This window comes from Anomalospiza imberbis, chromosome 13 (assembly GCF_031753505.1).
Source record: "Anomalospiza imberbis isolate Cuckoo-Finch-1a 21T00152 chromosome 13, ASM3175350v1, whole genome shotgun sequence".
NCBI classification, from domain to species: Eukaryota; Metazoa; Chordata; class Aves; order Passeriformes; family Viduidae; genus Anomalospiza; species Anomalospiza imberbis.
In genome coordinates this window covers 1-268,214 of record NC_089693.1, presented here as the reverse complement: position 1 = coordinate 268,214, position 268,214 = coordinate 1, and the positions used below count along the sequence as shown (strand labels likewise).

At 52.2% G+C, this 268,214-nt stretch overlaps 21 protein-coding genes and 1 long non-coding RNA gene across 54 annotated transcripts in view; 9 read left to right on the top strand and 13 right to left on the bottom strand.

The window, feature by feature from the left end:
* The window catches only part of LOC137481614 (tubulin polyglutamylase TTLL13-like), a 9,123-nt gene extending 6,828 nt beyond the window's left edge, over positions 1-2,295 (top strand). For all 3 annotated transcript variants that reach the window (XM_068203423.1, XM_068203421.1, XM_068203422.1), the window contains exons 13-16: positions 93-444; positions 1,029-1,263; positions 1,818-1,928; positions 1,998-2,295. In XM_068203423.1, coding sequence (XP_068059524.1) covers positions 93-444; positions 1,029-1,263; positions 1,818-1,928; positions 1,998-2,280 — 981 coding nt within the window. In that variant the 3' untranslated portion in view covers positions 2,281-2,295. The remainder of the gene's footprint in view (positions 1-92; positions 445-1,028; positions 1,264-1,817; positions 1,929-1,997) is intronic.
* Positions 2,296-2,317: 22 nt separating this feature from the next.
* On the top strand, positions 2,318-3,890 carry HDDC3 (HD domain containing 3). The gene is made up of 4 exons (XM_068203432.1): positions 2,318-2,607; positions 3,069-3,124; positions 3,210-3,450; positions 3,715-3,890. The coding sequence occupies exons 1-4, from the start codon at positions 2,370-2,372 to the stop codon at positions 3,843-3,845; spliced, it is 666 nt and encodes a 221-aa protein (XP_068059533.1). The 5' UTR covers positions 2,318-2,369; the 3' UTR covers positions 3,846-3,890.
* Positions 3,891-3,922: 32 nt separating this feature from the next.
* VPS33B (VPS33B late endosome and lysosome associated) lies at positions 3,923-12,144 on the top strand. Of its 2 annotated transcripts, none has more exons than XM_068203429.1 (23): positions 3,923-4,085; positions 4,223-4,303; positions 4,378-4,436; positions 4,547-4,596; positions 4,778-4,845; positions 5,064-5,109; positions 5,407-5,501; positions 5,830-5,934; positions 6,238-6,334; positions 6,429-6,506; positions 7,323-7,396; positions 8,265-8,351; positions 8,428-8,518; positions 8,701-8,775; positions 9,070-9,134; positions 9,199-9,253; positions 9,332-9,378; positions 10,298-10,430; positions 10,683-10,756; positions 11,271-11,372; positions 11,544-11,619; positions 11,685-11,801; positions 11,994-12,144. In XM_068203429.1, exons 1-23 carry the CDS (start codon positions 3,990-3,992, stop codon positions 12,071-12,073), a joined length of 1,851 nt encoding a protein of 616 aa, XP_068059530.1. In that variant the 5' UTR covers positions 3,923-3,989; the 3' UTR covers positions 12,074-12,144. The 2 variants fall into 2 exon arrangements, with proteins under 2 accessions (XP_068059530.1, XP_068059529.1); XM_068203428.1 differs by having other exon boundaries at positions 3,924-4,085; positions 4,375-4,436.
* A 281-nt stretch (positions 12,145-12,425) lies between these two features.
* Positions 12,426-17,969, top strand: PRC1 (protein regulator of cytokinesis 1). 2 transcript variants are annotated; one of them, XM_068203416.1, is made up of 14 exons: positions 12,426-12,583; positions 12,806-12,938; positions 13,247-13,369; positions 13,714-13,947; positions 14,024-14,194; positions 14,373-14,522; positions 14,754-14,901; positions 14,985-15,121; positions 15,366-15,461; positions 15,578-15,724; positions 16,085-16,195; positions 16,362-16,472; positions 17,048-17,233; positions 17,753-17,969. In XM_068203416.1, exons 1-14 carry the CDS (start codon positions 12,558-12,560, stop codon positions 17,828-17,830), a joined length of 1,851 nt encoding a protein of 616 aa, XP_068059517.1. In that variant the 5' UTR covers positions 12,426-12,557; the 3' UTR covers positions 17,831-17,969. The 2 variants fall into 2 exon arrangements, with proteins under 2 accessions (XP_068059517.1, XP_068059516.1); XM_068203415.1 differs by lacking the exons at positions 12,426-12,583; positions 12,806-12,938; positions 13,247-13,369 and having other exon boundaries at positions 13,645-13,947; positions 17,048-17,197.
* A 1,415-nt stretch (positions 17,970-19,384) lies between these two features.
* On the bottom strand, positions 19,385-24,210 carry RCCD1 (RCC1 domain containing 1). Its single transcript, XM_068203431.1, has 7 exons — positions 24,007-24,210; positions 23,304-23,652; positions 20,478-20,599; positions 20,203-20,307; positions 19,929-20,081; positions 19,761-19,790; positions 19,385-19,553 (listed from the first exon to the last, which is right to left on the bottom strand). Exons 1-7 carry the CDS (start codon positions 24,161-24,163, stop codon positions 19,411-19,413), a joined length of 1,059 nt encoding a protein of 352 aa, XP_068059532.1. The 5' UTR covers positions 24,164-24,210; the 3' UTR covers positions 19,385-19,410.
* A 230-nt stretch (positions 24,211-24,440) lies between these two features.
* UNC45A (unc-45 myosin chaperone A) lies at positions 24,441-30,474 on the bottom strand. The gene is made up of 20 exons (XM_068203420.1): positions 30,363-30,474; positions 30,051-30,209; positions 29,657-29,693; positions 29,385-29,560; positions 29,196-29,288; positions 28,804-28,971; positions 28,442-28,610; positions 28,038-28,208; positions 27,764-27,935; positions 27,292-27,592; positions 27,037-27,131; positions 26,780-26,921; positions 26,474-26,614; positions 26,184-26,311; positions 25,936-26,002; positions 25,635-25,748; positions 25,423-25,538; positions 25,214-25,331; positions 24,976-25,131; positions 24,441-24,791 (listed from the first exon to the last, which is right to left on the bottom strand). The coding sequence occupies exons 1-20, from the start codon at positions 30,372-30,374 to the stop codon at positions 24,531-24,533; spliced, it is 2,796 nt and encodes a 931-aa protein (XP_068059521.1). The 5' UTR covers positions 30,375-30,474; the 3' UTR covers positions 24,441-24,530.
* Positions 30,475-31,544: 1,070 nt separating this feature from the next.
* LOC137481558 (protein shisa-like-1) lies at positions 31,545-32,541 on the bottom strand. The gene is made up of 3 exons (XM_068203347.1): positions 32,444-32,541; positions 32,026-32,286; positions 31,545-31,822 (listed from the first exon to the last, which is right to left on the bottom strand). The coding sequence occupies exons 1-3, from the start codon at positions 32,539-32,541 to the stop codon at positions 31,603-31,605; spliced, it is 579 nt and encodes a 192-aa protein (XP_068059448.1). The 3' UTR covers positions 31,545-31,602.
* A 1,752-nt stretch (positions 32,542-34,293) lies between these two features.
* On the bottom strand, positions 34,294-42,083 carry MAN2A2 (mannosidase alpha class 2A member 2). 2 transcript variants are annotated; one of them, XM_068203419.1, is made up of 23 exons: positions 41,780-42,083; positions 41,344-41,598; positions 41,094-41,238; positions 40,831-41,002; positions 40,134-40,261; positions 39,832-40,005; positions 39,345-39,531; positions 39,084-39,261; positions 38,739-38,941; positions 38,304-38,486; positions 37,996-38,110; positions 37,763-37,830; positions 37,432-37,597; positions 36,953-37,189; positions 36,737-36,859; positions 36,531-36,645; positions 36,307-36,440; positions 36,058-36,199; positions 35,746-35,879; positions 35,386-35,463; positions 34,909-35,103; positions 34,713-34,823; positions 34,294-34,555 (listed from the first exon to the last, which is right to left on the bottom strand). In XM_068203419.1, the coding sequence occupies exons 1-23, from the start codon at positions 41,909-41,911 to the stop codon at positions 34,403-34,405; spliced, it is 3,528 nt and encodes a 1,175-aa protein (XP_068059520.1). In that variant the 5' UTR covers positions 41,912-42,083; the 3' UTR covers positions 34,294-34,402. The 2 variants fall into 2 exon arrangements, with proteins under 2 accessions (XP_068059520.1, XP_068059518.1); XM_068203417.1 differs by lacking the exon at positions 35,386-35,463 and having other exon boundaries at positions 41,780-42,081.
* A 1,121-nt stretch (positions 42,084-43,204) lies between these two features.
* On the bottom strand, positions 43,205-49,265 carry FES (FES proto-oncogene, tyrosine kinase). 3 transcript variants are annotated; one of them, XM_068203397.1, is made up of 19 exons: positions 49,019-49,265; positions 48,041-48,202; positions 47,774-47,947; positions 47,609-47,705; positions 47,061-47,244; positions 46,783-46,920; positions 46,555-46,674; positions 46,357-46,479; positions 46,103-46,289; positions 45,944-46,021; positions 45,523-45,732; positions 45,304-45,426; positions 45,047-45,100; positions 44,807-44,925; positions 44,511-44,605; positions 44,293-44,416; positions 44,024-44,181; positions 43,689-43,811; positions 43,205-43,545 (listed from the first exon to the last, which is right to left on the bottom strand). In XM_068203397.1, the coding sequence occupies exons 1-19, from the start codon at positions 49,139-49,141 to the stop codon at positions 43,403-43,405; spliced, it is 2,535 nt and encodes an 844-aa protein (XP_068059498.1). In that variant the 5' UTR covers positions 49,142-49,265; the 3' UTR covers positions 43,205-43,402. The 3 variants fall into 3 exon arrangements, with proteins under 3 accessions (XP_068059498.1, XP_068059497.1, XP_068059496.1); XM_068203396.1 differs by having other exon boundaries at positions 48,041-48,288; positions 49,019-49,137; XM_068203395.1 differs by having other exon boundaries at positions 46,555-46,920; positions 48,041-48,288; positions 49,019-49,137.
* A 1,548-nt stretch (positions 49,266-50,813) lies between these two features.
* On the bottom strand, positions 50,814-66,034 carry FURIN (furin, paired basic amino acid cleaving enzyme). Of its 2 annotated transcripts, none has more exons than XM_068203399.1 (16): positions 65,821-66,034; positions 62,588-62,972; positions 58,892-58,990; positions 58,194-58,289; positions 57,524-57,652; positions 57,199-57,275; positions 56,756-56,844; positions 56,376-56,548; positions 55,279-55,491; positions 55,088-55,188; positions 54,869-54,972; positions 54,555-54,672; positions 53,466-53,645; positions 53,239-53,363; positions 52,711-52,827; positions 50,814-52,634 (listed from the first exon to the last, which is right to left on the bottom strand). In XM_068203399.1, exons 2-16 carry the CDS (start codon positions 62,765-62,767, stop codon positions 52,066-52,068), a joined length of 2,370 nt encoding a protein of 789 aa, XP_068059500.1. In that variant the 5' UTR covers positions 62,768-62,972; positions 65,821-66,034; the 3' UTR covers positions 50,814-52,065. The 2 variants fall into 2 exon arrangements, with proteins under 2 accessions (XP_068059500.1, XP_068059499.1); XM_068203398.1 differs by lacking the exon at positions 65,821-66,034 and adding an exon at positions 64,841-65,098.
* Positions 66,035-70,825: 4,791 nt separating this feature from the next.
* MFAP1 (microfibril associated protein 1) lies at positions 70,826-75,188 on the top strand. Its single transcript, XM_068203407.1, has 9 exons — positions 70,826-70,980; positions 71,114-71,333; positions 72,043-72,175; positions 72,479-72,666; positions 73,076-73,184; positions 73,255-73,415; positions 73,661-73,820; positions 74,273-74,362; positions 74,487-75,188. Exons 1-9 carry the CDS (start codon positions 70,902-70,904, stop codon positions 74,667-74,669), a joined length of 1,323 nt encoding a protein of 440 aa, XP_068059508.1. The 5' UTR covers positions 70,826-70,901; the 3' UTR covers positions 74,670-75,188.
* Positions 71,653-76,642, bottom strand: HYPK (huntingtin interacting protein K). Of its 2 annotated transcripts, none has more exons than XM_068203413.1 (4): positions 76,425-76,642; positions 76,185-76,240; positions 75,902-75,953; positions 71,653-71,769 (listed from the first exon to the last, which is right to left on the bottom strand). In XM_068203413.1, the coding sequence occupies exons 1-4, from the start codon at positions 76,608-76,610 to the stop codon at positions 71,674-71,676; spliced, it is 390 nt and encodes a 129-aa protein (XP_068059514.1). In that variant the 5' UTR covers positions 76,611-76,642; the 3' UTR covers positions 71,653-71,673. The 2 variants fall into 2 exon arrangements, with proteins under 2 accessions (XP_068059514.1, XP_068059513.1); XM_068203412.1 differs by lacking the exon at positions 71,653-71,769 and adding an exon at positions 75,552-75,710 and having other exon boundaries at positions 76,425-76,640.
* Positions 76,643-77,625: 983 nt separating this feature from the next.
* Positions 77,626-83,445, top strand: SERINC4 (serine incorporator 4). Of its 5 annotated transcripts, XM_068203405.1 has the most exons (12): positions 77,626-77,811; positions 77,939-78,070; positions 78,495-78,673; positions 78,780-78,859; positions 78,954-79,047; positions 79,110-79,321; positions 79,600-79,695; positions 79,767-79,893; positions 80,115-80,187; positions 80,388-80,439; positions 80,518-80,674; positions 80,972-83,445. In XM_068203405.1, exons 1-12 carry the CDS (start codon positions 77,761-77,763, stop codon positions 81,186-81,188), a joined length of 1,470 nt encoding a protein of 489 aa, XP_068059506.1. In that variant the 5' UTR covers positions 77,626-77,760; the 3' UTR covers positions 81,189-83,445. The 5 variants fall into 5 exon arrangements, with proteins under 5 accessions (XP_068059506.1, XP_068059505.1, XP_068059503.1 ...); XM_068203404.1 differs by having other exon boundaries at positions 80,388-80,674; XM_068203402.1 differs by having other exon boundaries at positions 78,780-79,047; positions 79,600-79,893.
* SERF2 (small EDRK-rich factor 2) lies at positions 83,285-84,085 on the bottom strand. Its single transcript, XM_068203414.1, has 3 exons — positions 83,930-84,085; positions 83,594-83,702; positions 83,285-83,493 (listed from the first exon to the last, which is right to left on the bottom strand). Exons 1-3 carry the CDS (start codon positions 84,066-84,068, stop codon positions 83,430-83,432), a joined length of 312 nt encoding a protein of 103 aa, XP_068059515.1. The 5' UTR covers positions 84,069-84,085; the 3' UTR covers positions 83,285-83,429.
* A 211-nt stretch (positions 84,086-84,296) lies between these two features.
* On the bottom strand, positions 84,297-86,597 carry LOC137481608 (peptidyl-prolyl cis-trans isomerase FKBP8-like). Of its 3 annotated transcripts, none has more exons than XM_068203408.1 (7): positions 85,755-86,597; positions 85,576-85,664; positions 85,167-85,384; positions 84,924-85,096; positions 84,768-84,845; positions 84,535-84,638; positions 84,297-84,445 (listed from the first exon to the last, which is right to left on the bottom strand). In XM_068203408.1, exons 1-7 carry the CDS (start codon positions 86,289-86,291, stop codon positions 84,409-84,411), a joined length of 1,236 nt encoding a protein of 411 aa, XP_068059509.1. In that variant the 5' UTR covers positions 86,292-86,597; the 3' UTR covers positions 84,297-84,408. The 3 variants fall into 3 exon arrangements, with proteins under 3 accessions (XP_068059509.1, XP_068059511.1, XP_068059512.1); XM_068203410.1 differs by having other exon boundaries at positions 85,576-85,921; positions 86,057-86,597; XM_068203411.1 differs by lacking the exon at positions 85,167-85,384 and having other exon boundaries at positions 85,576-85,921; positions 86,057-86,596.
* A 1,981-nt stretch (positions 86,598-88,578) lies between these two features.
* PDIA3 (protein disulfide isomerase family A member 3) lies at positions 88,579-96,297 on the bottom strand. Its single transcript, XM_068203406.1, has 13 exons — positions 96,041-96,297; positions 95,881-95,959; positions 95,080-95,197; positions 94,587-94,694; positions 93,620-93,749; positions 93,044-93,160; positions 92,488-92,613; positions 91,885-92,067; positions 91,231-91,339; positions 90,288-90,416; positions 89,789-89,868; positions 89,255-89,312; positions 88,579-88,978 (listed from the first exon to the last, which is right to left on the bottom strand). Exons 1-13 carry the CDS (start codon positions 96,208-96,210, stop codon positions 88,859-88,861), a joined length of 1,527 nt encoding a protein of 508 aa, XP_068059507.1. The 5' UTR covers positions 96,211-96,297; the 3' UTR covers positions 88,579-88,858.
* Positions 96,298-99,128: 2,831 nt separating this feature from the next.
* CKMT1A (creatine kinase, mitochondrial 1A) lies at positions 99,129-108,774 on the bottom strand. Its single transcript, XM_068203394.1, has 9 exons — positions 108,043-108,774; positions 102,724-102,922; positions 102,293-102,388; positions 101,955-102,176; positions 101,361-101,446; positions 100,313-100,436; positions 100,044-100,178; positions 99,586-99,711; positions 99,129-99,378 (listed from the first exon to the last, which is right to left on the bottom strand). The coding sequence occupies exons 1-9, from the start codon at positions 108,189-108,191 to the stop codon at positions 99,262-99,264; spliced, it is 1,254 nt and encodes a 417-aa protein (XP_068059495.1). The 5' UTR covers positions 108,192-108,774; the 3' UTR covers positions 99,129-99,261.
* Positions 108,775-108,921: 147 nt separating this feature from the next.
* PPIP5K1 (diphosphoinositol pentakisphosphate kinase 1) lies at positions 108,922-159,594 on the top strand. Of its 11 annotated transcripts, none has more exons than XM_068203385.1 (32): positions 108,922-109,037; positions 112,868-113,035; positions 113,319-113,493; positions 113,975-114,170; positions 114,264-114,354; positions 115,351-115,436; positions 115,672-115,826; positions 116,781-116,882; positions 117,166-117,327; positions 118,398-118,519; positions 118,974-119,075; positions 120,084-120,170; positions 120,611-120,686; positions 121,190-121,299; positions 122,262-122,347; positions 122,731-122,856; positions 123,553-123,674; positions 124,443-124,625; positions 125,480-125,621; positions 126,273-126,496; positions 127,398-127,525; positions 127,995-128,109; positions 129,483-129,590; positions 130,865-130,981; positions 131,230-131,394; positions 132,500-132,590; positions 137,565-137,687; positions 141,500-141,562; positions 144,037-144,216; positions 148,878-149,015; positions 149,415-149,528; positions 150,138-159,594. In XM_068203385.1, exons 3-32 carry the CDS (start codon positions 113,347-113,349, stop codon positions 150,830-150,832), a joined length of 4,356 nt encoding a protein of 1,451 aa, XP_068059486.1. In that variant the 5' UTR covers positions 108,922-109,037; positions 112,868-113,035; positions 113,319-113,346; the 3' UTR covers positions 150,833-159,594. The 11 variants fall into 11 exon arrangements, with proteins under 11 accessions (XP_068059486.1, XP_068059483.1, XP_068059487.1 ...); XM_068203382.1 differs by having other exon boundaries at positions 122,728-122,856; XM_068203383.1 differs by lacking the exon at positions 108,922-109,037 and adding an exon at positions 109,974-110,160 and having other exon boundaries at positions 122,728-122,856.
* MAP1A (microtubule associated protein 1A) lies at positions 153,832-210,248 on the bottom strand. Of its 6 annotated transcripts, XM_068203378.1 has the most exons (8): positions 210,084-210,212; positions 205,824-205,903; positions 205,540-205,641; positions 168,883-168,965; positions 168,358-168,498; positions 159,061-167,821; positions 158,176-158,408; positions 153,832-157,255 (listed from the first exon to the last, which is right to left on the bottom strand). In XM_068203378.1, exons 2-8 carry the CDS (start codon positions 205,891-205,893, stop codon positions 157,100-157,102), a joined length of 9,546 nt encoding a protein of 3,181 aa, XP_068059479.1. In that variant the 5' UTR covers positions 205,894-205,903; positions 210,084-210,212; the 3' UTR covers positions 153,832-157,099. The 6 variants fall into 6 exon arrangements, with proteins under 6 accessions (XP_068059479.1, XP_068059476.1, XP_068059478.1 ...); XM_068203375.1 differs by lacking the exon at positions 205,824-205,903 and having other exon boundaries at positions 210,084-210,248; XM_068203377.1 differs by lacking the exons at positions 168,358-168,498; positions 205,824-205,903 and having other exon boundaries at positions 210,084-210,248.
* On the top strand, positions 177,751-180,689 carry LOC137481601 (uncharacterized). The gene is made up of 3 exons (XR_011003566.1): positions 177,751-177,889; positions 178,264-179,065; positions 180,420-180,689. It is a non-coding gene; the product is annotated as an uncharacterized lncRNA (long non-coding RNA).
* Positions 210,249-218,784: 8,536 nt separating the features above from the next.
* TP53BP1 (tumor protein p53 binding protein 1) lies at positions 218,785-245,435 on the top strand. The gene is made up of 27 exons (XM_068203374.1): positions 218,785-219,060; positions 219,145-219,196; positions 219,265-219,352; positions 219,596-219,666; positions 220,293-220,451; positions 220,914-220,995; positions 222,205-222,350; positions 223,150-223,279; positions 223,604-223,701; positions 224,719-224,921; positions 225,843-227,025; positions 230,846-230,965; positions 231,617-231,853; positions 232,891-232,948; positions 234,146-234,238; positions 235,339-235,840; positions 236,519-236,671; positions 238,404-238,693; positions 239,011-239,187; positions 239,433-239,851; positions 239,982-240,173; positions 240,651-240,854; positions 241,360-241,572; positions 242,183-242,277; positions 243,246-243,445; positions 244,256-244,401; positions 245,110-245,435. Exons 1-27 carry the CDS (start codon positions 218,800-218,802, stop codon positions 245,295-245,297), a joined length of 5,760 nt encoding a protein of 1,919 aa, XP_068059475.1. The 5' UTR covers positions 218,785-218,799; the 3' UTR covers positions 245,298-245,435.
* A 1,448-nt stretch (positions 245,436-246,883) lies between these two features.
* Positions 246,884-260,471, bottom strand: TUBGCP4 (tubulin gamma complex component 4). Of its 3 annotated transcripts, XM_068203370.1 has the most exons (19): positions 260,324-260,471; positions 260,068-260,196; positions 259,370-259,492; positions 258,529-258,582; positions 258,020-258,076; positions 257,392-257,471; positions 256,536-256,737; positions 254,013-254,178; positions 252,751-252,875; positions 252,025-252,075; positions 251,555-251,660; positions 251,112-251,219; positions 250,740-250,878; positions 250,083-250,260; positions 249,403-249,453; positions 249,181-249,315; positions 248,064-248,180; positions 247,512-247,651; positions 246,884-247,210 (listed from the first exon to the last, which is right to left on the bottom strand). In XM_068203370.1, exons 1-19 carry the CDS (start codon positions 260,399-260,401, stop codon positions 247,198-247,200), a joined length of 2,052 nt encoding a protein of 683 aa, XP_068059471.1. In that variant the 5' UTR covers positions 260,402-260,471; the 3' UTR covers positions 246,884-247,197. The 3 variants fall into 3 exon arrangements, with proteins under 3 accessions (XP_068059471.1, XP_068059473.1, XP_068059474.1); XM_068203372.1 differs by lacking the exon at positions 249,403-249,453; XM_068203373.1 differs by lacking the exons at positions 246,884-247,210; positions 247,512-247,651; positions 248,064-248,180 and having other exon boundaries at positions 249,197-249,315; positions 249,403-249,529.
* Between the last annotated feature and the right edge of the window lie 7,743 nt (positions 260,472-268,214).

Genomic DNA, 268,214 nt, shown 5'->3' with positions numbered 1-268,214 from the left:
ACCTGGGTGTGACTGGAGGCTTTTCTTTCCCATCTCCTGCCAAGGCCTACAGAAGTAAGCCATGGCCATTTTCCTTCCTTCCTTCCTTCCAGCTGCCGTTTCCCTGGGATGTCATCGGGGACCACAACACCCACGATTTAATGCTGCTTTTCTCATTGCTGGGAGTCCCAGCTCAGCCCTTGGGACAGAGGGTCATAGCCAGCCCTAGAGGCCAGGCCCTGCCGCAGCACATCCCAGGCCCAGATCCCAAGGACATGCAGACCCTGTGCATTCGAGGCCAGAGCATCCCGTACCACACGCGGCACGAGGGCTCCCAGGCGCTGGGCAGGGGCTGGCTGCAGGGCCGGGCGGTGGGGGCAGTGGTCACCCAGCCCTGTGCCCACCCCAAGCGGCCGCAGCTGAGAGACCAGTGGCTCCCTGGCACAGGAAGCCAGGCTGAAGGCTGTAAGTACATATCACCTTCGGATCACCCACGGATCATCCACGGATCCTTCATCACCCACGGATGCTCCTGGCCCTGCCAGGGAGGGGGAATGGGTGGGCTCAATGGAGCTCTCAGGGATGCTGGGACACTGCAAAAGCATCGCCATGCTCTGCTTGGGGCACTGGTGACCACTGGAAATCTCTGAGGCTTGGAGCATCCCATTTGCAGGGACAGGGAAGAACCATGGGTGGTTTCCCAGGATCAAGGGTTGATGTGCAGGCATGGGGGAGTGTGAGAAGCCAGGAAAGTCAAAGGGGTGCATTAGCTCCTGGGCTCAGAGGGGACATGGTGACACAGCATAGCCCCCAGTCTCTTCCCAGGTCTCCCTCCCACCACAGTGCTCCCTGCACATGCTCTCCCCCTCCATCCTCACCCAGCCCAGCTCCCTGGCATCGGCTTCATCCACTTCGCAGCCTTAGGACCAGGGGAGCAGGGGCGGAGGAGGAGCTGCCAGGACCAAGCCCCACTGGGAAGGGCAGTGGGGGCTGCTGACGTGCAGAGCTGTTGGCTCTGCACAGCCCCACATCCATCTGTGCTGTTCCAGGTGATGCTGGTAGTCTGTCATCCTCTGATGGAGGCAGCTGTCCCCCGGCTTCCCCAACCAGCCCAGAGCAGGCCACAGGTGAAGGCATCTTCAGCTGTGCTGTGGTCCAAGAGCTTCCCAACGCCACTGCCGTTCACGTGCAGCACACACACCCCTCACACCACGGCAGAGCCTCGCCGTGCCAGTGTGTCACACCATGCCAGTGCCTCACACATTCACAGCCTGAAAAGCACAGGTAACACGGCCGAGGGCTCAGCCCTCCTCCCGTGTGTGCTTGCATGAGTACCAGGACTTGCTGGATGAAACCAGGACAGCTGCTGGCTGCCTACATCAACTCTGGGGTCGGCTGCTGAGCCCCCTGACCAGAGCCCTGGCGCAGCATGGCTCCGGCCACACCTGCCCCGGCAAGCTTCCCCTCTGCCAGGACCGGAGACTGGTGCTTGTGCCCCTGTCCGTGCGCTGCCCGCTGCACTCGTGTCTGTGACCCACCGCCGCCTGCGGCGAAGCCCTCCAGAGGCCACCTCGCTCAGGCCCCGTCAGTCCCCCGCCGGGGCCGCTCCCCCGCGCCGGCCCCGCCCGTCCCGGGCCGGTTCCTGCCATGGCGGTGCTGCTGCAGCGCGGCCTGCGGGCGGTGCCGCTCCTCGCCTGGGCCCCGCGGCGGGCGGCGGCGGCGTGGCCCGGGGACCCGGAGCCGCCGGACCCGGCGCTGGAGGAGACGCAGAGGTGCGGAGCGGTCGGGCCGCGGCCAGGGCCTGCGCTGGCCCGGGCGCTCACGCGTGTTCCCCGCAGGGCGCGGCGGCGGCGGGCGGCGGCGCGGATGGAGCGGCTGCGGCGGGAGCTGGGCGGGGGGCGCGGAGCCCCCGGTCGCGCCCTGACCTGGCAGGCGATGGAACAGCTGCGGTGAGCGCGGGACCGGGCGGGCCGCGCCGCGCCCGGTGACCGCCCCGGTGACCGTGCCCGTGCCCGCAGGTTCCTGCGGCAGGAGCTGCCCGAGGAGTGGCCGTTGGAGCGCCTGGCCCAGGGCTTTGGCGTCAGCACCGACGTGGTGCGGCGGGTGCTGCGGAGCCGCGGCTGTCCCTCACCGCGCCGCCGCCTGCGGCAGGACCAGCGGGCGCTGAGCGCCGCCGCGACGGCACCGCCACCGGGACGGGGAGCGGGGGACGGCCGCGAGGTGCGCGCCCCCGACGGGACGCTGTTGTACCGGCTGCCGCGGGGCTGGGGCTGGGGCGGGCCGGGGCCCAGCGCGCAATAAACGCACTTGGGACCCGCCTCCGCCTGTGCCGCTTCCGTCGCGTCGGGCGCGGCTCCGAGGCCCCGGGGCTGAGCTCCGAGGCCGTGGGGATGGGCTCTGAGGCCGGGGGAATGGGCTCCGGGGCAGCGGGGATGGGCTCCGAGGCCGGGGGAATGGGCTCCGAGGCCGGGGGAATGGGCTCCGAGGCCGCGGGGATGAGCTCCGGGGCAGCGGGGATGGGCTCCGAGGTGGCGCGGCTGCTGGAGGCGGTGGACTTTGCAGCCGGGAAACACAAGGAGCAGCGGCGGAAGGATCCCGAGGGCACCCCCTACATCAACCACCCCATCGGTGCGGAAACCCCCCGGCACCGCGTCCCACTCCCGGGAAACCCCCGCGGCCCCTCTCTCCCAGAGCACCGCTCACTCTGGGACCCGTCCTGCCCCGGCCTGCTGCCAACCCCCGGGAGCCCCTCACCCCGGTCGCTGGAGAGAACCGTGTCCCCTGTCCCGTACCATGTCCTTCGGCCCGATGGGGCAGAGCTGCCGAAGCACTGCAGCCCTGGTCCCTGCCCCGGCCCTGCCAGGCCTGGGGACACCCCCACCTTGGGGGCAGTGCCAGCCCCGGGACCTTCCTGCCTGCCCAGCCGAAGGATCCACGGCGCGGGACGTGCCCGTGGGGTTTCCCCTGCCCTGGGCTGGTCTCTGGGAAGCCTCCGTGCCGACCGCGCGGCACAGCCCCGTGTCACCCACGGGGGCCGCTCTCCGGGCCCGGTCCCCGCTGCCTCCTCCACCTTTCCGTTCCCACTGCAGCCGTGGCCAGGATCCTGGCGCACGAGGCCGGCGTGACGGACGTGGTGGTGCTGCAGGTAACGGCCTGCCCTGCCCTGCCCGCCCCGTCCCCGCTGCTCGGCCCCAGCCCCTGCAGTGCCCCTCGTCCCCTCCTCGCCGTAGGCCGCCCTCCTGCACGACACCGTGGAGGACACGGACACCACGTTCTCGGAGATCGAGGAGCGGTTCGGCGCGGCGGTGCGGCGCGTGGTGGAGGAGGTGACGGACGACAAGAGCCTGCCCAAGATGGAGCGGAAGCGGCTGCAGATCGAGCGCGCTCCCGTTTCCAGCCGCCGGGCCAAGCTGGTCAAGCTGGCGGACAAGCTGCACAACCTGCGGGACCTGAACCGCTGCACCCCGCAAGGTAGCGGCTTGTTACCGCCCCCGACCGGAGCCGGGACACGGGGGGGCCCAGGGACCGCCGCGGCCCCACGGGGACCGGCCAGCAGCGAGGCTGGTGCTGTTGGCTGTGCCGAGGGACAGAGGAGCCGCGCGGCTGCCCCGGGCCGGGGCGGCGGTGGCGGCAGGCACAGACACAGGGTGCGGGTGTCGGTGCCGCCGGGACCGGGTCACTGCCGGCGGCCCGGGTGCGGCGGGGCCGGACGTGACGTCACGCGTGTCCCCGCAGGCTGGTCGGAGGAGCGCGTGCAGGAGTACTTCCGGTGGGCGGCGCGCGTGGTGTCCGGGCTGCGCGGGACCAGCGCGGCCCTGGAGGGGGCGCTGCAGCGCCTGTTCGAGGAGCGCGGCGTGGCCACGTGACCGGGCCGCGGCCGCCTCCGCCAATAAACGTGCGCACAGCTCGGCGTCCCTGAGTTGCCATGGCATCGCGCGGTTCCGCCGCCGCCGGGTTCCGGCCGCGCCGCGCCCGCGCTCGGGCGTTCCGGTGCCGACCCGGCCCCCGCCATGGCGCTCGCCGGGCGGCGCGACGCGCCCGAGCCGCCGGACTTCGGGATCCTGAAGCGGCTGGCGCGAGACCAGCTCGTCTACTTGCTGGAGCAGGTCCGGGGGCCGCCGGGGCGGGCATCGCGCAGCGGGGCGGGCGTGGGGAGTCGGCGGGATCGGTACCAGCCCCGGGCCCGGGAGGGGCCCGGCTCGGGGCAGCCGCCGAGTGCTGGCCCATGCCCGCCTGCCCGCAGCTTCCCGGGAAGAAGGATCTGTTCATCGAGGCCGACCTGATGAGCCCCCTGGACCGCATCGCCAACGTGTCCATCCTGAAGGTACCGCGGGTCCGCTCGGGCCGCCGCCGCCCGCGCCGACCCCGCGCCGACCCCGCGCCCTGTCCCCGCAGCAGCACGACGTGGACAAGCTGTACAAGGTGGAGAGCCGGCCGGCCCCCGGCGCCAGCGACCAGTGAGTGCCCCGCGGGCGGGCTGCCCCGGGCCCGCAGGGCCGCGCAGAGCGGTCCCTGCGGCGCGGCCCGGTACCAGCGGCCCGGTACCAGCGGCCCCTCCGTGCCGCAGGTTCTGCTTCCTGGTGCGGCCGCGGGTCCGGACCATGAGGTTCATCGCCGGTGAGTGCGGCCCCGCAGCCGGGGCCGGTGCTCCGGGCCGCCGCTGTGCCCGGCCTGGGGGGCTCTGGGGCAGCCCCGCTCCGGCTCTCCCTCGTGCCTGGGGCGAGCGGGCTCCACAGGCCGAGGGGAGCCGTGCCTGGCGGGTGGGCAGCTGTGCAGGGGCTCTGCGGGGTGTCCACAGATATTGTCAACGCTGACAAGATGTCGGGGAGGAGCAGGAAGTACAAAATCATCTTCAGCCCCCAGAAGGTCAGTGGCACCCATGGTGCTGCCCATTCCTCTGTCACTCTGTGCCTGCCCAGCCTTTGCACCTTCCACCCTTTCTATAGGCACAAAAATAGTTTGTTTGTAACCCAGAAATGCTTAAGTAAACCCAGGTGTTGTGACACTTGGGAAGGCACTGGGCCCTTCCAGAGCTTTTCTGCTCAGAGCCTGCCTGGCCCTGAGGGTCTCCCCTTCCCTTCCAGTTCTATGCTTGCGAGATGGTGCTGGAGGAAGAGGGGGTCTTTGGTGGTGAGTGGGGCTGCAGTGCTGGCTCGGGGTAGCTGACACTGCAAGATCCCAGTTAAATCCCAGTGCTGGGATCCCCGTGTGGGCAGGGAACACGGTTTCTCTCGAGGCTGGCTGCCGGCCTGCAGGCAGATGTGTGCCCACACAGCATCAGCCCCTCTCTTCTGCCCGAGGAGAGGAGAGAGGGTCCTGCCACCCATCCTGTCTGAAGCTCCACAGGCCCTGTTTTGGGGCTTCTGTGATTCCTGGGGTTCTTCCTGCCAGGGCTGCATAACTGTCCCTATCCCTGTCCTGACACAGATGTCACTTGTGATGAATGGTCCTTCTACCTGCTGCCCCTGGATGAGGACATCATTAGCATGGAGCTGCCCGAGTTCTTCCGTGACTACTTTCTGGTCAGTGGGACGCTGTGGTGGGGTGACAGCCCATCCTGTCCCCTGTGCCTCACTGGGGCTGGGGACAAGGTGCTGTTCAGAGAGGAGGTGTGTGCCCTGCTCAGCCCTCAGTCTGCACCACGGGCCCCGTCCACTCCCCAGGGGCAGCTTTTGTGGGGCAGGGGGGGCTCGGCCCCGAGCTGGCCCCTCTGCCCCAGCCAAGCGGCTTTGGGGCAGTTCCCGTCGTGTGCCTGGGATGAAGCTCCCAGCTCCGTGCCCAGCCCAGCCCAGCCCCTGCCGTGGCAGTCCTTGCCAGCCAGCTGCCCATGCTCACTCCCTCATCCCGCAGGAGGGAGATCACCGCTGGATCAACCCCGTCGCCAGAGCCCTGCAGCTGCTGAGCTCCCTTTACGGCCCCTTTGGGAGGACTTACGGCATCGGCCGCTGTGCCAAGGTGTGGCTGGCACCTGGGATCCCCTGGGTGCCCATCAGGGCTCGCAGGGACCTGGTCCCCATCAGCCACATGGCAGCACATCACCGCAGAGGTGTCGCTGCGCTGTGCCTCCTCCTGGGCAGGTTTTTGGGGGTCCCCTACGCCACGGCGGGCAGCGGAGGAGTGGCGTGTGTGGTGGAGCCCCCTGAGCCCTGAGACAGGGAGCATTTGTGCCTGGCCTTGGCTGTCAGCCCCGCTGTGTGCCAGGGCCCTTGGTGGGAGGCTGGGGCTGCTCCCCACCCTGGCACCCTCTGCCCCTCACAGATGAGCTATGAGCTGTGGCGGGACTTGGAGGAAGAGAGTGAGAGCGAAGGCCAGGGCAGGAAGCCTGAGATTGGACACGTCTTCCTCATGGACAGAGGTGGGCTGAGGCCAGGGCTGCAGTTTGGGCAGGGAAAGCTGTGTGGGGCAGCAGGAGGAGCGGGAGGGCAGCCTGGCTCCGGCTCTCCCTGCAGACACCGACTACGTGACAGCACTCTGCTCTCAAGTGGTCTACGAGGGGCTCGTGGATGACACCTTCCGCATCAAGTGTGGTACGTGACTCGGGGAGGGCCACGGCAGCTCGGGGCTCTGCACTCACAGCAGGGCACTGCAGGGCTCTGGGCTCACAGCTCGGGGCTCTGCACTCACAGTGGAGCTCTGAGCTCACAGCTCGGGGCTCTGCACTCACAGTGGAGCTCTGAGCTCACAGCTCGGGGCTCTGCGCTCACTGCAGGGCTCTGGGCTCACAGCTCGGGGCTCTGTGCTCACTGCAGGGCTCTGAGCTCACAGCTCGGGGCTCTGTGCTCACTGCAGGGCTCTGGGCTCACAGCTCGGGGCTCTGCGCTCACAGTGGAGCTCTGAGCTCACAGCTCGGGGCTCTGCGCTCACAGCTCGGCGCTCTGTGCTCACTGCAGGGCTCTGGGCTCACAGCTCGGGGCTCTGCGCTCACAGTGGAGCTCTGAGCTCACAGCTCGGGGCTCTGCGCTCACTGCAGGGCTCTGAGCTCACAGCTCGGGGCTCTGCGCTCACTGCAGGGCTCTGGGCTCACAGCTCGGGGCTCTGCGCTCACTGCAGGGCTCTGAGCTCACAGCTCGGGGCTCTGTGCTCACTGCAGGGCAGTGCAGGGCTCTGCACTCACCTGGCCAGCCTCTGCAGCTTTTGTGCCTGGCATTGTCAGGCACCATGCTGTTCCCACAGGGACAGTCCCAGTGTGGGGTGCTGCTGGAGGTCATCCACAGGGAGAGTCCTCACTTTGACCAAGAGACTGGGCTGGCATCCCCTGTCTCTGCTGCCTCTCACAGCAAGGCTCGTGCATGTGGGAATGTTGCTAAGTCTGGGACAAAGCAGCTGTTCACTTTTCCCTGCAGGCAGTGTGGATTTTGGGCCAGATGTCACCTCTTCTGACAAGAGTATTAAAGTTCTGCTCAATTCCCAGGACAAAGTGAGTCCTCACAAGCCTCTGGGAGTCCCCTTGGTGGGAGGAGGCACAGTGGACCGTTCCCTCCTCTAAGCTTGAGCAGGAGTGGCTGGGGCTGCTTGGGGCATGGGTTCAGGCACAGAGACCAGAGAAACCTGGTGCAGCTCCACTTCTGAACCTGCCAGAGTCCCTGCATGCAGGGCTGTGTCACAAATGAGTGTTTTAAGGTCACTAAAGGAATCCCCAGCAAAGGCATCTGCAAAAACAAGTTTCATATAAAAGCCACAGCATGACAAAATTAGTTGGCAAAGTTCTAAATGGTTAAAGCACACAGATAAAAAGGAAAAAAAATTATAAAACAATTAATCCGAACCAAAATTGACCAAAAATATCTACATGGAGGTGGAGGTGGGGAATGAGGAGGGAATCAAAAGGATAGGAAGGAATACAGAAGACCCTCCTGTTGAGTTACGGGGTTCACAGTAATTTTCCATGCTGGCCACAATTCAGGTTGTATTTTACTATGGAGTTTGACAAATAAAATATTACTCCACTTGGGTTTTTATTCAGGTTACAAAAATAAGTTTCCCAGGCTGTTCATTAAAAAACAGGAGCTGGTTAGACAGTATTAGATCCTAGGAAAAGAGAGTGTTTCTGCTAAGCTGGGGAGGACCCAGGTGCTGTCCATCAGGGCTGGTCCCTGAGGAGCATTTCTCTGATCGTGGCGTGGCCTGGGTCAGAGGGACACACTGACACAGGCTGCTGTGCTGCCAGCCAGGGTTTTGGGACACAGGGTGGCGCGTGGCCAGCGTGCTGTGCAGAGCGTTGGCCCTGGGCTCTGTGTGTCCAGGCTGCAGCTGGCCAGGCCCTGGCAGCTGTGGTGCTTCCACAGGTGTTCAGCCAGATTCGGAACGAACACTTCTCCAGCGTGTTTGGCTTCCTGAGCCAGAAGTCGCGGAGCCTGCAGGCGCAGTACGATGTGAGTGTCGCCCTGGCAGGCGTGCGGTGCCGTCCCTCGCAGCCTGGCCACCACCCCCGTGCTCTCCCTCCCGCAGCGGCGCCGGGGCATGGACATCAAGCAGATGAAGGACTTTGTGTCCCAGGAGCTGAAGGGACTGAAGCAGGAGCACCGCCTGCTGAGCCTGCGTAGGAACCTGAGGGGAGGGGGGCCCTCGGCTGCACTGCAAGTGCTGGAGCTGCGGGGAAAGCAGGGGCTTGGGGGGCCCTGGATGTGCCCAGCAGGGGCAGGGCAGGGGCTGTTGGCGTGTGCTAACAGTGCCTGCAGAGCCCTTTCCCCTCCAGAGCTTCTCTGTCTCTTGGCTGTGTAGATATTGGTGCCTGTGAGTCGATCATGAAAAAGAAAACCAAGCAGGACTTCCAAGAGACCATCAAGGCTGAACACTGTGAGTGCTGCTCCATGTGTGCCTACCCCCACCCCAGTCTGACCACAGCCTCGCTTGCCCCAGGCCCAGGCAGCCTCATGCCTGGGTGTTCTCTTTGTGGCCACATCCTCCCAGTCCCTTCTTCTGGGGTTGTCTCAAGATCCTAAGTAGGGTCAGGCTGCACTCTCTGAGAGGGAACATGTGGTGGGGTGGGGGCCCCATTCCCTGGGGTGTTGGGAGGGCAGCGGAGGCCACAGCCCAGCCCAGTGGGCTGGCAAGAGCCCTGGGGTGATGCTGTCTGTGCCCCTGCCACAGCGCTGCTGGAGGGCTTTGACATCCGTGAGAGCACCAGCTTCATCGAGGAGCACATTGACCGGCAGGTGAGAGCACGGGGGTGCCTGCTGCAGCCGCCTCGCCCTGCCCCGCTGACCCCGCTCCCCACAGGTGTCCCCCGTCGAGAGCCTGCGCCTCATGTGCCTCCTGTCCATCACAGAAAATGGTGAGTGCCCGCTCTGCTGGACCAGCAGGGCCACTGAGCCCCAGCCCGGGCACAGGGCTCACCTGGTGCTCCCCACAGGTCTCGTCCCCAAGGACTACCGCTCCCTGAAAACCCAGTACCTGCAGGTGAGGGCTGGGAGTCACTGCTGAGCAGGGGCTGTGTCGGGTGGGGTCCCTCCCTGTGCTTCTGGCCACGAGGCGCTGGGCAGCAGCACTCCTGGGGCTGGGCCCTGCCTGCACGGGCTGCACGTGAGCCCCAGCACGCCTGGGCTGTCTGTGCAGGACAGACCCTGCCTGCACGGGCTCCACGTGAGCCCCAGCACGCCTGGGCTGTCTGTGCAGGACAGACCCTGCCTGCACGGGCTCCACGTGAGCCCCAGCACGCCTGGGCTGTCTGTGCAGGACAGACCCTGCCTGCACGGGCTGCACGTGAGCCCCAGCACGCCTGGGCTGTCTGTGCAGGACAGACCCTGCCTGCACGGGCCCTGCTGAGCCCCAGCACGCCTGGGCTGTCTGTGCAGGACAGACCCTGCCTGCACGGGCTGCACGTGAGCCCCAGCACGCCTGGGCTGTCTGTGCAGGACAGACCCTGCCTGCACGGGCTGCACGTGAGCCCCAGCACGCCTGGGCTGTCTGTGCAGGACAGACCCTGCCTGCACGGGCCCTGCTGAGCCCCAGCATGCCTGGGCTGTCTGTGCAGGACAGACCCTGCCTGCACGGGCCCTGCTGAGCCCCAGCATGCCTGGGCTGTCTGTGCAGGACAGACCCTGCCTGCACGGGCCCTGCTGAGCCCCAGCATGCCTGGGCTGTCTGTGCAGGACAGACCCTGCCTGCACGAGCTCCACGTGAGCCCCAGCACGCCTGGGCTGTCTGTGCAGGACAGACCCTGCCTGCACGGGCCCTGCTGAGCCCCAGGCTCCACCTGCCCCTGCCCTGTGCTGGCTGGGGGGCTCTGAGCAGCCTGTGCCTCGCCGCAGAAGGGACATCCTGTCTGCTTCCCGTGCTGCAGACGGGGCCCACGCTGATGCTGCTGCCCCGTTCACAGAGCTATGGGCCCGAGCACCTGCTGACCTTCCACAACCTCAAGCGCATCGGGCTGCTGACCGAGCAGTCAGCTGGGGAGACCCTGACAGCCGTGGAGAGCAAAGTCAGCAAGCTGGTGACAGACCGTGCTGCAGGTGAGCCAGCCTCCTGCCCCCTGCCCCGGGGAGCCTGGGAAGGGGAGCTGCTGGCCCAGATCAAGCTGGAAGCACGTTGCGTGTCCCCAGCGATGGTGCTGCAGGCAGAGCAGTGGGCTCTGCTGTGGGGGCACCAGGGCTGGCAGCCACCACGGCCACTCTCCAGAGCACACAGCTCTGCACACCTCTGCCAGCCTGGGCTAGGATCCACACAGAGCCTCTTAAAATGTTTCTCCTCGTCGTGTTTTCCAGGAAAGATCACAGATGCATTCAATTCTTTGGCCAGGAAGAGTAATTTCCGAGCAATAAGCAAGAAGCTGGGGTTGGTACGTCCTCCAGGGGTGCTGGCTGACCACAGTGCCCACAGAGCAGAGTGCTCTGCTAGCCCGTGCCCAGGCTGCAGGCTTGGCACCTCAGGGGGACACAGCTCAGGGCCAGAGCTGCTGCAGCTGCTCCAGGCAGCCTGCAGGCTTCTCCTCGGGGCTGGGGGCCACTGCCAGCTTCCCACTCTGCCCTGGCCCTGTACCCTGGGAGTGTGGTACAGCGCTGGGGCTTTCCTTGCCCCCTTCAGACACAGCCGTGGCACTGGGCAGGCAGCCCTGTGTCCTCCGTCCTGAGGCAGAGGTCCTAGGGTCCTGGCAAGGTGATGTTTCTGGGGCATTTCAGGGACATTTCTGTCCCTGGCCCCTGCTACACAGCCCACCACAGGCCATGGTGTGGCAGGAGGTGGGGACAGAGCCGTGCTCCACGTGTCTGTCTCTCCTCACCCCTGCACCTCTGAGGGGCAGCGAGGCCCCAGGCAGCCTGGTCCTGTACCCTTGGTGTCCCCTGTCCCTGCAGATCCCTCGGCTGGATGGCGAGTATGACCTCAAAATGCCCCGGGACATGGCGTATGTTTTTGGTGGGGCTTACGTGCCCCTGAGCTGCAAGATCATTGAGCAGGTGAGCCCATGTGCCGTGGGAGAGAGCCGGGCACATCCCCCAGCCCCTGCCTCCTTCTGGGGAGGCCAGCGGGGTCCCTGTGCCCAGGGCTAGGGCTGGTGGTGGCCATCTGCTCCGAGCGCCCTGAGCAGTGCCCAGCGCCAGCCTGACCCTGTGCTGCCCGTGCCTCAGGTGCTGGAGCGCCGCGGCTGGCAGGGCCTGGAGGAGGTCGTGCGGCTGCTCAACGGCAACGAGTTCTCCGTCTCAGGTACTGGGGGGCCGGGGCGGCGGGGCTGGCAGCCGGCATGGCCTACAGCGCTCTTCCCTGTCCAGACAGCGCTGCGGAGGACAACCCCGCCTGGGAGTCCCAGCGTGTTGTCCTCGCCGTCTTCCTGGGGGGCTGCACCTTCTCTGAAATTGCGGCCCTGCGCTTCCTGGGCAAGGAGAGAGGTAGGAGCGGCCTGGGAAGGGTGGGAGCAGGCTCTGCGCTCTGTGCTCTGCACTCAGCGACCCGCACTGGCCGCAGCCCGTGGGGAGGGGTGCCACGGCCCTCGCCCGTCCTTGCAAAATGCGCGGGGACGGGCTGGCAGTGCCGCTGCCGCCCCGCAGCACTGCCGGGGCACCGACGGGCCTGTCCCGCAGGGTGCAAGTTCATCTTCCTGACCACGGCCATCACCAACAGCGCCCGCATGATGGAGGCCATGATCGAGGCCAAGGCCTGAGCCCCGGAGGGGCCGAGGGAAGCCCGCCAGTAAAGACCTCTGCTGACAACGACCCGGCCTGGGCCTGTCTGTGTGCGGCTGGGCGCTGGAGGGGGCGCGACCCCGCCGAAACCGGTGCGGCCCTGACCCGGGACGGGCGGGGCCCGGTGGAGCCGCGGCGCAGGCGCGGGGACGCGCAGGCGCCGCCCGGGGACGCGCAGGCGCCGCCCGGGGACGCGCAGGCGCGCGCGGGGCGCGGCTCCGGGCGCGGTCGCGGCGCAATGCCGCATGGCGGGCGCGCGGGGGCGCCGTTACCCGCGCAGGACGCGGCGGCGTCCTCGCTCCGGATTGGCTGGAAGCGCGCAAGGCTCTGCACTACCATTGGCTGCGGGCGGCTTGGGGCGGGGCGGGGGTGCGGCCCGGTTGGCGGTTGTGGGCGGGCCCTCGGGGGCGCGGCAGCCAATCAGCGCGGCCGGGGGCAGTTCGAATCGGCGGAGCGGCGGCGATGGAGCGCGGGCCGACGAGGAAAAGGTGCCGGGACCGGGAGAACCGGGGCAACAGCGGGACCGGGGAACCGGGAACCGGGAACCGGGCTGGGGGCACGGCCGGGTGGGAGCGCTGCGAACCGGGGCGGGAGGTCCCGGCGGGGCGGGAAGTCCCGGCGGGGCGGGAGGTCCCGGCGGGACGGGCGGTGGCTGCGGAGGCTCTCGGGCCCCGAGCCCGTCCGTGCCGCTGACGGCCCGCGGCGCCCAGCGAGGTGCTGGCGGCCGAGGCCGTGTCCTGCCTGAATCGGGCCATGGCGGCGCTGCGGGACATCTGGGAGGAGATCGGCATTCCCGAGGAGCAGCGCCTGGAGCGCACGGACGTGGTCAGGAAGCACATCAAGGTGAGGGCGGTGTCACCGGTTCTGCTGTTGAGCCGCGCACCTGCCGCAGCGGCAGCCCGGCACCGAGCAGCGCGGAGTGAGCCCGCCCAGGGCCGCTCTCGCGGGGCTCCAGGAGGGGCCGGGTCTGCGGGGGGCACCGGGGGTCCCTGCCCGGCTGTTACCGCGGCTCCGCCCTCGCCCTGTGCAGCCCCGTCCTGCTGGGCTCCCCGCACCTCGCTCGGGGCCAGCCGTGGGTGTCAAGCGGTGGTCCCGCTGCCCTGCCCGCTCTCCGTTCCCACACCCTGCCTCTGACCACGCCTGTGCTGCAGAGCCTCCTGGACATGATGGTGGCGGAGGAGGAAAGCCTGAAGGAGCGTCTGCTGAAGAGCATCGCTCTGTGTCGGAAGGAGCTGGACACCCTGTGCAGGGAGCTCCAGCTGGGCCCCTTTGAGGTGAGGCATGGGATCCTGGGGTCCTCCTGGCAGCACTGCTGCTACCTGGCCTCTGCCTGGGTGTCCCAAGAGGCCAGAGCTTAGAAGGCAAATATATATTCCAAACTGCTTTTCTGGGCGCTTGGTAGAGCCGAGGGCTTTGTGGCTCCTCACAGGAGCATTGGCAGCTGGTTGTGTGGTGCTCCCCAGCAGCCTGTTCTGCATGTTGCTGGTGTTCGTGCACCTTCCTGAGGAGCATCTCACTCAGACCCAGGCCTGGTGGCCTCGGTCTTTGTATAAAAACCTGAAGCATGAGCCAGGTGTGGGAGACGTCTGGATCACAGCTGATTTCTGGCCTCTTGCAGACCGAGGAGGAAAGCACCATCCTGCAGATGGAGAAGAACCTGCGCACGTGCGTGGAGGTGCTGCAGAAGCAGAAGCGGGAGCGGAAGCAGGAGCTGAAGGCCCTGCAGGAACAGGACCGAGCGCTGTGTGACATCCTGTGCACAGCTCTGTTCTCCATCGACACTGGCAGTGTGCCCAGCCTGGAGGACCTGGACCGCTACCGGCGCCATGTGGCCTCCCTCAACACCCTGAAGGTGAGCCTGGAGGGTGAGGGGGGCGCAGAGGGGCCCACAAGGGGCCCCTGGTTCCTGACACTGCCCTCGCCCCCAGGAGCAAAGGCGGGAAGAATTTGTCACCAACAAGCGTCAGATCATTCTGCTCATGGAGGAGCTGGACCACACCCCGGACACCAGCTTCGAGCGGGACGTGGTGTGCGAGGATGAGGAGGCGTTCTGCCTGTCCAAGGACAACATCATGGCCCTCCAGACCCTGCTGCAGGAGGTGTGTTGTGCTCTGAGGCAGCGTTGAGGCTGCCACCGTGATGCAAGAGCAGCCACTAGGTCCTGACGAGGCTGTGCGTTAGAACACGCTTCCAGGGGCCTTGAGGAGCTCTCGTGTGTGGCTCTGCGGGCGCAGCAGAGCCACGGGCTGTGCTGATCCCCGCTCCCCCTCCGTGCAGCTGGAAGCCCGGCGGGCCCTGAACGAGGCGGTGTGTGCGGAGCTGCGCGCCAGGATCCTCGCGCTCTGGGAAAGGCTGCAGATCCCCGAGGAGGAGAGAGAGTCCTCGGCCGTGCACCTGGCTGGGTCCAGAGTCCGAACTAGGAGAGCTGTAAGAGCCCTGCTGTGCTCACGGAGGGAGGGCTGGGGCAGCAGCTCCGGGGATCTCATGCTCCTGGCTGCTCAGTGAGGGGTGAGGGCAGCAGAACAAATTCTGCCTGCATGGAGGGAGGAGCTGGAGGCTGGTGCTGGCAGCTGCCTCGTTCTAGAGAGTGGCTCAGGCAGAAGATGAACCCTGTCCTCCCCCTCTTCCTCCCTGACCTGTGCTCTGGTCCCGGGGCAGTTGCAGCAGGAAGTGGACCGTCTGGAGGAGCTGAAGGTGCAGAACATGAAATCTGTCATCCACGCAATCCGGGCAGAGCTGGCTGACTACTGGGACAAATGCTTCTACAGCCAGGAGCAGAGGGAAAGGTTCAGCCCCTTCTATGATGGTGGGTGCTGGCTGGCCAGGCAGGTCTGGGGAGGGATCCAGGGGTTCCAGCAGCCCCCTGACCTGGCTGTTGTGCCCTTCCAGAGGATTACACAGAGAGCCTGCTCGAGCTGCATGACGCTGAGGTGGGCAAGATGAAGATCTACTATGAAACACACAAAGATCTGTTTGAGGCTGTTCAGAAGTGGGAGGAGAACTGGAAGCTGTTCCTGGAGCTGGAGGTATTGTCCAGGCAGGAGCACGTGGGGTCATGGGTCAGTGTGTACCTCCGCTCCTGTGGGAGAGCGCTCTGGGAAGGAGCAGGGAACCACTGGGAAGTCATGGTGGGCCAGTGCAGGGATGAGGTGCTGTGTTTTGAGCACTGGGGTGTTTGTGCAGGGCTGGCTCCTCTGGGGCCATCACCATGTGTGGTTGAGGGGATTGGGTGGTGTGTTTGTGTCTCTCCTGACCCCCCTTCTTTACCAGAGTAAAGCAAGTGACCCCAGTCGCTTCACCAATCGAGGAGGAAACCTTCTGAAGGAGGAGAAGCAGCGAGCAAAGCTGCAGAAGACGCTCTCTAGGGTAGGTCCAGCCCTGGGGAAGGACATGTGGTCCTATTGACACAGAAAAAGGGATCCTTGTGTGTGGGGACACCTGTGTTCAGGGCAGCCCCTACACTGCCCTCATGTCCTGATCAGCTGCAGGAGGAGCTGGAGAGGAAGGTCCAGACCTGGGAGCAGGAGTTCAAGGGAGCTTTCCTGGTGAAGGGGCAGCAGTTCATGGAGTATGTGTCAGAGCAGTGGCAGCAGTACCGTCTAGAGAAGGAGAAGGAGAAGCAGGAGCGGGTGAGTACAGAGCTGAGCACGTTGGCTTCTGCCTGGGAGTGTCCCTGGCTCCTGCCTAAGAATGCCAGCCTCGAGGCGTCCCCGCTGGGCCCCAGCCACTGCCCTGGGCTCTGCCTGCTCATTCCCAGCTTGGAAGCAGCAGGCAGTGGGGCTGGTGCCCATTGCTGGCACATCTGCGTAGGCCAAGCCCCTTTCTGGCCCCAGCTGTGCCAGAGGTGACACGTGGCTCTGGATACGTGTAAATCTCTGATGAAGCTCCTGCTGTGTGGCTGTGCTGGGCTGCCAGCAGGGCAGTGCCCCCTGGCAGTGGCACACCAGCCCCGTGGCGCTCAGGTGTGTAAGTGCAGGTGTGCCCCACAGCACCTGAAGAAGAGCCGGGAAATGGAGGCGGAGATGCTCTACGGCAGTGCCCCACGGACACCCATCAAGCGGCGCATGCTCAGCCCCCACACACCTGCCAAAGTAAGCAAGGTAAACTGTCCCTGCAGAGCTGGGGCTGGGCTGGGGCCTGCCTGGAGCAGAGCTCTCCCTGGGCTGGAGCACAGCCCTGGGCTGGCCTCGGCCCTGGGGAGGGCTCGGGGTGCTGCAGCCGCATGGGACGATGTCCTGTGTGATGTGCACCCTGCTTTGTCCTCAGCTCCACGGCACCTTCAGCGCCAGCACCACATCCAACAGCACTGTTCGCTCTGCCTTCGGGGGAGCCGTCTCCCACTCGCCCACGTCTCGGTTGCCACCCTCCGGGAAGAAGGTGAGGGGCCTTGGGGGCGTCCCTGCCTGGGGCTGGGCTGGAAGGGACAGGTGAGCCGAGGTGGTGCAGCTGCTCTTGCTGCCACCCCATGGTGCACTGCCTCCCCTGCTGAGCTCGTGGGGGACAGAAGCCCCTGTTTGTCTGCAGTCTGCTCTGGGGCTACTGCCATCCTGCTGGGGTGTTTCTGGGACCTGCGGGAGGAGGAGGAGGGTGCCAGAAAATCTTCCTCCAGCCCAGATCTCTAGTATGCCTGTTCCTTAGTGCTGAGCCTGCAGCTTGAGGGATCTTCAAAATGTGTGTGTGCTGCTGGGCAGGGCCTGAGCATCCTTGTCTGAAGAGTGGCATCCCTGCCTATGGCAGAGGGTGGAACAAGATGGGCTTTAAAGTCCCTTCCCACCCACATCATTGCAGGATTCTGTCATTCTGTGCTGTATATTTCAGGGGCCAGAATTGGACCCCAGCATCTGGAGAGCTCCTGGAGCCTGGCACTGCTCTGGCTCCTCAGAGTGGTGGGCACTGAAGCTGCCTCTGCTCAATTCCTGCCTCCCTTAACTGTCCCCGTGCTCTTGCCACAGTTCGGCCGGGCCCGGACCCCCACCCGCACGGCAGCAAAGCCCCCCCGCCGCAGGCTGAGGGAGCAGAACAAGGAGAACGTGTCCCAGCTGGACGGAACCACCCTGAGCGGTGGGTGCACCCCCAGAGCCCCTGCCCAGCGTAACCACAGCGTTAGTTCTGTTGCCAGCACCTATTCTGAGTTTGCGGTAATTCACCTCTTCTAACCCACCCCACCCCTGCACTGCACAGGACCTTTGCTCCCCCCGTGTCCCCCCAGTGTCCCCCGTGGCTGCCCCTGCCCCACGGAGAACTTCCAACAGCTGCCCTGAGCAGCCGTGGGGACAGGCCAGCAGCCCAGAGCACAGGCTGCGGGCAGGGACACACCTGGGCAGAGCCCCTGAGGGTGGACTGGGCAGAGGCTCAAGGGGGGCTGCTTTCCTCTCTCAGGGTGGGGGCCCTGGACAGCCTCTGTCCTCCCATCAGGCTGGGCCGAGCCAGAGATTGACCATTGTGTGGCACTACCAGAAGTTTTTTACTCTTTATACATTTTAGTAAAAAAAGGCATCAATGTTAATTGGCTACAAGTTACATAGTTCCCATATTAATTTGTATTCCATCTCCTTTTGGCAGCCTGGCCTGCCTCTCTCTGTCCCCGCTGAACTGTGAGGCAGCAGCCCCCCTCCCTTCCCTCATCCCTCTCGTTTCCCCACTTCTTGTTTCCACAGCGCCAACTTTCAAAGGCTTCCAGCTTTGAAAGCACCTCCCATGTTCTCAACTCCACCACCAACAATGCCGCGTGGTGAGGCCCTGCTCCAGCAGCAATGCAGGGCCTGCAGCACCTCCCGCTCCCGGCTACCCCTCCCCTCGGCTGCTGCTTTAGAAATGTGCTTTTATTTAAAAAAGACTTCTAGATGTTGTGAATAAAGTCCTTGTACAGCCCCAGCCTCGGAGAGCGTTCGGGGCCCCGCGCGGGGAGGCGCTGGAAGGGGCGGGGCAACCCCGAACCGCGGGGCGTGGCCAGGAGCCTCAGCCAATCAGAAACAGGGCTCAGGCCGCCGCTTTTCTGGCCAAGTCCAGCAGCCCCAATCTGTGTCCTGATTGGCCAAATAAACTGGAACTCCGCGGTCTGATTGGCTAAAGGAGCAGGAGCTTCGGGCCGCGTGATGATTGGCCAGACAAAGAGCAGTCCCAATAATTTCCTGATTGGCTAAAAAACCCACTGAACTTTCAATCCGCATCCGGATTGGCTGAAAACGCAGCTCCAATCCGAATCCTGATTGGCTGAAGAACACCAGAGCGCGCAGCTGTGTTCTGATTGGCCGAGCAGCTCAGGCCGGAGCGGCCAAAGCCGCACGGGCGCCGGGACGGAGCCCCCGCAGCGCGCAGCTTCCCCCGTTCCTCCGCCTCCCTTCCCGCACTGGCCAGGCTACCGCATGGCCCGCCCTACCGCCGGGGCCAGGCGCGGCTCCCCCGCGGCCAAAGCCGCACGGGCGCCGGGACGGAGCCCCCGCAGCCCGCAGCTTCCCCCGTTCCTCCGCCTCCCTTCCCGCACTGGCCAGGCTACCGCATGGCCCGCCCTACCGCCGGGGCCAGGCGCGGCTCCCCCGCGGCCAAAGCCGCACGGGCGCCGGGACGGAGCCCCCACAGCCCGCAGCTTCCCCCGTTCCTCCGCCTCCCTTCCCGCACTGGCCAGGCTACCGCATGGCCCGCCCTACCGCCGGGGCCAGGCGCGGCTCCCCCGCGGCCAAAGCCGCAGGGGCGCCGGGACGGAGCCCCCACAGCCCGCAGCTTCCCCCGTTCCTCCGCCTCCCTTCCCGCACTGGCCAGGCTACCGCATGGCCCGCCATACCGCCGGGGCCAGGCGCGGCTCCCCCGCGGCCAAAGCCGCACGGGCGCCGGGACGGAGCCCCCACAGCCCGCAGCTTCCCCCGCTCCAGCTGCGTCCCAGCCCCGCACAAGTTCCTCTGCACCCCCAAAGGAGCAGAACCAGCCCGACTTCTGCACCAGCGCTGCCCTGCCACAGCACCCCTGACCGACCACCGTGTTCACACAAAGCCCGGCCGCAGCGCCCGCCCCAGGACAGCTTCATTGCAGCCCGGAACCTTCACTGGAACGCGTCTCGCACGCACCAGCACTGCGGCCCTTACCGAAAAGTGAATTTAATAAACACATCCAACCCGTGCCAGGGTGTCCTGGCCCTGCTGCAGCTGCAGCCCCACTCCAGCGTGTGGATCAGGTCACTGTGGGCTAAGCGCAGCCCCAGACTGTGCCGCAGGAGGGCTGCCTGCCCTGGCCCTGGGGCCACAGTGGTCCTGGCACTGGTCCTGCAGAGCAGAGCCTGCCCTCACCCCCACTCTGGCAGCGCCCGTGGGTCTTGGGGCCCTCACGGCTCGCGCACGCGTACATAGGTGGTCCAGGGCCCACACACCACCTCCTCCACCTGCAGCCCCTTGGCCACCAGGTGCTCGACACGGCGTGCCTGGTCAGAGCTGACGTTGTTCCCGTGTCCCAGCTGTCCGTATTTACCTGCAGACACACAGTCATGGCCTAACGTGGCCCTGGGGCCTCGCAGGGCCATTGCTCCTGGTGTTTGTGGGGAGGGAGGGAGGGAACACAAGAGCCCCCAGCAGAGATGGAACTCGTACAGCGACGGAAGAGCCAAGGGTGAGAGAACGGGGATCAGAAGCTGCTCCCGGAGAGGTTGTACAGTCCCAAAGCAGAGGTGCCACTTACCCCAGCCCCAGGTGTAGAGCTCCCCGCCTCCTGCAACAGGGACAGCACCATCAGGCAGCACCCGGGGAGCTCTGTCCCCACAGTCCCCCCCTGCTCCCAGGGGCACTGCCCAGCGGGTCCTGGGGAGCCCTGGCACCTCTCAGCACCCCTGCCCTGCCGGACACTCACGTGTGACCGCGGCTGTGTGTCGGGAGCCACAGCTGACCGTGCTGACCTCCAGGTCCTGTGGCAGATCCAGCAGTGCCGGGAACGCCTGGATAGAGATGAATGCAGCATCCTCGGCAGCCCGCTGCTCCCGCCCAGGCGTCGGCTTGGTGCTCCCTGCAGCAGAGGTGACAGCAGCATCGCTCGCAGGCTCGAACCGCGCTGGCCCTGCACTGAGCTGCCGGGGCTGTGCAGGAACCTGGCCCACCCCGCCCTCAGCCTGGCTAGCAGCACTCACCCGTGCCCGTGCGCTCATCTCGCGCTCGCTGCTCCGCCAGCGCTTTGGAGGGCAGAGCCAGCTGCCCCGACTCGTTCCAGCCCCACACGTACAGGTCTCCTGCCTCTGCGGGGTGGGGGGAAAACGCATCAGGCAGAGCTCAGCCCCGGGCTGCACTCGCTGGCAGCACGGGGTGCTCCAGGGACACCACCACCCCACGTTCCCCAGGCCAGGTCCCACCAGGGCCACCCGCTGCTGGCAGCACGTCAGGCTGCCAGGCCCAGCGCAGCCCTTACCGCTAACGCTGGCCGAGTGCCACCCGCCGGCCGCCACCGCCCGCATGGGCACCCCGGCCAGCGCCTCCACCAGCCGCGGCTGCAGCTCCGACTCCAGCAGCCCGTGGCCCAGCTGCCCATGCCTGCAGGGACACAGAGGGACACACAGGCACGCCCACAGCCCATGCCTCCAGCTCCCGTGCCTCCTGCCCACAGTCCCCACCAAACCCTTCCTGCTGCCACCAACCCAGCACCAGGCTGGCAGAGCCCGAGCAGCTGAGGGAACAACCACAGCTGAGCAGAAGAATCAACCCCAGGAAGAGGGAAAAGCCAAGTGGGAGCCAGTGGGAGAGCGATGCCAGCACCACACCACCACAGTTACAGCCAGGGGTGGGCGGGCAGCAGTGGGAGACAGCACCAGGGGCTTTAGTTGTCAAAGATGGGGCAGAAGCAGGAGGGGCTGGCAGGAGCTGCAGTGGTGAGAGGAGCAGCTCAGCTACAGAGTGGTGCTCTGGGGAGCTTCAATGTGACAGCTCAGGAATGTTAACAGCTGTGCTGATGCACGCCACTGGAAAGGCTCTTCACATTCCATATGGGAAATCTGCAGAGGACTGAGGCAAAGAGACCCTGAGAGCTGAGGGGCAGGGAAGGGCATGCTGCAACAGGAAAGTGGTTCTGGGCACTCCCTCACCAGAGGGTAATGCTGACCACAGCCAGCAGTAAGAGAGGGGCTACAAAAGGGGTGAGCTTGGCCAGCACCTGGCTATCACACAGCACAGGTGTCACACTGCGGGACACACTGGCACAGGCAGCATGAGAGGATTCTCAGCTGTGCTGAATAACCAAATTCCAAAAAAGTTAATCCTCAAGTACACATCCCCACATGTAGAAACCTTTCCTCTGAAGGGAAGGCAAGAAGGACCAAATACTCTAGTGTCCGCAAAGCAGCAACTGCTGATGTAAACTGAGTGTCATGTTTGCCATGAGCTGTGTTTGCTACCAGCCAGCCCAGAGCCAGCAAGCTCCCTTGCTTGGCAAGGGACTGGGGAGTGAAACGCTCCGGAGCAATGAGAACAAGGAGGGCTTGGGGCCAGGGCACGCAGCTCTGTGACAGATGATCAGTGCTGGGTTTGTCTTCCCTAAGTAGCAAAAGAGGAACACAGCAACCCTTCCACTCCAGAGAGGAGAACAACCTGCTCCTGTGGCCAAGCCTCATCATGCAGCAGCAGAACTCAGGGATCCAGGGCAGGGGGAGCTGCAGCTGGGCTCTATAGCACCTTCTGTGAAAAACTGCTGACTGGGGCAGCAAATGCACAGAGAACCCCCTAATGAACAACTCTTCTAGAGTGACTTTGTGATGCTTGTATCCCCAGTCACCTCTTCTGTTTATGCTGGATATTAAGTTCTGCACTTTTAAGACTGTTTCTGAGAGTGAAAGGCGGGAAAAAAGAAATGCAGTTTGTTTTCAAAAACTGCACTCACTCCCCCACATCCTTCTTCTAGACTGTGTTGTCTGCAGCACAAACAGACAGCAGGAGAAAGCTCTCCTTTTCTTTTTAGTTAGTTTTTTTAGCTAGCTGAGGCATGAAGTTCCCTAGACTATGATTTTTCTTTTTCTTAGAACTGTTCAAACCTACTCTAAACTGAAAACCCAAAAGAACACCAAGAGCTCACACCTATAACACCCAAAGCCTAGGATGCTGCATTCCAGAGCCAGCAAGTCTAATAATAGACTAAGCAAGCCAGCCTACACCTCACAAAAAAAGCTTTCTAAATTTGCCATCTCTTCAGAACAGCAAATTTTTTTATTTGTTTAATATTATTCATTTTGATACTTGTGAATATTTTGCTTATTAAATAAAAAGGATTTTTCCACTTTTCTCCAAAGACATCTTTTCCTGAACCAATTTAGGGGAGGGGCCACTTGGATTTACTTCCTAAAGGAACCCCACTCAGAAATTTCCTCACAGAATTTACCCTAACCAAAAACAAATACAAGAAGAAACACCTTTGTGAGAATAAACTGAGCAGTGCCACCAGCTGTTAATGCACCCAAGTTCAGCTGCTGGCAGGCGACACGGGCTGGAGGCTTTACCCAGGGCTTCACTGTCCTCCCACAGGCTGTACCAGAGGGACCTGGCACTGAACTGTCACAGACTGATGGAATCAATCTCCAGTTCAGAAACACAAGAGCTTTGCTGCCAGCTGGTGTTGTGTGGCAAGCTACAGAGGAGCAGGGACAGAGCAGGGACCTTGATGGTCATACCTCCCAAGCGTCCTCAGAGACTGCCCTGAGAGAGCCAAAAGTCAGAGCAGAGGCCAGAGTCAGTAGCCAGAGACCCAGCACCTAGACAGGAGACAGGGCTACCCATGGGGCCAGCAAGGGTGGACTCGGTGGGAAAAGGGGCATGGCCAGGCTAGCACTCCCCAGGAGTAGCCCTGATTTGGGATGCCTGTGCCTGGGAGACCTGGCTCTGGTGAGGGACAGATCCCATCAGCATGTGGGTGAGCACTGGGCACCTGCAGCTGGTACCCCAGTACTTCTCTCAGCTGTAACATAACATTCCCAAGTCCGCCCCCATGGGAAAGTCAGGAGGCATATCCTGGCCCCAGGCAGTGTGCGCAAGCTAATGGGGCTCAGCCCCTGAGGTGACCCCCATTCCGACACCCTCTCACCTGCACTCCCCACATCGCCCACGTCCCTTCTGCACTCCCCTGCCCCTTCTGCATCCCCATCATTCTCTGTGCATCCCACCAGCATAGTGCTTCTCCTGGAGTTCCTGAACACCCTCAACACCCGCTGCCATCCCTCCCCTGCACCCCTGTGTCCCCACAGCCCCTGCTCACCTGCCGCCGCCCCAGGTAAAGACCTCCCCGGCGGCGCCCAGTGCCAGGGCGTGCTCCGTGCCCAGGACCAGCCGCCGGGCCCGCACGCCGGCCGGCAGCGCGGTGAAGAACGGCGGCCGCGGCGTGGCGAAGCCGCCGGGCAGCAGCGGCAGCGGCTGGCCGGGCTGCGGCGGCAGCGAACGGCTCCAGGCGAGCTCGTCCTGCGGCGCTCCCCTCAGCGCCGCCTCCCGCCGCCAGGCGCCGGCCGCCGCCGCGCCCCGCAGCACCAGGTGCGTCTCGGACGGCAGCGCCTCGGCCCAGCCCGGCAGCCGCCGCCGCAGCCCCGCGCTCCGCACCTCCAGCCCCGCGCCTGCCGCGGCGGCATCTCAGCGACCGGCGCTGCGGACAGCCCGGGGCGCGGGACGGGGACAGCGCGGGGGTCTGGGGGGACGGGATGGGGACGTCACCGGGGGATCAGCGGGGAGCATCCCGGGGGAACCGGCGCGGGAGGAGGGCTGGGGGGGGGGTCCCATCCCGGGGGAAGCGGCGTCAGGGGAAGGGGCGGACAAGACGAACCGAGGAGACCGGCGCGGCAGCGGACGGTGGGAAGGGGAGCCGCCATCCCGGGGAGCGGCGAGGGGAAGCGGGCACGGGCCGGCCAAGGGCCGCACTGGCGCCGCGGGAGGGACGGGACCGGGGCCCCGGGCGGGCCGGGGGCGCTCACCGGTCTCCAGGACCACGTAGCTCCAGGCGGGCCACACGCCGGAGATCCCCTCGGAGCCCGCCTCCAGCCGCCACGGGCCCGGGCCCGGGCCCGGCTCCCCGGCCGCCTCTTCGGGGCTGAACCCGAACACGAGCCAAACGCCACCGGGCGCCGCCATGGTTGGGGCGGCACCGGGAGAGGAGGGACCGGACGTGACGGCAGAGGGGCGGACGGACAGACGGACAGAGGCCGGGTCGTGGTCCAAGAGTAGCTTTAGTGTTACCGGGTGGGCTAGCTCCGTCGCGCCGGTCCCGCCCCGGGTCGGCCCTCCCGGCTAAGGCAGACGGTGGCAAAGGCGGCGGTAAGCCCTATCCTCCCCTCGCCCCGGGGCACCGGGCGGGCGCCGCCGGAGGCAGCGTGGCCCCAGCCACGGGCAGTGCTGAGCCAGCTCCGCGTGCAGCCCGACCCGCCAGGGCCGGCCTGAGAGCAGCGTGTGAGCACCGGCCTCGGCAGCGTGTGCAGCGAGTGTGGGAGCCGCGGGGCTCTCAGGCGTGGCCAGGGTTGGGCTTGATGAGGCCGTAAGCCACTGCGTGTGCCAGGCTCTCCTGGGCCGCCTGGGCGACCCGCGGCTTGTCCTTGTCCTTGGCAAGCACAGAGAGGATCTCCAGCATCTCGCTGGCGATGAGCTGCTCGGCCACCTCCCGAGCAGCTGCCATCATGTTCATCACCACCACGGCGCCACGGTGCTGCAGCTCCGCACTGGGGCTCAGCAGCAGGGCCTGCAGGATCTCCAGCCAGTGCACCGTCTGCAGGAGAGTGGGGCCAACATCATCACGGACCCCAAGAGAAGGGTCCCAGCTTCCCCCCTACAGCCCCATCTCAGAGTTGGACCCAAGTCACGACAAGTTGCCCTGTCTCCTGGGGCCAGAGCTCCAGGCCACCGCGGGGAGGGAATATGGGACACAGGGTGCTGTGTTAGGGTGCACTCACCACCTGGGGAATCCGCTTGCAGATGGGGGGATGCAGGCTGGTCAGCATGGCCAGGGTCCCCGAGGCTGCCCGCCGCAGCTTCTCATCCTCCTCCCCACTGTACAGGACCATCAGCTTCAGCCGGTCGCTGCCCTCAGCCAGGAACATCTCCTGCACCTGCACAGGGGAAAGAGGAGGGATCAGGGGGGCGTGGTAGTCCGGCAGCCCAGCACAGACCCCAGCCCATCCCGGCCTTCACCTCCTTGCTCATGGCCATATTGCACATGCACTCAGTAGCGGCTAGGCGGATCAGCTCGTGCTCCTCAAACATGTATCCCTCAATCATGGGCACAGCCCGCTCTTTCAGGATCTTCTGCCTGGGAGGCAAGCGGGCAGTGAGCCCTCCCTGCCCCGGCCAGCCTGCCAGGCCCAAGGGGACAGCCAGCCGCCCTCTTCCCCCATCCCTACCGCAGCCTCTCGCTGATGCCAGCCAGGTTGGTCAAGGCCATCAGCCCCTCAAAGTTCTCCAGGCCCGTGCGCTGCAGGTGCAGGAGGCTGACCAGGGGCCGCACCACTTCATAGATCTGTGGAGACACAACACATGGGACTGAGTCAATGCCTGCTGCTGCTCCCACCTGAGCCCCTACCTGGCAGACCCAACCCCCAGCCCCAGCACTCACCCGCTCCCCAGGGAATACCATCTCTGGGTTGGAGGTGATGGTGATCTTTGCTAGGGCCTGCGCTGCCTTGGTCTGCCCCACCTCAGTGCCCTCCAGGGACAGTGGGATCAGAGCCTGGAGGCAGAAACAGCAGCTTGTCCTGCAGCCAAGGCCACAGCACCCAGGGCAGCCACAGCTTTCTCCACCCTCATGTACAAGGGAGCCAGTGCAGCCCTGATAAACCACAGAGCCCCAGCTCCCGCAAGCCCCAGCACCCCCAGAGCAGTGCAGGGCAGAAGCACAGCGGGATCCATACTCTCACCTTGCCTCCTCCCTGAGCAACCACACCACCCCGGTCTTCTGCCTCCTCCACCAGTGCCAGGAACACTCTAGGGACCAAGTGGGACTTGCTGCAGCACTTTGATAGTCACAGTGGGCCCAGGCTGCACCAGACTCCTGGACATCCCCCCTACTGTCCAGGAGCAGGCCTTCACCTCAGGCACATAAGTTCACCAACAGGATGCCAGCAGCCTGGGAACCCAGCCCCCTCCTGTCCCCGGCAGGCCACACCTGGAGATCAGCTCCCGGCAGGAGTTGGTGAGCGCTGGGTTCTCGCTCTTCACCATGCAGGCCAGAGCTGACACCACTCCGGCCACCAGCAGCTTCCGCACCCGCCGCTTCACAAACTCTGGCTTGTCCTGTCCCACAGGCAGGGTCACACTTGGCTCAGGAGCACCAGCACCTGGTGAGGTGCCCGACCCCACCCCTGTGGGCCTCAAGGACACCGTGTCCACGCCTGGGACCCCAGGCTGTGTCCCACCCACCCACTCTCCTCCTAAGCACAGCCATGCCCTGCTCACCTTGGGGTGCTGCTCCGGGATGTGCTGCTTGGCATACTTGGCCAGCTCCAGCATCTGCGGGTCCGGCTCCTCTTGGTCATAGCTGTTGGTGCAGTTCACCAGCGTGGAGGCAACAGCATAGAGCACACTCCTGTCCTCTGACTGTGGCAACAGTGGGCACCTGTCACACTCACAGCAGGAAGGAGCAGCCAGAACTGGAGCCCACCCAGCTACTCCCACACATCCCCCCCAGAGCGTGAGCCCCACACCTGCTCCAGCACATTTCCCTGGTGCCAGGGTGCCCATCCCACAGCTCTCGGTATGCACCTTGGCCAGTTGGAACATGGCATGCATTGCTGCCTTGTCCTCCACAAACTCCTCCTTGACATCTGCGTCGAAGGTGAGGTAAGCCAGGCCCTCGACAGCCCAGCGCCGCGTGCCCGCGTCGATCGCCTCGTTGCAGAGCCACCTGGAGAGTGGTCCCTGAGCCTGGCTGTGGGGGCTGTGGACAGCCCAGCTGCAGGGAGCCCAGCTGTGGGGCACCTTGCCCACCTGCCACCCCCTCTAAGCCTGGCCCCGCTCACTTGCGGCACTGCTTGGCCAGCTTCATGGTGGATCCCTCAGCAAACTGCTTCATGCTGAAGTCTGTGCCTCCAGCAGATCCCAGCTTGCAGAGCCCCTGCAGGCAGGAACAGAAGTGTGAGAGCAGGAATGGATGTAGGCAACCTGATGTGTCTCCCAGACCCACAGCAGCGGGGAGCAGCGCTGTGAGCGGTGGGCCCGCACCCACAGCCCACCCTAGGGCTCAGCCCTGTCCCACCCTGTCCCACCGTGCTCACCACGAGGGCACGGATGCGGATGCTGTCCCTCTCACTGTGCTTGTAGATCTCCTTGAGCAGGTTGACGCCGTTGGCCGTGATGAAGGAGGCACGCTTGGCCTTGTCGGCCGCGTGGATCAGCGCCTCCACCGCGACCAGCTGGTGGGCCTCGCAGACAGAGGCGCAGAGGGACAGCACACTGTCCATGATCCCCTCCAGCTCCAGCACCCTGTTCCCTGCATCTGAGGGACCCTGCAGCAGGCACGACACTGTCTGAATGGCCCGCAGCTTTCCCAGGAGCTCGCGCCCCTCGAACCAGCTCCTTCAGGGAAAGACCACCAGAAAGGGTCAGGATGATCCACCTGCTTCTTCCTGCCCCACCTGCTGAACTCCCCCACAGCAGGTCCCCATTCAGCTTTAGCACCGAGGGTGACAGGTGCTGCCAGGCTGCAGGTGACAAAAGCCCCGTCACTCCCAGGACACCTTGGCTCACCTCACATAGTCCTCACACAGACGGTGGAAGTTTTCCCTCTCGGCATCACACTTCAGGTCCTCATACAGTTTGCTCAGCAGAACAGAGGTGCTCATCCGGCTGTTCTCTGTCACAGGCAGGCTGCCTGTGCTGCCGCACACTGTGCTGCCCACCTCTAGGATTTTCTTCAGGCCTGGGAAAGGTCAGACAGCCCATGAGGGGAGCAGTGGCATGTGCAGGCCTGGGGCAGAGGAGCACAACGCCCCAGCAGGACACTGCTAGCCATTCCACTAACCCTGATCAATCACCCAGAGGCTCAGGCTGTTGTTGGTCTCCTTTGGTGACTTCCTGGGCACCACCTTGATGAGCAGGTTGAGGGCGTTGTCACGGCCATGCGCTGAGGCCCCTTCCAGCACTAGCAGCTCCAGGAGGTGCTTGATCAGCAATTTCAGGTCCCTGGAGGAATCTTCCAAAAAAGACAGTGCCCAGCAATCAGCACCCTGGGCATAGCCTCACCCCGACGGTGGCACAGCTGGCAGAGATGCTGCCATGACCAGGGGATTCTGCCTCCTGTTAATCCTGGATCAGAGCCCAGCTTTGCTGCAGGGAGCAGTGACAGCAGCAAAAAACCCCATGGCACCTCTGCACCTACCTGGGGCTCTCCCTGTACAACAGCCAGCCAGGGCAGCCCACACTCACCCAGCACCACTGCATCCTCCTTCGTGCGGAAGTCTTTCTGCAGCCCCTCCTTCAGGGAGTCGAACATCACGTGCAGCAGGTTGCAGGCAGCCAGGGACACCTCCTCGTGCTCCACACCCAACACCGCCGCAAGACGGGGTGCCCCCAGTTCTGCCAAGATGGCCGTGGTCTGCAGGTACAAGCACACCTGTCTGCTGGAGGCCTTGGGGAAGCCTTGCCGTTTCCCAGCCCCTTATCAGGATGGTTTCCTCTCACAAGTTCAGGCCTGGCAGGTAACAGCTCAGAGCTCCCCTGTCTAACACTCTGCAGCCTCCCCAGCATGGCTTTCCCCTGGGCCCAGCCGTGGGTGTGGTGGGACCTACACGAGAGCAGTGGCCGGAGCACAGTCCCACCAGTGTGCGCAGGGCTGCCAGCATCAGGTCAGCCTTGGCCGTGTCCAGCAGCTGCATCAGCAGCCGCACACCGTCACTCTGGAAGATCTTCTCTGCTCCAGCCTCTTCTCGTGCCAGCACGATCAAGTTCTGCGCAGCCTGGGGAAGGAGAGTTCTGTCTGGGTCACAGCAGCACACTGTGCACAAGGAACTGCTAGCAGCTGCAGGCACCCACCCTCCGGCCCTGTCTTGGGGAGCATTCTGTGGGGGGCAAGCCCGGCCTGCCCAGGCAGCACCACTCGGCCACCGCTGGCCCAGGAGCAACAATCCTCCCCTCCTCTCCTCCCAGCCACAGCACTGCACCCCGCTCCCTGAGCTCAGACTTTCTGCTTCTTGTCCACATCCTTTTCTTCAAGATCCAGCAAGATCTGGAACATCTGCTCTACTTTGGAGTCCGTGCAGGACATGGCCTTCATCTGCAACAGAGCAGAAAGAGTGGCTCAGTCCTCCCCACCTTCTCCTGCCCCCCACAGCCACAGCGGGCTGACAGCCCCCACTGCCCCCGTGCTGACCTTCTCGTGCATGCTGCTGCCCAGGGCACGCAGGGCCTCCTGGAAGGCCTTGTTCCTGGGCTCCAGGCTGATGCAGCGCTGCAGGTCCCTGACGGCCTGGTCCAGGCGGCCCAGCTGCTGCAGCGCCTGGCTGCGGCGGAACAGCGCCTTCACATCCCGGCCGTCAGCCTCGATGGCTGTGCACGAGGGGTCAGTGGCAGAGCCCAGGGCCTGCCCCAGCCTGCCCCCACGGGCAGCTCAGGGGCTGGTCCCCCCAGCCCCACTGACACTACCTTTAGTCGCATCAGCCTCTGCCTTGGTGTAATCCTCCTGCGGAGAGACAGGAGAGAATGCCTGAGCACTGCTGGCACAAGCCCCACGCAGCCTACAGCCCTAACTTTGGGGACAGGATGGGAACAGCGTCACTGGAGACAGTGAGCCAGCACAGTGGGACACCCTGTCTTTCCTAGAGTACGACCCTCAGAGGGTGTCCAGGCAGCCCTACGGCCCCCGGTGCTTTTCAGGCACTTCTGGTCTCCTCAAGGCCCTAAAGTTCCTCATGTTCACCCCCTGCCCCAGACAAAGATTCCCTGCATGAGATCAGAGACTCTGTGACTGCTTGAGAGCAGCCCCAGCCAGCCGGGCAGGTTCCTGCAGGCCGCAGGGGCACACCCGCCCGGCGCTCACCAGCTTCAGGTAACACGCGGCCCGGTTGCGGTGCAGCACGGCGCGCTCCGACGCGGCGTCGCTCAGGCTCAAGGCCTCCGTGTAGGCAGCGAGGGCGGCTCCGTGATCCCCCGCCTGGAACAGCGCGTTACCCCGCGCCCGAAGCTGCTCCGCCGTCACCTGCCGAGGGGCACCGACTGGGACACAGCCCTGGGCCCCGCACGGACCCGGGACAGGGACCCCTGGGACAGGGACCCCCGGGACGGGGAATCCCGGGACAGGGAATCCCGGGACAGGGAATCCCGGGACAGGGACCCGCCCGGCTCTGCTCACCGGCTCCACCATCGCGCCGCACCCGTGACGTCACCGCCGATCGCCGGGGGAACCCGGACGCCACCGCCCCTGTCACGTGACAGGGCGCGGCCGGAGGCGGGCGGGGCCGGGCCTGCAGCGCCGCCCCGCGGCAACCTGGTGTGTGTCCCCGCGTGTCCCCCCACGGCCGCCCCCGCCACGCTGCACCCCGGAGAGCGAGTTTCCCCCCGTACGGCCCCCGCACTTAGCCCCGCAGAGCGGGTGTCCCTCCCCGTACACCCCCCCCCGTACTGCACCCTGAGGTGCGAGTGTCCCCCCCGTACACCCCCCCCCGTACTGCACCCTGAGGTGCGAGTGTCCCCCCCGTACACCCCCCCCCCCGTACTGCACCCTGAGGTGCGAGTGTCCCCCCCGTACACCCCCCCCCGTACTGCACCCTGAGGTGCGAGTGTCCCCCCCGTACACCCCCCCCCGTACTGCACCCTGAGGTGCGAGTGTCCCCCCCGTACACCCCCCCATGCTGCACCCTGAGGTGCGAGTGTCCCCCCCGTACACCCCCCCCCCCGTACTGCACCCTGAGGTGCGAGTGTCCCCCCCGTACACCCCCCCCCGTACTGCACCCTGAGGTGCGAGTGTCCCCCCCGTACACCGCCCCCCCCGTACTGCACCCTGAGGTGCGAGTGTCCCCCCCGTACACCCCCCCCCGTACTGCACCCTGAGGTGCGAGTGTCCCCCCCGTACACCCCCCCCCGTACTGCACCCTGAGGTGCGAGTGTCCCCCCCGTACACCCCCCCCGTACTGCACCCTGAGGTGCGAGTGTCCCCCCCGTACACCCCCCCCCGTACTGCACCCTGAGGTGCGAGTGTCCCCCCCGTACACCCCCCCCCGTACTGCACCCTGAGGTGCGAGTGTCCCCCCCGTACACCCCCCCCCGTACTGCACCCTGAGGTGCGAGTGTCCCCCCCGTACACCCCCCCCGTACTGCACCCTGAGGTGCGAGTGTCCCCCCCGTACACCCCCCCCCCCGTACTGCACCCTGAGGTGCGAGTGTCCCCCCCGTACACCCCCCCCCGTACTGCACCCTGAGGTGCGAGTGTCCCCCGCCGTACACCCCCCCATGCTGCACCCTGAGGTGCGAGTGTCCCCCCCGTACACCCCCCCTGTGCTGCACCCCGGGATGAGAGTGACCCCTCCCCATGTGTACACCCCTGGGTGCCAGTCCCCCCCGTGCACACCCCCTGCCCTGCCCGTGGCTGCCCCTCAGCAGCCCTGGCTGGGGCGCGTCACTCTGGGGGCACCGTGGGAAGGCCGGGTGCTGGCCAGCTGCCCCCCCGGGGGTCCACGGGGCACGCGACAGGCACAGGGCAGCAGGCGGCTGAGGTGGCACCGTCGGGTCCAGTAGAAGTGGCAGAGGTCGATGGCCATAAGCAGCAGCACAAGGAGCCCATAGAGCCCCACGAAAGGCAGGGCCAGCGGGTTCCTGCGGGGTGGGGCACTTCAGGAGGGGTAGCCGTGACCCTCCCATGGCGCAGCGGTACTCGGGAGGGCCACCCGGGGCCCCCCGAGGGCTTCAAAGGATGCCACAGCCCCTGCCCTATCAACCAGGAGAAGCCCCCGGGGGTGTGCCAGGAGCCCCAAGGCCCCCCCCTCCTCAGCAGCACAGCCACTTGCAGCCCTGCTCACCGGAGTAGACCAGGGCTAGCCAGGCTGGAGAGGTTCACTCCAATGAGGGCTTCCAGGGCCAGCTGAGAGCAGCAGGACTTGAGAGTGTCCAGGCTGGGCTGGCAGCAGTAGCGGTGGCCGGGGGGGTCGGTCAGCCGCGGGCAGTAGAAGCCGGAGTGGGAGCGGCCATCAGGGCCCACGTAGCCCTCGCAGAGGTGCAGGTTCTGCACCAAGACTGCAGCGGGGAGCAGGGCATTGGAGAGGGCAGGGAACAAGTCCCCACTGCGGGGACCACGGGAACTGTAGTGCCTGTAGGACAGGCTGCCAGCTCCAGCGAGGTGGTCTTTGCCGTGATGCAGCAGAGCAGGGCGCCCCCAGTCCCAGCAGGGCTGGGCTGGCCTGGGCTGAGGGCTCACCAGTCCCAGGGAGCCTGGCTAACGTGGCACAGAGGTGCCCGGCTCGGTCCTCAGAGTGGGCTACACCCCACGAGGCAGCAGTGGCGGAGCAGAGCTCCCCGACACTGCCTTCTGGTGCCATGACCCTGAATATGCCGTGACCTCCAGTGCTCACCAAGGTCTCGGCAAGGGCAAACGTGGGCAAGGGCGGTGATGGTGGCAGAGAGGAGGGGAAAGAGTCCAGGACATCAGGTCAGCCCCCAGCCCTCACGCTGAACGCCCTCCCTGTGTCCCCCATGGGGACAGCACTTAGACGCTACAGATGTGCTGCAGTGGGAGTAACCCCAGCAGCACCACACCTGGGCCACCATCCCCAGTATGGACCACCACCTCTCACTGCAGACCACTGCCTCCCAGCACAGACCCCCCAACCTCCATTCTGGGCCGTCAGGGAGCAACCCTCAAGGGACAAGGCCCCATCAGGGATGCGTTCAGGGAATAGGAGGGGCAGGAATGGGGCTGTACCTGTCCCAAGGATGCTGGGGAACAGAGCCGCGGTAAGGAGCAGTTGGAGCAGGTGCCCGTCCGGCATCTTCCCGGCCAGCCCTGGGCAGAGGCAGTTCTGGCTCCAGTGGAGGCAGAAACCACAGCCCCTCCTGCTCCCGCCTCCATCGCAGCCTCCACCAAGAGCCGCTCAGAGCCATTAGAGCCTCCTGCACTCACTCTGTCCACAGGGACCGGGCTGGGGGCGGGAGCATCAGTAATGAGCTTCTGGGGCCAGCAGTAGGACAGCAGGCTCCTTTCCCAGCGGGATGCAAGGCACCAGCTGCTGTGTCCAGGGCCCCAGTTGGGCACATGGGCCCATCCTGGGAGTCCCTGAAAGGGCGCTGGACCAGGCCAGGGCACAGGGCAAGTGCTGCAAGGTGCTGAGCTTCCAGGGGCCAAACCCATGGGATGTGGATGTGCTGGGAGTTGTGCAGGAATCGTGGAATCGCAGAATCATTTAGGTTGGAAAAGACCTCTAAGCTCATCCAGTCCAACCCAACCAAGCCAGAGCTGAGGCAGTTCCCCACCTCACCCAGTCCTTCCCAATGCCCTCCCTGCTGGCGCCCGTTGGGAGTAAGTAGCCCTAAGGGGCCAAGAAGTATGGCCTGTGGTTCCCACAGCAACCAGGAGGATGCTCTGGTGACATGGTGTAATTAGCTGCGACTCAGCCACTGCAGCCCCAACAGAGCAGACTGCCAGGCTCACTCTGAAAAGGGGCTAAAGGCTCTGGGTTTGGGGGAGGCACTCCCATACTTCACCCAGGCATTGCTGCCCACACAAGGAACTGACTTCCATGCCCCTGGCTCCTGCCCAGCACCTGGCACTGCCTGCCTCCAAGCACAGCTGGGCCTGGCCATGCCACCGGCCTCTCACAGGTGCCTGGCCACATCTTCAAGCTGGCCTCCACCTGCCTCAGAGGCCCTGTCTCCCCACAGCACACCATTCCCACTCCCGAGTGAGTGCCACAAACCACACATACACCAGGGCCCTTGGAAACAGCCTTGTGTTTCCTATGAGCTCCAGGAGAGGTCAGTCCCACGTCCACAGCACTTCCTCAGGCAGCTGCCCAACACCACTGCTGCACCTGGCCTCCCTTGCTGCCCCGCCACGTTGGGGGAGCCCTGCAGGGGCCCCTGCCCAAGCCATCAGGGTGGCCACCCTCCTGGGCAGCCTGCCTGTGACAGGGCAGCAGCATCTGTCCCACCAGCAGCAGCAGAGCCCAGCCTGCAGCCCTCCCCAGCCATGCTCGGCCCATCCGGCAGCGCGTCCAGCAACGCCTGGTCCAGCCCTGCCACAGTAGTCAGTCCAAAATCCATCTGAGAACATGGAACTAATAAATTAGAAAGTGGCAGTCTGGCCCCTCCTGCCCGTGCCCGTCACACTGCTGGCCCCACTCCACTGCTGCACTGGTGCTGCTCCTGTGCTGTCCAGCCACTCCACTCCTCTCCTGCTTGACACTACCCCAGGCGGATGCGGAACGTGGCGATTTCCATGGGGTCCAGATGGATGTTGGTGCTGTTGGAGGCTGTGCCCAGCGGGTACATCAGTGTCAATGAGGTGGGCTGCAGGGAGCCCAGCTCCAACCCCTGGAACAGGCCTCCCAGAGCTAGCTGGGGAGAGAGCAGGAAGAAGCAAGGAGGCCCAGGTGAGGCTGTGATGCCTGGGGCAGCACTGTGCCCAGGACAGCCTGACACGTGCCACGACTGCCATGCCGAGGTCCCAGCCCAGCTCTGACCCAGCGGAGGCGTGGGGGCAGCCTGGCCCTACCTTGCCCTGGCTGGTGGTGCAGTTGAAGCCCAGGTTCTTGGCCTCCAGGCTGCAGTCAAAGCCTTTGCGGTGCAGGATCAGCGCTGCCTCAGCTGATGGGAGTGAATCATCCTGCAGGGAGCTGGAGCGTTAGGCACAGCACTGGGGACAGCAGGGGCAAGAGTCCCGCCAGAGTCCCACCTGGGCCCTAGCTCACCTCTGCCTGCAGCATCCGCAGGTTGAGGATGTGGAAGTCGCAAGGAATGGTGGTGGCAAGGGGCATAAAGGAGCGCAGGGCTGGCAGGGCTGGCTTCTCCAATGCCACTGGCATGACCAAGGGCTCGGCATTCTGGTGCACGGAGGTGATGTGGCTCAGCAGGGAGGGGAAGCTGATGGGGCGCTCGTCCTGCACCTGCCAAGCAGCACATGGGTCAAGTGTGGGCCCAGAAAGCCAGGCAGAGCCTGGGCAAGGCCCAAAGAACCTCCATTCCAGCAGTGCCTTGACACCAGGCACCTGCCAGCACAGTGCACACAGAGCTGCCCCTGCCCAGGCAGGTCCCCCCGCCCCAGCACCCAAACAGGACCCCAGCTAGCTGATGGTCAGGCTACAGACCTGCTACAAGCCTGGCTAGACTAGTGGCTAGCAGCTAGTGCACAAGACAGGGAGAGACAGCAGGGCCAGGCTGGCCATTACCTCAGGGCTGCCAGTCCTGGTGCCAGGGAAGCTCAAGGCTTTAAACATGGAGACCAGTTTGGAAAAGAAGCTGGAGCTCTGGATGGGTGGCACAGCACACGCATAGAGGGCAGAGAGGGGATTGGACAAGAACACTGTGATTACGAGGGCAACGTGGCTCCACAGGGACAGACCCCACTGCACGTTCTGCTCTCCCCATGCCCCCTGCTCTAGGCCCATCCCTGCCCAGTGCCAGCACAAGGGGACAAGAGGGGACAGGACACTGCATCCCATCATGTGTAGCTTTCTGCAAATGCCTCCACCCTGCTCCATCCCAAGGGAGGGCAGGGCTCTCCCATCCTGCCGCCTCACAGCCAGCACCTTGTTGGCAGTGCTGCGGCGCTCCAGGAGGAGCCGGAACCGGTTGCAGGTACGCTTGTTGTCCTTCAGCCCCTGGCCCAGGCCCCGGTTGTCGTCCTGCATGAGGCGCCGGTCCAGGATCACCTCCAGCTGGCCTGTGGAGAGCAAGTACCTGCAGCCCAGGCTTTACCAGGCACCAGCCACACCCTACAGCAGAGAGCCCCCAGTGACAGCAGGACCAGGGCACCCTGCCCACCCTGCAGCACCCTCCTTCCCTTGGGGAGGACAGCCTTAGCTCCACAGCAGGTCCCCAAGGCACAGACCCCAGCTCACCGTTGTGGAGGCTGGAGACCCCCAGGGCCTGGGCTGTGAGCAGTGTCAGGCGGCTCTGCATGTCCTGGATGTAGGCCATGGCAGGCATCGGGTAGAAGTTGGCCTGCAGCGGCAGCTTCCGCTGGTACCTGCGGGGCTGGATCTGCCAAGAGACAGAGATCAGTGACCAGAGGTGGATCCCACGGTGCCTGGAGCCAGAGCACTGTCCCCATGTGGGCAGCTGCTGTCCCTCCCCAGCCTGCTGCACACCTGGAAACCATTGAGGTCTGTGAAGAAGGTGTCACCACTTTCAATGTCAGTGCTAAAGCGCAGGGCCAGCTCCTTGTTGATGTGGTCACGGATGTCCACCAGGCAGGACACATCCAGAGAGAGGCCCTCCACCCCTGCAGGTAGGCAGTGAGAGGCTGAGCCCCAAGGGCAGCATGGCCCAGTTCCCTGGGCCAGCGACACCTGGCACAGCCTCAAGATCTCACCTGGCACGTTGTACAGCCGCACCACGGTCTGGACATGCTGGTAGTAGCTGGCAACCTCTGAGAAGAGGGGTCCCTCCGTCACCCGCACCACTGGGGGGTCCTTGGGAGTGTAGGGCTGGGGAGAGGGATAGCTGCGCTGACGCTGCTGCCTGAGGACAGTCCTACAGGCACAGCTGTCAGCTGGCTTCCACGGGTGGACCCTGTACCTTGGCCTCGCCGTCAGGCAGGAAGAGATAGGCCCCACTTTTGTCCTTGGAGGTCCTGGTGCCATAGACGAGAAATTCGCTGCTCACCCTGTGCCCCTGCTCCTCCCCAGCTGGGCGCAGGCTCTGCAGTGTGTGCCAGCACAGCAGTAAGCACATGAAGCAGCAGGATGTACCCCTCCCCTCCTCCACCCAGCCCTGTCAGAGCCCTGCACTCACCTGCAGCAGGCCCGTGCGCCCCAAGAAGCAGGCCTGCAGGTGCTGGTTCTCCAGGCAGAAGTCATCAGCAGCAGCTGGGAAGACGTGCAGGGGCACAGCCTCGGGCTTGTGCACGGGCACGTCCCGGCCATGCAGGTACAAGCGCGTGGAGGACCTTGGCGTGGCGTGGCCATCCAAGGACTTGTGCAGCTGCAGCACACGCAGCCCCAGTGCAGGCAGGCGGGCCAGGACAGACACCTGCAGGCAGCATGGGGACCTGAGCCAGCGCCCGTGTGTAGGGAATGACTGGGGGTCAGTGGGGCAAAGACCCTGCTCAGCACAGTTGGGCCTCTGCAGAGTAGGGACATGCATGGGGACCTGGGGGTTTGACAGCTGTGGGATCTCATGTTGCAGGGCAGGGACAGAGCAGGGTTGCTGGTGTGACCTGGCAGTGTGCGGGATGGGAGGCTGGCACAGATGGGTTGTGGGGCACGCCATACCTGGTAGACATTGGGCACCACATCAGTGGCAGAGTTCCACATTGCACTGAGCTGGGAGGGCAGGGGCTGCCCCTCTTCGGAGAGCACACGCACGTGCGGGGAGTCCACCAGCACTGGCACCACGCTCAGGCGCTCCTGCTCCAGCGGGTTGAACACCACCAGGAACCTGTGGGGGGTAACACAGGGATGGCATCCCAGCCTCACAGCATCCTAGATGTCCCATGCTCCACACTACCTACAGATGCACTGCACGTACCCACAGCTTCACAGGTACTCCCTCATTGCCTCCCCACAGTCCCATAAGTCCCCAGAGCAAGGCAAGAGGCCCTACCGAGGTGAGGTGCCCAGTTTGACCACCGTCCTCTCTGGGAGAGAGTCCTGGCTGGAGCGTATCTCATCCTGGAGAGGAGTAGTAAAGAGTTGGGGTGTGCCCAACGCCCCTGCCAGTTGGGCCCAAGGACATGGGCACAATCTAAGGCCCTCTTCCTGGCCTCTGCAGTACGGAGTTGCTCCCGGGGGCATGGGGACAGTGTGCCAGAGTGCAGGGAGCCGGGGGCTGCTCACCATGCCAAGGAACGGTGCAGCTGGGTCATGGTGGTAGGTGTCCTTGTCCCCCAGCACAAGGTAGTGTGCAGCATTGATGATGACACGCTTGAGGTTGGTGAGGGAGTGGAGCAGCCTAGGCAGAGGCAGAGTGAGTCACCTGGGACCATCAGCCCCATCTGCTCAGGACTGCCCCAACACCCTCTACATCCCCCCATGAGAGGGAGGACCTCCCCACAGCATCCCCATACCTAACCATTCCCCCAGCCCTGAGCCCACCAGCCCCACTCTGAGACAGGCTCTGAGGGTGCCCTGGCCCCCACACGCACCGGACTCCGTAGTCCACGGCCACAGCCTCCTTGGCAGTGCCAGCGATGGCATCGTGGTGCTGGAAGAGGCCCAGGTTGCGGCGGGCGTTGCTCAGCAGGGCGTAGTCAGAGAGCGGGTACCTGCCATCGGCACTGGCACGGCGGGCATGGGCGAGTGCCAGGCTGTACAGGATCTCTGCCCCCCTGCACAGGGACAGAGCCACTGAGGGTCGCTACCCTGGTGTACAATACTGGGGGGCTGGCCTGGGAGGGAGGTGGCAAAGGCACACACTGCCCTGGGACTGGGTGAGGGTTTGGCACTGTGTACACCAGACCAGTGTGTTGGCAGTTGGCGCAGACCGGGGGCTATCGAGCTCTCAGGTACTGCCTGTCCAACCCTCACCCGTGCCCCCCACACACCTCCTGTGCCCCACGGACCAACCCACTGCCCCTCACCGGAGGTGGGCCTCCAGCACCCGGTCCAGGCTCTTGTAGAATGGCCGGGAGGTGTAGTATCCTGTCCAATAGTGATCCTCCCGGTCCGCATAGGAGAAGAAATCCCCAGTCAGAACTGGGAACCCGGGTGGCCTCATCCCCGGCACGATGCCCACTTTCTTGTACAGGGCATCAAAGTAGTCAGAGAGCGTGCCAAACTGTGCCTGCAAGACAGCACGTGCAACCCTGAGTCGGGGCTCCTGCAGTGGGGGCTCTTATCACCCCTCAGAGGACTGTTCACCCCTCCCACTCTGCTCTGCCATGGCCTCCTGCTGCCCCCAGCTCCACAGAGCTCTCCACACATACCTGGACGTGGAGGTCAGGCCGAGAGTTGAGAAAGTCAAAGATGCGCTGGTAGTTGAGGAACTGGGCATCCCACTCCTGTGGCTTGTCATAGCGGAAATCATCTCCCAGGGGCACCAGCAGCACCTTGCTGCGGTACAGCTTGGACTTCTTGCGGTACTGGTCCAGCAGCAGCTGGGCTCTGTGTGGGGGCCAGGGCATGAGGCTGGCCCCTGATGGCCCACAAGGCTGGGAGTCGCGTGCCCCTGCCCCTGCCACACTCACCGCTCTGCCACGTTTGCATCAGTGATGGCGCGGGGAGGCACCTTCCAGGGGCAGTTGATCCGGCCTCCAGGCAAGCGCTTGAAATCAAACTGGCAGCAGATCTTGGGGTCCGGGCCGCAGGTGTGAGGCACATCATAGCTGTAGAAGGGCATCATGTGGCAGAAGATGTCGGTGCTCGTGTCTGGATCTGTGGGACCAAGGACAGGTGAGCACCAGCAATGGCTCTGCCTTGCCTGTCCCTGAACAGGGGGCCCAAAGACAGTAGTCCAACAGAGCACATCTCGGAGCTCAGAGGGCACAGCAGCCTCCCCCAGTGTGTTGCTGGACTTGGGGGCAGGTGGAAAGTCACCCTGAGCCTGTCCCACAGGGCAGAGACATTGCCTCCCAGTGCTTGGCTCATCTGCACAGAAAAGCAGCTGGTAGCCATTCTCTGCTGCCACCTGCCCCACAGGGCCCCCTCTGCAGTCCCCTCCTGGCAGCCCCTCACCCCACGTCTGTCTCCACATGAACTCCAGGTTCTGGGTGGCAGCAAAGTGCTTCTTGATGGCATAGTGCACGCGCTGGATGAGCATGGCTGTCAGGTTGGAGCGCTTCAGCAGGTAGGGCATGGTGGAGCTGTACCCGAAGGGGTCTACGGCCCAGCCTGACCGCGGCGTCACACCTGGGGGCACAGAGACCCGTCAGCCCCATGCTGGGCCAGCAGCACCTCCCGTGAGGAGGGTCCTGTCAGGACCTGGAGGCCTGCAGCACATTAGGCAGGCCTCCAGCCACCATCTGCCTGGCTCTCACCGATGTTCTTCTCCAGCCACTGGTGCCCCTCGATCAGCTGGTCAATCATGGCGAAGTAGTGAGAATTAGCCTCATCAGGCATCACCCAGCCGCCCGTCACCATCTCCAGCTGCCCATTGCCCACCAGCCTGTCAGGGGGACACCCAAGATGTGACCAGAGCCCTGCATGAGACACATGTCCATTGCAGAGTTCCCCTGCCCTGAGCCACCTACAGTCTACCTGCAGCCCCCACAGCCGCCACTGCCATTCCCCCCTTGTCATGCTGTCCCCACACAGAGAGTCATCCCTCCACAGCCCAATGCCAACCACAGCCCATTCCCCCTCCACTGTGTCCTCCATCCCCAATGCTCTCAGGGCAAGGGGAAGACAAGGGGGCCCTGCCTCAACACACAATCCTGCTCTCCAGGTCTCCCACCCTTCCATGGATGCCATGGGCCTTGCACTCAAGTTCCCCAGCCCAATCAGCACAGAGAGGGGCCCAGGGCAAGATTTGTCTCTCCCACCTCTCACTCCACAAGGCAGTGGCTCTGACATCTGACGGCACTGGGAGGATGCTGGCAGTTTGAGGGCACCCCACGCTGAGCAGTGCAGGGCCCATGGCAGCCTTCTAGTCCCTAGAGCCATTCCCTCACACACCCTCTGCTCTCAGCCCACCTGGGAGCTAGGTGGGCAGTCAGGCCAGGTGAGCAGCCCTACCTGCGCACAGCAGCCCGCTTCTGGGCACTGATGTTGTCCCACCACTTGGAAAAGAAGGAGATCTCAGACCAGATGAAGCGCCGGCGTGGGTCCTCCTGCATCTTCAGCACCATGCTGTTGAGGATGTGCTGCGTCTGATCGTAGTAGTACTTGTCGAAAGTCTTGATCCAGCCTGGCAGCACAGGTGGGGGTCACTGTGGGGGCCCAGGCTTCCCTGCCAGCACTGCACAGTAGCAGGAGATGGGCCAATCCCTGCTTCTCACCTGGGTCATTGTGAGAGTGTGGCACCACAAACACCTGTAGAGGCTCTGTGTCCCATTCGTTGGGCTCGTAGGTGATGTCGAAGCCCTGCTTCCAGACACCACCATCCTGGTTGTCAAACGGCAGCAGGGAGTACACAGCCAGCATCTGTGGTAGGAGATAGTGCTGAGAGACCCCTGAAAGAGTAGAGCCTGGACTCCATGGATGCCCAAGTATGGACCCCTCATGCTAGCAGAGCCACCAGACACTCACCTGCAGGTCTGGGCTCTGTCCTTTGCCCCCTAGAGCAAACTGGCAGTCTTGCGGGGACACAGAGAGGAAACTTGGGCGACTCTCAGGGGGAAGCACCCAGGAGACATTCAGGGGGTGCTGGGGCAATGCCGGCTGCCCCTCTGCATGGGCTGTCAGCTCCAGCACTGAGTCCTTAATGTGGCTGATGATCTCATGGTTCTCCTCCAGCAGCTGCTCCAGCTGTTCGATCCGGTTCTGCAGCACCGAGATCTGGCTCTGGGGGCACAGAGGACACAGCGAGGGGCAGGAGGTCACCCACAGCTGTGGGGAGCTAGCCTTGGCCCTGGTACCTTAATGCCCAGAGGCCAGGGCTAGCTCCCCATGAATTTCCCTGGCTGAATGTCTCTGCTTGCCATCCCAGGACCACTCTCACTCACCCCAGACCCTCCAAACTCACCCTGGGGAAGTTGCCCCCACTCTGGTGCCGTGTGGGGTCATGCTGTACCCGGTCCAGCATCAAGTAGAGGGAGAAGACGGCCACGCAGAAGATGGCAGCTCCACACACTGTCACCTGCTTCTTCAGCTTCATCCCGAAGGGATGCAGGGACTCACCTGCGCCGGGACTGCGGGGGGAGCCAGGTCGGACAGCGCAGCCCCTCACCGCGGCCTCCCGCCTCCTCCTCCAAGAGCCCTCACCGCGTCCTACTTGGCTTAATCCGCTGCTGGGTATTTATATCAGCTGCTGGGGCCGAGGCCGAGGCCGGGGCCGCAGAGGCCGCGCGGCCCCGCAGAGCTGGGCAGCGCCCGGGCCCGCCGCGCTGAGGCCCCGCGGTGACGGCCCGGGTCGGGCAGCGACGGGAGAGGCCGGGCCAGCACCGACGGAGATACCGCCGCAGCCCGCCCGTACCTCGGGCGGCTCCGCAGCCCGGCCCAGGCGCTCACCTCGCCCGCCCGGGCCCGCCGGGATGGGCCAGGCCAGGCCCCGCCCCGCGCTCCGCCCGCCGCGCCGGGCCCGGGGGGCGGCACCGCGCCGGGCCCGGGGGGCGGCACCGCGCCGGGCCCGGGGGGCGGCACCGCGCCGGGCCCGGGGGGCGGCACCGCGCCGGGCCCGGGGGGCGGCACCGCGCCGGGCCCGGGGGGCGGCACCGCGCCGGGCCCGGGGGGCGGCACCGCGCCGGGCCCGGGGGGCGGCACCGCGCCGGGCCCGGGGGGCGGCACCGCGCCGGGCCCGGGGGGCGGCACCGCGCCGGGCCCGGGGGGCGGCACCGCGCCGGGCCCGGGGGGCGGCACCGCGCCGGGCCCGGGGGGCGGCACCGCTCCGCAGCGGCAGCAGCCACCCCAGCCCCGCAGCCGAGTCGAGATGCCGCTGGCCTCATCCCGGTGTGCCCCATCCGGGTGTCCCATCCCGGTACCCTGTCCCGGTGTGCCCCATCCCGGTGTGTCCCATCCTGGTGTTCCATCCCGGTGTGCCCCATCCGGGTGTCCCATCCCGGTACCCTGTCCCGGTGTGCCCCATCCCGGTGTGCCCCATCCGGGTGTCCCATCCCGGTACCCTGTCCCGGTGTGCCCCATCCCGGTGTGTCCCATCCTGGTGTCCCATCCCGCTGTGCTCCATCAGGGTGTCCCATCCCGGTACCCTGTCCCAGGGTCCCATTCCAGCCCTCTGTCCCAGTGCCCTCTCTCAGTACTCCCCATGCCAGTTCCCTAAGTGTGCCCCATTCTGGTACTTCTTTTTGGTACCCCATGCTGGTGCACCGCCCGCCCTGTCACAGTGACCTGTTCTGGTGCATCATTACAGTGCCATTCCCGGTGCCATGTCCCAGGGCCATGTCCCAGTGCAGTACAAGTCTGTGTCCCATCGCAGATCCTAGATGCACAGCTGCAGAGCTCGTGTGTTTATTGTACAAGATGAAGCCGGGCAGGAGCTGTGGGCGCCATGTCCCACCCTGAGGTGTGCAGAAGCCCCTGCCCTGGGACTCAAGCACCACACAGCCACCTCGCAGTACCCGCTACCCAGACAGGGCTCTGTGTGCCCCCAAGCACTGCCATGGGATGGATCCAGGGCCCCTGGTGCTCCCTGTCACCGCTGCCTCTTGCGGATGGCAATGAGGTCCTGGTGGATGGTGCAGAAGCTGGGCCGCTTGCGGGGGTCATACTCCCAGCAGCGCTGCATCAGCTGATACACCTCCTCAGGGCACTGCTCGGGAGGGTCCAGCCGCATACCTGGGGCAACAGGGATGGGACGTGCATCACTGGCCCCTCACCCCCCACAACCCTGTCTGGCCCATCCCACAGGCACAGCTCCACAGTGCTGGACCCGCAGCTCATGGTGGCTCTCAGGAGCCAGCCCCAGCCATGTCCCCTACCATGCTCCACTGCCTCCCGCGTCTGCTGGTTGCTGAGGTTGGCATAGGGGACGGCACCCAGGCTGAAGGCTTCCCACAGCAGGATCCCAAAGCTCCAGACATCACTCTCTGAGCTGTATTGGCCTGGGAAAATGGGCCAGGACAAATGGTGTTGGCAGGGGACACGCACGTCACCACTACCCAGCCGTGCCCATGCTCCTGAGGGCTGAGGTGCTCGGGGTCTCTGCCTCCCTCCCCAGGACCAGGTGCGTGGGAGTGGGACAGTGCCAGACTCCTGGCTCCTGGCTCCCAGATAAGCTGCGGGGTGCCAGGCCATGCCCAGCTCCATCCTGTACCATAATTGAGTGCTTCAGGGGCCGTCCACTTGACAGGGATTTGCTTCATCCCCCCTGTGGAGGCATAGATGCCATCCTCCTCCTCCCGTGACATTCCAAAATCACTGATCTTCAGAGTGTTCCTCTCCGTCACCAGGCAGTTGCGAGCAGCCAGGTCCCTGAGACAGCCCCGAGCAATCAGCCGTGTGCCCAGCTGTCCCTGGGGCTCCACCTGTCACGGGATAGGGTGGTGGGGATTCCAGGGCTCCCCCTGTCCTGCCAGGGCCCACCTGTGGATGCAGTGCTTGCTCTCCAGGTACTCCATGCCGGCAGCAGCATTCTCTGTCATCTTGACCAGCTCCTTCACCCGGAGGTGGGGACCCTCACTGCGCAGGAAGGTCAGGAAGTCCCCCCCTGTGCCCAGATTGCGGAGGCGGTGGGTGCTGGGCACCGCTGACGGGCTCAGCCCGCGTGGGTGCGTGGGCACCGCGGGGATGGGGCCGCTCACCCTGCACCAGCTCCATGACAATGTAAATGGGCTGTTTCTGCGTGCAGACACCTATGAGCCGCACGATGTTCGGGTGTCTGTACTGCTTGAGAATCCTGTGGGGACAAGGATGGGCACTGTGAGGGTAGGGGGCCCCGGCTGCCCTGGGCACAAGCCACCCGTTGCCCTTCCCAGGGCACTCTGCCCAGCCAGCCTGGGGACACAGCCCTCAGCACGAGGGTGGTGCAGTTCTAGCAGTGTCAAGTAGCTCCAAGAGTGGACAGATGTGACAGGAGAAGCCCAACAGCCACACGGACCTAGCTTCCTGCAGGAACTTGGCCTTGAGCTCAGGTGGAAGGGTTTCCCGGCAGGATTTCACAGCAACGGGGGAGTTGTCAGCACGCAGGCGTCCGCTGAACACTTCCCCAAAGTTACCCTTCCAAGACACAGGTGCACCAGGCTCAGCTCACCATGTGGCCCAAGGAAACCCTTGTCCTCCTGCAGACGCTGTGAGGACAGCCCTGCCCTCCTGCAGACCCCACAGCACCCCATCTCACCCGACCAATGCGTTCCCCCAGCAGCACGTCCTCGTGGTTGAGCACCCATTTGTCCTGCAGCAAACAGACAACGGTGAGCTGCCCCTGGCCCACAGACCCCTGCAGGCCCCTCTCAGGCAGAGCCCCAGGTCCAAGTTCCCCTGTCTAGCTGGAGAAGCATGCCTGTGGCTCTCAGCCCAGCCATCGACAGGAGAAAGGGCCGGGCAGAGCTGCCCCTGCGCAGGGGGCTCCATCCTCCTCCCCACTGGCTGTGTCACCTTGGGCACAGCCCTGGCCAGGACAATGCCACTCTTGCGGGTGATGGGCTGCTGGCTCTGCAGGAGGTGCTGGATGAGCAGCGGAACGGTGGGGAAGCTGTCACCCTCCAGCCGAAACATGTTCTGCAGGGAGGGAGGCCAAGAAGTTGCGATGGGCAGAAACCTGCACCTGCCCATGCAAGGCCACTCCAGCCATGGCCTCTGCTCGTGGTCACTCACACTGACAGCCTGGATGATGAAGTGCCGGGGCTGCCCATCCCACAGCACGCTGAGCACGTACTCCTGCTTGCCCTGGCTCTCCCGCACCAGGAAGTCCCCACTGCAGGTCAGCAGCTCCTGTACCTCCGAACGTGGGATGGCCCCGTGGTACCAGACCTGCTGGCACAGTGGCTTCTGCACGTCTGGGATTAGGGGCACGGGGGGTGGCAGCTGGAAGGAGACAAGGTGAGCCCAGCCATGCACACTCCTGAGTTGTGCTGGAGGTGGGGCAGCAGCAGTGTCTGGAAGCTGTGCCCTGGGTAGTGGGAGCAGAGTCTGGAGGTGCTGAATCAAGGGGGACTGTGTGGCCAGAAAGGAGAGGACAGACTCAGCAAGGCAGCTGGGTGGAGAGCAGGCTGGCTGGAGGCACCCAGGGACTCACCGAGTACTTTGGGCTGAAGATCCCTGTGATGTGGCTCTTGAGGGTCTCCAGTGCACTGGCCCCGCTCCGCTCCTGCTCCTGGAAGGAGGCATGGGCTATGCATCAGCTGTGCACCCCTTCCCTGCAGCTTCCAGAGCACAGGGGGCCAGACTGACTCACTGTGGAGGAGACGGACTGCCGATCCTCTGGCAGAGGCAGGGCAGGCAGGGGGTCCCTGACGCCCAGCTCTGTCAGCTTCCTGGCCAGCACGTCCCGCTGCAGCTGCAGCTTGGCCTGGGCACAGAGGCAGCCCTCGAGCTGCTGCCGCGCCTCATGCAGCCCCTGCCGCCTGCCCAACAAATGCACCCTGGGGAGGAGACAGGGTGATCAGCACCCGCTGCCCTGGCCCCTCACCCCCCTCTGCTGCACCTCACCGCTCCCCGGGGCTCCGGCCTTGCTCCTCATCATGGATCTCTGCCTTCAGCTCCTGCATCTGCTGCTCCTTGATACTCACGGCCTCTGTGGCGGCCACCAACTCTTCCTCAACCGATGTGAGGCTGCAAGAGATGTGTGCCGGCAGGGGCTTAGCCCCTGCCCCTCACCTGCCCCTGCCCACGGCTAGTCCCACTCACCAGTGCTGGACACTTTCAAGGGTCAGCTCATTCAGCTGCAGCTCCCCTGGCACCAGGTTTTCTGTGTCCTCCAGCAGGCTCTCATCAAAGGACACAGTTGGTGGGACCTCAGATTCGTACCTGTGGGCATCCAGGACAGCTCTGCCTCCACTTGCCCCGTGCCGGCCGCTGCCACCCAATGGCAGCAGGGCCGTACCCAGCAGAGGCTGCGGCTGCGTGGAGCCATACTGGTGGCTCTGGATGAAGCTGCTGTACTCAGTGGCAGGGTCGATGGCCTGGATGGCACTGGCAATCTCCTGGTGCACGGCCAAAAGATCCTCCTGTACCAGGCTGCTGATGCTGCAGTACTCCCTGAGGATCTCCTTTCTGCGGGAGGGAGCAGTGCTGGTTCTGGGGGGCCATGGGGGTGCCCAGGGGTGGGGGTGGCGGGGGGGACAGGGCTGGCTGCAGGGCACAGGATGGGCAGTGGGGCATGGGATGGGCAGTGGGGCAGGCAGGGCTCTTACAGGATGAGGACCATCTCCTGCTGCAGACTGTAGAGGGACTGATGCAGGCTGGGCAGCACCCGCTGGTAGTGGTGCTGGTGGTGCAATGCAGCCGCCTGCACAGCCAGCACATACTGATTGTGCAGGGCATGGAGCTTCCAGAGGCTGCGCACATACTTCTCCTTCGCCTTGTCCCGCTCCTTGTCTGTGGAGAGAGGCTGTGGAAAACCCCAACCACCAGCACATCACCCGTCCCAGCAACCGGGCAGGGGTCAGAGGGTGAGGGCTGGGAGAGGGACCCAGGGCAGGCAGGGGGACCAAGCCCGGGGTGGGTACAACTGTGACACAGAGATGCTCCTGACCCACAGCATGGTGTCCCAAGGCCCCCAGACTTCTGCCTGGCTTCCTGGGGGCCAGGCTGGGCTCTCCTCTATGCTGCCCAACCCCAGAACCCCCATCCACTCCAGGCTGGGCTGTAGCTTCCACAGAGTGCGAGGTCATGCTCCAGCCACCCTTGACCCATAAGGGAAGCTGGGACGTCATGCAGGGGACAGGGGCCAGGTTGGCACCTTTGCTGGCCTCCCGGTACTTGCGCTTGGCCTGGGCGCTGTCACGGGCCAGGCTGCGGTACTGTGCCTTCAGCTTCTCCATCTCCTGCTGCGTCGTCTGGAGAGGGACACAGTCAGGGAGTGGGTCCAGCACATTCTCTTGTTCCCCTGCTGGCTCCAACATACCCGGCTATACTCCTGGCTGAGCTGCTGCCACTGCTCGCCGAAGGCTTTGCGCAGCTGCTGCTTGTCGCGGATGAGCAGGCTCAGCTTGGCCAGCGGCCCCGCTGCCAGTTCCTCCGCATGCCGCCGCAGGATCTGGCTCAGCGTCTCTGTCCGGCTCACCAGCACCCACCAGGACTGTGAGAGAGGGAGTCAGGATGGCGTGGAGATGGCATCCACCAGCACCTCATGGACTCTGCAGGGTGAGGTCCTACTCTGAGGCATCCCTACCTTCTCGATCTGACCACCATGGTCGCCATGGAGCTGCCAAGCGCCCTCCTGCTTTTCCAGCTGGGACAACATGTGGTGCAGCATCCCTGCATACTCCCGGTCACTCTTGGCCCGCTGCGACATCCACTTCTTCATCAGCTCCAGGAGGCGCAGCTCCCCATCCTGCAGCCGCAGCAGTGCACTGTGCCCCTGCGGGCACCACAGCTCCGGCCCAAAGCCCATGGCACCACTGTCCAGCCAGGGGAAGTCTGCCGGGCACCAGGACAGCCTGAGCTACAGCTGCTGCCCTGCACTGCCTGCACCAGTGGCCAGGGCCCTTTGCATTTCACACCCTTCTACCCCATCATCCGGTCTGTGCAGCAGAGATGGCCCTCCCCACCCACTGCAAACAGCCTTGCAAAGCCTATTCAAAGCAGCAGGATGAGCACTGCAAGCTCTGTGGGAGCTGGGGCCTTTGGGGATGGTGCTGGGAAGGAGGAAGTGTGGAGCCATACACGGCTGTGTCATCTCTGCCATGCACAGGGCTGCTCCCCAAGGGCAGCGCAGCTGTGCCCCCCACCCCTGGCAGGCACCAGCTCCTCCTCTCTGGCAGCCCCACTCCTGCCCTGCCCTTTGGCACTGTCACCCCTATGCCCACAGTGTGGGAGCTCCCTGGGGCTGGGACACTGGTGGGAAGCCAGCAGAAGCGGAGGAGGCTGCTGAGCCCCAGAGAAAGGTGCTGAACCTGGATACGCCCCAGCATGCAGGACTCCAGTAAGGCTACTGGGAGTCAAACTGATCGCAGTGGCAGTCCCTGCGTGCCCTGCCCTGAAGCAAGAGTGCAGCAGGAGCGGGAGAGTGCTGGGGCACCTCCCTGTGCAGCGCAGGATGTCTCCTGGCACAGCCCTTGACCTCACCAAGACCTACCCCCCCCAGCCCTACAAAGGAGTCCCCCTGTCTCTCCTAGTACCTCACCAGGGCACAGTCCTTCCAACCTACATTTGTTGCTAGGTCTTCGTTGTGAGGCTGCTGCTGGCGTCCTGCTGGGGCCGGGACTGACGCGGTCTGGACCTGGTGAAGCTCTGGCTCCTGGGGAGGAACAGGAAACCCAGTGCTGACCATACAGCCATTGCGAGATTTCCTGCGCTTCCTCCCCTCCCTGCCAGTCTCCACGCCAGCAGCCGACGCCAGCACACAGTTCTGCTGCAGCCAGGCAGTTCCCAGCCCCACCACACCTCCCAGCTGTCTCCCACCAGGGCCTGACACCACCAGGTCCAGCCCTGCATACCTAGGGCTCCACTGCTCCTGTGGAGCCTTCACTCAGTGCCAGTCCCTCCCAGCAAAGCCCCCTCAGCCGTGCCTGGTCCTGCCTGACTCCTAGTCCCACTCCATGTCCCTGTGTATCCAAGAGACTGCAGGACCTGAGGGGTCCTGAGGACTCTGTGTAGCCCCATTGAACTGTGGCCACCCTGTCACCATCCCCAAACCTGGCCCTGGTGACCGTGAAAGGCTGCAGGGCAGAGCACCCACTGATGGACACCCAAAGTGCCATGCTCCAACCCTTGCTGCCAGCCTGCCTCCACACAGCTGGGATCACATTCCCTGTGGCAGCTCTAGGCACCTCCCCTTCAAAGGGCTTCGTTGGTGACACGGTGGCACCGCTCAGCCCTGGCAGCTGCCACCACCACTGCCACTGCCCAGTGGCACAGCCCAGGTCAGCTCCACTCAGCTCAGCCTAGCCACCGCCTGAGTGTTTTGGCCTGAGCCCTCTCCTGTGACTGGCAGGGAGGCTCCGGCGCCAGAGGAGTTTCAACGTCACCTGCAGGACACACTGCCGGGCCGATTCCACTTTTAGAGGAAGTCAGGGAAAAAGCGTGTCAGCCAGGAGCTTTGCTGACTCGCCTTCCTACAGCGGAGCAATGTGGGATGGCCACGTCCTGGTGCAGCTCCAAGGAAGGCTGCCACCGTACCGCTTCTCCCACCACCACCATCCCTTCAGCATCCCCCCAGGCAGCGTGGGTCCCCTCCCCGCCCGCGCCGGGCTGCTCCGGGGCGGTCAGGGCTGGGCGGCTCTGCGTCTGACCGCAAGTGCAACAGCTCTCCTTGGAAGCCCCGATTGCTGCCCGCCCCCAGCCCCGCCTCGTGGGACGAGGAAGAGCAGGGTGAGCGCGCTGCAGTCCGTGCATGCCACGGGACCTCGCTCCTGACCGCAGGAAGCCGCTGCGGCCCCAGGCACAGCGAGGCCGAGTGATTCCGCAGAGAGGAGCTGCCTCTGTGATGGAGCGCAGCCCCAGCAGGCTCTTTTGTGGAGGCCGGGAGCCCGTGAGGAGCTCGGTGAGGCTGGGGTGAGCTGTGTCTGCAGCTTGGCCACAGCACGAGTGCGTCCCAGGTCCAGCCTGGCCATTCCTGCACCAGGGTGGTGCTAGACAGAGGGGCTGCAGCCGGGCCCCAGGCTGTGGTGAAGGGACCGAGCCTCGTGCTGTGGGAAACGGGTGCTAAGTCCCCAGGCTTTTCACACGTACACACAACAGCCCCATGCAGCCCGTTTCTGAATTGACTGCCCTCGATGCACATAAGCAGCTCGGGTGAGGGACATCTCCTACCCAGCACTGGCTACTGCCCACAGCCAGGAAAGGGCAGTCCCTGGCCCTGGGGGAAGGTCTGCAGGCAGGGCTCCAGCCCACCCCCAGCAGCCGCAGAGTAGATTTGGGTGCCCCTGAGGCCCACAGTCTCCACGGCCAGGCCACTGCCCCAGCCAGGGCACCCACGGCATACAGAGCACAGGCAGCGGAGCTGGTTTGCATAGTTCTGAACATTTAATAACTCAGTCTCTCTAGCGTTATATCCACATCCATTAAATTAAAAACAGGCTCAGGAGGCAGCTCCCGGCTGATTAAATTACAAGAAAAAATTACTGTGCACCAAAAAGTTGTTATAGAAAAATAGTCCTGTGGCCCCTGGCCAGTGGCTCCATCCACGGCTGGCGCAGGTGGGAGCCTACACCATGGCCCCGGTGTGCGGCGGCGGACGGCAAAGGGGCTCGTGGCACTGGCCCCCAGCCCACCAGGGAAGGGGCAGCAAGGAGAAGGGCTCCAGCGGGGAGCAGAACAGATTGTCACCAAGTGGGGGCAAGGCACGTTGGGGGGCGAGGGCTGCAGGAATGCTGGGCACTGCCCAGCACAGGCAGGATGCAGGCAGAGCTGGGGCAGTGCTGGCACTGGCGCTACCTGACAGTCCCAGCCAGCAGCACCTACAGCCCTCCCCAGGGGCAGAACACAAGGGGCCCAAGGCAGCCCCACAAAGCAGGAACTGTGCGAGGGGTCCCTGCCTAGGCTGTGGGCTGTGCCATGGGCACAGGGTCAGGCGGTGCCCAGCCTGATGCTCCCCGGTGCCAGGGCTCCTACCCGCTGCAGGCAGCGGCGGTGGGATGGGCAGGCAGTGGACAGCAGCAGCTGAGGCCTGGCCGTTATTGCTGTCAAAGGGCTCGGGTGGAAGCAGACAGGCCCAGGGGAGGTGACAGGGAGCTGGGACACAATGAACTGAGCCTGGGACACAGCTCCACAAGGGCCGAGGGTGGGAGGGGCAGGGGGATGCTGTGACACAGGCTGGGCTCAGCTCTGGGGGCAGAGCCACCCCTGCACCAGCCAGCCCACCTTGAGCCATGGCAACCCAGGGATTTCACACACTGCCCACCCTGGAAAACTCACAAGACCCCAAGCAGCAGTCATGTACCCAGCATGGGAGACGCTGCTGCCAGTGCAGGGCCAGGAAGTGTCGGGCCCCACTGCCACCAAACACCCCGGCATGGGGTACAGTATGGACACAGGGAGAGGTGGTGCAAGACTGGGACGGTGCTGTGCTGGGGATGGTGCCTGCAGGACCACGCCTGGCCACCCAGACTCGGGCTGAGGGATGGTGCCAGTGGGTGGGAGCCCCAGGCTGCTGCAGTGCAGGAAGGGGACAGGGGCAGAGTCCAGGGCCCCTCAGCCTCACCTGCCCCAGGCCTGCGGTGCTGGGCAGGGAGGAGCGAGGGGCAGGAGGGCTCATCAAAGGGCACTTTGGTCTCTGATGAAGGCAGTCCTCTCGCTGTGGGCCTCATAATCCTCACCGTCCGACTCAGAGGGACCCTCCTCCTGCCAGATGTCGGAGGGGAGCCCCTTGTAGGAGATGATCCCGCTGTCCAGGGCATACACCTTCACACCCCGCAGGCTGAAGCCTGAGCGTGCTTGCAGCACCAAGAAGATGGTGACAAAGATGATGACGATGAGGATGCAGCTGAGGCTGGCGATGAGAACAGGCAAGTTGACCGGAGGGGGGGCCTCAGCTGGTCCTTCGCCATCTGCCAGGGCAGGGGATGCACGGCTGCTCTGTGTCTGGTGGGAGCAGGAGAGGTCCAGGCTGCTGAAGTGGGAGTGTGCAGGACAGGTGAGGCACTGGTTGGGGCCAGGTCCCGCACAGGTGGCACAGGAGGGGTGGCAGGGCAGGCAGAGGTGGGGTGCAATGGGCTCCACGCTGTTCTCCAGGTTGTAGTGCGTGCTCTGGACACCAGGTGCGAAGCCAGGAGGGCAGTGCTTCAGGCAGCTCTTCTGGTGCAGGTAGTACCCCTCCTCACAGACTGTGGGACAGGCAGGGTCAGCATGGGCTGGGGGCTGATTGTGCCCGCACTCCCTCCCTGCTGTCCCCATACTCACCCACACAGGTCTGGCTGGGGGTCAGGGTCTTGCAGCCACTGCTCTCCAGCTGGTTGGAGAGGCTGGGCGAGTCGGTGGCCGTCCCATACAGCACAAGCGTGAACTTGGTAAGTGTGCCTGCAACAATGCAGGGTGAGGAACACAGAGGTGCCCACTACACCACCAATGCCCATGACAGGCACAGGGAGGGGGCTCATGCTGGTCCCCCATCCTGGCTGCCAGGGCACAGCAGGGCTGTGCCCACCACGTGGGAGAGTGTCTCTTGTGGGGCCATGCCCCTGCACAGGACTCCCAAGGGGCAGGGGGTCAGGTCAGCTGGCATGGGGTCTCCTTCTCCCCGGACTCCCACTGCCCCAGAGGGGCTGCAGCACCATCCCACATGCCCAAGTCCAGCCTCTCCCCAGCCACATCACCCAAAACATCCAAGATGTTACTGGCCCCCCAGCTCAGGAGCAGGGGTGGGGAAGCTGGGTGACTACACAGCTCACATTTTGGAGGGAGGCAGTGGATGCGGAAGCACACCCCTACCATAGTTCTTGGCATCACTGGTGTTCTCAATCTCCAGCACCCACTCCCCAGAGGGGTCCTCATCCCATGAGTGCGTTGTCATGAAGGCCCAGTCATTGAAGCCATCAGCCGAGAAGTCGTGGGGCCTGAGCAACAGAGGCAAGAGGTGGCTGTTAACACATCCCAAACTGACCAGTGTCAGCCTAGGCCAGGGGCCAGTCTGGGGCACCCCAGAGCCCAGCACCTACCTGGCAGCCAGGAGGGTGGAGCGGGTGCCCATGGGGCTGACCAGGTGGATGGCCAGGTCCCCCCGCCGGTTGTAGGACAGCGTCAGCCTGGCCTGCGCGTGCTCCAGACGGCTGATGTAGTTGGCTTTCCCCAGGCAGGCATCCACTTTCCGCCGTACCTCGAGACGCTTCCCAATGTCCCTGCCGAGGACAGGCAAGTGTGAAGCCAGTCCCAGACCAGGGGGACATTCCAGAGTCCCCATTCCTTGCTGTGGGGCTCTGCAGCTGTCCTGGGGACTGGGCACCAGGACAGCTAGAGCAGGAATCAAATCCACAGTGGGTCAGAGTGGCACCACCACTGTACATTCCCAGACGGGTGCAGGCAGGAGAAGGGGTGCCCCAGCTCTTGGGCACAAGGGGCGGGAACTGCGCTGCCCGGTGCTGCCTCCCCAGGCGCCACTCCATACAAGCCCTGAATAGGCCCTTTATTCATACACCGCAGGCCAGCTACACCCTGCATGGCACAGCCAGGGATGGGATGGGCAGGGCCGTCCCCATCCTGCTGCTGGTGTGTGGCCGCTCCCCCCACGATCTGGCCCTGATGCCAGCACAGGATGTGCCTGCTGTATCCACACAGGGCTCACTCCCCAGGGGGGTCAGGAGGGGCCCAGCCCTAGCTCCCTTCATGCACAGGAACATGATCCCCCCCCACCCAGGAGCCCCTAGGGAGTGCCCTGGCCACAGACAAGACTGCACATGCTGCACTGTGGCAGCAGCAGCCAAGCAGGAGTCAAAGGAGCTTCTGTCTGCCCCCTGAAAAGCCCCTCTGTCCAGGATGACTCGTGCTGGCTGCACCCCAACCGCAGCGCCCCAGTCTGCCCACATTCACTGGCCCAGCCCCACAGAGGGGAGGCTCATCAGGGACATCAGAGCTGATGGCTGGAGGTGCCTTTCCCAGCTCTCCCCAGGCTCTCGCAGGAGGATGCTCCAATGGTCTCAGCAGTTCAGTCGCCGAGATTCTCCCCACTCCCTGCTCTGGGTCTAGAGGCTCTCAAGCTCCTGTGCAGAACAGATGCCGAGTGATCCTCTCCTGGGCTCACCAGCCCATACCTGGGCTCTGCAAGGATGTCAATGACACACTTCCTCTGAGGTCCCACCGTAGTCCAGTTCTTGGCCAGGCTCACCATGGCCCCGGCATCCAGCAGGCCGTAGCCATACGAGTGGCTGACTGTGGACAAAGAGGGGGTCAGCGCCGCTCCTGGGGGTACCCAGTGAGGGATGTGTGCCTGGCCATACTGCATGCTCACTGGGCCATCCTGCCTCCTTCATCCCACAGGGCTGCCAGGGCACTCTGCCTCAGCACCCCAAGGCCAGTGGTACATGTGGGACTGGGAGACCCTGGTCCCATCCCAGCACCCCAGTACCTTTGCGGCCAACACCATTGGTGACCCAGTCATTGGCATTCAGGTGAGCTGGCTTCGAGGTCTGCACCACCAGGTGCTGCATGTCCCGCCAGGTCAGGTTCTTGCTGCAGGGAGACATGGAGCTCAGGTCAGTGCTACCTCCTGATGGCCCCGGGCAGGTCCACGTCCAGGTGCCACTGCTGCATGGGGCTGACACAGCCACCCCCGTCCATCCCTTACTTGGCTTCCAGGGCGAGGGCGATGATGCCAGCGGCCAGAGGTGCTGAGGCCGATGTCCCAGTGTGCAACTCGGTGCACTTCTGTCTGAGGTCAGTCGTCACCTGCGAGGAGGAGTGCCAGGGCAGGAAATGCTGCAGGCGCATCCCACCCCCTGAGCCCCTGGCCTGCGGACAGCAGCAGCCCCCACTCACAATCTGCTTCTCATTCTGGTTGCCACTGCTGTAGGTGGTGGCTAGGGTGGAGGAGCAGGCCTCGCTGTACCAGGGCACGTTGCCGTACTGGGTGGTGCTGCTGATGGACAGCGTGTAGATGCTGTTGGTGTAACCGTCACAGTTGCAGCTGTCATGCTCGCGGCCCCCATTCCCAGATGCCCAGACGAAGATGGAGCCCAGCCCGCCTCGGCCCTAGCAACAGAGGCACGGTGAGGGCAAACACCAACACTGCCACACACAGGAAACCCCAGGCTGGAGCTGGGGACAAGTGGGTGGCGCCAGCCTGAGTCGAACAGACAGGGCGGATGCAGCTGGGACACAGGGGACAGCATGATACCCCAGTCACAACCCACCAACCTGGGCGCCCTCACCACCACTATGCCTATGGAGCGTGTCCAGCACCATAGCAGAGATTCCAGGGCTGTCCCAGTGGGTGACACACCAGGCAGCAGGAGGCCCAGACAATGTGAGGATTCCAGGAGCACAAGTCTTTTTCTGCTCAGAAGTCACCTGGCCTGACTCTGTCTGCACAGGATTGCAGTGCCTAGCAGAGCTGTGGGAGCCCACAGCACAGTCCCAGCCATGTCTCAGCGCCCAAATGTGGCAGCTACCCTCACAGAGGACATGAGAGAGTCAGCATGGCACCACATGCACCCCTCTGTAAGGAATCCTGGGCAGAACATGACACAGCTCCCCAGGCAGGCAACACTGCCAGCACAAAGGGACAGTGGGGGACAATGAGTGGAGGAAGTGAGGGTGAGCATCTGTCACAAAACCAGAGAAGAACCAGGAGAGGGCTTGGGAGAGCAGGGACAGAGCATCCCACACAGGAGCCTTCACAGAGGTGAGATAACACCACATGGGAGGAGTCCTGACTCAGAGCCATCACACAGGAAGAACAAGAAAAACTAACAGAGCCTGAAAGAAAAACTAACAGAGCCTGATCCTAGAGATGGGCTGGACGATGGCTCATCCTGGGAAGGCCAGGCTAACAACCAGGGCACGCAGAGGGAAGGGAGACCTGAGGGGAGGGGAAGAATAAGGCCAGTGCTCCCCCAGCACACCCTCCTTCTGACCTGGCTGACCCCACGGAAGAAAGCCTCCTCTGCCAGCCGGGCCGGGCCATCCACAGTCTTGCCGTCGTCCTCAGGGCCCCAGCTGGCACTGTAGATGTGGATGTGGTTGGGATTGAGACCCAGAGAATGGGCCTCCACAGCGTCGGTCACTTCCCCATCCAGCATGCGCACACCTAGGGCCAGAGAGCAAATGTCACAGGCGACCGGCTGGGGCAGAGTGGCCACGGTGCCGCTGGTGAGAACCCTCCAACCACTGCTGCCACCTGTGCCACGGGCTGTCAGAGGGCTGCTGCAGCCAGCAGTGCCAGGGTCCCCAGCTCTGCTGCTGCTGCAGCCACTCAACACCCACAGCACCCGGCGCAGGGCAGGGCAGCACCCACCTCCGATCCTGGCATTGTATGCCACGCCAACACCACAGATGCCGTTGTTTGCCACAGCAGCCACTTCCCCAGCACAGCGCGTGCCATGTCTGCAACCAAAGTAGGACGAAGCATGCTCGTACAGGGTGCGAGGAGCACAGGGGTCAGCACCAGCTGCAGCCCCAGCAACCCCCACCCGGGCTGCCTCCTGTCCCCTCAAACCAGGTACCCAATGAAGGCTCCTCCATCTGCCCTCCTGCTCCAGAGCCAGGGCACTGAACAGCCCACACGGACTCTGGGCAAAAAAAGGACGCTGCTCACATCAAAAAGGGAGGTGAAGGGTTCCCCATGGGGCAGAAGTATGGCACCAGCCTCACAGCTTCCAGCGGCCTATGTGGGGTGGCACTGCACTAAGTCCCTGAAACACTTAGGCTCTGTATCTTCACCCCTCCCTCCTGCCTCACCTGTTGTCATTCATCTGCGTGTAGCGGGGCTGCGGGTCTGGGTCCTGGTCATTGACATCAAAACTTGCCCCTGGGTCCTGGAAGACAAATTGGACACTTGAAGACTATCTACCTCAGCCACCAAGCCCCACTGCCCTTACTCCATGCCTGCACTCCATGGCATGAGGCTGAGCTGAGCAGGGTGGGCAGGCTCCAATCCCATCTCCATGTCCCACCATGGTGGGCACCAGTCATGTACCTCACAGCTCTGGGGTTGCCCTGCATGGACACAGCTGCCCAGACCAGCCCCCATGGCACTCCACCCTGCACCGTCACCCAAACTCACATAGTTGGCCTCCAGGTCAGGGTGGTTCTTCTCAATGCCGTCATCCAGGATGGACACCACTATGCCCTTGCCCGTGTATCCCTGTTCCCAGGCCTGACGCACGTTCAGGTCCCGCTGGTTTGTGTTGTACTGCCAAGAGAAGCCTTGGCACTAGGAGATGCACCCAGCCATAGCCACTGTGATGGGCGTGTGCCCAAAACCCACCCAGCTCTCACCCCGCTCTTCTGTGGGTTGCGACAAGGAACCCCAGGGACCTGGGCACAGGGTTGGGCACAACTAGCTGAGAAGGGCTGCTCTGAAAGCAAGATTAAGCCCCAGCTTATGCCCAAGCTCCAGGAAGCAGGCAGAGGCAGGGACCCATTCCTGGGCTAGGCAAAAGGCTCCCAGTACCTCCCAGTCCAGTCCTAGCCCCCCTCCCCCCCCACCCCCCCCAGCCCTCCCAGCACTCCAGGCAGGAGCCACAGCTCTGTGAGCAGAGCCTCCTCCCTGGGGTGTTCTCATAACAGAGCACTGGGTGGCTGCCCCAGGCTTTCCCCCTTCTCCTCCTCCTCCCTCCTGCCAGCCTAACAGCAGCTGCTGCCTGACAGCAGTTCCTAGGTTGCCACATCTGTGTCCCCAAACTCACAGCCACAATCATGAGCACAGGCCCCTTTTCTCACTCGACACTCACCAGGTACCACTGCTGTGGGAACTTAGGGTCTGTGGGCTCCATGAAAATGTCTCGCTTGGTCCTGCGCTTTGCCACCTGCTGCTCCAGCCACTGCACCTGAGGGCAGAGAAGGTGTGGGTTCCCCTGCCGATCCCTCATGCCACCAGTTCCTCTTGACCCCAGCCCTCAGCCTGCCTGGAGGGGCCCTCCCTGGGAAGCTCACAGTCAGCTCTGGCCTGGCAGAGTATTGGACCTGTCAGAGCTACTGCCACCCTCAGTCCAGCCCTCCAGGCCCCCCTCCTGGTTGTACCCTGCAAAGGCTGTGTTCTAGTGGAGTGGGGCAGTCAGAGTGCCAAGCTCCGCTGAGACATGGGCTGCCAAGAGCTGCCACACCACACGCCTTCCAGGGCCCGGGCTGAAGCAAACAGCAGCCCCCACCCACACACCACTGCTCTGGGATCTGTTTATTGCCCTGCACACCTTGTCCTTCCTGCAAGTACACAGAGCTCTCCTGGGAACAGAGGCTCTCCTGGGCCCTGGGATTGCAACAACCCACATGCCAAAAACGCTGGCTCCACCAGCCCCCCCGCCCAACACACAGTGGGCTCCCACCCGCCTCTGCCAAGGAACGGTTAAGGCAGCCCTGTCTTGTGCCCAGCACTGGCTCACGTGCCTTTGTGAAGTGCCCGGGACCAAAGTCAGGCCCTCCTCGCCCGTACCTGCGGTTCCCTGGCCAAGCGGCTGTGCCAGGGCTGGTGGGGTGAGAGGGAACGCTTCACCACGCCGCGGTGCTGGAAGTGGTAATAGTCGCCAAAGATCTGCAACACAGAAATGCTGCTCGTGGGACAGACGTGACAGCCTGGTCTCCCTGATTTCTCTACACCCCATATATGCAATCCTGAGCTCCAGGGCTGCCATGCACAGGCTGGGCCCTCCACTCCAGAGTGGCTGCTATTATGTCCGGTACTCTGGGATCTCCTGTGAGAAGCTCCGGCAGCTGGTGACAAAGCAGCTGGGAAGACCCTGGAGTAGCAGAAATGCAGCTGCTGTGCATCTCACCCTCCTGCAGGTCCCCACACGGCAGCAAGTCTAACATTGTCCAAATAAACTGCTGCCCTAGCAGGAAGGCCCCAGGCAAGCAGTGGCAGAGAGGGACAGGCCTTTCAGAGTCAGCCTGTGAGAGACACCAGACTCAGGAGCCAAACCCACTGCTTCTCTCCTAGTGCCACCCAGCTCCTCCTGGAAGAAGGTCCTAGCCAGGGCAGGGTCTGCACCAGCCTCTGCACCTCTGGACAGGCTGCTGGCTTCTCCCCAGGTGCCCCATTGGAGCACTCATCCAGTGCCAGCTTCTACCTGAGGGACAGCCAGTTTCAGTGGGGCAGAGCAGGGGGCATGCAGGCATCCAACCCCAGCGGGGTCCAACTCCCACTGCCAAGCAGCCGTGCTGTCCTCGCCCCAGCTCCAGTCCCATGTGGGGACAGCCCAGACTGGGACTCCAGCACAGCCCAGCTGGGGCAAGACGGGAATCCAGGACAGCTGGTGAGGCCAGGAGGCCGTTCTGCCGCCCAGATGGTTATTTTTAAACCCCAAACCCTCTCCAGTGCTGTCATTTCCATATCCCCTCTTGCACATCCTGGGGCTGACGGACACAGTGGCCCCACCCTGGCCGCCCAGAGCCTCCCAGCCCAGCAGCCTGCCCTAACTGGGGAGAAGGGGACAAGCATGCACCCAGCCCCCCGTGAGTCACAAAGCCCGGGCAGCAGCCACAGGCAGGATCCAGCTGCCCAGGCTGTGCCACAGCTGGAGGGGCAGATGTGCTGCCAATTTGGACAGACTGGGCCAAGCAAGGTGCACCCAGCTGAGCACCCTCAGGCCCAGGGCAGCCGTCAGCTCTCCCAGGTATGCACTTTATCCCAAACCCCAGGCCTATTCCTCTGGCACACCATGTTCCCCAGGACAGCCCAGGATGCCTGTCAGTTCAGAGCCCTTGAGGAGGTGTCAAGGCACAAAGCCTCTGCACAGGGCTGATGGAGGAATGCGAGCTGCAGGCTGGTTGCCCTCCCTCAGCATCCCTCACCCCCTCCGGGGGTATGGACAGAGCCCAGATTGTTCCTGCACACACACTGCAGCTCTGACTGGTCATCCACCTGGATTAGGTTTGCACTGACACTGTGGTGGCAGCCAGGAGCTGGCCAGCCCACACACTTCCACCCTAATCTCCACTGTCCCTGTCCTCAGCAAGGACAAAGCCATCCCCCAGCACCACGTGTCCCTGGTGCCAGTTCAGTGCTGCTGCCCGACCCCTGGCCACAGCTCACAACTACCCTGGCCAGTCCCAGGGCTAGAAGGCTGCCTGTATGTCTGACCACGGTGCCGGGAGTGGAGCAACATGCTGGACCTGCAGCCCAGTGGTGTGGGAGACAGGACCACCCCCTCCCAGGATGGCACTGTCCTGTGAGCACAGCCCAGGGATGGCACCATCAGTGTCCTTCCCTGGTGAGCCCAGTCCCAGCAGTGGGGGGCAGTGCCTGTGCTCCCTTCTCTGCACAATCCCAGCAGTGCAAACCCCTACACACCCACCTCACTGACACATGCAGCCTCCACCTCTGACCCACGACCCCCCACTGTTCCCTGTGTCCGTGTCCTCCCTCAAGCCCTCCCCAAGGCCACTGGAGCCAGTCATGGGCCCTCTGCCCGAGGTGCCACTGGCTACCATTCCATAGGCAGCAGCATAGCCGTGGGTATGCCAGGACAGTGCAGCTTTGGGGACAGTGTCCAGACCCCAGGCTGAGGCCAGGATCCTCTCACATAAGGACACTGGGGCCCTCTTACTGGGGCACTGCCAGATGCACCCAGTCCCCCCACTCCCAGCCTGGTTGCATATCCTGTCCCAGAGGCAAACACTCCCAGGAGCAGCAGTCCAGAAACCTGCAAGGGAAAGCCAGGCTCTTTCCAGCCATGCTCTTCCCACTGGACTGCCACGACCCGTCTGCAAAGCCCTGGCCAGCCAAACCTCGTCCCGCAACGCAGACAGTGGGAGTGGGACAGGCTCCAGAACAGGAGAAAACATGCCCAGACCAGAAGCTCCGGCCACAGCCTGGGCTGCTGCAGCACGTGGGGCTCTGCTTGCAAGGGCAGGCTCACTGCTGTGAGGGGACGGGGAGCCGGGAAGAGGTGCCAGCCTTCAGGCGCAGAACCACGGTGCGGGGAGAAGACAAGGGCAGAGCTGGCACAGAGCCTCTGTGGCTCACAGGGATGGAACTCATGACAAGCCTGGGCTCTCAGCTGAAGCACAAGGCCCTGCACTGTGGAGATGAAGCCACAGAACCAGTGCCCCTTGGCCCTGGCAGCCAGGCCTGGGACCAGGCACCACAGCATGATGGGAAGCACTGCCAGGAGCAGGCTGATGGTACCTCAGCCCCATCCCCACTCCAAGGGGTCTCATCAGCAGAGATCCAGGCTGGTGGGACATGCCACTCTCCCATTCCCCTATGCATGGCAGCTGCCTTGGTCTGACAAGTTCTTTCCCCTGAGATCTGCTCTGAGCCACTTCCACACTGACAGCAGCTGCCTAAGGCAATGCCATGGCCCACCAGCATGGACACCCTCACTGAGGCCTAGCCACAACCCCCACAGCTCACTCCTATGACACAAGTTCCAGAGGGCCCTGAGTACCCAGTGCCCATGCAGGGCTCCTTTTGGGTGTCAGGACAAGGTCCTGCTGGCTCCTGCAGCAGACACCTTCCCACTGCTCCCAGCAGCTGCTCACAGAGAGGTCCTGACACCACAGCCACTAGTTGTGCAATTTCCTCTGGGATTTCACCCTGCACTTCCTTCCTGGAGAAACAGCTCACTCCCAGCACAGACACGCATACTGCCTGGTCACTGGCTGACAGCAGGGAAAGCTGAGAGTTGAGGGGACTCCCCTGCTGACACACCTTCTGTCAAGGACAGTTTAGGAGTAAGAATACACAGCTGCTATCAGACCTTCTCTGAAGATAGCTCAGAGGCGCTGCTGCCGTCCCGCTGAACCAAGACCATGCTGCACTGGGCAGCTTGCTGTGGGAAGCAACAGTGGAATCTGGAAGCCTTCCCATCCATCATCACACAGCACTTCCAGTCCAGGTCCTCACACTAGGATGGGCTTTTCCTCCTTCCCCATCCAGCAGGCAGTGTGCCACACCATGTCACCAGGAGGTCCCAGTGACAGAGGGAGACCCTGGCCCCATACGGGTAATTGCCACCATCGAGTCAAGGCAGCAGATGCTGGAAGGCCACAGCAAACAGGCACAAACACAGTGGCCCTGCTGCCAAAAAGAGCGGGCCCCAAGCCAGCTCTGGGACTAAACTCAGCGCCTGCCCAGACCACGTCAAAGAACACGAGTTCAGTGAGAAGAGGGAAGCAGGAGACTTACCGGGCCTAGGTTGAGGAATCCATGCTTCCTGGCCAGCCTGTCAGCCTCCTGGGGTCCTGCAGGGACGAGCACAGCCCAGGTGTTGGTGTAAATATGCTGGGCCAGCACTTCCTGGTCCAGGAGAGTGAGGGCAACCACCAGAGTCCAGAGCAACAGCAGCGAGCAGGGCCTCAGATCCATCAGAGTATCGGGGTTCCTCGAGCTGGGGAGCAGGAGGGTCCCAGGAGCAGGAGGGTTCTGGGAGGAGCAGGTCCAGCAGCCTCCCAGCGTCAGCACTCCGAGGCACACCAGCCTCTCTGCCCTACTGGTCCCAGCTCAGCCCAAGCCCACATGGGGCCAAGCCCACAGAAGCACAGGAACACACCATCCAGGACAGAAGCACGATCTGCAGAGACAGGACAGAGGTCATGCCCAGGGCACCTTTCCTCAGACCTCGGGAGGGCAGGCTGCACACTGTGACGTGGGTCAGCCAGTGGGCAGGGGGCCTAGCACACAGCACTTGCTGCCCCCCACGGCACACTGACAGCCAAGGAGCCGCCGGGCTTGGCCGTATGCCCACATGTCTGCTCCTGCGTGGAGATGCTGTTTACCTTGCCTATTACCCAATGTTTGCTTATAAAACATGGAATTAACCAGGAGGAGAGGAGGGCACCAAAGGAGGGGAGAGGCAAGGCAAGAGAGACTGCTGTGCCTCCTGTTGCCACTACCCCTGCTCCAACTGGGATGTGACTATCTGGGTACAGAGGTGGGAGCGACTGAGATGGGAGGCCTGCCTCTCCAGTCCCAAGGAGAGACCAAAGGAGATGTCCCCACATGCTGTGCAAGGAATCCCAGCAAATTGAGAGATTGGTAGGAGACAAGTCAAGGGGAGCTCCTGATCTCTAGCAAACCTGTAGGCTCTCTTCTCCACAGCCATTGACCAGGCAGTGCCTGGCAGCCATGGCAAGCACTGCGCTGCCTGTTACCAGCAGCAGCTCAGCTCTGCCCTTCCTCTGGAGCACAACATGGTGACACCAGTGTGACTCATCCCCACAACCCGGTGGAAACCAGGACCAGGAAAAGGGGCACACCATCACCTCCAGCATGAACCCAGGGATGCCCAGGAACAGCTCACACTTTGTGGGGCGGCAAAAGCAAAAACTTGTAGGTAAAGAGCAGGGAATGACCCACCCAGTGTAAGAGAGCCCACAACATGATGGTGTCAAGGTGAGCTCCACACCCGGAGCTCCAGAGGAACCCTGGAATATCTGGTCATGCTTCAGAGACAGCTGGAAACGTGAGAGCCGGCAGTGCCCAGAGGAGCCACATCCCCCTCCGTCTAGAAGTGGCCACAGCGAGCTGGCAGCCTGCGGCACTGCCAGAGGAGAGAGCTCCGAGCAGCCGCCGGAGACCCCGCCATAGGCTACGGCACAGACCGAGCAGCGACTCTGGCACAGTGGGGTTTCCCCATCAGCGACCACACCTCGGCCAGCCCCGGGCCAGACCGCCCCAACAAAGCACCCAGAGCCGTGAGCACCCGCCGGAGGCTGTACGGGAGCCCCGGGTGCCAGACTGTCAAGGCTCTCAGCCCAGTACGGCACAATGGAACACTATCTGCCATGCTCTACCAGTGCACTTGCCAATACCTGGCCGTTTCCCCACCTCGTTGGTCCCGGAGCCAGCAGCCGTCCCGCTCCGGCGGTGACCGGTGCACGTGGGGACAGTCTGGCCGCCGGGGGAGAGCCCGGACCCCGCGGCGCCTTCCCACCGAACCCGTCGCCAGCGAACCCCCGCGTGCTGGGACGGCCCGGCCGCCGCACCCAGCCCGGAGCCGCGCTCCCGGCTTCGCACCGCGGCCCGGGCTCGCTGCCCAAGGACCCAGCCCCGCACAGGAGCAACCCAGCGGCCCCGGGCCGAGCGGCGGGCCCGGGCCTGCACGCGGGGGGCGGCTCCAGCGGCGGAGCTCCGGACGGCGGCGGCCGGGCTGGGACGCGGCCTGGCTCCCCCTCGGTCTCCCGCAGCGGCGGCTCCGGCTGTCCCTGCCGCAGCTCCGAGAGCGGCCTCCCGGCCCCCACGTCGCTCCCGGGGACCGCCGGGCCCGCACATCCCTGCCGGCAGCGCCCTAAGCCTGGGGCTGCCCAGCGGCTGCGGCCCCGCCGGTCGCCCCGGCCCCTCCGCCGCCCGGGTCCCGTCCGGCAGGGCCGCCCCAGCTGTCAAACCGCGGTCGCCGGCGGGTCGAGCCACCCCAGGCCGATGCTGGTCCCGCGTCCTTACCGCGCGGCCTGCCCGCTCCGTCCCGTCGGCAGCCGGGCCCGTCTGTCGGCGGCGCCGCGTCACGCCGCGGGGCGCCCGGAGCGCCCGCCCCGGAGCCGGGCCCGGCCCAGGCAGGGGCGGCCGGGGCGGCCGGCGGGGCCGCTTGTTTACGCCGCGCAGCTGTCAGCGCCGCCCGGCCCCGCCCCGACGGCCGAGCCACCGGCCCCGCGCGGTTCCCTCGGCACGGCACGGCCCGGCCCGGCCCGGCCGCCGCTCTGCCGGGCGCCGCCGGATGCCGTCACCGCCGCCCGCCCCTCCCGTCCCGTGCTGCATCGCCGGGTCCGGCACGGACCCCCGGCAGCCCCTCCGCGCCTCCCGCCGGGGGCACCGCCAGTATCGGGGCCGTTCCCCGTCGCCGATACCGGGCACGGCCCGGGGCTCTGCACGGCCTCTCCTGCAGCCGAGCATGGGGCTGTCCTTGCCACCGGGGGGTACCCTATGCCAGCCCAGGCAGGAAACCTGGATCTGTGCTGTGAGAGCCGTGAACCCCCGCCATGGGCCCGCGGCAGTGACCGGGGGTGTAAGGGTGCCTGCAGTGAAGAGCACGCAGAAGATGCTCCGTCTCCCACCTGCTGCACCAAGTGGTGCGTTATGCTGTGACACGGGGCTGGCAGGACATGAGTGCTGCCACATTAGCCTGTTCCAGCCCTGAGCAGACCCCAGAGCAGAGAGTTCCCCAACCAGGCTGTGGGAATCACACTTCCCATGAGGTGCATGAGGTTGGTGTGCAACAGCCTGACAGAGAAGCTGTCTGGTAAGGAATAACACAAGGAAAATCTATCAGCCCTGTTTCAAGAGAGAGACTTCCACCAAGGAGGAAAGGTGAGAAGTGAAACACACAGCTTCAGTCATTTGTAAAGAACAACCCGCTGTGGGCATGAGACCATGTCATTAGCAACACAAATGCAGCAGAACCCAAAGTGACCTGAACCCAAACTGACCTGAATCCTCCACACCTGTGATGAGTCTGGCAGCTTGGAGCAGGAGCAGGTCCTAGTGCTCTTTCCAGAGAAAAGGAAGTCACTCAGATACCATTATCGAGATCGTGAAGCATTAGCAATCACACAGGAAACAGTCACCTTGGTAACCGAGATGCTGAGAACAGCCCAGAAAATCTAGCACAGGGCAGGTTGCTGTGCTAAAGTGGGTTAGTTCTGCAGGGCAGCACCCTGGCCACAGGTATTCAGGCTGGGCTGACCCTGGCATCCAGCCCCAAGTGCTGCACCAAAGACCACCTGCCACAGGGGCTGTGGTGCCCCAGGCCCACCTTCAGGGCCACAGTCCTGCCAGGGGGAGAAGGCACCCACCAGACAGGCAACACTCACCAGTGTCACTGCAGCATGCTCAGGAGTCGTCCCTGTAGCCAGCAAGCCCAGGCCTGCCCTTGGGGGCACAGGGAGCCAGCTGTGCCCCATGGGGTTTTATGGAGGATGCACGGACAGGGGCAGGTCCGGAGCTGGAGTCCGGACCGGTGGTGGGAGGGAGGATGGGACGCAGGGTGCCTGTCCCACCCATGAACTTTATCTCTGGATGCCTCCTTTGGGCGCTGGCAGCCGTGCCTAGGCAGGTGAGGAGCTGCTGCACGCAGCCCTGTGACATGAGGTGCTGAGAGGAGCTGACAAAGGGCCCTTGTCACCACGGGCTTATCGCAGTGCTGCGGGGCAGGCAGGCAGGAAGCACCGCGCTCTTACGCAAACCACTGGCCTGGGACCCGCGCTGACCCCACAGCCCTGCCAAAGAAAACGCCAGGGTCGGGAAGCACCTGGCTGCAGGTGGCACATCGCCACGGACAGGGAAGAGACCCACTGTCCCAGCAGCCCCTGGGCCCAGCTGCAGAAGGAGCAGAGAGGGGCCGCCAGCATGGATCTGAGCGGCCTCACAGGGCTGCCGGGCACCCCTCTCTGCCCCCAGCCACGATGCAGCAAGGGGGTGAAACAGCTACTGCTGCACATCTGCCAGGCACAAACCCTCCTCTCAGACTTGGGGAGCATGGCTCAGAGGCACCAGCGCAGCCCAGGAGACAGCAGGAGCAGCTGCTCCATGCGGCAGTGCCCAGCAAACTGGCAGCACTACTGCCAGCCAGTTGTACTGTCCCGTCCTGTGAGGTCTGTCCTGCCAGAATCCCCTGGGGTTCTCACTGCGGCCACAGGAGCCAAACTGCTCACTGGGGGTGGGAGAGTCCCCCACACTCCCCTTCACTGAGCACATTGTGGTGTGGCTTGGCTGCACACACAATCAACAGGAACCCACTTCCATGGAAAAATCAGGTTCATTTTTAGCTTTCAGGTTGCAGAATACAACTGCCCATCTGCCCAAGCTCCCTGGGAAACAGAGCAGCATGGGGCTGCACCCCTGCCTGCAGGCACCCCAGCCTGGGGGACCTGCAGGATTGCAGGTGAAAGCAGCTAGTGAATGGGCAATAGCAGGAAAAGGGCAGAGAGCCCACACAGAGAAACCAGCAGAGAAAACTAAGTAGCAGGCAGCAACAGCAGGCAGAAACTTCTTGATGCACCAAATCAATACCAGAACGTTTACCCAGCACAGAGCAGCCTGCTCTGCCCCCCATGCCAAGAGAGGTGAGCCCACAGTCCCTCTGCTGTGCAGTCCAGCCTTCTCCCTGCACACATCCTCACACTCTCCCAAAGCTAAGGCTGCAGTCCCCTTCCCTGGAGTCTCCCCAGTCCATCCCCTCCCTTCCACACTGGATACTACCAGCAGGCCCTTTGGTGCCGAGCGAGCTGAGAACGCCGTGGCCCAGGCAGGATCTGTGGTCCCCAGGTCCAGCTGGCTCCAGCAGCTCTACTCATCTCTGATTCCCAGACACAACATCTCACTGTAGCCACATGCAGGGACTCAGGCCCAGCCCAAACACCCTGACCTTGTCCTGCAGTACAGCTGCAGACACAAACAGCAGCTGCTCAAGGTGGGTTTTGTAACTATCTGCCTTAAGCTTTGTCAGCAGCAGTCGTAATACTGCCAAGGTACCGATCCACAGCGTAGTCTGGCTCTGCCCCTGCTCTGGGCTGCAGGACGTGCCCTTCCATCACCTGTCCTCTGACAGCACCCTGTCATCACCTGCCGTACATGTGCAGGGATTTCCTTGCCCAGCCTAAGTGCATAAGGTGCCTGTGGCACCTTGGGGTGGCACTTGGGGTGTTCCCCACAAGTGACATGCACAGGAACACACGCACAGAGGGGCAGGGAACACCAGGCTGGGAGCCCAGTTGCGGCCCAGCAGTAGGAATGCCATGTGCCCCCGGGCTTCGGACACACAAACCCAGCCCAAAGACCAGCAGGTGTGGCTGGCACAGCACTGAGGGGCAGACTGGCCCATGCTCCAGCTCACTCATGGAACAGCTGCCAGCCTTCCATGGCCTCACACCACCCCAGGAATGGGGGGCTCAGCACCACAAAGTGTCTCCCACCCCATTGCTGCCCAGCTGCCAACTGCCAAGCGCTGCAGGGCCAAGATGTCAGCAGCCACTGCACTGGGGAAAGGGAACATGGGGCAAAGAGACTTCATGGTGAAGGGCATCTTCCTGCCATGGCCTCCAGCACCTGCAGCCACAGAGCCAGGATTGAAGGCATTTCCCTGTTTGCCCAGGTCTTTAGTTTGGTTTCACCTGAATGGGACAGTATCTGCTTTGTGTGCAATCCTCAAGCTTCCTCTTAGCTACTGTGGCCAACTGTTCCTCCAAGTCCTGTTAAAGCTTATTCCTTGCCACGTGGCACAGGACTCACCAGGTGGGAACACACTGTGACTACCCTTAACATTAACAACACAAACACAGAGTGGGTGCTCTGGTTGTCACCGGGGTGCAAAGGCCAGAATCACACCAAGAAGCACACAGATCCACTCCTGCTTGTTCCTGGCAGAGGCTGTAGGTGCTGTAGGATTATAAAGGCACCGATGTCTCAGTTGCTCAGGCAAACCACCAGCTTCACGGCATCATTTCTGCCTGCAGCAGAAATGGGTCTGTATGTAGGGCACTGCAGGGACACCCTTCCCCGGAACTAGAGCAGGGACTGAGTCAGAATGCCAGGTGCAGCCAGCCAGTGCTGCAAGGGACTGGGCCCACCTGCCCCCATGCCTGGGGCAGCCACCCCCACCTGCAGCCCAGCCAGATTTCTGCCCAGCCCTAGCATCTCTGTAGGCCAAGGAGAGTCCCCCAGGAGAGAGGGAGAGAGCCAGCCTCCATGGTGGCCTTGGGACCTCTGCAGCCACTTCTGGGACTAGACTAGGGTGGTACTGCTGCCAAGAATTTGGTCTGCTCTCCCCTAGACTGGCTGCAGGAGATGCTGCCAGAGAGACATCTCCCAGCCCAGACCAAGGACACCAAAAGAAAAACACTTCCCTGCACTCCCGTACGGATTGTGTTCCACTGCTGAGCCACCAATTGGAAAAGCACATGTGCTCTGGCCTCTCCTGGCTGCCAGAGCTGGCCTCGCCTCGCAGGGCCTCTGCCGCACAAGCACGAGAGTACCTGCTCTGCTACTGCCAGTGAACTGTTAAAGCGTGGCTTGGCCCCCCTGCTTCCTAAATTTCCCTGCCAGCAAGCAGATTTCTTGGAAGATAAAAGCAGGTTTCCTCTTCCTTTCTTCTAAGAAGCCAGCAGGAGGTAGCAGAAAGTGGCAGACGTGTCTGTAGTGGCTTGTGACGCAGGTTCACCCATCTTAAGAGAAGCGATTATCTTCTGCAGCAGGATGTGCGCACAGGGACATCCCACACCGGCCACTCGCCCTACACCGGGAAACCTCGCATCCCTCGGAAGATAAGACGTGCTGACACAGGCAGCACCTGGCTGCTTACGGGAAACCCTCAAGAAGCAGCCGTGGCCCCAGCCTTTCCCCACAGACACTTCACCACACCCATGCCAGCGGGACTCCCAGGAGCTCCCCCAGCCTTGCTGTGCAGCAGGCAGAGGTGCTGCCCCGCCGGCAGCGGTGCAGCAGGCAGAGGTGCTGCCCCACCGGCAGCAGTGCAATAGGCGGAGGCGCTGCCCCGCCGGCAGCAGCCGCCCTGCTGGCGCTGGCCGGTCCGAGGGCTCCAGGGCCACGCAGTTGTGCAGGAGCTATTTGTCCTTGCTGCCCGGGAGGCGGGGAGCCAGGCAGCAGCGCTGGGGCTTGCTGGAGCTGGCTGGCAGCGGGCAGAGCCTGGAGACCGGGGCCACGGCTGGCTCCGGCTGTCGGGAGCAAAGGCGGACGGCCTGCTCTGCCGCGCTGCAGGGAGGAACCGCACGGCTTCAGCAGCAGCCACGGCCACCTAGCCTCTACGGCCACCTAGCCCCCGCTGTGCCCCGAGCAGCCGCGCTGGCAGCGGGCACAACACAGAGCCACAGCCCCACTGTGCACCACAGCGAGCAGCGGCTCTCTCAGGCTGTGCGGGGGCAACTCGGCACAGGACGTTTCCCCCGGCTCAGTGAGTTACGGGTGACCCTGAGCGCTCCGTTCCGGCAGCTGCCGGCTCAGATCCAGCCCCGCACGGAACACTCCCTGCTCGGAGGGCGGCGGCAGCAGGGACGGCCGGGCCTGCAATCCCAGCTCCGTTTGGACACGGCCGGAGGCGCCAGGCGAGTCGCACCCCGGGCGAGCAGCAGAGCCCTATCGCGGCGCTGCCCGGTGCCCCCGCCGTCCGATGGCCGCTCGGCCGGTGCCTCGCCCTGACGCCCCTCCGGGAGGAAACCCGCATCGTGCGGGAGGGAACGGAACTTCTCCCGGCTGAAGGCGGATGGCGAAACGACCGGGGAGCCCCCTGCCAGCCAGCCCCAGTGCCCGGAGTACCCCGCGCCGGGCCGAAACGCAGCCATGGCAAAGGGGTCCGAGCCCCGGTCCCCCGTCCCCTCGGCAGCGACCCCGGGCCCAACGTCACTTCCGGCCCCGGCACGGTCCCGGTCGCGGCGGAAGCGGCAGAGGTTCCGGTTCCGGGTGAGCGCTCGAGGCGCCGTTGTCAGCGGCTCCGCTCGACTCCGCTCCGCTCGGCTCCGCTCGGCCCGGCCCGGCCTGGCCTCCGCCTGCCGCCACCATGTCGGTCCCCAGCGCCCTCATGAAGCAGCCACCGATCCAGTCCACGGCGGGCGCCGTGCCCGTCCGCAACGAGAAGGGTGAGCTGGGGGCCCGGGGCTCAGCGGGGTGGCCGGATGGGCGCGGGGCCGGGGCCGGGGCCGGGGCCGGGGCCGGGGCTGGGGCGGCGGGGGCGCGGGACCGAGACCCCCGCTGACGGCCCGGCGCCCGCAGGCGAGCTGTCCATGGAGAAGGTGAAGGTGAAGCGGTACGTGTCGGGCAAGCGGCCCGACTACGCGCCCATGGAGTCCTCGGAGGAGGAGGACGAGGAGTTCCAATTCATCAAGAAAGCGAAGGAGCAAGAGGTCGAGCCCGAGGAACAGGAGGAGGAACTGGCCAACGACCCCCGGCTCCGGCGCCTCCAGAACCGCATCGCCGAGGATGTGGAGGAGCGGTGAGCGCTGGGTCAGGCGAGAGCTGAGCCCCCTTTGCCTGTTTGGGGCCGGGGGGCTGGGACTCTGCACTACACGGAGAAACTGCACAGGGCAGGAGCTGGGAACATTGTCCAGGCAGTGCAGGAGCATTTGTGACTTCTTGTATCCACGCTGCACTGTGCCTTGGGCTGCTTTCCAGCCAGGAGTCAGCCAGGCACAGTCCATATCCAGGTGTGTTTGGGTGGATGGTAGAAAAAACAGGTTCCAAAACAGAAATTAGAGCAGTGTGCTGAGGCTATAGGTAATGAGGGAGGATGGTGTCTCATGAAATGCACTCTGGGCAGCCCACAGCCTCCCAGCTCAGTTGGTGAGGGTGATGAGAGCCTCCACCATGTTGCCCATGTGCTCACGCAGGCTGTGCTCCGCTGCAGCCCGTGATATTTCCATCTCTGTCACCTGCAGAAAAACACCACTGAGTGCTGTTTGCCTCCCGTGGAGCTGCTGTTGGTTTTGTTTTCACTAACAAGGAGTCTTCTCATTGGGAACTCCATTCTTCCTTGAAGCATGTACAGGGAAGAGCTGGCAGTGCCCAGCCACTGTGGCCTCCTGGGAGAGAACGTACCAGTTCTGGCTGTGTTTAGCAGTCCCAGTGCTTACCGTGGCCGTGCTAGAAGCTATTTGTGAACAGTCACTTTCCAAGTGCCGTGCATTAATTGGGGTCTCCTGCAGGCTGGCAAGACACCGCAAAATCGTGGAACCTGAAGTGGTTGGAGAAAGCGATTCAGAAGTGGAGGGGGGAGAAGCTTGGCGCCTGGAACGGGAGGACACCAGTGAAGAGGAGGAGGAAGAGATCGATGATGAGGTGTGTTTGCAGAGCCAGATAATGGGCCTAGGAAAGCTGGAAGGGCACAGGCTGGAACTGCCCTTTGCATGGAGATGTGGGCTCTCTGATGTATCTGGACAAGTGTCACACCTAGCCACGACTTAACCGTGGTAGGTTACCATCCTCTGGCATGGAACAGGACACTGGGGGAGGCCACACCACGTCCAGAGAGGCAGGTGCATCTTCTCAAAGCCAACACTCCAGACATGACATGTGTTTCACAGGAGAGAGAGAAGTGATAGCAGGGCAGGCCTCTGACTGCTCTGCGCTTGTCCCCATTAGGAGATCGAGCGTCGGCGTGGGATGATGCGTCAGCGAGCACAGGAGAGGAAAACTGAGGAGATGGAAGTGATGGAATTAGAAGATGAGGGTCGGTCGGGAGAAGAGTCTGAGTCAGAATCCGAGTATGAGGAGTACACGGACAGCGAAGATGAAATGGAGCCACGTCTCAAACCGGTCTTTATTCGCAAGTAGGTGATGGAAGTGCGTGGGCTGGCCCTGGATCGTGGTAGTCAGAAGCAAGGAGACCTTGCTGCCACGGTCTCTTTTCACTGTGAGAAGCCATTGACCTCCTTGGGGTGGGATGGGATGGTCACAGCCTGGCAGGGCACAGCTAGGGAGCAAGGACACCCACAGCCCCATATCAGTTGCATTGGGTTGCTGTGGCATCAGGCTGTGGAGTCTGACCAGAGCTCTTGGGCATGGGCCATACGCTGGCAAAATGACGTGGTAGTCCCCAGAAAGGGGAGAGTCCCGGGACTTGACCTGTCCTTGGAGACGGCAAAGGCTGAAAGCAGCTGCAGTGTGGGAGCCAGTGCGGGGCTGAGCGACTGCACTGGCTCGTGGGAGGGCTGAAGGCTGTCATGGCCCTGCTCTCAGGAAGGACCGGATCACAGTCCAGGAGAGAGAAGCAGAAGCTCTGAAGCAGAAGGAGCTGGAGCAGGAGGCAAAGAGGATGGCAGAGGAGAGGCGCAAGTACACGCTTAAGGTACGGAGGGGTGGGCTGGAGGCCGGAGGGGGCAGCCACTGCAGCAGGCTTAGCTTGGACCTCACTGCAGATTGTAGAAGAGGAAGCAAAGAAGGAGCTGGAGGAGAACAAGCGCTCACTGGCAGCACTGGATGCACTCGATACAGATGATGAGAACGATGAGGAGGAGTATGAGGCATGGAAAGTCCGTGAGCTGAAGCGTATCAAACGAGACCGCGAAGAACGAGAAGCGTAAGTATTGTCTTGCAGACCATAGGCTGAGAGCCCACAGGCAGTTAAAGCACCTTTTCCTCAGGCTGCCCTTTGGCAGCAGGGTCTCAGCTGGACTGAATGCCCAGAGCCCCTCCTGCCTGCCCTTGGGGTGCTTTTGCTTCCTAGCAGTAAATGTGTAAGCTCTCAGGTGGTAGCTGGTGACAGCCTCTCTCCCAGGAGATGCTGTGGGGACACAGGGTCTCAGGAGCTTCTCTCCCACCCAGCATGGAGAAGGAGAAGGCAGAGATTGAGCGTATGCGGAACCTGACGGAGGAGGAGCGCCGTGCTGAGCTCCGGGCCAATGGCAAAGTCATCACCAACAAAGCAGTAAAGGGCAAATACAAATTCCTGCAGAAGTACTACCACCGCGGTGCCTTCTTCATGGTGAGTGTGCTTAGGGCCAGGCCTGGCTGCACTGGCTGCAGGTGTGAGACTGCAGGGCCACCTTTTCCCTGTGGGGAGCCTCCCCTCTCCCCTGGTGCCCTGGGACAAGAGGCAACCTTCAGAGGCAGCATGGGGCTGAAGCTGACCCAGTGACTTCACCAGAGCGTGTCAGGTTAGGGGTTCCCAGTTGAAAGGGAGCTGAAGCTGCAGACCTGTCCCTGTGCTGGTGTTCACGCTGACAGTCCCAGCCAGAACCAAGTCAGCTCTGGATGGACCACTGGAGAAGCACCCTGAGGAACAACGCTCACATCCCCCACTCCAGCAGGAGTTAATAGGGCTGCAAGTACTGTGGCAGCCCTGGCAGAGCAGCAATATGACCTTCAGGCAGCTTCCCCCACTGCTGCCAAGACTTGCTGGAACCTTTTTGGCTGAGCAAATGTGTCCTCCTGCAGGATGAGGATGAGGAGGTGTACAAGAGGGACTTCAGTGCTCCGACCCTCGAGGACCACTTCAACAAGACCATCCTGCCCAAAGTCATGCAGGTAGGTGTCATGCTGGCAGAGGATGTCCAGCCCATATGCCAAGGGGTGGAAGTTCTGGGCAGGGGGGAGGAGCTGGTCCTGCTTCCCCACTCAACAGCTGCTCACAAGTTCTTCTGCTCCCCAGGTCAAGAACTTCGGGCGCTCAGGGCGGACGAAGTACACGCACTTGGTGGACCAGGACACCACCTCCTTTGACTCTGCCTGGGGCCAGGAGAGTGCACAGAACACCAAGTTCTTTAAGCAGAAGGCAGCGGGAGTGCGGGATGTCTTTGAGAGACCCTCGGCCAAGAAACGAAAAACAACCTAAGAGCATGGGCTGGAGGGTCTGGTGTGGCTCATGCTGGCAGAAGGGCGCTGCTCTGCCAGCTGCCAGAGCCTGGGCAGGGCCAGAAGGGACATGTTCCAGGACTCCTGTGGTGGCAAGCCCTTCCCCTGCCTGTACCATGCCTACCCTGATGAGGTGTCCCACTCCCTGTGCTGAGCAGACCCGATGGGTTCCTTGCCCACGCAGTGTGGAGGATGATGGCCTGTGGTGCTGGCCAGGCTGGTGGCCACACTATGTCCCAGCAACGGCCACTGTGGAGCCTTGGCAGTGTCTGGAACATTGCAGCACCACCCCTGGCTCCAGCACATCCACTTCTGGAAGAATTACAGGACTTTTGCACCTCTCTGGTTTAAAACCCCTTGCTTGTACTGTCCCTGGTGTCAGTCTGGGCTCTGTTTTGAGGTGGTCAGTGGTGACCCTCTCTCCTTACCATGGTCCTGCAGGGCTTGGCTTTTCTACCTGTGTGGGGTGGGAGGGTTTGATTAAAGGTTCCATTTTTTTTATGCACTCTGGTCCCATTCTTCTTCAAGACATGGCCATCCTGTTCTGTGCCTTCCTTGTGAGCCAGGGTGAGCTGGGGCAGCACAGGAGGCACCAGCCTGGGCAGGGCATGCTTGATCAGCTGTCACCACTGCCTCAGGCCTGTGCCTGTCCAGCCTGTGCTGCCCCATGGGCAGAGACTAAAAGAGGGGAGAACAGCATGTCTCTCTGCTCAGGCAGGTCACTTTGTCCTGCTCTAGTCACGGGGGTGCCCAGCAGGCACTGCCAACACAATGCCACATGACTGGGCCCCACTTGTGGGTACCATGCACTCAGGGCCAGGGGCATGTGCTCAGCACTGTGTAGACCACAAAGACAGCCCAGTCCCACCAGTGCCTTTATTGGTATGGCAAGACGCCCGTGCCCGGCAGCCCACGGCCTCCCAGCTCAGTTGGTGAGGGTGATGAGAGCCTCCACCACGTTGCCCATGTGCTCGCGCAGGCTGCGCTCCGCTGCGGCCCGCGATATTTCCATCTCCGTCATCTGCAGAAAAACAGCCATGGCCCCGTACACCACCCGCAGGGCCCTGCGGGCTGGGGCAGTGGGGGACACCCACCCACGGGGACACCAGACCGGCCTCAGGGCAGGCATGCACCGGCCTCCTCCGTGGGTGCAGTTTCGCACCCACGATTTGGGACGTGTCACAGCCTGCTTGGGGTCCCGCCCCTACTCACAATCAGCTCTAGATCCTCCTTCTTGATGGTCACTTTTGCCAGTTCTTTCTCCCTACGACAAGAGATGGACAAACCTCCGGTGACCAACAGTCCCCGCTGGCCACGGCCCCGGTGTTCCCTCGGCCGCGCGGTGGGCAGGAGCGACCCCTGGCAGCGGCGTGGGGCTGGGAGGGGGCCGGGGAAGGGCCGGGATGGCAGACAGGGAAGCAGATGCCTGGGTCGTGTCCCGAGTAGTGACAAGTTCCAAGCCAGGCACTGCCCCGGAGCGAGCGCGGACGATTACCTCTCCTGCTTGGCTTTCTGCTCCCGGGACCTCCGGTCTCCGATCACCGACATAGCCTGCCAGAACGAGCGCGGTCACTCCGCTGCGCGGCACCGGGCGGGTCAGCGCCACGCCGGCGGCACGGGCACGGGCACTGGCACCGGGACGGGCGTGCAGGCGCGGTGGTCAGCGCCCGGATCGGCCCCGCGGCAGGCAGCGCCCGGCCTCCCACCCTGGCCCGGTCCCGTCCCGCCGCCGCACCGTCTCCAGGTTGGAGCTCTGGATCTCCTTCTCCTCCGCGTAGTCCGTGACGCGCTCCAGGTCCGCCGCGCCGCTATCGTGCTTCCGCGGCTTCTCGGCCGCGCGACCGCCCGCCCCATCGCTGCCGCCGCCGGAGCCGTTCGGCTCCGTCTCCAGCTCCAGCTCCACATCGCCCTCCGCCGCCATGCCGCCGCCGCCGCCCGCTTCCGGTCACGTGCGCCGCCAGAACCGAGCGCGGGCGGGGCCAGCTCCAGGCCCGGCCCCGCCGAACCGGCACGGTCAGCGCTCCCGGGGCTCCGGGCAGGTGGGAGCTAGCAGTGCCGGCACTCCCGGGCTTTCGGGCCGCTCGATAGCAGCGGGCCGCCGGCGCTGCCGAGGCGCAGAGCCAGGCCGGGCGGGCGCAGCCCCGCCGCTGCCCGCGAGTGCCCGCGGGCGATACACCGGGACTGCCGGGTCAGGACCCCGATGTGGCTCCCACCGCCTCCACACGGATGGTCGGACGAGGCAGGCCGCAGCGGGGCCCTGGCCAGGTCCCCGGGCGCTGGCGGGGGGAGGCGGCCGAGCTGTGGCCGTGCTCCCCGGTGCCGGGCCGCCGGAGGCCGTACCGCAGCGCGGCCCCCGCTGCCGCGGGCGCAGGCGGGCCCGCCCCGCCGCTCCCTTCGCGCACGCGTCTCACGTGTCACCCACCCCCGCGGTGGGGACACCGCGTCCCTTGGGCCGGGCCGGGCCGGGCCGGGCCCCGCGCGGTAGCGGGTCGCGGGGGATCTGTGTCACCGCCGCTGCAGCCGCGGCCCCGGCACCCGCCGTGTCTCATGGCTCTGCCAGTTCAAAGCCTCAGTGGCTGTGGAGCAGCTGAAGAAAGGCGACGCCAGCACCAGCGCAGAGCCCCCTGCATCCCCCCGCTTGTCCCCAGCTCGTGCCCCCCTGCGGCATGCTGCTGCCCGCTGGATGTGCTCCATGCCGTCCCGCTACCCAGCGAGGCCCCTTAGGTGCCTCTGTGCCCGGGGCTGCTCCACCCTCCAGTGAACTCCACACCCCGCAGCCCCTCCGCACAGCTGTGTGCTACTGCTCTGGGATCATGGAGACATCATGCGCAGACCCCACGTGCCCCTCATGCAAGCTCATGTCCCGGCCACCTGCCAGGGCCTCACCCTGCCCGAGGAGGGACCGGGGTCTAGGCAGGGATGCCCATGGCCAGGAGTCACTGGACAGTGCCCACTGAGCACCCCAGGGGCGGCTGCCTGGAGGGAACAGCGAGCAGATGGCAGGGCGGGCCGAGCTGACAATCCCCTAATCCCATCAACGCCGCGGGGGCTGAGCAGAGCCGAGCTGGGCCATGGCGGGCACAGCGGCACGGGGGCACCTCCTGCACCCGCTGCTTTTCCAGGTGGGACTTGGGGTCTGGCAGGGCTGGGAGCACGGCTGGGAGCGAGGCTGGGTGGTAGGGTGTGCTGGGCCAGGCTGGAGAGCAGTGCTGGTCCCCTGGGATCCCCACTGACCGTGCCCCTCCCCAGCTCTGCTGCGGTTGTCATGGGCTCCGTGTGTCCACGAGCACACGCATCCTCTACACGCTCCTGCATGTCCTGGCCTCTGCTGTGTGCTGCCTCATGCTGTCCCGCACTGTGGCCCAGACTATCACAGAGAAGGTGATAGAGGGAAGTGGGACACCCAGGGTGCCGGGAGTACTGGGGGTCCCAAGGGTGCTGGGGGTCTCTGTTGGGATCTGTGATAGCCTGGGGGTAGTGGGGTGCCAGGCACGTCAGGGCATCCAGGGGAGCACTGGGCTTGCCAGAATTGCCATGGGTGTCAGGAGTACTGGGATTGCGAGGATACTGGGGTGGTGGGATAATGACAGGGCTGCTGGGAGTGCCAAGGGGGAAGGGGTGCCAGGGGTACCAGAGATGCAAGATTTACTTGGTGTGCTGGGGTCCCAACAGTCCCAGGGTACTGAGAAAGGTATTAGGAATGGTGGGAATATTGAAAGTTTGAATGTGCTGGATGCCATGGGCACTGGAGGGTGATGGGTGGACACACCAGCAGCCCTGTCCCATCAACCACTGTGCCTGCCAGGTGCCCTTCTCAGTGGTGCTGTGCCAACACCTGCCCGGGGGCACAGACTGCGAGCAGCTGGTGGGCTCCTCAGCCGTGTACCGGGTCTGTTTTGGCACTGCCTGCTTCCACCTGGCACAGGCTGCCCTGCTGCTGAACGTGCGCTCCAGCTCTGACTGCCGTGCGCAGCTCCACAATGGGTAAGAACGGGCCATGGGGCTGGGACAGGGTGTCCTGGGATGGGGCTGCCCTGGGGTGGGGCTGTCAGAGGCTCTGTCCTACCTACTGACGTTAACTGCCCTGCAGGTTCTGGCTCCTGAAGCTGCTGGTGCTGGTGGCCCTCTGGGCCGCAAGCTTCTTCATCCCTGAGGACAACTTCATCCAAGGTGTGTCCCCCACCCTATCTGAGCTGGCACCCTGGGCACCCCTTTTGGCCCCCACTTGCCCTGTGCCATCTCTGCCTCTGTCCTCTTCCCCCAGCCTGGCACTACACAGGTGTCTGCGGGGGCTTCGCCTTCATCCTTATCCAGCTGGTGCTGATCACAGCCTTTGCACACACCTGGAACAAGAACTGGTGAGTGCTGGGGTGCCGGGTGGGTACGTGCCCACTGCCACTGCTCATCCACTCTTTCGCAGGCTGACAGGCGCTGCACAGGACAAGCGCTGGTATCTGGCCGTGCTGCTGGCCACGGCCACCTTCTACACCCTTGCCTCTGCCGCCTTCTCCTTCCTCTACAAGTTCTACACCCACCCAGCCGCCTGCCACCTCAACAAAGCACTGCTTGCCATCAATGGCAGCCTCTGTGGCATCATGTCCTTCATCTCCATCACACCATGTGTGCGGCTCAGTGAGTACCACACAGCACAGCATGGTGGGGCTGCCATGCTGCATGGCCAGCTGTGTCCTGGGCTGGGGGTGACCGTGGGCCCCAGCTCAGGACCAGCACTTGGGCACTGGAGGAGAACCCATTTCCCCAGGGTTCCCACTGGCCCTTCCTATACCTTGGCACAAGGTGCTGGACGGGCGAGTGGCAGGAGGGGACTCCCCAGGGCCCACTCAGAGCCCCACCCAGCAGCTCATGTTACTCCAGGAACTCCAGTAACACCTCTATCCCCACTCTTGCAGAGCAGCCGCGCTCAGGGCTGCTCCAGTCCTCAATCATCAGCTGCTATGTGATGTACCTCACCTTCTCCGCACTGTCCAGCCGCCCTCCAGAGAGAGGTGGGAGTCCCTGTCCACCACCAGCAGTCCCCGCCATGATGCATGCCCTTCTCACCTCCACCTCCCTGCAGTTCTGTACCAGGGGCAGAACCTCACTGTCTGCTTCCCGGGGGTCCGGCAGGATGAGCTGCAGACAGAGGACACCACCGTGGCCGTGCTGGGCGCTGCTATCATGTACGCCTGCGTGCTCTTCGCATGGTGCGTGTACCCTGCCGGGGACAGCCAGCCCACCTGGCACCACCTGGCAGCCAGGGGTGTCCTGAGGGGTGGCAGGACAAGAGCAGGTGGGGCATTGGTGGGTGGACAGGGGCAGCACAGCAGAGCTCCTGTGGCCGTTGGGAATCCATGGGGCAGGCTGGGAGCCTAGCACAGGGTGATGGGTGCCTGTGCTATCATTTCTGCCTCTCTCCTGGGCACAGCAATGAAGCCTCGTACCTCGCTGAGATCTTTGGGCCCCTCTGGATGGTGAAAGTCTACAGCTTTGAGTTTAAAGTGAGTATGGATGCAGCTGTGCTCCATGCCCTGCTATGGGCACCCACCACCTCAAGGCCCTGTCCCAACCCCAGAGAGGGGCAGGTCTGTCTAGCCAAGCACAGAGGGCTGCCCACACCACCTGCCCTGGCATCAGGCAGGGCTCAGCCTGGCCATGGTGGCCACAGGGCTGGGCAGTCACCACTCTGTTCTCCCTGCAGAAACCTTCCTGTTGTTTCTGCTGCCCTGAGAAGATGGAGGAGGAGCTGAGAGGTGAGTGCAGTGTCTTCATGGGAGAGTGGGCAGAGCCTGTGTCCCAGCCTGGGAGTGCCATGCCCCCACACTCCCCAGGCACCGACCAGACATGTGAGCACGTAGAGGAGAATGCCAGGGGACAGTTCATCATCCAGGATGAGCAGGACCGGGTGGTTTACAGCTACTCAGCTTTCCATTTTGTCTTCTTCCTTGCCTCGCTCTATGTTATGATGACACTCACCAACTGGTTCAGGTAGGGCTCTGTGCTGCTGCCCAGCCCTCCCTGCTCTCACTCCAAACCTCTGTGCCAGGCCATGATGACATCACCGAGCTGGCATCTGCCAGGGATGCTCAGGGCCCTGTGCTGGCAGACCTGCACTGCTCCAGTGGCAGCTGTGCAGCGCAGCAAGAAGGGCTGGAGGGCCCATGGAAGGGACATACCCAGTGGCACGCAGCCACTGAGACACAGGATGATCTGGTGGCTGCAGCTGGCACTGGAACCCCCTGTGTTGGCATCCTTTGGGTACCCAGTCCTGCCCTCTCCCACCAGCTATGAGAATGCAGTGCTGGAGACCACCTTCACACATGGCAGCTGGTCAGCCTTCTGGGTGAAGGTGTCCTCGTGCTGGGCTTGTGTCCTGCTCTACCTGTGGCTGCTGCTGAGCCCCTTCTGCCTCCATGGCTCCCCAGAGCACCGACACAGCAGTACAGGGCCACGCATCGTGCGGCGCCGCCGTGCTCCACAGCGCATCAACGTCTCCACATAGTCCCTGCCAGGACAAACTGCACCCAGGGCTGGTCCCTGCTGTGCTCCGTGCCTGTGCCCTAGATCTACTTGGTCCTCCTGGCCTCCTGTGACAGACCCCCTGTCCCAGGAGACAGCAGCACCTGAGAGCCTGAGGAGAACATGGGGGGGTGGATGCTCCCAGGGATGCCCAAAAGGCCAGAGCCAGCTGGTGACAGGTGCTCAGCCCACAGCCTGGTTGCCCTGGCCTCACTGGGTGCACTGGGGGAGCAGGGCTCTGCCCTGGTGCATTCACTGTAAATACCTGCTTCAATACATTTTTATATAAAACTCTGAACTGAGCCCGTGCCATTGCCCTGCGCAGGCTGCTGCCATAGGGATGGAGGGAGGGGGTGCCAGCCCTGTGAAACAACCTGAGTCAGCAGCACTGCTGCAAGTCCCCACAGAGCCTGGCCCGGATGGGGGGGTTCTGCCAGACCCCTGTGCTGCAGGCAGTGCAGGCCGTCCTCTGGGAAACAATGCCTTGCTTATGCCTGCTGCAAGCACAGGCCATTGAGCAGCCTGCCACAGCCACTGGCATGGCCCTCTGGGCCCTTCGCTGACAATTCCTGCAACACCATGTGTCCTTGGGGCTCCCCAGATACCCCAGCCAGGGCAGATGCACAGGAGAAGGGCTTGAGTGTTCCTCCTAGCAGGGCTGGACTTCCAGATCAAGCTGCTGCTGGTGGATGGGGAGTAAACCACACTACAGACCTGGGACACAGCTGGGCAGGAGAGGTGAGAGCACAGGGCCAGCAGGCCTGGGGCTGTGGCAGGGCTCCAGCAGCAGCCCCACAGCAGCCAGTCACCGCACCAGCGGTGGCGACAGCACCAGCATTTGGTACTGGAGCATCACCCAGTCCTACTTCCGCAAAGCCCATGGCATGCTACTCCTCTACACCATCAGCTCCCTGAGCAGCTTCCTCAGCATCTGCCAGTGGATTGAGGACATCACGGTGGGAAGGGTCCAAGAGGCACTCAGGCCCCAGGAGAGGGGCAGGAGCCTTGAGGCTTTCAGGGGGTGGGATGTGCTGTGGCCCAACCTGTCCTGGGGAACAGGAATGTGGCAGGCAGGAGCTGGGCTACTGGCAGGCAAGGGGCCCCCCCCAGGAAAAGTGAGAGTGCTCCCCACAACCTTTTATCTTTTCTTGGTGTTTCTATCAGGCCTGGAACTGCATTTGGCTCCCAGGTTCAGCAGAGGCATGATGTGAGGCAGCCACTGCGGCCATAGGCTGCCAGCCCCAGAGAGCCCCATGTCACCCTTCTGTCCTGCAGTCGAGTAGTCACAGCCATTGATGCTGGTGGGGAACAAGATGGACCTGCAGCCTGGCCTGGCAGAGGGGGTCCACACAGAGCAGGGGCAGCTGGCCATGCTGAGCAGCAGCTCCTCAGGGCCCCCGGGGGAACCAGGGCCCCACTGCCACCCACTGCCAGCCCCAGGCCCGCGGCTGCCTGTTCTGCGAGACCGGCGCCAAGGACGGCACCGGCTGGTGGAAGGCGGCGCTTCATCTGGCTCGATGAGGAGCCCAGGCTGCGGCGGGACCCGCCGCCGTGCTGCCGGATGCGGCTGACGCCACTGTAATGACCCTGCAGGGAGGTGAACAGGCCGATCGGCGCCGGCCTCAGCCCTGGGCTGGACCTCGCCGCCACCCGGACGGCTCCGCGCTGGTGCCGGACGGGCAGCTGCAGCTGGGCCCGCCCCGGCCGTGCCGCAGCGCGGCTCTCCCCCGGTGCGCAGGCCCGGCCGCCATCTCTCCACCGCCGCCCTCCGAGCGGCCCGGAGCCCTGGCTGCGCCCCGGCCCGCTCCGGCGCCATGCCGTCCAGCTTCGCTCCTCGCGGCTCCCAGCTCTCCCACCCGCCCCGGGGCGCTCGGCCCTCAGCCCCCGCGCTGATCCCCGGGTGCTGCCCCAAGGACCGCCCAGGCCCGACCCCACCTCTGTTCCTCACCGTCGAGATGCCGCCGCTTGACTCCGCCACGGCCGCGCTCGGTCCTCCTCTCCGCGGACGCGATTGCTCCGCCGGCAATGCCCATGCTCGCCCACCCCCCGCCCGGCGCACGGACGAGCAGACGCAGCGTGCAGGGCTCCACAGCTACTTTAATAGGGGACGGCGCCGCAGGGCGCGGGGCGATGCCGGAGGTCCCGGCGGGATCCGGCCTGGGGCGGCGCGAGGCATCCTGCCGGCGGGACCGGCCCTGGGGCGGCAGCCCGGCGCGGCCGCCCGCTACTTGTTGCCCTCCTTCTTCTCGTCGGCCTTCTTCTGCTTCTGCTGCATGATCTCCGAGTCCCTGCGGAGAGCGCGGCGGGGCTGGCGGCGGGGCCGGCACCGCCGCGGGGCGGGAGCAGGGAGCGGGGCAGGGGAAGCCGGCGGGCCGGCCCGGCGCTCACCTCTGCTTGCGGGCGGCAGCCGAGAGCCCGTCGTCCCGCCGCTTGCCCTTGCCCGAGTCGCTCTGCTTCTTCAGGTTCTTCTGCCGCGCCAGTTCGCGCTGGTTCCCGCCTGCCACAGCGTGGCCGCCTCAGCGCAGCCCAGCCCCGCTTACCGGCCGCGGCGCCACCCCCCATACCTCGGCCCCACCACTGCCCGCAGGCCGGGTCCCGGCGCGCCGGGCGGATCATGGCATGGCCCCTGACCCCGGCCCCACCGCACCCCTGGGTCCCAGAACAGCCTCCCACCACACTTGTCAGCCCCAGCCCCCTTCCCTTCCTTCCTTCCCCCCAACTCACGGGTCATGGCGCCGCTCCCTCCCACCTCCACTCCACCGCCACGTCCCGCACTGACCCCCCCCACGCCCCGCCCCGCGCCAAGCTTTAAGGGACGCCACAGCCAATCATTGCGCCGATCCATCCCCCGCTGCACTCCCATTGGCCCCTCTCTCCGGCAAGGCCCCGCCTGATTGGCCGCGGGCTATGGCCTCCCTTCTGCCGGCGGGGGCGAAAAAGCCGGAAGGTTGGGCGCACGCGCCGCAGCCGCCTCCGCGCGACAGGATGCGGGACGTGGGGAACCGCCCCCCGCCGTGACGTCACGAGGCGTGCGGGAGCGCTGCCGGGCGGGGGGCGGGGCGGGGTCCCGCCGGGTCCCGCCCCTCCCTCTGCCCTCCGCCGGCAGATTTCTTCTCCGCCCCCGGGAGTGTGGGGCGAGGTGGGGAGCACGGCACGAGAGCTCTTCTATCTCCTGGTCAGGCTCTGGGGCGGTGCGGGGCCGCTCAGATCGCTCCTTCCTCCGAGGGCGGTGCGGGGGATCTACAGGGAGGGACGGCTATAAGCGCTATCCGCTCCAAGAGGGTGCGGGGCGGGCATCCGTCCCTGCACAACCCAATTCGCCTACGCACGCGGGGCTCGGCGGCGGTATCGGGTCGTGGCAGGGATTCTGCGGGCCGGTGCCGGATGGAGGGCTCTGGCGCTTCGTCAGCCGTGAGAGCTCGGTGTGGATCACCTACGGACGAGGGGCGGCTGCGGTGGGACACCCGACCCACCGACTCCTGCGGGATCCTCTTCCTCCCCGTCGCTCCTAGCACCAGGTGCTGTAGGACCACCGCCCGCCCTCGCACCCCACCTCCCACACCTTGCTGGCCGGGTCCAGCTCCAGGGCTCTCCTCAGGACGAGCGCCGCCTCTGCGTCCCGGCCCTGCTCTGCCAGCAGCTGCGGGGAGAGAGGCGCAAGGTAGCTGGACGGCCGGGCCGAGAGGAGCGGGGCGGAGCGGGGCGATGCGAGTCCCACCTGGCCGCGCCGGAGCAACGCCCGACCGTTGTCGGGGCTGATCCGCAGGGCCGCCTCGCAGGCCGCCAGCGCCTCCTCCGCCCGCCCCAGCTTCAGCTCGGCAGCCGCGCAGTTGTTGAGGCACTTCACGCGCTGCTCCCGCAGCTCCTCTTCCTCCTCGGGCCCGGGCGGAGCTGCGGGGCGAGTTGCGGCTTCAGCGCCCCAGCCCCGCAGCCCCAGGCCCTCCCTCCCGTCCGGTCTCACCGGCGGCGGGGCCGTCTAGGGCACGCAGGGACAGCCGGTACGATCGCAGCGCCGCGGCGAAATCACCCCGCGCGAAGTGGAAGTTGCCCCGCTCCCGGCGCTGTGAGCCCAGGCGCAGACGGACGGCGGGCGGCAGCGGCTGCGGGTCGGGGCCGTCCCGCACCTCTAGCAGCGTCACCTCGAACAGCAGCGGCGCCTCGGGCGGCACGTCGGGCTCCCTGCTGGTACAGCGCCGGCTGCCCGCGACCCCTGCCCGCGACCCCTGCCCGCCCCAGTTCCCTGCCCTGCCGGCCCCACCGGCTCTGGTCCTCCTGTCCTCGCCCGTCCCTCCTGTCTGCCCGCCCCGGTCCGTCTGCCCTCCCCCAGCCTGCTCCAGTCCCCGCCTGCTCGGTCCCCCTGCCCGCCCTACCTGCCCGGGCGGCCGTAGGCGTAGGGGAAAGCGGCGAGGAAGAAGGAAACCTCCCCGGGCTGCATGGTGGGGACGCCCAGCTCCAGAGCCTGTGGACGGGCACGGCGGGGCTGGCGGGTCGGGGCCCAGGGCGGCGCTGAGCTCGCACGGCACTGAACCGCGCACCGGTTCGGGCTCACCTGCACGACGTCCCCGTGACCCGGCACGAAAATGAGCCGCGGGTCCCGCTCCACCAGCCCGCCGTCCTCCAGGGCGCCCAGCACCTTCACCGACACCTCCTGGCCCGGCAGCGGCCGCGGCCCGCCCAGCCCGGCCCGCACCACGCGCTTCCGCAGCAGCCGGTCCTCTGCGGGGCAGGAGGCGCTGAGAGTCGAGCCGGGAGTCCCGAAATTGGCACTCCTTGCTCGACTCCCCCCGGTACCGGCCGTCCTAGCCTGGACCGCTGGCCCGGCTGGCCCTGAGGCCGCCCGTCGGCGCTCACCCGTCAAGTCGCTCCAACCGTCGGAAGCGAAGAGCGGCCCGAAGCCGCCGGGCCCCGGCACTGCCAGCGCCTCCAGCCGCCGGTAGAAGAGCTGCTCCTCCTCGCGCACCGACGGCACCGCGATGGCGGTGTGAGGCAGCCGGAACCGCACCCGCCGGTCCCGGCCAGGCCCCCGCGGCCGCCCGCCGGCCTCTGCTTCCCTCTCCGGGGAGCCGCCGGGCGACGGGCCCGGCATGTCCGCCCCCGGCCCTCCTCACCACCCGCCGCTACCTGTTGGCCTCGGTCCGGACCCGCCCGGGGCTCGGCGGCGGGTGCCCACGGCCCCTAGCCCGCAACGGGCGTGTCGCCGCCCGTCCCACCGCGCCGCGACTGCCGGGGGTTGCCCGGGCCGGGGACACCGCGCAGCGCATGCCGATGCGCCGTTACCTAATGCCGGGAAGCGGCTCAGGGGATTAGCCCGGGACGGCGGCAAAAATAGCTGGCCCAGGGCGAGCCCCGCCACTGGGCTGCCGCCGCCCGCCCCGCCCGCTGCTGCCCCTCGGGACCGCCCGCCCGCCGCCGTCGCGCGTTCCAGGCAATGCCGTGGTCTGCGGTACCGAGGCTGCGGGCCGGCTCTCTCCCAGTTACCAGCAGGAGAAAAATCACTGTGAATATCTCCATCCAAAGCTGTCTCACAGCAAAAGCCTGATTCTGCAAGAAGCAGGACCTCCCAAGCAAACTGTTGCTGCAGTTATTTCCCTGCTCATCCAGCCTTTGAAGCAGTGCCAACTGCTCCAGCTGCCCTGAAACACCTGGGGCCAGCTCGTTCCCTGCTCCATGGAGGGCCATGGCTGCATGGGGAGAGTCAGAAACAAAGACCTGATCTTTTGCTAAGACCTGAGCCAACTCAGGGGGAATGTGTTACTTTGGGTGGTGGCTTCCCCCTTTACCCAGGACCAGCTCTCCACACAGGTTTCACTGAAAGCAAGGTCTGTAGCCATCCTGTTTGCCAAGTATTCCAGGCAGCAAATATACAAATCCTTCATCAGATGCCTGTTTCTCCTCACCTGAAGCTCAGTACCTTCAGTGCAGTTGCAGCACAGTGAGGGACATCCGGGCAGCCACCAGCACAGCCCTTCCTCATCCTCTGTCCCTCCTGCCAGAAAGTTTCCCTAGGCCTGTGCTAACTTCACCCAGGCTGCTCTAGCACCAGCAGTGATGCTCTAGGCCAAACATGCTGAAGAGTTTTACCTGTGTTCAGTGCCCTGGCTGCCACAAGGTCAACAGTCACAGAGCAGGGAGCAAAGCCAGGATTAGAATCACGGCCCTGGCTCTCCTTGGCTTGATGGAGAGCACTGTTCTGCCCAGCAAGGAGGCAGCACTCCAGTTTGGTGTTACACGGGTAACTGTCAGCTGTCAGTGGAACTTGCTGTGTTCCTTTTCCTTGCAGCAGTGCTGGGAGCCCACAGCCAGGTGCAGGGCTCCTGCCAGTCTGTGCAGGGCGCACTGGACATCACATGCTCCTCCAAAGGTGCCTAGACACCTGCATGCATTAGGGGACCTGCCACAGCAGCAGAGCACAGAAGGGAAATGTGGTTTGAGATGCTAATGGAGCTGCAAAAGAAACTTGTACTGCACAGTTACTGTAGTCAAAGAAGTACACCCTAAGCCTTGCATGAGCTACTGTACTTGGAGAATTCCAGCATCAAAACACAAGGTACCCAGGCTTTGAGTTGTGGGGGAGGAAGTCACAGAGAAAGCAAGCTCTGGCTCTTGCCATAGTAACTGCTGCCATGCAGCAATACTTTAAGTGTGCTGACCCTCACTTCAACTTGCATGTAGTCCAGGAACCCAGAACCAGGGCAACAGCTCCTACCTGGTCCGCCCATCTCTTTCCTGCCCTTCCCAAAGGAAAGCAGAACACCCTCAGATGGTCAGTCACAGCCCACAGCACATGGTCTACTCCTATCCTCCTGTAGGGAGACCCACAGCTACCAGCCTATTTCTCAGCATGAGAAGGAATAATTAACTGGTTGTGTCCGCCCTCACCGCAGCCAAGCACCAGACTGTAACAAACACCCTTGGCCCTGGCCCTACCTGTGTTTGGGTAGAGGCTGTAGGTAGTAACACTCCTCTCCTACACCTGACTACTCCTGCACCAGCTTCAAAGCTGATTTACTGCTGCTGCTGAGCAAGGCCCTTGCCAGCCTGCTCCATATGCCTCCAATCCAACAGTCACAGTGAGCACCACGTACCTCTGAACTCGCTAGGGCAGCACACAGCAAAGGCACTTGTGACCACAATTCCCCAGTCGAAAATGTGTGTAAATGCAGCAACCGAAGCCCAACACATTGGGATAGCTGTTGCTGCTACATTCTGGAGGGGCTCAGGCAGCTAAGGAAAGAGGATAAAGGGCTAAAAGCTAAACGCAGTGGCTAGGAGGGCTCACTGTAGGGAACAACTTGCAGCAGGAAGCTGCTGCCTATGAAGAACAGGATCCCATTGCTAGGTCTGATGGGCTGCCCCAGGACAGGGACACTTGGTCTTAAGGGGGTCATTTTATTGTTTCACTTCTCCAAATGTACAAAAAAAATTAGAAAATAACTGTACCCCCACCCCCTCCCAAACCACAAAACAAACCTGGGGAGCCCCACAACAGTGCAGCTAAGAGACGGCAGGAAATTAAACATTACTAGATACAGCAGCTGGGGCTCCTCGGCCCACATGGCCACTGGCTCTCCACAGCCCAGAACTGGCCCCAATCTGACCAGTGCTTCCCCGATTCACACAGAGCTCATCCTGACAAGGCGGCAAGCAGGTACTTTACAAATCCTCCTTCACCTTCTTCTTGGATTTCTTGGATTTCTCTTCCTCCTGCAGCACGGGAGTGTTGGTTGCCTCCCGCTTCAGGTAGCTGATGAAGTCACTCACTTCTCTGCCCCCCTGCAGAAAGCAAATGACAGTCAGGCAGGACCTGTAGCCACCATGGATTTCCCCTCTCCTGAAGGGGGTTCAGGTGCCTGGCAGGAGACCCAAGTGACTGCAAGCAGAGTTCCCCCCGAGGGCCTGCAACACAAAGTACAATGCTCCTAGCAGGTACCATCAGGTGTACTCCCAAGGTAACAGGACACAGTGCCACCCCCAACTCCAAAGAGGCTTGAGTGTAATTAGAACACCTGGATGCTCTTTACAAAGCATCAAGAACCACAAAATATTCACCTCATACTTCTTTGGACTCTGCTTCTTGCCAGCTGGAGCAAAATAGATGGTGGGGAAACTGGAGAGAGAAGAAACACATGAGCTCCTGAGATGCTCTGATTTCTATTAGACCAGCCCCAACTGAAGAGACTCACACCCCGCACACTGCCTTAACACGGCACAGCTTCAGTGGCTCTGAGGCACCAAGTGTGGCCTTCAAGAGCCCGGGAGAACTGGCTGAGCTCACAGGTTCAATTTTGCTAGCTGAACTGCTTTTGGAACAGCAAGCCCAGATTTGTTTTCACACTGCCAGAACAGAGTCTCAGCAGATTCCAAAACAGCAGATCAGACCTCCAGGCAGAGCCAGGACACCAGAATCCTGGAGAAGCCAGGCAAATTAGTGTATTTTGTTTTCACTCTTGATTTCCATTGCCCAGCTGTCACCTAGCTATTGCGTGGCAACCCACACACCTTTCCCCATGAGGCTCTTTCAGCTCTTCAGTGCTGTGCCCCAAGTCAGAGAGGGACATGTGGTGTCACAGCAGTCAGACCTACCCTCGGACTTCATAGGGAGAAGGCACATCATTAGCTGTAGCATCCATTTTGGCAATGATGATATTGGGATCTTTGCTGAGCTGTGGGTAGAAAGAACCCATCAGTAACCAATTCCAAAATCCAGGAACCCAGCTGTCAGCATGATGTGGGACACTGTTATCAGAGGACAGTGCATAGGGAATGCCACTTCACCAACCCCCACTACATGGGAGATTATCATCATGCAGAAGGAAAAGACCCAAAACGAAACTTGGGCCGTTGAGGCCAGTCACTGAATCCAGGAATATTCCTGTGCCCTAGCCAGTAACACAGACTAAATATACCAGTGTGGTTGCTACCACAGATCCTGCTTCAAGATATCTGCACTCCACAAAGAGACCAAAATCTGTAGTCTTCAGGAAGGAACAATTATGCCCCATTGTCAGAGGCTGGAAAGAACCTGCACGATCATTTATTGCTGCAAAATTCTAGTTCACATTTGCAAGAATCTCAGACTTACCTTCTCCCCCAATTCTTTGTATTTGGGCTCCAGATTCTTGCAGTGGCCGCACCACGGTGCATAGAACTCTATCAGGACATCTTTGTCTTGTGCATTGACAATTTCATCAAAGTTCTCAGCCACCACCACCTGGAAGGGTTGATCACACCAGTTAGTTCCTTTGAAGTCAGAGATGAGGCGATGACATGACATACTCCGCACACTCCACCCTCCACCCAAGCCTGGGTCTCCCACACCTGCACAGCGAACAGCAGAACCAAACACAGCACTCCTCATCTGCACCATGCAGGTAAAAACCTGCCATAAGTTACCAGCACTACCTCCAAGTGAGGTCTGCATACGGTGTCCTCGCAGGAAGATAAAGCCATGTCTTTTTAATCCCAGCAAGCAATCAGCAGGACTGGCTGAGGCCATTGCCCCATCGCCCCAAAAACATCTGTGAATCCCGTGACTCGCACTCCCGTGTAAGGCTCTCATCAAAAAGCCAGGCCAGTGAATGCTCTTACTCAGGGCAGAATTGCCTGGGAGGGTGAAAGGCAGGAATTCTACCAGATCTCAATGATGAGATAAACAGGGAGATCGCTAAAATAGTGCAGTCACAACCAATGGGAAGACCATGCCATGAAGGAGTGAGCACAAACCAAGAGGACAGGCCTTTGCGTAAGCCCTGGAAATCTGGATGCTGCTGCACTCACAAAGCAGCTAACTGCTGGAGCCAAGCAGCAGTTACTATGCTAAGAGAAAAAAACAGAACCCAAACTGCAAGCTGCAGGTGATATCTCCATCACCTCAGAAAGCTGCAGTGGAATAAGGGAGTGAGTAATTCCTCTGTCTATCAGCACAGAGGCCTCTTGAGCTACCACCATGCCTCACTCCCAGCACTTCACACAGGCACAGGAAGCTGCTGCTGAGCAGTGTCTCTGCAGCCTTAAGCAGCACTCACCTTTACAGGGCCATCATTGCTTTCAGGGACAGGCTCTGATTTCAGGTATTTTTTCAAGTTTCCATCAAAGTAATCTTGCAGGAATCTCTCCAGAGCCTTTCCGTCGCGGCTGAAAGAAAAGTGATGTTACAGCCATCATCACACACACACAGGATGAGACAAGGCTTATTTAAGCTACTTCCACCCACACAACAGATGCCACCTGCATCTCTGACAGCACCAGTCTGGGGCTGGCTTAATAGAGCTCCAGAACAAGTGCAGTGATGTCCTTAAGGGCTCTGACAGGAGGCTGGATGCACATCCCATTCAAAGTTTTAGGCCTTCCAGCATTCTTCAGGCTTTTTTTTTTTTTTTTTTTTTTTCAAAATGAAAGGTACAATGAATTTTTCTGCCCTTTATTGCACCCTAATTCCTAACCAGAATTTCAGGATCTTGAACTAAATTCTCTCCCTTTGTATAACAGGAGGGGCTGCAAGCTTTCTAGAGAGTAGGAAAACACATGAGCAGGAGCCATTTTGACCCAGCAATTGCTTTTTCCAGCTGCAACAGCCAGCTTTCCTATTTCCTCAAAGCTAACAAAGTATCATCTGGTCAGAGACCTCTAGACCAAAGTCCATCAGATGAGACCCATTACCATCAAGTTCAAGAACTCACGAGAACTCTTCTTGCATGACATATTTATCTCCTTTGGCAGTTCTGATGGCAACGACAGGGGCCTCACCCACACTGCTGTCCAGACCAAACTCAGAAAGCTCGTGGCCAAAGGTTTTTCGACTAGCAACAGCATAAGACAGTTTGTGGCCAGCATCCAAGAACTTCTTTGCAATCATCATAACTCTGAGGGGAAAAAATAAACAAAACCACAAAGCGTTACTTCTTTGAACATTTTCTTCTACACAATGTAACACCCTTCAAGATGACATACACATCGGACTAGGAATTCAGTGGCACAATGTGCTCCTCAGAGGCAAGTCCTGTAGAAATGGTGCCGAGAAGCAGACCAGTGCCTGTGGCGACTGAGGCAAGTGTTGCGTTTGCATCCTCCACCTGCATGACACCAGGGTCTCAGGCACGAAGGGCAGAATTGCACACCACAGCAGTGAGGCAGTTTGTGGGTAAGGTCTAGGTTCCTAAGGACCAGGGATGCAAGAGCAATCACACAGGATTTCAGAGGATTGTGGATTTCAGAGGACCCAAGCTATGGAAGCGCAGCAAGGCAGGAACAGTGTGAGGCCGATTTACCCCCACCACTCCCACCTGTTGCGCCAGTAGTTGGATCCCTTGGCATTTTTCTCGTAGTCAACGTCGTAGTATGCCACCAGCAAGTCCTTGCCCTGGATCAAGTCTTTGTTGTCTTCAGTCATGTGAGGGCAGATGCCAAAGCTGTCAATGAGAGAGGTATTAGGAGAGTCCATGACCCCAGAACAGGCTTGACACAGCACACTTGCTTCCCACCCAGGAGTTAAATGCCAATGATCAATCAGGCCTCAAGAAGAAATGCTTTGCTCATTCCTGTACCAGGTTTTTTCTGAGTCAAATCTCCATCTCCTGCCACATCAGTGGCTAGAGCTGACCCAGTTAAGACCAAAGCTAACACAGCTCTCACAGGTTCAGTTTTTAAACAGAATCATGGTTAGAATATGGAGAGTGCATGCCAACAGCCATGTCAGGATTTCAAGAAGGTGTCCCCAAAGGGAAGGAGTGCCAAGACATGCAGCAGAATGAATGCAGCAGCAATGAAAAAACAAGCTCTGACAGGGCCAAAGCCAACTGTGGCCAGTTCTGTCACATTTGTTGGTGAGGAATCACTCACATGTTCTCCTGGATGAATTTCTTGATCTTTCCACTAGTGATTTTGTCTTCTGGATACTTGATAGAACTCTCCTCAAACTTGTTGGTCAGGCGTGGAGGACGGAATAGGACAATACCTCTGTGGGGAACAACGTATTGTGAATTAGTTCAAAGTGTCCCTGGGAGGCCAAGGACAGCAGCCAGATGAGGCAAAAACCCACTCTCCAGTGACAATCCCCACTCACCATTCATAGCTCAAACAACACTGTCTGGTTTCTTGATGGCACTAGTGCACTACGTGTAGCTGTCAGAGCCTTCTCCATGATTCAGAGAGGCCACAATGAGAAACAAAACTCTTACCATAACAACGAATACGGAAACAAAATGTCTCTGTTGAGATACTAGCCACACAGAGGCAGACACAAACACTTCAGAGACCATTTACACCTTTCTATCTCAATTCAAAAGAAACACCACTGTCAGCTGAGGAAGAAACCAGACCTTAAGCTGTGTTTAGAAACTGAAGCCATTTAAGTGGAATCCATGAATTTGTTCCAAATGCCTAAATAATGAGAAATCTTTGTATGAAGTAACTTACTCTCCATCTTCCTTGTACTTCTGGACCAGCTGCTCCTCGGTGGTGTGCGCAAAGCGGTAGTTATCCCTAAGGCTGTTGGCTGCTTTCATGAACTCTGAATAAGCGTCCCCAGATGCATCGCCAAAGAAGCCTGCAGTGGAAAGGCAGACTGTGACCTCAAACCAACCCAGCTCTGGACCCTCCGCAGGTCTCAGCATTTTTCTCTACAATGCACTGGATCAATCCTGAATCCAGTTCTTCAGTGCACGTTGAGATGTTTATTTTGGGACCTCCTTGCACCCCCGGCCAACCCTTTCCAGCAGCAGAAAAGTTACGCAGGAGAAGCCCTAGTTGGTCATTCAGCCAAGGACAATTGTCCCCTGAACACCCAAACATCCACTGGTGATTGTGTAACCGCTGGCACTTAATACCATTAAGTTTAGGAATGCTGGTTAATACTCATGTGGTCATACCTACAAGATGGCACCTGATTTGCACCACCTGCTGTTGCCACATGTAACCACAGACACCCAATGCCAACAGGCCTCTGATGCCACCAGAGCAACAAAAGCACCCAAAGCAACCAAAAGCTACCTGTTGTTAGCCAGCCAAGAAAACAACAACCTTTGGAAAACATATACTATAATGCCAGGGGAGCAAATAAAGCCAGACAGCCATGGGGAAAAAAAAAAAAAAATTTGGAGGGAATACCTAAAGGTCCTCAAATCCAATCTCCCACTTGAAGCGGGACCAGCCCCAGTCAGACTAGGTTGCTCAGAGCTTTGTCCAAGTTGTGACAATCTCCCAGGCTGAACATTTTAAAATCCCTCTGGATACATGTTCTAGGGCTTTATTATTCTCATTACCAGCAGTGGTTTTGTTCATGTCCATCTGGAATTTCATTTGCTGCCGCCTGTGGTACTGCCTCTGCTCTTTCCACACGAGCTCCCAGAGCCCACTCATTTCAGGATGCACCACCCCTACTCACCCACGACAGAAGCATCTTTATCACCAATGAACTTCTCAAATTCAGCCACAGAACCGAGAGCCACCGAAGCAGGTCCTGCCTGTTTCTTGAGATGGCTGACAATCCCATCTTGAAAGATTAGCAAAATAAGTAAAGGGATCAATACCAAGTTCCACAAGACATTTCTCAAGCTTCCTAAACCAGAAATTGTTTCTGCAGAGTCCATACACATCTCCCATACGATAAATAAGTGAACTGAAGGACTGCTCCCATCAGCTTCACACAGGAGCTTTCTAGCATCCTGGAAACTAGGAGCTAATGTGGAAACCTTCACCTTTAAAAGAGAGCTTTAAAGGAAAACAAACATCCCAGGCTTGGCCAGCACAAAGAGTTCTGGAGAGGGTAAGGGCTTTGGGGGTGTATGTATAGGTGTGAACCTCCTCTGTATCCCTGGCTGTTACATGCTGCCTCCTGCAGCAGCTCAGCAAACGAGACGCTGCCAAACAGTTCTTACCTGCTGTTCTGGGCCCATCATAGGTTCCTGCCTCTTCTCCATCTCGAAAAATCTTTAATGTGGGATATCCACTGACTCCATACTTGTTACAGGTGTTGGAGTTTGCTGTACAGTCAACCTAAAGGAAAAGACACCTTGCTACAAGGACTGAGATCCAGCCCTAACACACTGATCCCAGACAAGGGACTAGAGGGATCCGTCACACACTGCCTGGTACTCGACAGCCCAGATTGGGAAAGAAGAAGCACAGGTATAATGAGACGCCCGGAAAAATATTTGAGAAAATACTGCAAAGACTAAATAGTTTCAAGTTCGACCAGACTACACACCAAAAAAATACTAGAAAGGATAGTTTCTTTCAATCAATAACATGGCATTTCTCAGTACCTTGTCAGTCCCAAAGTTCATATAACATTTGAAGAAAACAGGCTGACCTGACCAGGAGGCCATGGTGCCAAAAGTCCATGCCACTTCCCATAAAGGAAGAGAGACACCCTGATTTGAGAAAACTCTACGAGTTTTGTACAGAAAAGAAAGCTCCTAGTCAGCATGCCTCAATGGGTACGTGCAGCACGGCGCTCGCTCATCACACAGCTCCGAGCAGGCCTATTTCCCCGGCTGGGGCGAGCCCTCACACACCCTCTGCACAGCAGCCGCGCAGTTGCGGCCCTACAACGATCGGCTTCCAGATTATTTCAGCACCCCAAGGTATCAAAGAAACGACGTCCGTCAGGCCTGCAGAGCAGGAGCCCGGTCGCTGGCCGCCCCCGGGTCCGGCCCAACGCGGGAGCCTGTGCTCACCTTCACGAGAGGCACGATCCCCTTCAGCCGGGTCGCGGCCGACTCGTACTCCGGCGCCAACCGCTTGCAGTGTCCGCACCTAGGGGCACGGAAGGGAGTCAGACCGGCCGAGTGCCCCTCTCGGCCCGCCCCCGGCCCCCCGCCCCCAGCGGCCCCTCACCAGGGCGCGAAGAACTCCACGAGCACCAGCCCCGGGCGCTCGGCTAGGCCACTCTCGAAATCGGCATCGCTGAGCTCCACCACGTCGGAAGCGCGAGCGCCGAGGGCGAGCAGCAAGAACAGCAGCAGCGCGGCAGGCAGGGCCGGCTGCGGGGGCCGGGGCGCGGACATGATGGCGAGAGCGGCGCGTCCGGCGGGTCCGGGAGCGGTGGGGCCGGGAGCGGCAGCTGAAGGAGCGCCGGGGCCGCAGCCGGAAGTCCGGCCCCCGCATCCGGATCTGCCGTGTGGCAGCTCCTGATTGGGCAGAACGTCACGGGGCACATGCCAGCGGGGGCGGGGTTTCCGCGCCGGCCCCGCCCCTCCTCATGGCCGCCGGTGCTCGGCGCTGCCCGGGCGGCGGCGGGGGCGGGCCGGGGCTGTGGGCTGGTGCCCGTCTTCCACCCTCGGTGCAGTCCCCTCCCATCGAGCCGGAGGCTCCCCGGGGCTGCGAGCTGTCGAGTCCGCGGTCGGTCTCCGGGAGCTTTGTTGGCCTGACGGCTGTGCGTTAACCCCACCGTATCTGTATCGCGCAGTGCCGGCGCGGCGGTGACACGTGCCCAGCACATGCCGCACGACAGCGCTCGGCTCGCTGCAGACTTGCCTGCTGGATTTTGCTCACGCATTTTCACCCACCACCCCTCACGCTCCGGCCCTGGGACAGTCTGGCGTTCCCCTGGCCCCGAGCCAAACCCAGGAACGGGTCTTTACCCGGTAACCCCATCCGTCGGCATTAGCACCTTCTGCTGGGGTCTGCGGTCAGAAGGTCCTTTGTCTGTGCCATCCCTGCCGGGGTGCTCGGTTCGTCCCCAGCTTTGACCGGGCACAGCCTGCTCCCACCTCACACCACCGTGTCTCGGTCCTGTCAGGGCCTGGGGCTGTCCCGGCACAAAACCCCGATTCTCTCTTTCCCTTTGCAGCGCACCGGGAAGCTCAGGTGGGCCTTGGGGGACAATGCATCAACTGGGGAAACGTTCTCGGTACCCCGTTTCCGCCTCACCATCGTTTTTTTTTTAGAGCCCACGTGCTCCTGCCCTCGCCTTGTCAGGTCCCTACCGCTGACCGCTGAGTTTTAGCAACTGCTCCGTTTCCCCAGAGCTGATGACTGGGGCCAGCTCTCATCAGCTCACCTCCGGCACGGGGGCAGCCGCCCGGGCTGTTTCTGGCATTTTTGTCACCAATATTGAGCTGCATCAGCCAGTCGGCCCCAGGGCTGCGGGGAGAGCCGCGTGACGCCAGTGACTCCACCGTCGCCATTGCGACACAGAGCCGCGGGCCGGGCCCGCCCCGGGAGGCGCTGTGCGGCCGCGCGCCCCGGGCCGGCAGGGGGCGCTGCCCACCGCGCCGGGCCGCTCCTCTCCGGCCGGCGTGGGGCGGGCGTGGCCCGGACCGGGCGTGTCCGCAGCCCCGGGCCGTGTCCGCAGCCCCGGGCCGTGTCCGCAGCCCCGGACCGTGTCCGCAGCTCCGGGCCGTGTCCGCAGCCCCGGACAGTGTCCGCAGCCCCGGACCGTGTCCGCGGCCCCGGGCCGTGTCCGCGGCCCCGGACAGTGTCCGCGGCCCCGGACCGTGTCCGCGGCTCCGGGCCGTGTCCGCAGCCCCGGACCGTGTCCGCGGCCCCGGACAGTGTCAGCGGCCCCGGGCCGTGTCCGCGGCCCCGGACAGTGTCCGCAGCTCCGGGCCGTGTCCGCAGCCCCGCGCCGTGTCCGCAGCCCCGGGCCGTGTCCGCAGCCGCGAGCAGTTTCCGCAGCCCTGGGCAGTGTTCTGCCGCCCGGCTGCCTCCGCCCGTGCCGGGTTCCCGTAATCAAAAATGCACGAGCTCGGCATCGTTTGCGGTGAGGGGGCTGGCGCCGGCCCCGGATTAGAGCCCAGAACCGAGGCCAGCGACAGTCAGAGCTCCGTCGCGCCGTGGGCGTCCAGCCCCGGCGGCAGGAGCGGGGTGAGCAGGCAGGGACCGGGCAGTGTCCCGTGCCGGGGAAGTATCAGGTGTGTCACAGCTTGTCTCGGCGGTCTGTGGGGCGGGGGTCTCTGGGGCTGCCAGTGTCGGAGGAAGGCCGGGAGCCGTAGCGAATGCGGGAGCGGCGGGGGCTGTACTGCGGGAGGTGCCGGAGCATGCCCTGCGGGACCTCGTCTATCTCCCTCTCCCTCGCTCCTGCTGCCCGCAGGAGGCAGGAATGGCTGCTTTCCTTCCCAGCCCGGGGATGCTGCTTCTGCTGGTGCTGAGGGACCCCAATCCCGGTGAGTGAGCACGGGCCTCCGGGAGCGCAGCCGCCGCGGACAGATGCGTGCTCGAGGGCCGGTTCTGCTCCCTCAGTTCTAGAGACGTTCCATCGCTACTGCGCGGGCCCAGGGAACGACTCCCAGGACTGACACCCGCTCCTGGCACTGACTGGTGCATGTGCTCTGCTCAGCCACCAGTGGCTGGGAGCGGCCAGCCCCCGGCTGGGGGTCAGAGCTACGGCTCAGGGTGAAAACTCCCCTTTGTCGCAGCCTCCTTAACCTTGTAGCAAGCCTGCCACAAACCCACTGTGGGACATTGAACAAGGAGCTCAGAGGGAAGGTGTGGATTGCACAGGCAGTGCAATGTTGCTCTTTCCTGCAGCCTGTGCTCTGGGACCTGCTCCAGGACAGCGAGGGTGCTCCTGCCTTTGAGATCCTGGTGCAGGCACTGCCCATTCAGGACCCTGGCTGCAGCCCATCCAGGATCCTGAGGAGCATGGGGCCCACTGGCTCCTGCTCTCCCACTGCCTGGGTGCTCAAGACACATTTCCCACAGGAGTACCATCATTTGCCAGAGGAGACCTTCCAGAGTGTGCTGCTCAGTGTGGGACCTGAGGCCATGCAGTGCTTCCTGGCCCTGCTGCACTACTCCTGATACCAGCTGGGAGGTGGCCGGGGTGGATGGGATGGGGCAGGGGGTGCAGAGCCCATGTGTGGTGATTGTGAAGCCTTGTGATGGGGGGGGGAAGTCCAAGTGGTGCCTCTGCAGGGGGACAGGGCACTGGGAGGTCAGTGGGGTGGTGAGTACTGGGGTAAGAAGAAGCCTGAGCCATGGCTACAGCAGTGCATGTTTATGGGGTCTGACCTGACGCATTGTGGGTTACAGGATGCAGAGACATGCTGGGCACAGAGATCGCACAAGCTACAGGGGGACTTGGGTCCCACAGCGCTGGCGTTGCCATGGCTCCCTCAGTGCCGGAACTGCTGCAGCGGCGAGGGGATGCGGATATCCTGCCCCTTCTCCAGCCGCCGCTCACAGTCGATCAGGTAGTTCACACCGTCGATCACCAGCTGCACCAGTTCCACCTGCACCAGGAGCAGAGATGTGGTGACTGAGGGACTGTCCTGGGAGCTGCACCACTTGGCCACTCCTGCTGCATGCAGGGTTGGCACTGCTACTCCCAGCACCCACATGCTGGCCCCAGCACACGGCCCTGGGGCTGCATAGGCACTGTGGGCCTGTCATGCAGACACATTCCAGAACTTTCCTCCCCAGCTCTGTCTGGCACTCACCTCTGACTTCCCCAGACGGTCCAGGTTGGAGATGTCAAAGATGCCACCTTTGGCTGCAGTGTCCACACCACCCGTCCCACGCTTCTGTAGCCGGAGGTTCTCTAGGATCTTAGGGAAGCGGCTGTCCTGGTGCCCAGAGAAAGTGTCAGTGCCCAGCAGGACCAACAACAAGGGAGTCAGTGCTCTGTAGCCAAATGCTCCCTGGTGCAGGTCCCTGCTACTCACAGGGTCCTGTCAGTGGGTCACCAGCCCTACCCAGAGTCCTGCCCTGAGCAGACCCAGGCTGACACCTGGGACCCAGGCCTCTATGGCCAGGACTGCAGGCAGGGGCTGGACCCTATGCCTCCTAGGGGAACCTGAGCGTGGTCCAGGGCTGGGTCCCATGTTGTCCTGCACCTATGTGGCTGAGCTCCCCACAGTCCTAGCCTGGCTCTCCACAAAACTGGCCATGGTAATACCTTGCTGAGCAGTGGCAGCTTGATGTGGACACCCGCTCGCAGCCCCGTGCCCAGGTTAGAGGGGCAGGTCAGGATGTAACCCAGCCGCTCATTCCACATGAACTCCCAGCCTCGCTCCTGGATTAGCCGCTCCACCTGAGTTAGAGGCACAAGCAGTTGTTCAGCCCTGGCCCAGGAGCACCCAGCAGAGGGCCAGCACCACAGGAGCCCTGCCTGCTCCTCTTTGCCTGTTTATGGGGCTGGCACAGCAGAAGCTGTTGGACACTCACCTCCTTTAGGCCCCGGCAGAACCGCTCAAAAACGCGCTTCATGTTGCCCCCCTTCTCCATGGAGATGACACGTGTGTGGTCCTCCTCATTTATCCAGATCAAGAAGGTCTTCTGGTGGTTGTGCCTAGGGACAGGGCAGTGTTTGGCTGTGCTGGCAGCTTGCAGAGACCCTTTGCCCACTCAACTGTGCCCCTTCTGCCCCTGCCACCATGGTACCAGTGCTGCCCTTGGTTTCCATGTGCTGACTCCACCAGGGTGGGCAGCCAGGAGATGCTCCTGGAGATGGGCCAGTGCCCATCCACATGTATCACCGCTGGTGATGGGAGCTGTCTCCAGTGCCTTGGGCACAGGCAGGTGCCAGCATGGTGGTGACCCAGCTTGGACTGGGGATGGGAGCATGGCTCCTGCACCATGCAGGCAGTGGGAGGGGGCTTGTGAGGTATGGAGTGTGCACTGGAGGGCTGGGTTAGGTGCAGCTGGAGCTGGGAACCGTATGTGCCCTGGAGATGTTTTCCATGTAAAGGCACAGTGTCAACGAGGGTGGCATGGGCGGACAAGTGTGCAGGCTGCTGCTCTGCGGGAGTGTGGGATGTTGCATGGCTGTGCAAAGATGCTGGGAGGGAGCAGTAAGATGCAATTGTGGCAGGGTAGGTCTGGTGTCACATAGAGCGTGCAGAAGCCAGGAGGAGTGCTGGGGATTGCCCAGGGAGCAGAAGGCAATTAGAGGTTTTTGGCAGCCTTAGAATGCAAGGTGCTGCAGGATGGTAAGAGCAGGCAGGATTGACAGCTGGTACTGGCTCCACAGTCCCTCTTGCCAGTACTGTGCTGTGTTTGTGTAGGGAACAGTAGACTGCTGACAGTGATGCACAAGGAGCTCCCAGGTGAGGCCACAGAACCCATGGTGAGCACAGCCCAGGGCCACTGGTGCCATGTGCTAGGGTCTGTGGCATGGCAAACACGGGAAACATGGGTTTCAGGGCTGAGACGGATGGAGCAGTACGTCCCCCCCAATTCTGCCCTGCCGCCCAGTGCCAGGGCAGAACCTCACCAGATCCCTCGGGCGTCAGGCCAGTCCCGAGCCATTCCTGCTGCTGTCAGGAGCGGGGACACCGGCTTGTCAAAGAGGAAGTGGTCCTGGAGGGAGGCAGAGTTCATGGGCTCACCCAAGCTGCATGGCTGGAGCCAGGGCACCCTCACTCGTTGCAGTACTCCCTGTCTCACTGGTCCCACCTGCCATGCAGGAGATTCACCAAGGCTCTCCCAGGCACGGCACCCATGGGCAGGAGCCCCTTGCCTTCCTGGCCTGGGAGGCTGAAGGTTGCTGTTGCACAGCCCACCCTGTCCCAGGGGCTGGTGGGGCACCAGCTGAGTGCAACAAGCCTGCCTTCCTCTAGGCATGGGCAGAAAAATGGGGGCAAGAGTCAGAGGTGGCCATGAGCTGCTGGGGCTGAGTTTGGAGAGCTCCTGGCTCCTGAGGGCTGAGCAGCACTGTGCTCTTGGGCTGCCTTGCTAGGGCAGGGCTCCTGGTTGAAGAAGACAGCAGAGCGGTAAAAAGAGGATGTAACCTCCCAGAGAGGCAGTGCCAGGAAGGGGTCCTGCACTGCATGCACTGGGGGGCTGGTCGGGAGCTGCACTGACTCACATCAATGAGCTGCTGTTGCTCGTTCTCGGTCATCTCGCTGAGGCGGTAGTACCGGCCTGCCAGGTCCCCGGTGAGGCCACTCAGTGCATCCACAACCACTTTCTCCACCTCTCGTCTCTCGGCACGGGTGCAGGCTGGCGGCAGGCTCAGGCCACGGATGCTGCGCCCAGTCCGGACCCGGGACGAGAGCACATAGCGCTCATCAAACTGGCCAAACTTTATCTGGAACAGACAGGAGCCACAGGGTGCTCATGGGGTAGCCCTGGTGCTGTCAGGGCCCTACCCCCAAGGCCCAAGGAAGGACACCCGCGTGCAGCACCACTGTCCAGCTTCTACACCTTTGTGGCGTCCAGGTCTGTGACGTGCTTCATGGTGCGGGGGTTGTATCCGTTGTGCCGCTCCTGAATCACAGGGTCAAACAGGTCAGCAAACACCTGGAAGCAAGTGGGACAATGTACAGCAGAGCCAGGGCTTCATGAAGCCCCTGCCACAAGCCTGGCAGGGCCCCACTGCCAGTGTGGGGGACGGTGTGTCCTGCAGTTCAACAGCAATCCACAGGGCAAGTGGAGCAGGAGGCTGCAGGGCTCCAGCAATAGCTGTTCCAAAAGAGCCCTGTGTCCTGCAGGAGTACGTGGAGACTTTCCAGGGGCCTCTCCAGCTGCTCAGGCTGAGCAAGAGGAGATGGGCAGTAATGACCCAGGCTGCTGGTTGTACCATGGGTACTGGGACTCCTCTGGCTGCTGTGGGCAAGGCTCAGGCTGCCACTCACCTCATAGGTCTCTTCATCACCAGCTACAATGCCCACAGTCTTGATGAAGGGGTGGCCAGGGTTGTCAACGCCAGTCTGGATGCACTGGTCCAAGGTCCAGCCATTTGGGGTTGCCTTGTCACAGAGCCTGGCATAGATGGCTGGCGTCAGGTTGCTGGCCATGCAGTTGTTGTGCTTCCGCAGGTCAGGGTACTCAGCGCTGTGGGAGGAGACACCAATGAGTTCTTTGGGGCCAGGGGACCCCTGCACTTGTGCCTGTGCTCCACAGAGACTCTTGGTGCAGGTATGGGCAGGGTAGCTCAGGGAGGGGTCAAATACTCTGCTTATCTACAGCAACTGGGAGCAGGGAGGCAGTTACAGGCCTTGCAGGGCAAAGGCAGGGAGAGCCCAAGCCCAGGGCTGGCACTGAACCAAGACAAGAGTCCACAGGCAAATCTGGACCAGTCCTTAGGGAGCGGCTCCTTATCAAACACACAGCAGGGCCCCAAAGTGGGAGAACCTGCCGGGTGAGCAGTGGGGCCACGTGAGCCCATCCCCACATTGAGCTGCCAGGACAGCTGGGCTGCAGAGTGGGGGTCCCACTTCCCTTGTCCTCCCTGGGGCTGCCCTGATGCCAGCTCAAATGGAAGGGGGCTGCTCCTTGTCTGCTGATGCAGTGGATAGGGGAGGCAGGACATGCAGTCTGCAGGGTCCTGGCTTGCTTGACCCCTGGTCCCCTGCACCTCTGCCCCCCAGATGCTGTGGGGCAGGAGATTGGCTGACCCTGATCTGCAGCCAGTGGGAACAGCACAGTCCCAGTGCAGTTTATTGTATTAGGGGGATACTTTCCTCTAATCAGCTTAGAGGGAGGCTGTCTCTTGACCTCATTCCCACTTTAGACAGGCTTTGTGCTTGTTCTGCACTCACAGGGAAATTGGCAGGGCAGGACCTGCTTGCCTTGGCCAAATCTCTCTTGAGGGTGCCTCCACTCACCTTAGTGAGACAGGACTGACCCTTGTCAGCCCAGGAAACCACACGGGTGGCTGGAGGGGGTCCTGCATTCCTGGGGACACCCTTCTGAGAGAGGCCTGCTTTGGGGGTGACATAGCCTGGGGTGAGGGTCCATGTGGGAGGAAAGGTGCCTGGGCTAGCACAGGTCTGGTTGCTGGGAGCAAGTCAGACATCAGCACTAGAACCAAGTCCTGGCACCCCCTGTGCTCAGCTCCGGCTCTTGGGCTGAGTCCTCACACTGGGCATTGGTTCTGGCTGCCAGCACCAATCCTGTGCTGCAATGCAGAGCCCTGTGGCTGCCACTGCCTCCTCCCCTGTGTCTGCAGGCCAAGGAATGTGGCCCTTCGCCCACAGCTTGGCTACTGCTCATGGCTTCCTATGCTGTGCAGAAACAAAGGGAGGTAGGGCTCCCATTGCATCATGTGGGGAAGCACTAGCACTGCTGCCTGGACCAGCAAAAGGAGGCATTTGCTCCAGACAAGAACTGGTCCCAGGGTTGAGGGCTGCTTTCAACCCACACACAGACCTGTGCCCTGATGAGATGATCCAGCTAAGAGGCTGATGTGGCACGCATGGGACACAGCCTGCCCTGGCCTCCCTCACTGCTTCTGCCCCTGTCATCTGCTGGCCACTGTCTCCCCAGGGTGACACACTTGTAAAAAGCATTTGCTGATCAGAATGGGACACTTGGACAGGTTCCTCCACTGCTCAAGTATGGCCATTCTGCTGGGCATGCCAGGACCACTTGTTGTGCTTTCTGTGTGACAGAGGATGCCCAGGAGCAGTAGAGGTTCCTAAGGAAAGCCAGCTTACTCCCAGCAGGCAGGAGACTGCTATGGGTTGAAGCATGCTGTCTGCCACAGCTGTCTACACCTTCCCTGTGGTGTTCAGCATCCAAACCCTGAGACTCCAGGCTCCTGCCTGCAGGTGCTGTGTCTACTGCAGTGCTGACTGAGCACCTGGTTGGAGTGCACCGGCCCCAAACAGCCCCAGACCACAGCCAGCAAACTGGGGCAATCTCTCTTCAGCCTTTCTAGCGCACCTGAACTCAGATGGATGTTGTTGCCAGGACCATCTGGGTAATGCTGGGGTGGAGGTCCTGAGCACCTGGTGCTGTGCTCACCCTGGTGCCACAGCGCCGCTGGGGAAGGCTGTGTCCAGGCTGGCACTGGAGGGCTCTGGCAGTGGCACCACTGCCACTCCCACTCCCACCATGTGCTCAGGGTGTCCAGGAGTCCGCTGTCGTAGTGTCAAGATGATGCTGCACCTGGGCTCCTTTGACCCCTTGGTTTTGGTCCCCAAGGCTGGTTTTAAAATTACAGCCATTTCAGCACCATCTATTTTGTTCCCACAAAAATTTTGTTTTGTGCCACAGCACCGAGTGATATCTTAAAAGTCTTTTCCAACCTCAGTGATTCCATGATTCCACGGTTCTGTGGTATTGTGGGCTCCTGCACAGCTGCAGAGGCTGGAAGCGTGGATGTCTGCCAGGAGTGCAACTCAGCAGTGGCTCCCACGCTGTCCTGTGCTCACCGCAGCCTGCCGTCCTGCCCATGACCTCGGGGTGCAGCTGCCCTCTCTGCCCTTGAGCAAGCAGGTGCCTGACCCCAGAGCAGACCTGCCTAGCAGCCAGCAGGGATTATTACTCCATTGTCTACTGACCGGGCAGTTTCTCTGGAAGTGACAACCACCTGCACCTCCCCACAGCTCTTCACCTCTAATGTGGCAGCCTCCAGTGCCCTTCCTGGCATCACTGGCCTGAGGTGCCCAGGCAGTCCTAGCCACACATGGCCTCTGGAGAGGTGTGGGGGTGTGGGGGGTGAGCAGCAAACCCTGTGTGGTGGCATGGAACTGGGAGCTGGCAGGCAGCCAAGCACGATGCTTGCTTACGCAGGGAGGAAAGGGCTTGGGCTTTGTCTGGAGAGGCTTTGGCAGGGAGCCCCAACATGGTGGCCCAAACGTGGCACCGTGCCTGTCACAGGACCCGCCTGGAAAAAGGCACAGGGTGCCCATGTCGCCTTGAGCTGAGAGTGCCTCTGCCCTCCCAGCATGGCCATCCATACTACCTGCCTCTGAAAGGAGGCTGTAGCGTGTTGCTCAGACTCCTCAGGGCTGCTGCCAATGTCTCTCAGTTTTTAACTTAAAGACTAGAGGGGCAAAATCCTCGGGGGAGTCAGCTGCAGCATGAGGGATTACAGCTCACCCCTAGGTCTCCATCCAGGTTCTTTTCAAGTGTCAGCACTGTCACAAAACCATCCCCAACTGAACAGAACTCCCCAGGAGGCTCATTATAGAGCTTCTCAGCCACAGCCTCACCTTGATTTCATCCCCTCCCGACCTGATGTCTGTGTCTCTGCAGTTGTTCAGAAAGCTGGAAAACATCCCTCTCTTGGGTGGTAAATAATCAATAACATCCGGCCTTTGTAATTCTATGAACTCAATCAATTTCTGTCCCCGACTTTCTGTAGCCCAATGCAGCTTGCCAGAGCCCCAGTGCCAGCTCCTTGCAAGCCCTCCACATGCCCAGAGTTCCCAGTCTGCAATGCAGCACCGCAACACACCACTCTGACTGTCGGCATTTGGTGCAGGGATGGCAGCAGCTGCTGGTGTTTGGAGCAGCAACGTGCTGCCTCCTTCCCACCCTGCTCCTTCCCTGTGCACAGTCTCTGCTGGCATTGGGATGGGCAGGAAAACTCAGTCCTCATTTTCCTGGCCTGCCTCTAAGATGTGCTAAGCCAAGCAGCTCTTGCCACATAAGGACTGGCTGGTGGCCGCCACGTCCCTCTCCCCTTCTGGCCCTGGTCCTGTTCCTACTCTGCCTAGCTCTTGTGAGACACAGGTAGCTACTGCGTCCAGTCCTGTCTGGCGCCGTGCCGCTCTGTGATCCTCAGGGCTGGCAGCACAAACACTGGGCAGGACCAGCCTCTGCCATGGCAAGTGATGGTGAGTGGAACCGTGGGAATGTGAGGCACTTGGCCCTCCTGGCCCGGCTGTGCTTCCTAAGGCAGCAAAGAGCCATTTGGAGGGGAGTGACGTGAGAGCTTCTGGTCTAGAGCTTGAACCTTAGCATTGTGCTGCAGCTGTGACACTTATCTGGCTTAAGGGATCAGGCACCGGGTATGCAAATAGGGCCAGGGCTCTTGCAGAGCCAGCATTACCTCAAAAGCACTCCTAAGCCAGCCTGTGGCCATGTATGTGCCCACTTGGCCCAGCTCAGCTCTGTGCCCACCTCCCTGAAGTCCCGACTGCATATCTCATTGTCATCCAAAATCCACCCATGGGGCTGTTTGCTCAGCACCCACAGACCCCTCCAGCTCTCCCTTTAAAAACTGGCCCAGAGAGGGAAGAGCCAGGACCTGCCAGCAAAGCTTTTCTTTTCAATAGAGGAGTCCCTGTCCCAAAGGCAGGCGCGTGGGAAGGCTGGTACAGCCAGATGAGGTCGGGCCAGGGGCTGCTCTGACACCAGCTCCCACTGGTCAGAGATCCTCGGTGTTCTGCCAACAGGACAAAATGGACCTTTTGCTCCATCCTGTTCCTACCAGGACATTGGCAAAGTCTCCCTGGCTTCTCTTGGGCCAAGCCTGGGGTATGTCCCCACCGGCACTGGTGGTCCCAGCGCTGCTGTCTCCCAAACAACTCCAATCTCTGCCCTCCCAGTCATCCCGGGAAGTCCCCCGGGACCCCAGTCCTACTGTCAAGCATTTGTCCCCTCCCGCTCTCGCATGTCCCCGGCTGCAGCGGCTTGTCCTGGTACTCTGGGACCACCCAGGGCAGCTGGCAGCGCCGGGGCTCCTTGCCCGGACCGCAGCGCCCAGAGCCAACCCCCGGACATGGGAATGTGCCCGGGGCGGCCCCCGCAGCCCTCACAGCCCCGGCCAACGGGGTCCCGTGAAGGGGGCCCGTGGCAACACCGACGAACCCCGGAGAGCCGGGACTCGCGCTCTCTGGTCCCTGCGGGACCGCACCCGGGCCGCGGCTGTGCCGGTGTCCTTGTGCGCGGGGCCGGCGAGGCCGGCGGGGCCGGCGGAGCCGGTGACCAGCAGCCCGAGGTGGGGCGGATCCATCCAACACGGCTGAGCCCCTGCGGCCGCTCCGTACCCCTCATGGCCCGGGGCCCCGGGACCGGACGGGCTTGCTTCAAGGCCTCCCGGTCCTTCCCGCCATGGACGAGCAGCGTCCATCGCGCCGCCCCATGAGCTGCTCCGGGACCCGCCGCCCAGGCTCGAGCCGGGGGGCGGCCGCCGCGCCCACCCCCGGTGCCGGTGCCGCAGGGATCGTCGCCCGCCCGCCGCCCCCCGCCCGTGCGCCCTCGCCGCCCGCGCGCTTTACCTGGGCGGGTATCGCCGACGCTGACGGTCGCCCGCGCTGACCGAGTCCCGGGCGAGTAGGAAGCCGGCGGCGAGAGAGCCCGCGCCCACCATGGCCAGGAGGCCGGCGGAGCGGCGAGCGGAGAGAGCGCGGGCGAAGGTGCTGGCCATGTCGGAGCGGCGGAGCAAGCGCGCCGGGGCAGGCAGCGGACGTGAGGGGAATCGGAACGGGAATGGGAAAAGGGAACGGCGGCGGGGCGCGCGGGGGGCGGGGAGCCGGCGGGACACGGGGGGGCCTGGCGGCACCGCCACCTGCTTGGCTGCCCCGCCCCGCCCCGCCCCACCGAGGCCGCCGCCGCTTTCAGCACTGCTCGCCGGACAGCGCCGGAGGGGCGGCTTCGCCGAGACGGGCCGGCTCCGCTACGGGACCCACAACCTCGGAGCCCCTCACCGCGCCCTGGGGCGGGCGGGCGCGGCCGGGTCAAAGTTTGTCCACCCGAAGCCGGGAGCGGCGACCGCAGCTCCTCGACGGGATGCGGTCCGCGATGGGTCGGGGGTCGGGGGCCTGTTCTCGGCGATCACCAGCCCTCCCGCAGTGCCCACCACACCGATGGGGCCGCACCGGCGGGCAAGGAAGTGCGCCGCGTTCGCTATCGCAGACCCCCGAAGGACGGGAGCTGCTGGCGCGCAGCTGCGCTGCTCTGGCACACGGAAAGTGGCCGCAGGGTAGAACCGCGCGCCCAGCCCGGTAGGGCCGCTCCGGGCGCGTGTCCCGCCCGGTGCAGTCGCGCGCTTACCGTTACAGCACGGGCCCAGCGCGGGGCCCGCGCCCACGTGCGCGCGGCGCGCCTGGCCGCGCGGCAGATCCCGCCGCCGCCGCCAGGGGCCGCCATGCCATGCCCGCTCGCGTCCCGGCCAGCCCGCCTCCTCCGCGCCGATTGGCTGCCTACAGCCGTCAGCAGACGGTGATTGGCCGGCGGCAGCGCCCGCAGCGCAGGGTGCGCTCGGAGGCCGCAGGTGAGCGGAGCGAAATGGCGGCGCCTGGCGTGGCGCCCCCTGCTGCCGCCGGAGGGGGCAGGGGCGGCCGAGGGGCCAGGGCCGGGTCGGGAAGCGAAGCGAAGCGCAAGGCGGGGAGGGGGAGGGGTAGGGGTAGGGCGGCCGATCGCGCCGCTGCCGGGCCCTGTTTGTCGGCGGCTGTCGGGGAGTGCCGGGTGGACGGCAGCGGCAGCGCCACGGCGAGGCGCGGCCCGGTCCCGTGCCGCCCCCGCGGCTCGCCGCCGCCGCCACTCGCCTGTGCTTGCCGGGCCCGGGGTCCGGCCTCCCGCGGCGCGGGAGCTCCGCCCGACTCGGGCGCAGCGGCGGGCGAGGCTCGTCCAGGCCGCTCGGGGCCTGTGCGTGCCGGCGCGGTGCCGGTGCTGCCCGCTCTCCGGGCAGCAGCGGCTCGCCCTTTGCGGGGCTGCTGGAGGTCGCGCCGCTCTCCCGGCCCTGTCCTGGCGTCTGCCTGTGCCTCTGCTCCGCTCTCCGGGGCCGCTGTCTCTCCCAAGCCTGGCAGGCCGGTGTTTGTGAAGCCGCCACGGTGTGCGCGGGGTAGAGCGGCAGCGGGGTAGAGCGGCAGCAGCCCCCTGCAGTAAACCCTCAGTGGCAGCCACCGTGTCGGAGTTTCACCCTTTTCAGAGGTCTCACGAGTCTGATTAAATATTTCGTTATGAGCAATGGGAGACACGGACGGGTCTCGCCGCTGTGCGCGGCACGCCCTGCTCGGTGTGCGGGGCAAACCGAGGGACTGCCTCGATGCTCCGCTCTCTGCGTTTGCGGCTCTTGCTGTGTTCGGCCTCCCTGAAAGCGCTGCTTGGATCGACTGACCTTGACTTGAGCTTCTTGGCTGTGAACGCCTTGAATGCCTGTGTTACCAGAACAGAGGGATTTCTCTGACACACCATGTCCAAATAGTTTTAATTATTAACCCTAGAATAGGTGATGTTTCTGTTCTGAAGCAATTAAGTGCCCATGATATGAGCACACCTTTCACCATTTTAAAGTATGGAACTAACCTTAATGCAAATAGCCCTTGTAACAGTGGAAGTAACACTCCGTGTGTCACTGGTCATGCAGAGGTGTGTTAGTGGTCATGCATGCAAAGGTACTTCACTGCTCGGGGCCTAAGCTTTCAGGGTTGGTTTTTTTTTTTGGACTAGTTGGTTGTAAGGCCATCAGTATTTTCTGGTAGTTCTACAAGACATTGCCAGCACAAGTGTTTTAAAATGCCAGCTATGTGTATTTTTAGAAGTCATGGTCCTGCACGTACTTGACCTGGCTTGGCTAGGCTGTGGGTCTCTAAGTTGGATCACGTTTGCTGGCTTTCTGCTTGCCAGGGTAATCCGAAATTCCTGCCACTGACAATATGGTAAGTCATGTTCCTGTCTGTCAGCCCGGCACTACAGAGACTGCACCTGGATCTGCACCTTTTGTTTAAAAACTGAAATGAAACAAAACCCTGACATGCAAGCCCACTCTTTGGTTGGTTAATGCCACACTGAGTACAAACTTAATACAAGACCTAATCACACCTTCACACCTTAAATGTCTGGTACCTCAGAATCAGGGCAGGAAGAATTTCTTTACTTTGTGAGCAGCCTTATCTGAACAGCACCAGAATGATCTGCTGGGGAACAGGAAAACAGTTTTCTGTATTGTTTCTTATCTCTAATACAGGGCAGTCTAGGGAGCTGAAACAGTCCCAGGCCATCAGAGGCTAGGTCTGTGGCTCCATATAGGGTTGTGTGTCAGCAGATTTGGACTGCTGATTGAGTGATTTTGGTAACCTTTGGTATGACTGTGCAGCAGATCACAGCTTCCCTTCTTGGAAGTGCAGCAGGAGAGTCTTCAGCTGCAGTGGCTGGCATGTACTCCTCCCGTATCTGTGACAGGACTACCAAGCCTGGATATTCTGACTCAAAGCCAGAATCTTCCTTACCTTTTGTGTGTATGTGCCAGAGCCGCATTAGTGCTCTTGTCTCCCTTGGATGACACAGTCAGCAGCATTAACTCAACACTGAATTTTCTTGCTGTGATTAGTGAGAGCTGAGGCCCATAGCACTATCAGTGACTGTAACTGGCTGAAATGTGTGGCTTCCATGAGCAGTTAAGCCGTCAGCGGGGACAGAACCATCAGCATGTTGTGGTTGGTGTGAAAAGTGTGGGCTGTGTGCTGTGCAGGAACCTGTCAGGGTTCCATGATGGCAGTTGCCACCCTGCTGGCATATGAGCCCTGTGCCAGTTCAACACTAGAGCTGGCTCAGGTGTGGTGGGCAAACTTCCTGTCACTGTCCTTAGATACCAGAATAGAACTCCACTTGCCTGTGTCAATTTAAGAGCAACAGTCTGAGTTTTTAATGCCTTAGTTATGCCTGTAGCTAAAAGTTTTGTTTCATCAAGAGTCTGTAGTTGCTTGGTATAAATCTACGGTAAGGAATCTGCTTTTAAGAAAAACTAGAAAAAGGTTCTGGTTAACCCTTCCCCCACACCTGAAATCATGAGGCTTTCCTTATTAACATCATGGGCAGGCCTGTGCTATCAGTGGCTGTCAGCTTCAGTGAGGCTCTGAATTTTTTACCTGATGTGACTGTGGTGTGTCATGGCCTTGAAACAGAGCTATAGAGCAAGGAAGAGGTTTTTTCTCTGGGATAGGAGGAGGAATATAGAGAAGTTGTTGCTTTCTGAGTTCTTAGGGCGAAGGTTTTCCTGCTGCTTGATCTGTTTTTTTTTCCAGGAGGGAGGGGAGAGTAAGGGATTGGAGAAAATAACCCTCCTCCTCCTTTGCATGGTTTGCTTCACTTCATTAAATCATCAGCCATCAAGCTGATAGTGTACCTGCTAAGGGCTCATTCTGCGCTGATGTGCTGAGGCAGCAGGACACAGGCATGAAAATGGTTCCTGAGTATGCTGGGAATGCAACTCTTCTCCTCCTCTGGAGACAGCAGGGCTATGTGGAGTGCACAGTAAATACCTCTACAGCCTGATCCTCCAGCACTATTCCTCCCACTAGCAGCAAGCACTGATGGTGAGTATCAGCTCTGACTCTTGCTGACTGGGTTTCAGTGCCAGATGTGTGCTGTGCATTGAGGGTTTTGTGGCAGCAGCAGCACTGGTCTCGGTGCATGGGACTAAGATGAAGGAGATCATCCTTGGTGTGGTATGTACAAAATCCAGGCTTGCTGTGCCCCCTGTGTGGTTTCTGTGGGGTCGATGTCCGCTCCCCCAGTGGATCCTTACGCAGGAGGAATGCTTTTGGCTACTTTATAGTAAAGAAAAGCACAGTGAAAGACACCTGCTTGATGCGGTGGGTGGAGCTTAGGTCAAAGGTGAGCAGCTGTGTCCTTGGCAGGTACAGGTCAGTTGAATGGTGTGTTCAGACTCTGTCCCCTCTGAGGCAGGCACTGCTGCTCTTGCAAGTGACAGTGGAGGACATACTCCTTTCCTGGCGTTTCTAACTCGTAGCATATATTCAGCAGCTGGTCAGAGGAGGTAATTGTTTCACTCTGCACTGGTCACAGCACTAAGCCTGTCTAAGTTCAAGAAGCCTGTGGACAATGCTCTCAGGCACATGGTGGGGTTCTTGGGATGTCTGTACAGGGCCAGGAGCTGGACTCAAATCTTGATGGATCCCTTCCAACTTGGTGTATTCTGTGGTTCTATGCCAGTTTGCAAACCCAGACACCTGGATCTACAATCCAAACTGTTGCTGATGCTCCCTCAGTGTCCTCTTTCCCTGCCATAGAGTTTTCACTTGTTTTTCTTCCTCCCTGCAAACTCCTGCACCTCTTAAACTGTTTTCTCTGTTACTGTAGGTCTTCTTGAGCTGAAAGGATGAGATTTGGCAATTGGAAAATCACTGTCACTGACCTGAGCTTTATCCTGACTTCTGGAGTCCCATTTGATGTTGTTGGGCATATGGGTCTGCAAGAGTGTCCCCCGTCCCTGTCCATGATTTAGGCAGCGACTGGACATGCATCACTGTAAGGGTTAGATAATTTCAGTGCTGGTGGTGACACTTTGCCAGTGCAAGGGGGTTAATAGCAAAATGGAGCTGCTTATCTAAAATGATCCAGAATTCCAGATCCCCTCCCACCCTGAGAGTGTCTTCCTCTTCCCTCTTTTTGTGCTGGGCAGCACTATCCCTGGGTTCCCTCATGCCAGATCAGTCCCTGCCTTCCGCACCACCATTTGCTTCCATCATGCAGCTGGCCCTGGGATCACCCTGCATCTGACCTCTCTCCCTTTTGCACACTGTAATTCCAGAGCGGGATGGTCGGCCAGCTAAGCTGCAATGTCGTCCCTGACGACCTCCAGTGAGGGAGAGAACTCTGCTCCCAGGTTTGTTGTCGGTTCCAGAGATGATGAGACAGAATTTCTGGGATCAAACATGAAGACAGACGAAACTGATTTCTTTGAAGATGACGAAGAGGAGGAGTCGGTAAGGAGGTCCCAGCATTCTGGGCTGGAGCACTTGTGCGGAGTCCCTGGGTCTCAGCCAGGTTTTACATGGTTACTGCTGGGACTGCAGGGGACACAGCACCTGGCTGTGTGGCACAGCCATGGGACACAGCAGTGGCCTTTATGACAGGACATATTACGTCATGCTGCCGTACTCACTGCCTCAGGAAATCCAGCTTCTTTGCTTGCAGGTCTGATTCGGGAAAACTAGTGTATTTCTTTTTTCTAGAGACTTAACCTGACACTCTTGGTGTTACCTGGCACCAGGGAAGTTTTTGGGGAAAACTCTGGCACCTGTGAAAAGGGTAAAGGTGTCTCTGCAGAAAGAAAACATTCATTTTTTCTGTAACCTCCAGGAACAGGATGCAGAAAAAATGATCTCCACCTCCTGACTGCTTTTGGCCCCTATTCAGTGTTATATTAAATGCTACTAAACTGATCTCTGTCTTCCCCTCTGTCAGCCTCCAGAGCGGCAGATCGTGGTGGGAATCTGTGCCATGACCAAAAAGTCCAAATCAAAGCCCATGACACAGATTCTGGAACGTCTGTGCAAGTTTGAGTACATCACAGTGGTGATCATGGGGGAAGATGTTATTCTGAACGAACCGGTGGAAAACTGGCCCTCTTGTGACTGCCTGATATCCTTCCACTCCAAAGGTAACACATCTGTAGCAGTCCTTAGCCTGCTTGAGCTTGTGGGCAAGGGAGTTTCCTTTCAGCCTTCCCCTCTGTCCTCACCCTGTATTTCAGGATTCCCCCTGGATAAGGCAGTTGCTTATGCCAAGCTGTGCAAACCATTTCTGATCAACGACCTTGATATGCAGTATTACATCCAAGACAGGTGGGTGTCTGTGACCTGCTAAAGCCCCTTCCCTCTTCTTCTGATTCTTCTCAGCATGCTGTGGAATCTTAATTTTTGTGGTCACAAAGGAGTGAGATGAGGAGGAAGGGAACCTCAGCAGTGGCTTTTTGGGGTTTCTCCAAAGCATGGAGGGGAATGTCTTTGAGGGTAAAACCATTGAGACCATGTAAAATCATGCTTTGTTTTCTGGTGTAAATATCTTGTAAGGAGTGGTTGGGATGTAGGGAGTGGAAGAGTTCTCACAGAACAAGGCTGCCACAACTAAAGCAAAAAGACTAGTCTCTAAGCAGGAGAGCCAAGTGGTGAGATGGGGCTCTGGGTCAGGAACTGGGAACAAGGCTGGGTCAGAATCTGTGGAACCTGTGTTGGTCAGACACATGAGGTTTCTCAGTCATCTGTTGGTAGAGGCCACCACTAGCCACGTACTTGAGCCCTTATACCCAGGCTGCTTTGGCTGTGTGTGACTAGGGCTCCTAACAGATCCTAAACCTCCTGCCCTGTCTTTGGGGTGGTGAGCAGTGTTATGTGGGTGCTGACAGGCATCCCAGGGTGTAACTAGTGAAAGAACTGGGGTTTGCCTCTTGACACAAGATGAAAGAAGGCTCCTGCCGCTTCTGCCAGGCCTGGGCACTGGACAGCTTGGCACGACAGGACGCTCTCCAAGAAGGCGGGTCTGGGCAGGTGCTGTGTACTGGATGTGCTGCTGTGCTTTGGGCACATGCTAATAACTGAGTGTCCCTGTTTAGGCCAGGTAGAGATTTACGCTGGGGCACCTGTGTCCAGAGCAGGACTGAGGCAAACTCTATAGCCTGTAGGACTTGTCCAGACAGCATATCCTGTGAAGTACCTGCAGTCTGTCTTGATGCTTTTTTGTGTTCATCTGACTGTGTTCTTCATCAGTGGGAGTGAAGTCTTTCCCTTGGTGTGTACTGAGGACCTTCTAAACTCCTCTGACACTGCTTCTGTCCTCTATAGGCGTGAAGTGTATCGGATCCTTCAAGAAGAGGGAATAGACCTGCCCCGCTATGCTGTTCTCAATCGAGATCCTGACAGACCAGAAGGTCAGTGTCTGACTTCTACTGAAAGCCATTTCCCCAGGCTCTGCTATTTAAGATAATCTGCAGAGGACAGATATTGGCAGGCACCTTAAAGAAGCCTGACTCATTAGTCTCTTGGGTTTTTTCGTGAGCAAAGGTCCCAGAAGCAAAACAAACTGATGGGCCTGGGAGGGGCTGTGGCTCTGCACTAGAACTGTCTCACCTTTCCTGATATGCTGCTGCTGTGCTCTGTTTTCAGAGTGCAACTTGGTGGAAGGAGAGGACCATGTGGAGGTAAACGGAGCTGTGTTCCCAAAGCCATTTGTGGAGAAGCCAGTCAGTGCTGAAGACCACAATGTGTATATTTACTACCCGACATCAGCAGGAGGGGGCAGCCAGCGCCTCTTCCGTAAGGTGAGGAGGGGTCTCCAGAGTTGCTGTTGGAACCAACAGATCTGAGACCCATGTGGCTTCAGGAAGGAGTGTTGGGGCAGGTGAAGGGCAAAGGAAGGTTTTGTGTAGGGAAATTTAGACCTTCTTAGAACTTTTAGTTGGTGACCTTTATCTTGGTGACCTTTATCCTGTAGTCATGGAGCACTGTATCCCTTTCTGAATTGCATGCTGATTTCTCCTGGGTTTATCAAGATGAGTTTTTCAAAAAACCTACATTCCTGTCATTTAACATCATTCTTGCCCTTCCCATTTAGTGTAGCTTGCACACGTGATAAAAGCAGTATTTATTCCTAGATTCCACAGGAAATCTGCCCTTACTCTCTTCCCCCACTTTGCCAGTGAACAGTTATAGCTGTGATATATCTTTTTTCCAATCAGTTACACATCTGGCATGAATAATCCTAAAATGATTGTTTCCTTAGGTAAGATACAGGTATGCCTCTTGAGGTTGTATTCAAAGTCTTACTAAAAAGGAAAACAACATCATCCTCGATGTTGATAAAATCAGTCATGGTCCTAGAAGGAAATTAAATTGGTTAGATTATCACCTGTCATAATTTATTTTCATTTGCATATAGTTAAGCTCCTTACTTTGTAGGTCTTTGTTCACTTTTTTTTTTGTTCCATATCCATATCTATATCCTTCCATATCCTTGAAGTGATTGGAGACAAATTAATGGTCTATAATAACTTTTCTCTTCTTTAAAGCCTGAAAAATGACATACCTGCTGCCTGCATTTTGGTCTCTTTTGTCCTCCATAAATAAGTGCGCTGCAACGTCTGGGTGGCCTGAGATGCTAATCCATTAAGTTTGCTAAAATTCTCTACATATGGGATGGAACTTCTGCTTTTCTGCTTCCATCTAAGAAAAGGATCCCTGTGCCCTTCCCTGAGGTGTTTATTCCGTGCTTTCAGATTGGCAGCCGGAGCAGTGTGTACTCCCCAGAGAGCAGTGTGAGGAAGACAGGCTCCTACATTTATGAGGAGTTCATGCCTACGGATGGCACTGATGTAAAGGTGAGGAAAAGCCTGGAATGGTGCCTTCCTTTGTCAGGCCGGGGGGAGCTGAAGGTTCAGCAGTTCTGCTTAGTCCTGCTCAGGCTCTGGAATGTGCGTTTAAGCTTTGAGGTGCTGACTGCGCAGTTTCAGCCCCAAAGTGGGGAGTGGATGCTCTGTAGATCACACCAGGAGGAATGTGTGAGACCATCTCATCTCCTTTTCTGTGTCTGCAGCAGAAATACCTTCTGGAAGCTGCAGTTAGGCTTGGTGGCTATGTCAGGTTTACTCTCTCTAATTCCAGGTGTACACCGTTGGGCCGGACTATGCCCATGCAGAGGCTCGCAAATCCCCTGCTTTGGACGGGAAAGTGGAACGGGACAGTGAAGGGAAGGAAATTCGTTACCCAGTCATGCTGACTGCCATGGAGAAACTCGTTGCCCGTAAAGTCTGCGTAGCCTTTAAGGTGTGTATTTCTTTTCCTGTGCAAGCAGGACTCCACAAATGTTTGATATGTGTCAAGATTGGTGTTAAAACTTGTCATCCTGGCATGTCTCAGGCATGGGCAGTCCTCCATGCCTAATGCCAGTTGTTGGTCCTGCTGGCTGTGGCACTTTGCTGGGCAGAGGTGACTGGGAAGGCAAGAGGGCCTGCAGCAATTGCCCTCTGGGCTGGTAGGTGCCTGGTGTCCCACATACATCTGAGCATTTAATACTGGATCCTGAGCATGCTGCTCTCTATCTGACCTGTGCTCATCCTGTCTTGACTATTTCCTGCTTTTGTTTATGTGGAAAAATTGGTCTTATTTTCTTGTTTGTTTTTTTTTCTTTTTCTTTTTGTATTTTGGTACTTGTGTTTGGTTTTTGTTTGTTTGTTTGTTTATGCTTTTTGTTTGTCTGGTTTTGGTTTTTTTTTAGTTCTTGGGGTTTTAAAATATGACTCTGGTGCAAACTGATGTTTTATTTTACAGTTGGGTAGAGTGAGTAAGAGTCTAGGTAGGGTTCCATGACATGTTCAGCAGTGTCAGTGGAAGAAGCACTGGACTCCTTGTTCCTGCTCCACTGCAACTGGCACCCCATGCAGTTGGGCTGATGCAGATTTGGTTTCTTTTCTACCTTGTAGCCTTTTCCATTTAGTGATGGGTGTCTTTGCCTGCAGCACTTCTTGTCCATGCTTATCAGTCTGCTTAAAAATTATTGGATTTGAAAGGAAGAGCAAGATATCCAGGAGCTGCTCTGTTTCAGGTCTTTAGAGCTCTGGGCAGTCGGGGGTTGGCTCTGATGGCTTCATCTGGGGGCTGGTAGTTAGGGTCTTTGGTTCATCAGTAAGGGGTTAAAGGTCTGACTAATGGTGTGTCTTCACTCTTGTTCTAGGCTTGTGAGGTGGGCATGGAGTGGGGGATGGCTGCAGCATCAGCAGGGCTGAACTGGGCAGTGTTGGCTGGGTCTGCGTATGCCCCACTGGCAGGGTCGCTGCTGTCCCCCACTGCTTCCTTCCTGTGTGCCTAAGTCCCATATCCTCTGCTTCCTCCTGCAGCAAACCGTGTGTGGGTTTGACCTCCTGCGGGCCAATGGCCACTCCTTTGTTTGTGATGTGAACGGCTTCAGCTTTGTGAAGAACTCCATGAAGTATTATGACGACTGTGCCAAAATCCTTGGGTATGAACAATCTGAGTTTTGATAAGATGGTAAGGTAACTCACTGCAAAGTAAAATGGAACGTGGAGTCTTGGTCAGTATGTCAGAGAAGTCTGCAAGCGGTTCATGTGAGTCATTTGCTCAGCAGGTGAAAGCTTGGCTCTTGGAGGAACGGGTTATTTTCAAGCCCTGGAGCTCCTGCCTGCATTGACATTAGCTGTCTTTGTCTACAGCTAGATATATCTTCCAGGACTTTTCATTGTGTGCTAAGCCCAGTTGTGGTATTGGTGATGTGAGGGAAACTGGTACCCCTTTGGGGTGCCCTAACTAGCCCACAGTGGGATAGGTGTCTCTGCAATGAAAGTGAGGGGAAATGCTGTGTCTGTCTTAACATCTTTCAGCAGGACTGCTAAGGAGGAGGTGGAGAACCAAGGGAATGGATTTTCTTGTGAGTGTTGTATTTTGATTTCTTTCAGAAATATAATCATGAGGGAGTTGGCTCCCCAGTTTCATATCCCCTGGTCCATCCCAACAGAGGCAGAAGACATCCCCATTGTCCCCACAACTTCGGGCACCATGTGAGTACCTGCCATCTTCTCAAAAGGATGCCAGTGATGACTGCGTGAGGGACAAAGTGTGAAAAACCCTGTCCAAAGGCCTGACACCACTAGCAGCATGGCATCCTCCAGCTGCTGTGCTGCTTGCAACCCTGAAATGCCTGTGGAAAGGCTTAGCTATGCACGTGGAAGTTGTGACAGGTTGGAGATTATTTGTAGGTTTGATGAATGCAGATGAGCAGTAACTGAAGAAATTACAGAAACTGCTTACATAGCTTTCAGAGGTCCAAATTCTTCATCGGGACAGGAAATAGATCAGAACAGATGCTGTAGCTGGCTGCTACATGGAGAAAGTGCATGTTGAGCTACCAGTGAAATAGATGGAAACACTTAGCTGAAATATTCATAATTACCTGTCACCAGAGGACACAAGGAAAAACGACGCACCACAGCTATGGTCACGACAGAGAGACTAATTTATTTCTTCTGACTCCAATCATTTATAGTTCTCAAAAAGTGCCAGTGGATTGGAGGGTGAATGTGCCACCTCTCCAACGACACTGGACATCAAATATCTCCGCCTGTATGAAGGAATGCAAAACAACAGGTTATTTACAGAAAGTTGTGTGAGAAAGTTTTCTACAAGAATGTAAACTCAGAAGGCTTTAGAAAATCTTAAAAAATCAGGGCGACAATTACCCATATGCTTGGCAGCCCCTCATTTGATACCTTTGGCCTTACTAGTTTTCTAGCACATAAGGCTAGAAGATCAAAGGCAAAAGTTTCTTTGTGATCCTCAGCACACTTGTACACTGGTATGAAACCACTCAGCTTAGTAGTGTCTGCAGAGCTCTGACTCCCTCTGCAGCTGTGGCACTTGTGTCTGGTTTAGTCTGGGAGAAATTCTACCCCTGCTGAGGAAAGGAGGTGTCAGAAGAATGGAACTGAAAGAACAATGGGAAGCTACTTCCTGGTGGCAGTTCTGGAGTGTAAGGGCACATTTGTCATCTTTATCTTGTGTTTCCCCAGGATGGAGCTTCGCTGTGTTATTGCAGTCATCCGTCATGGAGATCGCACCCCAAAGCAGAAGATGAAGATGGAAGTGAAACATCCCCGGTAAGAGCCAAGGGAAGAAGGTACTGTGCTCCTGGGAAGGGATGAGGGCCTATTCTCTAAACCAGAAGCAGGAGCAGAGGGCTGAGTGCATAGGAGGCAGTATTTTTCCTGGCCCATCCAAGCAAATGCTTTCTGACCAGTTGAGAGAGCCTCCTTTCCCCACAAGGATCCTGACACCTTCTATGTGAACTCTGGAAGGGAAAGTGAAGGTGTGGTAGGTGTTGAAAAGGGAAGTGCCCCACTAAATGGAAAGCTAGTATCTGCTTACTGGTTGTATTTTGAAAAACACTTGTTTTTTCAGAATTTTTGACACACAGGGAAGAGCCAGCAGCCTGCTTGTTCTCCCTGAAGAATAGAGACTGAATGCACATGTAGGAATGACCCTCCTTGTATTATTGAAACAACAGAAAATGGTTCAGCATTCTTTTTTGTCTGTTCAGGTTCTTTGAATTATTTGAGAAATATGATGGTTACAAGACAGGGAAGTTGAAGCTGAAGAAACCAGAGCAGCTACAGGTGAGGAAGTACATTCTGGGGTTACTGTGTGGGATATGCAGGTAATACAGATCCTGGTGCGAGTCAATTCTTTGGGAGGGTGCAAACCTCCAAAAGGGCAACAGTCTGTCACACAGATGCTGTCTCATTCTGCATGCTGTGCACTCACCTGGGTGACAGCAGGAGAGCAGAACGGAAACTTCTGCTGCCTGATGCTCACACTGTAGGATGGAGATGACCTGATGCGGCTTGCTTGCCAGCTGTGGTTGCCTCTGGTGACAAATGGGTCCATGCTAGGGAGTGGGGCAATTGGAGGTACCTGCTTGGTTCTCAACAGGGCTTAGTACAGCATGGGGATGAAGCAAACTGCAGTGTGAAAGTTTGTTCTGCCTGAGCTGTGTCTTATGAAATGACGTGCCTCTGAGGAGTGTCTGCATGTACCTGATTCTGGGTGAAGCTGTTAGGAGGCCTTGCAGGAGTACATTGGTGAGTCTGAGGCACAATTGCTCTCTGCTTTCCAACAGGAAGTGCTGGACATTGCACGGGAGCTTGTGGTGGAGCTGGGAACCCACAGCGATTGTGAAATCGAGGAGAGGAAGTCCAAACTGGAACAGCTGAAGAGTGTCTTGGAGATGTAAGCATCCCTGTGTCGGGGCACTGTGGGTTTGCCTCAGAGCATGTGATACGGAAACAAGCTGTGCTGCTGGTGTCCTGGCCAGCTGGTGCCCAGAGATAGGGGTCTCCTCTGTCCCCTGTTAGTAGCTGTACATGAAAGGCACCATGTTCCTCACTTTTTCTCCTTGACATCAAAACCCTGCTGGTCCTTGTCCCAAGTGTGTCTGGTGTTTGCCTAAAGAACTTGAGACAAAACTGAACTTTCTTGGCTGCAGGAGAGAAACTGGGGTCCTGGAGGGACCATGTTGAGATGAAGCATTTTGATATAACTGGAATAAAACTTGTTTTAAATAAAGTTGTCTTAGTGCCAAAAGTTTAGCAAAAAGGAGCTTGGAAAACATGAAAAGATGTTTGTGTCCTCTGAGGTTTTGTACAATCAAAATAAAAATATGGTGATGTTGACAACTTCTAAACAAAACAGGGTTCCTCTCAGGACTGCAGCAGGCTATGGCACACAGAGCCACCATCTGTGTTCAGGTCATGTCTCTGGAGCACAGAGGAGGACTTTTTGCTGTGATTCCCTCCTCTGCTCTTTCTGCTCATCGGAAACATGATTATCCTCAAAGCATCTGTCAGAGTGGTTTTTTCTGTGATCTCATTAATCCACTTGTTAAAGATGTAGATGGAGTTAAAAGCCCTAGTGAGGAATGACAGCGTAGAGTGCTCTTGGTAGAAGAGCAAGGCAATGGACCTTTGACTTTTGTTTGAGGCAGCTGTTTGGCTTTTTGTGGGGGTCTGTGCTGGGTCACAGGGAGATGACAAAAGTCATGTTCCATGGCTACGGGTGTTGTAGCAGAAAGTCTTTTGCTTGTGCTGTACTTGTGCTATGTACTGCCTGGGGGCCTCGGGGCAAAGGTTGGGTGGAGTTGTGGAGTTGTTTTTTCTCCATCAGTTTTTTTTTTTCTCCATCCCTCGTGACAGGTATGGACATTTTTCTGGCATTAACCGTAAGGTTCAGTTGACCTATCTGCCTCATGGACATCCAAAAGCTGCGAGTGAAGATGAAGGTAAAGGAACCTGATCTTTAATCTCAGAGTTCAGGTGTGAGTGCAGCTACCCTACCTGTATAAGCCTCTGGACATGCAAGCAGAATTGGTGACCCATATCTTATCTTTGCTCACATCGTAGGAAGGATTGGAGGGATGCCAGTACACCCTGGCTGGCTCTACAGGGCTTGCACTTCAGTTTTGTGAATGTCAGCCTATACCTTCAAAAAGTACTGACTCTTGAGTTTCCTACTTGCTGATTTGTTTCATGGGGAGTTTGGGTCAGGCTTGTGTTGAGAACACTCTGCAAGTGCTGATGACAACCTCTTCGTCCTCCCGACTTCTCCCTCTGCAAGCTGAGATATGAGCTCTGACGTGGTGAATACCTGTTTGTCTCCTAGAAGCTCGCCGAGAGTCCTCTCCCTCCCTTCTCCTGGTGCTTAAGTGGGGTGGAGAGCTGACCCCAGCAGGAAGAGTCCAGGCTGAGGAGCTGGGGCGGGCCTTCCGCTGCATGTATCCTGGAGGCCAAGGTGAGTTTCGCCAGGTACCTCTGGTCCTGCCCCATGGCTGCCAGGCTGCCCAGCCCAGATGAGGGCTGCTCAGGCATCTGTGGCTGTATACAGCCTCTGGGATTAGTTTTTGTTCTCTTGAGTTGGCATGGTAGGGATAAAAAAATCAGGTGGGTTTTGCACCCAAAGATCCCTAAGCTGACCTGAGAGGTCTGCTGTTAAACTTCAGTATGTCTTGGAATACAGCAGCTTTCCTTACATAATATGCCTAGATTCAAGAAAGACAGGTGGTTCTAATAGGGTACATTCTGATGCAGCAAATACAAAACTTATGAATGGTTAACAAGGAATTTAGGTCAAATGTAGAGAACAGAGGAGATCTGTCTTGGAACACAGATAATTCTGCCCTGAGACAGGAGAATAGGGAGGTAACTTCTCCGTATTTTCTGCACCATAATTCAGACTTGACTTGTGAATGCTCATTTTTTTTTCCTCAAAATGAACTTTCCCAGGTTAAGCAAAGACTTTGTTACATTTCTAGTCCTTGTGTATAGCTAGAACTGTCTATTTTGGAGCAGCACAAGTGCTGCCTGTGCAAGTGACTAATTCTCTACATAACTTTGTTACTACAATAAACTTTGTTTGTCTAAACTAGTATATTCAGGTGATAATTTTGCAGGTGTGAGAATATGAATTTTGAGTTATCCTTGGTTCCAGGTGATTATGCTGGTTTTCCTGGCTGTGGCTTGCTCAGGCTGCACAGCACTTATCGCCATGATCTCAAGATCTACGCCTCAGACGAGGGGAGAGTTCAGATGACAGCAGCAGCTTTTGCAAAGGTCTTTGTTCTCTTTGGAGCATCCATTTGTTCTGCTTCATTACTCTTAAAATATGCTGGTTCTAAAGGAAAACCTCTGGTGACGAGGAAGGAGTTTTCTTAGGATCTTCCCCCTCTCTGTTGGATGGACTGGGGTACACTGTGCTAATAGCAGGTGTATGGGGCAGTACTGAACATCTGCTGTATCTACACACACCTGTCACCAGGACAGGACTCTCAGTCAAGAAGGAGTTATGTATGGATTATTGCTGGTGCTTGATCTTAGAGCACAGCAGATGTGCTGCTGAGTATTGATTGCCTATAGAATTAAGGTTTCTGGGGTGGCTGCCTAGCCAGAAGGGTTATTCCTTGCCTGCTGAATTTAAAAGGGGAGTGAAACATCTTTGGTGCAGTATGGGGTGAAGACTGAGGAGAAGACAGGTTCATTTGCAGCTAAAGCCAAGGGGAATCCTATGGTGGCCTTAGCTGGTCTTTGGAGCATTCACTGTATTAACATTTTCAAGCAGACTGAGCCTCTTGATAGTTGAGCCTGCTCAACAGTTGCCTGGACAAATCTGCGGCTGCTGCAGGCAGAGCTGTCCTTTGCTTGAACAGCTCTAGAACCATGCCAGAGTCATTTCTGACTGGAGGGGATGTTGCTGTAAAACTGCCCTTCAAGGACAGTTGAGATATCACTTAAGTTGCCTGAGTTCTGGCTATGAAACTACAAGAATTTTTGTTGTTTGGGTTGCACAGACTTGAAATCTTGTCCTGTGTGGTGTGGCTTTAGGGTCTGCTGGCCCTGGAAGGAGAGCTGACCCCCATCCTGGTGCAGATGGTGAAAAGTGCCAACATGAATGGTCTGCTGGACAGTGACAGTGATTCCCTCAGCAGCTGTCAGCACAGAGTGAAGGCGCGACTGCATGAAATCATGCAGAAGGATGCCGAGTTCTGTGAAGAGGATTATGAAAAGGTAAAGAGCACCAGTGTGGCTTCATTGCTCCCTGTATCTGAAAGGAGAATAGCATTGCTGCAGTGGTTTGATGTGAAGTGTGTGGTATGTGAACAGTGGTTTGGTTAGTTTGAGATCAGTTCTGGTCAAAATGACAGGATATGTATGGAAGTGTGCAGGTTAATAGCCCTTGCCCTTCTTTGAGTGACAGTCCTCGGTGTTGCTCTGCTATCCCCTTCAAGACAGATCATGGTGCCTTTCTCTCCCTTCAGAATTCCCAGTTCATTTTGTTCTTGTGAGTATGCTAAAAGAGCTCCTGCATGCTGCTCAGAACAATCCCAGCTGCTGTGGGCAGGGAGTGTGCCTCACTGGATTCTAGATCCATGCTCTATGCACATATGAACAGACCTTTTGGTTACAAATTGTGGTGTGTCCTGTCAGGTTCTGATAGCTGCAGAGTAGAGAGCATGGGCTGCATCCAGCACAGCAACCAGTGAAAGCACTATACTGTTTTTCCCAGGCTCTGAAACGTGATTACTGGACTGGAATCCTTTAAGGAACATATTTATCATCTCAGAGAACTGCTTAAAATGAAGCCCTTTTGCTCAAGCACAGAAGCAAAATGAGACAAGAGTGGATATTGTAGGTGGAGGAAGGTCCGGTCTGATGGAAGCAGTTGTTTGCTCCCTCTGAGTTTGATCCTGAGGAAGATTTTAAGGCATGCCTGACTACTCCTAGGAATAGGCCTGCTTATTGTGCTCAGCTGGGAGCAAAGCTTTTGTCCCAAGTCAGAAAGCAGTATGGCTGCAAAAGACAGACATTCTGCATTCCCCCTCTGTGAAGACTAACTAATGTCTGCTGGAATCTTCTTTCAGCTAGCACCTACAGGCAGTGCTTCTCTGCTCAACTCCATGACCTTTATCCAGAACCCAGTTGAGGTCTGTAACCAGGTGTTCACCCTGATTGAGAATCTCACCTCCCAGATACGAAAACGTCTGGAAGACCCAAAATCTGCAGGTGAGCAACAGAACTGGAAAGGGTCTGGAAGAGATTAATTTATTGTTACATCTTCAGAGCTCCCAAACACCACTAGGGCTTATGTTTGTCTGTAGCAAAGAAACGGTAAATTTCAGTGTAATTCTGTCTGTGCTATTGATGTGGAAGGCTCCACTTTCAATTACTGTTAAAAAGATCTGTAATATAAAGGAAATTATATGTGCATCTTGGTTTAGAGTAAACATAAACAGCAGCAGTATAGCCTGCGGGGGGGTATGCCTCTGTTTTTTCTGGCTTTTTCTGGAGACTGTAAACGGCAAGTTTTCAGTCACAATTTGCTCATCTCAACTTTGCTAGCAACAGTGCAGAAGTTTTACAAAGGCATCTTGGGGGCCTGCCATAGGATCTATGGCAGACCTTAGCAACTAGGCAAACGGTTTCACTTTTCTCAAGCATTTCAGAAGTAGCCTGTTGCTGCAGGTTAGAACTCCTGCAACAGTTCCTGTGGCTTTTCCAGACTAGGATTTCTGTGGGTGACACAAGAATTGGAGCCCTTTCATGCTGGGAGAAGTCAATCACAGCTGTCACTTGAAGTCTCTGCAGCAATAACCAGGGTTGTGTGAGTCTGTGGGTCTAGGATGTGAATGTTGTTTGGTGTTCTCTGCTTTTTAGACCTGCAGCTGTACCACAGTGAGACTTTGGAGCTGATGCTGCAACGCTGGAGTAAGCTGGAGCGAGATTTCCGCATGAAGAATGGGCGCTATGACATCAGCAAGATCCCTGATATATATGACTGCATCAAGTATGATGTACAGCACAACTGTGCACTGAAACTGGAAGGCACAACTGAACTCTTCAAGCTCTCCAAAGCCCTGGCAGATGTGATCATACCCCAGGTATGGCCTGTATGACAATGCCTGTGGCGCCAATTTCTGACCCTTTGCCTTTGTGTTTTGTCTTGATTCTCTTGCACATTAACTGCTAAGGCAGCCTATCACAGTAGGCTTTTTCTCAGATGTGTCTCAGTGTCTCTATAAGGCCAAAAGCATTTATGACTTGAAATGTGGCAGGGCTGGGCTTCTGGTTGAGGATTCTGGCAGGGTCAGAGTAATGAGCAGCTGATGCAGTAGGTTTTCCGTGTTTGTTGTAGTGCATCACAGCACAGCTCCAATCTGGGTGTATGTGCTACAGCAACATGTGCTCTCCACATGTAGGGTTGTGGAAGTGAAGGGAGATTTCTGTGTTAAAGTTCTGACAAGTTTGTTATTCTTGTCAAACTAGGACTTGTTCAGTTTCCAATGTTGAGTTGCTTCTAGCAAAGTTTAATTTATATGGGATGAGTTTCTACCAGCAAGGTCCAGCTGCCCCTGTATAGCAGAAGTGGTCTAAACTTTTTCAGTGTTGTTGGTGATGTGCAGTCTGGCTGTTTTCAGCATAGCACTGCAGTTTTTATCTTTGCCAATAGCAGTTGTTGCTTTAATGCTCATGCTAGCTCAGGGTGTAAGTTTGCATGTCATGAGATCTGAGATTTGCTCATGGTCCTTGCACCTCTCAGCTGTTGAAGGATACTGGTAGTCATGTCCAGACATAACTGAGGTTCTTGGAAGAGTCTCAGTCCTCTGTTACCCCCTGCAATATGTGGAAAAAAAAAAAAAGAAAAGTGTTGAGTGACATTTCTCTTCTTGTCCTTGCTTAACCAGTGGTGCTGTGGACTGGGCTGTTGAAGTTAAGTGGCCTTTTATGTGAGGATGTGGCAAAGAACCAGGGCTCAGGGTATCTGTTGTTTTGTTCCTGCAGGAATATGGGATTAATAAGGAGGAGAAACTGGAGATTGCTATTGGCTTTTGTCTTCCTCTCATTAAAAAGATCCAGCTGGACCTACAGAGAACTCATGAAGATGAGTCTGTCAACAAACTACATCCATTGTAAGGCTTGTGCTGCATGCTGCTGGCAGTGGGGAGGGCAGCTGTGGAGCAGGGGGTGGTTCCCATGCCAGAAGAGTGTACTGTTGTGATAGGAGGTACTGAGCATACACTGAAGGACTCTCCAGGAGGAAGGCATGTTGGTGCTCCCAGAGCTAGAAGGCAGATGGAGAAGGCACATTGAGACTACTGACCAGAAGCACAGGGCCACAAAGGCTTGTACCCATTGCAGCTGGATGGTGATGCCTCATCCAGGCATTTCCCTGCACAGAGAGCCAGTGTAGAGTGATGAGCCACCTACTATATGTCTCCATTAGGATTCCACAAAATTTGTTGCTCCTGTGCCCAGTGGTCTCATTGTTTGTTCTGTCCTGCTGCCTTTGACATTTCTCAGTGTGGGGTTGCGTCATTCCGTGTGTGATAGATGGCAATTCATTGTCAGATGAGTGACTGTGGGCTGACTTTGGTTTAGGTACTCAAGAGGAGTTCTGTCACCGGGTCGCCATGTTCGAACACGGCTGTACTTCACCAGTGAGAGCCATGTGCACTCCCTGCTCAGTATCTTCCGCTATGGGGGGCTACTGGATGTAAGTGTCCCAGCAATGCTCACAGAGTAAGCCTCCCTACTTTTTTCCAGTAGCCTTTTCCAAGGTGGACAGTGTATGTTTGTAGGTTGCCCCTTAAGCCAGCTCTGTCACAAATGCTGTGCATCAGTGGCAACTGGCCAGCTCCATCTCTGCTGTGTTTGCATGCTGCAGCTTCCTGCCTTTCTGGCATGTAGGAGGATTGTTCTTCCTCAGTGCCTCCCTTGCTTGCACAGAGAAATGTTTTCTCCAAGATCTGTCCTGCTAGTTTCAGGTGAGCAGACCACTTACTTGTCTAGGAAAAGAGCGATATGAGGCAATGGGGAAGCTTCCTGCTTCCTTCCTTCTTTTCTTCCTTTCTGCTTCCTTCAACCCTTTTTTTTTTAAGAGCTCGGTCCTGTATTTAAAGTCTTTATATCAATTCTAAGTCAATAAAATCAGTTTTCATACAGAGGAAGTGACTTGAAGTTGCAAATTCACAGGATGTGCTCTCTACCAGAGAGGCAGATGACACATTTTTAGGGATTAATTCGTCCAGTTCACCCTTCACTTGCTCTCTCTTCACCTGCTTCCTGAATGAATTGGTATGCAGACCCTGAGAAAAGCTCTGCTTTAAAGAGGCTCTCTTATTTACCTTCCCATTTTTAAGCATGGTCTGAAATGCCTTGAGAGTTTGGGCTTGCTTAACAGGCACGATTTCTGTGGCAGCTTAGCATATCTGTAGAGTGATCAGAAAAGTACCTGTAAATCACTCAATGAACAAGATGCTCCCTTATTCCCTGACTCAAGCGCCCAAGGATGCTGTGTTGCCAGCACAGGGATGTTGAGCTGCATCTGGGTTCTTTCTAATGGAGGGTTCAGTTCATGTCCATCCACGTGGTGATTCGCTCCACAGCATCATGGTGGCACTTCAGGTGTGACCATTTCTTGGCAGTGCTGGGAGGCAGTGAAGGGTGGGCTGCCCTGCTGTGTGGAGCCCAAGGGTTCAGCGTGTCTCCACATTTTTCATTCAGCCTCAGGTAACAGCATTTCACTTGGTCCCTTATTTAGCACGGGTTCATCCCTTGTGCTCCTTTCTGTAGTTTGGGAACCTGCTGTGGGCTCTGCTTGTCTCCAGTCAGCATGGCACAGCAGCTTGCAACTCACATCTGCACATGGGTGGCTTGGGCAGCTGTAGCATCCCTCTGTGCAGATGCTCCTCACTGCAAACACCCCACTGCATTGCAAGGTCATTTCTTCATGCAAGTTAAGCAAGGTGTTTTTATCCTGACAATGTTACCTCGTGGAGAGAAAAACTCTCTCAGTCCCATTTCACTGAATGCTGCAAGGTGTCTGCTGTTGCTTATCCCGTGCGACTGTTTGTGTGTATATATCAGGAAAACAAAGACCAGCAGTGGAAGAGAGCCATGGACTATTTGAGTGCTATCTCAGAGCTGAACTACATGACCCAGATTGTTATCATGCTCTACGAGGACAACAACAAGGTGAGGGATAGAGCAGTAGGATACAATGCTTCCTGCCCCTTTTGCAAGGCACAGTCCTCAGAGATGAGTTCAGTTGGAAGTCTGTAACTTGAGCTCTTGCTGCTTGTGGACAAAGACAGGTGGATCATTAACACAACTGCTAGTTTTTAGTTTATGTGGGAGGCAGTGACACAGTTAATGCTTGTTACATGTAAGCAGAATGAGCAGTAATACCCTGAGCAGTAATACCCAACTTATGTAATTAATAATGACTATTTTAAAGCATTTCCTAGTGCAAAGTTATTTGCTGTTTTTAAGTATTAATTGCAAGTGAGCAGTAAGAAAAAATAAATAAAATTGAGTGATATTTGATTAGTATTTTTGAAATATATCTAGAAAATATCCAGGAATTCCACATTCCTATTTTTTATTCTGAAAGTGTGCTGCTATAGGTAGGGAAGCGTAAACTGATATCTTCAGGAAGCAAAGAGAATCATTTAATAAACAGCTAGAACGTATGAGCGTGATGGCTGTAAGTAGATTTGCCACCAAATTGCATGTTCTGATCATCAGACCTTGTGACTTGGGTCTGTGCTGCAGGAGGTTGTAGTGGTGAGGGGAGCAGCCCCTTACCCCACACCTTACAGAGTTAGAGCCTTGTATTCACAGAGCTGGTGTGAGCTTCTAATGTTAGAAGTGGTGCTTGTCAAAAAACATGTGACTAGAACTCTCACGAGTGGTGTGGATGTGTCAGTCAGTCAAGATGGGCTTATATCATTAGTGCCAGATACTGTAAAAGCTCTGGCTTCATTAAAAAATGGTTAATGAAAAATTATTATTAGAGACAGTTGCTTAAATCTTGGAACAGCCTGACTGAAGGTCCAGGGGGGACCCAGTCTCTCCCTGTCCTGGTATATGCTGGGTTTGCAGCAGGAGTTGGTCAGAAGGAGCTGGGGTTTAGGGGTGTGTTTGTATATATATATATATATATATATATATATATATATATATATATATATATAAATAGAGCCTGGTTCTGTGGTTCTGTTAACACTCCTCTGCGGCTGTTGTCCCAAAATAGCAACAGTCAGAATGCCTCAGCTGATCAGGGCTGTCCTTTTGGATGGGACAAACCTGGAGCCATTCTGTTCATGCTTGTTGCCCCTGCTTTCCCTCCAAAGGATGGGCCTGGGTTGTGTGCTGGCCAGCACAGCAGGGTGGGACCTTGGCCTGGGCTGATGGTAGGATTAACTGGGTTTGGTTCTTTACCTATTCCCTGTGACATGTGTTCACAGGACCCCTCTTCAGAGGAGCGTTTCCATGTGGAGCTGCATTTCAGCCCTGGCGTCAAAGGCTGCGAGGAGGACAGGAACATACCCACAGGGTTTGGCTTTCGGCCGGCCTCAGCAGAGGTAAGTGGACACCTGGGCAGGAGCTGCCAGCCCCAGGGGACACATGGACACTGTTCTGCTCTGCATGGCCCTGCTGCAGAAATTTCCTTGCTGGAAGGGAGCTGGCACGGTGTGTCTGTGTCCCATTTGGGACTGTGAGTGCCTCCTGAGCTTGGCAGAGCAGAAGATCCAAGCCTGGAACTGGTGTGGGGCAGCATGGGCAAAGGCCACATGCCTGTAGACATGAGTGGAGTGTTTCCTTATGGCAGAACGAGGACAAGAAGGCAGACCAAGGCAGCCTAGAGGACCTCTCGAATGAGAAGGGCTGCGATGAGCCAGACCGTGCTCGGCAGAAGTCCCCACAGCCCTCGGAGCCGGTCAGCATCCAGCGAAGGTCGCCGCTGGTCAGGAGCCGGAAGACGGGATCCATGGAGGTAACCATGCTATTGGTGCCCTTCCTTGTTCTTACAAAGGTCTTTTGCTTGGTTTTGGTTTCCTGGCATTTCTTTTAACACACCAGAGTCTGAGTAGATTCTGGGAAAGGATCTGCAGAAGGTAAAGAGGAATGTTGTGGAAGGCAGACCTCTGAAACTCTTCCTCATTGAGGAAGGACAGGAATACATGAGAAAGAACAAGTAAAGAAAGTAAGGAAATGCTTGAGAAACACAAGCATTATTTGGATTACATGCTCTATAGAGGAACTGGTGTAGCCAGTATGAGATTATATGCAACCTCACCACCTAGCTATGATGACATCTTGCCTTCTGTTAGGCTCCAGTCTTTGCCTTTCACAAAGGCAGCTCCATGTTTCTCATTCCTCCATCCCATCTAAGATCTCATGCTGATCAGGGGTCCCTGCTCACTGGTGGATTCATTCAGGATGTTTAAGCCATCGGGGCTTAGAACTGTCCCATTCACTGACCTGGTGAAGTAACAAAATCAATTTTACTCTTCTAACCTCTCTCCTTCCAGGCTGTTCTCTGTCACAAGGCCAGTGTCACAGTCAGCAGGTGACTGTTACCTTCAGAGTACTCGAATTGTCCCTCCTTTTGGAGGGATTTCACAGGCATTTTTGCCATCAGTTTTCTGAACCAGAAGACAGCAGAGTTAGTATTTGAGGTATTTGTTAGCTGTCTTCCATCGCTGTATGTTTCTCACAATGTCACCTCTGCGTGCAGCACTCAGAGGCTCTTTGCGATAGGCACATACTAAGTTAAAAGGGTTATGATTTCCTGCTGCTACAGAAGTAAGGCTGTGTCCCAGGGATTTCAGCAAGAGTCTTGCAAGAAAAGATGCTTATTACATGAGTCCCATCATACTTTACAAATTTCCACTGTTCCACAATCCAACAAAATCTTGAAATTAAAACTGAGCATTCACTGTCACAATCCTAGCATATGACTACCTTTGTGCTTCTTGAAAACGGTGATTTTAAGGAAGAGATGTAAGTTTCTTCACCTTCAATTGATGTTTAAAGGCTTTTGATAGCAGTGGGTAACTTGGAGCATGGTGCTGATTAATTACACTGTGTCTTTGCAGGTGCTGTCTGAATCTTCTTCTAAATCAGGAGGTTATCGCCTCTTCAGCACTTATTCCAGGCAGTCTTCTGAGATGAAGCAAAGTGGATTAGGTATTGTACCTGACTGTAACCAGCCTACTCACTTGTAACTCTCTATTTCCATGGGCATTAGTCTGTGTCTCCACATACACATCTGGCTTGAGTTCCTTGTATGCCTCTGTGTGTTTTGTGTCTTCTTTCAGTGTTACTGTTGAGACCACTGTAGAGACTGTCTTAGTCAGTTCCTGTTGTGTACAAACTTTTCCTTCAGCTGCTAGCAGCAGAAGATGGACTTTTCGTCCTTTCCAGTATGGGAGCAACAGGGCAAACTGCCTACCTGCAGGCTTGCTTCTGCTTCTCTGTTGCTCTCATCTGTTACGCGTCTCAACTTAGTAGGAAAAGATGATTTTAGGTGAGATCTAGTGTGCTTTCTGTTCTGGAAAACACCACTTTATATGCAAAGATATTCTTTGTGTGAGACTGTTCCGTTTTTACCTTTGCGTCATAAAGATGGAACAGATGTGTCACACACAGAATGTTTGATAGCTCTCCAATCGAGCTGAAGTCCTTGGTCAGCCATTCTTGTGGTAGCCAGTGGAAGAGAATATTTCAGGGCATTTGACATTCTCTGTCCTTGATTGTTCCGTTCCATGTCATCCTAGCCTAAACTATGTCTGAACAGTTCAAATTCTTCCTGAAATATTTCTGCTAAAGCAAGATCTATTTTGAAACTGGAAAAGGTGTCTTTGCTGTCATGAGGTTCAGAGATGGCTGTGCAACCTGTGTCTTGAAGAGAGGAGGTGATAATGCCCAAGTCATGCCCACTTTCTTTTTCTTTAAAACCATCTTAGCATTGTAGCATGGCTGTAGACTTGCAGCTGTTCTGATTCATCACTCTGTTACATGGACAGCCTGCAGCCAAGAGACTTCTGAAAGGCCTGCTCATTTCTTTACCACTTTTGAATGAGCAGCTTCTTTGGAATCTAATTCTTACCAAGGAAAGAGAATTTTCTTCTGAGTGGTTAGAAAGTATCCCTGGAGTCTGCCAGCTATGCATCCAGACAGCTGGAAAAATCTAAATAGGAATGGCTGATGTATATTATTTTCATAAAGGAACAGTAGCCTTGGCCATGGTAATTTTTGAATGTGTTGTTTCACTTATCTCTGCCTTTCCCAGTGCCACTGCAAGATTCAGTGAGCTGTGACAAACTGCCGTGCTTAGGCTTGAAGAAACCTGTGGCTATTTTGTGAGTCCATATGGATGAATATGGGAATTTCTGAAATGGCACACAGTCAAGGAGGAGCACCTGCCTGGAGAATTACTGAGTACATCAAATGGTACTGCAAACTGGTTTTACTGTTTGAATGTGCAACTACCAGAAGGCCTGTGCTCTGGAAAGCAGATATTACAGCCCTTGGACTACAGCCTTTTCCAGGTTTTTGAGGAATGTCTGTTTTGGCAATAGAGAAGACCACTGCTTTTCTGCACCTTTGTACAGTACTACTTTTCCTTCACAACAAAATCTGAAATTTGATCCTGGCAGGTTGAATTTCAGAATCTTGCTTCATGTGCCTTGCTGGGAAGCCTGTACTGGTTGCTCTTCCACCTGTGAAGCTCTGCAGGGACAAAACCTTGAGTAGGAACTGATAGATCTGATCTGTGACATAGACTTCTAGCCCAGCCGTGGTTCTCCTCTGTAAAGTCTTGCAGGTACAGGAGGATTGAGCAGGAAAGACCTGTTGTATCACACCAGCTTGCACAACAGTTGGCGATTAGGATATCTGTGTTTCTGTGAGGTTTTTATTCACCTGAGGCCTGCTATGAAGAACCATGCCCCTTTACCTGTCCAAGTCAAGCTCTTCAAGGAATCTTCCTGATTTCTTTTCTGCTTGTTTTTTAGAAATTTAATTTCTTGCACCTTTAAGATTTGAAATGGGTTCTCTCTCTAAGAGATAATACAGAACTCTGGAAGCTTGAACTTTGACTTTAATACTTGTCTCAGCAGCTGTTGGGGGGGTCATTCAGGCACTACCTGCTGTTTCTGAGTTTTCTGAAGCTGAGCATACCTCTTGTTGCCTGACCTTGTCAGTCAGTGTCTGGCTGTCATTATCTCTGGAAAATGGAATATCTGTCCTGGTGTAACCTCATATGTGTAGGCATGCAGGAACAGGGAACATGAGAGGGCTCCTGCAATAGCGCTTCCCTGCTGCCATACCTTCCAGAATTGTGCCTCTACTGTAATTTAAGAAATGTAATTTCTCATTTGAAAATAAGTGGTTGCAGTATGCTTTGTCTGTGCTTTGGAGTGTGACAGGTTTTTCTGGGCAGCATCAAGTGCATTGCTGTGGATTGTTTGCCATAGTGAATGTGCTTCTAGCTTGAAAAGCCTAGGGATGTTTCAGTACTTTTCTTTGCTTACAAGAGCCCTTAAAAATGGAGTAAAATCACTGCTGGCTGTTTGAGCAGTAGAGGTGGTGTACTGCCAGTGGCACGAAGCCTTGTGCTGGGATTCCCAGAGGGAAACCAAGAATGATTATTTCTATATATCTGACATAGTGAATGAACATATGACAATTAAATGCAGAGTAAATATCCAGCACGTACAGTAATTTCTAGCAAGTGTTGCTACATTTAAATCCAAATGGCCATTGTGTGCTTTAGGATGTGTGTGTGTGTGTGTGTGTGTGGTTACTTTGGGTACAGTGGTCATCTGGAGTTCACTGTAGACAATTGCTGTTGTCCATAAAGTCATCTTTGTAAATTCTCTTCTGGCTTAATGCCTCTGTCTGCAGCAGGAGAGCAGAAACACTGGGGTATCCTTAGCTTCATGATTGACAGTACGAGGTTGCTCAAGATATACAGTCCTAAAAAACTGATGTTCCATTTTTATCTGCCAGTAAATGAATCTGTTGTGTGGTTTTTATTGTTGTTTGGTTATAAACCATGGAAGAGCTATTAGGAGCATCATCCTGTCTGATGTATGACAAAATTTCATTTTCATTCCAACAGATTCCAGTTCATGCTGAGTCAGCACTTTGCATCAATTTAAGGCATTAGGAGGAACTTTTCTAAGGTTTGTGTATCAGTGACCCTACAGGCAAGAGTTCTTTTATGTCCAAGGGCATGTATGTGCTGGTCTGTGCTGTGGAAAGCCACCAGCAGTGTCACAGTGGGGGAGCAGCTGCATTTCAGTGCTACAAGGACCCTTTTGGTGACCCCAGGAGCAGATGTCCTCAGCTCAGTCCAAGCTTATACAAGAACATTTTAAGACTCAGGATCTTTGTGTTTTCTTCAAAGAAACTCTGCTTAAGGATCTTTGCAGAAACTGGGGTCTCCCAGAGCAATGAGTGGATGTGAAGCAGCAATGTGTCCTCACTCCAGGGAAGGCTGACAGCATGCTAGGCTGCATCAGCTGGAGTACAACTGTCCAGCTAAGGGGTTTGGCTCTTTCCATGTGTTCATTTCTCGTGAGTGCCTGAAGCTCTGCTGTCCTGCCCTGGGCTCCCTGAGGTGTGGAGGGTGTGTGTGTCAGGATTGTGAGCCCACTGTGGGGCAGTGGAAATGGGTGGGAAGCCTGGAGCACATGGTGTTGGAGGAGAAAACTGAGAGCCGTGCTTTTCAGATTGGAACTTGTGGGGACTGGAGACCTTAATGCTCTTTTACCACCTACATGGGAGGTTGCAGAGGGGACAGAGGTGGACTATCCCCAAGGCCCTGTGATGGCTGGTGGAGAACCAATGAACACAAGTTGCAGCACAAGAAGTTCCAACTACCTAGGAGGAACAAATTTTTCAACCACCATGAATGTGCCAGATGTTAGAGCAGGGGCCCAGAGAGGTTGTGAAATTTACTTTCTTGGAGGCATTGACAACTTGATTGGACAAACCCTAGCAAGCTGATCTGAGTTGGTCCTCCTGGGGTGTTGGGAAAGAAGCTTCAGTCTCCTTCCAACCTAAATCATGCTATGGTACTGTATTTTAAAATCAAGAGCTGCTTCCAATGTAGGCAGGTTCTCTTTCACAGCAGTTAACAGTTGCACTGTTCCGTGTTGCAGGTTTTTTACTGTGGCAGACAAGGTGGAACCAGATCAATCTGCTTGTTTCAGGAAGGCCTTTGTATGTAGGAGTAATGTTGGTTTGAGCAGTCAGTACAGAATGCAGCAGCAAGACTGTTTGCAGAGAATTTACAGCCGATCCGTGGCTGTGTCTGGCCCATAATAGAGTTTCGTCTCGACTCACAGTTGCTTTCCTCAGTCAGTTGAAAGAGTCCTCTTTCAAATACCTGGTGTTCAAATATCACACGAAGTCAAGTCAGTCTTCAGAGCACTGTGCCTTGGAGAAGCAAAGCCAAAGCCCAAGGGATGAGGTTGCCCTCCACCTTGCATGTCATGTTCCTTGACACTGGGTAGGTAAAGTTCCATGCTGTGTGCACGTCTGGTGCTTTGCAAGGCTCGTTCATGGGCCAATTGCTCCTGTGCTGGAACAGTGAGGCACGACGAGTAAAGCGTCTGTGAAGTACAAGCTTGTGAGAACAAGTCCTCTGGTCACAGTACTTTCTCTGCTTGTTTGACTGGAGATGAATCCACACTGGCTGATCCACAGATCAGACAGTTCTTTCCTCTCCTCAGCGTCCTACACAAAAAGGAGCTTTCCAAAGAGAAAGGGCAGAAGAATAGAACAATGAACCTCTGTGACATGAACATCAGTGGTTTGGCATCCTGACTGTTCTGGCATCAGTGTGTGGCTTTGCTGACTGAAAGGGGTGAAGGTGTTTCTCCTAAGTCAGGGCAAGAAAGCCAAATGGAAGTAAACCCCTGGATGGAGTTAGAAACTTTCCTGGTGCTGAGGTTTGGGCTACCTGCTCTGCATTTGGCACTGTGGAATTTAGAATGGAGAACACGGCCTCCCTGTGCTTCCAGGCATCATGTTTTTTTCCTGAAATTGCTTGTGAAGTGGCCAGTTCATTCTTCATCCTTTGACTAACCCAGCTTTTCTGTAGTTGCATGCAGTGGATATGTGTTACTAACACCTTCCCTGCCTTTCCAGGGTCACAGTGCACCGGGCTGTTTAGCACCACTGTACTGGGAGGCTCCTCCAGTGCCCCCAACCTCCAGGACTACGCACGCAGCCATGGCAAAAAGTTTGCCAGCAGCCTGACATACAAAGACGGTATGTGTGTTCCCTGGCAGCAGGGTGGTACTTTGTGGACACTGGTGTCTCAAGATATGCCTGCGGCACAGACTTGGACTGCTGAAAACAGTGACACTTGAATGTGTGTTTTCACCACATCTACAATGATAAATTTTACCATATACCTGGAAATCATGATCCTTCCTAGGACAGAAGGGAGCTGACATTGTGATAGGAGTTTTAGGCTGATGTGTGGTATTGCTGATTTTGGTCTGATGTTTTAATAGTACTTGCTGTTGTGAAGGGGAATGTATTGGTCCAGATATTAAATCGGTTTGTCCTGGTATGGAAATCCAGCAGATCACATCATCTTGCTTACCTGGATCATCTTGCTGATGCTAAAATGAAGCTCTTGTTGGGGCAGTAATCCTTGCCCCATGGAAGGTGCAGCCATCCCAAAGACTGATATGCTTGGGCATGGATAAGATGGGCACTAGAGCGAGGCTGAGCACTGAGCGTGGCAGAGTCTGAGGTGGCTCTCAGGAGGCAAGGGCAATATGCCTGAAAGGCTTGAGGTAAGGGAGTTGCTTGGATGAAGTACTGCAGAAGGACTGAAAGGTCTGGTTTCTGTGCAGCTGTGCAAAAACTGCCAGGAAGGTCGGCAAGACAATCTGGTGAAGGCATTGGGGCCAAGGTTACAAATGCTCTATGCCCATGGGTGCTGCTGCACCCTGACCTGCCAGCAACACTTGGTGCAATGTGCAGGGAGAAGCAGAGGGTTGTTTTTTGCAAGGAAGTTGGGGCACAGGGACAAAGTGAGCTGTCCTGGAACAGCTGGAGGGTGTAATGCACAAGTGCAAGTGTCCAATGTGGCAGTGTGGTCCTGATAGGAGAGACACTCACTCAAACTCTTCAGTACTGATTCACATACCATTTGCTGGAGCACTGATTTGAGGAGCTCCATGGGCAGGGTCTGCACAGCATACTCTGACGAGGTTGGAAATCCACCTAAGGTTTCCCAGCATTTGAATGGATGGATGTAAGGTTGTCTGTCTTGGATGTCATGTCTTCTTGGTATTTTAATCAATGCAGAATCTGAGTGCCTTTCTTATTGGGATTGTAAGGAACATAAACATTGCTGGATTTCAAGGTGGGAAGAGGATTAAGGGAGTAGTTTGGGAAAGACAGGAGGTTGGTTCATCTGTTTTTTTGTCCAGTTTTGAGGCAAGGAAAATGGCCTAGTGAATCAGGATGGAAAGATGTCCAATTCTCAGCCCTGTTGGAACTCTGTAGGTGCCACTGTGTACACTAGCTGCCTGTGCTGCTTTTCTTGTGTAAGAGAAAACCGAGCTGGTTCTCACCTCCTCAGGGCACTTGCAGCCACACAGTGGGCTGTGAATGACCGTGGCAGGAAGGGTGAGATGGGAGTGTTCTCAACCCCAGTGTACCAGTCTTAGCTGCCCCAGGCGGCAAGTACTGGCTACTCACAGGTTGCAGAATAAGCTGATGGTGTTTGGCACAAGACCAGGGCGTGAGTCACAGTGGAGCCTCTGAAAAGGCCAGCAAAGGCCCTGGCGGCTGTTCTTTCCTGACTCTGCAAGGAGTGGTAGCCCAAGGCAGCACTGAATCTCAGGGAAAAGCATCAGAGACTGCTCTGTGCCCAGTTGGGCACAGAACAGACCTGCTGGAACTCTTTAGTCCTGGTGCTGGGCTGCCTGCCTCTGTAGGCAGTGTAGCAGAATATGCCTGCAGCAGGCTACAGGCATTTGAGGCCATGGACTCCTGCTAAGCTTAAATTCAGTGACAAGGTCTCTCTGTGCTGAGATGCAGTTGTACCCTCAAGTACCTAAAATGCAGACTTAGTTGACTAGCATGTGTCTAACACAGCTCAGAATTATAAATCTTGATGTCATACTTCTGATTTCACGTTCCTTGGCATGCCCTGAGACCCTGTGCTGTCACTGCCTTGCTGCAATAAGGACATTTGGAGGGACAGTGTTGGGGGCTTGGGAAAACAAGGAGGAAGCAGAAGGACATTTACCATCTGGGGAAAGTAGTTTAGAATGTGAAATGAGCCCTTGATCTGTATGTTTCTGCTTAAATGAGCACTACTGCAATGCTGAACAATGGAATTGAATCCAAATATCACTACACGTGGTTGCAATCAGTGGCACTGCAGCTACAGCAGATTCTTGGAGAACATTTGTTTTAAGACCTGTTCCACCTGTTCTTTAGACTAATGATGTTGAAAAGCAGCACATTTTTGCATGAACTCTTCGGTAGTTTTTCATGGCTGTGATGCTTCAGGGTGCAGTGTGTGGCATATAGCACTTCACCGATGTTAACTTGCCTTGTTTCCAGGGAAGTTTCAAGGGCCCTTATTTCTGAAATCTTTTTTGCTTGGAGCTGGAGGAGGGCTAAGGAACACTTCAGCAGAAAGTTTTCTGAACCTCAAGCTGAGGGAAGGTCCATGGATGGTTGTGATTTCAAGCTGGCTTGCCTGAAGCCAGAGATCCAGTAAATTGGGTCAGTGCCATTTCAGCTGATGTGCCCTCAGGGCAAGGGGAGGTGTGGGTCAGCTGGAGATGGTCACCAGCTGACTGCAGCTTGAGAGCTTAGACACTTTCCAAGGGATTGCATGTGTAGGGAAGATTGTCATGCTGTTTGTTGAGTTTAAAGAAAGAAAAACAATTTTTAGGGCTGGTACACTAGAGGAGGAAGTTCCAGTGAGAGTTGGTTTAGATACATTATTTGGCCAAGCTACTCCATGTAGCTGTAGAAACACATTGGGAGTATGGAGCATGCATTGGTGCACTGATGAGGGGGATAGGCATGCACACCCTGTGGGCTAGGGAGAATGGATGCATGCAACAGGAAAGAGAAATAAAAGGGTTTTCTACTGTTTCTTGAAAGATCCCAAATAGCAGCAAAAGTTATGATTGGCTGGGGTCTCACATCAAATTCCACATATAGATGATCTCATCCAGGCCATTCTTTTTCACGATAACTAGGAATTTCTAGTGTGGAAAAAAAGCAAAGTTTCCAGCCTTTTTTTTTTTTTTTTTTTCTTTTTTTGTGTGTGTGTGTGTGTGTATGCATGTGGAGCCTAATCATGTCCTTTAAAGCCTATCTGTTTGCACTCCATTAGATGCACAGTGTCTGTCCTTGCACGGCCTTTCTGATATGTGATTTGTATGGGAGAACTTGGCCTGGCCTGGGCATGGCCAGGAGAAGCCTGAGGACAACTCTGACAGGTGTATCCCAAAGCTTTCCCTGTACTGAAATGTTCTGAGCAGAGAACTGTAGAGGCTTGTCTTCATGAGTCTTTTCCTTCTTCCCTACTAAGATGATTTGCCTTTAAATTCATAAATAGCTCTGTATAGCTTGCATTAAGAGGTTGTTTTGAGCTGTACCTTTGCTGGAACTCTTTAGTCCCTCTGCAGAACAGTGTTTGTTTCCCTTGGGCAGAGGTGAATCCTGAGAACAGTCCTCCTGTGGTGCTGCTACTTGCTGGGACATGTGCTCTGGTGGCTGTGAGCATGGCCTGGCTGCATTCTGCACTGGACTGAGCCTGGTCTGGTGGGAAGGTGTGAATTGCTGACAGAGTGATTGAGAGTGTGGCTGAGTGTGCAGTGTCAGGGACACCCTGGCAGGGCGCTGCAAGGACTGGGGAGATGTAGAAGGGTTCAGTCAGACCCGCAGGCAGAGTGTCAGGTGTCACAGTAGTGCCAGTGGGAGCAGCTGTTGTGGGGGTCAGGAAGGTGAAGCTGAAGGCATAATCAAGTGTATGAAGGTAGGGGGATCCTTTGAAGCAGGCTGTTAACTGAGATGATCTGTTTTTATTTCCTCAGAGCTCTTGTCTATGCCAGCCGTAAAACGATTTTCTGTGTCGTTTGCAAAGCATCCGACTAATGGTATGTTTGCTTTCTGGATTTGATGTTCCCTCACACTTCTAACCCCATGCTCACATTCAGTTTTCTCTGCACATGTTCTCCTCTCAGCCTTCTTGTGGTTTTTTTGTGTTTGTGTATCTGGTGTCCAAACATGCTTCACCTTCCTCCATTGTCTCCTTGTGACTAATGTGCTCAGTCATACCCTGTTACTGTTCAGTGCTGCCTCTGCTCTCCCCTGAGGTGTTTTTGTCCCAGGTGAAGAGGCAGAAGCCATGGCTCTGTGAGTGTGCTGCTAAAGCAGCCTTTAACTCTGCGGTGACATTAAGGCCTTTTGCCATGCTCCTTGTCGGGAGGGTGGGGATCAGGGGGAGAATACCACTGGATTGGGGGCTGATGCCCATTCCATATCATAAAGCATCAGCAGCTTAGGTCCTCAGTTTCTACACTGCAGATTTGCAGAATGAAAACAAGAATAACACTAGGACAGCTGTGTGTCACCTGGAAGGGCCTAGTGTATGGTGGGAAAGAAGGAAGTGCACCTGGTGTATCATGTCAGGAGTACTGGTAGCCTTATGGCCTCCTGTTGTGAAACCTCTCTGTTAGGCTGGTCCTGTGGTTCCTCCAAGCATGGTGATGTTGGCACAGGTAGGCTCACCTGTTCTGCAGATGTTACCCCATGAATTGTGTCTCTCCAGAGCTCTTACTTGTCTGCTGTCGGTGGATGGTGCTGGCTTGGGGGGAGGGGATGGGCATCGTGCTACCTGGGGTGGCATCACCTGCTTCATCCCATCCTGCCTGTATCTCTGGAAGGGCTTGGTGACAGATGTCTCACAGAGCTTCTGCTAATTCACTGTCTCTGCTCCATGTTGCTACTTGCCTGACAACCAAAGTGTGAGTCTGTGAGGTTATAGGCCACCTGCTCTGTTGTAGCAGGTGCCTTGAACCAGTGTTCACTCTCCAGCTCTTGCACAGATATTTTTAAAAAGGTTTCACAGCACCCCTCCTCTTGCATGGCTCCTGCTGCTGAGACAAGTTGGAACCAAAGGAGATCACTGAACGCTACCAAATATTTCTGCCTGACATGATCAAGGCAGCTTGCGAATATGAAGACATCCTGCTTGGTGCAATCTGGAAGATGAATGAAATTCAGAAGACCGTTCTGAAAATGAAAGTTTTGGGAAGGATGAAATGGGAAAGGACAGGTCACTGTGGCTTTACTGTTTCAAATAACTAGTAGGGAGCCTATTCTCTGTGTTTGCTTGGTTTTGGTTTTCCCAGTGTTGCCAACTGCTTGGTTTGTCTGTGTGTCTGGACAGCATTGGAGCTCACGTGGTGTATGTCAGCAGGGTCTGTTGTTCTATCTTTCCTGCAAAGGTTGTACCAAGTTCCAGCCTTTGTAAGACATGCTGTAAAGCAATTGCCCCTGCTCCAAATGCCATAGGGTGAAACTGGGCATCATGTTTCTCCCAAAACCCCAGTTAGTATTTCTGATGGCAAAGTGCTTCTTAATCAAGAAAACAAAGACAGGGGTCCAGCAGGTGAGAGCTCCAAGTCAGGGATATTTGGTCTAGGACTGGCACTGCTTTGAGCAGGAGGGATGTTTACCCCATGAACCACTTAAAAAACTGAATGCAAAACTTGTTCCCAGCTCTGGGTCTGGATTTTGTTTCTGGAGAGCTGCCTCTGTGTGGTGAAATGGAATGGGTGAACCAGGGTAGTGGTCAAGCTCAGCATCAGGCCAGATGGTTTATGCCCTGGTCGCACAAGTCTTGGGTGAGTGACGCGAGTCCTGAGGCTGTGTATAGGGAGAAGACATGCCTGCATGCTGGTATCTTGTCTGCCAGGCAAGGATATCACAGAAGATTGCACAGGGCTGTTCTCAAAGACAGGGAAAGTCAGTGCTTCTGGGCTCTCTCTGTTCTTCCGCACTCTCAGCACTTGGCTCTCAGTCAGACCCTGCTGTCCCCGAAGTCCCTTGCACAGCCTCTGCTCATTTGACGCTGGGCCATTTGCTCTTTTCCCATGCTGATGTGCCTGGCTGTGCTTGGATGCAGAACTCAAGCACTGTTGGCAGTCTTGGCACTGTTGGATTTCTCATCTGAGCTGCGGAAGGGCGTCTGGCCCTGAGCCTGATCTTTTTATCTAGCCAAACCTGAACTGCATTGGACTTGGAATGTGTCCTGAAATTTATTCACTTGTCAGACATTCGCTTACAAAGATCAGCCCACGCTGCTCAGGAAGTGCCCTGTGCTGCAGCTGGGTGAAGCCTGGGCTGGGTGGGAGTCTGGTCTGCCCTGATGTCACTGGGGGGACATAACTCTTAAGGGCATTCCTGACCTGCTCGCTGTGGGAGGGATTGGGCTTAATGTGTGGTGTGGGTCCTTCTCACCCAGCGGCCCTGGTGCTGGCAGCTCCATCCCCACATCTCCGCAGTTTCTCTGTCCCCAGCTGTACCTGCCCCTCTCCTCTCACTCTCTGTGGCCCCTTTCCTCCAGATGTGTTGGAGCACCAGCACGTTGCCCAGTTGCTACGCCGTTTTTCCTCTGACTGTGCCACGAGCCGGACCATCTCCTTGGATGCCACCCTAGCCCATCACCTGCAGCAGTGCTCCTACCACCTGCGCCTCTTCAGGAGCTGGCTGATCTCAGGGCAGGATGACTTGGAGTGTCTTTACGGTACTGCACGCTGCAGCTGCCTCTGTCCCATGCTCTTGTAGCTGAGCAGGGACCACTGTTTGCTTGAGAGTGCAAAGTATGCTTTGCTTCAGAAAAAGGAAAGTGTTTCCCTCACCGAATCTCAAAGGTCTCTGGGCTGCTGCAGCAGCAAGCTGTGTGGGCTGTTGTACCAGCAGCTTTGGAGCCTTAGGCAGGAGCCTTTCTACATGGAGCCTCCGCTCCCCAACTGGCTGTAACTGCTCTTTCCATCTTTGGCAATTGTTTGTTGCTTCCTTCCTTTAGCCAGGGTAAGCCCTTAAGCTCCCTTCAGGGTAGGTGCTGAGCTGCTATCGATGGGATGCCCTGCTGGCAGGATACTCTGTGCCGGTCTTGGTGAGCTGCCAGAGTGTCCCCTTAGTAATGGAGGAACCAAAGTCAGTAGTGAGAGTATAGGAAGAGATTAAGGAGGTGCTGCAGCTGGTCACAAGCTGAGTGAACTTGCTGTGGAATTTTTGGGGAAGTGAGTGCTTGTGGGTGTGTTGTATCTAGAGAGACTGACTTAAGACAGGGTAGAGCTGAGCTTCTATGTGGCTGCACTGCATGGCATCTTTCCTGCCTGATAGGGCCTCTCAGTGTGTCCTGTCTCTGGTGGGAAGAGGTAGGCAATTTCAGCATTGAATCCAGATTTTACAAATCAAAGCTTGCTGCTGTTTCTCTGGTGTTTTTCAGCCTCTGTCACAGATGGGAGGTCTGGTGCATGGAGGCCTTGGTGCTTCTCATACAGGCAGAAAAATTGCTGCTCCCTGAACGAGGCAGCGAGCTGGGGCTGGCTGCTGAGGTTTACCTGCACCATAGGAGCTGCTCGGAGCATGTGGCTTGCTGAGCTGTGTGGTGTGATGCATGGACCCCCTTTTCCATTCAGACCCACAGGTGGAAGGGGCACAGACAGTGCAGCCTTCTATGTAGTGAGGCAGCAGGACCGAGCATTTTCAGAGCCTAGAAGATGAGAATTTTTCTTACACATCTGTTTTTCCTTGATATGGCCCTTTCTGTCAAGCAGACAATTTGGAGACAGTTGCTTTTCACATGTAATTAGGACAATTCCTTGGTCTCCTGGCAACAAATTCTAAAAAGGAGCAGAAATGCTTCAAGGGAAGAGATGCTGGATCACAGCAGACTGCTCCAGAGCCAGGGCTGAACAAGTCTTGGCCATGTTTGTGAGCTTGGGTGGGGAGAGAAAATGAGCTCAGTGCTTTGGACACAGCAGGCTGCTGGGAGGTGCATCCTGCCCCAACACAGGGAGCACCACACAGGCGTCAGGTGCTCCTCACCTAACTCCTTACCAGTGCAGCAGTCCTCCCAGCTGGAAATCAAATCTCCACCATCAAGCTCATGCTGTTTTCCCAGTCCAACAGCAAGCCCACATTTCATTGATGTGTTTGGGATTCCTGCTGAGGCGCTTCTCAGAGTAGACATGATTGACAGCCCAGGTTTCCTCCTTGTGAAAACTGCATTCTTCTGTCCTCTCTTGGCCTTCCACTGTACTTCTATCCACACAAAGGATACATGAATTAGAAGATAGAATCAGTGAGTGAAAAGTATGCAGTTGGCATCCATAGTTGGAAAGATCAACAGTGGAGCCCTGAAGGAATGTTTAGGACCCTGTGTGGTCATAGCTGGGAAAAAGAAATGTGTGAAGTAAGTTCATATTGGTAATGAATCACACGGGTACTGAAGCCAGAGGTCAGCTGTGGACACAGAACGGCCCTGTGATGATGAGCAGGAAAGTAGTGGTGATGTCCAGTGTAAATGAATTTAAATTACAAAAGGAAACAGCCCCAAACTCTTATATATAAAACAGTGGGCTCTGATCTGACCATCATCACTTGAGACAATGTGGAAAAGGTAGAAATTTGCAAAATTAGAAATCTGGGAAGGATGTTTGTAATAGTGGCTGAGTGGCTTGAGGGAAGGGGTGGGGATCCACAGTTTTGTGTAGATCAAGGAGCAAGAAGATTTCTAATGGAGTGAGTTGAGACACTTTGGACAGAAGAGGGTTTTTTCCAAGCTCCTTACCACGGTACCGGGGGATGTTGGGAGCTTAACTGAGTTCAAGGGGAGACAGGAATATGGAAGAGACAGACGATGTCTGTAGCAATTCTGAGTTGTGGGTCACTGATGGGGGCACATGACTAGACAGTCACCTGTGCTGTCTAGACTCATAACCCTTCATATACAATATACATGTGGCATGTTGGAGTTCGTCCAGGAAAATAGGGGTGGATTGATGATGCATGTCAGAGAGGAGCCTGGTGAGTGCTTTTGTTTGTGCTGAGACTGGACAAGTGCTTCTTCACTCCAGAAGAGCTGGCATGCAGAACATTGACACACGGAACTTCCTCTGTGGGCTGCTGTTGGATGTTGGTACAAAATGGATGGAATTCTGTCCAGTTTCTTGTGCCATTGCCTGCATCACGGACTCCTGCCCTTCAGGCCCCAGGAAAGAGTTTAGAGGAGCATCAGCAGTAGCTGCACAGTCAGCACAGGGTAACTGTCAGTCAAGGATGGTTCCTGTGGCTTGCTGTCACTTCTTATTTTTCTTGCCCCTTCCCAAAGGTGTTGGTTCTTTGCTAGCTGCATGTGGTGCAGCAGTGGTTGGAGCCTTCACTGGAGACACGTAGGGACTGTGATCCATAGTGGTGGCTGCTGCCTTAGCTGTGCTGTGGTGGCTTGAGCCACTGTTGGCCTCTTCCCCAGCAGCTCAGCAGGTCTAGCAAGGTGTGCAGGGAAGTGGGGTCCCATACACAAATGAGAAGGATTCCTTGAACACAGTACTTTTCCACCTTGAAAGAGGAAACTTTGGCCATTTTATTCTGCTTGCTCAAGAGTGGTGCAGTGACACAGCGCTGTGCAGAGTTGCATGAGCAGGCACCTGGCACTTTGGGGATACAGGTATATGGTTTCACACCAGCTGTGTGTCAGTGTCTAATGTTTCTTTTAATGCTGGACCTTTGATTTCCTCATCTTACTAAAGGGAAGCCCAAGCACTCAGATCCCCATTGGTGCCCCCAGTGTATTTTGTGACATTGCTTTGCCCTGTCTTATATTTAAACTTCCTTTTTTCTTTAGAGACCGCAATACCTGAGCCAACTTTGGCCCCTCTCAAACCAGATTCTGTTGTGAAATGACATTAGCCTCAAACTGGGCTGCTCCACAACTATCTTCAGTGACCATTTTAAGTTTTGCCCTCACCTTTTTCGTTTAGCTCTGTCTCCGAGGAGGCCTCTGAGAAAATAAAGAAGGTATATTCTTCCTTGCTCAACACTTCCACTCTCAGGACTTCTCAGCAACAGACACAAAAATGTGGTCTTTTCCCTGTGTCTTATGTTGCTTCATCCTAGCTGAGGATTTGTTATCCTTTCTGTCTTGAATTATGTTTGTAGGCCCTTTGTGGCATAGGTAACCTTGTGAACTCTCTGGAGGATTCTTTATCTCCACCAACTGTTATTTATTGCAGTGAACACCTTCATGGCTCATGCTCCTTGCCTCTTGCAGAGGGTTAGGTGAGGGTAAGAGCCTGTCCTGGAGGTAACTAGAACAACTGTCTGCAGTACACAAACAGGTGGTCCAGGGCTTCCCCTGAGGTGCTGCTAAGCTGCAGTTGTCAGTTTTATCCTGTTGGTGTGCTGGGCAGACATCCTGTCACGGATTGCATCAAGAACTCTCTTACTTTTTGCATTTCAAAGTATTTTTCCTTCTCTGTAGAAACAAACACTGTTTCTTTTCAGAGTCTTTTTGAGGTACTTGGAGGGGACTGGGGGGTCACAGAATGGGAACCCTGAGGAGTTGAGAGGCCATTAAACTTGAGAGGTGCAGAGCAGGGGGCAGCCTCATTCCATATACCCAGGGACTCATCTGTTTCTTCCTTGCTCCTCTGACAGTTCAGGTTGGCTTGGTTCCACAAGGCATTTACAGGAAGCTGGGATGAAGAGGAAGATGCTTTGCTATGATACTTAGCTGGTTTGGGCAGCAAAGGATTTATTCTGAATGGTTGTGATGCAGCTTAGCTCTGAGAAAGTGTCTGAGATGCCTATTTCTGCTCATTCTGGGTTTGCTGGCAGTGAAGTCTAGTTAAGGGGACAAATAATTCACGTCATTACCCAGCCCCTCCTTTGGACACAGCATGTCAGGGGTGCACAGGGGGCTGTGACAGGGAGGTTCTGTGGCTCCCTGCAGCTGCTGCAGTGTGTGCTCCCTGCTGTGGGGAGAGGGGGCTGTGCCAGGCAGGGGGTCACCAGCAGTGGGACCTCTTTGATGGAAATTCTGTTGGCACCACTTTGATTCTGTTGGGCTTCTGTAAGAGGGGGCACTGTGCCAAGCTCTGTGCCAAGTTCTCCGTCATGGCTGTGTATTTTAAGTGTCCCAGGCTCAGCAGCAAAAATGGCAGCTGCCAGATACTTTTCCTCCTCTCCCCTCCATGTGTACTCAGGTGCTTGCTTTCAGATCTGTTACTGCATGGGATTGCTTCGTGGTGATTTTCTTGGGCTAGAAGAGATGACCTGAGGCCTGAGTGTGCCTGTTGTTTGATTCCCAGAGTGCCCAGCTCCTTCAGCCATGAGTGCTCCTGCATGGATTTTCCCTACTGTTTCCTCTATTCATCTTCTGCTTGGGTCTCTTTCCAGGTTTTGAAGGCTGTTCCATGGTTCCCACCATCTATCCCCTGGAGACCCTGCACAACTCCCTCTCTTTGCGGCAGGTCAACGAGTTCCTGACAGCCGTGTGCAGGAGCTGCAGTGAATCGCATGTCCAGTCCACTGCAGGTACTGGTCAGGTGGGCTTGTCTCTGCAAGGCAAGGAGCACTTCTGCTCTTTTACATTCTTGGGACGGGACTGGTGATAAGTGCAGTCCCTAGAGCCTGTCCCAGAGTGTTCTAGCCCAGGAATGAGCCATGGGACCCAGCTCAAAGGCATCCTAGGCCACTTACGTGACAAAAAATTAGTTAGGTCTGTCTGTAGCTGATGAGTACAGTGATGAGGATACCGACTCCCGCTTTGGAACTCTTAGCCTCAGATTCCCAGGAGCTGATGGGCAGGCATGGCTCTGAATTGGCACTGGTCTTTAGCTCTTTCCAGAGCACCTGCTCAAGACTGCTGGGCTACGAGCCATTCCTTTATGTCTGTTGGAATATTGCTGATCTGTGTATTTTTTTTTCTTGAAGCTTTGTTTGATTCAATGATTGGGAGCCAGATACCAGGAGACCCCTTTATGTCCCAGCGAATCCTGTCGTCATCGTCCTTGCCGCTGCGCCCGCGTTCGGATAAGCCCCCTTGGTGTGAGTGTGCTCCGCTCTCGGTCAGGGCAAATGTAATGGGGAGGGAGGGAAGTTTGTGAAGTCAGCAAGGTTAGGAAACCAGTCTGGCTGAAAACAGCTGTTAAATTCTCCTCCTTTCATGGATTAGATACAATCTAGGTATTGCTCTAATTTTGCTTATTGTGCAATATAAGGCAAGAATAAGCATTAGTAGAGAATCAATATTTCTTTCTCTAGTGTTGACTCTCTCTCAACACTCAGGGATTGTGTGTGTCAGGAACCAGGAGGAGCAAACTGAAGCTGGGATTGTTCCATAATAGTAAGGGAATGAAATAAATTGGTTTTCATTTTGAAGCGAAACATCACACTTCACATTTTGTGCTGTGACAACAGAATCCACTCTTGGCTGTATGCCAACATAGCACTGGATTAAAAGGTAGAATTGTACTCTGTGTGCTTAGGTTTTCATCAGCTGAACTGTTGGAAATGCCCAAGACCAGCTGCAAGCCCCTGACAGGTCACACAGCATATAGACAGCCATCACCTCTTGGTTGTAGAACTGTGGGACTGTGACAGTTCGGATGGGAAAATACCAGCTACATGTTTTAAGATTTTTCTTCCTCTTTGCAGACAGCAGTGGCCCCTCCAGTACCGTCTCCAGTGCAGGCCCGTCCTCCCCAACTTCTGTGGATAACTGTGCTCGTTTCAGCTTCACTGAGAAACTTTCCATCAGCCCCCCAAAAAGTGAGGAGCAGCTGACTAGCCAGTCCCCTGAGCAGGAAGAGTGTCAAGCTCCAGGCAGAGGGTTTGACGTGCAGGGCGGCGTGTTTGGGCTGTCAGTAGCAGAGCCAAGTGCCCCAGAAACCCTGATCTGGAATAAGGGCCCAGAGCCAGGCAGGATTCTGGAGCTGTGCAAGAAGGAGCTGGCAGGGGAGGACACTAACCCAGAAGAGAAGAGCATGGGGGAGCGGGATGAAGAAAAATCATCTGAGGAAATGTTAGAGCCAAGTAACATAGGAAACCCAAAGTGTGGTGAGGGTTTTGACCTGAGGCTGGTTGGGGAGACAGTGAAGCCAGGTGAGGGGTCTCTCAGAGGAATGATTGGCCTGGACCAGTCTGGGCTGTCCAAGGAAATCCTGGTCCCCTGTGAAGAGGAGCTGCTGGGAGAGGTGTTGGACCCAGAGCATACGGGCAAGGAGCTGCTGGGGGACAGTGCTCTGTCAGACCAGCTTTTCTCTGGTCACCTGTGCCAGGTGCAGCCACTGCCTCCTGAGAAGAATGTGGAAGAACTGCAGCTGCTGTGTCAGAAGGATCAGCAAATTTAGTGGCTCACTGGACAGTACACTGCAAGCAGTTCTAAGCCTGAAAGCAGCCCAACTTCCTGCATGGCACCTCACACAGCTGGCGGTCCATAGCAGAGAAGAAGCCACGTCCCAGGGCCACAGGACTCTGTGGTGTGGAAGAGACTGCTTTGCTCCTCCACAAGCCAGCTCTTTGCCATTCAGCAAGAATGTTTGCCCTGTTAAATGATCAACAATGCAGTCTTGGTACTGGCATGGCACCTCCATGGAGCAGGGACATGGTGCTGCACTGGTGTCCCAAGGGCTTTGTGCTCACTGGGACAGCAGCATTAGAGGACTGGTACAGCCAAGGCTTTTAGGGTGGTAAGTCCAAAAGGGACAGATCCTTCCTCATGACCTTTTGGCCCACAGCCTTCAGAGAAAGGCATTCTGGGCCCAAATTAATCAGATCCATCACAACCACCAACCTCTTCTCTGTTTCTTCCTTCTTCCTCTCCCAGTTCCCGCTGCTGGCCACCAAAATCAGGTCCAGAGAGTCTATGGTAGGAAAACTAGCAGAAGCAGAAAGCATTCTGAATGAGTGTGGAAAAGAAGGGTAGTGAGGGCATCATGTTTGACTGCCACTCGCAAGGAAACATCCCTTTGGCATGGCCTTTGATGTTTCCCTGCTGGGCTGGGGCAGGCAAGAGCCTGGGGATCCAGCCTGAGAGAGGTGTGCAGGGAAGATGGACACAGTTTTTTTTTTCTTGTCCCCCCAAGGATCAGGCAGGGTACAGCTCTGGGGTCTTGGTGAAAGGGATTAAAAGAAACTGCTATTTTGACAATTCAGGACTATTAGAAACCAATAAGGATAAATCTTTATTATATAAAATGAAAAGTATTTAATGGATATTTATGTAAATGCCTTGTGAGTACAAGCCTGAGGGCAAGATTGATACGGGTGTCCCTGCCGCATCCTGAGTGCCGGCCAGGGCTGTGCTTCCTACTCCTCCTGTATTTATGGACAAGTCTGCGTGTCTGTCTGTAGCTAGGATCTGTGTTTTTGTGAAGCTGTGCCCAAAGATCTCTATGCTGTGTTGTGACAATGTGTGTTCACAGTAAATTTATGCTGTGGGTCCACTGTCTCTCTGTCTCTGAAGCAGACTTTGCAGCAGCGTCTATGTGCCAAAGCTTGCAGGTGCTTGGAACAGGAAGCCCTGCTCGTGCTCTGTTGTCCTGGAAGAGCAGCTACTGTAGCTGGAGTCAGGCCTGCAGAGTAAAAGCACAGGCTCCAGGCCAGGGGTAAAAAACCTCCTTTTTCCTACATGGGAGAACTGGTCATACAGGGGAAGAGCTCCTGGCTTCCCAGCTCTCAGGGGCATTTGTGGTAGAATGAAGACACTGGAATGGTGTGTTCAGCTCCTTTCACTTGGTCCACACCTTCCCAGTCACTTCAAGCACATATTGGGTGTCATGTCCTTTTCCTCATGCCCAGTAATCCCAAGCTGCCACTTTGGGCATGTAAGAACGGTCATGTTTACTTGCACTGAGAACAGCGCAGTCATGCAGCTGCCCAGAGTGCAGCACTGCGTGGGGGCACCCCAGCCCCCCTCCCAGCTTGCTGTGCCTGCCCTGCACTCTCTCTCCCTGCATTACAGATCTGCACTGGGATCTTGGCCATGGGGTTGCAGCCAACCCTCGCCCCTGCACTGGCTGAGGGACCACAGGTGACTGAGCAGCATGCATGAGAGTTCCCCTCGGGCACTGACAGTGGCCTGTAGCACCTGCTGCCACCAGCACTGCTCTGGCAGCCACATCCCTGCTGAGCACCAGCCACATCTCCTGCCAGGACCTGTGTGTTTCTGTGCGGGGACAGTGCCTGGGCAGGGTCGTTGCCACAATGGACCCAACAGCACCTGTTGCAGGGGTCATTGCTGAGAGGGGCATGGAGCAGGGCCCTGTGGGGTGGGCGTGTGGCTCTCAGGTGCTGACCCCGCAGAGCCTGGTGCTTGTCACTGCACACCTTTGGGAGATGCACTGCAGTCACAGGACCTTGGTAAGCTGGAGTATGACCAGAGACAGTGCTCATTTACCTGAAAAGTAGCTGTGTGTGGAAATAGTTCCTGGTTTATGGTAACAGTTCATGGTTCCTCCCATCAGCACCAGGTTTGGCAACTGCCCTGAGGTCTCCACCAGGGCCTGCAAAAGCTGTGGAGTGTTCTGGGGCAATGATGGCCTCTCTGCTGAGGACTGTAGCACAGAATCTGCTTTCTTTTTTCCTGGCATTCACCTGTGCCATTGTTTCCTTCTGAGGACAGGCAGGCAGGAACAGAACTAACTGGGCATCAGCCTCTCCTGACTGTGCTCCAGCACAGGCAGAGCAGCAGCTGTCCCAGTTTTCTAATAAGTAGCTGAAAGAGCTGAAAGAAAGTGAGTTCCCTTGTTGGAGGTCAGGTCGAAGTTCCGCAAGGTGCAAAAGCCCAACTGCTGCAGTGGGATCAGGCAGCATGGAATCCCTGGCATGCCTGCACCCAGATCCCAAACCAGCAGGTGTGCTGCCTGCCACAGAGCCAGAGACCCTTCCAGCTCAGAGTGCCAGCAGTGCTGGGCAGAGTTGCCACTCCCAAGAAGTGCAGGGACAGGCAGAGGGCTTCAATGGAATGCATGATTCTGGAACTGTGAGGAGGGATGGTGTTGCATGGCAGACAGGCCACGCCAGGCCCCTCAATGGATTATCAGGAGCTGCTTTCCCCCCTACAGCCCTTAGCCAGCTGTCCCAGATGTTCCCCAGGAGAGACCCACTAGTTACCCTGCTAAGGCTAGGGGCAGGGGGCTGTCCCAGGCAGGCTCTGTGGCCTTATGTGCATGTCCCTTTCTGAGTCACAGGAAAGTTTAGCAGCTGCTGGTGAAGGTGGGGTGTTGGTGGAAAAGCTAGGGCTCACCTAAGCTGGGAGGCATGGGAGGGTGGCACAGCAGCCATGTCTGTGTGCTCCTGCCCACAAGCGTGGGCTCACTGAAACAACAGTTGGAAACCACTGGAGATGTTCTCGTTCGCAGTTAATGTGGCTTTATTATTAATGTGTTGGGCTCCTCTCTTGACAGCAGTTAGTTACAGTGTTTCACATGGAAATGGGCAAAAGGACAGAACTCAAGGAACTAAATTCAAATAGAAATGTGATGCTGAAGAAAAGAATCAGGGCTCTCTTCTTAAAACATTTAGCATAGAAGAAGCTAGGAGCACAAGATGCCATTTCAATACAATTAAGACGTTCACTTTTTTAATTATAGGTTTAAAATAGTATTTTTTACCTATTACATACAGGAAGATTACGCGTTGTTGCCCACATGCAGAAACAAGCAAAAGCAGAGTTTAACTGTTTCTCTCTATAGTGTTGTATTACCTCTGGCTCCAGGTGGGTCCTGCTGGCTCCTGTGGCCTGAGCAGGGCCATACTCGATGAATCAGCTTTTTCCTAAGTCTTTTTCCCCATTGTTTTTTTAAGATGGAAGGGGGTGGAGGAGAGAGGGAGATAGGGAGTGAGACAAGCTCAAGGCAGAACAGACTGCGACAAAAACTGAAAAAAAATATGTGGAGCCTTGAGGACAGGAAAGCAAACTGGTGTAGGATAAAGGTAGCCAAGCAGCAGAGCTGCAGAGGGCAGGAGCAGAGCATGGAGGGCAGCATTCCTCCTGGAATCCACCAGTGGCCACACTCCTGCCTGGAGGATGCAGGTACCTCACAAAGCCTCACTATTACTGCTGCTTAGTCAGAATTGCTTCAAGTTTAAAACTGAGAAAACATTCATATGTGGTCTATCTAAAGTTAGTGCATTAGCTTTTACATCTAGCTACGCAGAGGGATCCCAGGAGCCAGTGAGGGCCATGCTTATGCCTCTGGTGTCTGGCATCCTGCAGCTGCCACCGCGGCGAGTGAGCCAGGGTCTCCCCAAAGCACAGTAGGCAAAGCCGCCCAGCTTTCCAGGGAGGGGCAGGGGCAGGTGTTTTAGTGCCTGCAATTGCCAGAACCAACATTCATGAATGCTGACCCCATCGGGGTACAGAGAATGACATTTATTATGCTGGCAGACACAGTGTGATTCCATGGTTAAAATGAACACAGCACAGGGCAGGGATTTGCTAAAGCCCTGAGTAAGCTCACATGCTCCTAACAAGGGCCATAGCCAAAGAGCTGGCTGTGCCTTGGGGAGGCTGCTGGCCTCAGGCCTTGTCCTACAGCTGCTGGGTTTTAGACACAGCCTTGCAGAGACATTTTTGCTGCCCACAAGTTCTCTATGGTCTTTTCATTTTGTTTAAATTGCAGCATGTTAGTATTTGTACTGAGAAACCTCTGAACTGACACTAAAAGCACATGGTGTCAGATTAACATGTATAAATTAAAATATTAAATCAACAAAAAATGCAGCTTAACGTTAAAAAAATAAATATATAAATTAAAATGCAAAATAGACCATTTCCCTAGAAACTCCATTTTAGTGCTAGGAGCAGGTTTCTAAGCAGCATTTTCCTCATGTCACCTGCCAGAAAACTAGCACTGAGACTGAAGTGTCCCAGCCAAGTGCAACACAGGGTCCGAGGATGCTCATGGTGGAGTCAGCCCTCTGCTCAGGGCCAAGCACAGTGGGTGTCACAGCAGATGGAAATACTTTGTGCTGACTGACAACCATTGCAACGCAGCTTTCCATCTCATTCCTTCTTTCCCAGACCACAGCCTGCTGCCACTCTCTTTGTCTTACAGAAAAGCTGTCTTTGTGGTAAGATCCTCTGTCAGTTCTCTTGGACGTGGCAAAGGCTCATGGATGCTGCAGTCTTAGTGCACCTGAACACCCCAGTCCCTGCTGGGAGAACATGTCTCCCACACTGGAACAGGTCTGTGTGCCACAGAGGTTCTGAGTGGCTGTTCAGTAGCCACAATGCACTCACCGCACACATTCATGTTTCTGCCAGGGCATCCAGAGAGCAAGGACAGATGCCCACAGTGATGCTCAGGCCAGGGAAAAAGCTACAAGGTGGCACCACATGGATGAGCAGCACCTCACCTGCACTGTCAGCACATCCCTGCCACAGTGTGGGGGAACTGAGAATGACTACACCTGCTAAACTACTTTTTCCCGACTATTTTGGGAAGGGCTTTCTCTTCCCTTACACCACAAGTTGTATTCCCCACATCCTAGACAGTTGGGGGAACAACAAAAAGCTTGAACACAACTATAAGGCTTGGAGCCTGGCACATAGGCAGCGAGGAGATGGCTGCTGCGTGCAAGCTGGCCCACCACAGCGAGGCTAGCTGGGCACCAGCCTCCCCCAGCATGGCCTGTGTGCTCCTCAGCTGCCTCACCACAGTCCTCCAGAGCCTTTGGTTTAGGGAGAGGGAGGTTTCTTGTACATTCCAGGCCAAGCGTGGCCAAGGTTTTTTCAGCCCTTCTGCTGTTGAGAGGGCTGTAGTTGTGCGTTTGGATGCTCTTTTTGCGTAACTATTTAGGCCACAGCCTCTCTGTGCCCCTCCTCTGGCCACACAACTGGTGTGCAGGAGTCAGTTGGCTGCTGTGTGTGTGAAGCTCAAGTTAGCAGGTTAGGAATGTGCTGAACCCTCCCCTCCCACTGCCATGTCTTTCATCCCAGCTCCCTGAGCACAGCAAACAGGTGCTGCAGGCTGCCACAGGCGAGTACTTGGGACAGAAATTTGCCAAGCTGGCATGTGGTGGTTGTGTCTAGTTGGAGCACAGGTCCCCTTGCTCAGAACACCTCCTGTATGCTCAGGAGGGGAGATGGAAGAATGACCTTCACTGTCACATTGCAGTTCAGAGGGTTCTCTCTTCCCTCATCTCCCTGGTGCAATTTCTTTGCAAGTTAGATTTCGCCTCTGCCTCCTGCCTCCCGTGCACTCTGCATGCAGCAGCAGCACTTCAGCCCTCACCAGAAAGGCAAGGTTCATGATGCTACAGGTTAAATGGCAAGGCAGCCAGGAAGAGAGTAGAACAAGCTCTCACAGCAGCAAGGCAGCCAAGATAGTCTACAGAAACTGTACAGGCAGCAGAATAAAGCAGGGAAGGTGAAAGTGCCCCTGGTCTGCAACTGCTCTTGTGCAAACTCTTAGCTCAGTCCAGAAAATTACAGAGCCCTGCACTTCTTCCTCATGGCATCCAGTGCTGAGCAAGATGGATACCTGACTGCCTGACAAATGGGAACCATGTAGAGGACTAAACCAGAGAAGAACTGGACTGTGATTAGATGGTGTCTCTCATGTTGCATCGGTGACTGAAGAATCAATGGATGAACACAAAATGTGGGAGATCTAGAATTCAATCTTACAGGCTGGAAAAGATTCGTCCTGCATCACAACAGTGCTGCTGCTTGCCAGTACCATGATGTTTAGCTCCTGCTGTTTCTCATGGGTCTGTTGATACCATTCTCGTGTTACCTCAGTATCGTGTGTTGGGATCAATGTCACCTGGGAAAAGAAAGCAGCAGGGATGATTGAGAACAACTGCAGTGACAAAGAATGCCCATAGGAGCTGAGGCTAAAATTTCTTTTTAATTTTGGAACACTGTACCCTTGGTACTGCTTGTTCTATTTAGTGTCTTTCAGATGTCAGGTTCTGAGGCAGATCTTTATTGTATACAGTACCAGCACAATGGGGCTCTGAACTGGCTGCAAACTGGCAGTACTGACACCATAATGATGAGAATGGCTGCAGTGCAGGGGAGAGCATCGTGCTCTGCAGCGCCAGAAACAGGCTCAGAAAGATCCTTCAGTGAGAAAAGGAACAATACTGGCAGTGTCACTGTTAATGGACACTATGCGCCCATTGACCCAGTGTGCAACTCAGGGACCTTGAAATATGAGGCTGCTTCATCTGGAAGAACATTTATACCTTTCTGTACATGTCTTCAGGACTGCCCACCTGGGGTGTCCTGCAAGCCTGCCTAAGCAAGAACTGTGTTACAGAACATTCTTGCTTAAATGCTCTATTAGTAAGTTGATGTCAAAAAAATCTTCAGCAAGCCAGGGTAGCAAGAGATGCCACTGGGTGTGGGACACTGATGAAAATTCAGTTTGTGTTGGTGTTTGATTTTGCTTGAGGATAGGCTCATCCTGCAGTGGGTAAGGATGAGTGTATGATCTCTCAATGCTTCCTCCCCTCAGGAGGATGTGGAAAAGAGGACATATCTGCTTCCATTCATACCATTTTGCAGGTCTCCTCCTCCTCGTCAGTACAAGCAATTACTCTGCTGAGACTGCAAAACAGGGTATGCCCAGTACCATTTGTTTCCTCTCAGTGTACTCCCTTGTGTATGTGATACCCATCTTCTTCTGAGCGCTTGTGACATCAAAAGCATGACACACCCCTTTGCATTTCCATGACCTACCTGCAGGTTCTCTCCCCACTGTGACTTCCCTTCCAGAAGTGCATCCAGCACTGCACGGCTTGGCTCTCCGTTGGCTGCATCATTCCCACTCACAACATAGTAAGATGCTCGAACCCGCTTGAAGAACTCTGGATCTGTGTTCTTCCCACTGCAGTGGTTGGGGATGTAGGCCAAATCCACGTAGACGGGTGGACCCATAGGCACTGACAAACTGCTCTTAGGACTATTGGAAGCTTTGGAAAACAGGAAACAAGAGGCTATCAAAACCCTTCTGCAAGGGACAAACACTCAGATTAACACAGGACTTGGATTCCAGAAAGACTTTTCCATTGCAGCAGTGAAGTTGACACTTACCCATGCTCTGCTGCTCAGAGGTGACCTGGGTGCATTTCTGAACCAGTGCTGTCACAGGTCTTGGGTGGGAAAGGAAGTTTTGCTATTTTTTGGGGAGGGATTGGAAAGCTTTAGGATCAGAAGCTTTTTTCTGGGGAAGGGAACCAAAAATCTCCATTATTAACTTTTGCAGAGTTGTCATCCCAATTAATATTTAGTCCTGATTTTTGTCAATAACCTACGTTTGCTTAAGCACACAGACACACCCCCTCCCCCATTCTGATGGCCAATGTATGCTATCCTAGGGTATTACAGTAGTCTTTCTGGAAGGTCCATCCTGGCTTCCTGCCATCCCTGTGAATTGCTGCTACTCCTAGGACTCTATTGCACTTTCACATCAACCTTTTGTACATCTCAACTTTATCACTGCTTATAACATTTTATGCCTGACTGGGAAGTTCTGTTCTCTGTTCTGCTGTGTTTAATTAACCTAGTGCTTTTCTCTGTGTTAGACCTACAAAGATAATGCATTTTTCAGGAAGGATTTCTTACCGGGATTTGTTTTGATGCCATTAACAAGGCTCTTGCCAGGGTTGCTGTGACTACTCCTGGATAACTCATCCTCTGGCATCAGCACACTACGTGGTTTAGGCTTTTCTCCTCCATCTCTTTCTTTTTTGGCAGTGACAGATTTTGGAGATTTGTCCGATGACTGTTTCACAGGAGTGGGTGATCGTTTCCCTTTCACGTCTAATTTCCGGGCAGGTGAGGAAGATTTGGGTTTGCTCAAAGGCTTCCTCACACCTTTGTTCTTTTCTTTTATGTCTTTCTTGGAAATTTTATCAGTTCTGCTCATGCTTTGCTCATTTAACAATATATCAGGGTCCACCATGCAGACATCAGGGTGAGGAGGGTGGGGATGGGGATCTACCATTGGAACAGGCTGAGGATCATGGCTGGACCTAGAACTGGCATGATGAGCATTCCCCACAGCTTTGTCCACTGGGAGGAAATCAGCATCTTCATCTGAGTCCATGTTGGCATCTGCTGTGATGGATGGACATTCTTCAGTCTCAGGAGGGACATCGGAGTCTGACTGGGAGGTTCCAGAATCACTCACTGATGTTGGAGGGGTTTCCTCCACTGTAGCACTTTGCATGGGACTGCTCCCAGTGTGGGGTGGTCTCCCCTGCACTGAAGGGTGACCCTCCTCCTGTGAGAGGTCACTGTCTTCAGAGAGCTCATGGGGGCTCGGGTTGATGAATGAGGGAGAGAGCTCTCCCTTTCTCTGCTTGTATTCACATGAGGAAAATTTCTGTCCACAATCAGAACTGCCTCCTAAATGGGTCTCCGTGTCATGGGAAGCATCTCCACAGTCCTCTGCTTTTTCACCCCTCTGCACATCTGGGAAAAATGGCGGGAAACTGTTTTCAGGAGACATCAGAGAGGAAGGACGGCTTTGCCTCTCTGTTTCCTCTTTGCCTGCGCATGGAGAAAAACTGCTGTCAGAATCGGGACGTGTTTTTTCATCTTTTGCCTCTGCTGCATGGTATGTGCTTTGGAAAGCTGGCAGACTGGTGCTCACCTCTGTTGGACCATTAGCTGTAGTTTCATCTTTGTGCTGACGATGAGAAAATGATGTCAACACATCAGGGAGAGATGTCAGTGGCAACGGCTGTCCTGCAAATGGTGCCTTCTGCTCTGGGCTGCTACCACAGTGCTGCTGCTCTTGCTCTGCAGAGAATGGTGCGGGCTCTGAGCCCTGGCACTCTTTTCTGCATGGCAAGGTGTGGTCACCCATGCCACAGGGAAATGGAGGCCCATGTTCTTCAGTGAAGATAAAGTCTTTGGTTTCAGCTGTATGTAGTTTCACAGCATTATCTGGAACCAGTGGAGACACATCCCAAGCGCTCCTGGTACCTGATTCCACTCCTGCACCTGTGGATGTGGAAAGCATATGAGAATAGAAACTTTCTGCTGTAGTTTGTATCACAGGAGTGGTGGCTTCAGATGAAGGTTCCTCTGACAGGCTGGAAGAGTCATCTTTCAGCTGCTGCTGGGTGACAGACTCTTTCTCCACACCTTTGGAGAACACCTTGTCTTCTTCAAATGGACTCAGAGGTGAGAATTTAGGAAAAGATGAGTCAAGGCTGCTGATTTTCTCAGAAACCTCCAAGTACTCATCTTTGTTTCCCTGGTCTGAGAGCAAAGCACAAGGAGACTGTAAAGAAAGAGAAATATCCCCTAAGTGGCTTGCTGAGGTCTGCTTATGTCTGAATGTGCTGGCTGTTTCAAACCCAGAAGAGCTATCCATCCCTCTGCTCTCGACCCTTGGGCCTTGTTCGTATACTTCTGTTGGTTTGCTGGAAGCAGATTTCAGGTATATGGCTTGCTCTTGGCACTTGGAGGCCACTGCTGCACTTGGATAATCTGCTACCCAGAAATGGGATTCCTTTGTGGATTTTTCAGCAACCTCTATCTTTTTTGAAGAATCATGGCACCTTTCTGAAGTTTGCTCATCTCTGTCCGTGTCTGGCAAGTCACTGTAACCAGCAACATATGTCTCCACAACAGCAGCTGATGCAGTTGTCCTACTTTCATATTTCTCTTGCCAGCCTGGATCAGAGGGAGAAGAGGCAGTAGAGCTGGGTGAAAGGGGCTCCTGACATTTGCTCTGCAGGAAGGGGTCTGAGACAGGAAACTTGCTGATGGCTGAGATGCGTGTATAGACAGTGCTTGCAGCTTCAGCAGGGCTGTGCAGTTTAGACTCCTTTTCAGACTTCTCCTTAGCACCTTTTTCTAGCTCTGAGTCACTTGCACTTTCTTCCCCTCGACCTGCTTTCTCATAGTATGTATCTTTGGGATTTGGGATTTCAGATTTCAGGGACAAAGATACCTGCTCCTGGCTAGACAAAATTATATTCTCATCTGGACAACCAGCATCAATATAGGTGGATGATTTTCCTTGATAAAAGGTGTCAGTTGTGATGGTGGGAGAGGCAAATGCTGCACTCGCAGATGATGGGTGCAGTGCAGAGTCCAGTTCTCCTGGCAAAGCAGATGACACTTTCAGTTTTTCCTGTCCTTCTGATGTCCTAGGCTTCCCTGTTTCAGACAAGGGCAAATATCTTTCATGGATGTCTCTATAGTCAAAGACTGAATCTGCTTTATCCTTAGGGGATGCTGGAGATGACAATTCCTTCTCAGCAGATGTATAAAGACAGGACTCTTCTTCCTTTGCAGACACATGAAAATTTTGACCTTTTTGAGAGTTCAGTGCTGTCACTGGCACCTTGTCAGTGTGACCTGGGCTGTGTGCACCCATGGCTGTGAAGGGGGAGGGTCCCACTCCAGACACAATTATCTTCTCATAGATGTCAGCATACTTGAAACTTCTTTCATCGGGGTAGGGAGTCGGTTCTCTTTCTTCTGGCTCTTGTCTTGTGGAAGTGTCATCATCTCTCTGTGTGCAGACCCCTTCCTCATAGGAATAAGGCTCAGGGGAACTCCTGGAATAGGTCTCTGGAGGATACACCTCTCGGATGGTAGCACCCACAGTGCCAGCACAGCTGACAGCATCGCTACTTTTTTGACCTGGGCCTTGTGCTGGAGGGGAGTGTGCACACTGCCCTGACAGCTCAGCACTCCCTTCTGTGGACTCTGCAATAAAATCTGCTGCTCTTGTAGATTGCAACAGAGTAGATGCTGCTGCTGTCTGCTCTTTTCTTCCTGTAGAGTCATACAGGCCCTCAGTGGATTTGCAGTCATCCTCTTGCCTGCTATCTGACTTGTATTTGCAATCTATTTCCTGATACAAATAACTGATATCTAATTTCTTTTCAGACATCTTCGATGGGACATCCTCCCATAAAGGTGGCTTGCACTGATCTAACTTGCAGGACCTCTCTGCTCCTGGTGGTGCCTCTATATCCTTTCCCACTGCAGACAGGGGAGATGTCAGAACTTGGTCTAGTGACTTTGCATAGATATCTAGGACAGCTTTCTCCTCATCATCTAAGCAGGAGCAATCTTGTTTAGAGGTCAACAATTCTTGACTTTTTTTGTTTCCAGTTAAAGCTTTGGCCTGATTTTCCTCACCAGGGACATACTGAGGAGATAGAGGAGAACCTCCTCTTTGTGTTCTTTCTGGAACAGTGATGTCAGCTGGAATCACATCCACTTTCTTTGTTTCTGACGTAGGTTTGGCACCCTTCTGTATGTCTTCTTTGTAATCAAATGACTCCATCTTTAAACATTCAGTTTCTGCTTGCAGTAGCATGGGTTTGTCTTCAGCATGGTGAAGCTCCTCATCCTCCTCATTTGGTAATTGCCCTCCTGTCCCACTGTCTCTCCCTTCCTGAAGATACTCAGAGGCAGAACCCCATGCTTCCCCTTCTGCTCCTTTCCAGGTATGGCTGCCAGGCAAGGCAGGAGACAGGTTCTCCTCCTTTCCCAATTTAGAAAGGGATTTTGTTTCAAATTCTGGTACCTCATCCAAGAATGTACTCTCCCTCTCTTTGTCATATCTCTGCCGCCTTCCCTGAACAGGGACCTCTTCTACCTCTTCTGGAAACCACACTTTCTTCTCATAACTTAAATCTTTCATGAAAAACTTTTCCATTTCTGGAGATTTTTTTCCTTGAGCTTCCTTGAACCTGCAAGATTTTATGCCTTCAGTAGAAACATGTGAACATGTTTTATCTTCACTTGGGCTAGATTCTGTAAAATGTAAACCCTTTGCATCTGGAGATACTTCCTGAGAATCCAAGCCTGCATTTCTTCCCCTCAACAGGCTCTTTTCTGATGCAGAAAATAAACTGCTGTCATCTGGAGACATTTCTTCAGTTGAAGAATCTCTGGGTGATGTGCCTTTAACTGAACTACTTTCTGGGCAAGGAAAAGATTTTGGTGCTTCTTTCAGTTCTTTGGCAGAAATTTCCAGTGATTTTTCGTATGTATCTGGGCTCTGATCTGTGAAACACATGGATTTCACAGCTTCTGAAGAGAATTTGTCAGTGCAGCTGGACACAGTTTTTTCTTTTGCAGATATCTCTTCTGTGAAACTAAGAGATTTGATATTATCTGGAGAAATTTCTTTAATAAAAACATCTGAAGATATTTTCCTGCTGGAACTCTCAGTGAGAGAAATTGATTTGGTCTCTTCTGGGGAAATATCTTCAATGGAAGCATGAGAAGATTTCTCTTCTTCTGAGGTGTCTCCTGTGAAATATAGCAGTTTTCCTTCTTCAGTAGTAACTCTCTTAGAAATATCTGAGGATTTCTCTTTACCAATCCTTTCTGCTGTAAAAGAAGGTGATTTGATGCCATCTGGTGAAAATTGCAAAGATTTGTCATTTTTAGATTTGCTTTGGCTTGTGAACTGTGGAAGGTCCACATTTCCTAGAGAAGTTTCTGTGGTTGCAAATGGCTCAAAGGACAAGTGTTCTGGAAATCCCATTAAACTTTCTGTCATGGTTTTAGTTCCTTGCTCTTTTTGTGGTTTTGTGCTGGGATGCTCGTCGTCCTCCCCGATCACCACCGTGTCCTGCTTGTGATAAGAGAGCCAGGGCAGCTCCTCCCTCCTCACTGGTTCCTCCTGTACCTCCTCCTCAGGTGACACTGGAACATCACTGCTCAAAACCAGTTTGTGCTGCACAGGTCCAGGAACTTCTCTTTCATGTCTGGATTTAGCCACAGATGCCTCATCTTCTCTGAGAGGTTCACCCTTGGCTCCCTTCACCACAACAGAAGCTTGGCCTTCCAGTTTCTTGGTAGCAGCATCCGTTTGTTTTTCAAATAGATCTGAATCTACTGTTTCCAGCTTTTCCTCCACTGGAGACTGGTGGAAGGGTGTGTGCCCTGCACTGGTGGGGCCAGATGGAGTGGGAGAGGCCATTTTGACTGTGCTGTCATCGGGACTCATGCATCGTTCTTCAGCCTCTGCAGAGTCAGCCTGGGAAAATGGTATTTCTTCAGTGGATAAAGGCATCATCTCTGTGGGAACACTGATTATCACATTGTCAGGGCATCCTTGAGGAGCAAACACGGGGGCATTGTAATGACCTTTGAGTTTCTCAGGCATCTCAGTATTTGGAGTCCCATCTTCTTCATCTTCTTCAGCTTCTGCCTCCTCATGAAGGTCTTTTTTTTGAGTTTCCACTTTCCTCTCTCCTTCTGCTAATGCATGGAAATCTTCAGGGGGTGGAGATTTAAAGCATTTGTCTTCCTCCAAGGATGACGTGGGAGAAATTGTGCCAGCAGAGGGAACGTAGTCAAGACCTTGGGTTGCTTCAGTCCGAGAAGAGGGCATACTGTTTCCTGTGTCCAGAAGTAAAGAGCTTTTCCCAGTCTCTTCCGTTTGTGGTGCTGTTATGGATGCAACAGATTGATCCTCTGCTACTGAGGTTGCAAAAGATGAAAGCTTGTCACATTCAGTAATGGAGGTAGCAGAAGATATGTGTTCCTCCTCAGCTAGAGGTGCTGCCACAATGTTTGTAGGATATGCCAGGATTTCAGACTCCTGCCCAGCATAGCCCTTGGCTGAAAGGTCAGCAGGAGGCATGGCCTGTATTCCATGTACTGCTTCAAAAGAGCCTGGATGGTCAGGAACAGAAATGTTATAGGCATTGACATCATACTTCAAGTGTGGGATCCTCTCTTCCTGTTCATCATGTATTTCTTCATCAGAAATGGTCTGCTCTGTTTCTGAGTAGCCGGGGATAGTTTCATCTTGGATATAAGAAACATGTTCTGCTGTTGCTCCCGGTGGGACTGGCAGGCTGCTCAGATATGACTCTTCCTTTGTTATGTCCTTTCCAAGTAACTTGGTTTTCTCATCCATGAAACTAAATTCTCTTTCCTTCTCTGTAATGGTAAACAGTTTGTCCTCCCTATCATTCTGATTCAGCCCACAGAATTCTCTATTCTTCTCCACTTTCTCCTCTGCTTTCATGTGCTGCTCTTCCCTTTCTTCCAGTTCTGCTTTTTCTATCACATCTTCTCTCTTTTCCTTCTCATCCTCTTCCTGTACCTCTGCCCCCTCAGTATACTTTTCACAAGTTTCTGCTTCCCTCTGTTTTCTGTCCAAAGAGATTTTCTCCTCTTCCTCCTTTTCCTCCTCTCTGAACACTGGTGGCCAAACACCCTTTGCCAAGACGTCTGTGTGTGATGGCAGGTGTTCTTTGTCAGGAAACACCTGAATGTCCTTGCCCTGCTCAGCTTTTCCCTCCCAGTATCTTATGTCATGGTTTTGGTCTATTGTTTTTCTTTCATCCTCTATTTTTTCAGCAGGACCTCCCCTCAGCTCCCACTGATGGACTGCCATTTCCTCTGCTGATGATTCTTTTTCCATATCAGTAGTAGTTTCTCCCTGGTCAGTGGTCTTTCTTTTTAAAATTGGGTCCACTTCAAGGTTACTCTGACCAGTCATATCAACAGAGTCTTTTATCTCTGCTTCAGGTGCTCTCATAATCTTATCACTAACCTCCATATCAGACAGTTCTTGAGTCAACTGCAAGGCCCCTCTCTCCTCATGCTTCAGTTCCTCAAAGTCCTTTGTAAGATCTTCTGGTGAAGACAGGACTAACCTCTGTTCCACTATGGATGTCTCTCCTGGATCCACTTGTACAGGTGCCTTCTCCATTGTTAATGTCTTAAGGTCAGCAGGTACCTTTTCAGGTTCTTTTTCAGGTTTTACTTTGATCTTCTCAGTTTTGAGTCTGCCTGGAAGTTTTGCTTTGTACAATGTTTTTCTTACTTCTGGGGTAAATGGTTTCAAGTCTGGTTTAGAAATTTTTTTGAGCTCTGGTTTGTTTTCTTTCTTTTTATCATCTTTCTTTGCATCTTTTTTCTCATCTTTCTTTCCATCATCTTTTTTTAAGTCCTTTTTCTCCTTCTTAATCTCTTTCTTTTCTTTGTCTTTCTTCTCCTCTAATTTGGATACTTTCTCTTTGAGATGCTTTTTTCCAACCTTGTCTTTTGCCAATTTTCTTTTCTCAGCTTTGAGAGCATCACTTGTTTCCGTCTTTATCTTTTCATGTTTAACAGGTTTCTCGGGAACTTTCTCTGTGTGTTCCTTAACCTTTTTTTCAATTTTAGCATCCTTTACAACTTCTGGTTTTACTTCCTTAATCCCCTCCTCAACTGCTTCTTCCTTCTTGACTTGCTTTGTCACAGATGGCTTGGGGGAAGACTTAAGACTCTCTTTACTGTCAGTTCTTTGTTTAATTTTGGTCTGCTTCAGCACAGGTGGAGGTATTCCAGAAGTGATATCTTTCTGAGTAGCCACTGGGTACCTCAGAAAATCAAGGTGCTTGAGTTTCTCAAGACCTTCCAATATCTTATTTTGAGGAGCATTTCCAGGAAACAAAACCCTTACAATTTTCTCTGTTGGGCTGGCTGGTAGCCATACCACTAGGGCTGTGATAGATGTGAGATAGGGAACAGAAATTTCACCTTCTTTCCCACTTGCAAGAATGATGCCAGTCTTTGCTTTACTATTGCCAGCCCATTTCTGCATTAGAAACTGCATTTCTTTACTGTCCTTGACAGGGTTCAGTACATACATGTCCAGCTTACCCACCCCCATTTTGTGGAAGAGCGTGATGGGCTCGATGGTGCTGCTCACCACCCTGTAGAGAGGCTCTGATTTAATGCCCAGTCTGTTGAGATACTGCAGTGTCATACACGCTTCTTCAATGCTCCTCTTTACTTTCATGGAGGCTTCAGGCATCTTCAGCTTTTCAGGAACATTAAAAAAAACCACCCCTAGCTCAGGAGAAATTAGGTTTTTCATCCAGTCACTGTAGTTGGTAGAGCCCTGGGATTGTTCCTCCTCTTGCTCAGCAACTTTCCTCTGCAGCAACCCGTTGATGCCGGGCAAGTTGTCTGCACCAATGTGGGTGAGCAGGATTGAGTCAATCCTATCCAGGTGCCTCACCAGCTTCCAGAAACATGATTTCCTCTCAGAGCCACCATCCACAAGGATGTTAAACCCATTGACAGCAAAGAGAGCAGAATCACCTCTTCCCCCAGGGAATATGTAGCAGCAGGGCTTAGAAAGCTTCAGAAAACCCCCTGAGGTGGGTGGCTCCAGGAGATCAAATGGAGATGGCACATCAACTGTCTCAGAGACATATTCTGCAAATTCAGACACCCCATCCATTTCTGGCAGAACTGGATCAGGATTCAGTTTCAGATTAATAATGTCCTGAAATTGAGGATGCCCAAGGTTGCTCCAGGCTCCTTCTCCCAGGCACGACACAGTAAGAGAGGCCTTGGTATCTGAATCAGAGTTGCTGAGAATCTGGGTGACCTAATGAGATAAGCACAGACAGATAAAGGTCAAATAGAGTTTTGAGACCTATGCAGCACTTAAAAAAAAATGCAGCTAGTTAATGCAGAAATACTGAAGATACCATGAGCAATTTACCAATGGGAAACACTGGGGGTAGACGAAACAGTTTGAAAGCCCATGGAAAATCAATGCATAGAGCCATGCTCTCTTTTGAAATTCTTAATGTTTTTGGAAGCTGCCCACAGTTATGTTAAGACCCACTTTAAGAAATTTTGAGTGTTTGTCCCCTGCAGAGCCAGTCTGGAAGGTTATTTCAAGCTGAACACTTAAAGGAATCACCCATGTCTGCACCTTGGAAAACTTAAGACAGAGAGTTAAAGCAAGATTCCCAAGACAATAACATGAATTATTTACAGTATGCAATTTTTTGCTGGATTTCAAACCCATCTGTCTGCAAATCTGCCTGAAGATTACCTGAAGGAGGGCGCAGGCTGCATTATTCTACCATGCACTCTGAACAGGAGGGGATGTGCTGGATTACAGCTCACACTCACCTCCGGATCTGAAAGTATCTCGGCAAACTTCTGGTAAGTGAAGGTCCCTGTCTGCAGGACCAAGTCTCCTTCCTGGTCTGAGCTCTGACCACAGAGGATCAGTAGTTTGTGGGCTGATGAATCACACACAAGTGAGCGGACCTGTTCAGACAGGAGATGAGAAAGGGCTGCCGTCAGAATTTACCTGTACTCCATGCCAGCACCCAGAATCCCAATCCCACTGACAGGTGATAACTCACATTATTCACAAATAGCCTGCGTTTTCTACATACAAGGAAGTTGCTTACTGAAGAGGGAAGACACTGCTACTGTCTGCCCAACACAGCTCCATGTCACATCAGTTACTGTGTATATCCTGATTACTGGCAGGACCAGAACACCTGGCCTTTTCACCACACCTTGCAGCAGACTGGCAGCAGGTTTGCACTCTCCAGAAGGTACAAAGTATGATAATCATGACCTCCATGTCAAGCAAGGGCAGGAGAGCTGATGTGGAGAGAACTTGCTGGCATATCTGGTCCTTACCTCAGACACGATGCTGTCCACATTAGGATTTACCAGGATCACCGTATCCAGGGTGTCACTCCGGTGATGGAGAGTTCTTTGGCCTGAGGAAAGATAAAGGATTCAACAGGATGAGAGAAGCTGATAAGACAGCATCCAGCTACTGATACTTTAGCCTCAAAAATTCCACTTCAGCATGGGTTTGATTTGCAAGGCTTCAGTTTGCATTCAAGACCCAGTTTGATACCCAAGTCTCATAAAACAGAGCAAACTCTTTTCAACAACAAGGAAAGAAATCCTTCTTCTGGATCAGCATGCTCAGCTCCAACATATTCTGAAGTCCATAGAACCAGGCACGTTGAGCTGCCTGCCTGTGCCAGATGGTTGCGTCTGTCAATACTGGCGCAGATAAATTTCTCCTTTCCAGACAGAAGTGCCTTGCCTCATCACAGCTACCACAGAGAGGTGTCTCTAGCACTGTCCAAACCCTAGTCACCACAGGGCTCTGTGAACCAGTCAGTGGGTGCCAACTCAGCTTTCACTGGAGTGGTGCAGCACTGGTAACAAGTCTCCACTCATTCGTAACAGTTTTTTTCTTTAATGAAGCATTTTTCTTTAATCCAAATGTGCACTCCTAAGCTGATGCTATGGGAAATACCTAGACAACAAGAATTCTCATTCTCCTGTCAGAGGCACAAATAGGAAACAAGACAGGACTCTGCTCTCTCTCTATATTTACAGAAAAAAAAAAAAAGGAGAAGCCAAAGAGCAAGCAAGATCCTGAGAGTGTAGAAAAGCGATTTTGCTCACCTTGGCATGGGCATTGTACAGGTATTTGGCAAAATGCTACCATAATTCCAGGGCCCTATTAAATTATTAGACAGAAGGGTAGTGAGTGTCTGCCACGCTGACAGCCAGGACCAGAGCCACTGCTGTATGTCCACATCAGACAGCTCTGGGATGCAGGACATCACACAGCACCTTCCTGCAGCATTTCCCTGGTCACTGTAGGCAGCACAGAACCTTTTTTGATTACAGTCTTTGCTAATACCTACCTCTGGACATTACATCCACTCAAAAAGCCAGGCACTTAGAACTTAACTGTTGGAATGTATAATTCATAGGGTTTAAGACTTTCATAGGTTTTAATCCCTCATTTAGATTGGAGGTCCATAGATCTTCACTGAAAATGAACAACTGTTTTTATTTTGCATCTTTCAGACAACTGTTGCTTGCTGACAATGTTTTTTTCCACCCTCTACAACCTCCCATTGTCTCTTTCTAGGCAGATCTCAGTCCTTCTAAAATAGCTCTAGCAATCTGGTGGAAGGACGGAAAGGATGGAAGGTCAATATTCAGCATAGCTTTAAATAAAACTCACTTTACTGGAATGTTTTAGTAGCAATTAATCAGACAGATAAACCCGGAAGGTAGCTTTCAGCCCAAGGAGAGCTAAGCTCTCAGCAGAACTATTTGTACTTGGCATCTCTAGCTGCTTTCTGAACTTGTCTTTCAGTTTGGCAAAAAATTGTCCCTCCAGACTAAAACCAAACCATCATGTGCAAAATGCATCGAGTTCAGTGGCATTTCTGGTACTTGATGTGGAATAGGTACATGGCTGGAGACACTGGGAAGCAAGTCCCTGTGCACAGAAGGGATGTTGCAAGTAAGCTGCCAGGAGCAGCATGGAAGGGTAGGAGGAGGCACAGGTGAGGAGGGCCCAGGAGGTGTTCTGGAGCATTCTGTGCAGCCAGAAGAAACAAAACCCCAGTCATCCTTGAGGTAATGATAATTGTGAAGGCATTGCTGATGTCCCAGAAGTGCTGACAAGGAGCACCCTGGATCCTCAGGGATCCATATAGTGCAGCATCCACACAGCTCCCCCATGCCAGGATGTCCAGTCCTGCTGCTTGGGGCATGCAGAAGAGAAGTGATTTGCCCCAATTTTTCAACATTACTATTGGGACAAAGTGACACAGCCTCTGCCACCTTGGTGCCTGCCCACCCCAGACATAATTTTAACAGTGGTTACCCACATCACTTGGGGAACATCGTGTGGTGCACAGCACCAACACCAGCAGCCTTGTCCTTGTGCCACATGCCAGGGAGGGCTCTTGGGAACAGTGCGATCACCGTGGCCACCTGTGGGCATCTTTCCAGGCCTGTGGGCATGTGCCCAGGTGCTGCAAGGGGAAGGCCAGCCTGTGGGTTGCCAGCCAGGCAGCACTGGTGACAGTGCCAGCTGCAGAAGCAAGGGGCCCATCTGCAGCACTAACAGGCATGAAGACACTGCTTCTCGCTGCCATCCCGCGGTCCCAGCCCAGGCAGCTGGGCTGTCCCCGCTGAGGCTGTGAACAAAGCCTGGCTGTTAGCATTCTGCTGGCAGCCCCTCACCCCTGCAGGGAATGTCCCCTGCATATGGGGAAGAAAGAGAAGGCTCAAGCTGCAGGGCCAGCAGTTGCTGGCAGATGGGAGGGATGAATGGGGAAGGACTGAGTCTTGTGAAGGGCTCTGAGGATGATTAAGGGACTAAATTGTTTTCATACAAGGTGAGGCTGAGTGTGGGGGAGGGACATTTTCAATTTGAATAAATAAATACCTGATGGGAGGGAATGAAGAAGAGGAAGTCAGGCACACTCAGTAGTGCTCAGTGACAGGATGCGAGGCACAAATTAAGACGCAGGCAATTTCATCTAAACATAAGAAAACACTGTTTTTACTGTGAGAGTGGTCAAATACTGAAATAGGTTGTACCAAGAGGTTGTGGAACATCCATCTCCAGAGATACTAAAAACACAACTGGATACAGCCCTGGGAAACCTGCTTTTGCTTACCCTTCTTGAACAAGTGCAATTGGACTAGACAATCCCATGAAGTCCCTTCCAGCCTGCAGCTTACCAATTCTGTGACATGGTGAAGCACTGCATCCCTCCATAGCTTTGCTCCTGACATGATGTAGGACAGATTCCCTCTCTTCAGTTGCAGCAGTTGACTATCAGGAGGATATAGAAGCAGAGCTGTACACATAGGCCATCACCAGAAACATGGACTCACTGCACACACCTGTGCACACCAATACCCCAAACTGTTTTTAAACTAAATTCAGAGGCAAATAGAACAGCACATCAACTCCAGCCTGAACTGCAAACTGTGAGTAAGGCAGCAATACAGTGCCCTAACGTGGCCCATGCCCCAGCCCCTGTTCACCCCAAGCTGGGGCAGTGGCCTTCCCAGCCCAGGGCAGTAGCAGCCCATGCCCAGCTAAGGGCGCACACTCAAGGCCTATGTGAATCCAAGCATTTATCAGGCTGAGAAGCCCTTTGCTGACCACTTTTTCTATACAGCCTGTGGTAGCAGCTGCAGAGACAGAGGATTCAAACATGCAGCTTGGCACACGTCATTCCTCTCGCTAACAAAAACCATATGGACCAGGAACGTGTAGCAGTATGACTGACATTGCAGACATGGTGACTGGAAGCATGCTGTTCAGGTCACTTCCAGGTATTTGTCCTTAGACAAATTAGATTAGAGCTCTATCACAGTGAAATGCATGTATTGCAAATGAGAAAATCCCTCCATTCCATTGACCATACAAGAATATCCTTCTCAGGCTCCTGAAGACTGCCGTCTTCAATTTACCCGGAACAAATATCTGGACACAGCTCATTTCCAGGTGCATTCTGAACACAGATCCCTGACCCTGTGCAGCCCTCTCCAATGATACTCAGAAGCTGCTACATTAAATAAATATCCTCTCTTCAGTAGCATTGCATTTCTCATTTTGTATGAACCCTCACTCTGTGTGTTCAGGCACATTCTGATTTCTGCAATGATCCTTGTGCACATGCACTTCTAGGAAACATTCCCATCCATCATGTCCCCACCAAGGCAGAAAGCCCCTGGTCTTTACCATTTGTTTCTTCAGAGGAGAGTTTCTTTAGTCCCTAGGAACTGCTGTCATCTATCCCTGTGGCCACTGGGATGAGCAAGAACAGAAGTATACAAGAACGAGCACAGAAGATTCACAGGGTGTCATTATTGTATTTTCTGTATTATTCCCCACCCTATTTTTTTTATGCATCATAATATAACCTGAGAATAGCTTTGCACCAAATAAAGATCTTCAGTTAGGGTACACAGTGACATCCAAATTTTACCCTGCCATGAAACTATTAAGCTCTTTTAGGGAGTCTAGAAGATTTAATTTCTCTAGTGTGCTTGATTTTGCTTTTTTTGACAATGAATTTAATGGACACCATGACTGTGCAATTTAGTTGCTGAAGTTCGTCACAGACTTTTCTAGATCTCAGTAACTGCGTCATCTATAAATTTAGCCACCTCCATGCTTCTTCATCATTACTGTACCGATCAACTTTGTATTTAGTAGTGGAAATCATGAAGGCTTTGTACTCTGAATGCTGCACAAAGATGACCATAGATTTGTTTGCTAACTTGATGTCTGTCTTTTAAGTAGTTTTGACTCATGGCATTACTTGCCTTTTACCCACACAAAATGCTTGCTGGATAACATATGGAAACATTTGAACATGTGGAAAGATTTAATACACAAACGCACCAATGTAAAGTTTCAGAAAAGAGACAGGGCATTTGCCCTCTCCACACAGATCACATAACTTACCATTGTGCAGAAATATCAACACCCTCACCCCAAAGGCCCGCAGAAGACACATACAGCTCCTTCCTACAGGGCAGCCACCCATGGGTGCCTTCTCTTGACCAGGAGGCACTACACAAAACATCCCAGAGGTGGTGAACAACAGCTAATCTGGGCTAGAGGATGGATTTCCATTACTAATGCTGAGAAGGGAAGAAAAGTCAGAATTATTTTTTTTTTTTTTTTAACACTATGTATAGCTCACATACTAGAAGAGCTGAGGACACTCTCCTTGCTGTTCACAATGTTCTCAAGAAGGGCAGCAGAGGAGAAGTTGCTGATCTCCCTTCTCTGGTGACCAGCACTAGTATATGAGGAAACAGAATGAAGTTGCATTGGGAGAGTTCAGATTGGACATTAGAAAATGTTCTTCACCAAGAGGGTGGGCAGCCTTGGGAACAGGTTCCCTGGGGAATTGGCTACAGCACCAACCCTGTCAGAGTTCAAGGGGTATTTGAATGATGCTCTTACTCATATGGCTTAATTTTAGCTAAACCTGTGAGGAGCAGGGAGTTGGACTTGGTGATCCCTACAGATCCCTTCCAAATAACATATTCTGATTATATGGTCCCTTAAGTGTAGAATTTCTTTGGTTATGGCAGAGGATAGCAAGTGAAGAGCAAAGCCACACTGACTCTGGAGTGGGTATGAACTAACCATTCAGGGCTGCTTCTGCAAAGAGACAGACGGAGAGAACGGAGGAGCAGATGCTGTGGGCTTAGTGCTCAGCAGTCAGGCAGAGAGGGCTCTTCTGTGGAGGTCACACTAGGCTGGAAGAAAGGACAGTGCACTGTGACAAACAGGATGCTTGAGAGAGAGAGAGATGATCCTACAAACAGACAGATGGCTGTAGAGGCAGAAAAGGAGGTCATGCTGACAGCACAGATCCTTGTGTTCTGCTACTTTAAATGGAAGAACCTAAAGCCCCTGTAGCTGCAGAATAAATTCTGGGCTCGTCTGAAGAGCTGTCAAGGATAGCTATGCAAGATGCTGCTTGTTATTTTCTTTAATCTTTCAGACCATCAAATCTCAGAGGTCTTATTCTGTTAATCAGGACTGGAAGAACCACACTTACAGCTCACCATGCTGAAACCAGACACCAAGTGTCGGGTCTCACTTTCTCACCTTTGTGAAATGATGCCTTAGGCAAGAGCACTGGGTCATCTTTCAGGTGACTGTGCTGAAATCAGTCACGATGCTCTGACTGGTACAACAAATCAGAGTGAACATGGGGACCAAAAGATGATTAAAGGACTGGCACATCTCGATGAGAGGAGAAGTCAGGTGGAACTGTTTAGCCAATAAAAGAAAACTCAGGGCAGGGATCTCACTTACCAGTCTGTGTACCTGTCTGATACCAGGTGCAAATCTGGGCTGCAGAGCTCCCACAACTTTGCCATCCAGAGGATGGAGACTGCTTGTCTGACCACATAGAAATCAGCCCTTTCCCACCCAAGGTGCATTCTTTATCCCTCATTACCTCTCTTAGGCTTTCCCACACCCTTCCCCCCTCCTTTGTCTCTAAAATTATTTATTACCAGGCCAGGTTCTACCTGTAAAGTGAACGCCAATAATACCTTGATAAAAAATACAGAAGTTTTAGAGTCTGAAAATGTTATCAAGGCTCACAAGCCACAGAGATTAAAAACTGACTCTTCCTCACTTCTGGCTGTCTTAGCTGACATGAACATCCCTCTTCAAGGGGACACTGTTGAAAAGACTCTGACAAGAAGATCCTAGATACTGCTATGGCTCAGTACCTTTTTGCTACACTTCAGCAAAGAGCTGAGCCTGGGATCACATGGTCTTCCTGATGTCTATTGAACAAAGTCCACTTCTGAAGACAGTCAAACCATGCATAGGGTTCTTAGAGTGCATGTATTTGCAGAGCTAGTGCAAGCTGAAAGACTGCCATTTCCTTCACTCTGAAATTACATAACAACACTGAGATAGTAACTGACTCTCATTCTGAGGCTGTGAGGTCTCCAACTGCAGTTTCTTCAGTGCCAATGTAAGAAAAAGGATCCAGCCCCAAATGGTGTCCATTCAAAGAATGAAACAACACGGTCATTCACCAGCACTCCAGGACTGTACCAAGTACAGCAAGACACAGTTCCTTGGGAGGGAGATTGTCAAGGCCAGAGGAAAAGGAGAAAAGGTTTTGCACTGAACTCTGGGCAGGGTCCTGCCTCTCATCTTGTCTGTGCAGATACACAGTTCTGTGTCCAACTGCACTATGGACCCACTCCTCTGCCAGCCCAGGGCTGCCCAATGTTGTCCAGTAGTGAGGAAAAGGAGCAAATGTGCCCTTGCTGGAAGCAATATCACATTCCCAGCACCTGGAGAACACACAGCTCCTTCCTCTAGCAGGCATCCTGAACAGTGCACAGCTGGCAGATGGGACCAGCTCTGGCTGACGGTGACCTAGAAGCTCTACCAGCTAGTGAGGTATACTCATGAATTTAAAAATGAACACAAAGTCTGCTTTGGCAGTGAGTACATAGCCAACAACTGTGGATTCATCATTCAGGTCCTCATATGGTGGTTCCAGCTCAGGAACTCAAACACAGTTTCTCACATCCCAGGGATATGCCTGGATGTGTTTATCACAATGACAAGACAAGTCCCACTCTGTTCCTCCTTACCATTGAATGGCAGTGTTGTGCCAGATGAGAGGAGACTCTCAGGCAAGGTAAGGAGAGAGACACCACGTGAGGAACACTGTGGCAGCAGCTCTCTGGCCACAGAGAGCAACAGACAACTTTCCCAGGTGTTTCTCTGGAGAAGGCTGTGAGAATATCAGAGAAAAGAATGAGAAACTATTCTTATCTTCACTTGCTGCACCTGTTGTGCACATGTGGATTGTGTCATGGAGATTTGTTTACCAAAGGGTGATTTCTTGATTGGTCACCGGTGATGGTATTTGGATTGATTGACCAATCTGATCTGAGTGTATCAGACTGGCTGTAAGGGTGATGAGTTTCTTAATAATATAGTATAGTATGATATAAGAAAGTGATTGATCAGCCTTCTGGAATAATGGAGTCAATGCTAATTATTACCTGGCTGGGGGCCTGCAGGAACAGAACTCAGCTAGAACTTGGCAGAAACCCCCCCAGGAAAGGGTAAGAGCGATTCTGAGTGCTAGGTGGGTGCTGCTGTGCACACTGGTGCCTAACCACTGCCTGCCAGAGCCTGAGGCAATGCAGCGGTCCCAGAAATTCTGGGCACATCCACTCTTTGTTGCTTTTCCAGAGATGAGCAGAGCAAACAGTTCAGCCAGAGCACTAGGGATCACAGCAAAAGGGCTGTCTCACTGCCTCCTTCCCTCCTGACACAACATGTGATAGTTGCAGTAGCTACTTATTTTTGTAAGCTTATTGGGAAAGTGCTCTAGTTTTAGCTTGCTAGCGTGATTCAGCACCTGAGAATGATGAGGAACTGGCTTCAGACAGTGCTTTGTGGTCCCACAGCAAGTGCTCTGCCTCTCATAGTCTGAAAAAGGTCTACTGTAAAGATTTATTTAATACACTTTCTAGTTTTAGTCTTCAAACACGCTGCAGAAATAGAGAAATATTTATTAGTCAATGGCTAAATCAAAAAATCTATCACCTTAAAGGGGATCTTTAGTGATTTTCTCAGAGAAACTCATTGTGTACCAGCAAAGGGAAACATATTTTTAACAGAAATATGAAAATCATCTGAAAATTGAGAGGCAAGAAACTGCAGCAAAGTGCTGAGCCCCTGTCAGGGAGGGCCAGGGCAGAGCCATGTGCTGTCTGTGGAGCAGTGGAAACCATCACCCAACAGGTCACAGATGCAACCAGGGCTTAAAATGAGGGGGTTTAAACTGCACCTAGAAAAGAAGAGGAAGTCAATGGTGTTTAAGTAGGAATATATTTTTATATGCATGAGTTTTTATTTTAAATGAAAATCTCAAAATAGTGTTTGATGATTTTTCATATTGAGTTCATACAGTTAAAAACACAGCACTACTGAAATAAAGTCCTGTGAATCTGCAATAGGAGATGTGCCTAATCTGGAGGAACTGAATAAACAAAGCACAGGAAAGTACAAAGCAGTGTGCAGAGAGAAGGAAGATAATTCAAACATCTTTATGAAGCAAAGCATTCTATACAGACTGAAAGCACACCCGCACCAATTTATGCCTGTTAACAAGGGCAAATCTCCAGATACTGGCTTTGGCTTTAGCTAATATCCCAGCTGCATACTGAGGGGAATTTGGGGTACACATGGTATATTGACCACCATTGCTCATATTCCTGTTACACTGAAGCTGAGTAAAAGGTAGAGGAGCACCCTCTCTACACTATGACCACACATCCACTAAGGGTCTCTGCCACCGCAGGCCCCCAGCTGGGTAATAATTAGCATTGACTCCATGATTGCAGAAGGCTGATCAATTGCTTTATTATATCATCCTATACTATATTACACTATACTTATTAAGAAACTCAGTAACCCTTACAGCCAGTCCGATACAGCTTTGACCTAATTGGTCAATCAATCCAAACACCATCCAGTGTCCAATTAAGAAATCACCCTTTGGTAAACAAATCTCCATGACACATTCCACATGCGCACAACAGCAGGGCCAGCAAGTGGAGATATTCTCATTCTTTCTCTGATCTTCTCACAGTCTTCCCCAGGAAAATGCTTGGGAAAGTCTGTGCCTGCTCTTTGTGGCCAGAGAGCTGCTGCCACAGGTCTCCTGCTGTGTGGTTCTGTACCTGGACAAAAGGGTGACAGGGATTACCTGTCACCAGGTAATTACCCAGCCCTGACAGGGAGTTTGACAGTGCAGCACAGAGGGCTGAGCGGAGAAGCACACAGCATGTGCAAGAGCATCAGGGGAGCCAGAGCAGAGCTGGTGACGCATTCTGTACTCCTCTGAGGGCTTTATCTCAAGCTTCCAACCAGAACACCCACACAGTTGTCTTCAGGAAGACAAACAGGACAACTAGTCACAGAGACACTTCCACAAAACACTGCTGCATTCCAACTCTCTCAGTGTAAAAGGAGCTGTGACGTGCTAACACCAGAGAAGAAGAGAGCATCTGATTGGGACAGAAAAGGCACAAACTTCAGAACAGCTCAGAGGCAGAGCAAAAGCCTTAAAAGCTGCAGAACTCTGCAATCAGAGAACTTAGTTTAAGAAGCTACAGAAAGAAGACAGCATCAACAAGACAGCTCCACAAAGGAAGAAAAGATTCTTAACAGCAACAGAGTGAAAAAGGGAAATTAATTGAGAACCATACTAGGAGGGACAGAGAAAGGAAAAACACAGCAGTGAGCCAGTAGAAAGAAGAATATCTCTGGGAGGACCAGGCAGCAGTGAAGGAGAACAAGATCTGGTTTCTAGAAACATTGCTGAATCTGTCAGGATGAAGAGGGCTGAGGAATCTGAAAGCATTCTCAGGTTTCCTTTTATGTATTATGCTGGAGATAGTTCATAACTCACCTTACCATACCATTACTGCATGCCAGGAGAACTGTTCATGCTTTAAGGTAAGAGCAGGCTCTGTGAAGTGACTGACTGCCTCCTGGGGATTTACTACAAAGGTGAACCAGCAGCAGGGCAAGAGAAGGAAACAAAATATTCCTTAAGGTGTGGGAGGTTGTGGGCCCTTGCCACATCCCAGGAGATATTTCTGCTAACCACTTGCCTGTGCTTCCCATCTTCCCTCCTCCCTGTGATATTTTCATGCCATCTACAGCTCCTCTCCCAGGCAACCTCTATTTCTGTACCATGTCAGCCATAGCAACCATCTCTTTGCTCCCTAATTGCACATACTGTCTCACTCTTATGCTAAGGAGCAATTTGATTGCTCAGCCATTTTAAAACCACTAATTGAAGATGCAGGTACTCACTTTGGAAACAGTTTCATGTATTTCCAGAAGTTACTGCCTCGCAACTGGAAGTTATACCACCACTGAGATAATTGATAAGGTGAGCACTTCTACCTAGCTTGCCAGGTGCAAGATTGGCCACAAAAAATATTCTGTTCCCTGCAGCAGCTTTGCTGACTCATGTAGGCCTTGCATCCTTCTGCTGAGGAACAGTGTGTGGCATTCACATAAATCAGGAACGAAGCCCTGCACAGAGACATGGCCTCCAGCTGTAAGGAGTTGAAGCTGTGACTTCTTAAATGTCTCCAGCTATATCCACTAAAGAAAACATAAACACAGCTTAAGACACCCTCTTATCTGGTGTCCTCACTCCACCAACTCCTGACAGACTTAGTACAGCTGGTCCCTTTGGAAACCAAATTAATGTTTCCCATTCCTGTGTCAGCTGGACTTCAGCTAGGAGTTGCTGCCAGGCCCTGAAACAGAGGTTCCATAAAACCACTCCCATTGGCACTGAGGCAGTTACCCTGTTCCAGGTTCCAGAGATGAAGACTCCTCTAAGTCATGAAGTTGGACAGCTTATTATCTCTTAATTTTAATAAGAACATGCATCCCAGAACACATGCTCTTACAACCAGAACACAGCACAGACTGAAGAAAACTGCATGTTTCTCTTAGTTGAGAAGTATCTGGGAAATGCTGACTGACTGACTTGGAGGCACAGCTCATGATCTGTTCTCTTTTTTTTTTTTTTTCCCTCAACTGATCAATATGACAAATGAACTGCTTGAGGCAGGGAGAACTTAATTGTATAAAAGAGGAGATGGCTGCACACAGAGGAAAATAACTCTGAGATTTCCTCCTATTTGCCTATTGAGATGCCAAATTTCTGGAAGAGAGTCCTGCCTCTGATTTACAGCAATTGCTTGGACTCTTTAAACCTCATTCCTATTCCATACTATTAACAGTCTCATTCCAAATAGCTTTTCTTCTCTCCCTTGCTTGTTTTTAGGATGACCTGCTGAATGTCAGCCCTCATGAAGATACAGATATTAAACCAGCTGTGAACTCTGAGTGGCTGAAGTGGTTGGTAAAGCTCAGGACTGCATTCTGCTAGCCCTTGAGAAAAAGCAGCTCTCCTCTGCCAAGAGCTTTCTTTGTTGCATCTTGACTTTGCACTCTTGGTTTTAGTTGACCCTTGATAGATGTTTTGCATAGTCTGTGTTCCTGGGATTTGATTTGTGGTGGAGTCCAGCAATAATGAATGTGATACAAAAAGTTATTTCAAAGTTGAGGACTTCAAGGCCTCCTGTCCCTTCTGCCAGCAAACACAGGGCCTGTCCATTTAGCACTGAAGGGAGAGGGCTTTGGAAACAGCCAAGGATGTTTCTAGCAGAGTAGTCCAGGCCATCTTCCCCTCACTCTCCTCTCAGCCACTGCCTCTCACCAGTCTGCTTGAAACAAGCTCACTTAAGTCTTATTTCATCTCAGGAGCCCCTGCTTCCCAGTGCCACTCCATCTAGTCAGGTCCCTTTCAGATTGCAGATTACACAGTGGAATCAGGAACTGAGCTTACTAACCAGGGAGAATAAAAAGGACCAGGAGAGGCTTCCATCACCACAAACGCTTCTCTTAGGGCCTCTCACTTGTTCAGTTCCCTCAGAGCTATGCAGACATGGAAGCCTTCCTTCCCACGCCTCCCTCTTCCTTAGCAATGGTCTTTGCCTTTGAGTGTGAACCAACAGCAAGAAAGAAAAGCCATAACAAATAAAACTCACACATAAATCTAGCAACCAAGAACTGAGGCAAAACACATATTATGCTTATACCTATTAGCCTGCAAGTTGATTCTTCAGAAAGATGCTACGTGGGTCAAAGACGCAGAGAGCCACCCTATCCAATGCTTTACTGTTGTGCAAAGGATTCATTTTTGATTGAGGCCATTGACTTCTTACATGGCTTGGGTAGTGTCTACATTTCTGTCTAAGTACTGCAACTTAACTTACCCCTCTTAATCCATTTTTAGCAATTTATGTTTTCAGAACATAAATCTAGTCACCCAGAACATAAATCACTGGCTTCTTGCCCATTTCTCTTCTAAGAACATCTGGAGTGCCTGATGACAGACCAACATTCCTCAGACAGTTTTCAAAAGGGAGGTACTAATGGCCTTTTCCTTCTAGTTTTTCTCCTCCATTACTTAATTTTTTTACACTGAAGCTTAATAGAGAAGGACAGATGATATTTCAGTGAAATAAAAAGTTAGCAAAGTGCAAAAGCAATTAACTGAATTTCTGAACTTGAAAGCCAATAGAGGAAGCCAGTTATGCTGCCATGGTTTTTTAACAGTTTGTTTGAACCTATAGCATGTTGTGAAAAACAGCAAAGAACTTTTACAGCCCCGAGGCAGGTTCTAGCAAATTGCCAAAGACTTCAGGGCTTCACAAGAAGGTGCATGAATGACAGTAACATGTGCAAAGAGAGACAAATGTTATTCAATAGTTTTGTAGCTACTGAAATGTTGTTAAGTAGCTATGTATTGATAATGGACATGCATATTGAATCCTGCCCCTCTGTGATTTGCAAGTCTCCTTTAGCTGGTGATTCTCAGCCTTCAACTTCTTGGAGGAAATATTCAAGCCTTTACTTTCAAAAGCAAAGAAATGGTTCACTAGTATCTTTCCAAATACTGATATTGGGATAATGCTGCTTTTCAGAAAAGCAGAAATTAATCAAAATTGTATTCCCCGTTAAAAAATAAAACCAAAAAAACAACCCAGTACTATTCTATGCATTTGAGAAATCGGTTGAGGAAGACTTCAAGGGCTGTCTCAGGAGAACTAAGAACCTGCTGGCCAAGGAGATTAGTGCTCACGTTCATCTGTGAATAAAGCATCAGGACAGAAACTTCCTGAAGAGCTGGATACATAACTAATTGTGCCATCAATACTAACTTTTGAGATCCTGGAGAGGAAGCTATGAGAGGAAGAAATCTGATCTAAAGTCACCACATGTAGAAATTTATCTCCATTTCTTTAGTGTGAAGCAAAGGCAAAAACAAGCCACAAAGCTTAGGCACAGCAAAGCATGAACTAATGAAGACTGCTTTTTGTGTGTCCACCCTGCTCTGTTCCACCACCATAATCCCCACTTCCTCCACATACCCTGCTGTCCACTGCCGTACTCTCAGCTCCACTTGTGAGCCAAAACTACCAACTGTGCAAGTGGCAGCATGCTCAGACAGCCACGTGCTGACAGCTGGCGTGTGAGCGGGGAGTGCAGGACAAACAGATGTGCACTGCTCCCATGAAGGCACTGACTCTGATCACTAGCTTGCTCCACCAACTTTCACAAAACTGGTAGAAGCTTGTTAATTTCAATGTTTAATTGAAACATTTTCAATGTTTTAGAAGGAAAGTGATTACTGCAAACACAGAAGGTATATTTGTAAGAGGAATTCGTACTGTGCACCCAAGCACCTCTAAGGGGATGGAGAAAAAAATAATACAAAGTAGGAAGTTAGAACCAAACTAGCTGAATACTTTTTCTAATCTTTTCTGTCAACAGCTACTGTGCTGGTGTTGGAATCCAGAAAGTTTGTGATTCTTGAGGAGGAAAGAAAAATCTTTTTCCATCTCAGTAAATTCTCTCCAGAATAAATTTTAAGCATTCATTTACACACAGCTTGCTCTCTTTCCTCCCATACACAGTTTCTGGGCTGATGAAGAGTCTCTATCACCTGCCCTTCTTCCCCAGGTTCTTTTGCCTAACTAACATGCTGGAAGATACTCCCTGTGTTTTAAATTAGCTACTACTGTCGGGTTTCTGTGTACTAAACAGACTACCTGAACTGCTTTGGGCTCCCATAGCATCTCCTCTCAAGGACTGGAGGCCTCTCTCTTCTGCCCATCAAGGAGCAGTGGAAAGTCTGTGATAATGCCTGTAGCAAGCACCCTGGGCTCTGCTAGAAGCAGCACCCACTGAGATCTCTACTCAGACACCTATCACAAGAATGTATTACTGCATCTTTATCTGCTTCTGAGTTTCTTCTTCCTTTGCAAGAGGCATCCCAGGAGTTACCTAGGAAGGTCTATGTCTGAACACGTACAAAGAGCACAAGCCACATCCCATAGAAACTCATGCTAAGGAACCACTCTTCTGCGCTTCCCCTGGTGTCCAGCCATGGCCCTTAGGAGACACATTGCACCTCTTGTTCACACACATGCGGCTTCCCTGCTTTCACCAAAGAGCTGGCAATTGCTCACCATGCTCCTGTGATCCAGTCTACCATCCATTTACCTCCACACCTGCTGAGGATGTGACTCAAGTATGTCAGCACAATAGACAATGAGGAAGAGTGGCAAAAGAACATGACAGGAGGTGGATTGTTTTGTCAGGAAAGAAACTACTGCAAAGCTACACATTTCTCTATCTGCAGAATGGGAGTAAAGCAGAAGGTCTCACAGCCTGGCCTTGCCGCATCACACAAAAGGAAAGGAGGGGAGAAAAAAAAATGTGTCCCAACTCAGTAACTACTTGCTGGAGAAATTGTAAGGACAGACACAGAGGCTGGATGCAGCCAACCAGTATGGAGCCATCAAGGAGACAGAGAGGGTACTGACCTGACACAGCAAAAGGGCCCCTACCCCATCAGAAGAAAGAGGAATCCCTGTCATTCTGGAACAGTGCCCAGCCTGCAGGGCTTTTCACAGTGGAACCAGAGCAACTTGGAATAGAAACAGCCTCGTCTCTGAGATCAGAGAATTTAAACCGGAGCTTGTTTTTTCTGCAGTCACAAGCCAGCAGGCACCAGCTGCAGAATTTGCCGCAGTGTGTGTGTGTGTGTGTTTCTGCGTGTGTGAGTGTGCAGCAGCCATGCTCCTCCCCTCCAAGCTCACTGTATGATCAATGACACACTGATTACAGCTCCCTCCTTTTTCCCCTCCCTACATCACTGACAGTCCCAGTCTGATCACTCTCAGCCCCCTCTCTTCTATATTAAGAAAGATTTTGCTGGCATCACTACTGACTTCTTTTCATTGCTCCCTCCCTGTTTAACGAGGTTTTGCTTCTTCTCGTTTTCCCTCTTAGCCAAAACAACAGTGTCTGACAGATATTCATGGCCTATGACATACTCAGGTCTGTGCAAAGTGCCCAACTATGCTCTTGCTCCTCTAGTTCTGAACCCTGGAGATAAATGGCCATATTTTTTAAATACTGCAACACATTTCAGCTCTAGCATACAGATAATTTAACACTTTAACTAGAAGCTTGCTGGTGGCGACACTAATGAATGCCAGAGATACCCTATTAAAATAGAACCTCATGTGTCTGTGATTGCAGAGGTGTCATCATCACACAGTACCACTGGTAATGCAGGAGAGCTAATGATAAAGAGACAGCTGGCCCCTTATCCCTCTGTGTTACAAGGGCAGTCCAGCAAGGTGAGGGATGACAAAGGACTACTGCTAGGAAAAAGAAAGCATTTTGTTATTCTCATTTCTATTCTCATCCTAGCCTACTAGAATGAAAATCAGCTCCAAGACTGGCCACATCTTCTCTCTCTGCTGCCACTGAAAGGCTGCATCACTCACATTTTAGGAGAACCTTCCCTTTTTCCTCTCCCACTCACTGGACTAATTTGGATGCTTTTTGGTTTCCATTTGGAAGAATGTAGTGTTGTGAAGCTTGAAGTCAGACTTCAGCTACTTCAAGACTACTCATATGGGGGTGTGCAGCCCCAAAGGACAGAGAAACTGCAAAAGAAGACAGGCCTTGTATCTCTCTTCCATCAAATCAATACCATGACAGTCCACCTTAACAACCCTCCCCCCTCCTCCCTGGCATTAGCCTCATTCCAGCATCAGCTGAACGGTGATACAGACGCTAATACTGTCTTTCGCCAAGCCCTGCCCAAAGGCAGCATCTGTGAGATGCCTTGTACCACTTCCTCCGTTCTCCAGCAGCACACCATCTTCAGGGTCAGAAGACTACACTGGGATAAAACATAATGCTGCAGGACTCCTTACGTTCCTGACACGCAGAATACTTTCTCCAGATTCTTCTCTAAACCCATCTTCGTACATCCTTCTCTGTGTTTGAGCTAAGGACACAAGTGCAGCAAACAGCTGAGCAGCTAGAGAATTTGGGTTTTGTTCCTATACTCGAGCACAAACAGCTGAGAAGGGGGAAGGTCCGCAGATCATAGAAAGCCCAAGCTCCATCCGCAGCCACCTTCCCCTCTTGTTACTTATCCCCCTCAACCCCTCAAATTCCAAGGAAATAAACCCGCACCCGCTATGACGGCTCCGCGCAGGTGCGTTTCCTCACCTGCACCTCTGCGAGGGCTGCGCAGCCCCAGCAGCTCACTGGGACCGCGCACAGGGGCGCAGAGCCCGGACAGGTCCGCTTGCCGTCACCGATATCCCCCGTTACCTCCCCAGAAGGGCCCGTCCTCCCCGGCCGACCAACGTCTTCCAAAGCAATGAGCAGCATCCGAGCGCGAACAAAGCGCCGCCGCCTCCATCCCGCAACCGCCACGATACCGGGGCTCCTCACTCCCGACCGCCCCGGCACCTTTCGCTGCTCGCCCCAGGCCGGTGGGGAAGGAAGATGCACCTACCATCCTGGCCGGGAAGCGAGGCCGATCGGCTGCCCTGAGCGCGGAGGATGCGCCGGCACGGCCCGGGCTGCGGCGAGCGGCTGCCGTGTCACGGAGGCGGGGAGGAGCCGCCGCGGCCCCACCCGTGCGCAGGGCGCTTTAACCCTCTGCGGACCGCGGAGCGCCCGCGGCGGCGGCCCCGGGCATCCCCACGGGCGGCCTTACCTGCTCCGGTGCTCCGCGGCCAGCCCAGTGAGGCTCTGCCTCTCGATCTCCGGGCAACGGCGTGGACCGAGATCCTGTCCCGCGCTGCGAAACACCCGACAAGGGTCAAACCGCGGCCCGCGCTCCGAAATACCTGACACAGGTCAAACCCCAGCCATCACGGGTTCCGGTGCTGGCTGAACATTTTTCACACCACTCTTAGGCCTCACGGGCCTCTCTCTCACGGGCTCCCGGAGGGATGCTCCTCATCCCACTTTGAATGCCTTCGGCTTAAGTGTCTCAAACTGGAACTTCACGTCGCACTCCAGCTGCAGAGCTGCTCCTCCAGTTAAAGACAAGCGACACGAACCACCCCAGCTAGCCAGTCGGGGACAGATGCCGGACACCACACACCAGCACCCAGCTGCTCATGCACGGACACGGGCCAGCAGTGAGCTTGGACCGCACTGGAGAGACAATGAACGTGAATGACTGAGGCAAGAATACTAGATATTCGACCTCTGGAGACTTATTTTCAGCATATTTTCAAATTAATGTTTACATTGTTTCCTGAGAACCTTGCAACTTGTTTCATAAGCAGCATCAGCTCCAAGGTACTTGCAAATAATTGTGCCTCCTTGTTTCTGCTTTGCTGGGCTCAGGCATCCCGGACCAGCATTGGAATATACAGATTACTTCATGGTGTGCAAGTTGGCAAGTGATTTTTAAAATTTTTTTTCCCCCCCACAGCAAAAACTGAAACCACTCTAACTGCCCTGCTTGCCTTATACATGATGCTGGCTTACTTCTAGATTCCAGAATTAACTGTGAAAGCTGGAGATGTCCTGCCAGCTCCACAGTAGGTCTCCCTCTCGGTGATTTTAGAAGGACTGTCAGACACAATGGAATGCTCAGAAATAGAAATATCACTGAATTTTAAGTTTTAAAAGTTAAAAAAAAAAAAAACCCAAACCAGAACCTTCCTTTCTGTAGCTTTCAGATGATGTCAATTAGTGGCAAATATCTGTAAACCTGAGGAAAATCAATGCATTGGATCAAATATCTTATATTTCTGTATGTTTTGGACAGGAAAGATAGCATCCTATTTAAAAAAGGCCAAAGGTTAAAATATTCTCAAAGGACAAACTATGAAGGAAATAGCTCCATGCTATGGGTCCCCTGTGCACTACAACGGACATTCTTCAAAACAGAGGGGGGTCATTATCACTACCCATTGTACTTGTCATCCCACTATAACCAGTATAAAAAGTTGAAGAGTTTTGCATAGTTAAAGTGAAAAAGGAGTCAGAAGTAAAGAGCCAAGTGAACAGGTGGGGATGCAGATGACTGCAAACCAAATGTGCAGTCCCCTCTTTCAGTTTAAAGATGCACCAGGTGAGCAAAGGATATTACCTTAAAGGTGCTGCTGTGTAGCAGTGCTGAAGACAAAGCAGGAGGATGTATTTGCTATTACTGCTTCTTAACATTTGAGTTAACATCATCCACTTCAGTGTAAGAACTGCCCCAGGTGGGTAGCCCAGTGACAATTTCATCCCTTAGGCAGTTCTTGGGGTCTTTTCTAATAAACCCACAACACTGAGACACGTCTGTCACTTCAGAGAGCAGTGCCAATGGTGCAAGAGGGAAGGGAGGGGATTACATAATCTGGGTCTAGAAATGACCCACACTGGAAATCACACTGCCATCAGCAGATTTTTCAGAGCACTCCAGAATGGCAGCTCCCATTGCCCACTCAGGAAGGGCATATACCCCAGGCCATTTCATATAGTGACACACAACTCTGCAAGCCTTTTCCTTTTCTACACCCACTACAACAGTGATCAAATTTAGCCCCTAGCAGGATATCTGGAGCAGCATAATCTCCTTCTGCATTGTTTTTTATAATATTGATATATTCTATTTCAAGAAGCAAAATTAGATTTTACTGTCTAATCAGGACATTTCCTGATATTAGTAATTGTTTCAAAATTCCTTCCTGTTAACACTCACGCAAGTACACCTTAAAGCATGGACTAGCCAGATATCCTTTAAAACCTTTTGAATTTATGAACAGACCAATTTGTTATCTTCCATCCATGATCTTATTTTACAAGGAAGCAATATTGTTCCAACAATATGTCATGGTCTTTTCTCTTTTGCCTCAAAATACTTCTTTATAAGTCACAAAAATTTTGCATCTTCCAGGATTTACATCAGAAACAGCTATCTCTATGAAATTATTGTCTGAAGGTTGGTGCATCTACTACATCTCTAGTTTCCCTCTCACTTTCCACTCTTGGTTACATGTTCACACCCCAGCAAACTGGAATGCATATTTTTATACTTTGCAAGTGGTTTTTTACAAAGCAAAAGTAATTTACAAGGTATGGTGGTTTTCACAAAGCACAGTTCTTGGCATATGTGTACTGTTTGACCAGCAAAACACTTCTCAAAACTGAAGAGGTTCTTAAAGCAGCTGCTGCGTTCACCATGCACCTGTTATTCAAGTAGCCTAAGAAGCCTCCTGCACACATGTTCTCTGAGGCAGCCCTCCTGCCTTCATATGATCAGGTAGCAGCTGCAGATAATCTCTTCTTTTTAGCTTTTAAAGGAAACAACATTTAGCATTAAGCCTAAAAATAGTCATCAAAAGCAAAAGGGAACTAGTAAGGGAAGCACTCACCGATCTTCAAGGCTCTTCTAGTTCCTAAAAAAAGGGCACTGAGCTTCTACAAGGAAGACCTAGAGCTATGATCAAGGTCATTTCCATTTCTTCAGTCCTTCAGGAGATCGGGAGATTCATCTGACAGTTATGGAACCTCACAGACCAGGCACCAGGACCAGCAGTAAGATGAGCCTCATTGAGATTCAATTCCAATAACCACTCAAACATGAAAGGTTAAAGACACTGTCATTCTCTGATGCAAAGATAGATTTATTTTAGGTATTGAATTAGAAAAGAGACATGGAGTTTTTCCCCATTTATGCTAAAAAACCTCAAACCACTTTTTTCCATTTTGTCAAACAGACAACTATGGTTTGAAACAAAGATCCTGTCTTTGGGCTGCTCCCTGTCCTCATGGCTTTGAAAAGGCCACAAAGCTTCCTGGGATGTTAGGTGTAGTTCCTTTCTGACTAGGATATGGAATTAAACATGGAATTAAACTGTTAAAAATGTGAACACTTATTTCATTACTACATCCCTTAGCCAGTATCACACTGACAGGAATGTCCTGGATCATAAATAATAATAAGCTATAGACAGGGTCTTTCCCTAGGCCAGCATAAATATGAAAAGTTCTTGAAATATTTTTCTGTTATTTTCAAATGCCAGGGTCACATCTCCATGTTTTTCTCTACTATGATATATAGTTTTATATAAATGAAGGCTATATGTTTTTATGAAGTATGAGATATCAAGAACTACAGCTAAAGCATAAGTCTTACAATGAGTCTAAAGTTCATGCTTCTCTGAACAAAAGCTCCAAGCTGTCTACCATCTTAAGCTCAAAAACATTTGATTTTCTTAAAAACTCTAGGCCAAAGGCTTTAATAAGAAAATATATTCTAATCAAGAATATACTATCTTCTAAAAGCCTTGGGACAAAGAATAACCATGGCCTGACCCAGACATAGCCCGGATATTAATTTGAGTAAATATATTTATTTCCCCACATCTTTGTGTGAACTGCAGAGTTCTACTGACCTCTCCATTAGTCTGCATCCCAGTTTTCAAGCTCTCACTGCACAAGGCTATCACAGCACGTCCAAGAGCAGAGGCATTAAGCGCTCACCACAGCACACAGGACAGAAAAAAACTGCCAAGAAGCATAAGGATTTGTTTGCGTTTGGAAGATTTCTTTGCTTTGACTATCCAGTTACTCACTTCCACAGGCTATCTGCTTTCAATCAAACAAATGAACCAATGACTTGTTCAAGTCTTTGGCAAAGCACTCCCAAAATCCTCTTGGCTATCTTCATTTCTGTCTAAGTACTGCAATTTTTACTCTTTTCGACGGGCTTTACTAGGATGTATTTAAAGGACACTCATTTTTGCTGAATACTGTATCTTTCTCTGCAACTGTTTAATGAGTCTTCCTATCACCTTTCTTATTTACAGGTATATATATCTTTTTAATCTGTATGTTAGCTTAAATTCTGACCAAAGAGGTGTTTCCCACTTTTGTCAAGTTTCCTTATTTTTAAATAACCATTTCTGAAATGTAGTGACAACCCTTTGGTTGTCAGTATAGTTCTATTTAAAGTAACCTTTGAGCCCTAAAGTATTTTATTATTTCAGGTACCTTTGCAGGTACATTTATATATTATCATTGATGTTGTTATATATAACAATACAGCTACATATTTAGGCTTCTCTTCCTTAATTTGAGAATGATGTTTTCATCTTTCTGATGCTTCAGGGCCCAAGAAATGTTTATTATCTGAGCTATTGAGAATTAGCAATCCTAATGCAGAATTTTCCAAGTTTAAAGGTGGAGAGCCCAAGTCATCCATTCCATTTAGTTTTGTATAATTTTATTCTTCAAGTAAGGGTTTTACTTTTGTGGTAATAGCATTCCTAATGCAGGCCCAGAGAGACTGTCAGCATCTGCTACCAACCTCTTTTCCAATTCCAACTTTAAACAAATTCATGAACCCTGTGAGTTTTCAGTGGCAACATTCTGGTCCTTCTTGCCCCAGAAAATAAGGTTTTAAAAATGGTGATCCTAATTTAACTCAGCAACTGCAAACCTTTAGGGAAAACAATGGAAGATGACCTGTCTAGAACTCTCGGTGGAAAGGATAAAGAGGTTTATAAATCAAGGCTGTAAAACTGGAGCAAACACAAGCAGTACTAAGAGGCCAGAAGGAACATGAGAAGAGGGACTGAGGCAAATACCAGAGCAGTGAGAACAGCAGTGTGTTCCCCGTATGAATGCAACATGGCTCCTTAGCACCCAGAAGGGTGGCAGAAGAGAGAGGGGGACCAGGATCAAATCCCAGTGATTTTTTAGTGTCACTGGGATAAAACCCCAGTGTTTTTTCCTAATAACACTGAGCTCAAGAATAGACTTCTCCCAGAGCATTTCCAAGAAGCAGCATACATCTATCATGCCTTCTGCCAGTGCCGGAGTTGGCTGTACTTCTCAGCCAACACGAAGGCACCCCTAGACACAACAAAACTTCTCATGTTTCCCCTCAGACACAGAGAGCAAAGGAGAAGGGACAAGCCAGGTCTGTCACTGAAATTAAGAAAGAAATGCAACCAAGGCAATATGAGAGAAGCTACATGAGCCAAATCCTAGTGCAAGGAATTGCACTAGGAACCAGTTCCTAGTGCAATCCTTTTTGTGCAGAGGGTTTCTCCTTCCAGACATGTTTAACTGCCTCGCATCCCATTCTTGCCCTGAACCAGACAGTAACCTGTTGGAAAAGGTACCAGCTGCCCCAAAAATGGATTCCTGGGAACCTGCTCCTTTAACTCTGTCTCAAGGCCCGAACAGGGGTGCAAAGGCTGCTAACACCCTTATGGAGAGCAGCGTCATTCCAGAGGCATCGATATCAGCAGATGCCCTGCCTGTTATTTGGGTAGCAAATGCCACAATGCTCTACAGACAAGGAGCTGGTAGGACAGCTCTGACAAAAAAATCACAGCAGGATCTTAAGAGAGAGGCAACAGGGATCAGTGGCAACAATGAAGGTGTTGCAAATGGCAGGCAGGAGCTAAGTCTGACAGAGAAAACAAAAGGAAGGCTGCAGAGAGGGTAGAGTAGAATTTACAACTGGCAGTGGCACAAGTAAAATTGCCAAGACAGCATACAGTTGGGAAGGTTGACAATGATCTGTATATAATTCTATGTTTACATGGCTGTGACATTGACCGGAGATGACTTGCTTAAAAAGGGGTATATTTTTTATTGGCCCATACCACGGGTTCATAAAACCACCAGAGGTGCTTCATTTTTTGTGTAACATTTAGAATTGGAAACCAAGATGTTGGCATGCAGACATTTTTATGTAAGCAATATAAAACAGCTCTGACACATTTTGTGAGGCTGTAGAACCCATTACCTGTCAGGTTCAGGCAGTTTTAACAGGCATTGTTAGGAGGCTTCTCTCAAAATGAATCCAGGTTTGAAGACAAGCTGAAAATTCTAGGAAAAACTAGCAGTGACAGGATCTAGTTGCTACTATATGCAAAGACACCACAGAAATAACCATATGCTATTATTACAGAACAGAAATTGCTCTTTCAGGCATATTTTAAATTTAAAGACATAAAACGTTAGTCCCTCCAAACTAGTGCTAGTAAATTGTGTGCTAGTTTAGGATGTCATGGTTTCTAGACACAGTCTGCTTGTAAACTCTTAGTCAAGAAAAAGGAAAAATATGAGAAATATGCAAATATTATCCAGACATGGATCAAACAGGACATCCCTTTCAGGCACTATTCCCTCCTGTGTTTATGCTCTCCTGTATGATAAAATCAGCACTGCAGTACATGCTTTCCTGCAAAGATCTAGCTCAGATGAAACCAGAGAGGGAAAACAAATAGGGGGTGGGGTGTGGTAAGGGGAGGAAGGGAAATCAATAATCACTTTGAATTATTCATCCCCATGAAATAGGAATAAAAATGCAAGCAAATGCCATCTTTAGAGCAGTGATCCCAGGAGAATTTTCTTTATAGAAGTCTGTCTACTGCAGATTTTTCCACAGAATCATTAGTACTCACTAAAATTTCAGAGGCAAAGAAGTAGGAGTAAGTCAAGTTCAAACCATTCACTTACCTGAAGGCACATAACATTGGAAATAGTCATTGTAAATTTCCACATTAGCTACTGTCAAAGTGAAGGCAGACAAAATCCAAAATAGGCCTTAGTTTACAAAAATATGAATGAAACACTGAGATCAGGTCATCTGAAAGACATATGTGTCCTTGTCCTATTGTGTAGTTCAGAGATCTTTTTCCTTTTTTTTTTTTAACCATCAGAAATTTAAATCTCATCCAACTCGACCATCCTAAAAAGTTCTACAGATGAGTACCAACATCACTGGAGCAAACTCCACTGTTTAAAATCAATTCAGAATGTATTCCGTGAAAGCCATTTAAAAAAGGCCTGAGAAATCAAAACCGTTGAGTTATTCCCAAGCTACTACCTTAAGCACAGCCCAGACTTAATATTTCTATTTTAAAAAGTAACAGAGAAAGGGTAAATTTTAAAAGGTAACAAGGGAAAAAGCAGTCCCACCTACCAAGACACAAATTAATAAAGAAAAAAACCCAAAATATGCTTGTTTTATATTGTGTCCTGAAGAAAGGTCCAACCCTTTCCCAAAGATCTCACCATTATTTTCCTTTTCTATCAAATTCAGGGGTTAATCTTCCCTCAAGGTCCATTCAAACAGATCTTGACCCCTCAAATATTCTGTATGACAGACAGCACAGCAGGACTGGCTCAGCTCAGTGCACTCCCTCCTCTGTCCTCGAAGGATAAGAAAGATTGTTCCAGGATAAACCCAGTTATTTTTTGCCTCCATATACATTTCAACATTTTGAATTCCATGAACTGCCAGCAACATTTAACCACAGCATCTGGTTTCAGACGCAAGAGTAACAATTTAGTAAGGCAAGTTCTAACTTTAGAAATGCAACCAGTGAATTCACAACTGGGGCAATTTCAGCTCTAGGAGTTTTGATCTAAGAAACTCGCAAAATCGGAAAGTTAATTATCTGTGGAGATAAAATGCAGAAAACACAGGAAAAACCTTTCCAAACATTATTTTTGATGTGTTTTGTATAAGGGCTAATTCTGAGCAGATAATAACTATACTGATTTATTTCTAGTTGAATAATTGTATCAAAACAGTCTGGTTTGTGAAGACTTACTCTCCAATAAGTATGCCTGCATCAGGAATTCCCTCTCTAGCATGTTACTGACAGCTTTGCTAGCAGCTCCCACACACACCAGACCTAAGCAATGACAGGAGAAAGAGCAGGTGGATCACAGCAGTGACCTGTACTGCCTTGGCTTTCTACCACAGCAGTGTCCCACCCACCCCTGCACCAGAGAAGCCCCACACAGAACACCTGTGGCAGAGAGGTCTTTCTCCACTATTTACCACCATAGTGGTATTGGCAACAGGAATTTTTGACTGTGCTGACTATTTCCCCTTAATTAACACGTGTGTCTGTAGTGTTCTACTGTTTAGGCCCAGTTCTCTTCATAAACAACTTGGACATATGACTCAAAGGGATAATAAGTTTGCTAGTTATAATAAATTAAGTGTAGCTGTTGACTCCCTTGAAAGCAGACAAGTCCTGCAGAGAGGCCTTAACAATTCAGAGAGTTGGGGAATCACCAACTGTACAAACTTTGAGGACAGGTGTTGGATTCTAAACCTGGAATGGGGTGACCCTGGACGTATGGACAGACTGGGGGATGAGAGGCTGGAGAGCAGTGTTGTGGGAAGGGATCTGTGGGTCCTGGTTGATGGCAAGTTGAATACCTCAGCAATGCCCTGGCAGCCAGGATGACCAAGGGTGTCCTGGGGGGCATCAGAACCAGCATCACTGGCTGGGTGAGGGACATGATTGCCCTGCTCTGCGCTGGTGTGGCCTCACCTTGAGTCCTGGGAGCAGCTTAATCACAATACAAGAAAGATCTGGAGCTATTAGAAAGCATCCAAAGGAGAGCCACAGACATGGTGAAGGGTCTAGGTGAGAAGCCATCACCTAGGTCAGACCTCATGGAAGCCTGCAGCTTCCTTATGAAGGGCAGCACGGATCTCTGCTTTCTGTGACAGGACCTGAGGGATAGTCTGGAGCTGTGTCAGGGGAGGTTTAATCTGGGTACTAGGAAAAGGTTCTTCCCCCAGAAGGTGATCAGGCACTGGAACAGGCTCTCCAGAGCACTGATCATAGTCCCAACACTGCCAGAGCTCAAGGAATGTTTAGACAACAATCTCAAACACACAGTGGGATTTTGGTGTGCCCTGTGCAGGGCCAGGGGTTGGACTTGATGATTTTTGTAGATCCGTTCCAACTCGGGATACTCTGTGTTTCTATGATAATTATCTGTGGTTTATAACAGACCGATCATACATTCAAATAAGAAAGCACCTAATCTAAAAAGTCTACATAACACAAAAATCCTAGCACCTCTCCCCAAAAACCCACAAGCAATAGCTAAAACATACATTTGGTTTAAAAAAAAAATAGGAACTATCTTCAGGCAGTGACTTCATTTTCTTTGCAGTGTTCTTAGTATTCCAAAGCTCAAACTCAGGAACTGACCTGTTTGTTCCACTACTCTTTCATACAGACCAGAAGGATAAAGCAAAAAGTAAAAGGAAATTACAGGTGGATTAGAGATGTGGTGTGGATTCTCTGCAGTAACACATATCCTGGCAAGAAATCAGGAAAAGCTGATTGCCTGTCTACACAATCCCCCAAAGTTTCCATATCAACTGGCAAGGCATTCCACTACATAGAACAGAATAAAAACAAGTTGGTACTTCAAAAGAAAGATTCCTCTAGACCCAAGCCATTAATGATCCCCATTAACCCCACTTTAGAATTCCTCATTTCTAGCACAAAGGCCTACGTTTTCTTAATATCAGTCAGAAAGCATTTAATGTCAGATCACCCAAGAAAGAAGTAACATCAGATCAGGAGGGGAAAACGATTCCTTAAGTCTGCAATTTAAGTTCTTACAGAGGGAGGAAAGAGATATATGTTCCAGCAATGCCATAGTTAACAGAGCAAGGCAAAATCCTGTAAACTGAGCCAGTCAGACTGAGGGACATCTGTTTTCTAAAATGGTAGGAATTATGGCATTAAAATTACAATAGCACATGACAACAATTAATCTTGGGACAAAATAGGATTAACATACTCCATCTACACTGTTTTTCTACTTTTCAGAAGCTGCACCTAGCAGAAAAATTTATTTCCCAAAACAGCAGCTCAGATTCTGGATGAGATCACTACAGGAGTTCCGTTTGGACCCATTGCCTGCAGAAGCAGAGCAGCAGCCTTGTCCTTCTTGGCCAAGGGCCGGCCACAATTACCAGAGTATACGAGCACCTAGTGCTGATGGCATGGCCTGTTTCTCTGGCATCTGGCACATCAGTGCCACTCATTACTCTGCACTGCAACAGTGATATAGGGCACATTTGCCAGCTGCGAGTACCTTTCCACCCACAAAGCCACCATGGGAAGTGCCAAGGCCTGAGGGCACATACAGTAAAGGCTCAGCCCTGGTCCTCAGCCTACAAAGGACACCAGCACTGGAGCACACCAAACCACTCACCTGAGCACAACACTTGGGTAAACAGAAATTGAGAGCAGCTGGTCAGAGACTCACTCCTTGAGCCCACACCAATACCAGCAATTCTTTAAAAGCAAAGGAAAGGGAGCTGCATTCACAACAGGGTAGAGGGAAACAAACCAGGAAATCTGTAAGAAAATTATACACAGCTGCTGAAACTCACATTTTAAAGATTATTTTCCTACTTAATCCTGCTTCCCCTTTGCTCATCATATTTATCATAGCAAAGTCCAGCTGACTAGGAGTAGAAAAGCCTACTCTAAGCCACTGCTTCCAGGCACACTAGAGAAAAGTGGATAGAACCAGAGCGAAATAATGATACACAACTTATTTATAAGGCTTTCTTTCCAAAATCTAGATGTGACTGATACCAGAATTCCAGCAATATTCTAAAACAAAAACAAATAAAACCAAACCCAAAACAAAAAAAAAAAAACCACCCAGAAACTTGCATTAACTTGTACTAAGTATCTCTAGTTCCAACAACTCTGTTAAACATGGAACAACACAAAAACGATGAAAACATCAAAAGCAGCATGTATTAGAACGTCTCTTATTTAGGAGGTCTCTACTCTCTTGCTGCAGCTGCTGTCCTTACAATGCACATGGCCATCAAGAGAATGCTGCCTTTGTCAAACTAAAGAAATGTCACTGCAACACAAAAAATATAAAACCAAAGCCACAAATACCAGCAACCCTCCTTCCCTCCCGCCCCCAGTACTCTGTGTGCAACTGCTGTAATGGACAACATGAAACAGCTACCAGAGCAAAGTTTAAAAGACTGTTCTGCATCATACAGATTATCCATAAACTGTTATCCAATGGCTGAGAGCTGCTAATATTATAAGATGGAGAAAATGGTGTCTTCAACATCCTTTGCTGTTTTTTTGCTGGCATTCAGTGGAAGCACATCCTCTTCCTCCCCCTCACCCCTCCTTTTTTTTTGTCCCCTTAAGTGGTTCACTCAGTACTTTTGAAGAATTCCTATTTGAAAAAAAACCCCAACACAGATAGGGAGGGACCTGTGAGGGGGGGGAAAGAGCAATCAGTTTGGCTTGTTAGACCACCAATCTGAACTAGTAAGACATTTCCTTCGATTTTACCTGTTTTTTAAAAGCTTGACAGAATCTCCCCCTCAGTATTCAGCAGAGGAGCTTAACAGAAGGACAGAAGCTGAGAAAATTTGGCTCTTTTATAAGAATGATGCTTTCTATGAGTATATCCTGTATGATTCATTGAAGTCTCAGCAATTTCAAATGTACAACAAGTATGTACAAAAATGTGAGTTGCAGAGGGTCAATTTAAAACTTACTGACTGAAAGGGGCAGGGAGTGCCTAAAATTCATGTAACAATGTTTGGGCAGAATAGCACAAAAGAAAGAACCTGGTGTTTGCTGAGCCTATGCTGAGCTGAAGTTCAAAATAGCTCACTGAGGCTTTGGCTTCTTATTTTCACACCATAGCCTTTTGGGTGTCACAGTGAGAACCTCAAAACACATGGCAGGAACAAAGGAACAGTTTGAAACACAACAGGCAAACACATGAAGACTGACAACTCCCTGGCCTGCCAAAGCAGCATCAATATACTGGCATCAGATGCATGATATGAAGCCCATCTTCCCATCCACTCTTCCTATGAAGGAATCAATTTTTCACAGCTGCTCTGCTCTGGTTCTGTTAGCTCCTCCACTGAGTATTGAGGGGAAAATTCTGTTCAGCTTCTTAAAAGAAAAGAGAACTCTGAGGATGTGTAATGTCCAGAGGAGGTCTCTCAGCACAAAAGAAAAACCATGTAAGACCATATATAAAAGCACTTTTACCAACTTTAGCAGATGTTTTAATGCTATCTCATTTAAAAACTAAGCTCTGCAGGCCAAACAGAGCCAGAAGCATTCAGTAAATATTTTTTTTCTGTAGTTCAAAGAAATTAAAATATATTTTAGAGACAATGAAATTTTAACAATGGTGGGAGATTGCAGCATTCAGACCAAGCTTATGCAAAATATAATTTCTTGTACAAGATCTAAGATTGACTAAGAAGCTCTCAGCTTCCAATATGAGCTCCACTACTCTGGCATTTAAGTCCGAGGAGACTGGAAAACCCATCAGCAGTAAAGATTCAAATAGAATACTAAATTAATGTCAATCAGCATGGCTTTACAGAAAATATGACCTTCCTTCTTAATAAAAACCAAATAAGCTTGTCAGAATCTCAAAGGTTGTATTGATATAGTGCAATCATTATTTTATAAGTCATGTCATATAAGCCTACACCGTGACTTGTGCTGCTTACTGTGTATTCACAGACTACCTGAAAAGGAGGAAAGTAGACTGCTGGCAAAGCTTATGGATAGTACTGTGTATGGCTGCAGATGAACTGCCAGGGAAAAATCACACTGCTGGGTTTCATTTGCCCCTTTATTTATCAGTATAAATCACATATAAAGTTACACTAACTATTGCTAACCAGAGCTAACTCTTAACACTGCAGTTTCTTGAGGTTATAAGCTCAGTTCTATTCATGAGTCAGCTCACTGCTCAGCAGCAGAGAGCAATAGATATGCCAGAAATTGGGAAAGGAAGAAAAAAAAACCTTGTGCCACTGTGTAAATGCATAGCTCTACCCCACTTTGAACACTACATACTTCTATTCCCAGCACCCCAGAGAGGTAGATCTGGAAGGCATTAATATAAAATAAGAACCGAAATATCTGAGATAGATTCCCTATAAGGAACCATTAGGTAAGTCTGGCCTCTGCAATCTGGAGAAATCATGAGCAGGCAAATATGCCAGACCTATAACAACCAGATTGGACAGGATTCTCCAATATAGGAAGGTATATCAAAATGAGACAAGGCAGGAGTAAGAATCCAAGCAAATAAGGTACGGTTGCAGGTTTCTTCCTGTGACAGGTCAATGAACCATTCTATTCCTTGCTTGCTCTACTTCCAGGGAAAAACTGAAAAACTTTGTGGAAGTTGAAAAGTACTGTTACTAAACAGGTAGAAAACACACCTCTCCATGAGCTGGAAAGAGATATGAACCAGGATAGTACAAGGAAGGAGTATTTTATGTACTCATCTTACACTTCTGCCCATGCATCTATTTTTTTTGTCGCTGTGCTGCATGTACCTTTGGCTTGAACCAGTACCAATACCCACCCTAACATAGAGCAGCCTTAGAGAAGATGTATTCCTACAGAACACAGGAGTGACTGATTAAAGTATGTCTAACTGGTAGATCGTAGGGGCGCTTGCAAGTCACACAGAGATATTCCTTACCAGTTATCCGGGAGAAAAATCTAAGGATGTTTGTGACAGGAATCATCTGGAAAGATTGGGATTATTGCAGCCACATGTACCAACAAGAAACATGGGCTGTGCTTACAGCCTGGGGAGCTATTTTAGTAGACTGCAACTCATGGGATCTTTGAGGTCATGCTCTGTGTGGTTACTATGAAAGTAAATACAGCCCTCAAGCACACAAGGAGGAAGCACAGAAGCTGACAAGTGCTTGCTTTTGTATTTCTCTGGTCAAAAGTATGTTGGCAGACAAATGGTACAAGACAATTAATTGCTCAAGGACCAGAAATAGCATCAAAAGTCCAAATAATCATTGTTGCATCTGTGGGGGGAAAAAAAAAAAAGTAGTGTTAGCCACTGACTTTTTTTGCTACCTGAACATGCAAATTTAGGATATAGCAGTACTTTCATTTAAACAGCCAAGAGTCAACAAAATCCATCATTCAATGACCTATGTTACAGAAATCTCTCTAGCAACAGGCCACAGCTGTGGGGAGCATACACTTTCACTGTGATCAATTGCTAATGAAAATTAGATTTTTTGCCTTCTGTCTAGAACAGCTTTTGCTTGAACACAGAAATTTATCATCTGTACTCTCTTGAAGCTATAATTTGAATAAACAAGGCAGTTTTTTTTACTGTCATGCACTTGAGACTCACCACTGATGACCAACTAAGCAGTGCAGTAGGAAAAAGCATATGGCACAACCTGACACTCCAAGCCATTCCAAGTTCCATGAAGAAATTGAATCACTTTCACAAGGAAAAATATTGACCTATGGAATATTAATGCAAAAGGAAGATCAAATCCAGACTTTGAGATAAAGATGTACATGGTGGACTTGTGCACTTGCCTTCTCTTCTTATTAGATTTGTAACTTAACAACCTGGTTTGTGCCAGGACTAAAAGTCCCTGTCCTTTCACTGTTGCAAAGCTGAGTACACAGAAGCACAGAACAGCCAAGGTTTGAAGGGGCTTCAAAAGATGATCTAGTTCAACTTAATGGGAAACAAAACAGAGATTATACATCTAGCATGCTGTCCAATTACATCTTGAAAACCTTCAATGATGGGGCTCTACCATGTCCCTGGGAGGTTTTTCCCTGTGACTGATTTTTCTCACAGTAAAAAAAAAAAAAAAAAAAAATTCTTACCTGACTTCAATACTCTTCCAATGCAACTTGCACTCACTGCCCCTTGTGAAGGGAAAGCCTCCATCCTCTTTGTAGCTGTCTGTATGTTCCAGCAGAATGGCAGTAAAACCACATTCTTCTCCTAGTCTGAGTTAAAAGCCTTCTAGAAGTGCTCATCCAAAACACAGCTGCCTTCAGGAACTGTAACACAACTTTGCCACATTCTCAGGGAGCTGTGGCAGATATATCTTTATCCTCAACTGGCACAAAGTGTAAAACAAAGGCATGGGTAGGATGTGAAGAACGAGTGTTAGGCTGAATATGAAAGGCTTCAGAGCCTGAAGGCCATCTGCTGACAAGGCAGCTAGTTATTCAACTGTTACTGATGGCTTTCAGTGTAAAACATTATGTTTGCAAAGGAAAATGCAAGCTAATACTTGAAAGTGTTTAATATTTCTCATATTCCTTTTACAGAGGCAAGAAAATATATCATCAATATTTGATTATTTCAAGAATTTGTTCCATCAAATTCAACCTGCCTGGTGTTTTTAGTAGCTTGATTTTCAATTATGTCATTAGTTATTTTTAAAAAGTTTTTGTGAAGGACAACACAAAGTACAACCTGAGAGAAAAGACCACTGGGATGGTTGTTGAGTTATTTAAACCCCCCCTAGTCAGACTGAAAGCAGCTGCTAATAATCATGGAGTTAACTGTTTTCAGAAAAAGTGGTTTTCTCTGAACATCAAAATTAACAGATATCATAAAGCATACTTCCCTTGTGCTAAGAAAGAATTATTTAAGCATTTCACATCAAACCATGTCATTTTTTATTTGAAAGAGACATTCCTTCCTGGTTTTAAAGAACTCAACATCCAGTGCAAAGAGACACTGCCCATAATCTTAAACTACTTTGGCAGCCAGTGGCAACCAAGAGCTGTGCAGAAGTACACCTGGGGCTGCCCTTAGCATACAGGAGGGCACACTTCTGTTCATTTTTTCTCCCCATGTCACACTCTCCTTCCTTCAGACAATTTACTAGCTTCCAGAATCTCCAAATACATCCACACTTGATTTCTTGCTGTGCCTTCCATTCATAACCTGTGAATTCTGCTGTGAGATTACCCCTACAGCAAGGGCCATGTTGTCTGTGGTACTCAGAGGACAGCCAGCAAGTCAGTGTGGGGAAAAAAGAAACTCAAAAGCCCAACAATAAATTAACTTCCATAAGATGCATTCAGTCTCACTTTACTATTACAAGCTCTGCCATGAGCTTTTCTCTTCTTGATTGTTCTGCATTTGAGACTCACTTGTTCCTCATCATCTTTAAGCAGAATAAAATCTTGTCTGAGGGATAGCTGTGCCATCTCCGTTCCCACAGAACACTGCAGATACATTTTAATTTCAGCTGCAAACACTATGCATTAACATCCTACAAATACAGGTTGGAAATAACTATTGTAACCAAGTTACAAATTGGAAACTCCAAACAGGAAAGTCTTGGAATATTCTGGTAGACTGCTTTTCTTATTGTGTTACCAGTCTCCATCTTTTGTTTCTTGCCAGTGGTGTCAAACATTTACTGGTTACTACAAATCTGTCAAGTGAGAAACAAACAACTACTCTGACTTTACAGTAACTGCTGTGCTACAGCTGACTTCTCCTTAATCAGACTGCAAACATCAGCCTCTAAGGGAATTATATTCTCCAATTAATGCACCTCTGAAAAAAATAGTTTTAACCTTCAGATATCTTACTCAGCATACCAGTGTGGAGGTACATGTTCCCTACACAAGCCAGACTGGGATCTTTCAAGTAGTATGGAATCAAAACAACATTAGCTGGAAGAGATTTCAGGAGAGCTCTAGCACAGCCTTCTGTGCAGAGAAGCTAGCACCAAGCTATGAATGCTAAGAGGAAAACCAGTTGCAGGCACTCTTTCCTTTCCCCATAGTAGGAACAAGAGGGTAAATAAAGTGTAGATCCAAATAACAATAAAAAAGCTCTAGTTTTATGTATGTTCATCTGGAGAACAGTGATAAACAACACTTTCACGGGGCTGTTACAGGATATATAGCAATGAATTTGCAGCAAGTTGCAGCAAAAGTTTAAAAAAAAATTAAAACTATAAAGATTCTTTACCATCAAAGTAGTCAGTAAAAATAGCGGCTTAAGCAGAAACTGCAAAGTTAAAACAGCATTTAAAACTGAAGCTATATTCCAAAGGGTATTATCTCATAGTACATATGGAATGCAGACAAGACTGTGTTCCTAGTTCACATTTTGAGCTTCTTCTAGATTGTATTATCAGTTGTGACCTAAAATTTCTCTTGTAGCAGTCTTTCCCACTTCCTCCCCACAAACCATGCCATAACCATAGCTTACTGCTGTCACTGAGAAACCTGTCTTGCATGCAACATCTACCACCATCAAGTAAATCCTGGGATTATAGCATAAATCCTCAATTTAAGCTTTTCAGCATTCAAGATCCACTATCTCCTGCACAATCTTCCTGTACAGACTGTCATTCTCCACAGTCCCATAGAGCTGCTTAACACATTTTAAATTATAGCCATTATTCTCACACACACTCCTTTTGCCTCGGACAGATCATCTTGCTGCACTTCAAGATCCATGCTTACTAAATAAACATGGGTCCAGACAGGATATGTGCAAGTATCTAACTTGAGGCAAAGCTTCTTTTTAGACCCCCATAATCCCAAAGCCTTTCTCTGTCTGGCTGTTCTCGCCTTAAGTGCTGCCAGGGAGATTTATTAGAGAAATTGTGTGTGCCATATGCACACACTTGCCACAAACCAAGGAGCCCCTATAGTTTGGTCCAAAGGCCAATCCATGTCTACTAGATCCCCAGACCAGAATCTCTCAAATCTCTACTGCTAAGCATATCAGAAGCAGAAGCTGCTGAGAGGCAGCTATGCTTTTCCTTTCCCAAAAGATATACTGGAGCAAACAGATACTATGCAGAGCTAGCTGGAATGTATAGTCCCACAGGAAATTCTGTAGGTGTGTAAATGAAGGCTCTAAAGAAGAGTGGCAGCATGACTGACACCAGGTTAAGCTTCAAGCTTTCAGTTCAGGACCACATGTTCACATGCACAGTTTATATCAGAACTTCTGTTTACCCATCCTTCTGTCAGTAGCTTCTGCATACCAAAGCCTGGCCCCTAATTCTGTGGCCAATAGGCTTTCTTAAACAGACTTCATAGACCGAGATTCTCTAAATATTTTCGCTTAGTGGACTAAACCACTCATCTACATGTTTGCTGATCTCTTTGAAGAACTACCAGACATTTGAAAAGCAGAACTTCCCTTTGCAGAACCAATGGTGACTCTTCCCAGATAGTCACTAATCCTGCCTTATATTGTAGTTGCTGCTGTTTAGCTCAATAGGCCTGACAGTTGGTTAACAGACTTGCAGTTCCCCAGCTCCATCACAGAAACCTCTTCATAGACTACTACCACATTCATCATCCCTTGCTCCTCAGGGACTACACTAGGGAAGTGAGTAGGATATATTTTGCTAATAGTGATCCAGATGTTTCAACTCTGACTTAGAAGAATTCTTGGGCAAATGTTATGGTAACTTATTAGTGCTCTAGTCTATTTATACTATAGGCCCTGTTGCAGCTACTTCTAATTGAGATATATCTGCTGAGTGTTTCAAATTATATGATTCATACTTATTTTTTAATCCCATAAGTGTACACACATGCACACACCATCTTGCAAGGAGGAAGAATTTCCAACCCCATGTTAAAAAGTCACAGAGAAGGTGAGACCTCTCAGTCAGTGGCACATTTGTGAAGAGTCCAGGTAATTTCTTTCACAGCTGTCCATTAGGAAAACAGCTTCCCCAATAGGAAAAATTCATAAGCTTTGACAAGAGTGTAAAACATACAGTGAACTATAAGATGGTCCTATATAAACTTGGTTTTGCAAGTGTCATCTGTGCCTATTATGCTAACTTAACATAAGTCACATAAAAGTATTACAAACAGAGTTCAAGCTTTTCACAAGCTAAGCAAGCCCAATTTCTAATGGTTGGTGCCATTTTTATAATGCTTTTATTCATTGTTCTCAGGAAAGGGAGCTTCAAAAAGACAAATCCAAACGGTCATTTGGCTACTCTTACACACTATTTGTAACGCCTTTTGTGCATATGAAAACATATTCTAAAACCTCAGAGGAAGCGATCGATAATAAATAGCTTACAAAGTAAACTATTTTGTGCCATCTGAATAAGATACAGAAGATAGACAGATAGATGAATTCTAACTTCTAATTAGTTTAATAGGCTTTAAAGCAGCACATATTTCTATTCAACTCTAGTCTCAGTAGTAAGATCTGTAATTTTAAGGTAAATGTATTGCATCCAACATACCATTAAGATTGTTTTCCTTTCTCATTCAGCTCTGCAGAATCCTGGGCAAACAAGTTGCGAATTGAATCACAAACAGTTTTATTCTTTGTTGTTGGTTTGGGTTTTTTTCCAGACCCAAAACAAGAGTTAAAAGTTAATGCATATAAACCAAAAAGCTGACCTTTGACTTCAGAAGAAAACTGAGCCAGATGTCGATTTACAAAGAGCTGCAGTTGACGATTCAGATCACAGTATAGAGTATTAATGTTCCAGGAACGAATTCCTGAAAAAAAAAAAAAAAAAAAAAAAGAAAAAAGTAAGCTGTCCTTGTCATTACATCTACTCCAGAAACAGAAGCAGAGAAAGAAAGGTAAGCAGGACACCCAAAGACCAGGGATGCTCTACTAGATGAGCATACTTAGGATGGAGAAGGTCTTCAGAGGCAGAGGACCATAAGATACTTACCTTGCATAAGACATTTCTTTCTGAAGAAATGAAGTGTTCCATGAAGGACATGCAGTAAGCAAGTCTCCATTCAACTTGGACTTCATGCAAGGGAAACCAACAAGAGATGAGGCCAAATGAATTACACTACCCCCTAACCAAACAAATACATTATGTTAGTTTTACATCTGCACTCTCCAGCACTCATCACCAGTACAGATGGGCTACCATGTGGTTATGCTACTGCAAAGCTCAGAGACATCAGCTTCTTTGCCCTTATAGCCTATGCATCCTCCAAGCCACAAAAGCCCTCCACTCCTCCAACTCACTCTGCCTAATCAGTCCTTCAAAGACACTGAGATCCTACTGAGTCCATTTGAGTCTGTTCTTTAATCTTTATAATCTTTGCCAGCTAGTTGCCTTCATATCACAGCAGGATGGTGCTTCTGCTCCCAGAGCAAGTAGCACCAAGCCATACAGAGGACGTCACCTTCAGACCTCAATTTGAGCAGGTGTACATTCTGGAGGACACCAAACACTACAGACCACAGATTTTCACATCCCAGTAGGGAGCAGCCTTTCCTAGATGGTGTGACTCTACACTGTGCCACAATGAACCAAAGCAGGATATCACTACAAATCCCTACTCCAGCATCTGGCGCTAATGCCTGCTGATGTTCAGATGTTGAAGGCCAATGCCACAGACTTCTAAGGTTAACTGAAACAAGAATTTCAGCTCCAGTATTTATTGATGGAGTCCTCACTGAGAGTTCTTTCACCATCTCTCTTGCATAAAAGACATAAAAGTTGCATAAAATGCATAAAAGTTGTATTGCATCTATTATCTACTTTCTTTCAAGGTAACCATGTTAATTTTCCATGGAGATGTTATTCCCTTTTACTGCAGTTCTAGCTCTCCATGTTGTACAACAGCTTTTGCTGACCACTGGTGGGAGAGGATCCTCAAGGATGCACGCTCCAGCTTTTCTACACATACTAAGACACAATAATCATTGCATCACGCAGGTCAGTAGTCTCAAGGCCTATAGAATCTACAGCAGCTAAAAAAACCTTTGTGCTTGGTTTCTTTTTCTGGTGACAGCTGACACAGTGGAGTAACAAAGCTTATTTATGCTTATTTACTGACAGTATTCACTTCAGACTGCACAAAAACTCCTCACTAAATCATCTGAGCTTCGGGGAAAAAAAAAGAAAAAAAAAAAAACAGAAAACCAAACAACTTACCAGCACAATGCCTTTCAATTTGGACACAGGATACGAACAAACAAAACACACAGAGCAAGAAGATGGACAAAGTGTATTCCTCTCCTACACTCCAAGACAGCATAATTGTTTAACCAAATGTCCAGTATAAGAGAATCTTAATGCAGTAATTATGAGCATTCTGACCTGGACAGGAACAAGGTGGCACTCTGCCGGGCAAATCCTGCTGACTAGCTGCTGTGTCATGGTCATCGTGTCCTACTGCAGCAATAAGTGCTATTTGAGGTACTGCTACATCCTCTAGGATGCAGAAAGAATAGGTGCTCTTTCAGAGCAAGAAAGGGAAGAGTGGAATTATCTCACTTGTTCTCATATTTGCAACAATTTATTCAACATTTTCTTCCCTACAGGTAGTCTGAATTTACTCGTAATCTCTACAAATCTGCCACAATTCCAATTTATCACTTCATTGCACATAAGCCTTGCTGATTAGAATCCTCTACCATGAGAGTGCAGACTATACCACAATAAAGGTAAATATTCAAGCTCTTTGCAAATGTAAAGCCTAGATAAGGGACCATGTGACTCATCAGTTTTCCATCTCATTCTTTATGCCCTTGTGAATGTTTTCTTTCCTGCTGAGGTAATTAGCTTAAAAGATTTGGCCTTTCTCCCCAGTACTAGACCTAGTCTTATGGATATTATTTCAAAATTGGACAAAAGTAACACAGTAACAGAAAAATAAAACTAGCATTTATCAGACAGTATTTTGGAAAAAATGTTGTTCAGATATCACAATGTCACAGCCTACAAAGCTCTATACCTGGAAATGAGCAAGTTTCTATAATGCCCTGTAGCCACTATTGCATTTTTCTGAACCAAGGTATAGAAAGAAGTCTGGAAAAACATACTTTTTATGGCAGCTGGGGCAAGAGATTTATCGACTGTAAAAAAAAAAAATTTTTTTTTTTTAATGCAGACAGGGTGCCACAGCCAACAGGACACAAAAGAAACCCTAGCTTTTTCATCCTTTGCATATTCACTGCTCAGCAGCTTGTTCTACCTTCACATGAGCCCTCTACAGCAGCTAACACTTAAGTACGAATCGTCATTTCTACATTTCTTGAACTCCCTGAATCAAGAGTGCAGCTGTCTACAACATCATAATATGCTGACTATTGACAGGTCTCAAGATTGCTGTCATTTTAACTATTCTTATTTTTCATATCTTTCAATTTGCAAATATTGGTCCATTTTAAGAAGAGGTCATCCTCCCGTTTCATAGTGGAGAAAACTCTAACTTGCTGGAAGTCCTATTCCATGTTTCCATGTTTCCATGAGGAAAGACTGAAATCCAGGTTTCCAGCTCTGAGTGATTCACTTCTACTGCCAGTAACTTACTGCTGAAATGGCTCCCTCTCATGCAAATGAAAGTGTTTACATTTGGCAGAATTTCACCAGGTTTCTAGTCAGAGAAGGCCAACTGTAGAACTTATTTCTACTGTGGCAGTTACAATTTATATTGCAAACATCATGTTTTTCCTCTGCAGTGGGAATTCTCAGGTTACTGGCATGTGACTGCAGAATTTGAGTGAAATCCTTTAGTTCACAATCTGATCTGTCATTTCAAAGATTCAGACAATGGATAAGGATGTAGGTTGGCACACCAGTTCAGTGAAGTGCCAAGTGAAGATGATCATCCTGCTGTACAGGAAGCAAGAGTGGCCCCTTCAAAGAAGGTCTTTCAGAGGCCAGATGGTCATTATCAGATCTACCACTCCTGAACTAAAGCCATCCCTTGAAAAAGGGAATGAAACACTCCTCATGAACAAAGAGGTCAGCCAACAGAGATAGCTGGAAAATATGCTGAAGTGAAGAAGTTGGACAATATTTGACATTTTTACACCCACCCTTTTCTTAAATAAATGCACTGTCCATCTGTTCTTCAGTAATGCTGATGCTTGGGGGAAAAAAAGTCACAGAATTATCTCTGAATAACACAGTTTGGCCAATAGTTATGACTGTTATTTCAAACCAACGTGCCTTGGAAGTGGGGAGTTGAGGGGAAGAGTGAAGGTGAGTCAGAAGGTTGTTACTTTATTTCTCAAAGGAGTACTAACTGCTTATTAGAACAAGGATTCCCTTAAGGTCCTGATGTAGTTGATCAGCTCTCCTTTGTCTTTTGGTCAGAAACTCCAAGAAACTGCCACAAGGGAAGAACTATCATCTCCGCACCTCCTTCCCCCCTACTGCTAAACAACACAGCATCTAATATACAAAGACTAATTCATTGCCAAGACCTCTGGATGTTACTAAAATATGGCTAACAGAGTAGGAAAATGTTACGGCAGGCCTATCCTGCATTGTGTCATTCCTGAAACAGGCCACTGTGTGACTAGTCCTCCCTCTCTCTGGTCCATGCGGCTGCTCCATAGACAGGGAGAAGCCATACTCTAACAGACCACTGTTCACAGCTGTCCCTGGGACCACAGTGAACAGTCCAGCAAGACAATTCCTCCATCAAGACAGAATTTTGGGGTAAGATGGAAATAAGATGCAATCTACCAAACTACTAATAAAAAAAAAGACTGAGGGGAAAGAGAACCACGAAATGTCTTTAAGCTTTAAGACGTTCAAAAACTGCGTTAGCTACATGACACTAATGCATATAAAGCAATGATCAGGGGAGAAAAAACGGATGCCGCAGAGACCGGCCCCGCACTGCGCCGAGGATCCGAGCCCCGCCCGGCCTCGCCCTCCGCCCGGGCCCCTGCGGGACCCCACGGCTTCAGCCCCGGCCTCCGCCCCGCGGTCCCGACAGCGCCTCGACCCTTCCCGCAGCCACCGCCCGGAGGCCTCCGCCGCCGTCCTCCGGGAGGAGTCGGATGAAGCCCTGCGGCGGGACGGCGGTGCCGCAGGGCGGGAAGGGCACCGGCAGCTCCGCCTCGTCCCAGGCGGCGGCAGGGACGACGCGGCAGGCGCGCAGTTCCGCGACTCTCAGGGGCAGGGAGCGCGTCCGCCTCGCCCGGGACCCTCCGCCGCGGCCCCACTCCTCACCGCGCTCCAGGGCGCTGCGCAGCGCGCCCCGCTCCGGCTCCGTCCCGATCTCCCCGATCACGGCAAGCAGCGCGTGCCGCCCACCACCCGGCGGCGGCGGCGGCGGCGCCGCCGTGTCCATGGCGACCGGCCCAGCCGCCGTCTCCATGGCAACGCCGCGGCCGCTGCTGCAGCGCGCGGTCACTGGCGCGCGGCTCTTAAAGCGCCCTGGCGCCCGCCCTGATTGGCCGAGCTGGCACGTGGTCCTGCACTGCTGCGGGAGGGGGCGTGGTCTGCCCATCCGGGCCCCGCCCCAGCTCGCGCCCCGCCCCGCCCGCGGGCCCACGCCGAGCCCCGCCCCTCCCGCGGGCTCGCCCGCTCCGCCCCGCGGCCCCGCGCGGCCCCGCCGCAGCCGCGCAGCCCCGGCGGCGGGAGCCTGCTGCTGTCTCCGTCCGTACCTGCCGCACGCGGGGTGCCCGCCCAAGGCAGGTCGTGCCGGCACGGCGACTGCCGGTGAGCTCCCGCCGGCTCTAGGGTGCGAGGTCTTAGTTCTTTCCGTCAAGATGGACAGAGCGGTACAGCGACCAGCTCGGATGCTCAAAACCGTGAGCGGGGCTCAGACCTTTGAAAAAACAAATCGGGGCAAAGGGGTGTTGGTTTATAGTTTAGTTTAGAATTTAGTTACTTGAATACAGAAATCCACGGAGATTTTTTATATGCTTGGTGTTGAGTTGTTCCTATACCCACAATAAAACCATTGAAGACAGCAGTTCTAAAGACTCCAAGGCTTGGTATTGTCATTCACCTTCCTTCTCTCTCCTCTATTGCTTGCCCATGAGCAGGTCCCTTCCTGGTGGTTCTTCCTTCTGTTCAATTAAATGTAAGTGTAATGCTCTCCAGGGATAAATGGGATTTCCTGGGTTCCAGACCCATGAGCTACAAGAACAATCTGAACTTTGCTAGCTGCCAGTGCAAAGCTGATGTGAGCTGTCCATGGCTGTACTGGCAGGCCATGGTGTATGCAGCAGTTCTTACTGTCTGGTGTGACCAGAGAGGCCATAACTTTGGGCCCAAGTTTCTCACAGTTCTGGCCAGCTACTGCTGAAAAGAAATTCAATGCAGATGGCCTTAAGCTGAGACATAAGAGAACTGGATTAGATATTAGAAAAATTGTTTCCACTGTCAGAGTGGCCAGGCATTGGAACAGGTTGCCCAGGGAACTGGTGGAGTAACCACCCCGGCAGTGTTCAAGAGGTGCCTGGATCTGTGACTGAATGATGTGGTTTAGTGTTTTAGGGGTTACAGTGGTAGTGCTGGGTGGATGGTTGGACTGGATGATCTTGAAGGTCTCTTCCAACCTTGGCGATCCTATGATGCTATGTGCAAAAGCTGAGCAACCCCAGAGTATGAGACTTCTACAGGCTGAACAAGGGAGAGCCACCAAAAAGCAGTTTCAGGTAGAAAAATCCATGTCTTTTCTGACAGAAAAGGAAGGACCACCCTGTGCTGATGCAGTTGGGTAGAAAAGCAACCCAGCTATTATTAAATGACACAAGTCAGCAATAATAGGCAGTGTTTCCTAAAAACAGTGTCAGGTTCTGCCCTGCAGTGTGCAGGATTTCCACAGGTGAGCTATAGTTTAGAAACAGCATCCTGCCCTCTTTCATTCTTTTGTACCCACCAAGACTGCAGTTGAAACCTCATAAGGTTCAGAAAGTTGGCACTTTGGCAAGCATATATGAATCTATAGTGTCACAGTGAAGCGATATGCGGAATAAATAAATAGACTTCACAACCTGGGGTAGTTATGAAGTGGGTATGTATGTCAGCACCCAGCACAAGTGAGATAGTTCTCTAAAAACGTGTGCCCCGAGCCTCAGTCGGACCCACACCTTTATTCCCAAAGGTGTTCCATATGCAACACATTACACAACTTTACCAGGCATATTCAACCCCTGGCCCCGCCTGGCCTCGCCTCTCATGCTAAACAGGCCCACGCCCTTCTGGGCACGCGTGGTTTGCTGTGGTGGTTGCACGGGGGTCTCGGGGGTCTTCTGAGGCTGAAGATTTTAGTCTTCCTCATTACTGAACTTTTGAACTTTTCCTCTCTGCGCGTGCGCTTTCGGTCCTTCAGTGCTTATCTGTGAACGTCTGTCAGTCTTGATAGGCTTAGAGACAGAGGGGCTTCTTTATCTGGGTTCTTTGCATCCCTGGGTATTGTTCTTTTATGCAAGAATCTTCAGAAATTTGCATTTTCTTATGCCCTTTGAATCATAGCAAAGGTTTCTTAAGTAAAAGGTTAAAATTCAACACATAACCCTACAAGCTAAAATATAAATATTTGATTAATTTTGTTAACTTAGGTGAATTCCAAAAATCTCTATTTCAACAGGACTCTGACAAAAGATAGTCAGGAAAAAAAAACACAGAAAGGGAGAAAAATATAAAATAATTATCTCAGCAGGCTACAGTTGATGTTACTAGCTTATGGAGTTTTCTCAAATTAAAATCATAAATCAAAAGGTGGTCTAGTTCTCCGCAGATAAATTAGGAGATGATGCAATAGGTCTTTTTCACATTAAACTATGATGACACCACAGGCTATGAACTTTATGAACTAAACCTTGTAAACAGGGAGAATTAGTATATCAAAAGGGTTTCATTCATTTCTGTGTGTTGTAACCTGCATGGCAGCAATCATTTAGTTTTAGAGGACTGCAATGAACAGGTAAATAAGTGAATAAAATAGTAAACCTGAAAATAAATGCTAGTGCACATTAAATTCTATCATGACAGTAGGATTGTAGATCAGGGAGGGAAAAGATGACAACAAGACATGAAGGTGAAAAATATTCAGATACTTTCATACCAGCTGATAGAAGTACCTCCTGTTTTCTGGTGATTCAGTCTTAGTACTTGCTGCTTGTTTTTGACATGGTAGCTTTCCAGAGCCGCAGCTTTTCACTGCAGTGCAGAGATGCTCTTCCAGCTGGCTTTCTGCCAAGGAGAAATGAAACAGGAGACATGCAAACTGGAGTGAAAGCTTGAAAAGAATATCCAAACACAGAGACTAGAAGCTCGTGGGAAGACTTTACAATTAAAACATTAATTCTGGTGATGTGGTCCATTTGCATTCTTCTACTGTACCATCAATCAATAGAATGATGATATTTCTGTTGCTTTCTAATGTGAATCAGACATGTCTGTGGTCATGGTGGAATTGCAGTAGAAAAGGCTTGAGTCCTAAGTGTGTGTGCACTGCATGAGACAGTGAAATTAGGTATTTCCGTTTACTGAGTTCCTCGTTTCCTCCCTGTAAATTTACACTCCAGAACCATGTAATAGACCCATATAGAAATGATGGCGTAATCTTCTGCTTTCATGCACTGCAGCAATAGCTGGCACCCCCATGAAAATCAAAAGCTGACTGTGCTGAATGCAGATATTAGAGGTCCTGACAAACACCACAGAAGGAGAGTGGCAAAAGCAGAGTAAAGGATTACTTTACTGAAGGACGAGTCACAGGTAAATGACCTTTATAAAAGGAAATTTCGAAAGTAGGATCAAAATAGCGTAAAAAGGATTTTCATAATATTGTGAGAAGAACAATCTACACTATTTCAATTCCTCAGTCCTAAAGCCTGGAATGATTACTTCCTGTGCTTCCCAGCTAAAAATTTCCAAGTGAATAAAAGTACTTCAGGGAATCAGAGACCTGTGACAGTACCCAAGTGAGGATAATGCCTTTAACGGTGGGGAAATATAGTATCATTTTGGCTGGGACATTTCTAAGATGCAGAGAAAAATCAGGAGACTACCTAAAGGGACTTTATTCAGGTCTTGATCTCTCCTGTGGTGAACACAGCCATCCCTACGTGGAGCAGAAGAACCCAGCACTGATAATACTTTTATGTACAGATGGAGTCTTATGGTTGTTTATACTGACACTTCCAGAATGTATTGTAAGATAGAGAAACAGAGGGCCAAGCCTTTCAGTTTGACCAAACCACATTTTTGCTTCTCTTTAATCCCATGGGTAATCAGAGTAGTATTCCTATTCCTTCCATTTTTATCTTACAGAAAGTGTGGCAAGACACTATCTCCTGTGCAATTTGGAACAAAGCTCTGATCAAGGCCAGGATATAAGGGCCAATGAAATTATCAGATATGGTCATTGTGTCAAGTGACTCAGAGCTTTGGAATTAAAAGACATGTTTATCAGACTTTGAAAGGTACTAATTCATACTTTTATGGCAGTCCTTCTTTGAAGCCAAGGTGATTTTTAATCAATTAAGTACTAAATACAAACTGGCGAGAATCCGTACCTCTTTGTTTCATTTTTCCACATAACTAAAATAAGTCAAAATAATATAGCTGAAATGGTCAGGCAGAGTACAAGTCTAAAAAATCGAACATTACCGAAAGTTTTTTGCAGACTAAACTGTGTAGCTTGCCCGCAGCCTTACTGCGAACAGTGAAAAGAAATGATAATGTCACACTTTTCACCATAATTGTGCATGTCTTTCACAACTTCTTCTGCTCAGTGAAGTCAAGCACTGATTTCAACATTTCTCCAGAAAAAGGTGCAGACAAACTGCACGATCCCGGCTTGTAATGAAATAACTCAATTGCAGTATTTCGTGGTGTATTTTGTGCAATTGAATAGGTTGCTATTGTTTAGAGAAAGTGATACGCACGTAAATAAAGCGAACTCTTGAGAAGTTAATTTGGTCTGGCAATCAAAGCCCCGCCTGGCATCATCGAGTATCTTAGCTTTCTCGTTGTGGCATTCATGCAGTGAACACTTTCGTGTGGTCAGCCTTCCACAGATTAAGGACGCACATGCCTGCGTTACCGGTAAGAGTCGTTGCCTGAGGGAGCAGGAGCACGTCAGGGGCGGTGCCGGGGGGCGGTGCCGGGGGGCGGTGGCGGGGCGGGAGGCGGGGCGGGAGGCGGGGCGGGAGGCGGGGCGGGAGGCGGGGCGGGAGGCGGGGCGGGAGGCGGGGCGGGAGGCGGGGCGGGAGGCGGGGCGGGAGGCGGGGCGGGAGGCGGGGCGGGAGGCGGGGCGGGAGGCGGGGCGGGAGGCGGGGCGGGAGGCGGGGCGGGAGGCGGGGCGGGAGGCGGGGCGGGAGGCGGGGCGGGAGGCGGGGCGGGAGGCGGGGCGGGAGGCGGGGCGGGAGGCGGGGCGGGAGGCGGGGCGGGAGGCGGGGCGGGAGGCGGGGCGGGAGGCGGGGCGGGAGGCGGGGCGGGAGGCGGGGCGGGAGGCGGGGCGGGAGGCGGGGCGGGAGGCGGGGCGGGAGGCGGGGCGGGAGGCGGGGCGGGAGGCGGGGCGGGAGGCGGGGCGGGAGGCGGGGCGGGAGGCGGGCTGGTCCCACCGGCGGCGCCCTCCTGATGTCAGCTGGGTAGCATCAGTCTTGTTTGTCGGCCCGGAGCAGCTAAAGGGGGTGGGCCGGGCCTGGCCGCCGCCGTCTTCATCACCCGCGTTCGATTTCCCCGCGGAGTGCCGTAGGGAGAGCGGGCAGCCCCGCGGCGGGGCCCGGGAGCACTGGGGCGGCGCAGGCGCCGTCTGGGCAGCCCCGGCCGCGGCGACTCGGGGGACGGCGGGGCCGCGGCCGCTGCGATCGGGGCGCCCCGGCAGAGCGGGACGGGACGCTCAGAGGAGCTCCGCGCCGTGACCGGGAGCGAGGGCGGAAGGCGGCGGTCGCTTCCGCTCTCCCCGGCGACTGGGGTGTCGTGCCGGCTGCTCGTGGTGACTCACCCATCGGTAGCACGCCGGGCCTCTGCACTCACGGCCCCCGAGAGCGATGAACGCCAGGCAGTATTTGTTCCCAAAGTCATAGCGCAGAGAATAGTGCATACGGAAATTGGCCGGGTAGCTTTTAAATGCGTCTGCATCGCAATAATTGCAATACACAGCACAAAACATAAAGCTAGTTTTGCAAAGACAAGTAGCATCCTTAGTCTTTTAGCAAGCTTAGCTTATCTTGCTGGGTGTCTTTGTTTGTTGTAAGTAATTCTCATTTGAAATCAGGATCTGGAATTTGGTCCTTTTTCTAGGAATACTGTCCAGTTTTGAAGATGGGGCCTGGGGCTGCATTGGGACATGGAGAACCAGATTCAAAGTGCAAGAAATGAGAATGAGAAATAGCAGTCCTGCTTATTGGTTTCCATAGTTAGTGGTCTGCACTGGAAAGGAGTTTTTGGATAAAAATCAACTACAGCATCAGCTCACTATTGCAAATTCTGTAAGATATAAGAAATTTGGAAAAATCCTCCAAATATGAAAAATCAGACAGTCACCACACCTTCATTCACTGGAAGTCTGATGTTGGACACGTTTTGTTTGAAGCAAAAGGAAGCAAAGATTCATTTTGCTCTTTTATTCTTTCTTAGACAATGGTAGCCATGCCCTGTTTGTAGTTTATAATTAGACTCAGAAAAAAGGCAATCTACCAGCTGAGGAAAAATACTTAAATGAAGACATGTATATTATAAAGAAAGCATTTATTCTCATAACATAATAAAGCTGGAAAAAGTGAGATTACAAATTCGACACAAATAATGGGCAATCAGCTTTAAAACACACACAGATTTGACATTTACAAATTTGACCACCTTGACTGAGCTTTCAATTTTGTCCTATTCTTGTTCATGTAAAAGTACTGAATTGAAAGAAAACAAGATTGGAAGGAGATTCTGGAGATGATGGAGTCCAACTTCCCATTTCAGACCAAGATCAACTATATCCATTTGTTTCTACTTAAAAAAACCCCAAATGTTAGAAATGGCATGATTTTTAGAACTTCTTTAGGCTTACTTTTCAAATATTTTTGCTTATTTCTGTTTAGTCTTTAATTTACACCTACTTGCAGTTCATGAAAGCAAATTCAGTTGTCCTCTAAACTGTGAATATTATTGAGAAACAAATTATTTGCCATCAACTATTTTTTCTATATGGAGAATATGATGGTAGCCAAATCTTTTGCCATCTTCTCACTAGATGCAGGACTTAGCTTAGGCCGTGCCAGTGGAGAGTACAAGAATTACTTCATGCATCTAAGGTCTGCATACTGCACACAAGTATAATGCTTACTGTTTGCTCTTTTTTTTTTTTTTTTTTTTTTTTTTTTTTTTTTTTTTGTGGCAGCAGAATGACATTGACTCAGTTTGTCAATTGCTTTATTGCCCCCATTGCTTTATTTTGCAGAAATACCATACAGCCCAGCAGACCCCTCCTGCATTTTCCAGACTATTTAAAAAAAACTTTCTTCTAGTACTTCTAGTCCCTCTCAATTTCAGATTGCTTGTGGATTAATAAGTGTACTTATTTTGTGACCAAAGTGATTAAAGAAAACAGTGGACTAGGAACAGCACACTGACATTTGAACCCTCACTTAAATGTACTTGTTTTGAACTGAGGATTATTACTTTCTATACCAAACAAGTTTTTTACTTACCTTATTGAAACTTCATCACCACTATGCTTCCCTAGTTTGCTTATGAGAATCCCATATAGATACTGCTAAAAGTCTTACGAGAGTAAAGTTGTTATTCTGCCACTTATGTCCTGTTGCTCTGACATAAGATAGCAGATCATTGTTATGCCCCTTGTCTTTAGAGATCTATGTCGGCTCTTAACTCCTCTCCTTGTCTTCCAGATACAAACCTAATTTGTCTCAGGATTTGTTATCAAAGTTTTCAAGAATTTGAAAGGAATTTTGAGAAAGTGACTAGCACGTTTACTGTTTCTAGTCTTCATTATCCGCTGTGAATTTTGTAAGGCAACTATTAACACTGCTGAAAAAAACAACATTTCAATAATACAAATTAATATACATGCTGGAGCATCTTCTGGGATTTGAACAACCAGCCACTAACGGATCCCTCCTGTGTAGCAATTGCAAATATTTGTAGTCTTTTAAATATTCTTAACATGTATGTGCAAACTTGGATTTCACATTACACACAAAATTTTTAACATACTCATATTTACAGTGTTTTGCTATGTACAAGCTTTTATCTATAACGTTGTGTAATAAGAGTTTCTGTCAGGCAAGGTACCATTTTTTCTGATTCTGTGGCTTTGGTTCTACAAAAGATTTTTAAATAAAATATACAGAATTCTCATCTATAAAATACAGAGAGTTGCAGAACTAAAAAACAGAACTTGCAAACGTAGATTTAAATTACGCTATTCAAACTCACTATTTTTTAGGCAAGAAGGTGAATGCTGGAAAGACAACAATACTGTCACAATTATGCGCAAGGCTTCTTTGATAACCGTTTGGTCCTATAAACACAGGGAAATTAACAGGATTTCACTCTCCTGTGGTACCCAAGAAAGGACGTACCCGATGGTGGCTGTCCGGGGTACGCGATGCTCGGTCCGTGCGGGATCCCTAGCACGGGTCTGTTTTGTACCTCAGATGAAAAGGGGATCGGGAGGGCACTGGGCAGACAGTTCCCGGCCCGAACGCGGCACCCGGTCCGGACCTCCGCCGCCCCCTGGCCCGCCATGTGCCACAGGTCGGTGCATTCGCCCTCGAGCGAGCTCCGCGGACGGAAGACGCGAGGCTCTTTGTCTCTCCGGAGCTCTCGCGGAGAGGCCGAGCGGGCGGCGCCGCTCCGGGGCGATCTCTGCCCCCGTCCCGCTGGGTCCGGGCCCCCCCCCGCCCCGCGTCTCCCCGGTAACAGCGCGGGGCGGACGGGTCGCGCGCGCCAATCGGCGCGCGGCAAGATGGCGGCGGCGGGAAGTGCGGCTGGGTTGGGCGACGGACGGGCGGGCGGCGTAGGGCCCGGCCGGGCTCCGCAGCCTGTGGCGTCCGGCATGGAGCGCGGCAGGAGCAGCCAGCTGGACCCTGGCTTCTCGCAGCAGGACACGCCCCTCCTCATCGTGGAAGACTCGCAGCCCCAGGGCGCGGAGGCGGACGCGGAGCGGGCTTGGCTCGGCGTGCTGGCCCGCCGGTTGCCGGCCCGGCGGAGCCCAAGCCCCGTGCTGGTGAGCGCCCGGTGTAGTGGCAGCACCACCCAGCCTTGCTCGGCCCGGCCCGGCTCTGACGCGGCCCCCGCCTCTGTCTTCCAGGACATCGTCCGCGGTCCTGCTGGCAGCCGGGCGCCGCGGGAGCGACTCGCAGGTAAGGGCGGGCGCGGGGTTATGGCGGGTCCGGGTACCGCGGTCGCGCTGACGGCGCTGTGCTTGCAGAGCCCATGGAGAGCCCGGCCCGCCCGAGCGCCTCTGGACCGCGGGGCTGCGAAGCGGAGGAGTCTGCAGCGCCCGACCGGGAGAGCAGGTACGTGGGGTGGGCCATGGCGGCTCTCGGCCGCCGCCTCTCTGGCCTGCTGAAATCTCTCTCGTGCGGAGGACAGGCCGAGAAGGCGGGCTCGGTGCTGTAGCGGCCGTGCTCGGCCCCGGCCAGGATGTGCGGTGCGGAGGGCTCGGAGCGCCTGGTCGGTGCCAAGTGACCCCTCTGAACACGAGCCGCGGGAAGGCGGCCTGCAGGAACCCTTGCGCGACGTTAGCGTCTCTGTTGCAGTGCCCTTGGAAAGGCCGGGAAACGAAGTGAAGGTGATGTTGAGGACTGTGCTTCTTCGCCGTGTGTAGAAGGTAACTTCCCCATTTCAGGTCGGTTTTTCTGGGTTTTCGGAATCAGATCGACCGTCTGTGCAGTTTTTCAGTTGAGCTGACTCACTTGTCTCACAGGGGGTAATTGTACCAGTAGCAATAGGTCAGAAATCGGCATCCTTTTCTGAAAGTTTATTTGTATGCTTTGGGGTTTGAAAAAAAGAAAAAAGTTGATTTGTTGTTAGAATGGATCTTCAAGATTAAAGGTGGTTTAGAAGAAGCAGGGATGCATTGTGATCGTTAGGAAATGGAGCCTTATTATGAACTGGCATAATGGTCGTTGTCATCAGAGGATTTTCTGACACAGGCTGTGTATTATCAAGATTATTTTCTCTTCATGGAATGAAAGTCTGCTGCAGTTCCTAATGGCATTATATAAGCCCTTGCTGATTAATACAGATTTTTGAGTTTATGGCCACTGTCCCTGTTCTGATACCATATTTTAATTAGTACAGCTGAGATCAGATCAGTTAGTTTATTCAGAGTTTCAGCAATGGCCTAAATACTTTGCATGTTAGAGGGTATATCTTTTGCCCTTGTAAAAGTGATAGATAGCTCTTGACTTTTTCTTTTTGGTCTGTATGTTTGTAATGGATGTTTGGTGTTAGATACAGGCATGTCACAGCTCCATTTCGGAGTTCTAGAACTGTCGCAGAGCCAGGACTTTGAGAGTGACTTGGTGCCCAGTGAGGGAGATGCTGGGCATCCGCCCCACTCTGGACCCGCTGTCCTTTCTTCCAGACTTGTTAAGAATGAGTCTAAATATGGTAAGTGAAAATGATCATAGATGTCTTCTTGCTACTGTGTGGATTCTATCTGGTTTCTTTAAATTATAAATGTTATGGTTTTTTGACAGGAAATACGCTATTAGTAGTTTTCAAAAATGAGCTCACAGCTCACTGATAGTTGCAAAGAATTTTGCCCCCTCTTTCCTTTGGACTAATTAATATGTTTCCTTATACCTGTCTAAGTGCTATCATTGATTCTTTCACTTCTCTTTCCTAATCGGTTTCCAAAATATTTAGACAATCTGATACTGAATTCCCTCCCTGGTAAAAACCTCATCCTGTTTTTTTTGTTTTTTTTTTTCTTTGATTCTTGTTATCATAGGTAGTTCAAAATTAATTTTTTTCAATATAAGGCTTGCCTTGGTATTTGTGTAAATTACAGACCAACATTTTTTTATTTGTATATTAATCCAGGTATTTTTCTTTTATCTCTGTTCCTAGAACTTTGTGCAGACAACATAGAAACTGACTCCAGCACAGAAGCATACACCGCTTTGGAAAGCCAGGCAGAGAAGTCTGAAAGGTAAAGCAGTCTGTTTTCTCTGTAGGTTTTTTGCTATAGGCACACAGTTTGTGGTAACTGGGAGTGGGGCTGCGGCTGAGCCTCATTCCCAGTGGGTACAGCTGTGAAAAGCTGGTGAGTGGCATTGACAGCAATGAGCCATGGAGTGCCCAGGTGTGCTGACCAATCACCAGAGGAACAGAGGGCACACAGGTGCAATGCATGAACATGAGGGGTATAAAAGGGTTGAGCTAAAGAATAAGAAGGGCAGGTGCTTGAAGCTTTTTGAAGTAATATGGTGTTACTTTGTATGGGTTGAAGCTTTCTGAAATTGTATGGCAATATGCTGTGTATTGTGGCTGTCTCAACTGTGACATATGCTGTGACAGTTTGTGGACATTCTGGAGGGTGATTTGTGTCTTTTGTTGCTAGATTTTTAGATGTGGGAGAGGGATCAAGGCAAAAGAGAAAGGGAAAGATGACATACTGCTGAGACCGTTTTGCAGCAGTGCTGACTAAGGAGTGTTCTCAGCATTCCTTGGTGAGAAAAGATGTGATGTCAAACTCCTAAACACAGAGATATTGATAGGTTTGTTTTTAAGGGCAAGTTCACTGCATAATAAAATATGCTAGTAATTTTCCTAAAATGGTATGACTGGACTGTACTAGAAGCAATAATTCATTTTAATTCACAGACGTTATCTTGAAATGCCTTAATCACTGTAGCATGGGCTTTGGCTGCACCGGAGAAATCTGGAGGCTGTAGTGGGTATTTCAGGGTGCTTTTGCATATTTCCTATTGTAAGCTTTGTTTTAACTCTTTTTAAGTGTGAAACTTCAGTTTGTTGAGTAGTATTTATTCTATCTGGCATAAAATTTATATAATATTTAGCTCATCTTGTATTATTATATTCTGCTGCAAAATAATATTAAAGAGGTGAAGTGAAATTAGTAGACTCTGCATTGACTAGAAGTCAGTAGAACAATCTGCATTCCATTTAAGCATTGCTTAGATTGGTAGAAAATGTAAAAAGCTATTCTGAAAGTATAACTTATCAAGGCCAAAAATGCTGCTTTGTCAGGAGAAGTTGGTCTTCCTTCTCTCCTTTTTTTTCCCTTTGTTTTACATGAGTGAATGCCTTCTACCTGTTACTGATAGATTTTCCTTATAGTGTTGTGGTCTTCATATTTTGAATTTTTCAGGACAAAGATTGTGTCTTGTGTTTTCAGAACTCTGCAGGAAGCAGAAAAGCATACCAGAAGGAAAATGCCTGTCAGTGGTGCCAGTAAAACTGAGGAATCCCTTGGCTCTGGTTATGAGGAGTCAGATATCTTGTCAACTCAGGAAGAGATGTTTCCCGAGAATCATGCAACAGGTAACAACAGACAAGCAGAACCAAAATGTCCATCCCAGAGATAGTTATAAGCATCATACCTACTTGATCTTCACAGACATTTAGTGTTTTAGGGTGTAGAGCGCCATGAGTATTTTTCATGTAATTTCTGCTAAAATTGAGAACACTTTGGAAATTAAAGGCCACAGCCTCATTCACTATAGTACGGAACAATATCTAAATGTCACTTCCTGTTAGAATGGTTACTGGCTTGTTAAATACATTTAATTTCCTTTCTTTCTGTGCCCCTTGAAGAGCAAAACCAAAACCCAACTTTTACCCTTTTCTGAAACTAATGATGCTCTGCCTTTGTAATGGCACACCAGCGTGGATAAGTATTGTAGACAAACTTCTGCCCAATGGTGTCTGATCTTGTGAATGAACCTTCTATGTCCAGAAGATTCAGTAACAACCTTCTCCTCACACTGAGTCAGTGGTCAGTGCAAGGTGTCTTTTCTTACAAGAACCTTGCCTATATTGTATTGTAGTGCTGGATCAGGTGTGCCAATATTGGAGCCATTGGGGATTTTTTTAAAATTCCCAGGTGGGAAGACTTGTACGGTCTAAAATCTGCTAATATTTTTCTTTTTCATCTGAACTGTTTTGTCCTCACATTTCACATACTGAACTGTGATGTGCAGTCCTTCACCAGCTCTGAAAATCAGCTTGTTGTTGCCTATCTGAAAAAGAGCTGTGCAATAGCATGAGTTTAATTCCTCGTAATTTTCTAATCACTGGGGGTTTTGACCGTATTTCTATCTTTGTTTCCTTTTGTTCAAAGCCACTGCAGGGAGTGGCTGTCCAATAACCCAGGTGGAAGATGGAAGTTCTCTGGCGTGCACCCCTGCCCGCAGTCTGCAAGTCCTGCAGCTCTCTGGACAGGCATTCCTTGTACAGGAGGGTAATTCCACGTAAGAGAAAAATGCCCAAGCTCTTTCAAGAATTTCATTGTGGTAGTGCATTCCCCCTAGTCTCTTCATTATTCAAGGACTTGTGCTTGATTTTAAGCAATCAGTGTTTTAATTTTGCACTATGAGAGGAGCATGGCCTTATTTTACGATGAAATTAACTAATGGTGGCCATGTGATCCCTGACTATTGCTAGTCTCTTACTGGTGAACACCTGACACTCGCCTTTCATGAGAAAAGTTGTATTGTGGCAAGCTGGATAGGAGAACTTAATGCATTTTTTAGTGAGGTATGGTTTTCATTTCCACGTTTCCTTTTGGTCTGCAGTGTCTCTTCAGGCCTAGTTACTCCTCCTCCTCCTCCTGTTTCCTTTGGACCCAATGCCCTTGTCCCCAGCAGTCCTACTGAACAGGGGAAAGCAGAAGGTAATGTTTTTCTGCATACTGTCTGTTGTTGTGTTTTTGTGCTCTGGTTTAGTCAGAGCTTGTAGCCTTTTCAAAATCTGTTAAAATTATATTTAAAGAATAAATCAGGGCTGAGAACAGTGAAGGGGTAGATGAAGGGAGATCTGTATTTGTGACTCTGTTTACGATTCTCTATATTCTCTATCTGCTGTTGATATTTCCTGCATAGCTATTGTAATTAAATTAGTACTGTTGACTAGTGGCCCTTCATTTGAAAGATAGGAAATGCTTTGTATGGCATACAGATTTCTGCTGGCAATTATCTTCTTTAGGAAGAAGCCATTCTTGCTACAGGCAGAAACCTGTATTAAGTCTATACTGTTAAAGCAGTAGGAAGGACAGATAAGAATTGCATCATAATAGGTTATTTTACCTTAATACAGACAACTTCCACAATATTTGTAAAACCTTTCATGTGCTACAAGTGTGTATCCTAAATTGTGATGCCTTAAGAGAAATTATTCTATATGTTATGTTGGTTGTTAAATATTTTCTCTAAGCACGCATTTATCATCACGGATAAGATATCCATCCCTGCAGGCTTTTAATATGATACAAAATCAAATATTCCTTTCTGATAGATTTCTGTCACAGAATGTGAAATACTGTGAGAACAGACATTTTGTTAGCTGGGGTCTGAATTTAGTTACATTTTAATAAAGGTGGCAAAAGGAAAAGAAATCCCTCAGAAAAATGCTTTTTTTAATGCGTTTCAGACACTTTTTTCTAATTGTAGAAGTTCTAGACCTGTAGCAAAATAGTCCTATGAATTTGTAACAAAACACTTGCTTCCCCCTTTGAAAGAAAGAATACAGATGTTTTTGTTGATTTCTGTTTCCTTACAAAAAGAATGCTGCTGGAGACAAGGTTTTACAAAGTTGAATACACCACTGAAGACAAATCTTTGAATATGATGTTGAAAGCTTAGATATAACACAAGAATTTTGTGCTTATGTCTTTTCTGCTCTTTCAAACCAGATGAACAGATGGCTGTATCTATCCCTGCAGATGGAAGAGAACTGATGCAAAAGCAGAGAGGAGATATGCTGGTGGAGATGGCCCTCCCTTGCGTCCCTCTAAGACCGCTTGTTCAGCCACAGGCTTCAACTCCAGTGTCCCAGAGTGCCCCAACTTTCTTTCCCGGGTCTTTACCTATACCATCACAACCAGAGTTCTCTCATGTAAGGGTTCATGAGGTTTTTATATGGCTGATGCAGAAGATGGGATTGAGTCAACCTCTGTTCTTTTATGTTGAGCTTCCCTACTAAGCTGTTCCCACCAGTTGCAGTTATGTGTTAGTCATACTGTGTGGCAGTTTTTCCTGCAGAGAAAATGCAGAGCAGCTTAAGAGGGCATAGTGAGTTACAGAACATAGAAGCTGTTGTCTTAGACTGCGCTGCCTTCTTATGCTGAACTGGCCATCCTGCAAAACTGCATAATAAATTAGTTTTTTATTGGGCAAGACCTTAGCATCATTTTTTGTGGAGAGAGGGAAGCTGTTCCATAATAAAGCATTTTTATTCTACCAGGCTAGAATTTATTTACTGCGTTTCTCAAGTTGCTTCTTCTTGCTGTTGTTTCCTTTGTGCATTTTGATTCTGGAAATTATAACTGTTAAAAAGGATTTAACAGATAGCTTGTGGGTTTATACCTTAATATTATGAATGTCATGAACTTGGTAGAAACCTCACTAGCGGTGCTTCTCCTCAGCTGAAAACAGCATTTGTGTTAATATAATAGATATCACAGAGAATCTTTCCAAAACTCTAGGTTGTTCGAGTAAAAATAGCTACTGATTTGCCATATTTGCCTTGTGATTTGGTAGTGAAAGATACCAAGGATTATATCTGACTTTGCTGAAGATGTACTAAATCGTAATGTGTGGTGATAATCTTTCTCAGCAAAAACAGATCAATCGTGGCTCTCATAAATGTGTGGGAAAAAGTTTTGGATGTTTTTGTTTTCATTGCTTGTTTTTTAATCTGTAGTTTTGTGCTAAACTTGCTCTGATCCATAATCCAATGTAATTTTTTTAGGAAAAATAAACCAGCAGTCCTACTTGGGATGCCCTGATACTCCATGTCTCACTTTTTTCATTTTAGGATATCTTTGTTCCAACTCAGAGTCCAGAGAAGAAGCATGAAGGAGAAGAAAAAACTGCTGGTTTAACCCCTTTATACTTACCAGGAGATCTCTCTGGATCCGCAGATGCTTTGTCAAAGATGTCTACAGATGACTCTGTGTCACAGCCTCCTGAGTCCTGTAAACTGATGCTCTCTGCAAGTGCATGTAGCCAGCCCATGAATACAGATGTCAGTTCAGGCTCTCTGAACACAGGCCAAGACAGTGAGACCACACAGGTAGAGAGGATTTCTGAATGCAAGGCCTCAGACTCAAGACTCTGTTCTGTGGAGAATGATAAAATAAAACTAAAAGTGAATGCAGGTGATCAAGCACCCTCTGAAAACTGTGAAAAAGCAAAAAAGGAGGATGTAGAGACTGCAGGAATGCCTGTAGGACAGTGTGTTAGTGCAGGTGTTGCAGGAGATGGGCCATTAGCCTCTACAGTTCATCGGGAGACTGAGTGTATTTCTGGAAGTCAGGCTGCTGCAGATCAGTCTGGTCTGCCTGAGATTTTGTCATATGCTCAAGAGACTTCCAAACCTGAGGCAGTTCCTGAGACTCAGTGTGAAGAACAAGAAGAAAAACTGCAAGTAAAAGAGAAGCAAATAAAGGAAGATAGGTCTCTTGTTAATATAACACTTTCTCATAGCTTTATTCTTGAAGGGGAAGGACAGGGTCATGAAGAAACAGAAGTGAAGAATTCTTGTAAAAATAGCAAAAATGTAGCCCAGGAATTAGAAAAGGTTGGACCAGAATGTCAGGGAAAAGAAGCTGCGAAAGGTTGTACTTTTGACGCTGGGGTGGCAAAGAACATGGATAAACTGTCTACTAACGTGGCAAAGCTTAATGAAGTTTTAGCTAAGCCTTCTGTAGGGGAGTTACTGGAGCGGTGCGATTTGCTTCCAAAGTTAAAGAGCGATGTCCAATCAGAAGTGGCATTGTGTGCCAAAAACCATCCCGATTGTTCAGAATTGGGGCAGGTAATGATAATAAGCAATCAGCCATCACTTCAAGAGAGCGGGTTTGAAACACGCATGGTTCAGCATGAGAATCCCATACCGAAGAATATGGAGGATACTGTTACGACAAAGAATCTGGAGCAAGAAGAGCTAATGCAACCACAGGAGAAGGCAACTTCTAAATCCCCCAGTCCTTCCAGTGGTAAGTGAATTTAGGTTAGTAGTTCACAGATGTATATTTTGAATAACGTCAAGGACAGCTGTATACAATCCTCAGTGTTTTCAGAGAGCACTGCTATTGGATGCAAGTTGAGCAGCACTATACCTTACTGTGTTACATGCAGAGCATGGCTTTGCTGTTTTCCCCTGTGGTGTAATTCTTGTTCCTGACTCTCACTACTTTATGGTAGAAATGCAGGGCAGCTTGAGGAACGGAAAATGCTGTGACCTTGGTAACGTTCTGGGGTTTTTGTGACTTCTCCCCCGCTCAAGAAGCAACAACAGGAGGGTCCTTGAAAGGAATAGGGTGTGTGGCAGTCAGTACTTTCCATCTTGTAGGTCTCCTTATTTTCTTTTTCCTTCATTCTCAGAGGAGAACTTTCTGTGTGGGGGTGTACCGAGCAACTTTGAGCTAGAAGCTAATATAGCAAATTTTTCTTGAGATTTTTTTTTTTAAGTAGAATGGCTTTTCACTTGCAATGCAAGCTGTGGCTCAGCAGGTATTGTCATGACCCATTGAAATAATTTAACATGCTGTGTGTCATTATACAAGATGTGGGATACTGCACCTGTTTTGTTTGTGCCTCTTAGCTAGCTTCATCTTTAAACACAGTTCTCTAGCCCTTAAATGAGAATGAACAAAGAATGATTTTGGTGTAGAACATGTATTTTCCCCTCTATGAAGTCTGTTAGGAAAAGGGAAAGACTGTAGGACCTCAAATGTTATTTAATGTTAAGTTGAATGATGAAGTTTTCGCTACAGTATTCTTGATTTCCTTTAAGTGAAAGAAGAAAAAATAGTTTTTCTATATAGAAAATAACGTTTTGAGGGGATGTAGTGAAAATACTGGTCAGGAAGTTCAAAGGTATTCTGACTCCATTGCATTTTGTGATTGAAGATGAACTTTTCTGTGAACAAGTCCACGGCATTTGGGACTGTACGTTTTTTAAGACATTTTGGCATAGTCAGGAGAACAGTACTGATCTTCAAACTTTAGAAGCGTATGGGTTTTATTAACTATAACCATAAGTTTGGCAGTACACTGCTGAAATGATGATAAATAGCTGTAGTTACATAACAAGGTTAAATGTCAGGTTCCACTTCAGTATTGTCTTTCACAATTTTCACAATCCAAAACTTTCTTTTTAAGAGAGCATAAACAAAATTGTGTTTGATTTTGGATAATATTTCACCTCTCATACTGTACTCAAAATATTTTGGTTTTTTCTTAGACAAATCTAAATGCAATTTAAACACATCACAGTTGGCTGGGTTTGCTTTTGAAAGAGAGCTATAAGCCATTGTTTGAAGAAAATGAATTCCAAAATTAATGCTTGTTTGGGATTTGTGTGTTTGTATTACACTAAAGGGCTGATTGGTGTTCAATCAGGAGAAAGTTCAGGCTTTTGACCTACTCTACATAATTGCCTTTAGACTTGTGAAACATGGTGGAAAAGTATGTAGAGTGGTATTTGCTCTCCTGCCATCACTTAGTCCTTAAGATATGAAGAGCTGTAGAACATCCCTCTACTCTTAAAGCGGCTTTGTTATCGTAATAATTATTTTCATAATAAATGTTTTAGGAGTCTAATCCCTTATCAATAAATTATGAAGCATAAATCAGTAAGCACAAACTTTGTGTGAGGGCTTGCCAGGGGTACACTCTGTCCCTTCATCCAGGTCACTGACGAATAAGTTGGGGCTGGACCCTGCAGTGACCCCTGGGGACACCACTAGCTACAGGCCTCCCAACTAGATTCTGCACTACTGATCACAGCCCTCTGAGCTCTGCCATTCAGCCAGTTCTCAATTGACCTTGCTGTCCGTTCGTCCAAACCACACTTCCTGGGCTTACCTATGCGGGTGTTTCAGGATTCAATTTCAAAAATCTTCCTGAAGGCAGTGTAGACACCATGCACTGCTCTCTTCTCATCTACCCAGCTAGTCATTCCATCACTAAAGGCAATCTGGTTGGTCAAGCGTGGTTGCCCCTTGGTTAATCCGTGCTGACTACTGATAACCTCCTCCATGTTCTTGATGATGACAATCAGGGTGATTTGTTCCATCTTTTGGTCTGTAGTTCACGGAGTCCTCCTTCTTTCACCTTTTGGAGACTTGAGTGGTCCTGGCTTTCTTTCTGTCCTGAGGCATCTCTTGTACTCCATGGCCTTTCAAAGAAGAAGAAGCATGGCTTAGCGGTAACATCTGCCAGCTCCCATAGCACTCATGGGCGGATCCTCTCAGGGCCCATATGGGTGGTTGGGGGTGTCGGTTTTGTTTAAATGATCTCTAACCCGATCCTCCTTGACTGAGGGGAATCCTTCCTTTCTCTATACTTTCTCTCTCACCTCCAGGATCTGGGTTTCTGGGGCACTGGCCCTATTAGTAAAGACTGAAGCAAAGCAGGTGTTCAGTAACTCTATCTTCTCTGTATTTGTCATCACCATGGCACCCACCTCACTGAGCAGCAAACCCACATTTTTCCTAGGTTTCCTTTTGCTACTGATGTTCTTGAAGAAACCCTTCTTGTTGTCTTTGACATCCCTTGCCATATTCAATTCCAAATGGACCTAAATCTGTTACAGGTTGAATGATGGTCATAAGAACATAAGAAAAGTTTATTACTTTTGATTAACTGTTTTCATTGATAGAACAGTTGAGATTGCAATGTGAATGAAAGCATTTAAACTTTTAGGCAAGGCATTGACATTTTTTTCAATTCTTGTGAAAGCTTGTTTGTATTCTTTCATGGTAGTCCTTGGTGTAGTAATTAGATTATGCCGTTGGTCATCACCTGTGCTGGAGATCATTTTATAAATTCTTTTGGTCATTTGTTACTAGCCCACCAAATGTGGATTTGTAGGTTAGAAGGGATTGTGGTAGCTAAAGCAATATGCAATGGAGTTGCTTCAGTTTTTAAGTAAAACACTTTTTAAATGGAGACATGCTCTAGGCCATGATACGACAGACATTCATAAGCTGTTCATGAGGAGGGGCGGTTTGCCTTCCACTGTGTGAGTACCATTGTGCTAGAAGGTACCTACCCCCTGTAAAAATACAGTGAAGTTCTTGGGTTGGTCTTCAGGATGTTGCAGTTGCTCAACCATGTCTTTAAAGCTTGTGACAGCCAGAGAGGTGATGGTTTTCAGAGTTTTCAAACAGATGATACATAATTGTTTGCTGATGGGGCATTTTTCTATGAGAGGTTTATGCAAATTACTTCTCTGTAACATTGAAAGTTTGCAAATAAATACAGGGGATGAGGCAAAAGGAAAGAGCATTTTACTAGGTTTTTGATTTATTTTATTTGTTAAATCCTGCAACATCTGCACATAGTAAATCCACCAAGGCATGGTTTCCCTGATGGGATAGGCCACCTCAGCCATCATTCTAAGTAAGTTTTAGGTTATCAGTTCAGGCAACATGTAGCTCTGCCAGTTCATTTCTGTCCTAACCTTCCTTTCTTTTTTTGACCTCATTTCCCTCTTCTTTGGAAAATCCTGAGTCTCTCTGAAACAAAGCTGCATTCTTTAGAAGTCCTATTCATGTCAGGATATTCAGTCTCCCTTTTATCTAGCACCTGGGAACAGCTGCATCCAGTTGACCAGTCTAGATTTTCACTGAGAGGGATTTTCCACATAAAATGTGAGGAATATCTGTTAGAGCAGCTGTTCAGGGGGGTTTTGTAGAGCACCAGTGTTATGCTTTTCCCTATTTCCACAGCACAGTGAATCTGTGCTTTTGATATTTGAACTAAAGTAGACCCTTGAAATTACTAATTCTGGTGCTCTGTGTCTTTTAGGAACCCCATTTCATTTTACTTTGCCGAAGGAGGGTGATGTCATTCGGTCCTTAACTAGCATAACACCACCTCTTACTGGCCATCTCAAAATGGGACCCAGGAGACACAGCACACCAATTGGTGAGTTTGACCCAAGTGGCTCTGTTCTGCAATGAAAGCCTGGAAGCTTTTGATTCTTGGTGCAGGATATATTAGGATAACTCAAACCTACCTTGGCAAAAAACATTGCTACATTCCCATTCTGTGGGGAGGGCTTATCCCTTTCCCACTGTTTCCTTGTCATGTTTTCTGAGTCTCTAGTGAAGGTGTTTGCTCCCTGAGTACAGGGTGGTATATGGAGCATGTCTTCCTTGCATGTGGTCCTGCATACAACTCCATTAAAGAATGTAAAAGAGCCTTCTGAGTAGCAAAAGAGCTTTGACTACAAGAAGATTGCTTCCAGTATTCATCAACTTTTATCAGGATTTTCTCTGCTAGGTTCACAAAACAGGACCCTGCAAGTGCTAGATGAAAAGAAGACTGTTCTGCTTATGTAGTAGTAAATTCTGTCACAAACTAAGGATAATATCTGTGCTACAGAATTTTCATGGTTCAGATCTCTAGAAAGGAATTTCCACTACTGCAGCATTACTAATAATGCATGCAGTGAAGTGTCTTCAAATGAAAACTAGGACATCAACCCCAGCAATGAGAATGACAGTAGCTACTTCTTGTTTCTTGGTTTTTTTTTTTTTTTTTTTTTTTTTTTTTTTTTTTTTTTTCTGTTTTCAGTGGATGATACTTGCCCAGACAGCACTATAGCAACCAGTGATGTTACAGCAGAGGGCACAATGGGGACCAACAATGTCACTGTGGAAAGTGCAGTGGTATCAGCAGATGTGTCAGAAGTGTATGAGAAAGGAGAGTCTGGTGTGGTTCCTGAGTCGGATGCAAAACTTTCTCTGCGAATGAACCTTGTTACCCCTGTGAATGATGGGAGTGAGGAGTCCTTGCCATTCAGCTTGGAAAGTAAGAGGATGAAACCTGAAGTGTATGGGTCCTCCTGGATCTCAGCCCTAACTCAAAACCTCTCTGTCATTCCCCAAGACAGTCTCTGAGTACCTGTAATTTTTCTCATTTTTCTTTTTGGGCAGTGTCACTTAAATTTGTTTCTCTGTTTCTGCAATGCTCTAAGCAAGGATGAAGTGAGAGGAGAGGCCTCTGTTGTGAGGAAAGGTATTTCCAGCAGACTACAAATTGTGATATATAGTGGCAATGGTACACAAGACAGGAAGTGAAGTTTGATTGTGTTGGGTGGGAAAATATATACATATATATAAGAAAACATAATCATAGAATGGTTTGGATTGGAAGGGACCTTAGAGATCACTTAGTCCCAGCACCCCCTGCCATGGGCAGGGACACCTTCCACTAGGCTGGGTTGCTCCAAGCCCCATCAAGCCTGGCCTTGGACACTTCCAGATTTGGGGCAGCTGCAGCTTCTCCAGGCAGCATGTGAAAGTGCATCACCACCCTCACAAGGAAGAATTTCTTCCTAACATCTAATCTGAATTTCTTGTCTCTTAATTTAAAACTGTTTCCCCTTGTCCCATTACTCTCTGCCCATAGAAAAAGTCTCTTTCCCCCCCCTTTTTTTTTTTTTTTTTTTTTTTTTTTTTGTTAAGTCCCATTTTAAGTACTGAAAGGCCACAATGAGGTGTCTCTAGAGCCTTCTCTTCTCCAGGCTGAGCAAGCCCATCTTTCTCAGTCTGTCTCTGTAGAAGGGAGTCTCCAGTTCATCTCATCATATTTGTTGCTTCCTCTGGACCTGTCCATAATCTGGAAAAAAATGTTTGACAGGATTTTAACCAGAACAGGAGTATTCAGTCTAATAGTCTAAAACTTGTAGAAACTTAGGTCTATTCTGAGAAGTTGTACGGGGAAGTCTGGACACCCTTTGTCCAGTGTTACTCAGCCTCTCTTCACTGAGTGTATGGAACTGGGAAAGGTCAGGAGAGTCTTTTTGGATGATGCCAAAATCATCCTTCCCTTCCCTCTTGTTTCAGAGCCTGCAGCCAGTGACGGGAAAGATGGATCCTCTGCTGCTGCTGAGGCTGCTGCTAGGTAACTGGGCTTCTTGCTGGGCAGAGTTAATACAAAGGTCTGGGTAGATCCTTTTTCCACATATTATCAGCTACAAGGGAAAAAAAATTAGGAGATACAGAAGCAAGGAACATTCTAGCAGTAGATGTGATATTAACTCTTTAGCTCTTGCAGCAGATTTTAATTACAGAGGCAAAATGGGAACTCCACTTGTTTGTTCATTATGGGCTCTGTGGTTCCTACTAATTTCAGTGTTTTGCCTCCATTTGATTGTAGTCAAAGCCAGAAATTCATGTCTTGTGCAGTCCAGAATGCAAATCTGCTTTATCCATCTCTTAAAATCCAAATATATGGGTTTCTGCTCTCTTTCATGGTGCAATTTTCTGCAAAGAATCTCTGAGAAGTTCTGAAAGAGAATTGTCTTTTTGGTATAATGCTGATAGAAACATAATCAGTTCATGGGTATACAGAAATCACAGATTAACATTTTGACCAAAACATTGAGTTAATTCCCTTGTCTTTTGATTTGTATGTATCTATCTTACCTTACATTTAATGTCTAGCATTGCTTGATTTAGCTTGCAGGAAGTAATGTTTGTAAATACTAATGGGAATCTCGGTAGGAAGATGGTGACCTGTAGTAGTCCGAGTGAAGAATAGTGGTTTAAAGTAGTGAGAAAACATAGGAATAAACTCAGTATCTCTTGTTTATAGGATTGCTTGCTAGATGGTAATCATGCCTCAATGCTGAGGATGAGTGATAGTCATTTCTCACTGGTTGAGGATGGGGTTACCTTTGTAGGTATGGGATGAATATGAGCTCTCAGGGTCTGCTTTATGACTGTCATTCCCAGTATTTTTGCGGTGCCGTGAAATTCCTGAGAAGTAAGCCATAAAGGGTCTAACTGTGTCCCCTGGTGGGTACCAGAGGCAGTACATGCTGAAACTCTTGATGGTGATGCAGTTTTCCACACAATGGTTTCCGGAATTGTTCCATTGCCCTTGGCTGTTAGGGTGTCTTCAGAAATGATTGTGCAATTGCAGCTTCCTTCTTGATCTTTGAGGCAGATCATATCAGTCATTCTCTGGCTGTGTAGGTCAACAAGCTCAATACTCTTTGTTCTCACAAAGAGCTAGAGAATTCTTGTTTTGCTGTATGAGGGTTTTTCTCACTTCCTGATGCATTTTTGTTTGTTTGTCTTAAATCTGCACTGCTAGCTCCCAGAAAGCATCATCTGTGTTCAATCGTGTCTGTGAAGTTCGTCGAGAGGATGAGGCCAGAGGTCATGGTCTTTCCACTTCTCCGTTTAGGTAACTTCTCAGTCTTTGCCTGCCAGTCCTAGTTGGATTTATATCCAGATGTGTGTTTTCTACATCAAAGAAATTGTGCTAAGCCATTTTTGTTGGGGACAATGGGGTAAGTATACTAAATCTGTATGTTTGTCTCACATGGTTGTCAGGCTTACCTTTAAACTGAGTGGTCATGTGATTCCAGAAGACTGATATGCTTCAGTGAAGTCTTGAGATTGAGAAAATTGAGATCATATTTAAGGCTGTGTAAATACCTTTTCTGTCTCCTCTTCTAAGATCTTCTGACCAGTTTTGTTTGTTTGTTGTTGCTGCTGCTATTGTCCCCCTTCCAAAGGACTGTACAGCTGCATATGTTAGGGTGAGGAGGTTGCTGCCTGGAGAACTAGCAGTAGAAATCTGCTTCTTTAGTGTTTTCCATTCTATCTTTTGATGGGACAGTGAGGTCTAGGTCTATGTAGAAAGAGTAACCTGAATTTCAACAGTTACATTAAAGACCATAATGAATAGGGAGTTCCAGTGCTGGGCAAGGCGCAGCCAGAAGGGAAGACAGTCACTCCTCAAAATCCTCAAGTACCCAAGGGAAGCCAAATACGCACTTCTAGTTGGGCTCAGTATAGTGTCCTATATGCTACCTGGCAGAGGCAGTACTTCTGGCAGAGCAGACAAATTCTAATGAAAACATTAGACAGCATTTGTGTTTATGCTGCAGGGTCTTCTTGCTACATGTGATTGATTATCAGTTTCAAGCCAGTCAAGCATTGGAAGAGCCTGAAGTAACTTCAAGATGACCTGCTTCTGGAAAGTTGTATAGTTGGTGCCTAATGTGTGGAGTGTAGTAAGAAAACTTGTATTTCAAAAAGCACTTAGTTCTTCTGTACAGTGTCAGCCATATGTTTTACCACCCTGTGTATCACTTGAGAAGTGTTGAAATGGTTTTTTTTATTATTATTTGAACTCTCTGAGCTCTGTGCAATTGTAAGAAGCAATTAAGTGACTTCCAGAGTGGGGGCTTTTTATTACTGCTTTAACTTGAGTGGCAGCAAATTGGCTGTCTTGTTTTCTTAATCAATAGTTTTGATCTGTGTGTAACTGGTTTGCAGGGGGGATCTGTTCATTCTTCCTGGCACTCAAGAAGATGCTGAATTACATACCAATCCCAGTGATTGGCAGTACCAGCAACAGAAGGCAGACAGCAGTGGTGGACAGAGCCTGAATGCTCAGAGGATGCAGCAGGACTGCCATCAACAGTCTTCTGGTGCAGAGGATGGAGAGTCTATGGAGACTGATGTTGTAAGCACTCGGGCAGAAGATGGGAGAAGAATGCAGAGAAAACAAAGTAAGGCTATTCAAATTGATCAAAGTCAAGAGAGGTGGGAAAACATCAAGAATAAAGGGATCCAAACTACAGCAGACTGTCTTTTTACGCCAACAACTGTTACAACAGCAACACAAACATCAGAAGAAATCTGTAGACAGGTGGAAATGGGAACCAGTATGTCTGTGCAAAAACCTGGGCAACAAGATGTGAACATCCAAACCGACGAGAGTGGGGAAAAGCTTGTCAACACCTCTGCAGATGACACGGACTCTTTGCGCAGTCAGGTGGGATGAGGGCTGCCTCTATTTAACTGCTTTAGGACAGTAAAGTATCCTTTCAGCCAGTAGATTCATTAACAGTTGGTTCTCTATTGAAAAAAGGCCAAGGACCACTTTAAAATGCTAATGTCACATGCTGTCCTGAATCAACTGCTAAGGTAGCAATACTCACTGGACAGCATAAATTTGGGAAGTAAATGTCTCCATATGTCTTTTCTGGAAAAATGTGACAAGTTTTGATTGGTTGATTGCTTTTGTTTGGGATTGGGTTTTTATCAACAGAAAGATGAGAAAAATGATTTTTTACTAAACCAAATTTAAGACTAATGTGTCCTGTAGGAAATAGGAGATTAACAGGGCCATAAAAGAACACCGCAAGATTGATGTGATACACGTGAGAGTCTACTCAATCAAAGAGTATCGGAAGCCACGCTAAACAAGTTTGCTGTTTCCTCCTTGGACTGTTGTGATTTCCCTTCCTCTATTTGTCAGCAAAATGTGTTCAGTTCTTTGTTTAGGGTCTCCTGTGATGTTGAATTAATTTTTAACAAGATGCTTAAAGGTTCCCTACTCCCGTACTTTAACGTGGTATGAAGAAACTGTACTGCAGAGGTAGCCCTACTTAGAAATAGTTTGCTTTTTGTTGTGGTCTGTTTTGGTTTTACTCTATCCCCTTAATTACAGGGAGAGGAGGAATTTCACCTTCTTCACCCACCCAAGGGCCAAGTTCAGCGTCGCCACATGCGAACCATTCGAGAAGTGCGCACTGTTGTTACGCGTGTCATAACAGATGTTTACTACATCAATGGTGCAGAGGTGGAACGAAAGGTAGTTGAGGTAAGTTCCTGTTTTCATGGTTAAGTGGAATGAGGTATTGGCTGAAAAATAGGAGTTAAAGTGAGAATGTGTTATGACTGCAGGAAACAAGTTGAATGAACAAATCTGTGTGCAGTGATGACAGGGCTTTCTTCATGAGCAGACTTGCAGGCCATTTACAACAAAAGCTGTGGTTTTGATGCTGGTATACGTCATGCCATGTGTTCTCAAGGCACATTCAAGTCCCAAAGAACTCAGCAAAAGACTTAACTATATGTATCCAATTATTTTAAAAGTCTTGGAGTTTTGGCAGAATAGAGATACTTCAGAATGAGCAGAAATTCTATTAGTAAACAAAAATCACTTCTGCCTGTAAAATTGAACTATGTAAGATAGTTTAGCCTGTTTTTCAGTTTAGTGTCATTTTTAACCACAGTCTTTCAAGTCCTGTGTACCAGATTCTGTAAGAGGTCTTCAAAAGTCATCTTAAAACTGAGGAACAAACCAGCCTTTTATTAGAACACTTGTGTTGTAGTATGTACGTTCACTAATTGGAAAGCCTTTAGAGAATCATGAAAGATAGCTGAAAAATGCTGATTTGATGGACACGGTAATCACATCAGCCTGCTAGCAATAAAATGTTACTGCTGTTCTATAAAGGTAAATAACCTGAGAGTCTTGTGCTGTGTAGTCACAGTGAGTAATGAAACATAAAGGATAAATTAGTTCAGTACTTTCACAACTGATACTACACACAAAATTCCTTATTGTAACATAAAAATGGAGAATTGAGTGTCCTGAAATATGCTTACATATTTTCTGTATTCACAATCATATAACCATTTCTGCTTTACCTACCAATACTTGATATCACTGTTCTGTAGATGCATGTTTTTATATCCATAAAGCTTTAGTAACTCCAGATGACAAGCTGTCTGAAACTGATCTTGGATTATAAGAAACCGAAAGCTCCTAGTGTCTCATGTATTTGTTGCAGTCTCACACTCTAGAGGGGTGGGAATTATTCAAAGCCAAACCAATTGGATACCAAGCCAAGCTCTGCCCTCTTGCTAAGGAAACTTCCTTGTCCAACCATCCAGGAGCCACTCTGGCAGTCACAACTGCATCACCTGAGCTGGGACTGAGGCCCCTTCACAGTGGACAGCTCCAATGAGCTGATGGGTGCCCTGCTCGAGTCCCTACACACCCCAAACTCACACAGTCAGATCAGGTTTCCTCACCGACTGGACCCCAGGTTTCCCATGGCAGAGTCTCAGACATCTGGATCCTTAAAATAATTTAATCTTGTTGCAATAACTAAATAACAAAATAACAGCTTCATCTGGTGCCTCCAAGGAGAGACCTTGAACAAAGGGCACCCTGGGCTTTTATACCCTTACAGTCTAAGGTGGAAAAATGTGGGAAAGTCCAGGGGTCTCAGGGGTCTTCTGTTGCTGCTATGCCTCCAAATGTCCAGGAACCGTGACCTTTTGCCTGGGGCTCTCACCCCCCCCCCCTCCCCCCCAGCTCAGCTTGCACTTGCAGCCCTGTGCTACCTGCACTGAATGTATTCAGATGCACTGAATGCATCTCTCACTACCTGCAGGCCTGTAGTGAGAGATGCACTGTCTTCCACAGATTTGTCATCAACTTCATGAATGTGGTATCAGCTTGTCTGCAGTTTGGACTGGTGATTGTAAAGCGTCTAGCACTTGCATCATCTTAGATAATCCTCTTTTTTGTTTATTTTAAGGAAACTGAGGAGCCTGTAGTCGAGTGCCAGGAATGTGAGACTGACATGTCCCCCTCTAGAACTGCAGGAGGCTCATCGCTGACCTCAGGGGACCTTGGTGATGTCAGCTCTTTCTCATCTAAGGCCTCAAGTCTCCACCGTACATCCAGTGGAGGAAGCAGTGGTCACTCTGCCACGCACAGCAGCAGCAGCTCAGGGCAGGGAAATGGAGCTGTAAAAGGGAAAGTGCGTGGGACAGAAACCGGAGAATTTGCTTTACCCATTGGCAGAGGCATCTTAGGAAAATTGAGGTAAGTGCAGAGTCTTGGGAAAAGAGGAAGAGATGTTTTGCAGAAATGAGCATCTGGCTTGAGAATGTGAAACAAGGTAGACATAAATCAAAGGTTTTCTGAAAAAGATCTGGCTTGATGGACAGAATTAAGGAGGTAGTATTTGCTTTTGCATCTGTTCTTCCTAAAGGAGTAGCTTGTTTCCTTGTGAAGCATTACTTTGCAGTTTAACAGCAAAGAGGCAAAATTCTGGATATGTTGTGAGATGATCAAGGAAATGGGAGGATTCTAGTGAGATTGCTTCTCTTCTCAAAACAGATAACTCATAAATTCTTTAGCCCTAGGAAAGGAGCTGGGCAGCCTGCATCACCACTCAGAGTTAGCCAGACAGGAGCACTGCGTTGTGAGGAAGAGGAGGACTGTATGCCTGGCACTCGTCAGGCTGGCAGGGCACCAGTGACACCTCGCGGACGAGGAAGAAGAGGACGCCCACCATCTCGAACAACAGGAACAAGGTACCCTGGAAAAAGGAGACTGTAACTTTCATTTATTGCAAGAAAGAGAATAGGGAACTTTGGTCTTAATGTCCTAGAGGAAAAGGAGTACTGAGGATTTCAGAAGTTTCTGGTGATATCATATAGCAGCCACAAGTACCCCACCCAAGTATTTTATACTTAGTAATTGTTTTTTTCAGATCCTTCTGGGAATGCTTTTTGTCTTTTTTTTTTTTCCCTATATGAGACTGCTTTTTTTTCTACAGAGATTTAGCTGGACTGCCAGGTATGGAAGATCTCTCAACAACAGCATCACCTGAGAAATCATTTACTCGTTCCGTTCACCTGCCAGATGGAGGAGAGAAATCTGGCATTTCTGGCTTCTGTGCCTTACGTCGTAGTGACTCTCCAGAAATCCCATTTCAAGTGGTGGCTGGTACTTCGGACTGTGCAGACTCATCCACTGGGAGCAGCTTTGTGGGCCTCAGGGTTGTAGCAAAGTGGTCCTCAAATGGGTTCTTTTATTCGGGGACAATTACCCAAGATGTTGGAGCAGGAAAGTACAAGCTGCTCTTTGATGACAGATATGAGCGTGATGTGCTAGGAAAAGATATTTTGCTCTGTGATCCTATCCCACTGGAGACAGAGGTGACCGCACTCTCTGAGGATGACTACTTCAGTGCAGGTAAGAGCAGTGCTTGAGTTTCATACTTGGTTTTCTGAGTTGCAGAATGTGTGGGAAATGGGTGCTTGTTCCAGGAGGATGAGAAGCCTGGGTATGATTGGCTAACAGCTGTTAGTTGCTGTCTTGTCAGGTGTGGTGAAGGGACACCGGAAGGAGTCTGGAGAGCTATACTACTGCATTGAAAAGGAAGGCCAGAGGAAGTGGTACAAACGAATGGCTGTTATCCTATCTCAGGAGCAAGGAAATAAGCTGCGGGAGCAGTTTGGGCTAGGTCCTTATGAGCCTGTCACCCCCCTGACCAAAGCAGCTGACATCAGTCTTGGTAAGGAATGATACTGTTGAGCTGCTGACTGCTATTCTGTATCTTGTGCCTTTGAGGTAACTCTAGTGCCTGATCCGAATTGCCAATGTTTAAATGATTCTGGGTATTCAGTGATGCTTTTTGTACTTTATAGTGAGATCTTTGAGATCCTTTTATTGTTTGGCATCAGAGATTTAGTGGTATTGACTGGCTTGTGGAAAGTAGTCTGCTTCAAGGGCAGTGATGCTTGCCATACTTACATAAACTTGATGGATGGCTGTTTTGATAATAAAGTCCCAGCAGTACTGGGAGAAAGACAAGCAGGGTACAGGGCTTGAGAAGAAAGATATATTTTTTTCTTGCTTTCCTCTGTCAGAAGATGGTGGTATGTATTTTCTAGGTACTATTGAGTTCAGCCACTTCTGTACAGATGGGTAGGGTGAAAGCTTGTGGAGTTTGGTGACAGCCCATGACTAATCCCTGCATACTATATTGCAGATAACCTGGTGGAGGGGAAGAGGAAGCGACGTAGTATCTTTGGTTCTCCCAGCACTTCCAGCAGCAGCACAACTCCCACTCGTAAAGGGCAGGAGAGTCCACGTGTCCCACCAGTCTCGCTGTCTGGGAAAAGGAAGCTTCTTGCTTCTGAAGATGAACGATCCCCAGCTAAACGTGGCCGCAAGTCAGCAATGATAAAGCCTGGTGAGAACTTGAATTCATCTAGTTTTTTCCACACTGCTTTTTCTGTAATTATCTTTCCACTTTCCATAACTAAAAAGTAGATTGCTTTTTCTTTTTTTTTCCTGCATGGTTTGAGGCTGATTCTCCCTGGATGCATTCAATAGCCAGAGATATTTTTAGTACAGTCTGAGTATTTACTTGCTGTCTTTTCTCAGTTCTGCCTTTTGACTTTAATGTTGTGATTAGTCTCTCTCTTATCTCTTTAGTCAGTCCTGAAAGCTGTTAAAGGGACCCCTCACAGCAGTCAATGTTGTTTCAGGATGTTGATAAGACTTGCAAACTTGTCCCATTAGTCCTTCATGTTTTGATTTGAAGATGCAGAAGAATAAAAGATCCCTACCTAGCCTAGTGTAATCGTAGCCCAATCCTGCATCTCTGTGTCTTCTGCAGTAAAATAGCTTAGTTGAACAGATTACTCGGGTAAGACATATCTTTGAAGACTCATGGTGCTTCTGCCTTTCTACAGGCACTGTGAGAGGTGGAGAGTTTGTAAGCACCTGTGCAGGTGTAGATGCTGCAGATCCCCCAGTACTGGAGGGTGACCATGGACCCTTGCCCCAAAATAAGACCCTCTTTTTGGGCTATGCCTTTCTTCTCACCATGGCAACACCAAGTGACAAATTGATCAATCACCAGAAGCCATCAGATGGTCCCACTGGGAGCAGCGAGGAAGAAGAAGGTGAGGCAAATTTTACCCATTGCATTTTTATGTGGAATGCTTTGTCTTTAGGAAAAATGCTGGATACTGTCTGATCAGACATTTGTGTGAGTAGTTGTTTACCCTTTTGCTCTTTAATCCTTTGCAGAAAGGACCTAAGATTCAGTCTCTGACTTAGCCAACTTGTGGCCTAAGATGTGACAAACCTCAGTGATGATCATGGGCTTGTTCAGCAGGCTAAGAAAGGTGTGAAAACTAGTGAGATCAGCAGTGTCAAAATAGTATAATGTAAGAAGGAAGGTTTTGAGAGTTAAAGGATAGTGCTGACAAGCATAGAACTTGAAAGCATGTATGGATTGCTCCAGTTAGCCTTTGCTGGTGCCATGTTTCATACAAAGAAGTGACAAGGTGCTCACCTGGGTACTGGTGTGTTGCCCTTTCTGCTTTTTTTTTTTTTTTTTTTTTTTTTTTTTTTTTTTTTTTTTTTTTTTTTTGACTCTCATAATGATTTTCTCTAGAAATTCATGAGAATGGCTGGGATCCCCTATTGGAATGGATGAGGGCTTTGTAGACCAAGATGTAGGAATATAAGCAGATAGATTATAGTCAAAAATTGAACTTTCTGCTGTAGATTTTTTAGAGATGACTCCGTATGATAAACATTACATAGCACAACAGCTGCGAGCAGGAGCTGGCTATATCCTAGAAGACTTCAATGAAACCCAGGTAAGGGTTCACTTACTAATCTAGAACAACAGTCACAGAATAGTTGAGATAAGCTATAGAAATTTCTTTTAATCTTGTCCAGCTGCTCTGCTGAAAGTGGGTTCAGATAGAGCAGATTGCTTAGGTCCTTGTCGAGTTGTATTTTGAGTATCGTCAAGGATGGAGACACCAAAGCCTCTCTGGGCAGCTTAATCCAATTAGGGGGAAAAAAAGGAATTTCTTGTATTTCAGTTTGTAACTGTTGCTTCTTGTCCTTTGAGTGGGTAACACTGAGAAGAGCATGGCTGCATCTTTTGTATAGCCTCATATCAGTCATGAATATGCATTAAAAAGACTCCCTTTTTGATCTCTAACAAGCTCAGCTCTCTCAGCCTCTTCTGGTATGTCAAGGTGCTCCAATGCCCAGGCCTCTTAGTGGTCCTTGGCTGGACCTGCTCCAGCATATCTGGTGTTTTTGGTATACTGCAGAACCTGGGAGTGGATGAAGTACTCCAGATGTGGTCTCACTGCAGGTTTGTGCCTTGGAACACTTAGAGGTAGAGCTCTTCACTTACCAGATCTGCTTGGACAACTGCTGTAATTTAGTGTGGCTTTTACTTTTTTTTTTTTTAATCAAGAGGGTAATTTGTTTTTGGAACATCTCACTTGAGGAAGCAATTTGTCTAGTGACTTACTGAGTCTCAGACTAAAAGGTAAATAATCTCTTTTTGTCTGAACGGGAAGAGAGCTTGATACAAAAACTACTAGGCAGAGTTTTTGCCTGCGAACCACAGAGCTTGGAATAGGATATGATTAAACAGATTCTGAAATCAGTACTACCTTTAGCTAATTCACCTTTCATATAATATGGCTGTGAAAATAAAGGTTTCAGTTGTTTTCTTCTTTAGACTGTTTAGCATCAGGATAATTTCAAGGGTTTTTTGGCAAGCATTGTCTCCTGCTTACATGCCTTCTTTTCTCCCCTGAAGTGCAATGCGGCATACCAGTGTCTTTTAATTGCGGACCAGCATTGTCGAACTCAGAAATACTTGCTGTGCCTTGCCAGAGGGATCCCTTGTGTGTCTCATATCTGGGTCCATGATAGCTGTCATGCTAACCAGCTTCAAAATTATCGGAATTACCTTTTGCCAGCTGGATATAGCCTTCAGGAGCAAAAATTGCTAGAATGGTGAGTGCCAAATAATCATGATCTGAGTCTACAGACTCGTGGAGAGACCTGTTACACTTGGGAGGCTCTTGAATAGCTACAAATACTGAAGGTGACCTGAGTAGTGCTCCCTATACTTTCCCTTCCATATAGGAAAAGGGCTTCCATCTCTTTCCTTGGATTTACAATGACCTCTAATGCCAAGGTACATTTGGGTGCCACATGCACAAAAAACAGTCTCTCCTTGGAAGTAAGGAAGGCATCAGTCTTCTCATGAGGAAGGCAAAATTCAGACAAGGCTTCCCGCACCCTCAGCTAATTTCTCTAATTGCTCAGAAATGGATAAAGGAGAACAATACTATGTTAATTTCCTTTTCCTTTGATATGTTTTGAAGCTAGCTTCTGCATTTTCTATGGAGTCTAATCCAGTCAGTCTGTTCTGAAATGACAGAGGAGGTCAGACTCCTTAGGCAAGCTGAGGGGCAGACACAAATTTGCAGATAGCTGTAGACTTTTAGGCAGGAGACTGAGGTCTTCCTGCTTAGCCCTGTTAAAGTGGAAGCAATTTGGATGTGCACAAACAAAAGTGGTTCAGGATTAGGGAAGAGTTAGGCTTGACTTTGGATATAGGCTGCTGCACACATACCCCACCAACACTGTCTAGCTCTGTGTTAGTCTCTATAAACAAAGGATAGTCACTCCAAGTACTTCAGGAAGGGTGGTAAGAGTGGGTCATTGTATGCAAGATACCCAAAAAACATCTATGGGAGCAAACCAGGTGACTAGGCTACTGCATATTCTTACCAGTCTGCATTTCTCTTTGCTCTGCAGGCACCCACGAGAAAACCTGTTCCATAACCTGAAGGTTCTCCTGGTGTCAGACCAGCAAGAGAACTTCCTGGATTTGTGGTCTGAAATTCTCATGACAGGGGGAGCAGCATCTGTTAAACAGCATTATTCACATGCTCACAACAAAGGTACTCACTGGCCAGTTTCTCAGGGAATCCTATGCCACTGTGGTCTTTAGTATGTTTTAAAACCATGTGGGATGGTTTACAAGGTTGTAAGCAGAAAGGAAGGCAAAGAGCAGACGCTCACTACTCAAATATAATCTGTATATAGATTACATCTAGGAGACCTGTCTTGCAGAGGAGAAGCTGCAGCAATTCAGACAAAAGCCATCAGCTTCCAGCCTATATTTAAAGGGGGAAATTAGTCTCTCAAATTGTGCTTCCCTTGTCCTTCTGAACCGGGCTGTCTCTCCCTCTCTATATGTGATGCAGGTCCTAGCACTCACAACCTGAGGTCAGGACTCAGGGTCATGCCTATACTGTTGGCTATTGGTTTTCTCCTAATTTTTATCTGGACAAAGGAATATTTCTTGCGAGGTGCAGCACTGCTGTAGCGGTGTCTTAACTTCTACAAAGAGAATTTGCTGCCTAGGAATGAGAAGACGTAAGAGTGGTTCATAGTGGCAAAACACACTGATCTACCAGGTTGGATGGGGCTTGAAGCAGCCTGGTCCAGTGGAAGGTGCCCCCATTCTTGGCAGAGGGTGGAATGAGATGAGCTTTAAGGTCCCTCTCAAAACAAATAATCTAGCATTCCATGCTTCTATGATGTTCTGCTGCAGAGCAAAATCCTCTTTCTTCACCTGACAGATGCCTGTCTTTTCTCCTATACAGATATTGCTTTGGGTGTTTATGATGTGGTGGTGACTGATTTTTCCTGCCCAGCTGGTGTCTTGAAGTGTGCAGAAGCTTTACGGCTGCCTGTTGTCTCGCAAGAGTGGGTGATCCAGAGTCTTATTGCTGGGGAGAGAGTAGGCTACAAGCAGCATCCAAAATATAAACATGACTATGTCCCTCACTGAGTGAAACTCTGCCCTACTGTCCAACTGTTGTGCAGACTGTTTTAAATGTTTGTGAATTGGGCAGTATGCATGGATTATTGTATATAGTTTTATCTGCTGGACTTTTATGATTAAATAAATGTTTGATCTCTTGTGGTATCTGCTGGTATTCCTCATTTATCTAAATTTATTCAGGGCAATGCCTTCAGGAAAGGAGTGCAGAGAAAAAAGAAATGCTTACATTTCTCTGAGCTGAATATCACTAATACTCTGCTTCGAGTAAAGCCTGAGCTAACACAAGGTCAGTTACAGAGGAAGGGGTGTTTTCCATTAGCTGAAGTTCAGGGCTGTGGCATTTCTGCTTGTTGGGAAGAATACCATGTTGTGTATTCCTCCAGTTTGCTCCAGTTGTTATTTTCCATTAATTTCATTAAGGTGCCACTGATATGAGTGCTAGAGATAGACACAAGAACCTTGGATAACTAAACTGCTAGGAGACTGAGGTACAAAGAGTATGTAAGTGCTGTTTATCTTTAAATGCTAATGGGATAAATCATCTGCTTTTGAGCTTCTGCATTCACATCTTAGTGGTCAGCTGGTATAAAGGCAAAAGCTCTTCACTGAAACAGTGCTATAGGCTGAAGGCCTCCCTCCATCCTCGTACAATCTTTAGTCCCTTGCTTCAAAAGTGTGAAGTTTTTCTCAATGTGTATTTTTCCTCTATCATTTCATGGCTCAGACATTTGACTGGGGTTGGTCTGTAAATCTCACACCCAAACTTCAACACTTTCTCTAGCTTTTTCCACAGTCAAGGGCTTTTAAACCTTGCATCAGGTACAGTCCTACCATAAACAGCTGTAATGTGTGGAAGGTGATAGGTCTTACACTTGCTGGCTGTTGTTACTGTGTCTTCCTGAGTGAGCAGAGAGGATTTCTTTCCCCCCAAGGACATGTAACTTCCATGTGAGCTGCAGCTATGTGCAAATACCAACCCTTTGAGGGGAAGGCTGGTTTCCTTCCCCACAAATGCTGGCAGCATTTATGTTCAAATTGGGAAACCTGATACAACACCCCAGTGATGGACTCTGGAGACCTCTTTTGCCAGTCATTCAAATGGACTTGCATCAAGATGGTCTGTTCATTACAGCAAGGCTACGAAATCCTAGTAACAGGCAAGAAGTTCCTACCAGATCCTGTTCTTCATTGACAGACAAGGCTGTGCCATGCTATTCCCTTTGCATTGGGGTGCAGACGTTGACAATACTCCATATAATTGCACGACAAGATATTTTTATTTGGGTTCAGTAGGGTAGTCACTAGTAGCATTCTAAATAGTCTGGCGTGAGAACAGCACAGTTGAACATCCCAGGTAAGCATCTCCTTACCACTAGTGTGTGCTGCATGAGAAGAGATTTTAAAAATCTGTTTCTTCTTCCCTCCCCCTTCACTTCAATTGAAAATTGCTACTGCTGTTTCATTTACCTGGTCATGTTTGATTAGCAGACATTGTGTACTGTAAATCAGCATACTACACAAGTGGAACTTCTCATTTGTAGCAAAGAACAGGATTACTTCATACTTGAACTTGAAGTGGAACACAGTCCAGCTGAAGAGTCCAGACATGTAATTCTGGTTTTCCAGTTTCTGAAGAGGTTCAGAATGCCTCCCTGGAAGCACTTAAAAGTATATGTAGGGCTGCAGAAAGCATATTTTTATGAGCTCAGAAGAAATGGAATAGCTTTCTGTAATTGCTGGGCAGCCTCACATAAGTGCCAATTCCCTCTGAAACGGCAGTTCACCAGGCAAAAGCCAGCTACAAAGAAAAATTCATTTGAATGCAAACTCTCCAACTGTCCAAGAGCACCAGTCTCCAGTGCTTGATGCGTCACTAGTCACAGCCTGAAGCAAAGGCCTTTAGTGCTTAAACGCCAAAACTGCAAGAGAAAGGTACAGTATTAACTACGTGTTGAAAGTAACTCTCTTTACCAATCCACACCACAGCATTTTTTGGCCAATATGAGCTAGCAGCTTCTTCAACTTTCTGCCAAAAGAAACTCAATGAGAAGAAAGCATATGAAACCCAAAAATTACTGTATGCTGATTTGTTACTTTTCTGTTACAGCATTTATCAACACTTAGTTTAAGTCCAAATAATTAGAAGCCATCAATAAAAAATGGCCTTGTACTTCAAGTACCTCAGGATAATGCTACAAGCAATCCTCAAGATATTCCTACCTGCCCAATGTTCCTCCAGCCTGGGTGTAGTATTTGTTATAATCCAAGCGTAGCAGCAGTTGAGCTAAGTCAGAGTTTATCTGATGATTGCGAACACTAGAGAGAATCTTGAAGAGAAGTGATGACTGACGACTGAATCCCTACAAATTTGAAGATGTCAGTTCTGGGCCTACTCAGAAGAGAATGAAAGCAAGCATCTCATCTCTGTTTCTGCCTACCCAGTCCTTTAACAGCCTGAAGAAAAGAATCACTGCAAGAGACGTGATGCTTGTGGTCCAGGATAAGGTAAGCTGTGAGCCACAAGAACTCCTAGATATTAGTTATACAAAAGGAGGGGTAGAGGTACCAACCTCTGCCTCCTTTCTATTCCAGTATCTGCCCCCGTTCCGCCTCTCTGTGCACACAGAATTTCCAACTCAAGAAGAGCTGATTAGCTAAAATAATTACAAGCACTTGGCTTTCACTTTTGTTCTACAGCTGTTAAAGCCAATATAACTGCTTAGGCAAATGTTTGCATGGGAGGAGAACAGACCCACAGAAACACAGATTCACCTTCACCAAAATACTGAGTTGTGCAGCTCCCCGTTCATCTAAGGGACCCAGATTCTGACTGACCAGAGAACAAAAGCTATGACAAAGATCCAGAATTTCATTTAAGCAGTGGAAAACCTACATGGAACAAAAAGTACAAATTAACAGTTGAAACAGAGTTCGAACATGGAGAGAAAGCAGAAAAGTTGTAGCACTCATAAGAAAGATGTTGCTGATACTGTATTTTTTAGTCAGGAAGGAAGATATTGATGCAGAATTTTTAAAAATGTTTTCTATGGAAAAAGGATTTAAATGTTATGCTGCATCTCCTGTATGCCCCTCCCACAACCTTTTGCACACATTTCTGGGAAAACAGCAATTGCCGTGAACCATCCAGATAGGCACAGGAGTCGCATACTGGCTTCTCTATCCAACTGGCAGGTCACCACTGCAGCTTTGGGAATTAAAAGGCAGGATAAAGACCAGCAAGAGCTGTGGTTCAAGGCTTTGGTTTCACTGTTTGCTAAACTAGGAATTTCCTTTGTATCAGTTATCTGACTCGGTAATTACTACTCGCACACCTTTATTCTACAATAACCTCATAGATGAGCACAGAAAAGTTGTGTTTCATTGAAACTAACCTTCTTTGCTAATGTTTTTGCGAGGCTGTTTATAAAGCTACTTCTTTAATGAAATTAAAAAGACCCTCAGTCCACTCGGGAACATCTCAACTATTTTTTTCTCTTACGTAGAAGAGGGAATTTTTCCTAGTCTAACACATATCAGTATGAGTCCCTCAGGAATACAGTTCCCAGCACTATGCTCATTAGTTCTTCTTTAATAAAATAACCTGTGATAAAATACAAGTTATTAAGGTTAACTGAACACTGAAATAAGCTTGACTTAGAATTGCCAGGAATAAAACATTCACACTCACCAACTCTAAATTAGAAGATCTTAATTAAATTTTCAGTTATAGTTTATACCTGCCTTACTCCTAGAATTGTAGTCTGCAGTCTGCAGGAGATTATCACTGATCTGTTTTAAAATATGTGATTTGTCATATCTGTACAAAAAGGTGTGTTTCTTAGGGCGCTTGGAGAATTGGTAGAAAAAGGTGAAAACAAGACCTACTTACAGGTTTTAGAAGGATGAAAGACTGAGCCAACAAATTACTTAGGAAATGATCGTGAGCCAATCGTATACTCTCAAAATCTCTTGTGGCGTTTATCTGCTGCAGAAGCTGTGAGAACTGAGACTCCAGTACATCAACCTGATGAATGTGTGAAGATACCTCATTAGTGGTTTGAGGAACTGCAAGTGCTTCAGACCAGCCAGAAGTTTGGAATAAGAAACTTACTTTCCTTATTGCTACTCTTATGTTAGAGGCTGAGGATCCCCTTCTCTCTGGCTGATGAATAGGGAATTATATACAAGAGCAGTACGTACTGTGGGATATGCAACAATTTTTGATGCCTAAGTAATATCTAAGTAGAAAGGGAAATAGTCATTTTCTTTAACTATGGAAAGGTATATAGCTAGAATGTAGACAAAGGTATTTAATTGTAGTAATTTCTAAATTTTATACTGGGAGATACTATTTGGAATCTTAGGGCAAAGGCTGCAGTACAAAAGCTCAGCCAGATTACTGTGGAGAATTTAGAAATCCAGGCTCCCTCTCAAGTCTTTAAAAACCAAACCAACCAAACAAAAAAGCCCAAAACTTAACTAAAAGTAGAATTCACTTAAAGAGGCCAGAGAAGGACCCAGGATGGTATCCTAATAATGGTCCTTCAGAGATGAGTGGTTTCTCACAAACATTTAGTAGCGTTAGAGAGCTACTAAAGAACTCCTCCATTTCACTTATTCACAAGTAAAAAACTTCATAATTGTAGCAGTGTACTAGACTTGTAAAGGAAATCCTGATTTCCTTAAGGTACAAGGAATCAGAAACCTGAGATAAGTCTTCAGTGCTCCCTCCATGCATTTCTGCCAGTTTCTGATTAACTGATATAGTTTATCTTTCTCTGTAATACTGACCTGCAGATAATACTGAAGATTGTCCACAAGGAAAGCCATGTGATCCCTCAGACGCCACTTGATAGCATCTGTTCTGTTAGATTTCAGGTGTTTACGTTGCATCTGGAGAGCCCAGCAGTGCTGTAGCTCAGCCTGGACTCGTCGCACACTCAGCAGGTATTTGAACACAACATTGTACCTATAATCCAAGCATAAAAGTACAAACTTGTTTAAGACTAAAACCTTCCTCTGTTACTGGAGAATGTAACAATGCAAGATTGGAAAAAGAAACAGGAGGTGACTGCCAATAGTTAAGGCCAATCAGGTCATGGCCCATGTGCCCCATTGGCACATCTTGCAGAGTAAGATTTCTGCTTGCATTGATTACTGACCTAAAAAATACGAACTTAGTTTCAGTGTAAGGAGGGGAGCTGTCAATGAAAACACTGTTAAAGTTAGCACTGTTTGTAAATTGGTGCAGATCTGTCAGTATCTTGCAGATCTTACTGTCATTACCAGTACTTGCAGTATGAGTAAGTGGAATGAGACATTTTAAGGTTCAGGGAGCAATAGCTCTACCTTTCTCTCCATAGAGAATAAAAACCCCCAACACACAAGTGAATGCCTCACATCAGGAAACATACAGATGAATAAAGAAAGACCATACCTAGTACTTACTTCTCGAGAACAGCAGGAGTAAAAAGAATGTGCAGTGGCCATTGAACTTTGTAAGAAAGGCCCAGAGCTGCCCATCCAGATGTGGGGGCTTCACGTGGAGATAATTCCCGGGGAGGCCCTTCACGAGTCTGAGAAGTATCTAAAAACAAGTAAGGTGCTGAATTATGTTATCTTCTCAGTCAGTGCTACCATGGCAAGAAGGAAAAGGGAAAGAACAGAAGAAGAAGAGTCAAAGTAGTCTAGGCCATCACATAGGGCAGTAAAGGGAACAAAATTAGTTTTTCTTTAACTCGAGAGAAGGGTAAGTAATCGACTGGAAAACAAAGTCACCATCTCCCCTCTTAATTCACTTCTAAAAATGCAAGTAGATACCTTTATGTTCCTTTCCGTGATACTCAATGGTTAGGTGAAGAAGAGGAAGAAGGTTGTCATCATCTAACAGTACCTTATGAGCAGACTGCTGAAATGCAATGTTGACATCTGACAAAAAGAGAACACGTATCAGCACAAGATGATGCAGCTAGTGCTAATTTTGCACCCATTAATTATTTACTCTTGGTCCTAAAAGACAACACTGATGCACTACTGACACTCTTTTCTTTTAATGCCAGTTTCAAATACCTGCCATCAGAAGGTTTCTGAGAGATTGTTTTCACTCACTCTCTGAGACAATCTAATTCACAAGTGCTATAGTTTCAAAACTAATGACATCGTGTAGAGAGTTAAGATAGAACTCTTCTGTACCGGACATAGATTACCACTTTCCTGCTATACCACGATGAGGCCAGTTTGGTAAGCAAATAAGCAACACTCACCATGTTCAGTTACAGCTGTAGGTGGTGTCTTTAACATGTGCTGTGCAGTGTCAATGAAGGCCTGAAACAGCTCACCTCTTCCCAAAAGGTAGAAGTCTTTTATAATCTGTGGAGATAAATTCATTGTACCTAACATACCAAAAACTGAGCAGAAATTTTAAGCATCCTAGCTGATAGCACCCATTTTTATTATTTGGACAAGTGCTGTTTGTAAACACAGCTGAGAGCTCTGAATTTCATTCACTGACCAAAAAGTCTACACCGCCTTTGCTTCAAGATGCAAACTACACATACCCCTCTAACTCTGTCTTTGACCAAGTTCTATCAGTGTATGCTCACTCTTGAGACTGGAAAATGAAAACAGCTTTACCTAAATGAAGCCCAGAGTGTAAGGGAGCAAAGTACTTAATAGAAAGAAGGGAAGGGAAGAAAGAGCTGCTTTAGCAAAAACAAACTAGCAGTTGCATTACCTTCAGTTGTCCTAGTAGATCCGATTCCTCCACCATCAGTTTCCAAAGATGCTAGTGAAGAAACAAAAATCAAACAACACAACAGAAACCTTCCCTCAGAATTATCTCACCCATTCAGGGAGAAGAGTAGCTGCTGTCTTCATTTGCGATGCATACAAAAAGAGCACCTATACAAAATGCTATATAAAGTACAAGAGAACACAGTGAGCATCCTGTGTAGCAGCCCATGCTATCAGTTAAAATTCTTGATATATACTGGCAAAAAACTCTGCCTAAGAAACCTGAAGACCTATGACAAAAAAGTGCAAATTCCTATGAAACCAGTTCTACCCCAGCTTTGTTCTTGATTCTCTAACCTTCTCATTTTCTTCTGTTCTCCTCCCTGCCCCAAATGAAAAAAAGATTAAAAATTGCCAAAGCATGTGCTTGGCAAGATGCCATCTATTATGCTGAAAGCAAATGAAAAGTTCTGAAGTAATTTCAAGTGAAATAAAAAAAAAACCCAAAAATTCCCTTCTTTCCCTCATGAAAGAGCACAGTATTTGTTAATGTCCTTTTGTCGCTAGAAGCTGGGTTTACACGAAGCCCTGAGACCAGTTAAAACAGCTGCACCATTGACATGTTTGTTCAATCATTGGCACTGACAAGCCCTCTTCTTCCAGGTCCTTCACAAAACTTAAGAGCTTCTCAGCCTGCATAAGTAGTTACCCTTCCTAGGATGCTCACCTCAGCAACAGTGCTCCGTATCCAGTCAACCACTGATTCAAAGTCCACCAAACTAAAAAGTGGTTGCTGCTTGAGTCGATGGAGTTCCGCTGCAAAAGTGTCCTCCTGGTTTTTTAGGATGGAGCCTGTGCAGCAATGATAAGAATTTCAGAGAGTAAAAAGGGATCCCATTTGGAGACACGCAGACAGCACAGAGGAACAGAAAGGCTGTCCAGGCAGCACTGTCTCAGGTCTGGAAAGAAACGTGAAGAGGAGGCTTCAAAGTACAAGTACCAAGGTATAAGATTACTATTGCATATATAGTTGCAGTATAGACACTTTGCTACGGCAGTGCTGTGGTATCAGTAAAACCCCCAAATAATTTCTATATAAATCGTTGCCGCTAAAAGCCCTTTTTCTAGGACTGAGCTAGATCTTCAAACCCACAAACTTTTCTGCCACATTAACCAGTTGGTTTGGGTCTCCCCATACCCCTGCCCCTTTCAAATCTATCCCACTGCCAGAACTAAGGGACTTTGTGTTATTTTAACCAACTGAGCTAGAAGACCAATTTCTTTTCCCCTTGCTTCTGCTACTGCAAGAAAACAGTCCACCTGAATTGGTCCTTTGTTCTCTGTAATGTCACTCAAGTAATTTAAGTACTTTTGCATAGGCATGCTCAAGGTAGAGAGCCACCACAGCAGTCCTCCCCAATTGGTGTAGGAATATATTTCCCAAACCACCCTCAATGTAAACTTTTCAAGCTCTCAAAGTGAACCATTAGCTAGAAATTTCTCTTCCTTGCTGTCTTTAAGGCTCCATATAATTTGTCTTTCATAGCAACTTTGGGACCATCTTGCAAGTGAATCTCACATGTTTGTGGATGCAAGTTAATCCCATGACACCGTTCTGCAACATACACACTTGGAGCAAGATGTGCCTTTGTGTCTGTTTGCAGTCTTCAGGGAGAGGGATGCAAACTGAAAAGAAAACAAGGCCTTTGCGATCACTTTATCCGGAGCAAATCACATGGTGACTTGCTGCTGGAAACTTGGAGATTATGTTTAGAAAGTGTTATTTATTCATCCTGTTCTTACACCTCTCCCTTGGAATCAATCAGAAGCAGAACACTGGGACTACTTCTCTGTCCTGGCACAACTATCCATGTAGTCTGTAATGGCCAATAGTCAGTGACTGTTGAGGATTTCGTTAATGTGGCATTTTGGAAACTACCTGTCAGTCACTCATAACTGAGCAAAGGTTGCAAGAAAGATGTTCCTTACCTTTTCTGGTCAGGTTAACATTCTGATTCTCAAACATCTGAACAGATTCTCCCACAAATAGGATCTTCTCAGCAACCCGTACAGGAATGTATGAAGGCAACATTTCTACTCTCAAAGAAAACTGCTTTAGAGACGGAGCCAACATGTTCTCCTCCTCAATCAAGCGCTGCCAGAGACACCAGGGAAAAGAAATCAAGTGCAAAACAGTGTCAGAAAATCAGGTAGAAAAGGTGTATAAAGGGGTGTGTGTGTGAGGGGGCATTTAAGAGCATTGGAAGTAAGCAGAAAGGCAACAGAACTGATACGTATCATTTAAGTAAGCCAGTAATCTTCCTTATACTTCTGGTATGCTAGCAGATCTCCCTGGAGATATTGCTTCCATCAGAGTGCAGCAGAAGGGGAAAAAGAAGCTAAACCTTTGTGGAACACCAACAAATTGGCTGTATTAAAGGGTTATGTTACATAAGCAAAAGGAGTGTTATTGCAAATGCATTACATCTGTCTTTTGCTGCCGTAACAATGTTAACTAGCATTACCAAAAATAATCCTCCCCTACACCCATTCCTGTTTTAACACTGTTAGAACACTTGTGATACAGGCCAAGTATAAATACCTCCACTAGTGAGCAAATAGGATAAAGATCCAAAGGCTTGCTAACAAAGATAAGGCAATTTTCTCAGTTCCCGTGAAAGCTGTTTTGGAATAATATGCTAAGTTATTAATTTTTTTCTGAATGTTAATAAGGAACTCCAAGTATGGAGGCAAGATCTTCCTTCAGGAACACAATGTTGATAATTTCATCTGGCTTTCTTGTTACTGGAGAATTAGTTTTGGTGGTCCATAATCCAGAAAAATTCACCCACAGTTTTGAGAATGTTTGCCATCTAAAAAATTCTTCATTTCAATAGAAGAGTTCAGTACAAATTTTTATACTGATGTTAACAGGTTGGTAATTCTTTTCTTAAGATTCTAGTGACACTTATAGATGATGCAACACCCAAGTATTTTATCGATCTATTCCACTAAAACTCAAGAGTTCTTACTTTACTCTTTGACTGAAGAATTGCCAACTCTGTTAGTTGATAATACTGAAGAAAGAAGTTCTTTAGTCTACAATTTCCACCATGGACCTAGAAGACTCAACAATTTTCACTTTCTTTATCCAATATAGTGAAATAATGGATTTTTCCACTAACTGCCTTATAAAGTTTTCCCCTGTTTTTCTCTGGGCATAGTCCATTTACAGCAGAGACTGTTGGCACAGGGAACTTAATTAGTATGCAACACAGAGTTTCTGTGTGGTCACAGCAAAGCTGCACGCACCACACTAATTCCTAAGTGCCCATGAAATGTTTTCTCACCATAAACTGGAGGGTGAATTTAGAGTTGAACTTGCTCCACACTATTCTCTATTCAGACACTATTCAAATGCTCAGTGTGGAAGACTACTCCATTGAGAAAGGTGCTTTGCAAAAGGGCACTCTAATGCTATAGCATCTCCCAGAAGAGTTACTACATTTCACCAGTGTGCTGGTAGGTTGCTCCCTTGCTTAGCTCCCTTGCTTGCTTTGACTCTCACATGACAAATTTTCTACCAGTAATGACAGTAGCATAAACCTGTTAGGTAACATTTGCACAACTAATGGTTGTGCAAGAAAGGCACCTGACCCAGCTGCCCACAGAAAGTGTGCAAATCAAGTCAACAGCCAAGTTCCCCACACCCTGTTCCTTGCAATTGCTCACACTACCACCAATGCCTATGTTAAACTGATCACAGTGTTGGCCATAAGGAATGAGAAACCAGTCAGTCAAGAGCAGTGGGCATGCAGCAGTTCCCATTACTTGGGACATCAGTGTCTACACAGATTCCATCCATACGGCTTTCTGCCGTGGGGTTATCCAAATGTGCCAAACAATAGGTTGAAACAGGGACTAATAATTAAAGGGTGGCTGGACAGGAACAAACGCAGATCCAAACCAATGTGGTTAATCCGACGTTCTCCCTTTATTGTTTACAGACAGTAGTTTTTATACACTTCCAGACAGTTTACAATCGTGAGCACACTCTCATTGGCAAGCAAACATTGTTTGTTCCTGTCATAAGGTGGCTAAAGTTTCGCACTGCAGACCTATACTAATTCACACCTAGATAGCTCAGTACACTGTGTTATACCTTAATATAATTTCTGACTGCGCCACAAACTTATTCTTAACTGCACCACAGGCTTTCAGGCCTCCGAAGCCCACATCCGAGGCCTAGGCTGGGGTAGCTCAACTTTCACTCTAAACATATAAATCATGAACATCTAGATCGTGACCCATTTCTCTCAGAAATTGCTCTACAATAGGTCTCTGTCCCTTATGCCTAGCAGCAACCTATTACAGTATTATTTCGATTTACCATCCTAGCAGGTTTCAGTATATGTCTAGTCTAGCACAGCTTGCACTGAGGCAGAATACAATACACATCTTCTTTAGTTCCCTAAGGACCAAAGATGTCAAGGTATGACTTGTAGATCTTACCAGGTCCTGCAGTTCGCGTAGCTGTTTTCCTGTAAGTCCCCCAATTCCTAAGTCATCGTCATCTTCTTCAGGTTGGCTAGGGACGTTTCCAGAAGAGGGGCCTTGTTTGATAAAGAACTCTTCATGTTGGTCTAGTAGCAATCCATGCAGCATCCAGGCAGAGAGCTGCTTATACATGACTCCATGACACACAGCCAGAATCCTGAGGTCAAGTGAAACAGTCAGTCAGGCCTTTGCACACAATAATCAAAACGTCATTGAATGTTATTCCAGAAAGTCCAGTTGGTCAGCCAGGCAGTATGGCAAGTACTAAGTGGCTAATGTGGTATTTTATATATATACTTTTTTTTTTTTTTTTTTTTTTTTTTTTTTAACAGAGAAAGGTGGACAAAACTAGAAAGTGCAAAAGTAAGCTAACATATCCTCTGAACATGTGGCTTCTCCATGGAAATGTGCTAGTATACCAGAGGTGTAAGTCTGCAATGGCTGCTATTTCTACTCAAAGTTCATTTTAAGTAGTTTGACTTTCTCCACAAGGACATACAAACATCACAACACTCCTCACACAGTCACATTTATCATTTTGAAGGATCAAAGATCAGTGATATGCAAAACAAAGAAGAAAAACCTGGGCTTGAAGTTTTCTAAGCCCTTAACCTAAAGTATGGAGAAAGACTTAGTTCTCACCACAAGCCTACTTTAGATAAATAATGGGGATGGTGACAGTTTTCCCCTGCATGGTACTCCTATTTTTATACCATGTAAGGCTGTTTTGCATGTACTGTTTCAACAAATAAGAAACACTTTGACACTAACTCCAGAAGAATGAAGTAATAGTTTTACTGGATCTACATACTTTTCAAGAGCACTGCGAACAGGAGGCAGCCCCCCACAACTATGTTTGTGGACTGTCTCCAATATCTGGCACCCATGAATCTGCAGAAAGAAAAGGTTAGACCAGGTCTGTTATTTGGATCTGTACTGACCTTTTTATACATTTAAACATTACACTTTCAGCTAACAAAAAAATGCCTTGACAAACTGAACAAGTCTTACAGAAAGAAAGGTGTAACATGCTGTGTGTAGTGATGAAAAAGGCCTCCTATTTGTGGCTCTGCACTCAAGCTTCTCTCAATACCTTCCCTTAAAAAAAATGTAAGCATCTCTGGATTCTCAAAACATTAGCCTCTGCCTTTTTTATTTCAGGCAACAGCCAGAGAAAACAGAAAAGAAAAATTCCAACCACCAGCATCCTGTCCTACAAAATTCAAGACATCAAAGACTATGGGATAAGGGAAAAATTCAAATACAGTGTAAATAAATTTGTAAAATACTCTCAATACTTACAGTAGAACTAGTAATAGGGCACCCATTACTGAAACTACATTATTTTCTACTTTCAGAAGTCTGGGATGGGGGCAGAAATTACTTTATCAGTTAAAGAGAAAACCTGTTAAGAGAAACTAGCTGCAATTTTACTGTACCTTTTGAGTTTTGATCTGTTCCACCATGACCATCACAGAGGGGAAGAGTAACTGAAACTGCAGAACAAGAAGTGAAATATTGATTTAGGTTGTTATGTAAGGGAGAGGAAAAAAAAAAACTGTACTTGAGTAACTGTGGACAGCAGCTGAACACAGTAATTTCATAAAACTATTACCCGTCCTTCCTCACAAATTAGAAACATGACATCTCTAGGAAGTATGTCTTCCCTGCACTGGACCAAGATGCACGAAGTTACTATATTCCAGCAGTAGTTCAGGCTAAACACAGTCAGTGAGGAATGTGTGAGGGTCAAGGTGGAGGACCTTAGCTTTGTGCTAAAGTACAGGTGATCCTCTGAGCATGATTAAGGGACTACAATGTAGAGGCATTAGATGGAAATGGCATGACATGATGAAATAAGCCTTGTTTATCCCACCCACTTTCTTATTAGACTCAATGAGGGATAAGAGCAAGCAAAGAACACTGCCTCTTTAATAACATGACATACCTGGTCCAAGGAGTAATTAACATGTGAGATGGAAAGATGTGGGTCAGCCAGAAACTATAAAGATAAAACAATTAATGAAGATTAATTATCACAACCACTAAATGGTGATGCTACCCAAGGTATGACAGCTACTAGTCTAGCAGAGATTAATCAAAACCTCTAAAACTGAAAACAGAAGCCACAGTAGTCTGAGACAGCACTGGGCTGTCTCACTGGGCTGACAAAGATGGAGCCCTTTGTTGTAGATGTCGGCGAACCCAATGGGAAGAATGATGATGTCTGACTTATTTCAGAAGGCTGAATGATTTCTTTATTATAATTATGCTATGATACATTAATATACTATATAAAAGAGGATACTAAAAACTACATGCTACTCTCTCTATCATATCTAACTCCTTCACAACTCGTGACCCTGTTCTCCAGAGTCCAGACACAGGTGGATCCGATTGGCCATCAGGCCCAAACAATCCACTGTGATCCAACCAGGCATTCACTCTAGGTAAACAATTCTCCAAGCACATTCCACAAGAGAAAAACAAGGAGCAGAAATAGAAACTGTTTTCTCTTTCACTTCTCTCTGTGCACCTTTATAAAAATCCTGAGAGAGAGAGAAATGTGCTTGCCACAGCCCTTACTGAACTGAAGGAAGAGAGGACAATAGGATGAAAAGTAATTTATAATGGCATCTCACAGGAATAATTTGGAAGGCATCCCTAACGTGGAAGGGAAAATATCTCGTTTCATCTTAGAAACTACTACTAATATATTAATTGCAGAAATGACAAGTTTCCACAATCTGCCAGCAGCACTACAGCCTCTTGTACTGTATCTCCTTTACCTCTTGTTCTAGGTCAAGTAGTGCCTGTCGATAAGGCTGCAGCACTGAATCAAGACCTGTGCAGAAGGCTCTCAAATAAATGCCATGCAATCCACTCTGGTTTTGCTGAGATGGATGGTGATCCTGAAACCAAACAATAAAATCTGCCTCAGCATACTCGTGCAAGTCTGAAGAGTAATCTAGTATCTGTGCAGCGTCACAGCAGTAGTCAGTGCTCCAAACTCGTTGAAATGCACCTTAGCTCACCACAAAGTGATCAGAAAAACAAATACAACCTTTTCACAATGAGGGTTACTTGAGCAGACTGATATTTAGCTCTTTTGTGAACCCCTGAAAGTGCTGGGAGCCTCTGGTGCCAGTGCTTCTTTTCACTTAAGTGTGCCTCTTGGATCTCAAGGCTCTTCGCAAATCATGAGGAGACAGTCATGAGCATCCCGCTCAATTGACAAACCCTGGCCAGTCTGCTGTGGTCAGAAATTATTACAAGACTTCCCCAATAATAAGATTTTATATTTGATTCATTCTTCAATGCTCTCTACCCTCCCCTTACAAGCATCGCAGAGAGCTTTCTGGAGCTCTGCTCGGTGCTAGCGCGAGCACGGGTATGGGCCACGGGCCACTCCTGTGTCCCGGGCAGCTTGGCCTTACTGGCACCTGCCGCGCTCTTCCCGGGAAACACCTCGGCCCAGCGGCCCCACCTGCTGCTGTACGTGTCCCGTGTACTGCTCCACGAATTCGGCGAAGCGGATGTAGTCGGTGCCGAGGCGGCAGAGCCGGTTCAGGACGCTGGTCTCGCTGGGATGCAGAAACGGCAGCTCCTGAGACACCTGGAAGGGAAAACAGCGGTGACGAACGAATGGACGGACGGAAGGGCCGCGCAGGGTAGGGGGTGGGGGGCAGGCGGGGCGGGGGCCGGGCCGGGGTGGCTGGGCTTTGCCCGGGGCCGTGCCACACCTGGAGGCCGCCGCGCTTGCTCCAGGTGAAGGCCGCCCCCGGGTAGCCGCTCAGGGCCAGCAGCAGCTCGTGGATCATCCTGCTGCGCGGGGCCGCGCGGGCCGCCGGGAGCAACGCGGGGGCCGCCGGGAGCGGCGGGCGGGAGGCGCAGCGGCGGGGCCCGCAGTGTGCAGGAACGGGAGTGGCCGTGATGCTAAGGGCCTCTTCGGGAGGTCCCATTCAGGACAACAGCAAATGCGCAGCCCTCTATGTAGACTTGGTTTCGATATGCCTCACTAGGTTTCTTTATCGGTTTCTCAGGTTATCTCTCAGTGTTTTATCAGTGCCAGTTTTACCTTTCTCCATTTATGATGTATTGCTTTCCTTCACTTCCTGTTGTAATCCGGGTAGTCTTTTAATCAAAACTGTCTAGTTTGAAAACTATCAAGTTATTTAATAAAGTGGTTTTCAGCAGCCTCTTTTTCTTTCCCGCCCCCCCCCCCCCCCCCATTTTTGACAGTGTTTTTCCCTATGTGCATGTTTACTCTTCTTCATTTAGAAGAAATTAGTGTTTAGTGTTACGGGTCATCTAATTTGTATTTGGTTCAGCTTGCCACAATAAGGTCTGAAATGTAGGAAGAATATGGGCATGTACTAACTATAGCTGTACAGCTTTATGTGTAAATTGGGAGCCCCAACATTATTGTTTATCATGTATGAGTATAATAAAACTATCTTTCTGTTGACAAAACTTCTAGCATCATAATAAAGACTGAGGAGTTGGGCTAGACATTTGTTATGCATCCTTGACATAAATATCACAGTTTACAATTGGCCTGGAAACCTCTGCAAAAGAACAGATAACAGTAGTTTATTTAAAGGATTTTGGTGCTCATTTTCTCTGGGAAGCCTAGTAATTAGTCGTTAAGGCAAAAAACTTAAAAGAATTTTTTTACAGAATTGGTTACTCAAATTTTGAAATGAGAGAAAAATAGGTATCTCTATAATATTTGTAGGGCCATATGACTAGTGCTCATTCAACATTAGGGGGAAAAAAAGACAAGGAACAGGAAAGGCAATAAATTAGACACATAGATACACAACTCCTAATAAAAACATTTCGCAAAGTCAATAACAAACACCAGAAATCTTAAATCAGGGGAGCTGTTATAGCTCCATTGAATACAACCTTGAAGAGGCTCAGAAAGGTTCTTTGATGACATGTAATAATTGTGTTTTATTTTTCTTATCAGAATGAGATGTTTGCGAGGGAGGATTGTGGCACTGTGCACAAATGTTATGAGATTTTTAGGGGGAACAAAATGAATTCTGCACTCCCCAGTCTACATATAAACATTATTTTAAATGACTTCTCATTGCATAACTTACAAGTGGTCACATGTGAAGTAATGCAAATGTTTATAAATAGAATCCTAACTGCATTAGAAAACCTTTTGCTTTGTAATTTATGTCTGGCATTCCCCAGTGTAGTTATTTCTGTAACCATTGAATTATATCTTTCTTTAATCAATTAGGTTCTCTAAGATTGTTGAGTCCAACCAATGATCAAACACCATCTTGTCAACTATATCGAAGCACTAAGTGCCACATCCAGTCTTTCCTCTAACACTTACAGGATGATGTCTCCACCGCGTTCCTTGGCAGCCCATTCCAATATCTAATCATCCTTCCTGTGAAGAAATTCTTCCTAATGTCCAAGCTAAACCTGCCCTGGCACAGCTTTAGACTGTGTCTTCTTCTCCTGTTCCATGTTATATATAGTAAGTAAATATACTTTTTGATGGGCTCATGGAATCATTGAGTTTGGAAGTGACCTCTAGAAATCTCTAGTCCCACCTTGTTTCCTCAATACCAGGTGAACTCGAGCAGGTTTGTCCAGGACTATGTCTAGTTAGGCTTGAACTATCTCCAAGGACAGAGACTCCACAACTTCTCCAGGTAACTTGTTCCAGTGTTGGATCACCTACAGAATACAACTATTTTTTATTTTGTTGAAATGGGACTTTTTATGTTTTTCAGTCCATTGCCCACTGCTTCTTGGCATGTTCTCTCAAGCTCTCCTCACATGTCAAGATGCTCCAAGCCCTTAATCAATTTCACTGTACTTGTTCCATTATGTCCATGTCTTCCTTGTACTGGGGAAGCTGAAACTGAATCCACAGCTGGGAAGATGAGAATGACTGATTGACTCCTTTACCTGCTGGTGATGCTTTTCCTAACAGAGGCTATGGGTCTTCCAAATTACTTAATGTGCGCTTAGGTAGTAAATGTATGCCCTGGCAGTGAAATTCATGTGACTAATTAAAATGGACACATGGTGGCTGGCATTGTCAGTACTCTGACCCTTGAACAAGAAATAGGCAAAGCAACAGTAACATGTACTGAGGGGAAGGGAAATTTTCAGGGCATGATTCTCCTGGCAGTGCTGCTGGATGTTGCTATTGTTTTGGGGCACCTGCTTCCACTTGTGGCTGACATTTCAGGTGAGTTACCACGGTTTGGTTAGTAGAGCTGTTTAGATGGAAAGGCATGACTGCATCCAGCAAGGCCAGGTTTTGCTACTGTGAAGGGCAACGCAGCTGGGGAACCTGGCAGGACAAGAGGGGCTTAGGCAAAGCAGCATGTGGGAGGCAGCCGGGCTGCGGATGCTGAGCTGATGAGGCTGCACTGCACACAGTGTGGCGCACATCGGCTGGGCACACATGGCTGGGCTGGGAGGGCTGATGACCAGGTTGACCTGGGCTGTGTCCCGCATATGCTGGCGGAGTTTAGGTGAGAGCTCTGCTGGGTGTTAGGAATGAGGCTAACAGGCAGATTCAGAGCCAAGGCGCTGGCCCTGTGAGAGGGAAGGACTCCGGGGAGAGACAAGACGGCCAAGCCGAGTCCTTCAGGTTTACGGGACGGGCCGAGCTAGACTGGGGCCTGGGTCCGGCCGGAGGGGGGCTGCGCAACTCGTCCTTTCTCTCCAGCAGCGGCCGAAGGTGGCAGGGGCGCCTAGGGTGCGGCCGGGGCGGGCAGAGGGAGAGAGAGCGCGGAGGGGCGACTCCTCCCCCGCCACACCCGGTGCGGCAGGAAGAGGAACAGCCGCGCCCAGCTCCCGCTAGCCCCAGCCCAGCGCCATGGCGGCGGAGGACGTGGACGGGCTGGCCGTGTCCCGGCCCCACTATGGCTGTAAGTACCGGGACCCCAGGGGTCCGGGAATCCGCGTGGCCGCCAAGCGACGCCCGGTCCGAGCTGTCCGTGCCTTCCAGCGTTCAGCGCTGGGAGGGGAGGCTGGGCCACCGCAGGCATGGGGGGAGCCGCGGGGTCCGGGCTCCGGGACAGCGCCGCGGGCACGGTGCGCCCCGCCGGCTCTCCTCGCGGGCCCCGGCGAGCTGCGCCTCCCGCGAGATGGGCGCCGTGCCGTGCGGGAGCTCGTCGAAGCTCGACGGTCCTCCTGAGCATTTGGAGATGAGCGCTGAGAGAAGGCAGTGGATGAGCAGCGAAGGGGCGTCCCGCGGCTGTGCCGCCGTCGTCTGCCGCGGACGAGCCCTGCGCCTCGCCCAAGATGTCCGCCGCGGGCGGGGCGGGGGCGGCGCTGCCTTCCGCCTTCCCGCCGATTTTGGCGACCACACCCGATGTGCTGGGCGAAACACCGCTCCCGTCGGACACCTTCTCTGCCTTGTCGTGGGCTTGCTATGGATAGGGAGGCTTTGGGTCTTGGCGTCCGACGCGCGGGCTCGCCTATGCTGCCGTTCCGCGTCAAAAATGATCAACGGTGGAGGAAAACGTGGTGCTGTGGAGGGGCAGCGTTGTAAGCGGCAGTCGGTCCGACCTGGTCTTCTAACACTCCAGGGATGGGGCTGCCACAGCTTCACTGAGCAGCCCGTGCCAATGCCCCACTGTGAAAAACGCCAATCACTTGGTTTTTAAAATTTTAAAAGTTTAATAATAATAGTTATGAAAATAGTAATACAATTAGAGTAATAAAAATTCAGAGTTAGGACAATTACAAGACAATAAAAAGCAAAGAATTACGGACGTCCAGATGCTCTCAGGCACTTAAGCCCGATAAGCATATTTTGTGAACAAAGGGATAAGCCTTAAAAACCATACACTGTTGCATATTCATACATACTTCATGGTTATGCATACATTCTATTTAAAATAAGAAACTCTGTCTGGAATATGTCAACTCCTTCTTCTAATCCCCACGGCATCTTCGGGTCTGAGCAAGGCCTGAAGAAATTAGCTTCTTCTGATAAGAGAACCATAAATTCCTCTTCTCTGGAAGATTTAGGTGTTTTGGGATTGTCCTCTCAAAGCGAGTATCTAATTTTTTTAAAAAAAGCCCACATACATAGTTTCTATTTTAACTACAAAACTACATTTACCATACTATTAAAATGTTAATACAGCACTTCTAATCAATATAACATAATACATATAGTATTCAATTTAATATTTGCGAAAAGCCAATCATAAAATAGGCATTTTTCACACTCACTATCTTCTTGGTTCAAGAATTTCTCCCTATCACCTGGTCTAAATCTCTTCACCTCTAGTTTAAAACTGTTGCCCCTTGTCCCATCAGTATTTCCCTCTTCCTTTTATAAGCTCCCTTTTAAGTATGGAGAGGCCACAGAGAGAGCCTTCTCCAGGCTGAACAACCCCTGCTATCTCAGCCTGCCACTGTGGGAGAGGTGTTCCAGCCCCCAGAGCATCTTTGTTGCTCTCCTGTGGACGTGCTCTAGCAGGTTTTGTGCTGAGGATGCCAGACATGGATGCAGTGTTCCTGCTGGGGTCTCACAAGTGCACCATAGATTGTTGAAGTTATTTTAGGTATAAGCTAGCCTTTGCTTAATAACAGTATGAGACATTTCCTATTTGTCAAATTGGTCCATAATACCTAAAAAAGCTGTGGGTTTTTCTTCTTTTTTTGATATGAGATGTATTTAGCTGTAAGTATGGGAAGACTTTTTCACTGAGGCTTTGAACACACAGAATCTAGAAAATTTAGGCATATTACCCCTATATAGGTCTTCAGCATGATCCAAAGATGGCATGCAGTTTGGGAATTTGAATGATTCCCTTCCATATAGGGACTGTGAGTAGCATTTCCACCTTGCTTTAGAGGTGGACTATAAAGATATAGAAGGGGTTATATGATGTGAATATGTATTTGTGTCTTTCCTTCATAATTTGCTATCAAAATTGGAGGATAGGTGAGGGGACAAGTGGTCACTGATGTGCTTTTGAGGAAGACAAAGGCAAAGCTAGAAGAAAATAAAGGATTGTTTCTAAGAAATTGTAAGAGGGATGCCATGAATTGAGAAATCAGGAAGAAGGAAGCTGGCAAATTTATGTGAAAAGGAAATGGAGCGTTTTCTCTTGCTAGTAAAAACAAGTAATCAGATCCTTAGTTTTCTGAATTTAAAAAAACCAACTGTGATGAGTTTCTGTGGGAGAGGTTGGATCTGATTTTTGATGTGTCTGTTCCATTACATTCAATCTTCAGCCATCTGAAGGCCATGTTTCATTTATTTTCAGCTGTCTTGGATAACGAGAGATTAACAGCAGAGGAAATGGATGAAAGGCGACGCCAGAATGTAGCCTATGAATACCTTTGTCATCTGGAGGAAGCAAAGAGGTAAGAATAATTGAATTTGAAACTGCTGGTGCTTTAAAAGAAGATGTGACCTTTGGTACGGGGAATAATTTGGATGCATGTTACCTCTTGTCTTGGTTTCTTAGTGGCTATATAGTTTCACTAGAAAAAACAACCAACCAAAAAAATCAAAGAAACTCCCTTCCTCCCTGAAAAAAAACAACCGACCTCTGATGTGTGTTTCTAAGGTTCTCAGAGACTTCATGACGAGGACTCTGAAGCTGTTTGTTCTGTTATTCCTAGCACTAGATGGGTTCTCCTGATGCCATGATGATTTTTTACCTTTTCTTTTTATATACCACTTATATATTCTCAACACCCTTAACATGTATACTTGTAATTCTTTAAGTCTAATATCTTAGCATAGTCCTGGTATTCTGTTAAGCCAGAAGACCAAAGATCCTGAAGGCCTTGTAGTTGGACGCCGAAAAACCTTACGGTATGTTGAAAAACCAAGACCCCCTCTAAAACATGTCCTGTAAACTAAAATTAAGTCCATCTGGGGGAAAATACTTGAAGACAAGAAAATGTCACACTGTTCATTTAAACCTCTAATTGGAGCATCATTTTTAAATATACTAATTTACAAAGTCCCTAAAATTGTATACACAATCTACTGTGTGTGTACATTTTGACTTATTCCACCTTGGTGAATTACTGTACCATAAAAATCCTTATTAGATACCGAGATAAAAAGCCCTTTATCCCTTAACCCTATCTAACTCTTAATTCTAAACCCAAGAAAAGGCATCAATTCCTGTTGTCTAACTTGTATACGTCTCGTGCAATATTGCCTCCTGGCTTAGCAGTGCACACGAAAAACGGTTATTCCCTTCCTCTTATCTGAAACCTTTTATAAATTTAAATCGTAGCAGTGTATATTCCTTGCACACTGAGAACTCAATTCTTGTATATTTCTCCATGCATCCATCTATTTAATAGATCTGTAGTACTTTTCCCTGGGTTGCTCGGACTTCTCCCCAGACACTCAGTGTCTTTCTGGAAGTCCTCTGCCAAAAGAGAGAAAACTTTTCCAACAGGGCCTTAGTGGGCATACTTACAAAGAGCGCAACGATTATTTTGCATACCCCAACAGATATGATAGTATCATACATTATTGCATGGTATCTGCTTTTTCATGATGTTATGGCACAGTAGAGTTTTGCTGAGTTGTCACCTTGAAGTTGTGCTGCTGACATTTGTTTCTCATCTTTTGTTTATACGATCTATCGTGTTTTCCCAAGTGTTACCCTTCACTCGATCCTGCTGAATTAGATTTTTCCTGATTTTTGTTTAAAATATTGAAATAACTTTTATCTTATTCTTGTCTTCCAGCATATGTGTAATCTCCATGCTTAATAAGCTTATAAACATACTGTGTATCATCATTCAGACAATTAATTGAGAGTATGATCAGAACACACAGTAGATGCTGTGAAGGAAAAAGGACTGGTATTAAAAATGAATGCATGAAGTCCTATTGTTGCTATTTAAAAAAATATTTTGCAAACATTAAATCCTATATGCTGTATTTGAAGAATAGGAATGCAACATACATAAACGCATGTTTGACATAGCCGAGAGCATGTTTTGTCATAGCTCAGCGAACACTTAAGTCTCCCTTTGTCCTTCAAAAGGTGATGTGGGTTAAGGAGCCAGAAAATTTTCCCTGGCTGGGTGATGAATTTTGTATAAATATGTGTCATTCTTCCTTAGCAAGGCAGACATGTTCAACTGTGACTTTACCGAGGAGGAAGTACTCTGTTTGTACAAGTTCACTGCTGGCAGAATATAAAGGATTTAATTCCAGGACTTTAATTTTACCAAGAATTTATAGTATATTTTTGAAGGGATGGGGAGCACACAGTTTATGCTGTAGTCCTTTAGGTGCATTATGAGAGTTATCACTACTGTAAGTTCACAGAGACTGCTTAGTTAATAGTAGATAATAATTTTCCTTCCATACAGACTTGAATGAAGTTTGAAGTAGTAAGTAAGATCTGACTGTGTTTCAAAATAACTCCTTCCCTTTGAATACAAAGTTTTTAGCAGCAAATGCGGGGCAAACAGGGAGAGATGAGTTGCCCTGTTGTAACTGTCCAAGCTTGAAGGAGCCCCAGATCTTTTACTCGTGTGCTCTTTCTGTCATCAACCTCGGAGTAAATGCTTGAGGAGATACTGATTCTCTCTTGAATTACATGCCCAAATCTGAAAACAAACAAACAAACAAACAAAAACACCCCA

Coding starts and splice junctions, on each gene's coding strand:
- RCCD1 (XM_068203431.1), bottom strand. CDS start 24,163: ATGGCGGCGCCCGGTGGCGTTTGGCTCGTGTTCGGGTTCAGCCCCGAA. Junction 23,653..24,006: donor CTACGTGGTCCTGGAGACCG/GTGAGCGCCCCC, acceptor CCGCCGCGGCAG/GCGCGGGGCTGGAGGTGCGG. Junction 20,308..20,477: donor GCACTCGGCCAGCGTTAGCG/GTAAGGGCTGCG, acceptor CCCACCCCGCAG/AGGCAGGAGACCTGTACGTG.
- TUBGCP4 (XM_068203370.1), bottom strand. CDS start 260,401: ATGATCCACGAGCTGCTGCTGGCCCTGAGCGGCTACCCGGGGGCGGCC. Junction 252,876..254,012: donor TGTTAACCTGACCAGAAAAG/GTAAGGAACATC, acceptor ATTGCTGCACAG/GCTCCATCCTAAAAAACCAG. Junction 250,879..251,111: donor TCACGGAAAGGAACATAAAG/GTATCTACTTGC, acceptor ACTTGTTTTTAG/ATACTTCTCAGACTCGTGAA.
- PDIA3 (XM_068203406.1), bottom strand. CDS start 96,210: ATGTCCGCGCCCCGGCCCCCGCAGCCGGCCCTGCCTGCCGCGCTGCTG. Junction 94,695..95,079: donor TGATGGGCCCAGAACAGCAG/GTAAGAACTGTT, acceptor TAATCTTTCAAG/ATGGGATTGTCAGCCATCTC. Junction 93,161..93,619: donor AAGTACAAGGAAGATGGAGA/GTAAGTTACTTC, acceptor TGTTCCCCACAG/AGGTATTGTCCTATTCCGTC.
- PRC1 (XM_068203416.1), top strand. CDS start 12,558: ATGGAGCGCGGGCCGACGAGGAAAAG. Junction 14,195..14,372: donor TCCAGACCCTGCTGCAGGAG/GTGTGTTGTGCT, acceptor CCCTCCGTGCAG/CTGGAAGCCCGGCGGGCCCT. Junction 15,122..15,365: donor AGCTGTTCCTGGAGCTGGAG/GTATTGTCCAGG, acceptor CTTCTTTACCAG/AGTAAAGCAAGTGACCCCAG.
- MAN2A2 (XM_068203419.1), bottom strand. CDS start 41,911: ATGAAGCTGAAGAAGCAGGTGACAGTGTGTGGAGCTGCCATCTTCTGC. Junction 40,006..40,133: donor GTGGCTGGAGAAGAACATCG/GTGAGAGCCAGG, acceptor CTGTGCCCCCAG/GTGTGACGCCGCGGTCAGGC. Junction 35,880..36,057: donor GGTCTCCAGCCTCCACAACG/GTGAGCTGGGGT, acceptor TGCTCTCCACAG/GCCAGCTGGAGGTGATCCTG.
- SERF2 (XM_068203414.1), bottom strand. CDS start 84,068: ATGGGAGTGCAGCGGGGGATGGATCGGCGCAATGATTGGCTGTGGCGT. Junction 83,703..83,929: donor AGGGAGCGGCGCCATGACCC/GTGAGTTGGGGG, acceptor ACGCTGTGGCAG/GCGGGAACCAGCGCGAACTG. Junction 83,494..83,593: donor GCTGCCGCCCGCAAGCAGAG/GTGAGCGCCGGG, acceptor CGCTCTCCGCAG/GGACTCGGAGATCATGCAGC.
- LOC137481558 (XM_068203347.1), bottom strand. CDS start 32,541: ATGGCACCAGAAGGCAGTGTCGGGGAGCTCTGCTCCGCCACTGCTGCC. Junction 32,287..32,443: donor GCCGGGCACCTCTGTGCCAC/GTTAGCCAGGCT, acceptor TGGTCCCCGCAG/TGGGGACTTGTTCCCTGCCC. Junction 31,823..32,025: donor GCTAGCCCTGGTCTACTCCG/GTGAGCAGGGCT, acceptor CCCACCCCGCAG/GAACCCGCTGGCCCTGCCTT.
- UNC45A (XM_068203420.1), bottom strand. Junction 28,611..28,803: donor GCTCCGGCCACTGCTCTCGT/GTAGGTCCCACC, acceptor TTGTACCTGCAG/ACCACGGCCATCTTGGCAGA. Junction 25,539..25,634: donor TGGTATTCCCTGGGGAGCGG/GTGAGTGCTGGG, acceptor GTGTCTCCACAG/ATCTATGAAGTGGTGCGGCC.
- MAP1A (XM_068203375.1), bottom strand. CDS start 210,231: ATGGAGACGGCGGCTGGGCCGGTCGCCATGGACACGGCGGCGCCGCCG. Junction 168,966..205,539: donor GTTTTCTTCTGAAGTCAAAG/GTCAGCTTTTTG, acceptor ATCTTTCCTCAG/GCCAAAGAACTCTCCATCAC. Junction 158,409..159,060: donor TGGCATCAAAACAAATCCCG/GTAAGAAATCCT, acceptor TGTTTTCCAAAG/CTTCCAATAGTCCTAAGAGC.
- TP53BP1 (XM_068203374.1), top strand. CDS start 218,800: ATGGCGGCGGCGGGAAGTGCGGCTGGGTTGGGCGACGGACGGGCGGGC. Junction 236,672..238,403: donor TGGAACGAAAGGTAGTTGAG/GTAAGTTCCTGT, acceptor GTTTATTTTAAG/GAAACTGAGGAGCCTGTAGT. Junction 239,188..239,432: donor TCTCGAACAACAGGAACAAG/GTACCCTGGAAA, acceptor TTTTTTCTACAG/AGATTTAGCTGGACTGCCAG.
- VPS33B (XM_068203428.1), top strand. CDS start 3,990: ATGGCGCTCGCCGGGCGGCGCGACGCGCCCGAGCCGCCGGACTTCGGG. Junction 4,304..4,374: donor CCAACGTGTCCATCCTGAAG/GTACCGCGGGTC, acceptor CTGTCCCCGCAG/CAGCACGACGTGGACAAGCT. Junction 10,757..11,270: donor TAAGCAAGAAGCTGGGGTTG/GTACGTCCTCCA, acceptor CTGTCCCTGCAG/ATCCCTCGGCTGGATGGCGA.
- CKMT1A (XM_068203394.1), bottom strand. CDS start 108,191: ATGGCCAGCACCTTCGCCCGCGCTCTCTCCGCTCGCCGCTCCGCCGGC. Junction 101,447..101,954: donor AGCAACAGCAGCTCATTGAT/GTGAGTCAGTGC, acceptor GCCTCCCTCCAG/GACCACTTCCTCTTTGACAA. Junction 99,712..100,043: donor AGCTGCCACTGCTCAGCAAG/GTATTACCATGG, acceptor TCTGGGCACCAG/GACAGCCGCTTCCCTAAGAT.
- MFAP1 (XM_068203407.1), top strand. CDS start 70,902: ATGTCGGTCCCCAGCGCCCTCATGAAGCAGCCACCGATCCAGTCCACG. Junction 72,667..73,075: donor AAACCGGTCTTTATTCGCAA/GTAGGTGATGGA, acceptor CCCTGCTCTCAG/GAAGGACCGGATCACAGTCC. Junction 73,821..74,272: donor ACCGCGGTGCCTTCTTCATG/GTGAGTGTGCTT, acceptor GTCCTCCTGCAG/GATGAGGATGAGGAGGTGTA.
- LOC137481608 (XM_068203408.1), bottom strand. CDS start 86,291: ATGCCGGGCCCGTCGCCCGGCGGCTCCCCGGAGAGGGAAGCAGAGGCC. Junction 85,385..85,575: donor GCCTACGGCCGCCCGGGCAG/GTAGGGCGGGCA, acceptor CTGTACCAGCAG/GGAGCCCGACGTGCCGCCCG. Junction 84,846..84,923: donor CGTTGCTCCGGCGCGGCCAG/GTGGGACTCGCA, acceptor CTCTCCCCGCAG/CTGCTGGCAGAGCAGGGCCG.
- FURIN (XM_068203399.1), bottom strand. CDS start 62,767: ATGGATCTGAGGCCCTGCTCGCTGCTGTTGCTCTGGACTCTGGTGGTT. Junction 56,549..56,755: donor ATACAATGCCAGGATCGGAG/GTGGGTGCTGCC, acceptor CTCTGGCCCTAG/GTGTGCGCATGCTGGATGGG. Junction 55,189..55,278: donor ACCAGAATGAGAAGCAGATT/GTGAGTGGGGGC, acceptor TCCTCCTCGCAG/GTGACGACTGACCTCAGACA.
- HYPK (XM_068203413.1), bottom strand. CDS start 76,610: ATGGCGGCGGAGGGCGATGTGGAGCTGGAGCTGGAGACGGAGCCGAAC. Junction 76,241..76,424: donor AGAGCTCCAACCTGGAGACG/GTGCGGCGGCGG, acceptor TCGTTCTGGCAG/GCTATGTCGGTGATCGGAGA. Junction 75,954..76,184: donor CAGAAAGCCAAGCAGGAGAG/GTAATCGTCCGC, acceptor CTCTTGTCGTAG/GGAGAAAGAACTGGCAAAAG.
- HDDC3 (XM_068203432.1), top strand. CDS start 2,370: ATGGGCTCTGAGGCCGGGGGAATGGGCTCCGGGGCAGCGGGGATGGGC. Junction 3,125..3,209: donor CGGACGTGGTGGTGCTGCAG/GTAACGGCCTGC, acceptor TCCTCGCCGTAG/GCCGCCCTCCTGCACGACAC. Junction 3,451..3,714: donor GAACCGCTGCACCCCGCAAG/GTAGCGGCTTGT, acceptor GTGTCCCCGCAG/GCTGGTCGGAGGAGCGCGTG.
- FES (XM_068203395.1), bottom strand. CDS start 48,262: ATGGGCTTTGGGCCGGAGCTGTGGTGCCCGCAGGGGCACAGTGCACTG. Junction 47,948..48,040: donor ATGGTGGTCAGATCGAGAAG/GTAGGGATGCCT, acceptor CCTCTCTCACAG/TCCTGGTGGGTGCTGGTGAG. Junction 43,812..44,023: donor CCCTGAAGCACTCAATTATG/GTACAGGATGGA, acceptor CCATTTTCCCAG/GCCAATACAGCTCAGAGAGT.
- PPIP5K1 (XM_068203382.1), top strand. CDS start 113,347: ATGTCGTCCCTGACGACCTCCAGTGAGGGAGAGAACTCTGCTCCCAGG. Junction 114,171..114,263: donor GATATCCTTCCACTCCAAAG/GTAACACATCTG, acceptor CCTGTATTTCAG/GATTCCCCCTGGATAAGGCA. Junction 131,395..132,499: donor GGAAGACGGGATCCATGGAG/GTAACCATGCTA, acceptor GTGTCTTTGCAG/GTGCTGTCTGAATCTTCTTC.
- SERINC4 (XM_068203401.1), top strand. CDS start 77,761: ATGGCGGGCACAGCGGCACGGGGGCACCTCCTGCACCCGCTGCTTTTC. Junction 78,071..78,494: donor CCCAGACTATCACAGAGAAG/GTGATAGAGGGA, acceptor TGTGCCTGCCAG/GTGCCCTTCTCAGTGGTGCT. Junction 79,322..79,599: donor CACACCATGTGTGCGGCTCA/GTGAGTACCACA, acceptor CCACTCTTGCAG/AGCAGCCGCGCTCAGGGCTG.